Raw genomic sequence first — 234,948 nt, 5'->3', positions numbered from 1 at the left:
TGTAATGTAATGTAATAACAGAGACACAAATCCTCTCAGTGCTTGGTGGGTACAAGACGGCTGGGACATGAAGATATTGCATTTGATCAATTAATTACAGACAAAATAATTGCTCCTGACATCACAGATTCATCAACTATAAAGTTTTCACTGCACCACTTGCAGGTGCACTGCATTATATATTGTGATGTCATGACCAAAACATTCATGATGGAGACCGAATGAGGTTGTGCTGATGCAGCTAAAATTGAAAAAAACCTCTGTAAAGATGCGCCTAGTGTTTTAGCTCATGAGTAAAGATTTGACTTGAATTTGATCATTCTGGTGTCAAACATTAACATATCATGAATCACCATGTGTTAATTATAAAAACTCAAACTTATTAGATTTCTTCTTTATTCGAGTACCACACCTAAAAAAGGGCAACAAACACAAGTTTGGGCTCCACTTGTCGACGCGCTCCGCTTCGTTACACCCAATCAAACGCTTCGTTGTTACAGAGTCACACTGAGATCAAACAGTCTACTGACATGGAACAGTCAGACCTCCAGGGTTCTGCTACTATTGCACGATTTGTAGCACTGGTTCCTGACATTAAGTCACAAACTTTATTATTCGTGGATTGCTACAAAGACTGTTGAAACTAACTCCTGATGAGGAGGAGCAGAGAAGAAGAGGGAACCTCTTCCAACCATATCCTAGAACCACACTCAGACCAATGTACACTGCAATAGTGGGAGGGAAAATGTGGAACTCACGGATGAAGGAAAGGAAAAACAAAAAGTTTTCAAGAAAATGCAGAAGACGCACACACAAGTTTTGTATTTCGATCCTTGATAGGGCTTTTTGGAGGTTTCTCATTGCCATAGTGCTTTCCCCAGCCTCTCACCCTGAACCTAACCATCCGAAACACACGTTATTTTGCAGTTTTACCCCTCCACTTTAGGCTGAATCTTGTTATGACCAGCAAAAAGCTCCTAAGTAACCCAGATGTCCTCATATGGAGGCGTTCCTCCCCCCCACAATTGAATACAGTAGATAAACCAGTCACAAACCACACACACACACACACCAAGGGTGTAATTGATCCAGGAGGGGGAGGGACTGCAGCGAGTAATGGGGAAACTAATGAGTGGGTGTGCACTCTTCCACGGGTCTGAGTGCCTTGCCATTGTTCCGTGTGTTGTGTATCTGGATCAAAGTGGGTCCTGGAGCGTCACTTGAACTTCTGCTGAAGTGTGCACGCAGCTCTTGGATTGGCTGATCCATGAGGTCCTGTAGGTCAGCATTATTGTTGCTAGCTGATAAGAACGGAAAAGTCCTCCCTGCTCGTCCTCTGACGTGCAGGTCAGGAGTGTGGTGAGATTTGTGCCACAATCCTTGCCTCTGATTCAACAGGTTTCCATGTTGCTATTATTTTGACATTTTTGAACAAAGCAAAAATTTAGGATTAAGTAGATGCAGGGCCCCATCTGCCTCATCCTTAATTTTGATAGGAATCATTGTTCTGAAACAGTTATTTGTTTATTCATTTTTGTCACGATATTTCTTTATATATTATGGGTATTTATTTATTTAGTTATCATCTTGAGTTGTGTCTGTAGCGTTGTGGTTTTATGTACTGTTTGCTGATGCTTTGTGAATGTCTGATGGTTGTTGTGCATCTTTAATGTCTTGGGAATCTTTTGTGTCCTTGTTGTCGCTGAGTATTGCGTCTCAGGGACGTTGGGACAAATAATGTAGCATAGATGTAGTGAGTTGATGACTCAGGTGTTTTTCACTCAGGATCGGTCACCAGATTCAGTAACAACTACTGCATGTCCCCCTGGCCATCAGACTGCTAAACACAAAATGGATGTAACTACCTCCTATTTGTGCAATAACCTCCCCAGCTGCTACAATGCTTCTGTTTTGGTTTGTACAGTTTACATACAGGTCATTCAGTTTTCTCTTCCGCACTTTACTTACTTTACCCTTACTTTGCACCCAGTAATATATTAGTTTTTGCACTCATAAATATTTATTGGAACCAGAAGCCAAGCAACAACATTTTGTTGCCGAGGTCTCACTGCTGTGTTTTCTTGTGCAATAACAATAAAGGAAGTCCAAGTCTAAGTCAGTCGTGTCCTACCTTCAGGAAACTGATTTGAGGTGACCAAACCTTGACCTTTGTCAGGGAGATCATGATTTATGTTCAAACACACATTTTAATTGAATTTAAGTGGATTTACCTGCAATGGTGAAATGCAAACAGTTATTTTAGCTGTTGGGTGGAGCAGAAAAGGAGATCCTGTTGTGGAATATAAAACACTTGTTATGAACATCGACTTCAGCGTTGATAAATAAACGTGATAACTCAGGGTTTGTTGGTCAAGTGGTTTGCATGAAGCGACATATAACACATAAAATGTACAGAATGAATGAACTGACCCATGTGATGCGAACAACCCATGTGATGTGAACGATCAGCATGAGCCTCCAATACACGCTCGATATGAAGCCAATATGAGAGTAGAAAATAATGAAACTCAACCCTGAACAGGACTAAGCGGTGGTTATTTGAAGATGTAACTATGTTGACTGATTTTAATAATGTTGCCATAGTTATCTTCCTCACTGCACAGACCATTTTAACACTGCAATTTCAGCAGTCCATGGCAACGAAGGTCACTAAAGGTCAGATGTTTCATTGCCGATATGAAATGCCAGCCATGTCAGGTGTCTGGTATCTTGATTGAGGAGTTACATCATGACCGTTCCGAACTCAGTGAGTCATGAAACAGAGATTTACCGTGGCCTTTGTTGACATGTAAGCTGCGAGAGAACAAACATCCAGGTGCCTTTTGTTCCTCCATGCAGCCTTCGCCGTCCATCACCTGCCACAGATGTGTTTGTGCGCTTGTCCTTGTGTGTTCACTCCTGATCAGCTGTATTATAAAAACATCACTACAGCTGTATTTGATGATGCAAGTTTTTTCTCCATCAGTCTTGGATTGTTATTGATTGCTGCAGCCTTATGTGTGCGCGCGTTTACAAGCGTGTGTGTGTAGTTCCAGCACAGCAATCAATAATATTATTAAACAACGTCCGCCTGCAGGTCAGATGTGTGTGAGTGTGTGTGTGTGAAAACCCATGGTACAGATTCTTGTTACCCTGACAACAGCACAGACCGAAAGCAGCTTTTGAATTTAAAAAAAATCAAACAACAATTTAAAAAAGGTGGATTTGTTACAGTTAATTCACGATTTGATAGTTGCACTTTTTCTTTTCTACCCCAACTGAAACTTCATTGTTCATTGATGACGTAACCCTCTTTGCCTAACCAGCTCTGAGTTAGATAAATTAGGACCCAAGGTTATTAATCTGGAACATAAGTGCGTTTTCAGTCAAAACATTGTTTACCTAGTGATGTTTTCAAAATTTCCAGATTTTGTCATAAATACATTTTATTTCATTTAATAAATGTCCTTTGGATTTAACTTTTAAAATTCTACTTTGCATTGAAGTGAAATCCATTTCTTTTCTGATTTTGTCTTTATAACTATTCTGTCAATTACTCCTGTAATTTCTAATCAATGTATTTAACTGGACTAATGAAGGCCATGTAATCTGATCGAACTCATGCCACAGACGTTCACTAGGGGGCAGTCTTTCCTTTAAGGTTCGGCTCCACAGCGCTGACGTCACTGTGCAGTAGGTCGGAGGGACTGCTGCCTGCGCCTTTGGCTGGTTGTGATGTGGACTTGTTTGAGCTCGAAACAAAATTGGGTTCAACGGTACGTTTAATTGTCTTTTACCGGTGTGATTGAAAGAAGGATCGAACATATGGGTCAAAACGCCCCCAAAATCAGCGGGAGTTTCGCTGAGAGTGCACAGTCTTTGCAGACACGGTCAGTGAAACAGGCCGTACTGAGTCCTACCTAAATCAGTTCACCTCATAAGACCATGACATCAGGGCTCATGCGAATCCCTACAGTGATAAAAAGATAAAAGATAAAAATGTATGGAGAGGAGAATGTAGTACTGCTGGGCACCTAGGTTCACACACTACACATTACTATTCACTGAGTCTCACAGCAGCAAACAGGTCCAATGAACAAAGACACAAGTGAAGCCAAACTCAAGCTACTGTGTATCACCCCAGTGAAGACACAGCTAAAGGGACGGGGGCACCACTCCACCTCTCAGAATTCAACGCCTGAGTGCGGGGCAAGAGAGAGCAATGCCATCTCAATAAACCAAAAAGTTTAAGTCGTGCCACCAGAGAGGCTTGGTGCCGTTCACATCAGTAGGTGACGCTACAGTTGGCCGTGCATCACGTGCAGTTCGTAGACTGGGTCAATGATGAGCTGTTCTGCGTGGTCAGATCCTGTGAATAAATCTATTACATGAGAGATGAGTTGCTTCATCATTTATGCCAGCGGGTCAGGCCTTGTTTGGCACCCAGCGTTGAGGAAATTGTCAGCCAAACAAAGCCGCTATCATGAATTGTCAACCAAACAAAGCCGCTACCATGAGGACTCGCAAGATTTTTTTTTTTGCCTCTCTTCGACGTCCTCTGCAACCATTCCACCGGCCTCCGTGTTTTTGCTGACTTCCATTGAAGAGCAGTGAAACATAGGGAAGTTGAAATCCCTCTCTTCACACACCAGCTTCTCTGCTCCACTCTGGTGAGGTTGGTTCTATGTTAAATTATTGATAAAACATTTTCTCTCCCCTGACACAGAGACACTGCTCTCAGAGGTATTTCCTGTTCCGCATCACAGCAGACACAAACAGTCGGCAACAGAGACAGAATCCTCAAAGCTGGTTCTTCCACACTGGTGCCTGGAGCTCTTCTACCCAACAACTCCAGCGCCGACTGGACACATCGACACATCTCGAGGTGTTCGCCATATTGACTGGGTGACTCATGAGCACCACCGGATCCAAACTGACCGCAAGTTTACAAAAGCATGAGCCCTTTTGCGTGGTTAAGTCAATGACACTGTGTGTCGACAGAGCATGGTGAAATCTGTGTCATCTTGTCTCTGAACTTTCTGGCATCAGAGTTTGCGTGTCGTCAGCAGGACCTGTAAGTCCTCCCTGTCGCGCCCGCGGCACTTTGGGTTCCGGCTCGGCTAATGACTCTTGAGCAGTGGTGTCAGTGCTGATCATTGGAGCAGCAGTAGACGTCCGAGGAGCTGGGACTTCGTAGGGTCAGGTGAGAAAAAGTGGTTTAGCGCTCATCGATCCAGTTTCCCGCTACTGGAGTCACCAGGACCATGAGACGAGAGCAGACGGACCTCCATCAATCTTCAGCTCACCACCACAGACACTTGGTGAACAATCACACTCATCACCATCAGGACCCACTGCAGGCTTCTCTCTGCTGGAAAAGCCAATAGGGTAGATCTGCTCCTCTTTTCTTATTTCAAACGCTGTGAAAATAAAGCGTTGCTGCTTGCCTGCACCTTCATAGACATATACTTATCTGGCTCCTCAGATTCCTGGTGTTCAAAAATGAAATGTCAGTGTGGTGTAATAACTTCAATAATATAAGCTGAGCCACTTGAAGGCAGTGTGTTTTCCACGGGTGTTAGTGAGCACGCCAACGCAGCGGTGCGTGTGTTGCAGATGGTCAACAACTGCCAGACACCCATTCGTCGGTTTCCAAAAAGGAAACGCAGATGTCTGATGACATGCCTGTTTGTAAGAAAAGCAGAGCTAAGCATATCAGCTAAAGATGATTTGGTAGTCACAGTACTACACATTCTATGTGCAGTTGAATATATATATATATATATATATATATATATATATATATATATATGTTTTTTTCTTTTCACAATAGCAACTTAAATATTTTGAGAGCAACTGATCTGTCAAAAGCACAACATTACCCCCCTTTTTGGGGGGGGAATTTCTATGGACGGCACTTAGACTCTAAACTAAAACGGCGCAGATACATTTGCACTTTTGTTTGGTTTGTGGATGTATCTGGCTTTTTTACTCCTGACTCCACTGCCCATGAATGGTCACCATACCTAGTCCTTCACCCACTCCTTCGTCATGCAATGCAGGCTGGTCAGGTGAAAATTCAATAAGTAAAACCACAAAAAAAGCTGAAATGCTTAGGTCATCAAAACGCTGCAAATATTACCAAATGTGATTTTAACACCACAATTAGATGGCATCATCACAGAAGGACAAAATGAATAAAGAAAGAACAGAATGGCAGTGTAGCCTCCCAAACCTGCAATGCATGTTGGGTCTTCTCAGGACAAGAATGTTGACCAATTGTGGGGATGACTTGTTATCATATTAAATAAGGGTATATATGAAATGAGCCCATTCTATTGGTCTTCGTCAGTATTTATTATCTACACCAATGATTATTTAGTAGCACTTTTCAGAACGCTGTTCACAAAGTGCTTCACAGGCAAAACAGCGAAAAATGCTTTCACTCGCTCGACCACATACAGTAGGTGAACTGCAAGGCCTTCAGTGAGCGAAAGCAAAGGAAATCTTTGCTGGATATTATGTGAATGCAAGTCTATAAAAGTGAGGCTTTTAGCACCGATTGAAAGGTGGCAGTGCATTTCGGACCTCCTCTGGAGGTCTCTGTTCTAGACTAGATTGAAGTCTAGACTTAGGGACAACTAGACAGAGATCCACCTGAGGATCCGAGGGTCCTGGCTGGCTTGTAGGGGGTCAACAGTTCCACAATGTAGTCAGGCCAAGACAGGGTTTACAAGTTAACAGTACAATCTTAAAAGTGATTCTAAAGTGGTATGGAGCCAGTGCAGAAGGTGATGTGCTGCCTTGTGTTAGAGCTGCACTGCTGAGTTCTGGTGGAGCTGGAGGAGTCCGGGCGGGAGATTATGAACCCATGAATTCATTTTTTTTCTAAGTCTGCATTTGAGAGCATGGGTTGGATTTTCGTCTGGTGGAAACAAGCCTGTTTTTTTTTAACTTCACTACTTTAAAGCAGAACAAATAAGTTTTCTTTGCAAAGTGGCCACACTCTTATTTTTACATTGGGTGAGGAGCTCAGTTGTCTGGGAGTGGTATGTAGTGATGCCACACGACAAGCTCTATACCTGTGGACGCCATGGATGAGTCCATGTCTACACACTTATCCAACTGCAATTTCAAATTGAGTGGTTCAGCATTTGTGTCTATTTGTGTACACTCGCTGTTGTGAGGGGTGAATTTCATTTAGAGAGGTTCTCTGGGAGAAGAATTGACATCAGGTGTTTCACTTCCACCTGTCAAACTCTCTGAGCTGTCCTGAACACGGTGTAGGTGAGTCAGTCCCTGCAAGGGTCTGGTGGAACCTCAAAGCTCTCAGCTCCCTGTTGAGAAGCACCAGGCTATTGCTGTGATGCACCTGTCAAATGCGTGCTCTGACCTGACCGGCCATGACCAGTCCATCACCGGGATGGGTGAATGCTGACAGCAGTATATTTCCTTTCTGATGAAAACTATTTAAAGCTTTCCTCAATGTGCAGACCAGGGGAACCTGGCAACTGTAACAGAAACCTCAGTGGAATACAACACGCTGGTAGAAATAAACAGAGGATAATGTGGTGGTCACAAGTCTCACACAAAAAACAGACAATGCACATAGTGGAAAACCTCAACACTTTACAGGAATCAGAGAATAAAATGAACAAAAATCACTAGGAGGTTGAAAAATACACTCACAGTACCAAAAGCCCAAGCACTGGAGAAAACACCAGGGAACATGAGGAGAGCAAGAGAAGTCAACTTGACCAGCATAGGAGCATGGACGATCTGCACATACAAAAGCACAAACAAAACAGACCGTGACAATAGGTGAGCATATGGTCGCATCATACCTGCGTGGTGTTTGTGCTCTTCAGTAATCTAGTCTCACATACCCATAGAGTAGCTTTACATCAAAATAAAATGTTTGTCATTTCAAATGAATAACAATTTAAATTTGGCAAAATGACTGCCTCACTCAAACTGCTCTGCTAAACTACAAAAAAATCACTAATGTCAATTATTGCAACTGGAGCCTTTTAAGATGATAAAAGCAGCTAGGGAGAACAACGATCATAATAATTTTATAATAAGTTTTAGTGTAATGGGGAAACCACGTGACGCCACTGGTAGCACAAACCGGCGTTCAATGAGCAGCCGCACTGGTGCGTTGGCGATGATCCAGACTGTTGCAGCCACCATCAGTGAAGTGAGCATTTGTTTGTGTACCATACGCTGGAGGACACACACGTGACGGTGTAGTCAATGAAGGCACACGTATTGAATAATGCATGCACTTCCAGTGTCGTCAGTAGATCGCAATGCAGATGCAGCAGTTTAATATGAGGTCGAACCTGTTTATGAGTGAAGATGCTCTCTTGCTGCATGAGTGGTTTTCAATGACACCTATGAATACAGCTGCACACCGCGGTCAAACTGCCCTCCGTTGAGTATCAATTGGTGTCGCTGACAGACTTCCCCTTTTAATCTAATTCCACAAGTTGATGCAGGTTTGGACCTCACAACCACCATAACATTCACAGGTCCAGATTTTAGTTGCCTTAAAGATAAAAAGAGACAAAATAAGGTTTGGACCTCACAACCACCATAACATTCACAGGTCCAGACTTAAGTTGCCTTAAAGATAAATAGAGACAAAACAGGTTATTGCATGCTTTTTAAGATATTGATATCAGGTGTAGGTGGCTCCAATACAAACCACTGTTCTCTGTTTTTGCCACTACTGTTCTGTCTCAGTGCAAGAAAGAACAGCTGGGACTGTGTACAGTCTGATACAGCGATGCAACTGAGGGTTTGCAAATCCCCCTTCCAACAGCAGCTCAACATCTCAACAGTGAGCTGACAAACAATGATAGTTAAGATACTGAAAACATATACACGTTGTCTAGAGTAAGTTTTAAATCAGCCAGTTTAGATATGGAACATGAGCAGATTTAAATTAGCTTATCTCACATTGCTGACATTTGACTGTTACAAACTGTTCTCATCTGCACTGTTCTACCCTCCAATTTGTCAGTCAACCAATTTGAAATTGTCTTCATTAACTCCAACGTACTCTCCATGAGATAGAGCCATGAGTTAGATAGTTGTTGAATTTGATCATTTCCGAGTGAACAATACATATATAATCTGCACCAGATCAGTGTCATGTCATGTCACAGAGAAGCTGGTCCAATTGATTCATCCTAATAAAAGTAAAGAAAACACATTTATGCAAAGTCTGCCATTATGAAATGCTCTGTATAATTTATATATCAATAGCAATACAATCGATTAATTACCATTTAGAACAATTTTAAATTGATGTATGCCACTCAGAAAGCCAACCTGCCAAGCACAGATCAATCTATTTGAATTGTAGGGATATTTACCGATCCATCCATCTGGTAAATAAATTGTTACGCTCCTCAGTTTGGCCAATTTATTTTGAGGTTTTAACCCTCAACGCCTTATGAAGACTGGTCAAAATATCTTCATAAGAACACTCTCGAAGAACCCTGGATTTCCTCTCTTTTGTGGGACCACTGACCAAACCAGCTGCTAATCGCCAAAGACACACTAACTTCCAGAATAATTTCATCTTTGATCACATGACCCTTGATGAAAATCTAAAAGCTGCCACTCTTTCACCCACCAGATGCAGTTGACCTCACCTTCGACATGAACTCAGTCAACGCATTCAAGTTGTTACGGCTTCGCCTTCTTCAACTGACTTCTTCAGGATTCAGAGAACAATAGATTGTCAGGCTCTGCCTCACTTTAATAACTCTAGAACATCATCAGATGACACAGGACATCCCTATTAAGCATTAATAATGAATTATGTTGAACAAATTCATTATTAATGGCGTAATTATCGCAGCCTGTGAACACCCAAAGTGACACTGAAAACTAGCATGGCAACGTCTCAAACTATCACGCTATCATTATTCATTTCTCACCTTTGTGATGGAAAATGATTTCTTAAGCTAATGAAGGTTAGTGGTCAAGACAAGCTCAGTGTTTTTGGTTACGCTGTTCCTCTCTTGCTTTTAGAACTCTGAGCGCAGACTGAGTTTCTCACAGATCCTCAAGGTTGTGGTTCCATCCTCTTCCCATTGAAACAAAATGAAAACCAACAAAACAAAAACAAAACAAAACAAATCTTGAACAGACCTCCATTCTGTTGGCTCCTGAGGCTGCCTGATTCTCTTAACTGGAAAGATTGGAGTCTGGACAGGTGAGTCAGGACATGGGATAATTATACCGTCCTCCAAAACAGACTCAATCACAGGCACCTGAAGGGCATCAGGTTTTGGTGGTCTTTGGCTGTATTTGCACTGGAGAACAATCATTGATAGGACCCACGTCATGTCGGTGTCCTGCCCACAACTCACTTGGACCAGAGGTGAGATGGGTTCAGGTGTTGTTGGAGTTGCAGGAGAAGAAAACATAGAGAAGGGGTCAGAGTTCGATCCTCACAAAAGTTTGACAGACATGAGACAGTATGACCATGAGGTGAAAGGAAGACAGTAGAAAAAGAGAAGGATTATCATGGGAGGGTTTCCAGTCACTCACCGGAATGTACATCTTCGACAAAGGACCCAAAGCCTTCCAAATTTTCATTTTGAATTGTTGAGCTAAAATCATGCATGCGGGACCAACAATGATCAACCTCTCTCCCATCCCATAATATATTGATGTTCGAAAAGTGCACTTCCGCATCCTATGCTGATACGGCAGTTGTGCTTGCGTCAAAGTGCTTGCGATGAGGCTCATTCTGAAGCTGTCTCCCAGACCTTCCTTAACTTTGGCTGCTTGTTACTCCGATTCATTGTACTCTGTGGCGACGACATGGTTTCTCCAGCGAGCTCTGTCAACCAAACTGCGTCTGATTTCTCACCTTCCAGTCATGAGAAGCTGAGGCAGCAGGACGGATGACACATTTTTGTGACAGTGATCCAGTCCATTGTGGTTTTGATGCTTGGCATCAATGTAAAGCTTGTGCAGAATTAGTCAGAGTTGGCAAAAGAGCTTCTGAATGCAAATGACCATGATGCCCTCGGCTACAGCTTCATGTCCTTGATGAGCAAGGAACCACGGCTAGAACAAACGGCAGTACCTGGGGCCTCAACCATGCATACAAAAGGGGGGTAAATTCAGTTGAACAGATGAAATAAGTACAGAAATATGAATTTATTCAACGTGCACATAACAGCCAGACCAGGAAGTAATCTGTGATCATAAATCCGACCTGTCAGTACACACCACACACATGCATGGATCGGCTCATTTGCATGATGCCATGCCTTCAATTGTCCATATAGAGTAGCAACAACCCCCCGAATGCGTGAATGGACTATTTCCTTCATCAATATCATGGTGAAGAGGGCGGAGGAGAGTCATCCGACACACACAGAGGTGCACTGCACAGTTGGTATGTATTATCATCAACAAAGATCCAGGTCTAGTTCCTATCATTAAGACAGTCACACATACCACTCTATTGGGTATAAGGCTATTAGACTGTCTTCACATCTTCCTTTTTTTGTGAGTCTTCTGTGGAACTGCAGGGCTTTACATCAGTGCTGGTTCACTACATGCAAGCTTGATCGAGCTGTTAACTGCATTATCCAAGTTCAAGTGTCCGGAGAGAGAATCCCATAGTCGGATTGAGCGGTCGCATGCTGAGTATTTTGCCAGACTAAGCCAATAAAAATAAACAAAATAAATAAGCCAATAGACAAATGAAGTCTCATGTGGTGAGAGTAAACACACTGCTAATTTTGGAGTTATGGCATTTAAATTTAGAAGCAATCCAGGTTTGGATTGTGGAGCCATAAAAAGGTTAACTTTGGCCAGTTGAGAGTATGGTTCATTCACCTGGTCCATTTACATCATAAGGCACATTTTTTCAGGGTTTAAAGCAGCGCTCATGCCATTGTCATTGATCTCTCTTCTGTAAATAGGATTGAACATTTAATTCAGTCTAATGCAAATCAATTTTTGTGGAAAATGGATTTCACAGAGCATTGTTCTAACACTCCATCCCTAGAATAAAACCTAAAAAAAAATCAAACGACTGCCTCTTGTAACTACTTGTAACTTCTTCCTTCTTTCCTTCAAACACACGTGCGTTATACAGAGATGTCGCTGGGAGATTAAATATATGTCCACCCCTCTACATTGACTCTCTAAATAACATTTCTAGGTTTCAGTCTTGTAACTGTGATGGAAACACTGCGGTCAAGTGAGCCACCATCCAACCGCACATAAAGTCACTCCAGTCTTTATGGTAGACGCCTGACTTCTAAAGCTATTGATGTAACGTTTGTCAGGATTTGCATGGCTAATTAATTTCCAGAAAAAAAGTCCTTAATGGTTTTTTAGTCCTTAATAGTGCACATTTGTGTTCAGCATGACTTCAACTACAGGTTTTGTTTGGTTTTTTTTACAGAAGAAATATTGTTCCCAGTATCATGGACTATTAACATTACTAACATCACGCGACATATTTTAATTCATTTATATAAAGTAGGAGAAGCTGACAGAAGTCAACTCTGTATTCACATTCAGAAAGTTTTGGACAATAAAGGACCAAGGTTACATACAATTTTTACTGTAGAAATATTGATTTATTGTCATACAAGGACAATGCATCAACAAATATATAAAAAAAAACAACATAACACGTCCAAAGTTTGGAGACATTACAGAATATTCACCTCAAACACTACAGATGCACAAACATACACTTCCAACAACCACATGACGTCCGCCATGCATGAACATTTGCCCACGCTCCTTGGTGAGATAACAAATAGACAATGACCAAATGGGGTCATGGAAACAACCATTCCAACCAAAGTCCATGCGCCAAACTCCGTCGATGTACCTGGCTGCAGGTTTGGGATTTACCGGCGCGTTTTTAAGTTTCAGTGGCTGCTTGAATACGTCACATCTCTCCTCACAGAGAAGTTGGGGAACACAGTCCAAATGTCTAGCAGTTGAACTGTATTCTCAAACTAGAATCAACTTGAATTCAAGTTTATAACATCGATAACATGCAGTGCTGGATCCTTGCAGCTCCAGCTGCTAACTACACAGAGGTGGAGCACTGGAGCTCAGAGGACGAAGACACTGAATTAATATCACTGATGCAGCCCAGGGTTGAGCTACCATCCGCAGTCCGTAGAAGCGCATCCATGCAATGCTCCACGACACACCTCAGCACCTCCGAACCCGCGTCTGGAAGCGTTTTATTTTTTTCTCTCTCCTAGTCTGTGAGTAGACGGCTATCATCATAGCGATTTGTTGCAGCACTACTTCAAAATAATGTTAAATAATGTATATTTACTGCAGAAATGTTCATATGTTGTCATATAAATACAGAGCAATTTATATAATAAGTAAAGTCATCACTGATGTCATGGACATGTTTGAATGTATTAATTTTGTTCATATTTCATAGGTTTCATGTATTTTACTGTATAAATATTGTTATATGTATTGAAGTATGGTGATGTTGATTGATGATGTTATGCCAAAAAATAGTAGTTTATTTTTTAGTATTACTTTTCAAGTTTTATAAATTTTTACCATAGAAATATTGATTAATATCATGTAAGTGTAGTTGATTAGTGTCATTACTAATGTTACATACAATACATTTTTGACATTTTCAATTGTACTTAGACGCCAATCATTAAACATCTCAACAGTAAATATTCACGAAACTTCAAGACATGCTGCGCATGACTGTGTAGTCAGATATTTTGTTTTTTTTTCTTAAAAAATAAAAAATGTATTGCGTAATTCAGATTATGGCTTTCATCAACTGTACATTACAATAAATCTATATTTCTACAGCAAAAATGTCACACGTAACTTTGAGCATTTATAGTTTAAGTCACGCACATGAATAAACATTCTTTAGTGATTTTAAATAACTATATCATCTGCCGTTAAATAAATATTAAAATACTATTAATACGTACAATACTTCATTTTGTAAATAAACAAGAAAAATATGAGGAAAACTGATCAGAGGACAAAATACGTTGTTTTCCCTTATTTAATGTCCTCTCCACACGGTGGAGATTCACTTGGGAATAAATGCAGAAGTTGTTCTTTAGTCTATTGAATAGCAACAACACACATTGTTATGAAAAAAATGTGGACAAGTAATATGATGTGTTTGCAGTGTTGGTGCTTTCTCTCAAGTCTACCATGAGGTGCAGGATGAAGGATGCCAATTCATTGTGTGAGTGACTCTGCACTCTCACACACCTGGATTCCGCTTATCACAGTCATCACAGATTCCTTGGAACCAAACGGGAAAGGTTGCAACAGGTCACCCGGCAGTTTGAGGTGTTGGTGCTTTGTCTCAAGTCATAAAAATTGGCGTATTTGCTCACCAGACTTTAGGTGCAGCAGGGTGATGAAAGATAGCCATTCATTGTGTGTGTCTTTGCACCCTCACACACCTGGATTCAGCTTATCACAGTTATCACAAACGGGAAAGGTTGCGACAGGACACATGGAAGTTGAAGAATATATTTGAAAATTAAAGCGTTCCTCTCCTCATTTGTCCTTTGTGAGAGCTACTGCCAGTGTGTCACATTGAGCTGAAATTGGTCAAGCCAAGAACATGTCGTCAGTTAAGCTGTGTAGGAAATAGTTTGATGTCTTCGCCGTTAACTCTTCCTACCAATTGTGTCCGTTGTTCCAGGTGGTTGTCAATAAAGAAACTTCAACATACCAATAATCAGTCTGGTTTATTCTCAGCGTAGCAAACAATCAGCCAAGGCAAAATACAGATCGATCCGGGCTCTTCTCTGGGTAGAGTCTGCAGCACAACGAGAGTCGTGACTTACAGGTCAGACACCAGTAGAAGCACACATCGAGATGACCACTTCTCCTTCTTATACTATTCAAGGTGTTGTCTTCAGTAACTTTCCACTTGGGTGTTGGCGGTTTCGAGGTGGCGGTTGCTGTTCTCCTTTTTGGTCTGGTCAGCGGGTCATCCTGAGTGCAGACGCCCGTTTTTCCATCGATTGGTCAACTTCTGCAAATCTGTAAATAATTCTGCACATGCTGCAAATGTTTGATTAAGACATATTCACGTTGCAGAGACACATGCACCATGTGTCCCCTGTACTTCATTAGTATCACACAATATAATCAATCTATTCCCTTTAGCTGTTGGATTTTCGTCTGGTGGAAACAAGCCTGGATTGTTTTTTTGAACTTCACTACTTTAAAGCAGAACAAATAAGTTTTCTTTGCAAAGTGGCCACACTCTTATTTTTACATTGGGTGAGGAGCTCAGTTGTCTGGGAGTGGTATGTAGTGATGCCACACGACAAGCTCTATACCTGTGGACGCCATGGATGAGTCCATGTCTACACACTTATCCAACTGCAATTTCAAATTGAGTGGTTCAGCATTTGTGTCTATTTGTGTGCACCCGCTGTTGTGAGGGGTGAATTTCATTTAGAGAGGTTCTCTGGGAGAAGAATTGACATCAGGTCTTTCATTTCCACCTGTCAAACTCTCTGAGCTGTCCTGAACACGGTGTAGGTGAGTCAGTCCCTGCAAGGGTCTGGTGGAACCTCAAAGCTCTCAGCTCCCTGTTGGGAAGCACCAGGCTATTGCTGTGATGCACCTGTCAAATGCGTGCTCTGACCTGACCGGCCATGACCAGTCCATCACCGGGATGGGTGAATGCTGATAGCAGTATATTTCCTTTCTGATGAAAACTATTTAAAGCTTTCCTCAATGTGCAGACCAGGGGAACCTGGCAACTGTAACAGAAACCTCAGCGGAATACAACACGCTGGTAGAAATAAACAGAGGATAATGTGGTGGTCACAAGTCTCACACAAAAAACAGACAATGCACATAGTGGAAAACCTCAACACTTTACAGGAATCAGAGAATAAAATGAACAAAAATCACTAGGAGGTTGAAAAATACACTCACAGTACCAAAAGCCCAAGCTCTGGAGAAAACACCAGGGAACATGAGGAGAGCAAGAGAAGTCAACTTGACCAGCATAGGAGCATGGACGATCTGCACATACAAAAGCACAAACAAAACAGACCGTGACAATAGGTGAGCATATGGTCGCATCATACCTGCGTGGTGTTTGTGCTCTTCAGTAATCTAGTCTCACATACCCATAGAGTAGCTTTACATCAAAATAAAATGTTTGTAATTTCAAATGAATAACAATTTAAATTTGCCAAAATGACTGCCTCAGTCAAACTGCTCTGCTAAACTACAAAAAAATCACTAATGTCAATTATTGCAACTGGAGCCTTTTAAGATGATAAAAGCAGCTAGGGAGAACAACGATCATAATAATTTTATAATAAGTTTTAGTGTAATGGGGAAACCACGTGACGCCACTGGTAGCACAAACCGGCGTTCAATGAGCAGCCGCACTGGTGCGTTGGCGATGATCCAGACTGTTGCAGCCACCATCAGTGAAGTGAGCATTTGTTTGTGTACCGTACGCTGGAGGACACACACGTGACGGTGTAGTCAATGAAGGCACACGTATTGAATAATGCATGCACTTCCAGTGTCGTCAGTAGATCGCAATGCAGATGCAGCAGTTTAATATGAGGTCGAACCTGTTTATGAGTGAAGATGCTCTCTTGCTGCATGAGTGGTTTTCAATGACACCTATGAATACAGCTGCACACCGCGGTCAAACTGCCCTCCGTTGAGTATCAATTGGTGTCGCTGACAGTCTTCCCCTTTTAACCTAATTCCACAAGTTGATGCAGGTTTGGACCTCACAACCACCATAACATTCACAGGTCCAGACTTTAGTTGCCTTAAAGATAAAAAGAGACAAAATAGGTTATCGCATGTGTAGTGAAAGTGACGGATGGTCTAGTCACGGACGCCTGCGTCTGTGACGTGGATATTATGGAAAATAATATCTCCTCGAAAGTTTGGGGCACCACCTGAAATATAGTTTCCAGGAGACTATTAAGCTCTCTTGATTAATACTTAATTAATTAATTAACTGTGGTAACTTAATTAATTATTAGCGTAATCAATCTATTTATCTGAAGTCACTACTCGTGATGTAATGTCCTTTACTGATCAGAGGCTCTTAGATTGATTATAATACACTCCAAAGTCCAAACGTGATCAAGACCAACGTAATTTTATAGATTTATTTAGGAATAAAAGAACAGAAAGAAACAGGAAAGATGCAGAAGTAGAATAATATGATCCCAACAATATCGCGATGGAAACGCAAACCAGTTATGAAGCAATGTCAATACTGCATCAGACGCGTATGTAACTGATGGGAAAGTTGAGACGTTCTAGTCTAACTGTCAACCTCAGGCAAGTAATGATATTACTAAACCCCAACACACCAATCTGTGCAGAGATGACAAGCAGCGGCTTACTTTGGCGATGAATGGAGGGATGAATGGGATGGATGGATGGATGGATGAGAGGGTGATGAGTAGATGCAGAAGGTCGGTCAGGAGGTGAGGGAGGAGGCAGGCGGCTTTGGAGGGAGGCGTCCTGGTTCTCAGCGAGGTGACTTGGAGGTGATGAGGACACGCAGCTTCAGGCGTCGATGGCACTCTCGGATCGTCTTCCGGACCGCGGTGGATCTTTCGTCGCAGACGGGGTGATCGTAGCTGGCAGAGAGCGGCGTAAGACCGAAGGCGTATCTTTCTCTCGTGCCAGGTGATTCACCGGTCTGAACAACCTTCTAGAGTGGTCGCCTTAATGACACACTCCAGGCAGCGGAAGGTTGTTGGAAGTTGGACTCGCGTGCTCGTCACGGCCGCTGGCTGTGATCACGTGGTGTGACTGGGCCGTTCCTGAAGGAGGCTCTGGCTTGGCAGACCGCTGTAGGACGAGGGCGACGTGCAACTTTGGAGAAGTTCTCGATCACTCTCACACTTGGATGGGCAGCGAGTGGAACGCTGGCACAGCTTCAAGGGTGGAGGAGAAGCAAGAGTCTTTGCAGGAAACTTGAGCAGGAACCGTCGAGGAAGTTGGTTGTAGTTGGTTGTAAGAGGTGAAGTATCCAGAGGAAGCGGCAGAAGAAGAGGGGAGAGGAGCACAGAGGGACACAGAGGGCTGAACAGAGGGGTGAACAGAGGGGTGAACAGAGAGGTGAACAGAGCGCACAGAGGGGAGAACCTCTGTAGACTGGGTCTTTTAAACTCTCATGAAGAGTCTCCTTGTCCAGTTTTGATTGGTTGAAGGAGTTCCATCACCTATTGCTGATTGGACGAGGATTTCCAAGCCTGGCCTTCCTCCTCCTCCTCCAACGGGGTCGTAAATTCCAGTCTTGAGATGGGAGATTTTGATCCCCCCAGTACCGGAGTTTTATTTGACAATAAAACATTACCTGAGTTGTAAAATTGCTCACAATCTGTCAAAACTTTCCCATCTCAATTTAAGCATTCAAACGACACCAAACATGACCACTCTAGCACATTGTCTTATTATAATGATCAACATAACAATCAACCATTCATGTCAAGTTTAACATCACATGTTCAGGACATCTGGTTTGCTTGAACATCCTGTGAAACCATGGGTTAAGTGGGAAACGAAGTCCTTTTTAAGAAATACACATTAAGACACATTCACATACAAGTCTGTCTTTGTTCATCTGGAACCTGGAGAAGGAGGAGCTGTGTGTGTCTCCCACCAAACAGGGTTCACAAGTTGGTCAGGGTTTTTTCCTCTTACGGCACAGCATCCTGGACTGTTGCTCTAGTCTCTCCCCCCCTTTGACCATTCCAATGATTTATGGTCCTTATCGGAGGGTTCAGAAACCTCTGAGCTGCAACAGGCATGGTGGGAACTCAAGGAGATGTCTCCGAGTTGAAGTTACACATTCCAGAAACGTTCACCAGGTCCATGCTTGAATCTCTGGAGAAGGAATCACTACATATGCTTTTTAAGATATTGATATCAGGTGTAGGTGGCTCCAATACAAACCACTGTTCTCTGTTTTTGCTACTACTGTTCTGTCTCAGTGCAAGAAAGAACAGCTGGGACTGTGTACAGTCTGATACAGCGATGCAACTGAGGGTTTGCAAATCCCCCTTCCAACAGCAGCTCAACATCTCAACATTGAGCTGACAAACAATGATAGTTAAGATACTGAAAACATATACACGTTGTCTAGAGTAAGTTTTAAATCAGCCAGTTTAGATATGGAACATGAGCAGATTTAAATTAGCTTATCTCACATTGCTGACATTTGACTGTTACAAACTGTTCTCATCTGCACTGTTCTACCCTCCAATTTGTCAGTCAACCAAATTGAAATCGTTTTCATTAACCCCAACGTACTCTACATGAGACAGAGCCATGAGTTAGATAGTTTTTGAATTTGATCATTTCCGAGTGAACAATACATATATAATCTGCACCAGATCAGTGTCATGTCATGTCACGGAGAAGCCGGTCCAATTGAGTGACGATTAACGTCTTCATCCTAATAAAAGTACAGAAAACACATTTATGCAAAGTCTGCCATTATGGAATGCTCCGTATAATTTATATATCAATAGCAATACAATCAATTAATTACCATTTAGAACAATTTTAAATTGATGTATGCCGCTCAGAAAGCCAACCTGCCAAGCACAGATCAATCTATTTGAATTGTAGGGATATTTACCGATCCATCCATCTGGTAAATAAATTGTTACGCTCCTCAGTTTGGCCAATTTATTTTGACGTTTTAACCCTCAACGCCTTATGAAGACTGGCCAAAATATCTTCATAAGAACACTCTCGAATCCAGAAGTTGAAGCCCACCCTGGATTTCCTCTCTTTTGTGGGACCACTGACCAAACCAGCTGCTAATCGCCAAAGACACACTACCTTCCAGAATAATTTCATCTTTGATCACATGACCCTTGATGAAAATCTAAAAGCTGCCACTCTTTCACCCACCAGATGCAGTTGACCTCACCTTCGACATGAACTCAGCCAACACATTCAAGTTGTTACGGCTTCGCCTTCTTCAACTGACTTCTTCAGGATTCTGAGAACAATAGATCAGGGTCAGGGTCTGCCTCACTTTAATAACTGTAGAACATCATCAGATGACACAGGACATCCCTATTAAGCATTAATAATGAATTATGTTGAACAAATTCATTATTACTAATGGCGTAATTATCACAGGCTGTGAACACCCAAAGTGACACTGAAAACTAGCATGGCAACGTCTCAAACTATCACGCTATCATTATTCATTTCTGACCTTTGTGATGGAAAATGATTTCTTAAGCTAATGAAGGTTAGTGGTCAAGACAAGCTCAGTGCTTTTGGTTACGCTGTTCCTCTCTTGCTTTTAGAACTCTGAGCGCAGACTGAGTTTCTCACAGATCCTCAAGGTTGTGGTTCCATCCTCTTCCCATTGAAACAAAATGAAAACCAACAAAACAAAAACAAAACAAAACAAATCTTGAACAGACCTCCATTCTGTTGGCTCCTGAGGCTGCCTGATTCTCTTAACTGGAAAGATTGGAGTCTGGACAGGTGAGTCAGGACATGGGATAATTATACCGTCCTCCAAAACAGACTCAATCACAGGTTGAATGCCCTGAAGGGCATCAGGGTTTGGTGGTCTTTGGCTGTATTTGCACTGGAGAACAATCATTGATAGGACCCACGTCATGTCGGTGTCCTGCCCACAACTCACTTGGACCAGAGGTGAGATGGGTTCAGGTGTTGTTGGAGTTGCAGGAGAAGAAAACATAGAGAAGGGGTCAGAGTTCGATCCTCACAAAAGTTTGACAGACATGAGACAGTATGACCATGAGGTGAAAGGAAGACAGTAGAAAAAGAGAAGGATTATCATGGGAGGGTTTCCAGTCACTCACCGGAATGTACATCTTCGACAAAGGACCCAAAGCCTTCCAAATTTTCATTTTGAATTGTTGAGCTAAAATCATGCATGCGGGACCAACAATGATCAACAAAGATCCAGGTCTAGTTCCTATCATTAAGACACACATACCACTCTATTGGGTATAAGGTTATGAGACTGTCTTCACATCTTCCTTTTTTTATGAGTCTTCTGTGGAACTTCAGAGCTTTACATCAGCGCTGGTTCACTACATGCAAGCTTGATCGAGCTATTAACTGCATTATCCAGGTTCAAGTGTCCGGAGAGAGAATCCCATAGTCGGATTGAGCGGTCGCATGCTGAGTATTTTGCCAGACTAAGCCAATAAAAATAAACAAAATAAATAAGCCAATAGACAAATGAAGTCTCATGTGGTGAGAGTAAACACACTGCTAATTTTGGAGTTATAGCATTTAAATTTAGAAGCAATCCAGGTTTGGATTGTGGAGCCATAAAAAGGTTAACTTTGGCCAGTTGAGAGTATGGTTCATTCACCTGGTCCATTTACATCATAAGGCACATTTTTTCAGGGTTTAAAGCAGCGCTCATGCCATTGTCATTGATCTCTATTCTGTAAATAGGATTGAACATTTAATTCAGTCTAATGCAAATCAATTTTTGTGGAAAATGGATTTCACAGAGCATTGTTCTAACACTCCATCCCTAGAATAAAACCTAAAAAAAAAATCAAACGACTGCCTCTTGTAACTATGCTACTTCCTTCTTTCCTTCAAACACACATGCGTTATGCAGAGATGTCGCTGGGAGATTAAATAAATGAATCAGTTTATCTATATTTTCGAACTAAAATCACTTAAGCCGTATCATAACCATGTACCCATATGTCCACCCCTCTACATTGACTCTCTAAATAACATTTCTAGGTTTCAGTCTTGTAACTGTGATGGAAACACTGCGGTCAAGTGAGCCACCATCCAACCACACATAAAGTCACTCCAGTCTTTATGGTAGACGCCTGACTTCTAAAGTTTAGTGATGTAATGTTTGTCAGGATTTGCATGGCTAATTAATTTCCAGAAAAAAAGTCCTTAATGGTTCTTTAGTCCTTAATAGTGCACATTTGTGTTCAGCATGACTTCAACTACAGGTTTTGTTTGGTTTTTTTACAGAAGAAATATTGTTCCAAGTATCATGGACTATTAACATTACTAACATCACGCGACATATTTTAATTCATTTATATAAAATAGGAGAAGCTGACAGAAGTCAACTCTGTATTCACATTCAGAAAGTTTCGGACAATAAAGGACCAAGGTTACATACAATTTTTACTGTAGAAATATTGATTGATTGTCATACAAGTACAATGCATCAACAAATATATAAAAAAACAACATAACACGTCCAAAGTTTGGAGACATTACAGAATATTCACCTCAAACACTACAGATGCACAAACATACACTTCCAACAACCACATGCATGAACATTTGCCCACGCTCCTTGGTGAGATAACAAATAGACAATGACCAAATGGGGTCATGGAAACAACCATTCCAACCAAAGTCCATGCGCCAAACTCCGTCGATGTACCTGGCTGCAGGTTTGGGATTTACCAGCGCGTTTTTAAGTTTCAGTGGCTGCTTCAATACGTCACATCTCTCCTCACAGAGAAGTTGGGGAACACAGTCCAAATGTCTAGCAGTTGAACTGTATTCTCAAACTATAGACTAATCAAGTCTATAACATCGATAACATGCAGTGCTGGATCCTTGCAGCTCCAGCTGCTAACTACACAGAGGTGGAGCACTGGAGCTCAGAGGACGAAGACACTGAATTAATATCACTGATGCAGCCCAGGGTTGAGCTACCATGCGCAGTCCGTAGAAGCGCACCCATGCAATGCTCCACGACACACCTCAGCACCTCCGAACCCGCGTCTGGAAGCGTTTTATTTTTTTCTCTCTCCTAGTCTGTGACTAGACGGCTATCATCATAGCGATTTGTTGCAGCACTACTTTAAAATAATGTTAAATAATGTATATTTACTGCAGAAATGTTCATATGTTGTCATATAAATACGGAGCAATTTATATAATAAGTAAAGTCATCACTGATGTCATGGACATGTTTGAATGTATTAATTTTGTTCATATTTCATAGGTGTCATGTATTTTACTGTATAAATATTGTTATATGTATTGAAGTATGGTGATGTTGATTGATGATGTTATGCCAAAAAATAGTAGTTTATTTTTTAGTATTACTTTTCAAGTTTTATACATTTTTACCATAGAAATATTGATTAATATCATGTAAGTGTAGTTGATTAGTGTCATTACTAATGTTACATACAATACATTTTTGACATTTTCAATTGTACTTAGACGCCAATCATTAAACATCTCAACAGTAAATATTCACGAAACTTCAAGACATGCTGCGCATGACTGTGTAGTCAGATATTTTGTTTTTTTTTCTTAAAAAATAAAAAATGTATTGCGTAATTCAGATTATGGCTTTCATCAACTGTACATTACAATAAATCTATATTTCTACAGCAAAAATGTCACACGTAACTTTGAGCATTTATAGTTTAAGTCACGCACATGAATAAACATTCTTTAGTGATTTTAAATAACTATATCATCTGCCGTTAAATAAATATTAAAATACTATTAATACGTACAATACTTCATTTTGTAAATAAACAAGAAAAATATGAGGAAAACTGATCAGAGGACAAAATACGTTGTTTTCCCTTATTTAATGTCCTCTCCACACGGTGGAGATTCACTTGGGAATAAATGCAGAAGTTGTTCTTTAGTCTATTGAATAGCAACAACACACATTGTTATGAAAAAAATGTGGACAAGTAATATGATGTGTTTGCAGTGTTGGTGCTTTCTCTCAAGTCTACCATGAGGTGCAGGATGAAGGATGCCAATTCATTGTGTGAGTGACTCTGCACTCTCACACACCTGGATTCCGCTTATCACAGTCATCACAGATTCCTTGGAACCAAACGGGAAAGGTTGCAACAGGTCACCCGGCAGTTTGAGGTGTTGGTGCTTTGTCTCAAGTCATAAAAATTGGCGTATTTGCTCACCAGACTTTAGGTGCAGCAGGGTGATGAAAGATAGCCATTCATTGTGTGTGTCTTTGCACCCTCACACACCTGGATTCAGCTTATCACAGTTATCACAAACGGGAAAGGTTGCGACAGGACACATGGAAGTTGAAGAATATATTTGAAAATTAAAGCGTTCCTCTCCTCATTTGTCCTTTGTGAGAGCTACTGCCAGTGTGTCACATTGAGCTGAAATTGGTCAAGCCAAGAACATGTCGTCAGTTAAGCTGTGTAGGAAATAGTTTGATGTCTTCGCCGTTAACTCTTCCTACCAATTGTGTCCGTTGTTCCAGGTGGTTGTCAATAAAGAAACTTCAACATACCAATAATCAGTCTGGTTTATTCTCAGCGTAGCAAACAATCAGCCAAGGCAAAATACAGATCGATCCGGGCTCTTCTCTGGGTAGAGTCTGCAGCACAACGAGAGTCGTGACTTACAGGTCAGACACCAGTAGAAGCACACATCGAGATGACCACTTCTCCTTCTTATACTATTCAAGGTGTTGTCTTCAGTAACTTTCCACTTGGGTGTTGGCGGTTTCGAGGTGGCGGTTGCTGTTCTCCTTTTTGGTCTGGTCAGCGGGTCATCCTGAGTGCAGACGCCCGTTTTTCCATCGATTGGTCAACTTCTGGAACCAATGAGTTATGACATGACGTGATGATAAAAAATCTTGCAATCTTGTTCCAGTAACTTCATGAGAAATTACGACAGAAAGGTTTTGGATTGGTGAGCACTGTGTGTTGTAAAGATGGGCAGATAACGGTGGGTATAAATGAGCCACTGAAGTCCAACTCAACCACTCACATTGGCAACACATCAATAGGTATGTGTCTCCATGTCTGTACATGTTACCGTTATTCTGAAAGTGTTTGTGTGCAGATATTTGTCCAGCTGTTCATAGCCATCTTGTCTTGCGCTGTATTTGGTAAACTTTATTGTGTATGTACGGCAAGTGTCTGTATTATCTCAGAGATTTTGTGTCTCATGTGCATCTGTTTATGTGTATCTAGCCTGTTTTTTTTTTTTTCCGCGACGCATGATTCTGTTGACAGCACATGTGTTTGTTAGGTCTCTTGTTAGCTCTGTTTCCTGCATGTGAATCCACTACTCTTTGTTTCAGCGCCATGGCTTCTTCAGACGCTGTAATGAAGGTGGCTGCAATGGGACGACCATTTACCTTAGGAATGATGTACGACGCCCGGACTGAACAGCTGGTGCCAGGTGAGCACATGAGTAGTTTTGCAACTATTTCAGCTCTTGAATTGCTGAACAATTATTATGTGAGGAAACTAAGCGATATTACCGGTAGTTCACAAACAGGATAAATAATAGTTTTACGGCTTTAGTTTTCCAAATGAGATTGCAAGCATGAGGTCAAACATACCTGACCGGCAGTCCAAACCAGGCAGGTTTATCCAGACATGGGGATGGTATATCCCTGCTTTCCATCTCTCCTCTTTCACAGTAAATGTTGGAAGTATAATGTGCCAATATTTAAGTTTAAAAAAGGATGAACATGAATAGCTTTCTTTTATCACTCCAACATCACTTTCCCTGCAAACTTCAGCAACTATAATAATAATAATAATAATGTGCATAGCAAAAATAACATATTCCTATAGATATAATGGAACATATAAAATCCTCCGTATTGAAGTTCAAAACATGATTTTCCACCTCCAACACCAGTTCTTTTCTACACCGCCTAAATTCAAATTGGGTCTCATCCTCTCTCCTTGTACCTCATTGCTCTCTGTGAGGCAATTGCGAACCGTATGGTGGAAATTCGACGAAAACACACGCTGTTCTGTCAAAAATCAGTATCCATAATTTTACTGACATTCAAAAGTTGTGTGGTGTACCGACAATGTGGGATGTTCAGAAGGTGGGCGTGGATGAGGAAATAAAACTTTGCAGAGAAGATCGAGGCTCATGGCGGCAGGCGTTGTTGTTGTGATGAATCTGACACGTTTGGACAACTATGAAAACAAGAGTTGTCACATCTGATGCGTCTTCACCCAAAAAAGAATATCAAGCATTAAGAAGAAGAGTCTGGACCTCACAGAACAGTTTCTTAACTTTCAAGTGTGCAGTTGTATTGACTTCAGCAGTGCAGCGACCAGTGCACTTCAGCAGACTGCCATATTGCATCATCATGTTTTCCCTGAAGAGTTTTACTATGGGGGCCGTTCCTGACTGTGGCTGTCAGCAGAGGCAGGCTGAAGGCTCCCTCCTGACCAATCGCAGCAGAGTGGGTGTGGTTAGGAAGAAAGTCATTTCGGCTCTTTTTGGATTACGAGGCATATGTCCACCTTCTGATGTACATAGAGTGTTTTCTCCAACAAGAAAACCTACAGCAGCTTTCCACTAGAGTTTAGTACCATATGGAAATACACTCACATCCCATGGATTGGACTTCTTTAAGATCAGAGAGGCCTTACTTATGAATGTTTCCTACACCCAAGTAATGCATACTCCACTTGTGTACACAATGTTTAGGATTTATTTAAAAAAAAAAACATACTCAACATGAGAAATTGCCACCTCTAGAGCAGCTCTGACCCAGATGTATGTGGAAAATCTTGCCCATAACTACATTACACAACACATGATATAAACAGAAAGAAATGTCTTTTATTTATATTCATGCCCAGAGGGATGCACACAATTGTAAACAGTGATGATGACTGAATGGATGTGCACTCATTTTGGCAACGGATATATTCCCCTCCTGTTCTTTCATTCAATGCCAGTGCATCTATCACATCATATCAATGTCAACTTCAGACCCTTGCTAAGTATTTTCTAAGCTTCTGCGAGAGTGCTTAAAATTAGTAAGAGTTTAGATGCTTGTTAAGTTTCCTTTTTGGACCCGTTTGATTCTTGCATTCCCCACCTCAGTTAGTTTTTTGTGAATAAACCTTTTGCTGAATCAGATCTTTCGCACTGTCTCCTGCTGTTGGGTTCCTGCCTTGAGTGGTTGTAACACTTTCTATGGCCACAATTGCTGCTTGCTTTACTACCTTAGCAAGGAACCACAAATTCTTTCATTACTGCAAAAGAAAGCAAATGACAAACGCAAAGAAACATGTGAGTGAAGTAAGTGCAGCAATCCACCAAACTAATAGTTGAGATGTCCTCACGTCTCTGTTGGAATTCCACAGGTATATCACTGTGGGATCCACAAGTCCTGGCCAAGAACACTGTGGAAGGTGGAAAACCCAGCAGCCAGTTCCAAGTCCTGGCTTCAGACACTCTCGAATCCAAGAGTTCCCTGTTGGACATCGATGCATCTTTGAAGGCCAGTTTCCTTGGAGGGCTGATTGAAGTCAGCGGTTCTGCCAAATACTTGAATGACTACAAGAAGTTTAAGAATCAATGCAGGTGCACCTTCCAGTACCAGGCCTCCACTGTCTTCAGGCAGCTGTCGTTGGGTTCATTGGCACCGCTGGATGACAGGCAGAGGGAAATCATTGACATGAACCTAGCTACTCATGTGGTCACTGGCATTGTTTACGGGGCCAACGCCTTCTTCGTGTTTGACAGTGAGAAGTTGGAGTCCAGCAATGTCCAGAACATCCAGGGTCAGATTAATGCAGTGATGAAAAAAATCCCATCATTTGATATTGAGGGTAAAGTTGACATTAAAATGACAGAAGAAGAAAAAAAGGTGACCAACAAATTTTCTTGTACCTTCTATGGGGATGTCTTTCTGGAAAGCAACCCTGCTACTTTTGTGGATGCGGTGACCACCTACGTGAACCTCCCCAAGCTGCTGAGAGAGAACAAAGACGCCGTTGCTCCACTGGTTGTCTGGATGCTTCCCCTCGTGACCCTCTACCCAAAGGCTCCTGTGGTGCCAAAGGGCATCAGCATTCCGTTAGCAAGGAAAGCAGCAGAGGTTATAGAAGATCTGAAGCTGTTTCAAAGTGCTTGCAATGAGGCTCAGTCTGAGGTCGTCTCCCAGACCTTCCCAGATCTTGGCCGCGTGTTACTCCGATTCAATAACCTCTGTGGCTACTACATCGAGTTCCTCCAGCGAGCTCTGTCAACCAAGCTCCCTAAGATTCGTGACGGTTCCGTAGACGAAAAGGAGTTGATGCAACTTTTCCAGGAGAGAGACACGTCACCTTTCAGTCATGAGAAGCTGAGCCAGTGGATGACCTCCAAACTTCGCGAAGTGACAGTGATGCAGTCCATTGTGGATATGATGGCTGGCACCAACGTCAAGCTTGTACAGAGTCAGTCAGAGCTGGACAAAGAGATCCTGGATGCAAATGTCCATGATGCCCTCTGCTACGTTTTTACGTCCCTGGAGATCACTCACCCACAGCTGGATGACATGGTTAAGTACTTGGATTCCTCTCGTTCTCTTGCTTTAACAAATGTTCCCTGGTACTTCTCTGCCACGGTGCTGTCCAACATGAAAGAGAAAGCCAAGAACTTCTGTGACTTAGCAGCAGCTCTGAAGGAAAGCAAAGGCGTGAAGTTCTTCATGGTTGCTTTGCCAAACGACAAATACAAGGGCGCCAGCATCTACCACTACCAGAGTGGGGCGCTGGTGTCTGACAACTTCTCCAGACCCGTGCTTCCTGATCGCCCAGAGAACATTACGGATAAGCAGGCTCTCATGTGGTGTAAGTAAACACTCATTTGACTAACTTATGTTTTGGGGAAAATGTTGGAACCATCAGGTTTAAATTTAGAAGCAAATTCTTCTCCCAACATTATTCTTCCCAGAATCCATCCTATCTCAGTTTCGGGACAAAGGAGGGATAAAACCTACAATGGTGTAAAATCTTGGACCATTCTCCGACCACGTAACATTCGGTTGTAATGTTCAGATGAGCATCAAGTCATGTGACTTTGTGAAAGAATGGTGGTTAAAGCCCAACACAGTGACTCACTAGATTGCCAGTTTGCATCTGGCATATGAGTGCATTTATTTTTTAAAATTCACGCATTTTACCACAATCCTGTTGAAAATATCAAACTAAATAACAAGGCCACTTGCTGTGTTTCTAACAACCAATCAATGATCGCAAAAGATTCTAATAAAACGATCAATACCAGTTTAGTTAACAGCATGAACAGCTCGAATCCTGGTCCTCATCCCACCACCGCTTGCGCAACATTGGACCCATCACTTGCAGTTTCTGGGATGAAAAATGAATCCAAATCCTACAGATTCAGCTGTTAACTTTTTACTCTCCTTGGTCATCTTTCTTAGAACGTTAGAAGGTTTTGAATTTGATCTTTTGATCACACGAGCACTCATGAAAACAATCTCTTTCTACCCACCAGATGCAGCGGACCTCACCTTCAACGTGAACACAGCCAATAAGTTCATCATTTTGTCCCACAACAACAAGAAAGCCACATGTGGAGAAGGTCAGTCGTACCCAGATCTTCCTGAGCGTTTTGATGGCGTGCGACAGGTGATTTGCAACGAGGGGTTAACTGACCGGGCCTACTGGGAGGTGGAGTGGAGCGACGGCGTCGAGGATGACATCGCTATCGGGGTCACATACAAGAATATTGATCGGAAAGATGACACCACAAGCTGGTTTGGAAACAACCCTGTCTCCTGGTGTTTTGGCAAATTCAACCCCCGCACTGCATCCTTCACTGGCCACAATAATGAATGGGTTGAAACACCACTGCCCTCCACTGGCGTCAACCGAGTGGGGGTGTTTCTGGACTGGCCTGGTGGCACTCTGAGCTTCTACAAGGTCTCCTCGGATAAGCTGACTCTCCTGTCCACTTTCCAAGCCAACTTCACAGCTCCAGTATTCCCCGGTTGCTACCTGAAATATGAACGAAGCTTCATTTACTTCTGCCCGGTTGAGTGAGTCAGCACCATGCGCCAACCACCCTGCTGGCTACAACTGTGCCGATCTTTCACACATCTCATATGATTATCTCTCTGGTGCTACATCGCCTGTTAATGTGGGTTGTGATTTCATGGGCAAATGATTTCTTCAAATAGGTGCAAACATATAATCAGGTCAAATTAATCGTCGCTTTGACTGCTAGCAGTTCTGGAACTCTATTTTCTGGATTGTAATCTTTCGGTAATCCAATAAAAAAAAACCTGGACATTATCATCCTGTTTCATTTATTTCATTTCAAGATATGATACGTTTCATGAATAGAATCAATACAGAGCCGTAAACTAAAGACTCTGTGCCTTCATATCCACCTTCGCTTCTCACCTTTCCTCCTATATCGCCGCGTCCAAATCCTCACTTAAGAGGTCTCCACAGGCGATAGGAGGACTTTACAGGTGTCATTCGGTCGAGTACGGCTGGAAGGATGGACCGCGGGAGGGGGGTCGGAGAGTGAGAGAGCGAGGGTGAGAGACTGGGGGAGAGAAAGACTGAGGGGACGAGAGCGCTGCCTCCTCCGCAGTTCGTATCTTGCGTCTCAGACTCGGAGGTTGCGAGTCAGAACGACCCACACACACGAGCCGGCTCTGGCACGTTCTATTTCCGGCTCTTTTCACCGGTTCCCTCCAGAAGCCGCTCTCCAGTTCGTCCCTTCTTGATGCCGATTGTGGAGTATTGAAGGAAATTCGGACACCCCCAGAAGTCAGCAACCGCCGGCGGGGTGGATCCGTGGACGCGCCCGCGTGGACCGATCTGGACATGGAAGTGCTGATGCTGGTCTTCCTGTGGGTTCTACGATGCAACACGGTGACCGCGGACTCCATCATCCACATTGGTGAGCGAGGGGGGGTCGGCGGGGGGGTGGCTGAGTGAGGGGTGCTGGCTCGTGTGAATTTTGCGGCCAGGTGTGCGTGTTTGACGGCGTTACTCAAAAGAAGAACAGCGGTGGTTCCGGGGGAGAAGAGGTTCGATTATGGCCCCTTTTTTTAACAGACGTGTGCACGCGCGTGCCGGGTCGCAATCTGCCACCTGATTATCATTCTGGTCCTCACCAGAGGGGGAGGAGGGGGGGTGTGTGGACGCAACACCCTCCCTCCCTGCACGCTGAATTACATTGCAGTAGAACCCAACCTGTCGGCAGAACCGTGGGTGTTTGGGTTTGACCGTCCTCTCGGTACCATCCCCTCCCCCATCCATCAGGCTGAACTTTGAGGGGGACGTGAGTGAAATCTGAATCCACAGACGGAGACAAACCAGCTGGTTCCGAGGGTTTTCGTGAACCTGACGTAGTTGCTCGATCAGGAGGCTCCTGTGACACGCAAAGCAACCTCCAAGTGAAAGTTCATTTATGTTCATGTTTTGAACTTGAAAGTAACCCCCCTCTGTCTTTGGGTCCATGGGGGCTGATTTGCAGGTTTTGTTCTTGTGGTTCTGGTGAATTCTGAGCTCCAGCAGCCGCGGCTGCACTCTGGACACCAACATGATCCACCTTCTGCCTGGGTCAAGCTTCACCAGAACCAGATTACTGCATGTTTGTCCAAAAGATTCTGGATGCAAACGGCAGAGCATTTGCTCAGCTGCTGCACTCTTTGGTTTTATGTAAAATATCCAGAACCTGGACCCACTCAACCATTCGTAGAGGGCAAGCCGTTGTTTCCATCTCTTGGAACAGAAGCACTGACATAAATCCAGAACAAACCATGGAATAAATTCAGCAGCTTCAGTGGCACTCTGATATGCTACATAACAGTCAGGGCAGCCTCCTGAGAAAAACAGACTTCCACGTCCCATGAGCCAGGTAGCAGCAGCCGGTGATTTGCGATGCCATTCTCAACACTAAGAGGTGGACAGCTCTGCCAATTGATCACCGAGTCAGAACCACAGGAGCCAATCTGAGAGGGAACCGTGGCATTTTCCTTTTTGCAGGAAATGAACTGGCCAGTTGTGGAGAAAACACACACTGGTGTCCATACTGAGTGGCAGCAAGTTCACATGGTGGAACATTTTGTTACAGAAGATAGGATTTGGTGTCAAGCCACATGAGGGGCATTTGAGATGAAGGCGGTTTTTGATCCGCTGTGGGGAAGCAAAGTTGTGCATTATGTCGAATGCCAAGGAACAACATTTGAAACACAAAGACAAGATGAACATAAGTCACGCTTAGTGGACGGAAGAAAACTGGAAGTGCGTTAAGAAATGTGAAACTGAAGCGCAAACAGCTTCACAGTCTTCTAATTCATCCAGGCTTCATTTATCTTGTCTCGCTGTTTGATGACTGAATACATCAGCCACGTCTTCAGAACCCAGAAAGCATGTTTCTTCCTTGAAGCACCATCACGTCTGTATTCACAGCTTTCATCAAACTATTTTTCTCCATCAATTTTTGTCCCCTTGAACATGTTGGCGCCTATACAGCAGTTGACTTTAAGAACGGGTGCGTTCGACTTGACCAGTGTGAAGCCACAGACAGGATGGCGCTCATTCGCCATTAGTTCTCCGTCAGGGAAAATGACAACCAAATTGCAGTTTGCAACATGTGGAAAATGAGACTCTGTCAAATCACTGCTCCTGATTCGAACGCTACCAAGAGACTAACAGATGAATGCTAACCACAGCTAACCACAGAAACCAATGCTAATGGAGTTTATCGTATTGGTTGTCGAAGAACGGAGCTTTCAGCAGCCAGTAGCGCACCTGGATCCCAGATACATATTCCTTGGTCATGTAGTCAATGAAAAAAAGAGTATTCTGCCAGGTTATAAGGCAAGTGATGAAAGAACATCCTGTTGTGGGTTTGATCTGTTCATTATTAATCGAAAGGGGAATAAATGTTATTTATTTCATATTAAACACATTTGTTAAGTTGCAATGTTTTCTATACAGTGTTGTTCAGTATTATTGTTATTTAATGGGTTCAGGTAATTTATATTATTATTATTGTTATTAATAAGAATAATTATTAACAATGATACAACAGTGACTTTTGTGTTACATTTAGTAGTGGGGGAATAAGAAACAACAATCGCCTAACGGTATTGGTAAAAAAAAAAAGAAAGAGACGATCGGCGCACCCTTAGTGAAGAATAATTATACTGCATGTCTATTGGGCTTGATGTCAGTATTCAACTGTTGAAGGTTTTTTTCCCTCGAGCGAAATTAATAAAATCAGATGCTGAATCGCAATTCAATTTAATTCTCTTCAGACCTCAATTATGTTCAGCCCTAATCTTTATGTGACTCATGTACTGTTATGATGCTGCTGTTTGATGCTTCACTTTCATATGATCAAGGCAGTCTAGTCCTGTGTCCTACAGTGAAAAAATAGAGACCAAGTCGAACCTGTGCACACACAAACCGACTTAGAAAAACATTTTGATGCCTTTGTACTCTCCTGCCTGGACTACTGTAAGTCTCTCCTCACTGGCATCAACAAGAAATCTCTATCGCAGCTCCAACTGGTTCAGAACTCGAGGCAGGGCTTCTGAAACTGACTCCAATAGTTTCATTGCACTGACCTGCTGTCCACCTCAGAAATGACCTGAAGACCTCATAGTAAACTTGTAAAGCCTTGGATCCTGGTCAAGCCCCTGAATAGATTCTGCATCAGGGCACAATGTGGTATAGCATGCCCGAGGAGGTCAGAAATACAACCACCTTTTGAAGCTCTCAACCGTTCATACTGTCCATGCGTTTGAGTAGACACTTTGGGGACAGTGTTCTGGACAATGCAGTATAAATAAATTTATTATTATTGTTGTTGTTTTATTATTATTATTGATTAGCACAAACTGATTTTTTTTTTATAACTTAGAGAATTAACCATTATATAAACAATGTTAGGAAAATCTGTATCTATTGAGTAAGCTGCCAAAATGGGCATTAAATTACTTTCAAATTTTGATGTGGAAAGACTTGATTCTTCTTTGGCTTTGACAGGTGATGTAAACTGATCCTGTGTTTGCTGTTCAAGGAATTTCATTCTGAAGACATGGAGCTAAGTTAGAAGTGGCAGGATGAGGGTACTGGTGTGGAGGTACCAGGTAATAGGAGAAGAGGAGGACAGCCTGTCAGCTTCATGAGTGTAGCAGATGGGGACATCCAGAAAGGTGGAGGAGTATGACTTGCCGGAAAAAAGATTCTGAATGAAACTTGAGTTTGTACCAAATGCACAAATAAATCGGCAGAAATCTCACAGCTCACACAAATGCACAAAAAATAGGTGCTCAACATAAACTAGTGGAATGATAGGCCTGTTCCTGGTCTCTGTATTTAAAGGCCTGAAACAAAACAGACACAGAATCAAGGCGGATCACTATTTCAGATACATCATTGCTATATCCAGCTAAATTGTGATGTTGTTGTTAACCGTATTGTCACTCAGCAGAACTAATATCATGGATAAAGGAACCACATAGACTCAGAAAGCAACATTAACGTGATTCTACATGTGTGCACAACATGCACTGCAATGCTTTAGCAGATTCCACACATTGCACAAGTTATGTATAATTAAATTCCACCCACTACAACGTCAGAATCTATAAGAAAGAGACAAAGAATCTATAAGAAAGAGACAAAGCAACATTTCTATATTGTGATGGTCAGTGAGTTGTTTCTGGGGTTTTGGCTACTCAGATGAGAGCTAGCTGTGAGTGCTTGTTATGTTAAAACAAGATATATGTAAAGGAGATGTAAAGTACAAGTTTGATGCACACGTAATGCTCCTTGTGCTCCTTGGCTCACTAAATGAGGCCACAAGAGTGTGGGTGTAGCTGTTATTCCGATGCCTGTTTCACCAACAGTAAAATCAATGTCGCCCCTATTCATTTCTTTCTAGGTCATTTCCGCTCTTTTTTTATTCAAAAGAAGTTGTATTTTGACCCAATAATGTTTTCCATTCTTCTCAATTTCTTTATCACAAAACATTATTCTGTTTTCTCCTCTGGAGAAGTGGCTTATTGTTTGACCAGATGGTTTGGTGGACAAAATTTCGATTCCCATTCAAACTCTCCGGAGTGATTATGCAACAGCTTGAACATTGAGTTAAAATGTTTCGCTGCATCATGTGGCCTGCAAAAGTCAAACCAGGTTTGATTGCTACTGCTTGTAAAAATAAGGTGTTGAATATTTGATGTTCTAGTTTCGGCTGGTAATCGTCGTGTTTCTGCAACAATAAGATCACAATTCATCTGCATGTTTTATTCACAAGGCTTTTAACCGCAGCTCTCATCTAGTTCTCCCTCTGAGGGCCTGAAATAAAACTAGCAGCAAGCAGAACACCAGGTCCGAACACTAGGTCCGAACACAGATCTGAAACCAGAGCAGCACCAAAACACGTCTCTGACTAGGGTCACAGAGATCATGGGCTGAAGGTTCAGTTGATCAGAAAACAGATTTAAGTGATGATGAAGATGTTACGGGGAAAACAAACCTGACCATCACAGCTTGTGTGGCAGCCCCTCGACTGGAGGAAGCAAACAAACAAGCAAAACATTGCCTCTTTGGCAGATGCTCATAGTTGTTAGGCAGAGCAGATGGGCGGTCTCACCATGGTCAACTTTGTGTTGTGATGTTCACACTAAAGTGGAACAGTGAAGTGGATATGAACAGGCCTGTAGCTCATTCATATCACGTCAGGTGGTGGGAGTAGTAAAAAAAATATATAAATCAGATCAATAACTCTGCTCCAACAATTGCATGGTAACATTGGCAACACAATATCTGATCAACCTCTGTTTTAAAGGTTGGATTTGTGCATTGACAGCCAAAATATTAACCTCAATTCGCCTCAAGTTGCAGAATCGGATCAAGATTTACAGCCCTCTTAAGTTAATGGCCAACAATCTCTGCTCCCCCAAAACACTTAAAGCATTGTCACATTCCTCTGAAGCCTTTTGTATAAATCTCTCAAACAACGTCCTCACTGCTCAGAACCACCAAATCACCACTCATTGTTTTTATTATTGAGTTTTTGGAGATATCTGCTTGTTATTTTTTGACATTTGGCATATGAGTCAGACTCTACCTTTGGAAACTTCATGAGTCTTGGTCATCCTCCCAAATCACGACTATCCTCTGCAGCAGTGATTCTTAACCACAGGGCCAGGGCCCTTGGTTGGGCCGCGAGAGCCTCCTTGGGGGCCGCTAAAAGGGCAACCTTTGGGCCGCTGAGTTTTAATACATTAGTCACATATGGTGGCAGTAGCCTGTCACTGAATTGACTTGAGAGCTGCAAATCTGTCATAGTAAACAACTATGGAGAAGTTCTTGAAAAGAAAAAAATGATAAAGAAAGTGATGTTGTCCCCCCCAACAGCAAAAGCTTTTCATGGAAGCACCCGTGGAAGGAGTTTTGGAAGGTAAATATGGTTGATCACAAATGAAGTCAAGAGTCATGAATCACTTCTATTGAATGGGCCCCGGGACCACTTGTTCAAGGAAAGGGGGCCCCGACATCAAAAAGGTTAAGAACCCCTGCTCTACAGTATATGTCTGTGTTGGCCTGATTTGTTCTCTTTCTCTTCTCCTTTCATCACTATTGTTCTTTGTCCAACATGCTGACTCTTTGTCCTCTTTCTACATCTCCACACTTCCTCATGTCTCCCTCCTTCACACAGTGCCGACCTATTGAATCAATGAGCGCTCACGTGAAATACGCAGGGCTCTCAGGTGTCATGCATTCATGGTGTTACTCACGTTACCCACTGCACACACTGACGTGCAAGACAGAGTATTCATCACGTTTAAGATCAACATCTGTCATTGACACAGCTGCGTTTATAATAGATTTCTTTTCCATTTCTGTCAAAGTCACTCGTGATTGGTCAAAATGTGTTTTTGCAGTAAGACAAATGGGGAAGGAGGGGTGACTGACACATGCAGCGGGGTTGCGCGCGCAGAGGAGGCAGAGAAACGAGAGAGTGACGGAGCGTTGCGGTTCAGGTTTCTGATACTCCAAGAGTGGTCTCAGAATATGGTGGCCTCAACTCTCACTGTAGACGAATTCATGAGCTTCATCATCTGTCATCTGTTTGACATTGATACATGTTTGTAATGACGACATTATCAAGATGGAACAGTGTGAGTTCACTTATTGTATGTGAAGAAGATTCTATACATATATTTTGAATATATTATATTATTATTCAGTTCAACATATCAGTTTAACTGTTTTTAAGTCCACCGACTCCATTCATGCTTGTCCATCACCAAATACCAAACAGCACCATAATTTCATTTTGAGGGATGGCATCATGATTATTGCTAGTTTGCTTGCAAAACGGAAAAAAAAAATGTTTAAAATTATTTTTTTATCTGTTCTTTTTACTATCATTCCTAGTCTTCCATCACTGAGGTCAGGTGTTATCATCCCAACAAAATAATACACTTCTCATCAAAAATGATAGCTAGCGACTGCCATGGTCAATGAACGTTAGCTGTGTTTTACGTGCTTGTTGTCCTGTCAGAGCCACCAGTGTGTGACAGGGCGATAGCTGGGATGACACCAGGCAATAAATAAGATAGAATGTTCTTACCCTTGAAAGTGATAGGATCATGTCAGTTACATAGAAAGACATTTGGCTTCATGTTTTGCGGACGATACTTGGTGTGGACGGGATCTGTGAAATTACCTTTGGTGACATCTGTGAGGAAGCCACCCCCGGGCACACGCGACCCAGGCCACATTTACACATAACCGGGCAATTGGAAAGACAAATATTTCTCCCCTCTGTTTTTATTAACAACGTTGCCCAACATTTCAAAAAAGCGTTTGTTCATGTTCACCCCATTGAGCTGAAGACTGCTGTGGAAAGGCTGACCTCCATTCTCCTCTTTGCTGCTGCACCTCCTATAGAGTCACAGGCCAGACACATTTGTATGTTGTTAAAATGAGTCCCTGTAGTAGCATCTGCTGTCCACAGCACATGAAACTCTTGCCTGAACATGGGGTCCTCCAATGACGATGCATTTTCTAGCACACATTGTGACTTTACGACCCGACTCTAGTGATCTAGCATTAGAATATACAATTTAAATTTAAATCAGATTCTGCACGGGTGCTACAGACGCGCCCAAGTCAATATTTTGGCTGGGTATTAATTGTTAATGATTTAGGTCAAAGAAAAGCCCATTCATCAAACTGACCTTTAACGGCTTCAATCCTCCTTAGTGGTTCTGTGTTTGGGACTTTTAAGTGGAGAGGTAATTGTGAAAGAGACTCACGCAGAAACAAATCAGAGGAAAATGTTAATCGGTTGTGTTTGGAGGACATTTTGTTCTGAGTGCGAGTCAAATTTCCTTTGACTTACTTGAGAAAAATGTAGATAAACTCTCTCTTCAGAGAGATGATGTGAAAAAATGGTACCAAAAGGACCAAAAATGAACACAATGATACATAGTGTTCTTGAAATTATTTTTAATATTACAGTTTAAGTGGTTAGAAATGGCACCACCAATGACATTATTCTACTGATGACTACAGTGAATTATAACATAATGTGATGAGTCATCTGAGAATTTCTACAAACTATCATCAGAGATGTTGAGACTGTGAGACTAAATATGATCAAAGTGGGTCAAAAATGTGCCAGATTTCAGCTTGACTTCAGACTGAAAGTGTTTTTTTGTGTAGAAGTAGGAAGGATGACGCGTCATGCCTGCTAGTCTGAAGACGCAAACAAAAACAGCTCTGTGTTAAGTCATGTCCTCGGAGACGATTCAAATTTAGGCCAAAATCTGATGAAAAATTCAGGAGAACCATCTGTTTTGACTCGTGTCACTCGCTCACGCTCCTGCTTCCGCGCTTAAGATGAGCTCTGGGCTTGTCTTATATTGGCAATGGGATCTTTGTTTGTCGCCACCTACTGTCCTGAGTCAGCCCATTTGCAAAAGGTAAACTGCTTTGCGTCATGAACAACTTAGGGAGATTTAGGAAGTTGGTGATATAATTTGTTGTTATTAAATGCAAATTGAGCGGTGATTTTGGGAAGAGAAGGGATTGATGGCCCACTTTGAAGTAAATCACATTATTGTAAGAGTGACTGGACGAAAAACCTTCCTGGAGCATGTGAGTGAGAAATATCTTCAGTAACAATCACAAAGACATTCTTTTTTACTATGACCAACGTCTAACAGCATCCAGGATGCTACAGACCCACACTGTAGTGTGACTCCCTGTGATGATACTGGTTGTTTCATGACCTTCTCGTACCTCTGCAGGAGCCATATTTGAAGAGAATGCAGCCCGGGACGATGAAGTGTTCCAGCTGGCAGTGTCGGACCTCAGCCTCAGCGACGACGTCCTTCAGAGCGAGAAGATCACGCACTCCATCAAACTCATCGAACCCAACAACCCGTTCCAGGCGGTTCAGGAAGGTACGAAGCTTGCTGGTTCTGGTTTCTGCTGCTTTTGATGGTGAGGATGGTGGGGATGACGACGAAGATGATGATGACTTTGCAGTGTTGAAGGTGGTGATGATTAAGACAGACTTAACTGCTGCGATTGTGAAGACGATAACCACGATAATGAATCATCCTTTGTTTGTGAATCCACAATCAGACTTGTTAGTTGTCGGGCAGCAAACTTCCAAATGCCCTGCACCCTCCTGCTCTAATGGCTCCATAAATCCTCCCCCCGTCAATAACATCGGCAGTAATCTTGTGTTCTGGTCAGCCCGACCTGCTCACATCTGGACCATAAACATTAAGGAGGTGTTGTGAAGCGGTGATGGTCCGTAACTCTTCAGCCCGTCTACGGTGCTGTGACACTGGCGGTACTTTGCTGCTGTAGTTCATCACTGTGCTGGGGGTCACCTTAGTTTGTGCTCAAACATTCACTAGCTTCGTGATCCATTGTTGTCGCTAAAGATGCAGAACCATCCTTTCAATATTCGCCACGTATGGATGGATCCTGTCAGGATGCATCATTTTACACACTCACACAAGAATCAGTTATGTTCTGGTCCAGTTGCACCATGGTGGCCCAGTCCAGAACCACATTGCCTCTTATCTTCCTCCTTGACTTACCGTGAGTTCATAAATCAGGAGGAGGCGAGGGGGGCGCCGCTCGTCTCCTGCCTCCCACCAGGGGTGACACTATCTCACCCATAATTGCACAGTTGAACCATCAGGGCAGGTTCTGGATAATTGAAGCAGCTAAATGGGCCGAGGTGATTTTGCTGATGTTCCGGTTTAATCACTTCAATCTGATGTTCTGACAGCGGCACGGTGCTGAAGCGGCACTGTCTGCTTGCTGCGGCAGATAAGGCTGCAATCTATCTTTCTGTAAACCGAGACCTGCAGGAAGGATCAGATCCACTCGTCACGACCCAGGAACCAGAACCGAGACCCGGTCAGACGACGCTATCTCATGCTGTCATGTGACTCAAGCGGATCAACTGTCTGACTGACGCCCTGATAGTTACGATATTAGCTGAATTTCATACATTTTACAATTGTATTAGTTAGCTTTGTTTAGTAGCAGGTACAAATTCACACACACAACAATTGAACATCTGGTCTTCGAAAAGAAGATTCCGACCGTCCTCCAGAGCATCTTTCATCTTTTCTAGCTGGTTCTGATCCAGATGACTGCAGGAGGGGAAGAGGAAATGATGCTGAAGTCTTAGGTCCTTGGGGTTGAACCAGGACTTCTGGTCTTCAAATTAAGATCCAACAATGGACACAAGCTTCCACTCTTGTTCTGGGACTCATTGTTAGAATGCTTATGTGTGTGTGTCTGTGAGAGCGAGTGAGAGACTGTGTGTGTGAGTGGGTGTGTGTGTGTGTGCGTGGTTAGTGACAGACCGCAGATTTGTCTGGAGGCATCAACGTATTTCAGACGTTGAACATTGAGCAGTCATGCATTTTAGGACCAAAAAAAAGAAAAAATGAGTGTGTGTGTGTATGCATGCATCTGTGTGTGCACATGTGTGGACTGAAAGTGACACAAGTGCAGAGTTGCGATGTCAATGACAGATGTGGAAATGTTAAATCAGTGTGTGCCTGTGTGCAAGCACAGTGACATCGCGACTCAAGAACAGCTTTGTCTTCATTCTGTTAACAAGCACTTCTGATTTTCACAGAGAACTAAACTAAACTAAACTAAAAGTTCTGGATATACTCCCACTACATACAGTCTAGGAAAACAGAGCCTCTCTAAATCTGGGTCATCGTTTTTTTTTGACATTGTAGGGAGGCCTCTGATTGGAACCTGGTTTGTTTGTGAGGCAGGATCCACTGCTTCATTGAGATTCCCGCTGGATGCAGAGCTGAGTTGATGAGGCCAAACACTTTTGAGATCGGAGATTTTAAGTTCTTGGGAGCTGCCAGGGTGACTTTCAGACACTTAATGTTTCATGTAATCTCATACATCATTCATCAGACTGAGGTCAGGACAGTTTTCTAGCCTGTACCGAGCCGTAACCAGAGTCTCATCAATGTTCTGTGGTGAGCAGTTGCACAGCTTTAATATTTGTCCGCTTGTCTACTGTGGTGTAACAAGATTCTTGGTCTGAAATACATTTTCTGTGAGCTGAAGTTCTGTTAATCCAAACTGTCAGACACACCATTTAGTCCTGAAGATCTGAGTTTAAATTAAAAAAAAACATCATGAATGAATTATGGCTCAGAGATTGGTTTTGACTTGATGTTGAGAGATTAAGTTGTGTGACTTTCACTGTGATCGTCGCTATTTGTTTTTTCACTGTTTGTCTCAAATGGGAGAAAGTCTCGGATCAATCTTTCCAGGTTGTTTTTCTGAGTTCTGGAGATGCCTCTCCCTCTAATTGACCCCCGCGTTTCATCGATCACAAATCTCAGCCTCTTTTGAAGAAGAAAGAAATTCTCTTGTTTGTCAGGGTGGGAGGCCTGATCCGGCTGTAGCTTTGACTTTTCTTCTGATGGAACTGGTGTGTGTTCTGGTTGATGGCAGGACCAGGGAGTGGGCTGTCATTGCTGTAGTCCAGACTGTGATAAGACAGATGTGTGGTCAGGTCAGGAAGGGTGGCTTGCTCTTGCTTCATCTGGAGAACAAAATGATTTACGTTTCGTTTGCATAGATATTACCTACAAAAGGTTCTAGCCAGGAGCTGTCGTCAGTAGCGTGACTAGACAACAATGAGTTATAAATAGAGTTTTGGAAACATTTTAATTCAGATTTCAACACAGACATACCAGCAAACACACACACACACCGTTCTACAGACTGATCTATGCGTGGGAACAAAGAATCACCTCAATCTAAAAACACTCTTTCATCCCGCATTACACGCACACAATCACAAGCCCACAGACTTGCACATCAATACACACACCTACAAACACACACGCACACACGTCCACACTGAAACAGTCACCATTCTATGTGGATATTCTGTCTCTGTGTTGCAGTGACCAGAGTCATGGAAACAAAAACCTCTCTTGAACAGATCCAGGTGTCTCGCAGCTTCAGAGCGATCGATCGTGTGGATGAGGAGGAAGGTTCGTGTTGTTCACCTGCCCCGTTTTGGGCTGTAATGTGTTGTCAGACCTCCAGGTCCCAGTTGCTAATCCTCTATCACCAGGTCAGAACGACTAAATGTCATAAATATTCAGCTAATGATGCTGAGCTGCTGCTCGGCCTGTTGCCATGGCGACGTTTCCATCGATGTTGGCTGGAAGAGAGAGTCCGCTGGGAAAAGTCAAGAGGATCGAGTAGGAATCGTCAGAGACTCTTTAACCACCGAGCAGGGGCTGACGACGTCAACTTGTTGTCTGACCATGAATTCATACGTGGAGAATCAAGAAGGCCGTGGTTCTAAAAATAACCAATTAAATAATCTCAAACTTAATTTCATGCTCAAAACACGGCTTTGTTAATTTATTATGCTTCAATTATACTGTCATGCGAATACTGTATACTTCAACACAAATAGATAGCAACTTGATGTAGCTTGTGGTTGTTATGTTGGCCACCAGGAGGCACTGAACCTACAACATGAAGAAATGTCAATAAAAAAATTGGCTAGTTTCCTGCTGCTCAAAGTTGCAAGTTGCAGCTTGTCATTATTTGCTGGAGCTCTTTTAGGGTCGAAAGAAAAATGTAATGGAAACAAAACAAAAAAGTATAAACATGCTTTGATGAAAAAAACTGAGGACTGAACGAACGGATGAACGACTGTTTTGCAAGACTCTGTCTAGAGGCCAGAGTCAGAGGAAGTGGAAGGAACACAGAACATCTTTTAAGCACTGACGCCTTGTCCGAAAACCTGCCTCATCTTGTCCAATGTTATTGCCTTCCCTTTTTTTTTTTTTTTTAAGTCACAGTACTATAGTACTCACAGTCCGTGTATGGTGTTCTAATGCACTTGCAATGAAGGTAAAAAGCATGAGGCTTAGATATAAAGAAGCAAGTGTGAAACAGTTGAAGTCGAAAAAGGGCGGACGGACGTCCATTCGACACTTGTACTGTGTGGATACAACCTGGGTACCACACAATTTACAAGTTAACTCTCACCTTGACATACATCTGTGAAATTTTCTGCACTTGTGATCATTGTTCACACTCTCTCACACACACGCATATACACACATGCACAGCCTTTATCCAATCACACTTAAGTGCGATGAAGTCTTCCATTAGAGATGACCAGCTCTGCTGATGCTAGCGGAAGAAATTGGACACACACGCACACACACACACACACAATCCTTTCTCTATGCCCTTGAGGAAGAATGGATTTTGCAGAGGAGAAACAGTTGTACTCAGTCACCAGGGGGCGACGATCGTGATATATTGCATGTACACATAAGTAAATGTGTTCATGTCAGAGTGATGTATGTTTGCATGTTGCCATGGTGATGTGACTCATGACTGGCCTGATAGAAGTGACACGTGAAAACACTACCATCGACACGTCTTCATCTCACACTGAGCGCGTGCAGTGCAGCCTTCTCATCATCTTTGTGCAGTTTGACTCCAGCAGGATGTTCAGCGACACATCTTTTTATCCTTATTTGCTGGTTGGTTCCCTCTGCTTTTCTGATGGTTTCTTTGATTACATGTGAGGCAGTGTGTCACCAGCAGTGACTAAGTCTGAAGGTTTTGGGTTTAAAATCAAGATTGATGTAACTCAACTTGAGTCTAGTGACGTGTTTGAAATACTTAAAATGTTTTGTTGAGCAAGCAACTGTTGACATGATGGGCTTAGTCATCTGATGAAGAATTCTTGTTCTATAAAAATTCATCTGAAGCACTGCCAGTGCTAATAAGCCAACATTTTCATTACAAACCCACCTCAAACTTAACTTTCTCACCAGTTGGAACTTCTATTGCGGTTGATCCTGCACAGCACTAATCAATATGTATCTCGCCTGGTGAACGGAGGACAGGATGATGGACGCTCAGTATTCATAAGGATCAGTGTGGGTGTCCATGGGGTGTGTTGTCCACCGCCTCAAGTGCCAACACTGTGCAAGTAATGAGAGGAGTACTTCATATTCAGACATGACCGTACCCCCCTCATATTGATTTTTATCTTCTGCATGGAGTCCAATGCACATGACATCACATTCATCTAGCACATGTTCCACATGCTAACTACACACATGTCCCACAATGATAAATAACCAGACATAAAGCTCGCTCTATAACTAGCCAGTGCCAAACGTCCAGATTGAGTTCCAGACAAAATGGAGTTATATATAACCATGGCAGCTCTCCTAAAAGACATGCTAGGTCAGATTACATTAAACCGCCTAAGTGAGCCTCACTGAATAGAGCCGTGCTGTCAGGAGATTTGTCTCAACAATAATTGAAACTGATTCCCCAAAACGATAGGGTCAGGAGCACTCTGGCTCAGCGTATTCCTGCAGGATTGAATATCCTTGACTAAATAGGTCCATATGAATTTAAAAATCAAGTCTCCCCTGCATTGGCACTTAAGTAACTATATTTTTTAACTATAGCTCAGGTGAAAGAGGAGGAGGGAAGACCACCATTGAGGTTCATGGATGCGATGGAGGAGGAGAGGATGTGACATCCCGTCCTTTAGCTCCGCATCACCGTGTTTCACAGCATCACCAGTTAGAATCAAATGCAAGAAAAAATGTATTCTAATAATAGTTATTAATAATTAAAAGTTATTTTGATGTATTTAAAGATAAATGCTTAAAAAGTATTAGTATGAATTTACCTGCTTCATTTGTCTGTTTGATCTATGACCATCCACTGATGATGAGCTATAATAAAAATAAAATGTGTATAAGATGAGAAAAATGACATATTTTAAGCATATGTCATGCTGTAGTTACATTTTTCAACTATTTTCCTCATTGTGTCATGATGTTTTTGATACTTTTTCTTCTGTCTCTCTGTCTTTTGCCATGACGGCCCCTCGCACCAGTCACTGTATGTAATGTGGCCCCTAGAGAAATGTATCGGCCCACCTCACCTCCAAAGGATTACTGATTTTCTTGCAATATCTATCAACATTTTGTACTTGCCTTTCCTGCAATGCCCATGATTCACCCAAAAATGCAACTTTCCAGGCCTGCTGTTAACCACGGCTCAGTCAATTTAAATTGAGAACCTGATTTGATTTTTTAATGGTTTTTCAATTTTTGTTCTGTGCAAAATCTATTACATGAAAAATGACATCATTTATTATTTTATTTTTTTGTTGTTGTTGAAATGAATAATGAAAAAAAACGATTGAAAAGACCAGACCTGGACACACATATTTGAAGACGTGGAATGATGTACAAGTCAGTGAATAAATGATATCTTTGGGATGAAGGAAGGACGATGATTAAATGGAGCTGAGGTTTTGTTAAGGTACAAATGTTGGTGACGTTAACCAAGAAAATCAGTCTCTTATTGACTTATTTTGTTCATCGAGGTTTTTACGGTGTAATAGCCCATCGCCAGACACTGGAGCAAATGTGACTATGGAGAATGTGGTTATTTATAGTTAATTAATTTCTGTCTGTGTGTATTCATGTGTGTGTGTCTATTAACAACTGAAAAAAAAATCACCCCCATCCTTACTCTCTTTCTTCTGCCGCTATTCATCATCCTCTCCTCCGAGTCATCAGGAGTGCTGCTGCTCAAACAGGAAATGACCCTGTAACATGTCACAATAACGCGTCTTTGTCTCCAAGAATAATATCAAGAGACAGATATCAAAGAGACAAAAGCATGAAGAGCATTTATTTATTTTTAGACATTTCTCCACAAATCAAACCGCAGAATCTGCTGTTGTGGGTCTGCAGTGGCCTGGTAACATGGTCCAGCTTCTCTGCGTGAGTCCCTCAAAACAGGAATGGAGAACTTTTAATGAGATTCTTGTTTGTAGAGTTTGTAGATGTTTTTTAGATGTCTAAAAAACATCGACAACATATGAACGTTGCATATGATATGGAACGGGGACTGTCAGTTTTTGGAATCCAGACAGCATCCAGTGCTTGTCCTGATTCAAAATAATCCTGACTTTCTTCTTGTCTGTTTGATCATGAAGACGTTGAACTTCAGATGTCAGTCATGATGGTGCACGGTCCGATCCCTGATCAGCACTTAAACAGAACCGGCAGTAAAGTTCTGGTGGGTTATTCATGAGCACTGCTGCCAAACGAAAAGTCTGCACTCACAATTAAAATTAAAAATTTAAATTTTTTTGAACTGATAAATGATGCACGTTAGCATCAGAGTGGAGTTGTCACTGCACTAAAGTGACATGCTAATGCCGTGACCAGTCTTTCACCAATCCGTCCGTGCACCGCCTCCTGGTGGAAGAAACACGGACCCAGCAACATCCGACATGACATTCATAAAACACATGGCATGGTCAATAGACCTGGCCTACAGAATCAAGTCCAACTCCTCTCAGCCTACATTATTAAACATGACATGGATTCACTTCCTCATCTCTGCCACCTCCTGGTCTATTATTTAACACGCTGAGTAAGTCTGCTTTTGTCTCAGTCTGGTTCTGATTGTCATCCCGGCCTGGATTTGTCCACGTAAACATACAGATCGATAGATAGATAGACAGACAGATTGATAGATATTTTGGGATGAAAATTGCAGAACCAAACAGCAGGAACTGTTCCAGAAAAAAAAATCCAGAAAGTGGTCGGCAAACTTCATGATTTATTTATTTATTTTTATTCACTGTTTCAATTTTATCACAATGTCTTTCCAGACATATCTTTAACATTCTGTGCCTCAGCTTGCTTCATAACTTCTCTTACGCTCTTCACATTTTGGAGCGCATTTATTTGGTTATGCATTTAGTGTTTAGCCAACTTTTAAACCACAAAGCTAATACAAATGTCAATATGGTTTTGGCGAATCAGGTTTAAAAACAACTCGAAGGTGCGCATTGGACCGGCTTCTTCGCTGTGAGCGTGTGGGAAGAGGAGCATTGAGCGCAACACTTGGGTCAAACTGGATCAATTCCCAGATAGGTAGATCTCTTACTGACGACTCCCAAGATTCAAACTTATTTTCCAGAAACTATTTTTATGTATGAAACATGATGAAACATGTATGATGGTAAAAGGATTTCAGAGTCAGAGGCTTAGACTCCCAAATCTGATTAAATCTCTCCATAGAGGTCTCGCTTTATTATCGAATGTCAATAAGTGTAGCATCATGTAGATGGAAAAAAATGGAAGGGCAAGTGATGAGATTAGCTATAAGCATGAAGACAAGTCCACACACGTTGGTATCTCTATCTATATGGGGACCTTTCATTGCCATAATGCTTTCCTCATCCTCTCACCCTTAACTTAACCATCCAAAACAAATGGCTCACCTTAACCAGGACTGTTAGCTAAACTTAAACCCAATTACTTATTGATTTTGAAGTCTTAATCCCCAAATTCTCAGTTCAACATTTTAGAACTGGCAAAATTGTCCTCACAAGGCAGTGTCTTTTCAAATATTGGTCCTGACAAGAATAGATAAACCAATAACACACAGACACTCACACACACACAGAGACTATGTGTGCGTCCAACAGTTCATGGTGATGATCTGCTGTCCACTTCGGTGAAATTTACAAGCAAACGTGACAGAGTGCTGATGATGCTTCTGAAAACCACCGACACAGCAGTGTGTGCCTCTGTGTGTGTGTGTGTGTGTGTGGTTGTGGCACTGTGATGGGGCACGTCACACGGATGTTTATCAGATCATGTTCTGGTCTCTGATCAGACTCTAGGGTGTGCACACAATACGTCTGCTCCATATTCATGAGGTTCACCCTCCAATTAGCTTCAATACACAAGATTGAAGTCTTTCAGCTCCGGAATGGTTCTTCAGATTTCTTTGTGGCAGGTTGTGTCATGGGGAAAAATAATCAGAAGTTAAATATATAAATTGTGTACTATTTATTTCTCTTCATTCAGAGTCTTTTTAGGAGCGAAGCACCAGCCATATTGGGCCTCAAAGTGATTTAGTAGTATAGCTGGTCAAGGTGGTTGTGGCCATGTACACACCTGTCCTTTACCTAGGAATACACTTATGGATTATTGTTGGCCTCTGCCTTCAAGCCTGCTCAATACAAAATCTTTACACCATCTGCATTATGACTTTATAATGTGTCTAGACTTTACTGTGCTTCCTGTCCTCACCTTCCAGCGTCAACTGCAGTCTCTATTTCTGTAGCGCAAGGTTCTTTGTCGTCATCTCTGTCTCTGCTGTTTGCGTGTTTGCAGTGTGTTCCTGTGTTAGCGCTGGGTTGTTGAGGGGCAACAGAAGTGTGCGTGTTTGTTAGCAGTCCAGCCTCTTCTGTTCAGTGTGGATGCTTTTTGACCAATCACATGTGGCTTTAACAGGACAGAAGATAATGGGAACTAGCGCTCTAGAAAAGCTCAGTGGGTCTTATGATCTCACGCACCGTCATTCCCTCACACTTGAACAATACTCTTAGATATTAAAGCTCCAACAAGTGATAAGGAATACAAAAGAATTGGGAGACTAAAACATTCCAACATTAAATTTGAGTGCAAAAGTCAATTTGAGGTAGAAATAGTCCAGTTGCTGCAAGTTTCTGTTTCGGTGACCAGGAGTCACTTGAGCCTGATTCTGGGTCATATATCCCGAGTGATGTCGTGCTGCTGGGTCAGGAGTGGGTACTTGCCAAAATTCTATGAATTGGTGCCCACATTGACCCAGTGGGGTCTGTCTTACTATTGGTTCCTGCTTCCCGTTGTAACCTTAGCATGACACTTCGGGTCAATCAAGGTCGCTGCAGCGATTCATGGCTGACATTGCTGTTGCTGCAGTAGGGAAGGAGGGAGGCGGGGGAGAGTACTACCTGAGTCATCGTGGGACACTGCAGTGACGGATATATGCAGGTCGACTGCCGACTCAGCAGAACCGCAAGAGTTCTGTAAAAAGAGAAAAAAAGAATCAGTCAATCATGTACATGTTTCAACCATGTTGCTGTCTATTTCCCACTGAACTTTCTGTCTCTACACGTTTGGTTCTGGTCACCTGCAGCATGGTCAGCATGGTCAGCCGGGCGAGACGCTGAGCCATATAGCGAGTGATAACCTTAACAAAACCTTTTATGTATATGTCACTTTCTGTTGTTGTTGGTTGTTCGTGTTTAGAGCGGTTGAGCAAATATAAGTATTTCTCTCTCGGCCTGAGCACAAGCGTGTTTTTGGAAACCCCTGCAACTCTCCCTCTGGTGTTGGTTCTGACCCCACGGCCCGGACTCATCACAAAGCATTGTTTTTGATGAGTGGCTACCCACAGGTTGCTGGTTCTGACCCGCTGGTGTTAAGCTCAGCAGCCACAGGGTCCTGGGTTCCCCTTCCCCCTCACAGGGTGAATTGAGGTCAGAAGTGAATAGCAGAGAACAACAAACGGTCTTTATGGAGCGGCTTGCTGCCGATTAGCTGATTCGTTTGTGGTCTCATGTTTGTTTTATTATTAGGAATATGCTCAAGCACCAAGTATGACCTGCTGGTCACTTGAAGGTCTCTCCTGGTCCCAACCGACTACACCTGTGGTATGGACCTGATCCTTGCGACTTTTCTGGTCCTTCTGATCGGCGTGTCCACTGTTATGGAGCAGATGCTCTGACTAGTCTCATGGTTCTGAACTGCTGCCCCCGTTGCTCCTCTTATTTAAATTCATCTCTCAGACGTACATCCTGCACTCTTCTGATCTCCTGTCTCCAGCTCTCTGGCGACAAACTTCATTGCCGACATTTAGTTTTTACATTTCACTTGACGAATGTGAAACTTTGGAGTGTTCCTGCGAGGATTCTTGGAATCTCAAACATTCTCAGGAGACTTGTGGATGAAGACTTTTGTCTTCCGGCACTCACAGAACTTTTTAGCTCAAACTAGGCACACAACATAAAGTTTCTTTCTGCTGGAGGCGGAAATTCATCTCCGCATGACGTTGATTCATCCACCTGTCGGGATCCAGAGCCCACCCACCATGCACACACACGCACACACACACAGACACACACACCCTACCACCCTCTCCCTCCCCAGCTGGAGTGAAGGTCAGTAGATCGTATCGGTGTCCAACACAAACACTAACTGACTGTGACAGAAGCTGTGAAGCCCGAGGACCCCCGGGGGCCGCTGACCTGACGTGTATCACTGATACCCCCAACTACTCCTCCTCTTCTCTCCCCCACAAGCCTCCTTTTACCGAAATGTCAGTTAAGTTCTGAATAGTTAGCGGTGAAACCAACACTTTCACTTCACTTTCCAGTGAGGCAACTTGTGTATGTGCCTGAAGACTGTATTCGTATTTCTTCTGAGCGATACCAGAAGACACTTTGGCTCACTCTCTCACATGCATCCCTCCCACCAGTCAAGTGTCCTCTCATCACTTACTGTGGTTGATTGACAGCTGTGAAGAGCTTCGATTGCCTCTTCTGCTGTGAGCAACTCTGACCGTCAACACTTCATGACCTCTTGTGTTGCAGCAGAAAGCTGTACAACATGTGGTGACCCTGAGGTGACATGTGCAGGAACATTCCTGAGCCAGAGTGGATGGTTATCCGTGATCTCCTTCATTCAATTGACCCTGATACGTCGCTATTCTCTATTGTTAGACTTTGTAATCCAACCTTGACCGACGGGCCTTCATGTCTTCATGAGGTGCCTCTGGTCCCTGTGGGCTGCTCTGATCCACCAGTCGACAAACAGCTACACTTGTCCCTCCAAGGGATTCCTCTCCTTGGACTTCCCTGTGGTGACAGTCTTCCTTCCCCTCGTGCTCCCAGTCTCGGGGGACGGCCGCCAGTGCAGTGAAGCAGCTTCAAAGTTTCTGCCCTGCCTCCTGCTCAAACACAGAACATCCATCTCCGCTGAGCCATCACCCCCCAGTGATCCCCGAGGTTCCAAGCCGTTGACCAGAATTGACTAACTGAGAATGGAATGGGGTCTGACTGTCAGCTCTGCCCTTTTTCATCTAGTCCAGGGAAACAGTGGAATTGTTTCAGGTGGCATGTCATTTTACCGGTCAAATGCTGGATTATCAATGCCGACTTGTGATTTTTGCTGATTGCAGTGTGGTTATCGCTGAGTCATAATGTGTCTGATTCTCTCAGCTGCTCCAAAGTTAACAGCACACACTGTATGTAACTGTTAAAGCTGACTGTACTGATAAAGTCACCGATTCTTGTGGATGACATGTGACTGTTATGACTAATTTAAACTGGTTATTGTTTCGGCTAATGGGGTGACTCTTCCTGACAATGTCACCGTCACCCATGAATACAACATTGTCATTGACTATTTCATTCCTTAAACAGTAACAGAGCGACAGCGAAATTCTTTTAACTAGTTTGTTGCTGGGTACTTTACATCAAAGTGAAAGCAGGTACAGTGTCATGATCACTCTCAAGTTGCTATTGTGAGATTGTTACAAGCAACAGTTACTGTTGCAGTTGACTGTCAGGCTGTTTCTGATGGCAGTGCTATTGTGACTGGTGTTGAAGTGAGAGTTTGTAGTGAGCCCTTGATACTCTCAGGTCGGTGTGGTGACTAAAAATATGCTCATTGTCTTTTCATAGTTTGAATGTTAGCAAAGCTATTCGACTTGAAAGTTTGTGGTACCACGGTGTTTGTGGGTCACTTGGTGTCCTCTAAATGATTGACAGCGGGACGCTTCTTACATCATCAGTGTTGATGTCCTGGAGGACCAGACGTGATGAGACAGAGGGACAAACAAGGTCATTTTCACAGGTTTTCACACTGTTGCTGTCCTCCACTTCCATGCTGCACTGGGTCCAACCAGGGAAATGTTCCGAGTGTGGATTTGCTTCCATCCGGAGAAAGTTCATTTTCACTGTGTTATCGTTAAGGAGATGACACACTTGCACACGCTCACAGATAAGCAGATTTCAGTAGAAGTCATCCTGATGAGAAAAGATAAAAAATTGAATACGACGTTCGGAGGAGGAAAGTTGGTAAAGTTGACAGAAGTTATTTCAGTCACATGATCTGATGACGTCACATGACATTTAAAAATCACTTTGGATTATTTCTGATGCCTGGGCGTCGTCTCTTAATGTCTCCTCACATCCAGATCAGACGGGACGAGTCCATTTCTCTTCGTGCCTCACTGGCTCCATTTTAATTTCACATTGAGTTTTACTTGGTGAGCACTTCGCTAGAATTCAACCTGCAACTCTGTGTTTGCCTTTCCACCTCTGCAGACATGCTTCAACTTGTCTTTTGTTGTTTATTGTCTTTGGGAGTGAGTCGGGGTGGTGCGGCCTGAACACTGGTGTCAAAGGAGGCAAAGTTAAAGACGATCGGCAGACACATGCTTTGTCTTCTCATTAGCAATGGAAGGGTGTGAGTCAGAGGAGGGGGAGCTGCAGTGGGTTATGGGTAATGGGGCTTCAGCTCCACGGAGATAGATAGTTTAATTAAGCATGAGAGGAATTAAGACCTTGTCCACCCGCTGAGAAAAATTGGCTCTTAAGGTTCAGAGTGTGGGCGAGTGCGTGTGTGTGGGGGTGTGCACATGTGTGTTATAGCTAAAGTAGGTTCTTGGTGTAACTGTAGTAAAACTGGTTTTGCAAAGGAAGAGCGACTATTAATGTACTCCTGTAGTCATCTAAAACATATCGATATTGTGTTATGGTTTGCACTAAAACATAAGGACCAGCTATGTTGGAAAACCGTTCAAACCTGGTCAAAGTTGTCTTTCTCTCTGTCTCTGTGTCTTTCAGCATGTGAACTAATGAATCAGGGCATTTTGGCTTTGGTCACCTCAACGGGCTGCGCCTCCGCCAGTGCCCTACAGTCGCTCACAGATGCCATGCACATCCCACACCTGTACATCCAGAGGAACGGCGAGCGATCGCCCCGGACAGCCTGCCAGTTTAACCCGAGCCCCGGTGGACAACGCTACACGCTGGCAGCTCGCCCACCAGTGAGACTCAACGACGTCATGCTCACTCTGGTGGAGGAACTCAGCTGGCAGAAGCTCATTGTTTTCTATGACAGTGAATATGGTGAGTGAGCCAAGTAGCGTTCAAGACTCATTAAACACGTCCTCACATCCACTGTGTTACCACTTTTCATCTGATGGACAGGATTTTGACGTCGTGCTGCAGTTCTTACTCGCAAGTGTCAATTCTTTTTTCGACGTTTCTCTCAGTGTAGCTTTGCTCTTGTGTGCTCACATGTAATCAAGTCCAGTCTCTCTGAGAAGCTTCCTCTGTCAACTGACCTCAAGTGTGGTGGTCAGTGAAGCAGGTCGACCTGCAGACACTATTCCTCCAATAACCTGTCCGTCTGAGCACGCCCCGATTTCCTGCGTGGCTGCATGAGCTGCTCGGCATGTCATATGATTGACAGTTCTAATGAGCTGGTAGGGATGTTCTGGCCAGGTTGGGGGAATATGAAATGGGTCAACCTCATTTGGATTTGAAGAGAAATGTACAGTTGGAGAACGACAGAGCAGAACATATTCCGTGATGAGACAAATGTTCACGCAAGCACGCACAAACAGTAAACAATAATAAACACATGAATACAAAAGTGTTTGGAGCGTTTTAGTTGAATGAACTGAGGAATTCATGACACAAACTGAAAGCATTGGAGGCCACACAAAAAGTTGGGTGCACGACTCAGATGGTAGAGCGGTCGGGCTATGACTGAGAGGTTACTGGTTCAATAGTAGCACCTGACATATTCGTGCGCCCCTGAGCAAGAGCCTGGTTTTTTCCTGCTGGTTCAGATGGTGTACTGCATTGCAGCCTACTGGGTGACTTAGTATAAACCAGTTGGTTGCTGGATGAGCATGGAAAGCACTATATAAATAATAGGTATGAAACCATGAAACAAACACACACCCATGTTTTATTGTTATCAAGAATTGAGACATCCTAATCATTCTTCATGACATCACACATTTGGTATGGAGTGCCATCATCCTGCCTCCTCCTCCTCCAGACATCCGGGGCCTCCAGGGCTTTCTGGACCAGACTTCCCGACTGGGGGTGGACGTGGCCTTGCAGCAGGTGGAGCGCAACATCAGCCAGGTCTTCACCAACCTCTTCACCACCATGAGGACAGAGGAACTGAACCGCTACAGAGACACTCTGCGCCGAGCCATTCTTCTACTGAGTCCACACGCTGCACACTCCTTCGTCCAGCAGGTGATGTTTGTCTGTCACTGTTTCTTGCTCATTTGAGCTGGCGGTTAAACTCTCCCTCAACCACCTTGTTGTCTGCAGGCTGTAGAAACTAACCTGGCCTCCAAGGACAGTCACTGGGTGTTTGTCAATGAGGTACAACCTCATATTCATCAGCAGCGTCTTCATCAGTGTCGTCATTTCCATCATCTTCATCAGGTTCATCATCATAAGCATCTTCATGAAGGTCATTATCTTCATCAGCATGGTGGGCTCAATCAAACTCTTCATCATCTTCATCAGTGTCATGATCTTCATCATCATTTGTGCATCATGATCTTCACTTCACGTCCTTCATCCAAATCAATATTCAATATTCCCGTTCAACATCATCATCTTCCTCATTCACACCATAGTCATCATCAACTCAAGTCCCCTCTTCCTCTCTTCAACAGGAGATTAATGACTCAGAGATTTTGGAACTTACCCACGGTGCACTGGGGCGGATGACTGTGATTCGGCAGATGTTCCCTCTGTGGCGAGATGGCACTGGGCGCTGTGTGAGGCAGAACCACAGGGTCTCCTCTCTGCTGTGTGACCCGCAGGAAGGCTACCTGCAGAACCTGGAGGTGAGTCAGGAACATTCCAAACTTGACTTTCCACCAATTGAGAACTTTTGGTGAAGTTTCAGTTCTAAATCAATGTTTATTTTTGTGAGAAACAAACTCAATTCCGCATCCTTCTCTGTCCTGCTGTCCAGGTGTCCAATCTGTACCTTTATGACAGTGTGCTGATGCTAGCTAATGCCTTCTACCGGAAGCTGGAAGACAGGAAGTGGCATAGCATGGCGAGCCTTAACTGCATCAGGAAGTCCACCAAGCCCTGGAACGGCGGCTGGTCCATGCTGGAGACTATCCAGAAGGTTCCTTTCTCTACTGTGAAAAAGTGTATCACCAGCGTGTGAAGGTCCAAGGTTGCTGGACTGAGATGAGGAGCTTTGTCAGCGCACTAATTTCTCCCTCCATTAGTCCTAAGAGCCATCGAGCAATTTCGTGCTTGTTACTTCTGCCACATTAACGGTCAAGGTTTTGGCCTGTTGGGGTTGTTTAAAGGTTTATCATTTTGACCAAGAAAGTTGTAGTGTAATGGTAATATAAAATAATGATGACGTAACCCGCATTTTGATTCATTTGGACTGAAAGAGGTTTTCCAGAGTGACACAGCCAATAAAGGTTGTTTGCTCCACTGCTTTTGTGTCAGTTGACCCAAGTTCCTTTCTCTCTCTCAGGGGAACATCACTGGACTGACGGGGAACATGGACTTCAAGGACAACGGCTCAAACCCCCATGTCCAGTTTGAGATTCTCGGGTCCAGTTTCAGCGAAACCTTTGGCAAAGATGTCAAGAGGGTGAGACCATGAAGTGTGACTACTCTAGGAATATGAACTAATACTGGACACAGTTCTTCAGATGTGGAGGATGATGACCGTACTATTGGAGGTGATGATGATGATGGTGGTGGTGATGACAACACTGAAGCTAATGTAGTTGATGATAATGATGATGGTGGTGGTGATGATGATGATGCTAAAGCTAATGGTATTGATAATTGTGCTGATGGTAATTTCAGACGGTGATGAAGATGCTAAAGCTGATGATGATGATGATGTCTCTATGGTGATCATGTGACTCCTTCCCATGTCACCTGTAATGAATATGACCAGCTTCACTTGATGTTTCTCTATTTACATTTTGCTTTGTTGATTTTTGTTTGGAGAATTGAGTTAAGTAATTTGTCCAAATACATCACCACACACACACACACACACACATACACACACACACACCCCGCTGCCTCTCACTGTCTCCCTCCCTGGGACACAGGTCTTCCAGCGCCTGTTGCCATGGAAACGGTGAAGCGGAACAATGAATGAACTGACTGTCCTTTTATAGAAAACAGTGAATGAAAAAACCTCAGAAAACATGGACCTGTCACCTGTCTGGTCATAACCTCCTGGAAATCAATCAAGCATGCAGTCATGAAGAGTCTTGGTCACTCATTCGAGATTGTGACATGCTTTTTTCAATCTCTTTTTCACTGTGAGAGAAAAGTAGATACTTCTAGTTGGAGGTCGCTGATGTTGACTAAAGCCTCTCTCTTGCAGTTAGCAACGTGGGACTCTGTCCATGGACTCAATGGCAGCCTGAAGGAAAGTCGTATCGAGAATGGAATGCAGGGGGTGACATTGAAAGTGGTGACACTTTTGGTGAGCTTTGAAATGTGCACTTGTAATCTCTTAACTTGGCTCGTATTCATGTGGTTGGTCATGAAATCATGGAGTCTCATTGAGAATGACAAACACTGCGTCAATACGCATAATAATAATAGCATGCATACTTTCTTCAGTATTTGTTTTAATTCAGCTTAAACTTAAAAAGCCTCAGAATGTAGAATAACCAGCACAGAGTAGAAACTTTCTGACCAAAGTCTTCTCAGACTTCCTCACCTGAGCGAACATCGATCCGCCTCTTGCTGTTATCAGCCGACTCTCAGACACAGATGTAGCCAGGCAAAACTAAACCTGCAGCTGTTCTATGTGTAGTGGCCCCTGAGTCCCGAGTATCTGAAGAGGAGCCAAACCCACTAAAACAGGCTCTCAGGTCGTAAGAAAGGTGGTCAGGTTGTGCTGAAGATGATGACAGCAGATATTCTTTTATTTCAAGTGCTCAAATGTGTGACTTCTGTGTGTGTTTTGGACCTGACGGAGGACAGTCGTGAATACAGACCAGGATTGGTTTTGCCCTTATTGGTTTTGGGGCCGAAAGTCTCCCATTTCAAGGAATATTTACAAGGTAGTTGTGGCTGTTAATGTGTATTTGTGTCATGATGCCTGTGGATCTTGGCAAATGACCACACTGGACAAATGTATCTAAGACATGTTTCAACAACGCAGGTCAACTGTGTTTTGTGGGTTTAGAGTATCGACAAGTCATTTACAAGGTGCTGGGTATCAACTAACAGAGGCGTTGTAGTGACAGCTGGAAGTACAGTGGGATCCAGGATGTGAAAAGTATTTTCTTAGCTGTCTCTGCTTGTGTCTGCAGGAAGATCCATTTGTCATGGTCGCCGAAAATATTCTGGGTCAACCCAAGAGATACAAAGGTTTCTCCATTGACGTACTGGATGCACTGGCCAAAATCCTCGGCTTTAAATACGAAATCTACCAGGTGGGTCCTGATTCAAGTCAGTCGGATTCAGTTTAGGAATCCACATCTGAATTCCTGCCCAGCGTTCCGGATGAATTTTCCTGACATGTCCTGTTGCGAATGAACAGTCTAGATTCTTCTCACAGGTAACAGACAGCAAATATGGATCCCAGCTTCCTAACGGATCGTGGAATGGCATGATTGGTGACCTCATCAACAAGGTCAGTGTGAAAGTGCCCTTTCAAATTTGATAAATCCACAGTATTGCACCCCTTTCTCTGTTACAGTGAGGCAGGAGGCATAAATGGCTGCATAAAAAGCTGCAAATAATGATTGCGGAAAGAATAGTACAGTAGTTATGAGACAAATTCAGTGGTTCATTGTGGTCAATAAACAAATGAGTGCCCTGTCAACAGTACAGTGGGAAGGCTGTTAAAACTAGCTTGGAGCAGCTGAAGGTGCCAAACAAATAGTTTAACATTACCGAGTTGAATTATGGTCTGTGACATTATTGTTATTATTATGCTGTCAAAGTGCTTTGCTTGACTGTTTTTCCATCCTCCTCCGCCAGAGAGCTGACTTAGCAGTTTCTGCCATCACAATTACACCTGAACGTGAGAACGTTGTGGACTTCAGCAAGCGCTACATGGACTACAGTGTGGGAATCCTGCTGCGGAAACCAGAGGAGAAGATCAACATCTTCTCTCTCTTCGTGCCCTTTGACCTCGCCGTCTGGGCGTGCATCGCGGCCGCCATCCCTGTCGTCGCCGTTCTCATCTTTCTGCTCAACAGGCTGCAGGTGCTGCGTAACTCATCCCCGAACACACCGCCAGGTCAGAGCAGCAAAAGTGTGGGCGAGGGGTCGCTCCACAGCGCCATCTGGATTGTTTACGGCGCATTTGTGCAGCAAGGTAGGAGCAGCTAGCTCAGTTCTCAGATTCCTCTGATATACTGAACTGCAGCAGTTACCATGCCAACGACTGAAACTCTCCTCCTCTGTTAAAATAATGTCATGCCACCATACAAAACAAAATTATCATTATGTTTCATGCATATACAGGAGGGGAAGGCGTAGTTGGCTCCGTGGCTCTGAGGATCGTCATGGGAACCTGGTGGCTCTTCACACTCATTGTCTGCTCGTCATACACCGCCAACCTCGCAGCATACCTTACTGTGTCACGCATGGACCACGCCATACGGTAAAACACAGACTCAAGCACAGTCCTGTCTGATGCCTGAATTAATTCGGTTTGGTCTTTACTTTGTGGGGCTGGCCTTCTGTGGGTGGGTGTCCTCTGTCCTCCAGTTTATACCCACTGACAGGCAGGGTTTGGTCAGTGAGTGACCAGAGGAGGGGTCAGCAACCTTTACAATACAAAGTGCCATTTTGTTCCCTTTCCTGCCAAAGAGAAACAGTCAGAAGCGACAAAATAAAACAGAATGTGAACTCCAATAAAAAGATTATTTAAAAAATTTTAACTAAACAGAATAATTTGTGCAGGCCAACTGTAAAGTGAATTACATATTGAAGTATTCACTGAAATGAAAGAGAAGCATGTTGGAGTATTAAATATTTAATACATATTTCCTGTATTAAAATATGTTTGATCATGCGATTATTATCGAAAGTGCCCCCAGACTCCCACTGCTCTGTGTTTGAGCGGGAGACAGGAAAATACAGCTCCGGTTAGCTGCCCGGTTCAACCTTCCCTAAATCGGCACTATGTGTATACGCGTGCACTGTGGCCCATGTGGCAGGCAACAACGCAAATTTTGTCACACTGGAGGAGAGAGACGGAAGCTGGATCTTGTTCATTGTAAAGAGCTAATAAAGTTGTTTCAGTCGCGACTGGGAGGGGGAGAGTCACCTGCAGCTCTGGAGCCGTGGGTTTGCCGACCCCTGGTCCAGAGGAATGACTGTATGAGTGTGTGTGTGGTTTGACAGGCAACCTGCTCAGTGTCCCGTGCATATCTCCCCAAATAGCTAGAAGAGAGTCATCGAATGTCCCCTTTCATGTTCAAACAACAACAATGGTACCGTGCAATGATAAAGTGCATTCACTTTCTTTCAAATGTTTACATATTTATTTCTTTAAATAATGCATTTCTATTCCATTTAAAGTTCATTCATTAAATATTTCCGTTTGGTGTTTTGTATTTTAAATTATTAAGGTCTTCAATTAATAACTTAGTAGTTTGGTGATGTCAGCAGCTTTGTTGATGGGGATGATAAAACTGCAGGTCCATCTCCTCTAATCCGAATTTCCATCCGAGAAAATTAATCTCCTGTGTTGTGGACCGGCCCTTTCAGGTCGTTCCAGGACTTGTCGCGGCAGATGGATGTGGACTACGGCACTGTCCGGGACTCTGCTGTGTTCGACTACTTCCGGAACAAAGGCACTAATCCTCTGGAGCAGGATGGGACCTATGCTGAGCTATGGAGGACCATCAGCCGCAATGATGGCCGAGATTATTGCGTGTCCAGTCCCTCAGAAGGCATTCGCAAGGTCAGTCCACCAGTCAGGTGGAGGTCAACATCAACATGGGCGTCACGAGTGGAGATAATGGGTGGGACCGGATAATGACTCAGGAGGGTGTCGTGTTCTTCCAACAGGCCAAGAAAAGCGCCTACGCCTTCCTGTGGGATGTAGCGGTCCTGGAGTACGCTGCTCTGACAGACGATGACTGCACGATCATGGTGTCGTCCAACGGTATGAGCAGCAAAGGTTATGGTATCGCGCTCCAGCACGGGAGTCCATACCGAGACCTGTTCTCCCAGAAGTAAGTGTCAGGTGTTGTAACCTAAATATACCTTTGTTTCTAGCTTATTGTTTATCATTCAAAATTGTAAGTTAAACTCATCAGTCTGACGGTTGTGTCCATTCTGCCTCTGCAGGATCCTCGAGCTTCAGGAGAAGGGAGACCTGGACGTCATGAAGCAGAAGTGGTGGCCTCGTTCCGGCCGTTGCGACCTCAGCGGTCACCCGGGTGGTCTTCCAGATGGCCGCTCGCTAAAGCTGCAGAGCTTTGCCGGGGTCTTCTGCATCCTAGCTGCTGGGCTACTGCTGGCTTGCATGGTGGCTGGACTGGAGGCCTGGTGGAGCGGACGCCAGTGCGGCCGGGAGCAACCCAAAGAGGTGACCGAGCTTGGGGCCCGGCGGCTGGGCTGGCGGGGGGACGACACTGCCACACTCTACTTTAAGGATCCTGCCCTTGAGGCGAGCCCCGACTTAGTGGAGATCCAGTTCACGCAGCTGTAGCTGGTAGCTAGCCAGTAGCTAGCCTTAGCAGTGGTGAGATAGCATCAAGTCCAAGTTTGTATCTGATGTTTGCGGCCCAGTCCACCTGCAGCTCAGGATTGTCGCACCCCTTTCACATCCTTCATCCAGACAGTTTACTCCACTTGAGTACACCTGGCCTTCTGTATCCAGTGCAGACCAGGACCTTGAGATGTGTTCTGAGACAGAGTCTAGAGACAACTTTGAGGTGTGGGTGGACTGGACCCCTGTCTCCACTAAACCATCAAGACTAACCTGGTCACATTATCAACCACTCGTAGCAGAACTTTTATCCTCCCATGTAGAGGAAGGGACACCAGCTCGGGTCACATGGCCAGAGCCAGCTGACAGTTGAGTGCAGAGAGAAAAGTTGGTCCCGTAAATTAAAGTGTGAGCAGGAGTCCGGTCGGTGACTGTGTCCTCCATCCATGTCACCAACTTCTTCCTTTGCTCCACCTCACTGTCCTTCTCACTCCTCCTTTTCCCACTGGTCCTTTTTATTCCTCCTCCTCCTCCTGTCCCTCCCTCAATCTCCTCCTCTATCTCATTGACGCTTGTATCTCGTGCAGGTCTCTCTGGACCGTCTGGTCAAAGTTTCTGCTCCTTTGACTTTTACTGACTTGACCAGAACCTCGGGCGACATTTGGACAGACCGGGTCTGGGACCCATCTGAAGGTCAGAACATGAGAGAAACCCGACACCTGAAGCCAGGTTCCTGGTTTGTGTCGTGAGCTGGTGACCAGTATATTATGCTCAAAGGTTTGAATATAAACCCACAGTTCCATTGCACCAAGTGCGTAGTGTTTAAGTACAGTACAGGCAGTGTTAGTTTCATCTATTGTTCATAATAAATATGATGACATCACAAAGCCACAAGGATATTTGTCAATGCTTTCCCCAGGCATTCAAATGTATCTCACAGTCTAAAATAGATCTGGGATGTCATACAGAATAATGATGACACAAGCTGCTCCAAGCTGGAGACGTCATGATGAACATTAGATTTGCTTCTCAGAGATGACTGTTTTGATCTTGTTAAACTCAGTCCTCGCAGATGACTACACCGTTTACACTGGTTGTTGGTGACCTGATCAAGTGACTAGAACTCGACTCTCGCATCGGAGACTCACCTCATCATTAACATCTTTCGTCATTAGAAACTCTATTTGTCTTTCATTTATTTCTGTTTGACTTTCTCACATTGACCTCATTATTGCCCTCCACCACGGGGTGCCTTCTCAGAGATGTATTTCTACTGACACAAAAATGACAGAAAACAAAAGGTTGCGAATGTCATCATTCCTCATCGTGTGAGAAACTATCTACTAAGATGTTTGTGTTTCTGTCTTTGATGCTCGGTTGTCTCCAACTAACGTGAATGTGATGTCACACCAGAAGACAAAATGGCTGTTCATGAAAACTCAACAGCAAAAAAAGGAAATCTTTGTCAAACAGGAAGCATGTGACTGGAGCTTTAAACTTTGGTCTTCTCTCTCTGTTCCTGTTTCGGGACAGAATCCAGTAACCATGTCAGTCAATTGTACCTTGTAAACATCACACAGTTTACACAGCCCAGTTTGTCTTCATGTTCCCTCGTTTGAAAAATATTCATTTAAAATTCCAAATTAAACGTGACCTGTCATCAATCTCAGATTCTGTGTCCCCCTCCCCCTCTTCCCACCGCCCCTCACCCCGCTCATGCAGGACAAAGAGGTCAACCTGGAGCATCACCGTATCAACAGTCTTTTGGACGAGGACTTGGCCCACAAACAGATCCCAGGAGCCTCTATCGAGATCTCTTCACTGGACATAGGCAACATGAGAGCCAGTCAGGGGGGGCTGGTCCCGGGACAGGACTTCCCAGCTCCGGGACTCACTGTGACCACCTTCCTACCAGGGGAGGGAGTACAACATCAGCCTCTACCCCATCCTCACCATGGGACGCTCGGGCGGACGCTGCCGCCCCAGCAGGGTCCTGGCGGCGGCACGTTGCCTCCCCACCATCCTCTTCAGTGCAAACACCGAGCACCCAACGGGGGGCTATTCCGGCAGAGCCCTGGCAAGACCCCCATGCCAATGTCCTACCAGGGAGTCTCCACAGGACCCAGACCAGAGGCCATTGACCCCTCGCACAGTACATCCATCTAGTGAGGCCTCTAATGAACACAAACAAATATTTTCTACATCGACGCAGGAAAACGTTGTACATATTGAGTCAGAAATGTATTTTCAATATTGACTTTTTTGACAAAAACAAAATCTGATAAAAAGCCGGGCGAACTCCACTCGGACGTTTCAGTTTGTACATTTTGTTGAAACAATGAGAATCATCGTGATTGTTTCTCTTAAGTGCCCGAATCCACTGAAGTCTCATGTAAACAAGGACCCACGATGCACCGAGCGACCACTCCCACCTGCTATTTGCGCACCTCTTTACCTAAATCTGTATCTTCACTTTTCATGTTTTCATTTGTACTGAATATAAAATATACAAAGTTTTTCAATCACAAGTCTGATTGTGTTTCCTCTCGTACAAGACGCCGCTTGCTAAGTCAGGAACTGTGCGATGACAACACAGTGAGAAGCCCCTGCAGCCGAGTCACCACAGAACCCTTTTCTCTGTTTCGAATGAAAAGTGCAGAGTGGTTTTTGCCAAACACTTTTAAACATTGACTCACTTGGGTGTGAAACTTGGTCAGATGTGAAGTGGACCAACGTCTTTTAGAGCCATTAAACACTTGACTCAGAATCTGCCGGCTTTCAAGTTTGATTCGTTTCCTCCATCTGGGCCATTATCTGCCTCTCACCTGAGACCAGGTCACCTGATGGAACTGTCGTTCACTGCGAGTCTGAAGGAGTTTCTGTCGGTGTGTGGGCTCCTGCCAGGAGGGTGCGTGGATCCTAGTGACAAACCACAGCCAGTGGAGGTCTTACTCGCACTCGGCTTGACTTCAGCCGAGACCTTTTGTGTGTCTCTAAATATTCACTGGATTTCCGACAAGTGATGACACTAAAACACTCGGATCAGGAGGAGATTCGCCCGAGTGAAGTGCCTGAGATGATGTTCCTGCTCCCACTGTGTGTCAGAATGCCTTTGCCTTGGACAATTGTGTAGTCATCATGCTAATAGTTTAAACATCAAGTGAGTGTGTAGCAGCTGCTGGGCACAGGTGTTGATTTGAATTTTGCTTTTTGAAAAGATGCACCTGGACCAGTGCAGAGAACCAAAAACTGCCTGTGGTTCTTTAATGTGGAACAGGTGGCTGTAAAACCCCGAAACATCTGGCTTGCTGTTGAACCAACTTCTAGATGCCCGGAACCGGTGTTAAATATCTTTGGAAAATTTATTCACTTGCAGCATCTGGGCAAGTGGATCAAAGTCTCTAGTGGGAAACGTCACTATGGGAGTAAACACCTGGATAAGCTGCAAGGTACGTAGCATCAAGTCGCCTGCAGGAACTCATTGTGATCGATTTATAGAAAGGATTTTCAAAAAAACATCTGGGTCACTGAAAACATCACAATACTGATCCACCAAAGGAAGGAACTCACTAAACATCTGGAGGATACAAGAGTCTTTAAACCCTTCTCCTCCTTCACATCCTCCAACACCCCAATTATCCGGATTAATGTCAATATATTCCCACTAATTAAATGTTATCCTCGTCCTCCAGATCCCAGGATGAACACACACACACTCTCGCATGCACACACAACACAGAGAGAGAAAAGCAAGGATTTGATGTCCTCAGTGTCAGGTGTCATATTGGATCATGTCCCACTCATACCCGGGCTGAACCCTCCGTTTGTGCACGAGAGGTCGACACAGCAGCAAGGTTCCAGAACTGAAGTGCTCTGCGGAGACACGGGGGACGTCTGAAATGACAAGAACACAAATGTTTCTCAGATTAGAATGAGAATGGGTGTTGAATAACAATCAAACTGACTTTTGTGTTGATGTCCACTGACTGTGGTTCCAGTCACAATGAGGCTCAGCTCTGCTGGCGCCATGTTTCACATTTCATCTGTGAGACTGTGATCCGAGGTCCAAACCATAGCAAAGTAAATGTTATTCTGTGGACGACACCCAAATCTCCCTTCCGTCACTTCCCCTCTGACTTTCACCTGCACTTCATCGACCTTCATTCTCTTCATCACGTTTTACCATTCTTTTTTTTTTATCACATCTTTTTTCTCAGCCCACTTTCACCAACCCCCTACATGTAAACCCTTGCTCTCCAGTCTATTCTCATTACTTTCTCATTTTTACCTCCTCCCTCCTCATCATTGTAGGATTTATCATCGACCTTCAAATGTTACCAGAATAATCTAGTTTAATCCAGACACTCCACAACCTCCTAATGTTCAATCCATTATTATATTATAATCTAGTGTGATTGACTTGGGAATTGCTATCCTTTTTGTGCTTCTGTTATTATCATATTTTGCTGTCATCAAAATTTACCTTTTACTTCTGTTAAGGGAAAACATTTTTTCAAAGGTGCACGTGTGTGTGCGCGGCTGTTTGTGTGGGACTTTGTTCAAGTAATGTTGGGCATCAGCACCACAAACTGGCCCGATGAATTTCATGAATATATCTACATTCATCTGCTGGCTGTGATTCGAAGACACACACACACACACACACACACACACACACACACACACACACAGCTCATTCGCATTCACGGTGCGATGGATGATGATTCCACTGTGCATTTACAGCTGCAGGCAGACAAAAGCTTTCAGGATGATGTGTGATCTGGACACACACACAGAAACATCCAGAGAGTTGCACTGTAATTTCGCTCTAAAATCAGATATGTGAACGTCTTTTAAACATATCTTTCAACGCAGCTGAGAACTGTGTGTGTGTGTGTAGCTGTATATGTGTGTGTGTCTGAGATAAGTGAACATAAGGACCGAGAAAGGGGAAGTTGTATCTGTTGTATAATTAATATGTTGCATATTTTAGCTCACATGCTGGAGGGGCGGCACACACATGCACACACACACGCACACACACACACACACACACTCGCCATATTCATGAGTCATGAGATCGGCTCGTCAGGGATCTAATGATGAAATGGCACCATATGCTTGGACATTACTAAAATGATACAGTCATAATAATTCACTCTGATTTGTTTTCGCGCAGTAGCCCCACCCACTTTTCTTCATCCTGCCAGTGTGAGGCCAGACAAAGGATTCATTTCTACAAAGGCAGAGTTGTGATTCTCTTCCACCTTCATTCTTCTGTTCTTCCGTTTGACATCATCTTCATCACCACCATTGGCTTTTGGTGTGGCCTCCCTGAGCCTCGGTTGAGCTTCATGACTAAAGAGCAGTCGAGGGAGAGCATGGACGACCCCCCTCCACCCCCGCCATCCCACCACCTAACCCTCTTTCCACGCGCCGCTCACTTCCCCTTGGGCCTTCTGTCTCTTATGATAAGACACAAAGCCAAAAAACATCTAGGTGTGTCTGGTCTTCACACGTTGGTTACATAAGTGCTGATATCTGAAAATCTCCACCTGAGACTGAAATAACCTGCTGCCGCTGCAGTCGGACGATCAAGGGAAGTTAAAAACGGAAAAGTAGGTCGCCAAGATTCTTTAGTCACTTCAAGGGAGTAAAGTGCTAATTTAGATGAAGAGGAGGCTTCAGACGTCGCCAAGAAAGATTCACTCAAACGCTCTTATTTGTCGAACACAGACGTCAGGTTGTGGAGCGGACGCCGTTTCAGACTATAATTAGACGATCATCTGAAAAGAAGCAGCTGGAGGTGAGGAGTTGAAGTTCTGCTGAAGATTCACTCGACAGTCTGGTGAGTGAGAAGACAAAAATCCTTCACTTATGTGGAGGCTCACGCACTCAATACAGGCAATTGAACTACTAACACGTCGCTGTAGCCAGAGATGCGAGCATCTGTCGACTTCCTATCATTCTAGACATCATGAGGGACTACTGAATGTGTCAGGCGTCTGTCCCAGGCAGCGTGTCGCTCTAGATCTAGAAGGTTGGTAGGAGCGACATCTCAGCAGCAAAACACATTTGCCCTACACTTCACTCACATTCTCTTCCTCTCCTCTCCTGGTCTTGGTCTAGTTTAGTTCTTCATCTTTTCCATTCGTAATCGTCATCTGAACGTCATCTTCCCTCCGTCTTCAGTTTTGCTTGTGTTCCTCATCTTCCTCACTAATGCAGGTTGCACAGACCAAGCTCCCATCATGAATTATATTTGCTGTGAGCTCCTAATCTGGCTCCGTCATTACATCTTAATCTTGGCACTTAAAACCTCTCTGTGGTGACGGCTGTGGTTCCGTCCGACTCCTGGACCGGCACCCGTGTCTTCTTCAGGACAGCTTTATTTTTAGAACTATGAAGGTTTAATTAGCTCCTGTTGTTCCAGCCACAGACGCGGGATATACATGCGTAATTCAACGAGTTCATCTTCTCTGCGGAAGTGGTCCTGCTCGGGCCGCCCGAGTCCTCCTGGAACCAAACAGTGCAGAGACTCCAGTTCCAGAGGCGTCACAACTAAGTCCTGATATGAGTTCACTTGGGGTCAGACACCAACTCTGTTTGCCCTCCCTGCTTGTTGTTCTGCTCCCTCCCCTCTGCCTTTCTCCCTCTTCTGTTTTCTTCCCCCCACTCCACTTTCTTTTCTACCGCCATTCTTCTTCTGCTCTGCTCTTTGTCTTCACAGTCCTCAAGATTGTCCTCCATTTATCTCCCCTGCCTCTTTTTTCCTCTGGAATCATCATCCATCATCATTTTGCTCCAATCCTTGTCATTTTTTCTCTCCATCATTGTAGAGCGCCTATTTCTCAACCCTTAGTTCCACTTACCTGTCCTTATAACACCTTCCTTCCTCATTGCTTCCTCTCCATTGTCCATGTACTGCCTTCTTTTTCTCAATGTATTTTTATTTTTTCTCATCCCCACATCATGCTCTTTTCTCCTCTCTCTTAGTATTTCTTCTTCTGCCGCTCTCCTCTTGCCTCCTGTGCTCTACCCTGCGAGACATTCATTTATTATGCAGAGACCAAACACACTCATATGTGCGCGCGCACACTCCTCTCTATCACTCTCTCTAACACACATATTGAGCTGTTTGTTGGGGTCAAACTTGTGTCCAATGAATATTTCAGGACCAGAGGTCAAGTGTATTGTGTTAACATGAATCTACACTCCTGCCGGAGCAGGTAAACACTGACCTTTGACCTCAGCTGGGGCCTCAGCGCTGGCAACAGGCTGTAGAAATCTCACATAGATAATGGATGTGAAGACATTTTTGGGTTCAGTCAAGGCTATGCTGCAGGAACAACTGGGTTCAGAACCCTATCCTCTAGTGACACACGACACACCATCACGATGTGGCTGGGATTTGTCAATGGGCCTGGTTTGTGGGAGTCAGCGATGGACAGAGCTGCAACAAAAGCAGAGTCAGCGGTTACACAGGGCTGCATTGACCCAGGACCAATAAAGAGGGAGTACTGTTGCATGAGCGAGCGTCAGAATACGAGTCAAGGACAAAAACGTTAAAGGTCTTTTCCAAATATAATTCTCATACTCTGTTTCTAAGAAGAGATGAGGTCATGACAGTGATGGTGAGTGAGATGCAGCGATAAGGAGGTTAAAGTGAGAACGGGAAAGAAAGGTTTGGGCTTGTGAGGAGAAAGCGTGGCGTGACCCGGAGGAAGTCCAACAAGGAAGAGAGAGAAATTGTTGGAGAGACTAAATCTATAGCTTAAAAAACATGCTGCTCGTATAACTACACAGATCTGGTTGTTACCTTTATTTCGTGTTTCCAAAGGGTCCAACACGTACCATTTTTGGTATCCCTCAATTGGGGTGCTGAAGGGGCCCAAAAAGGGTACCATTGCCAGTGACGGGAGGCGAAATGGGAGTCAAACTGCAGCCATTGTTGTTTGAGTTCATGACTGAAAATGACTGAAATCATTAAAACCAAGACAAAAATAAGTGTATGATGTACACATCGAAGGACAATACTTGAAGAGTTTGTTTCTTGAGCTCCAGAATCTTTCCCGTTCAGCTCCAGCTGAGCTGTGTGTGTGTTTAAGCATCTATACTCTAGTGAGGACAAAGGAAAACACCTCCTTGTGGGGGCTTTATGCCTTCGTGGGGCCGTTTTGTTGGACCCCACAAGGTAAAACCTCAATTTGAGGTTGATGTCTTCAAAACAAAGCCTTGGAAAAGCGATATGGCAATGAGCGGACCCCACTAAGGTGGTGTGACAAACCGGTGTGTGTAGGTGTGTATGTACTTGTATGACTTCAACTTGTGGGGACATATTTGCCGGCACCCACAATTTGAGGATTAGATCTTGAAAATAATTGGGTTTCAGTTTGTTTAATAGAGTTTGTTTAAGGTTAACTATTTGTTTTGGATGGTTCAGTTCAGGGTGAGAATATGGGGAACGCATTATTGCAATGAGAAAGCTCACACCTTACACTTACACTCTTTTTAGCTCAATCACTGAAATTTTTAAACAAACTGAGTCATTTTGGAAAGACTAGCTGGTGTACTGTAACATTGAAACCAGGTGGCATCACATGGGGGTGAAATGCTGTCACTGTTTCTGAGTGGAGATGCTCTCATCCTGCCTCAGTTCATACATCCATATGTGTAAAGTTCACAGTTTACTCATTTAAAAGGAGTTTATTGTTATGTGTGATGTAAAATCATGTCTTGACTTCGTTTCTACTTAGTTTATGTCTCTGTCAAGTCCAACAATATCGACTTGCAGTGTGAATGTGAAGCCAACGTTCAGAGGTTGAAGTCGTAAGTCTGCAGTTTAAGCCATGAGTTTGAAGTTTATCTGCCAGTTGTACTTTTGAGTCTCAGCTCGAGTGCTCAGGCACCCGGGCAGACTTTTAGAACGGGAGCAGGTCCTCTGCTGACCCCTCTGCTGCAGTTTAAGTGTTGACGTACTCGGAACAGTCAGCTCTGTGAACGGCTTCATTGCCGAGTATTCGTCCAGCGGTGCAGAAAACACCCTACGTTCTACCGACCCCCCCCTCAGAGGAATTGAACTCGCTTCATTTAGTTTCTCACTTTAACGCTCCGATGCTTTGATCCAACGCTGAGATTCTTCTCCCACTTGGGCAAAGTTTGCTAAGACAGTGCTGTGGGGAGCAGTGCGGCTGGGACGCAGTGCAAACCCGGGAGTCCGGATTCATCGTGGAGGATCATCTTTATTTAGAGTTTAGAATCTGCGATCCACATGTTGCTGGTTCATGGTGTTTTGTTTTTTTTTGCTCGGCAGCCGGAGAACGTCTAGTCTAGTCATTTGAGTGCAACATTGGTGATTCTTGGGAACTAATATTGCATTATTATTATTATTATTATTGTTGTTGTTGTTGTTGTTGTTGTTATTGTTATTATCATTATTGTTGTTGTTATTATTTTATTATTGTTATTATTATTATTATTATTATTATTGTGCCATCACTCACATAGGTATAAATATGACGTATGAAGTATTTTTGCAGTTTTTACTGTCTCGGAGATATTTGGAGCTGCACATTTGCATTCAGACGCTGGGAAACAAAGAATTCCAAAATGGCCCCAGAAAAAGGAACTGGAAAGAAAAGGATTGTCAGATGAATTCTGTAACCTGATCAGGGGGCAGATTATAGCTTGGGCCAAATCAAAGCAAGTGCTTGGCATTTTGCTTGTAAATGTACAGACAGCAAACCCATCTCGTACATCTCATTTGTCTCCTTTACGAAGAGAATGCAGTGCGACCTTCTGTGTCAGCAGCAAGGGTCGCGCATCTGCCTGACACAAATGAGGAGAAATGACGCTGATCCTGTCACCTGTAATTACACCTGTGTCCAGAGCGCATGATAATAAGTGAAGCAGTTACCTCACAAGGTCACTTCTCACAAACGTGCACAGTTCTGTAAACACAATCGCCAAATCCCAGTTTTCCCAGAAGTATAATGCCTTTCATTTAATCCCATGTATTGGTTACACTTTGTTTGTGTTGCGTTTGTGTAACGTCTCAGCAGCATAACCTTGGTGCTCTATTTGAAATCCTCATCGACAAGTCTTCATCACACAAATGTCTGTTTGTTGAACCCCATCTGTTTCGTCGCCTGTAATGTCATCTCCTTCATGCAATCTCTGTGGTCTAAAACCAAAACATTGAAGGCCGGATGATGGGATTAAGACAGAAAAAGAGAAGGTGAGCGGAAGGGAATAAGGACCCTAAACAAGATGGTTTCCAGAGAGGACAGAGATCAGTGAGCTGCTGGGGTTTGTGGGTAATTGCATCAGTGTTTCCTAACAAGCCATTTATCTACTTAGAATAATACGATCAGGGAAGGATGATGTCATCACCTCTGGACAGGAAGATTAATGAGGAGCTTGTTAACCAGCGCGCCCTGTTAGGTGAAATCTATTCTCTGGTCGCACACAGCTGGCCATAACTGTGGCAACGCCAGATGCAGTTGCAGTGAGAGTAGTAGTACTGGTAGTTGGAAGTTGTGGCACCACAGCATCAGAAATAACTGTAGCAATATTAGCAGTAGAACTGGGATTCAATACAAGCGGCAGTCGTAGTAGGAGGAGGAGGAGGAGTGGTGGTGGTGGCGCTGGGCATGTGGATGTTTGAATCTTTGGTATCTATTCGGGTCCAGAGTAGCATTAGTGCTATGTCAGTCAGAGTCTGGTTTCTTGATCGTTGATAATCTCTGAGATTAGTCTTCTGCTCAGCAAGTCTGCGTGACGGATGAGCAACCACACTGAAGTGCTGAGTCTTGGCACCCCCGTGGAATTTTAGGATAATCCTCCAACAAAGAGACACAGATTAAGAACTTCAGTTGGAGTGGCAGCAGTCGCTCACTTGCACCAGAGGGAGGGGTCCACCTGCTCCTGTGTATGCAGCAGCTGAGGACCACCGAGCCAGACCTCCTTCAGGAGAAATTTCCAGGAGTCAGACTGGACGAGATTCTGAAAGATCCGAGCGTTCAAGGCCAGGAAATAAGTGTGCAGAGATATGACTGAATATGGAGATGAGCAGTGTCTCCACTGGATTGTGGAAGCAGGGTCTCTGCCCCCGCCCTCCTCCCCCTTCTGGAGTTGAAGTGTTATCTGTCCTGGCGGCGCTCCAGTGGAGCAGCATCGATGTGGGCCAGCGTCGCTCGGAGCGACTCGCCGTTTCGGGCGTGTGTTTGACATTGGAAATCAGAGTGAAGTTTCATGGGCTTGGATGGTCGAGACGCAAGTGAGGAAGCACACTTTCACATTCCATAAACATTTCACGTTTCTTTAAATACCACTATAATGAGGAGCAACACAGCTCATTTTTTTTCCACGCACACAACCGACAAAAGATCAAAAGTAAAAGGATTATCGATCCAGATTAGTAAAACCCACCGCATCCCATACGAGACGTGATCTTGGACATGATGCAGCTAGTGTACGAGTGTGAAACTGTGACCGGTCATTGGCCGGGTGAGCCATATTGGCCACTGATTCCTTGTGCTGCAGATGGTGTTGGTGGTCACTGTGGCCAGGGGACTTAACATTCACGCACAGTTGCGTCCGAGGATATCAAAAACGGAACTGAACTAATGACTTCATTTAATCGCTCAGTGGAACACTGGGCCGGACATCTCCAACAGGAGCGTCCCAGTAGATCAACAAGAGAGGGGCAGTTGAACCGAAGCGGCCTTTCTTGTGGTCACTGAACAGCTTCCTTCTGCCAGAGTGGTCTCTCCTGCCTGCTTGGTTGTGAGCCAGTTGCTTTGCAACACACTGAACCAGCACGTCATCATCTGGGTGCCAGCAGTGCTGAAAACGTCCCGTGGTAACTTGAATAGAGGATTTAGAGAGGGATAATTCAGGGTATTTTACGATTTTTACGGCGCCTCAAACTTTCTCCAGCACAATATCAATATGACCCCTCTTACCCAGAATCCAGTGCAAGATCTGATCCAGGCTCTCATCTCACACATGACCTGGACAGTTGGTGCCATCAGACTTGTGGTGCTCATTCAGGAGCTTGTCTGGCATCCAACCAACCAGTTCTCCAACACTCTGCTCCTGCCTGGCTCTCAGGAGCGTCAGCTTCAAACCAGCTGCACTTACGGCACCATACTGTCCTATGTCTTTCTTATTCACTGAGAGGATTGTTCCACTCAACACTCTTCAATACATGAGATGAAGTTTTCATCCAAAGGGACTTTCCTTGGATCTACCTTGACTAAAGACCAAGGCTGGTCTCCTCTCTGGGACCGTGTTCCGTCGTCACTGTTGCAATGCTGTGACTTTGAGGGAATGGCCGGCTTGGATCACTTCGTTCAGCGGATGACAATGGCTGAGGAATTCTGTTGAGTAATTCTTGGCAGCTCAGAAGGCTTAATGATAACCCTGCAGGTGCTTAAAGCTACTGAATATCTATCTGGACAATTATTTGAAGTGCATTAAGAATTTATGAGCGAAGTGAAAAGTGCCCGGAGGGACTGAGCTGCCCATTGTCGACTTTCTCAGAGAGAGCTGTGTGTGTTTAAGCATATCTGTCCTGGTGAGGACCAATTTTGAGGAAAACACCCCCTTGTGGGGCCCTTTGGTGGTCCCCACAAGGTTAAGCCTCAGTTTTTATGATGAAGATTTTTAAGTCGAGTCATTAAAATGAGTCGGGTTCAGAGTCCTGGTGAAGTTTATTCATGTGTTTTGGATGGTTAGATTGAGGATAAGAGGCTGGGGAAAGCATTATCGCAATGAGCGGTTCCCACAAAGATGGTGTGACAAATCTGTGTGTGTTTAAGCATATATATCCCAGTGAGGTTCAATTATGGGGAAAACACCCCCTTGTGGGGCCCTTAGGCGAGCGCGGGGTCGGACTCCTCGCAGATCATTCTTGTACTGTGGGTTAATGTGTCTGTGTGTGTGGGCTTGTTTATACAGCCTCATGGGGACCAATTCTTCTAAGGGGGACCCTAAGTCTTCGTGAGGCCTTTTTCAATTTGAGGATGAAGACTTCAAAATAAGGAGGTGATTATAATTGGGTTTCTGTTTGGTTCAGTGCCCTGGTTAAGGTGAGCCAAGTGTTTTGGAGGGTTAAGTTTAGGGTGAGAGGCTTGGAAAGCATTACAGCAATGAGAAACCTCACAATGTCCCCACAGGTATAGCAATACATTACGTGTGTGTGTATGTGTGTGTGTATATAAGCATATCAATTCAAGTGGGCTTCAATTATGGCGGAAAAACACCCCCTTGTGGGACTCTTAGGCATTTGTGCGGTCCTTTTGCCTGACTCCTCACAGTTAATTCCTGGAAACCCTCCTACTTGTGAGGACAATTTTGCCGGTCCCAACAAATCCAAGCCTCAATTTGAGGATGAAATCGTCACATTAAGTGAGAGTCCTGGTTTAGAATAGTCATTTATTTTGGATGGTTGGGTTCAGGGTGAGAGGCTGGGTAAAGCATTATGGCAGTGAGCGGTCCCCACAAGGACACAAACAGGTGTTTCCAAGAATTGGTCCCCACAAGTACAGTTAAAAGAGGCACACACAGTCAGCCAGGACTTGGATTTTTTGCTCAGTTTTGTGGTATCATGTGTGGGTGTAAAGGTTATGGTGACAGACGTTATATTTCCCAGTTGGACGCGTCAGTTGAAGTGTATGTGAGCGACTGCGCGACCTTTGATGATACACACATGCGCTCACACACACACACACACACACACACACACACACACACACACACACACACACACACAAACTTCTTGTTAATTAGTGGTTGAGTAGGAAGTTGAAAAGATCATGTGACAAAATCTTTGGGAGGAAACTGAGACATAGACATAGTTGTGGCATCGCAGGCAGGAGGCCGGTTCCACGAATCCTTCAATGGTTCAGAAGCAGGTGTTTATCTTGGAGCAGGTTTCCCACTCGATGACGACTAAACAGGTCTGTTTTAATCTCCAACCTGACGCAATCTAGTATCTGAGCCTCCTCCTGGTCTTTCAGGATCAACGGCTTTTCTTATTTTTTGCAACATCTGACTCAACTGTGCTGTAGCGAAGTTTCCAGGATTTAACTGGATTACTTAGATGTAAACTCATGAACTCATTAAAGATCTTCAATTGAGGTGAATTGTAATTCAAGTGGTAATCTTCATGTTTTATCTGAAAAATATTCTCACACGCCTCCCATCGACCAGCAAAACTCTCGCTCTCTCCAAACTTCATCAGTTGCACACTTTTCAGAAGACAAACAAGTTCCTGATGTCTCTCAGTTCAGAGACCAAGACTTAGTTATTCTGCTTGCTCTAATATATGTGGTCACACAGGCAGTCATACCTTCAGAACCCCATCAGGAATTCTTGCGCACGTAGCCACTGGCGCTTCAGTGTCTGTTCTGGACTGCAGCAAGGTGAGCGGTGAAGCAGCAGTCTTTTGACTGCCTGTCCAGGTGAGACGCTGACTCTGCAGCCGAAGACCCCATCTGAGGAGTGAGGGTGAGTTGGGTCAACGAGGAGTCTTGTTTTTGCAACCCGACCTCTGTGATGTCGTCAACATCATCCCACAGAGGTTTCCACGGTGACAGTTGAGCGGTTGTCATCCAGCAGCCTGCAGTCAAACCAGCTCGGGTTCGGATCGTGTCAGTCAGGAGCTTGGGAAGAGGATGATGTCATGTGACCACTTCTGGACAATTTGTTCCAGCTGGTTGAAGATCCGGTCGCAGTTTCCTGCGCCCGATGTTGACAAGAATCAGAGCTGAAGGTTCGAGTCCCTACAGCCTCTCGTGACCCGTGTGTGATCTCTGCTCACATCTGGTGGTGGACTCGCAGACTATCCCTCTCCCCGGAGTTTTTGGAGCAGAATTAGTCCAGAGTTCCAAGCATTTTGAATGTGGATGAGGACCTTTTTGTCAAGTGATGCAGTCGTGCATGCAGAGGGTGGCCATGCCCAGTATCCAAGTAGGCGACCTTTGATCTGATTCCATTTGGCCTACAACCTCACTTACCGCAAATAAATTATTTGTAGCTTGCTGGCAACTGTCAATCAGATGAAGTGAAATACACAACAGCTCTAAGAAGGGGTTTTAAAATGCCACATCAGCTTTTTTTGACAAGAGCACATCAAACTGTTAAGTGGCAACACTCACTGCGACATACTGAAACCTTTCCCACGTCTGTCTAGTTAGAAGCAGAATCTGGAGTTAAACTTGTGAAAGATCAATGTTTTGAGTCTTAACTCACACAGCGCAGTCCTGGACCGCTGGACTTGATACACAAGACATAAGGCAGGGGTCTCTCACTGATACGCTGCTGTAGGCCCACTGTGGGTGCAGGTTTTCTGAGGTCATGAATCATTATTTACAGTTCACAGTTTGTGTGAAGAGACAGACAGAGTTGCAACAGAAGAATCATCTCAAATGGCAGTTTAATGTAGAAGTGCCTCTCGACTGAAATGACAAGCAAGTCAGGAGCGGCTTCTTCCTTGGTCTCCTTTCTTCAATTGAGTTCCCTATTAAAGTTTTTAATTGTAAACACTCTCGAACAAGCCCACACACACACACACACAACCATACACACCTGAGTTATCACCACTGGGGCGACGCACAACGATTTCCTGGCTCTGTTTTATTGCCCATCTGGTGGACAGTGTGTGTGAGAGAGAGAATTACTGACCAGTGCAATCGAGTTAATCACTGTCTTAAACACTAAAGAGATAATCTGCTGCTGCGAATAAGTAGATTAACACGCAGCCGCGACAAAGGTCTTCAGGCTCAGTGTCACCCGTGAGACCCGGAGGGGAGAGTGACGTTTCATATGCCACAACACTACAGGACCTTAGAACACTGTCGCCTCTAGACAAGTGACTGTGTAACCACCATGCAGCGTGTTTGCCATGAACTTTATCTTTTATTTTTAGATAAAAGACCATTCACATGCAAATATACAATTATCACTCTGCTTCCTCTCAGCTGGTCAAAAACCATGATTCATGATTCTCTTATCACCACTGTTTTGACTGTCACTGCAACAGAAATCAATATTTTAGCATCCAGAACATTCTACCAAAAATGGCGCTTGGTATGAGACAGCGCAAGTGAATATATGACTAACCTTGTTGTGTGACTGACACAATTTGATCCATAGCTGCAGCGTCGAAATAAGACTTCATAACCAGGTGTTTCCCGTTGGCCATATGCTTTTATTTAAAAGGTTTAAAGTGCGTCTTACAGTCAACAGTAGTTACAGCAGTGTACGACAGAAAAAAAAAAGACACCGTTATTGCACTCAAAAGTCAGCTGGGAGCTACCAACATTAAGACCTGCGATTCAAGTTTTCAAAATAAGGTCTCTCTGGAAGAGAGAAGTTCAAGTTTGTAAAGAAAAAGAAGATTATTCAATTAGTTGAACGCATCAAGACAATTAATTTAAATATTCATCTTCAACGCAGCAAACAATAAATTACATATGATGACTTGTTTTAGACACTTAAGGAGGCTTAGTCTCTAAAAAACTTCAAATGCACATTTCTGACAATCGTTCTTGATCGCCACAATCCTATTCCAATGTTTTAGTTTTCTTTTGTTTTTGCTTATTGTTTCATTGCATCGTTTTTTTCCTATCACGGAACAATAACAGAAAACGCCTCAGTCTTAATAAGACACTTTTAAAGTACAGACTTCTGATACTTGAATCGTCAGTCATTCAATACGTTTTCAAGAATAAACCAACAAATAAATATATCCTGGAAGCCTCTCACCTTAAATAAATAAATAAGTCAGAAAACTGTTTTTATTAAACCTCAAATGCAAGTCAATATACTTCAATAGCGTGAGTGTTAGCATGTCAGTGGCAGATGAAATGAGTAGCCTAGTGCAGGTCTTTCATCGCTGACTAATCTATTAGGTCACATTCTTGGCATTTCTTTACAGGTCATTTGTGGTTTAAAACCAAAAGATCTTTATTTCAATTTAACAGTGAAGCAATACATGACCTGGACGTGCCTGCTTAACAGTTTCTGTTCCTGCTAAAGCAACAGAAACAACAACAGACTCAGCAACAGGGACACCACGAACAAAACCATGGATGTCGTGAGTATGTCATTTTTCTAAATAAATAACAGTGTATTGGATCCGTGCAGAAAAACAGTTGAACACTTGTAGTTAAAACCTCAAACGTCAGTTACAGACTACATAAACACGTTTACATGAAACAAACCTTGGTTGGTTGTCAGGATGGGGATGTGGGGTGGGCGGTCCATTTACCTACTCGGCCTGAAGAGAGAGCAGTTGCCCAAGCCGGGGGGAGCCGACTTGTGGTGGGTCAGTTTGGCCTTCGAAGGAGAGTCTGAGGAAATGGACCTCTTGGAGAGGAAGAGGTGATTCTTGGAGGGCTGAAGAAGACTCCTCTTCTGGTTAGAATTCTGGCCGGTCGGAGCCTGGACCTTCACTGAGTCCGTGTCTGAGGACTTAAGTACCTGAGACTGAACACATCATGTGGACAAATTTAACCACTTTTAACAGCCCTCGTCTGCACAGATTAAATTAACCCCAACAACAACAATATTTTCACTGATGTAAAATGGTCCTCAGGAGTCTAGGATGTGAGTGGTGCGCATGAGACAACAGAAACAAAGTTCAAAGGTGAACACTGACACCTGGCGGCGACCATCGGTCCTGCTTCTCAGTGCGAGTGACAACCGGTTCTTGAAGCAGCCATTCAACACTCACAGAGTCAATAAGGGCTTGCAAACAAATGGACGACAAAGGAGGAAGATGAAGCTGAGAAAAGAAAAGGTACTGTACCAGACAGTGTCGCTGAAGTAAAGGACCAGCTTCTCCTCTCCTGGAGTAGGAGGGGCAGTAGAAAGGAGACAAACTTCAGTAAAAGGGACAGACAAAGGCAAAGAGGAAAGGAAAGAAGGAATGTAGTGAACAAGGACAGAAGACAAAGAAGGATATCTAAACAAGGAGATAAAGAAAAAGCTAAGAAAGAAGGGATAAGGAAGTGTAGGCAGTCATGTGTAGCAGGCGCAGGGCGGTTAGGAGAAGGACTCACTCTTCCGCGCAAGGTGAGGAGGGATACCGGGCCTGGCCCGAATCCTGTATGGTCTGGACCTCTGATACTGCCAGGGAGGAGATAAGAAGGGGAAGGGAGGAACCTGAGGCAGAAACAGAAAGGAAGAGTGACAGGACCGAATATGGAGCGCAGGAATCATGAGAATCCGTCAGAGGCAGCAAGAGACGGTACAACGATATAGTAGGTGTTAAATAGTGCCACTGTTATGATCCTGGGTGACAAGACTGAAAAGGAAGAACTTCAAAAGGACAAACATCACACAATTAACACTGGCTCTCACTGAAGCAAGGGTCTCACCGTCTGCTCTTTCCAAGATGTCTGCAAGCCAACACTCTCGGTCTTCTCAGTCGTCTGTGTCTGTTGATCTGATCTTGACTCCTGACATCGACATCTTGTGGTCGCAGTGGGAACAGACTGCAGACAGATTATAGAGCCGGTGATGTTCAACTACAAAGCACGGAACAGCTGCTCCTGCAAAAGAGCTATTTACCCACCAGTTTCATCATCAGCTGACTGATGGTTCTGTCACGACTCCGCAACTCTTCTTTGAGCTGCAGCACCTCCTGCTGGAGAGACTCCACCTGCATGCATGGATACAAAGGCAGGTCAATACTGAGAAGTCCTTGGGAAAACAACCAAGACACATACTTGGGCCTGAGTTGTCTCTGTCGGTCCTGGAATCAGGGCGTCAGGTGTCAGGACTTTTTCTTCTGCATTCTTCTCCTAAGCAGCAAGTCACACAGGTCATGAACTGCTGCGACAGCATGGCTCAGGTGTCTGCGACTCACCTGCAGCAATAATTCTTTGAGATACTCCAACTGACAGCAAATTGAGGAACAATCTTCGACCAACTCCTCCACATCCAGACCAAGACCAGAACCAGTGGAGAGATTAGTATATCTGAGAGGAGGGGAAACATGTTCATGTTTAATTTAACATGTGGATGACAATGAAGATGTGCGTTGTCATCACCTCGGAGGCTGCAAGTTCAGGATCAGGTCTTCTTCCAGCACTGGGTCTTTCTTCTCACTGTCAGCACCAGATTCATGTTAGACAACGATCGAAGAATGTACAGCATCGCTGAGTGTGGCCTCTCACCACTGGTTGTCATTGGTAACATCCTGCGTCCAACAGAGTTGTCTCCGCCTCCACTCTGCCATGTGGGTCATTCCATCTCCGTCTGAAGGACCGGACAAAAAACACACACCTGGTTTATACCAACACTACAGGAGAGCAGCCATTGCACTGGTGGACCTGTAGTCAGAGAGTCCTCCTCCAGCAGATCTGTATCCAGCATCAAGTCATCTTCCTCAAGGTCTGCAGAGTCCAGGCCTGTCATCATCTCCTGAGAAACACACAAAACTTGATGTACATTTCTGACACAGTTACGCTTACGTGCTCATCCTTACGATGCTATTAATGTCAGAGTCAAAGCTTCCGATGTGATGACTGGTGGCGTTGGTGGCGCCCCCTAGTGGCTCCAGGCCTTCCTCATCCCACATATAGGTTCCCCCTGATCCACAGCTGTCAGAGGGAGACAGGTCCAGGGACGACCCCGCCTGTAGGAAGGCAGGTGAAGATGAAGACATTCACAAAGAGTTCAGCTGTGATAGGCGTTGCAGAGTATGCAGTGGTAATATTTGTTTCTTCATTCAAACCTAACTGCAAGCCCTGCAAACACATAAGACATGCTTTGTTGGCATTGCGACGACCCATCCTTAGTCAAACATTACCTAATGAGGAGGATAAGCACTTGGGCTCATTTAATAACAGTTAGTTTTGAGGGGTACATTAGATCCAATGTTCTAAAAAGATAAAAGTGTTGATAAAAGATGAAGATAAAAATGTTGTAGCCCGTCTAGTCCTGACACCTGATCACAAGCTGCGTCATTGTGATGTAACAGACTTGACATCATGTTCTGCGTTCTACGGAGCCCTAGAATTGACATGCATGTGTTTATTTTTTTGGATGTGACATGCACAAATGTATTGTTTATTTTTTTTATCCCGAGATAACAGTTGTCTTGAGACAATTTTTATCTATGATAATTCGTATCTTGAGATAACTGTTATCTTGAGATAGGAATAAAAATAAAATCCTCCGCAGAGACACGAGTCACAGCAGCAATCACTTAAGTGCAGCTACTGCTTTGAGGTGGCCAACAAGAGATGTGACACACTGAGACTTAACCATTAAACATTAGCCTTGTAATAAACCGGGGCTGTGTTGCAAAAAAGTAGTAAAATAATAACAATAACAATAATAATGATAATGATGATTGGCCATTTCCGACATCTTTATTTTATAACTGGCAATATATCACTTTGTTTTGTGTTGTCATACACAACCTCACAACCTGACATAGAAATATTGTTTAGGCAAAAAGAGCTATCGTCGACTGCTAAATGTAACTTGACAAGTAACTAGTAAACTGACTTAGTTACTTTGAAATTCAAGTTATCGGCAACACTGAAAACTGGGAAATCCTTTGAAGTTGGCAAGCCATCCAGTTGGATACTTCATAAATCCATTATATTCAAACCAAAACATGCAACACTGGGGCACAAAGTTGTCAAGAGAGATGACAATTTTTGGGGAGTCCATCCCAGACAAGAGACGGAGAAAGCCCACAAAACACAAAACCAGATGGGAAGCAGCAGGTTTGAGGTGTTATCATAGCAGATACCTGGTCTTGCTCATCCTGACTGGACCTTCGTAGGCTGGAGAGTGGGTTCACACCAGTTTCACCTGCAGAAACAAAGAGAAAGTTTCCTGTTTTTTGCTTAAGTTGTAATTATAGTTGTTACAATTGACATGGTAACATAGAGTATTCATCATAATTAAGCTGACTAAGGACCACAACTACAATCTGAATCACACAATGATTCAAAGATCCTGAAACAAACAAAGCATCTTGACTAACAGAAAAAAACCAAAATGAACTGACCGGTGCCAGAAGTGTCAGTCCAGTCCAGTCCATCATCCAGAAAACTGAGTCCAGTAGCCATGGTAACACCATTAACTGAAAGCTTGTCATCGTCGAACCTGGTGCTGGATCGGTCCAGACCCGAGTCCTCCTCTTCATTTTTGGTGGAGAGAAAAAGTGCGACGTCATTGCCTAGATCAGAGGTGAGATCTTAGTCAGTGACCAATCAGAAGACAAATGTAGGCAACAGCGGAAATAGGTTCTTACCCAACTGGTCCAGATCATCCTGCAGATCAGGGCTGGTTTCTGGCTGCTCCAGAGAAGAGGTGGAAGACAGAGACATGTCCCGACAGTCCCCGACCACAGACACATCCAGGTGAGATTCTGGAACTGTTGAGGTACCAGAGGACTCCGTATCATCCAGGGAGACTAAAGGGGATGAAGAAAATACCAGAGACAGAAGTGGTCAAAAGAAGCTCAGGTCTGGAATATAATCACAGCAAGGAAATCAGGTCAAAATGAGGTGTGGGCCAGGTAAGACACGGTCCTGGACAGGTTTGGCCCGTTCTAGTTGACTAATTGTACTCAATATTTCAAGTAGTCCCGACATTGTAGCTGTTGACACCGAGTTCTTGTTCATAGTGGTTGTATTCTTCAAATCAAGTCCGGTCTATCTCACCTGCACCCGTCTCAGTTGATGCCTCCGTCGAGAGTGTCTGGGATTTGTTGACTTCTTGATCTCCATGTGACGTTGCTCTGAGGGGTCGAGGTTTATTGAGAGACGGACGGGACAGTTTGTAGCTAATGCCGTTTGTTTTAGGGGCAGAGACAAGGGTAGGAAGGAGGGCCTTCTTCAGGGTGTTAGGGGGACGCAGCCCAGACTTGGCAGGAACTTTAACTTCTCTTCCTTTCTGAGTCGTGTAATGGTGCTGAGCAGCTGGACCTTGAAAACCTTTTTGCCCAATAGGGACTGTAGAGGAAGGGGGTGATGGCTGGGGCCGGACCTGTGTCAGACTTAGAGAGCGATGTCGATCACTTTCAGTTAGATGGGGGGGCAAAGCATGACGAAGGTTGTCACTGGACTGAGAGCGACTAGCTGGCGTTTTTGTCTGAAGAGGCCTCAGCAAAGACCCACCCTGAGCTTTGATTCCATAGGATCCACTGGAGTTTTGTTTTGATTCGTTTATTTGTGTGGAAGACGATTTCAAACCATTGGATTTATTGGTGAAGCCAGGATGTGTTCTGGTACCAGGCAGTGGTGACCGTGCCGAGGGTCTTCCAGGCTGGGTGGGGGCAACACTCTTTCCTCTGGGTTTCTCAACTCTACGCTGTGGGACCAACAGAGATTTTTGTGGAGGTCTGACTTCCTGTTGAGCATTATTCCGGTTCTGGTTGTGTCTTGCAACTACATGTCCTGTCACTTCATCATTAGGCCGTTCTTTCTTCCATTTCAGAGACAAAGATGTCGGGACCCTGAGGAAGCCATTCTGCTTGATGGATACGGTGTGTGTAGTGTTGTCACCATCACCCTCAGCTGGACCTGGGTGGTGGTAAAATCCGTTCTTTGGTGGGCTGCTGGTAGCAATGGGGCCATTACAGATGGACGATGATGGTTGTTTGGGCCGAAAGCCAAACTTTGGTAACCTGGAGACCATGGTGGGCATCGCAGCAGGGAACACCAGAGTGGACATTAGATACGCATCACCCGGGAGTGAGGCTATGGAAGCAAAACAGCAAGTGAGTAAGGAAGTTGTCATCGTGCAATTTTGCGAGAGGAATTAACTAGTTAGCATTTACATTCAGCCTTAATGAATACATTAGCGGACAATGGTAAAAAATGCGAAAAGAGAAAACAAAACTGCAGGTGTTGATTCAGTATGAGTACAAAGAACACAAGGTACTCTGACGCTACATGATATAAAAACAGATAACAGTGATGTTATGAAACACCACGAGGATAAAGACGCTCCATTTGAAGAAGACTAGACTGGCTGATGCTGATCACGAGAAAAGTTAGCCCTGAAGGAGATCCAGCAGAAAGTGCATGTCATGCACGCAGCTATTTTTACTGCAGCCATGATCGTTCCTGGAAAATGGACAAAGTGATTTTTATTCCAGCAAAACAAAAACAAAGAGTCAGCCTTTCATTGCAAACTCAACGTCACTTTTCTGTTATCGGTGTGAAGTCATTAAAAAAGATAAAAGTCTGACAGCTAACATACTAATTAGCTGTGACCGTTGCTCATGGGCAAAAGGTCTGCTGATAGCTGAGGTGCAAAGGGACAAGCTACAACTCTTACTCCTTCATTAATATAAATTTCCAAGTTAATAAAACCCATCCTGCTTTGATTTTAAGCAACATATTTCTCTGTGCATGTTTAAACCTCATACTACTCATTGATTTCAACTTCACATTTGCACTCTCAGAAAAGTTTTGATGCAGTAGCGTTTTACTTATTGTTGGACATTAGTTTTCCCATTAACTAGTCATCTTGATCGCAGACCTCCAACAGACAAATCTTGAAATAGGTTTTGCAACAAATTCCTTTTTTGCCTTTACTCCTACAATTCTTGGTCTTTGTTTTTTTTTCAGTTCTCGACCCCTGAGGGCTTCAGACAAAAAAACAAATGGCAGCTAGGTTCATGAAGAATTCCTCACCATTGTGCTTTTCCACATGACTGCATTAATCTTTGGCATAAATTACACACGCACGCATATGGACATATGATTCACAAGATTTTCTTTTCAAGGTCCCCACTCCACTGTTACCTAGCAACCTGGTTTAGACAGTTAACCTGTTGTATCAGAGGACCAGACCCCCGATTATGAATGAGGGCTCTGTCTCACTCATGGTCACACTGGCACGTGGCTGTTGGACATGGAACTACTAATAAGTCATGACTGCATTGACTACCACTATTTGTAACACGTGAACAGACTATATGGCAGTGTGACTGACTTTAAATGTGGATTGAGACCAGAAGTAATGACTAGTATCTACCAACTACGACCTTATGTTTTGCAAACAACTGCGGATTGTGTTCAAGATGCAGCTTACTAATGAAAGATTATGATTATTATTGTGAAATACTGGCTAGAGGACTGATGGTGGACTGTGACACGACAGTAAATGGCAAGTCATACACGTGATAACTAAGGGTCTATAAATATAACATTAGGAAACGATAACTACAGGCAGTGAGTTGACTCTGAACACATTCACCAGCAAACAGATTCATACCTCTGCATGGCGTAAACTCACCGTTTACGTCAGTGTTTTGAACAAATATTTAGTTTAAAAAAAAAAGGCATCCATAAACACATGGCATGAACACTGACAATGTGATTAGTAACCTCCTCATAAGAAACCAAACATGACAGTGGACTGTTGGACAGTTGCCATGATCGTTCTGTGTTGCTGGTGCAGCTAATGAATGGATCATGGCGGAAACGGCTGCTGCAGCTCCTCCAAGCCTTCGTTGACTTTTTTTTTCGACTTAGTAGTTCCACCCTCCGGGGGTGAGTGGGACATGTCTGTCCGTATTTTGCAATAAAACGTCCAGTGAAGTTTAATTCGGGCTAACATAGCGAGGAACGCAGGGGCTAGTTTCACCGGTTGAGCAGCCGCCGGGGAGCCGGAGCCAGACCTACCTGCCGGGACATCGAACGGCCAACGCGGAAATGCGGGAGGTTGGGATGACACGGCTGAGCAGGTGATGGTTGAGTCCTTAACTCGCACACGTCTGAGGCCTGGCACATCGAGACAGGCGTGGAACCCTGAATAACGTCCTCTGAGATCCAGCTGAAGACGACAACTGCAGCTCCTCCCGTCGTCGCTCCAGCGGCCTCAACACCGGAAGGTCTACGTCTGTGAGGCCTCGCTAGCAGGGATCCTCTTCCGAGCTCGTGTCTCCTGGGTCGCTGCCCAATACGCTAAACATTCGGTACAAGCGGAATACGGTGTTCTATTCCACGTGACGTCACCTGACAGTGGAGGGCGAAGCAGCGAGCGGCTGCTGAATCATGACACGCCCAGCTGACTGTGACGCCACCAGCAGGTAGTAAATAACATCACCGAGAGGTCCTCCCACAAATAAAATAAGGCGGACCACCTACCGCCATTTAATCTGATATTCTTGATCAACTGCAGTAATAACAACAGTAATGATGAAACGCAATACAAAACATGTGAGGCGCAACACGAAATTACGTTTTTGTTTTTTTTTTACTAAATAGTCATCCACCCATTCATTCATTTCCCATTGCTCTCCATGCTTCTACAAATATATACAAATATATGTATTTCTTCGCTCACCGTCGTCGCATGACGTCGTTAAAAATTGCAAACAAAAACCTAAAGCAGACGTTTTATTTCACAAATATCCGATGGCACATGATCCCACTCTCAGGAAGTCGATGTACAGTATACCTGCTCTCATTGGACGGATGTATGAATATTCATACATGCTCTTCTGAAAATGTTGGGTTTCACGTTTTTCACGTTCTCATTTCCGTTTCATGGACTGTTCCTTCAAAAATTAAAACGTGGCAGAGCTACCGGTCCACTAGAGGGCGGTGTTTTCCAATCCAACAGGATGTACCATTATAGTCGTCATTAAATTTTGCTCTCCTTCGAAATTGGACAATTTTATGAGGCCGTAAAAATGTATCAAAGTTGTGAATGGAATTCATTGAATCCGACAGAACATTATCCATTTCCTCCTGTACGGAAAGTCTCACCTCAAATTAGAATCTCAGAGTGTCATTTTTAAAACTCCCGTTTTCATAAATGCCACAATTTAAATATGCCTTTGACACAATAACATGCCACACCCCAGAACACTTGCATGTTCTGGCTACTACAAAGGCCCTTTCTTTTTGTGACAGCGCAGACAGCAGGTGACTCAGATCTTTACAGGAGCCATAGTTGCTAACATGAAAGCATAAGTGGCTTTGAAATAAAGTTCTACATTATAGCTTAAATTGAGTGGTACGTGTGGTAAAAATTGGTACCATTTGTTTTCCGTTGGTCATATGTGTCTTCCATCATGTGAATGTCCTTATCTTAATGATGGCTTATCCTAATATGCAAAGTGAAACGAAACGTTTTGTTGAACAATCCAGCAATGTTACAATATCTGTGGTGAGGCACTGCAACAGCAATTTTTGTTGTTGTTGTTTTTAGGGGGGTTTGTTTGTTTCAATAAAAATATACAAAAAATATATATATACAAAATATATGTACATAGACAGGAGAGGTGGTGGGCACCTAACACAAAGAAGTGAGAGAATGATGAGGTTCATGGATGTGATGAATGAGGACATGAAGAGGATGTGTGAGACTAGAAATGATAGTCAAGGTAGAGATGGAGGAGGCTGACTTCCTGTTGCAACCCCTGACGGTAAGTACATTAAAACATGGTTAACAAAGCAACGTGGAATTAGGAGTTATGTTGATGTGTAAATATATTAGTTCAAATAACATTTAACAACACATGGAGATAAGAACACAGAAAACCTAGATACATGCATACTCTGAAGTATTCATTTTATTAATATATTTATCAGGATTAATGACCTATAACTACAAAAAAACAGGGTTCATTTATGCAAGTCAATTGGAGTTGTTGCTTGTTATTGTCTTTGCTCAATTTAAGTACTTAGTCATAGGTGGCTTGTTCAAGAACCGGACATGTTGAAAGAGGGGCAGTTTTGGTGTAGTGTAATGAGTGGACCAGTGGCTGCACTTGCAACTCTTGTTGTGTGGATGGAGCAGTCAGCAGCTGGAGTGGAAGTGTTTTCTAGTAGCTATCGACGGTGCTTCTGTTCATAATGTGAAGTAAAGAAGCCAAATTAGTTTATTTTATTGTGATATGTCGGGTACAGAGCATGTTATGTAAATAATTTCCCTTGGGATTAATAAAGTGTTTCTGATTCTCATTAATGGCAAGTGGATTTGTTTATTTTTCAAAGGTTTTCATTATTGCTTTAATTCATTATTTGTCCTCCTCCATTGGTCTTAAAGCATGTCAGGGTCAGCTTTGTCCTCCGTAACTGGAGGACTTGAGCTCCAGCTGGCTGGTGCACTGAGATGATTCAGAGGTCTCTTCTGGACCACAACGCAGCACCGCAGGCAGTGACCTGCAGACCACCCTCCTGAACATGGAGCTGGAGAAGACATAGACCAGAGGGTCCAGAGCGGAGTTCAGAAAGTTGAGTCCCAGGGACACAATGTTTAGCTGGGTGAAGGTGTAGAAGGCCCCACAGTCCCAGGGCCGATATGAACGGACCGCCCAGATCCCTATGGTGGTGATGGTGGTGGGCATGAAGCAGACTATGAACACGATAACAATGACCACGCACACTCGCATGGCTTTTCGCACCTTGCGAGGGTCCCCCATCTGTCGGCCCTTTAGGAAGTGAGAGATCCGGACAGAGCAGAACGTTAGCATTCCCATGGGGATGATGAATTCCAGAACTGTCAGGACACGGTGCATGCCGACCAGGAGGATAATGGCTCGTGAAGCCTCCTTGTAGGAGGTGAAGAAGAAACACTGGGTGGTGTTTCCTGATCCCTTAATGTGGTTGTAGCCTAACATGGGGACCCGAGGACTGATGACCAGCAGCCAGACCAGCGCCGCCAACAAAATTGCTTGTCTCCTTGTCATCCTGTTGAAGCGATGGTGAGGATGGACCACCTGAGAAGGCAACGTGTCATGTAGTCACTTCTGGGGGACTCAACTCGCAGCCGATGCAGCATTTCTCAACTGTACAATCACTGAATTCAACATTTTTATGAATTGAAATTTTCACACAGCCAACTTATACAAACTTGTTTGACCTTTAACAATATTTGGAATAGGCAACAACAGGAAGTGAACGCTCACCTTGAAGTAGCGGTAAATGGCAACCACGGTCATAAGTGCAATGCTGGCTGAGCGGTTGGAAAACATCAAGAACAGGTTGACGCGACACAAGCCATCGCCAAACACCCAGTAGCCTCTGAGCAAGGCATCAATTCTCAGTGGCAGACTGACCAACGCCAGGAAGTCAGCAATGACAAGGTTGAACAGGAAAATGGTGTTCAGGTTCCAGGACCTCAGCTTGAAGCAGAAGATCCAAAAAGCCACAGCATTCCCCAGCAGGCCCAGAACTACATCCACGGTTAGAACCGGGGGCAGAACCAGGCCCTCCAGCTGAATCCCTACAGGGGGGCAACCACCACTGGGTGCTGGGGGAGTGGCATTTCCTGTCATCTGTGATGTCATTGACACTGGAAAAACACAGATTGAGAAAACATTGCATTGCATTTTTTTACTGGATGTCTAGACAGAAAAATATGACAAAAATAAATTCAAAATTCAAATTTAAATATCATAATTTTATTAATCTGTTGATTTCATCTATTGTTTATTTTCTTTCGTAAGTTGGTCGTAGCAATGTTAGTACAATCAAATTTTAGCATGAATTGCTCCATTGGTGGCTGTATCAGTGGTAATTCAGGTTTACAGTAACTATTTCCAATAAAAGAAACAACAGCAACGGTATTTTTAACCTGTTGTTATGGTAATTATAGTGACAGTTATGGTCACTATGGAGACAAAAGTTGTAATATTATTGTAACCTCTAGAACAGTGGTAATGAAGGCTATTAGTCGTAGTAAAAGTGGCTATACTAGAAGAAGCAGTAGTAGTTTCCGTGAGACACAGAAAAAAGAGGACTCACCGTATTGACCCTGTCACAGCGACGTCTAAAATGTTCTGTTTTTTGTCACTTCTTGTTCTTAGATATTGCCAGTACTGTGTCGTAAACCCAGTTCAAATACGAAGCAAAAGCTCAGGAACAAATTGCTTCCTGTTTCATAAAGAGGAAGGTCAGAAGACACAAATTGTGCATTGTTGTGTGTGTAGGAGCAGGTCCTCGTTTGGAGGAGACGGTGGATGAGTAGAGATGGGGCACGAGTTGGTGGAAAATAAATGGAAATAGTTGTGCAGATCAAACTTAAGAATGAAATTGAATACACAGTGTATACATATTTGTGTACATCTGTCAAGAATTCCTGTGTCTATATATTGCGTAGTGTGTGTTTTGCAGCCACACATGTTCTGTTTGTTGTTTGTTTGTGAGCGTGTCTGTGATTCTGTCTCATGCAAAGCAGAGGGAGACAGGCGGATGTCAGCATGGATTAGGATACAAAGGTGTGTGTGTTTGTGTGCTGTGTGTGTATGAGTATGTGTGTGTCTGTCACAGTGGATTTCGTTTCTGCTGCTCTTGTCGACCCAGTTTGAACCTTGTGCTGTGTCTTGTCTCATTTCGTCCTCGTTCTCATGCCAGTGGGACTCGGTTGCCTGTGTGTGTATGTGTGTTAGTGTGTGTGAAACTATGATTGGTCAGCTGTGGTGGGTTTTTTTATGTGCCGGACTGCTGTGCGATGCCACTTCTCACTCGGGACATAGAACGCTTCAATGGACTGTCTCTCCTTTACTGGTGAGCATGCTTCATTACCTCCCACTCTTTGACTACTTGCTTACCTCATACATCCTCACATCGTGCATTATGACACATTCACCTTTGGTTAATGCATCTTTTCTTCACCTTGCTCGCCATCATTGTCTCCTGCATGTTACCTCCTATTACTCAAGTGATTCTCAGGCAACACAGTGGCAACAGGTCTGTGAGGGAAGGATGAGTTTGGTGGCGTGGCTGTCGTGGTGCAATCAATATCAGAAAGTGGAAGACAAATGCAGTGGAAAGGACACAGCATGAATGATGTTAATTCCTGTTGAAACCATAAGAAGCTTATCAGGAATCAGGTGCTCACTTTAACTCATGTTGACGTGGCTGTATCTCAGAGTTGTGTGTTTGTTGTCAGTTTGTCTGGTGCAGTGAATTAAGCACGACGTCGATGGTTTACTCGGCACTTTTTTGAACCCCTCACCAGGATCATAATGGGACCGCACGGCATCAATCGAGCCATTCAGAGACTTGACTTCTGCGACTGCAGACGAGGACTCGGTGAGTGCCCATCCCTCTGACTTTCTCCCTCCATCCTCCACCTCACCTGATGTTATCTGCAGGTGTGAAAATCATTGGAGGTCACCGCCAGCTGACCGGCGAGGACTTTGGCATTTATATTAAGAGAGTGATCGGTGGCAGCTTGGCAGAGCTAGACGGTTGGTGATTGTGTGTAACAGAGAGAGTGTTTATTCTCCTGTTTTACCTCCGACCTCTTCCCCAGGTCGACTTAGGGCAGGTGACCTGATCCTGGAGGTCAATGACACCAGTCTGGTTGGCGTGACAAATGAAAGGTCAGAGAAAACATGACTTGCGTATTAATACAGTGAAACACTTCTTTTGTACACGTAAGATGTAATAAATATCTTTAGGAATAGTATTTCGTTTATTGGAGAATTTCAATGTAGCTCTGTTGTCATCATGTGAACACCTTTTTCACACACACATCTCTTGTGGTTCCAGAGCTGTAGAGATTCTTAGATCGGCATCACTGTCCAATCACATGTCCCTGCTGGTTGCCAGGGACGATGACTCCAGGTAAGACAACGGACAACGTCTCCCTCAGGCCAGATTCCGCTGTCAAGATATTGCTGTTAGCCCTACCGTTCTCACTCATCGTTACAAATTCGACCTGACACTGCGTCGCCTCCTGCAGGCTGGGAGCTACAGCTTTTTTCTCTGAGTCAGCTGACTGTTGGTCACAACTTATGCAAGCGCATGACTCATGACATCGCCACACTGTCAGCAACATCCTCGCTGTCTCTTATTATTGGCGCCATGTTGCTTTATACATTGTCGTAAAATACATCTATATATACTACATCAACTAATGATTGACACTTTGTCACTTTGTCTCCAGGAGAGAATTTTATGAACTGATGGACAAGTACGGCGGAAACTACAGTTCCCTGGGTTTACAAATGTCTCCGGCACAGCAGTGTGCAGGTGAAGCTGCCTACATCACAACCACCATCTTTATCGTCATAGTCTTCATCGCCATCACCATTATCTTCATGATCATCAGTATCTGCACACCGTTCTCTCATCTCCCCTTAGGCAAGCAGGCTGGCATCTTGTCTTCTGACAGTCCTCAGCTCCTTACTCCTGAAAACGGAGTCACTCCCACTAGCTCCTCCTACATCTCGCACTCATCCTCTCTGGCCCCCAGGTGACTTCACCTGCCAATGTTTGTGTTCTTTTTGCTGAAAACTCAACTTCTCACGTTTCTTCTTCTGCAGCGACGGCATTATTCAGTTGATCTGTGTAGCTAAAGCTGCAGGGTTGGGACTCGTCATTGGAGGTGGAGCTAATCGACCCAATGGACCAATGGTGTTTGTCCAGGAGATCATGGTTGGCGGCGACTGTCAGAAGGTCAGAGGTCAAAGCCAAATGACAGTTTACCCTGTAATATAATTTCAGTAAACGATAAATACTTTAATTTCAATGGCATTTGTCCCATAAAGAATCTGGTGACATTCAAGTAGGGAGAAATGACAAGTGTTGACAAGCCACCATTCTTGTGAGGACATTTTGCTCCTCACAAGGTTAAGAGGAAATACAAAAACATAAGGACCCACAAGGAGGTGTTGGAGGTGAGATTGGACCTGGGATAGATATGCTTTAACGTGTGTGTGTGTGTTTAGGATGGTCGTCTACAGGTCGGAGATCAGATCATCTCTATCAACAAAGAATCGCTAATTGGAGTCACATATGAGGAGGCGCGAGGTATCTTGACTCGGACTAGACTCAGGTCAGACCTGTGGTGGACAGAGAAAACTAACACAGATAAACACTGAAACAAACACATTGTATGGCAATATTATATCACATCCTCTCCTTCTTGTCCCCATCCACCAGCAGGCCTGATCCCACAGTGGAAGTGGCCTTTGTCCGTCGACGGTCTTCCTCCAGCTCTAGTGGACCTCACAGTCCATCTGGAGGAGTTAGACTTCAGGGAAAGTTGATGGGTCCAGGCTCATTATGTGCACAGCCAGGTCTCATTCCAAGAATCACGTCCAGCCTGAACCCAACAAGCGAGACCCTTCCAGCAGTGGACGTAAGTCTTCTGGCTCAGGTAATCGTTTTGTCTTTCATGTTAAGATGACCTGTCAGACAAACCTTGTAGGTGCAAGTGTCTCCAGTCATGATCAGAGACTCACACATGAGCTCGAACCCAGTCAAAGAGCCTGAGGGAGGCACAGAACCAAACCCCGGTACAGTGACAGACTCACCTGCGTTCATCATGCCCCACAATGTTCATTCTTTTGGTGTATGTGCACAGACGGTCCAGAACCTCAGGTTCGGAAATGTCCCTCCAGCAACAGTGGCCATCTAACACTGGACCAAGTGGACCAGGTCAGGGCTGATGAGTGAAAAGAACAACTGGGTGGTTGTGTTTCTCCATTTAACAGTTAACTTACTCGATTTCAAATCCTAGTATTTTCATCAAAACAAGCCCTGCATGTTGTTTCTGGGTCGTGCTGCCGAGTGTGTGCGTGCCAATATCTGTCTGTGTATAAAGACCAGTTCTGATTGATTTTGCATCTGTCGATGACTGTGTGTGTGTGTGTGTTAGTGGATGTCGAGGTTTTTACTGTCTAATGACCACAGTGTCTATTGATCTGCTGGGTGTGTGGCTCAGGCTGTGGATCTGCCCGGACTGGACCTCAGAGAGTCTCAGCTGCCATTGGAGCGGGTCGGCAATGTCTCCACAGCAGGTAGGGACTGGACTTTTGTGGATATGTTGTGTGTAGTGGTGTGAGCAGTGACTGCTTGGTAACAGCAATGGAGACATTAATACTTTAGAAAAAGAAAATACATTACTTTTCTTTTTGGCATACTCATTTCATATTTATGCTCATGTCCCACGTTTCCCACGTTTTCAATATACTTTCGCAATAGAAGTAGTTTGATATTAGCGTTGCTCTTGATTTAAAGATTTTAAAAATAACACTGTGTTATCTATAATGCCAACGATTTATTTTGTATTTTTGTATTGTATGTATTTTGGACACTCCATGTCTGGCTTACACACAGTATCGACAACTTCAACTGCCTGACATACTATACTGACGGTAACAGCTAGCAGGAAGTCAGTATTGATGTGGTACAGCTGTACTGCAAAGTGTCTTTGTAGACCTAGAGACCATCGAGACGATTTGTGGTACAGTATGAGGAAGTCAGGAGACACACAGAAGTATGCGTGGGTTGTGCAGGACGGCAAGACTGTTGTAAGGTGTGTTGTAAGAGCGAAGGAGGCCTTCATCATGAGAGTGGGATCACATTAGGGATCAGCTTTCAGCCCATTCATGTTTGGTATTGTTATGAACAGGATGACAGATGAGATTGCGGACATGATGTTTGCAGATGAAATAATGATCTGAAGTCAGACAAGAGATGAGTTTGGGGAGAGGCCAGACAGGTGGCGGTCTGGAGATAACAGGAATGATGCACTGTAAACCCAAGACAGAATCCTTCATCGTGTATCATCATGGTGACCAATTTTTAGAACATTAGTGTGATGACGGGTTTGTTTGTGAAAGATTGCAGTCGTCATGGTGATAACTTTTGTTGTTGTCAAGGTGATTAGTTGTTGAATGACACATCAACAAGTTATTGAGTGAAATAAAAGAGTTGCTAGTGAATACTCGCTGTTCTCACTGTGACAAGTCTGTTGTGGAAACAACCTTTTGCGTTCTCCTCGATATTTCTGAGTTGTTTGGGATCGGAACTATAAGTAGTCCAAACTGATGTGTTTATGTTCTTGTAACTTGCATTCTCAATGATCTCTGTCTCTGAATTTGAAGTCACAAATAAATGTGTAAGTGAGGCGAAAGTGAAGTTACGAGATATATTTTTGACCGGAAAGCGGCTGCTGTGTGGGGCACTAAGACTGTGGTGGTGTGGACACACTGTTTCCAACTCATTGTCAGGGATGAGTTGTCAAAATGTGTCTGACCTTTTCATTTTTAGTTTTGACAGTACTACCTAAAGAATGTTTTGATTGCTGATTTTAGTGCAGTGTGATAGTGGATACTATTTCTTCAGCTGTGTCATAAATGATGGTATGGTGAGAGGCATTTTTTGAAGTGGGACTAGCTGGGACATCACTGACAGCCTACTGTGTGAAATTCACTGCCCGGCTAAAATGATATTTCCAGGTTTATCGTGTAATTTTGCTCATAGATTTTGAGCGTTTCACCCGAGGATTGGTCATTTCGCAACTGAAGGAAGGGCCTGAGTTCACACCCAACGACCCAACTTGTCTGCTGCAGGACACACAGGTCAGAGGAACCAAAACTGAGGTGAGTGACAAGTCACAGGATTTTATTGCCATGTAATTCTCCCTCCGGATCAGATGGAGAAGTTAAGAAAAGAACACTGTGAAGCTCTCCAGGAGGTCAAGCGGCTGCAGGTGCATACATGAGATGATGATGGTTGCAAGAGCAAGGATTATGACTTCAGTTATAATAATATTTATCTTCAGGAACAGCTGAAAGAGTCTCAGAGAGTTTTTCTTCAGATGGAGGAGGAAGTGACCAAGGCCAAACAGGTCTGGAACGCATACAGACTCACACACAGTCGTATTGTGTTGTCATATATAATTCCACACACACAGACACGCACCAAAGAGTGAAGTGATCTGTTTCCGAGCAGAAGGCAGAACTGGCTGAGGAGGAGACACAAACTCTCCGATCAGAACTTCAGCAAGTCCATGAGGTGCAGAAGGAGGCACGGGGGATGGAGATGGATTATGAAGAGGTGGTCCGCCTTCTTGAGGCTGAGATAGCTGAGCTCAAGGCCCAGAAGGCAGAGTCCACCACAAACCAGGTGACAGATCCCTTGATCTCAAGTGAGATGACACAGCGAATCCCTTGTGATGTGATATAATCCCACAGCATGGCTGGGAAGAGCTGAAGAAGAAGATTGCTGTGCTCGAGTGTCAGCTGAGGAAGAGTGAGGAGCGACAGAAGAACTTGCAGAGTTCCACAGCCAAATTGCTGGCCTTCACAGAGGTAGGGTTGGTTCATAATCATTTGGCTCATCACAACCTCACACTGCAATATTTATTTCGAACAGAATGTTCAGAACTTCCTGCAGGAAGCAGGACAATCTGGACGAAACTTCAGGTGAGCGATCATCTGCGAAGGTTCATGACATGACAAAAAGGCCGTCCTTCTTCATATCCAAATGTAAATCTGTTGTATAAGACCAGGACTCTCATGATCTATTTTCATGAACCTTCTTCATATTATGTTGATGATCATTGTGCTTGGTTTGTTGTAGCCCTGGAGAGACTAAAGCTGCGGCATCTGCATGCTACAAAAAGCCCTGGGCATCAGCTTCATTGCTTCAGGAGGCCAAGGAACTGAACAAGGCTGTTCGAGCAGTGTTGGACATGGACTGTAAGTAACAAAGTTAAATCCGAAGACCTGCACCTTTGTTATGATTCTTGCCCTTCCAGCTAAATCCTGCCTAACCAACCAAACCTGTGCACTCATGCATGCCATTCACTCCTCTTCTGCTCCTTGATGTTTCAGCCTCAACCTGCTAGAAGACCCGATGATCCGGACTCACCATGGCTCCATCTCTCAACTGAATGCATGACTCTTCCATTCAATCAACCTAATGTCAGTCAGGAGAAAATGAGCTTGCCTGATCAACCATGACAACGATGACATGATTCTGCTCTGTAGACCAAGTGTGTGTGAAAATAAAGGAGTGGAAATGCCCCAGTCCTTCTCAAGTTTCTCATTGTTTTACCAAATAGGTTAATTGAAAAGTTAGAAAAGTTAAAAACAGTGCTAGAGCAAGGTGAGCTAGGTGATCGTGATGATTTCATGAAGATAGTAGTATTGATAAGTCACAGTACGATGACAGAAAAATGACACTTACATAAAATGAAAAATCAATAATTCAGACTGCATTTTCATTTCCTAACAGAATTAAAATTCAAATGAAAAAGTAGTTTGCTGCCACTCTAAATGGTTACCAAAATTCATTCTGAAATGTCAAATTTGAAAATTCCCAGATATACCCAGATTTGGATCAACTGTGGTAGCTTTTGAAAATTACATTTTAGTCATTGTTTTCTTTATAATTTGAATAATGTTACAGTATGAGCCATCATGATGAAGAAAATGAAAATGCAATTTGGATTATTGATAACTTATTTTATTTATGAGTTAAAATATGCAGCTTTGGTCTGAAAATGAAAAAAGGATTTCTGGCAATGCTTTTTCATTCAAATTTGACAACTCAGGGTGAATTTTAGTAACTATTTACTGTGGAAGCATTTGAAAATGAAATGTGTTTTTCTTTCTAATTTTAATTCTGTCACAGAATAACCAGTCATGAAGCACAAATGAAAATGCAGCTTCTGTTATGGATTTTTCATTTTATATATGAGTGAAAATATGCAGCATAGGCTGAAAATGAAAAAGCATTTCTGTTAATGCATTTTAATTTGGATAATGGGACACAATTGCTGAATCCACTGTGGCACTGAAGAATTCATACGGGTCAATCTGAAACTGAGCAGAGTTTGAGATTTTATCTTCATCGTCAACTATATGTTTCACTGATGGTTTTAGCTGGTCATGTGTTTTGAGGACTAAAACCTGCTGCCAGGACTCAGTGAGGCATTGACAAGAAAACGGGGAAGTAGAAGTAGAGGGGCCTGGAGTTGCAATGGTGTCATGACGTGTTTACTGTCTCGCCTGCAGGCCTGCCCTACGGCTGGGAGGAAGCATACACTGACCAGGGGATCAAGTATTACATCAAGTACGGCTGTCTTTATCATGGTCATCATCAATGCGAGCATCATTTTTGTTCTTCTCTTTTTGTAGTCACCTGACCCAGACAACATCATGGACTTTAAATGAGACCACAGGCGTCACCCCCTCCATTGCATCAGATTTGGGTTCGGAGCAAGAAGGAGCTGAGAGGGTCAGACTTCCAGGCTCCGCAATAGAAACTGAGATGTAGAAGTGACATGAACTTTTCATCGATCATGTGACAAACAATTGTCAACCGGTGATTGAAGAAGCTAACGTGTTTTTTCGCAGGACAAGCCTCACTCTCTGCCTGTTGCTTGAGTCAAACATCAGAGTGACACCTCAGAATGGGTCACAAAGACTTGCTCCTTCCACTGACCTATCAATTTCTGATGCAATTAAAGCTATTAAAGTCCTGAAGCATCAAAAAGGACCAGAGTCCGCTGTTTACAGTGGAATAAAGGGAGATGTTTAGATAGTCTCCTTCACTCAGCTCCCTCAAGATCCTTCATGATGTTGAATCCACAGCAGGTGATAAAAAATGTTTCCAGACCTTCCACCCGACACCAGAGCTCAAAACCAGGGAAGAATGAGAAACAATTGCAGCCTGTCACTCGAAGGTCTCGTGATCACGAGGATCAGAAAAGAGAATCTCTGGAGGACCAGATGCTGACTCTTCTTCAGGAGCTTCAGGGGGTCAATGTGTCGAAGGAGGACTTGCAGGTGCGGTTGAAGAAGCTGGCGAACTTGTTCCAGGATATCTCCAAAGACCACAAAATCCTTCAGCAGAAACTGAATCAAGAGATCCAATGTCGAGGGGAAGACCTGGACCTGATGAAGGCCATCGTGTCCGAGCAGACAGCAACTCGCCACAGAGTCAAGAAGGAGATAAAGCTCTGGAACAGGAACGCCAGCATGAAGAATGACATCCTGCAAAATGAGCTGAAGGAGTTGGGGCAGGAATATTCCTGCCAACAGAAAAAGTTTACTCTTGAAATCCAGGAGGAGAAGGAGAAGACATCAATGCTCCTTCGGGATATGCAGGAAGCCACTGCCTCCCAGCAGGAGTTAAATGAACGCTGCTTGCTGATCCAGGAGCGACTGGAAACCATGACCCAGATGATTCAGACTCTCATGCAAGAGAGAGTCATTGTGCGAGAGAAGATGAATGGCGAACTGGCAACACTTAGGTCTGATGCCTCCTTTAAGGAGGAGATGTTCCTCAGGCGTGTGGAGGAGCTAAAGCGAGAACTGCAGGAACTGAAGTTGCTCAACCATCAGCTCACACAGAAGGTCTCCTGTTCAAGTTGGAGCCGGGTCAAGCGTTTTCTGATTTCTGGAAAGAAGACGCTGAAAAGACAGGATGACTCAAACGTGAAACCCCTCACTCCGACTGCACCACCTCTCCCAAGTACTGCAGCTGAGGACGTCGGTACGATGTCTTGGCCTTCCACACGGTTCTTCAACATCTGCAGCTGAAAGTCCCAGCGTTCTCAGGTGAACCTCAGCTACCTAAAGAAAAATGAGTAACTCAGAGCTCCTCTGCTGTTTGACAAAATATTCACTGTTTTTTTGTTTACAAAAGAGAGACGAAATAAAACAACAGTCACAACTATTGTATGAATTTATTCATCTGGAGTATTGCAGAGAGATGACAGAGAAAACAAACAATTTTCCTGACGTTGTTGTGCAACAAAAGAAGCCAAACTTTCCTGAGGACACTGGAGATATTTCTCAATTGAAGCTAAACAGTAGCTACACCACATGTTCTATTAGCGCTAAACTGAAGGGGGCAGCAGAAGGGTGCAGAGTAAGGGAGTCAGGGACCCAGATGGGCTGTTGTAGACGGGATTCAGCATCCTGGGAGGTTCGGGATTGGAGTGAAGGGAACAATAGGTATAAGAGCGAGTAGGGCAGCACCAGCGGTGGCAGGGTTGACGGAGCAGTGCAGGACACATTAGCAAGGGGCGTTAACTGTAGGACCTCAATGAGGATGTAAAGGGAGAGGGAGTGCAGGGGATGACTGAAAGAGGTAGGAGTGATGTAATCTCACGTACAAATCTACATCAATAATCTTTAATCCTTCGGACGAAGCTTCAATCCCGAATATGGATGTTATTTTTTTTATATAAGAGGATTTTCCTGCTCCAGTTCCTAAACATGGTGTCCAGACGCTGCTGCAGCCAATCAGCAGCCAGATACAGTTGACCCAGGAGAGGGTCAGGCTTTTTTGGTGCTGAGGGATTAAGAGACTTCAGGGGATTAAAATCGTTTGTCTTTTTATTTTCTGTCACGTCAGATCTGACAAACATCAACGTTCAGAACTCAACGACAACCAGATGTGATATCATCCATGTTCTGGCCAGTGAGAAAGCTAAACGTTCTTGGTTTCCATGGGAAATTGTGAAATATATATGAAATATTTGCACAGTGTCCTCCTTATGACTCAAGTGTATTTACAGTCAAAATGTGAGGCTTGTTTGCTGACAGTCTGATTGTATTTTCCTTTTCACCGGGCACATCCCTCAGCAGGACAGATGCAGTCTGGACAGTGAAAGCTCATCTGACGACAGAACAAAGCTTGCAATCCTTTCATCTTCAGAAGCTTTAACCTGCAAAACAAACACTTGTGTTTACAGTGCTGCTGCTGCTGCTGGTGATGATGATGAGAAGGAGGAGGGCGAGGATGGGGATGAGAATAGTGGTGATGGAAGTTGTGAGGATAAAAATGATCATCTTGGTGATGATGAAAAATGACTTTCACCTGCCTCACACTCCATACTGATGTGGAACTAATTAATCATATTTCTCAATCAGATTAAAGAATTAGCTCCTCGGATTATGTCACATCATATTAATACGCTGATGACTGGATTACTGCCGTAACACGCATGCACATATAATACATGTCATTACGCACGTTCAAATTTTTGCATTTCCCTTTTGAAATGGTGTATTAATTCACAGAACATGTGAATTAATAAATAAATATGTTATACAAAGATTTCTCTTCAACATCTTGGGGTGACTAATGCATCCTCAATGCTCTGAATAAAACAAGTGTGTTTACACTTTTCTGGACGTTTTCTTTGTCATTTAGGGGTTTTTTGTGTTTACTGAAAATTAAACCACATGTACTTTTCTGCAATGGTCTTACCCGGTTCATATCGTGATTCTGACTTCTGCCTCAACGCTACACACAGCAGAGTCCACCAAAAACCGGGGCTCTCCAAGGTCCATCCTAATCCACATTGTCATTAGACATGGATTCTTCAAAATAAAACTCATAAAAGAAGACCCCTTGTCTTCTGAGCACCAGGTTCTTCAGACACCGCATGCTCTCTCCTCCTCACACTCCATAAACCAGGGTCTTTTTCTGAAATTCGGATTCTTCTTTCCCTCATGAAGGGCTTTCCTTTGACAAATTCCTTTCTCAAAACAAGGCACCAAAAACTAGGGCTTCTTCCATCTTGATCTAAGGTCCTGCTCAGACCAAGCATGTTCTTCTCATCTCACCAGGCCCCATAGTTCCAGCGTCCAGCTCCATACAGGGTAGCTCAAAACCAAGAGTGTACCACACTTTCAAATGCACACTCCACCGAGGGCCTTTCTCAATTCAACGTCTTACAATAGGGGTCCTCCATGGTCCTCCAATGCCTCCCCTCACAAGGGTCTTCCTCAGACCAGCGTGCTCCTCTTCTCACCACGGTCTCCTCCCCTTAGCTCTGGAGTCTCACCCACAGCATCTGCCTGGTCGTAGCGGGGTGAGGCAGGTGAGTTTTGCATGACCAGGAGGCGGATAGGCGACTGTCCAGACGGTGGTGGCGGAGGTGCAGGGGAGGAGGCGGTATCCGGCGCGTACTCCTTAGTGGGGTCCTTGCCCCGGCAGTCATAAAGGATGCAAGAGATGAGAAAGACCAGCAGAAGAATCACGTAACTGGCCACCAGGATGATCAGATTCAGGGTCACCGGGTCGATCTCGAGATAAAATTCCATCAACCCCATGTTGGCGAGTCTGGGCCCGGGATTCCAGCCGGGAACATCAGCAGCCGGGACGGAGAGACGGTGGAGAGAGCAACATCTGATGATAATAATGATGATGATGATGATGAAGGTTAATCCGCTGCTGCTCAGACTAAAGCCGCTCATTTTTATAATCCAGTGCCTCAGGCACATAAACAATCCCGTTAATGTCCCAACAGTAACGTCACTGTGACATCACCGTGGTGGGTGAGAAGTTTCAGCGGGCACGTGTCGGACCACGGCCTCTACCCATTAACAGCCATGTTCCTCCACTCCCCTGGTGGCTGTCGTGTGAGTTGATATGAGTTGAACTGTTCAGAATGTAACGTCATTCAAATGTACTTTCGCGGGTACGTGAAACGCAGTATTACCTCCTGTTGAATTAAGCAATACTGACACTCAGTGGCGAACACGGGCGCTTGCACCCTGTGTTCACATATTTTCATGTACGTTAATTTGTGCATACACGCACGCAAGATTTGTGTTTATATTATGTCGTTTTCAAAGACATCAAATAATGGGTTTGTGGTTGTTGTTTTTTTCAGCGTCTCCTCTTGTGTCGTTCCAATTGTTTAGTCGCTCCATTCTTCATCTCCTCGCGGGATTTCTTTACCCCGGTTTCCCTCGATACCTCTCTCTCTTTTCAGACAAGTTTTCACATACGCTTTTCTCTTTCTTCTGCCACACACCACTCTGTGGTCTGGGCCTCGGGAGCCTCGCCACTCCTCCGCGAATACTCTCCACAGCAGTATTGGGACGCAGCCGCTCCAGCTGCGTCCCGGGAGCCGTTTTTTTAAGTGACCGCAGTGTAACCTGACTCTTCTCGGGCTGATGTTCCGATATAAGTCTGTGTTCTGGAGGACAAAGCGACGCTGCTGACTGGACGAACTTTAATAAGTCAGAAGAAGTATACGGCGAACTTTTCACTCCAGACAGTTTGACTATCGCCAAAGAACCGAAGTGCCGGGACGTGAACCGGCTGACTCAACGGAACCGAGGTTCACTTCAAAATCCCAGAAGGTTCGTCGTATTAATGTTTGGAGACACGAATGTAATGAACCGATGGTACGCTGAGAACCACGCGTGCGGTTGTTTGATGCCGTCAGCGTGTGTAAAAGTGTGTGCATGTTGAGATAGGTGATTTCTTTCGTCATCTAACCATGAAAGTGGTTCAGGACAACGCGTGGCTCACTCTACTGGACATGACTTGTATTGTTCATCAAATCCTTTAGGAGTTGCATCGTTGACGGGAATTGTTTTTGCGCCACAGATGCGTGACTATGTCACTGGATTCCAAAACCTCCGGTCTTCTTCTGTCAGACCCCAGAACTTCTTGTCTGTTCCAGACGGCAGACGAGAAGGATGACACGACTGGAGATGAGAGGTGAGTAACGTCGCATCCTTCCGTGCTGACGGACGAGGCACTTATCTAGCAGTGACGGCCCATCACTTAGGTAAACTGAGCAGCCAAAGCCTTCGCAACTGTCGTAAAAATCTTCAGAAGAACTAACAGACGTTTACTATAGCAATTCTAATTCTTTATTCTATGAAGTTGCGTGAAGCTATTCCGAGCTGTTTCTCCTCTTATGTAAACATTGGCTGCTCGATTTCTTGTGCTGCATTTTGTGTGTATTTTTTCTTTTTTCTTAAACACACAAATTTAGCATCTAGGATTCGCTGTGTCTACGTATTCCGCCAGGGCCTTCACTGTCCCAACTGCTGACTGAAACTATCATAACCACCAATATTAATGAGACTGAGTCATGCTAGTATCACACCATTATTTTTCTGTCTTCCAAATGGTTGATCAGCGTTAACATTTAGGTTTCTTGCTAGAAACGCATCCATCAGAAGGTGAAGAGAGAACTTTAGATTTAATTTATTTTAGACCAGCTTAATGATCCATTTTCAAGAAGGACCATGGCAAGATAAGATAAGATAGACTTTATTGATTTCACCAAGGAGAAATTCACAGTTACAGGAGCTCTTAGGTTGTTAGTGCAAAAAGAATTGTTAGAGTCAAAACAAATTAACCGCTGCCAAATGGAGCTCGTATTCTCCGCCATGTTGACCAACGTTCATTGACACTGGACATAAAGTTCTTAAGTTGATTTCCAGCACCTCTAAATCTCCATAGTGTGAGTACAGCAGCACCCCTGGTCTTAAAAGTGGTTTGATCCACTTACCTCTTGACTGTGAAACAACACATATGAGAAAAATGTGAGGTATTTGATCTTTGCATAAACTCCTTAGCACACGCTATTCACCGTTATGAGTAGATCACCACAGCATGGACGTTGCTTGATGCTTGTTGGCCAGGAACATGTGGGCACCCTCGAACTCGACGTTGTTAGAAGATGCTAGTTACCCTCAAAGCTTGCATGGGTTCAGTGCAGTACCTCCCACACTAATCACAACTCATGTTTACTTTTTCCAAATAACCCTGAGCCACAATTACTATTAACACTGTGTTGGTACCCTGCAGTGTTCTGGAAATGCTTAGCAGCTCCAAGTTCACGGACCTGGAGTCATGGCTCTGTATGCCATCATTGCTACTGCTCCCCTCAGTCCTAGACTCCAGCCACTCGTCCTCCTGCTCCTCCCTCAGCTCCACCCCCTCCCCGGCATCCCGACACTCCATCTGTAGTGAGACAGTTGATGGCGCCAGGTGAGTTGGAATGTATTCAGTCTGGGCTTTAATTTGATATGAAAGTAACTGTTGACGCGGCAGGTTTCCTGACCTGTCCACTCTGACCAATACACCCAGACCTCTCCTCTCCTCCACTCCATTTCTCTCTTCATATCCCCCCTCACATGGAGGATCCAGCATCAGGAAGCGGCGGCGCCTAGCTGCAAGTCGAGGTGGACTCCATTTGAGTGCCTCAGGTATTTCAAACTTCTTTGTTGACTGCACAACAAAAAAGGGTACGTCTGTAAGCATCATTAACACAGTGGAATAAAATAGTTTGAACATCTCTGACCCTGCTGATCCTCAGACATTTATTTACACGCAGACTTTCTTCACGCGATAAGATAATAAGAGCTTCCTGTCTTTGACCACGCCCCCTGGTGATAAGGAAACTGAGCTTCCTGTGTTTGAACCCTCCTTTCTTAGGAATGATAATATGTTTCCCCTCATTATTCCTTCCTTTGATACAGTGAAAGAAAAACAGCCTTCATCATCTGCATCGGCAGTAAACAGTCTCACTGACCACTGCAGACAAGGAGCGCCCCTTTGTGGTGACAGAAGAAGACTGCGTTGGCAGCCAAGTCAATTCTGAATGAACAAAAACTGTCATTGTCAAATCAAATCAATACTGATATTTGAGGATGTAGAATCAAATTTAGTGATGAATCAGGAGGAGACAGTGGTGAGGTGTGCTGCAGGTGTAACAGAGGAGTTCAAAGTGGAGGTGGGACTGCACCAAGGCTCAGCTCTGAGCCCCTTCTTGTTTGCCATGGTGATGGACAGGTTGACAGATGAGGTTAGACAAGAAGCCCCTTGGACAATGATGTTTGCAGATGACATTGTGATCTGTCGTGAGAGCAGGGAGCAAGTGGAAGATCAGCTAGAGAGGTGGGGGTTTGCCTTAGAAAGGAGAGGAATGAAGGTTAGCCACAGTAAGACAGAATACATGTGTGTGAATGAGAGGGACCCAAGTGGACAGGTGAAGTTACAGGATGTAGAGATAAAAAAGGTGGTGGACTTTAAGTACTTCGGCTCAACTGTCCAGGGCGATGGAAGGTGTGAGAAAGAGGTGAAGAAGCGGGTTCAGGCAGGGTGGAATAATTGGAGAAAAGTGTCAGGTGTGTTGTGTGACAAAAGGGTGTCGGCAAGGATGAAAGGGAAAGTGTCCAAAACGGTGGTCAGGCCAGCAATGTTGTATAGTTTGGTAACAGTAGCACTGAGGACAAGACAGGAGGCAGAGCTGGAGGTAGCAGAGATGAAGATGCTGAGCTTCTCTCTGGGAGTGAGCAGGATGGATAGGATCAGGTTTAGGAGACAAATTCAGAGAGGCTAGATTGAGATGGTTTGGACATGTACAGAGGAGAGACAGCCAGTACATTGGTAGGAAAATGTTGAGGTTGGAACTGCCAGGCAGAAGGTCGGGATGAAGGCCTGTCACTGCCTGATGTGGTCCGCCTGCCTGATGTGGTCCGCCGGAAATTCCGGGACTGGAACCGGAAATTGCGTGTGTTTTACCAACTGACGTTTACTGGTAAACGCATGTGTCCATGGATATATCGCGTACAGGCGATGAAGTTTTTTTTTAACTTTTTAAAACACAGTAAACACAATTGGTAGACCTTGCGCATGCGTGTTTCTAACATCCGGTTCCAGTCCTGGAACTTCCGGCGGACCGCATCAGGCAGGCGGACCACATCAGGCAGTAACAAGGCCAAAGAGGAGATTTATGGATGTGGTGAAGGAGGACACGAAGTTTGTAAGTTTGAGAGAAGAGGAAGTAGAGGACAGGATGAGATGGAAGAAGGTGATCCGCTGTGGCGCCCCCTGAGGGGAGATGCGGAAAGGAGAGGAAGAAAGAAGAATCAGGAGGATGACAGTTAAAAGTTTGACAGATACAGCCATCTGTTGATGCACAGGAAAGAAATAGCTGATGCTACAGTAAGGTAGATCAGCTTGACTTTCAGAATGAGCCTCATCATTTTATCTTGTTTCTTTGTGTATCTATTTAGGTCATTGTGAAATGAACGAACTTTGACCTCTCTGATGTAGCACTTCTCTGGTGTCCTCCAGATTCTCTCCATAGAGATTCCTCTCTGTGGGAAGTGAAAGGTGAAGATGAGGTGGGCAGCGCCTCCAGTAATTGGGCATGTCAGCGACCCGTCCTCAGGAAGACGGTGTCGGTGGATGAGCGAGTTCTGCGGCCAAAGAGAGACAGACAACTACTGAGTCGACTGCGAAGCCGCCAGCCGAAGGCAAGTGGCGTCAACGTGAGTTGTGCCTGAGAGGACTGTGGTGGTCTACCAAGGGCTCAGCAGAGCACTGTCACCATGTTCTCCTGGTCTCCTTTGTTTTTGTGAGTAGCCAGTTCCTGTATATGCTGAACTGATCCACTTCCTGTCTCTACTTCACAGAGTCTACAAAGCTGCTGCAGGTTCGAGGCCAGGAACACGTGAGTGAGTCTTGTTCAGCAGTGGTTATTGACTCACTTCATCTGAGGTGAAGTCACATGTCTCCGAGGCTTATTTGTGCCATGACATCAGGCATCATTTTTTTCTAGTACATATCCTCCATTCGTCCTCCTGACTTTCCGTGTTGATCCTGACTTTCTCCCCATCGTCTCCCACTGTCTTCCTATGCTTCTTCCTCATCCGCTCCCTCTCCCAATTTAACTTAATCCTTCATCTGCACCTCCACACTTTCTGTCTGCTCACGCTCATTTTCTTCTCCTGACCAACATCCCCCCACTTTACCGATGTCCTCTCCCATTATGCTCCTCACTTTCTTGCCTCATCTCCTCCTCTGTTCCTGCTGTCACGTTAAATTGCAGTCTCCCATGACAACTCAGACAACCTCCTCTCTTCACCTTCCAAACCGCCCCCTTCACCCACCTCCCCTTTTGTTCTCTTCCTTTTGAAAGGCTGTGCTGCTGCCCCTCCTCCATGCAGGTTTCTGCGCATGCATGCATCCGCGCTAGTGAGAGCGCGTGCCTGTGCGTGTGCAAGTTGAATCAACAGGTAGTGTAGTCAGGCAGCTCCGGATACGGAGGTGTTGGGTCAGAACCAGGAGTAGCTGCAGAGTTTCCATTAATCCTCCAAAAGCCATCTCCTGAAGGAGTTACTGCTCCTCCTCTGATGCTCTGATGAAGACAGCAGCACTTGAGCAGTACCGCAGCCTCATGCCATGACAAGCCCTCGTGAGTACCACTGCAGAGAGGGGGGGTGGCATTCTAGAGTGAAGTTCCACACTGGTTCTGAGTGACAGTCATGAGTGACTGAAATTCTGTTTCGCTTTTTTGTCATGATGCAACTGCAGCCTTAATAGCTGGGTTCTGTTCCGTTCAGTCATTCCGGTCAATTCAGTGGCTCGAGTTGGTCGAGAGGTTCTCTTGAGTTCTGATGTTCTGTTTGACTCAAGTTGCGTTCAAGTTTTCAACAGCCTGTTGAAACCATCTCCGTCCACTGAATTATTAATTTGTCACCCTACCTCTCTGTGGGTGTGTGTGTCCGTGTGCAACAGTAAGAGACGGCAGCGCTCGACAGGCGATGATTTCATCACAGAGCTGAAACACCTGTTGCACTCTGGAGTCTCCAGATCATCGCTGTGCCTGGACAGGTAACAGAACTCTCTCTAACATACTCTTCATCTCTCCATGACACCCAGTCTGACACCTGGACGCAGACAATCCAGCAGTCTACTGACACGATCTAGAACTCTCTCGCCAGTAGCACTTGACTCTTTCATCTCCACGGCAACAAGTTTAGACACATTAGTTCTCTTCCAGCTGCATTTCTATAGCAACAGTAGCTGAGCATTTTGGGCAATGCAGTTTCTTCCCTCCTCGCTTTCGAACACTGAAACACTTTTAATGCACACACTGGATTCATACGGAGCTTGAGATGGCAGGGGGCTCTGTTCTTTCAAGATTCTTGGAATTTCTAGACGCTGTTGTTGTCATGGTTACTGGCCAGTGAGTGTTTGTGTGGTAAACATAACTATGTTTTTATAGTCATTTGGGGAAGAATAAGAATTTTCCACTGAATCTCTGAGGACGAGAGAGAAGATTAGCTAATCTCACATTCGTTTTTTTTTCTCACGTCTGCTTTTCCCAGACTGGTTCCAGGAGCCTGGAGCCCCCCAATGCTGAACCTGCAGTTGTCCCAGACAAGGAAGTGTCCCCCTGCGCCCCCCTCCCCCAGTGCTGCCAAGCGGCTCTATAGAAACCTGTCAGAGAAGCTACGAGGGAGCTCTACGTCGTTTGAAGAGGCGAACACGCGAGCCACGGTCGGTTTCATTTTCTAACTTCTCTTTTTATTTATTAACCTTTTATTTTTTAACCTTATAACCTTTCACTTTTGTATGTCTGCTTATCTTTTGTATCTCAATTCTTCATCATTGAGATACAAATTCTAGAAAACCTTGAATTGGGCAACAAGGTATCCAAAGTGAAAGCGTGTTTTGACGTTTAGTGTTGTCATGGTAACTGCTGCTGTCATCTACCTTTTGTTAGGATCAATGCTCAAGATTTTTACACTGTCAGAAATTTTTATTCATACTACAGATTTCACCATTTTGTCACCTCTTCCCTACACACTCCAATCCATTAAGTTTTACCTTGCAGCTTACTGTATGTTGTTAGCATGGTGACTCTTCAGAGCTACAGACTGATGCTCTGCATCTCTCTCTCTCTCTGTCTGCATCTGTCTGGGTGTAGACCATGGTGGCTTCTGAGTGTCTCCTGGAGGCCGTAGAGCAGCAAGATCTGGATTTGGTTCAGGTTCTGTTACTGTCCATCGATGATTTGGACCTGAACTCCCCGGACAGTCGTGGTCTGACTCCACTGGACATCGCAGTGATGACCAACAACACGCCTATTGCCAAACTGCTGCTGAGGGCTGGAGCCAAGGAGAGCCCACACTGTGAGTGTGTGCTTCTGCCTGTGTGTGTGTGTTACTAAGTTCTAATACTGACACTTCAATTGTTTCGCAGTTACCACCATAGAGAGTCGGGAGGCGCACCTGAGCTCACTGATGCTGGAAGCAGAGCAGCGTGTGTCAGCTCTGACTGCTCAGGCACAGAAGGACGGACTCTCTCTGGATGCATGCCAGAAGGACAAGACACTGCGGTCCTGGGAGTGGAGGAGTAAACTTTACAAGCGCATGAGAGCGGCTCTTCGGCTCATCCGTGAGTCTACTGTCTGTTGATGATCTTGATCTGGCCGATAGTCCAGTGAGACACGGATCTGGGTCTCATATGAAGCACATCAAGCTACGTGTCCTCTGCAGCTGGACCGCCGGACCCACCCACCATGGTCCGACTGAGTGTGAGTAGCAGCACGTCGCTGACCATCTCCTTCCATGAGCCACAAGGTCTCAACTCAGGGGTGATAACCAAGTTCAGAGGTAATAAGTTGCCGTCAGGGACAAAATCATTTAACATTCATTTTCTCTAGTTCTATTCAGTTCCAGATTTGGGTCATTGCTTGTCATTTTGATGTTGGGTCCCAAATCTAGACCAGTTGGGCACCGTTGTCTTAGCATATGTATTAATGAAGAGAAATGTATTTATGTCTATGTATATTCAGTGGAATGGAGTTGCTTGAAGGACTTCTCATTGGTCGCTGGACAAGAAGTCCTGGATGACCTGCAGACGCCAAAGCTGACCATCAGAGGTCTTGCCACGGTAACAGCTCTTGCAGGTCACCAGGTGAAGATGACAATCACATGGTGTATGTTTGTTTGTGTTACAGGGACGTGTGTACTTTGTCAGGGTCTCAGCATACAACCTAAAGGGTTGGGGTCCTCCTGCACCTTCACTACCCCCATCCGCTGCACCATCCAGTTAGTTAGCACGCAGTGCAGTGTTACTGGTATTTTAGCATTAAAATGATTTCCACTCTGTGCATGTCTTTCGGTGTAGACTGGAGGGAGTGTGTTGTCCGAGAGCCCCGACAGCGAGTGAACATTGAGGCAATGGAGCGACTGTTGCAGCAAGTCAGAGTCACGCACACACACTACTGTGGCGGAGGTGCAGGCACTGTTCATAATAATCACTCATCAGGCAAGGAGGTGTTCAGTTTGACCTGGATTTGTTGACATGCAGATGCAGCAAAGCTTCACAACTCAAGCAGGAAACAGTCGGTGTCCAGGAGCCTGAAACATCTCTTCAACTCCAGCAGCAAGTTCATCAAGACCCTCAAGAGGTCAATGACGCCCACCTGCTGTGGTCATGTGACCCTGGGATGGGCAACGGCAGCACACATATGCGGTGTTTTAAAATATGGTCCTCTTGCAGGGGTACATACCTGGCAGCTATATTTTATCACAAAGACAAAGTCCTGGTCACAGCAGAGGACCAGATACCCATTGTAGAGGTAGATGACACCTCAGGCAGCTCGCTCATGCAGGACTTCCTGTGGTTCACGAAGGTAAAGATTCTTATCATGGAGGAACATGGGAGCCGAAATGACCTGACACACTAGAGAGTCAATCTGTGTTCGTGTCTGAAGTTGTCCTGCATGTGGGAAGATGTGCGTTGGTTGAGACAGACCACTTCAGTCTCCATGTCATCATCGTCAACTCTGCAGTCGCGACACAAGATGCTGACAGCCGCTGCTCAGCTGCAGGTAAGCACATGGAACTGTAGAACAGGACCTCGGAGAGATGTTAAGCTTCATCGGTGCTGAAGAGGCTTAAGAGGGAAACACTTACTGTGATGTGTGTCTTCAGAATCTCCTGGGTACTCATGATCTGGGGAGAGTCCACTACGAGCCCATCAAGGATCGTCATGGTAACGTGCTGATGGTCACTGTACGCGACCTGGAGACTCCACCGAGTGGGAAGATGATGTCGGTCAGTAAACTGCAGAGTCAGCGCAAGTCAATGTCCACGCCAGAGGAACCGTACGCCTTGGATGTGCTGGTCATCACCCTGCAGGTAGGGTTAAACAAACACAAACTGCTCCTCACATTGTTGTACACACACTGACCTCTGACCTGCAGGACATCCTAACGTATCAACGGCGCAGTAGCTACAGGTTAGCTCCAGGTCTTTATCTGGGCTTTCTGAAGTTGAGTAGCTCAGTTGACCAAATCAGAGTTCTGGTGTCCCAGCGAACCCCTAACATGCTCTGTCACACGCGAATACGAGAGAATGCCAACGTGTCAAGGTAAGAGTACATCCGAGAGTCACTGCAGTAGAGGGGATTTGATGAAGTGAGTGGATGTTCTGCAGGGAGGAATGGGCCTGGCTCCAGTCCCTGACGGCCCAATGTGACCAGGATCTTGGACCTGATAGTCACGCCCCGTTATTGTTCTATGAGCTACAGACGGCTATAAAGAGTCTCCTGAAGCTGGTTAATGCTCCGTCGGACCAGGTGACCAAACACATTCCAGTGTCTTGGCAATGGAGTGGCAAACAATCTAAATCTGTAACGGTCTGCAGGTACATCAGTTCCGTCTCTATACCAATGAGGTCGTGGAACTGGGGCATGGTGTGGCCTTCTTGCTGTTGCTGCCTCCTGCTGACCATGTCTGTGCTGCACCGGGTCAGTCACAGCACTACACACTGATGTCAGGATTCATACAGCTGCCGCTGCAGATGTTCGAGCTGGGTAATGCACACATGTGTGCCTCTGTGTGTACATACGAGCAAAGTAAAACCTTCCCGCTCTTCCTCAGTCCACTTCAGCTGCTACCAAAAGAGTTTCATCAGTCTTTACTGTCGCCTGTCATCGGTTCTGGACCTGGGCTCTCTGGTGACCCAGCAGGCTCAGCGGGAAGCTTTGACGGACGAAGAGGTCACAACAAGCCGTCAGAGACACCAGATGATCCTGGACTACATCCAGGTAGACCTTCCTGTCCGTCATCGTCACTCTGAGTTTTATGACCTGCACAGAGTCGGCATACTGCGTCCGGTGAAAGGCTTGTTTTCTGTCTCCTTAATGATCTGGTCTGCATCTTGCAGCAGCTGGACGAGATGCGTCGCAGCATTCGTTGGATAAATGATGCCCTCCAGTTCGCTCGCGACCGTCAGACCAGCGCTGGTGTCCCCATCACCTTCCTTGTTGATCTGGCCAATTCGCAACACAAGAATGAATCCACCTCGTCTGCTGTGGACTATTTGGCCACACCCTCACCGTCCCCGGACCGCTACCGAAGGGAAACCATCAGTGGTGAGTCAGCATGAACACCAACCCTGTGGGAGCTCTGAGTTTGACTTGTGGTTTTGGGTATTTTTTCAGACTCTCTGCTCTGCTCGGATGATGACGGGTCCTCTGAGGTTTTCCTGCCCACAGACAGTGACTATGACTCCTGCGAGGCCTTGAGCCCCCGAGATTTAGACCATCTCAGATCCCCGACCCAGGATATCTCCCAAAAGTCCTTGCACTCGCTGGGCGGCAGCGTGCCCAACATGATGCAGGTGCACGAGCTCAGGTAATGTCTGGCCATTGGATGTAGAATTACAGTTAAATCGATATGGAGCATAATATTTGGTACATATTTTTATATTCTTCGTCCTCCCATAGGACCACCTCTCCTGCCCCCCCTGCATCTGCCATGAGTGTGCCTCAATGGCCCTCGGTCTCAGGGACTCTGCCCCGCTCACCCAGTGGCCCCCTGTCACCGCGATTTTTCAAGGACCTGCCTGCTCTCTCTGACACCGTACAGAGCCTGGAGGGTCTTTCTATTTCAAGTGGCGCCAACCACAAGGCACCTGCAAACCCGCCAGCTAAAAGAAAGCTGCTCTCCCGAAGCCACCGCGGGCGATACTTCAGTGGGCCTCAGCGATGGCTGCGTGGCCACAGCGGGGAAAACAGCAGTTCACTGTCCGAGGGTGTGTACACCCGTCAGCAGGACTTGGACCCACCCACGCCACGTGTGAACACCTACGTAAGCCAGACCACCTGTATCCTTGCTAGTGGGAGGCACAAACACGAGCAGCGTCCACACGTCCGCAGAATCTTTGTTGATACAGAGCCAAAGGGCTGGAGCTGGGGGTCGGAGTCAGAGAGGGCAGGGGGCCTGCCAGGTACTGTGGAGGTGGCTGCTCAGGATGTGGACTCAGATGACCAAACCAACGCCCAAATCTCTGAGATCCTCAGCAGCACTCTGTAGCAGCAGTCTTCACCAATTCTGACCCATTGTGATGATGTGCATCGACTCTGTGCTGCCACCCGGGAATGGAATCCTGACTCCAATCCACAATTGTTGAATGCAAAGTTCACTCTCAACTGTTCTGGTCCCAGAGCTGTTGGATGCTATTGCTCGACCTCCGGCTGCGTTTGCATGCTGACTGGAGCAACATTTGGATGCTAGTTTAACTCCGCTGAGCCTCAGAGTCATGGCCTTGACTGTTACTATTAAAAAGGATGCAAACAGGAAATTACAATTTCCTTACAGCAACCAAAGGTTCGTAAGCCCTGAATGTGGCCACCGAAAAATGTGTCTGAGACATCTTTGTTTCTGGTTCTGTGAGAACCACTGCACTTTGCCGTTTTCCAATGTGTTACCTTGTTCAATCAAGTGTTCTGTTCTTACGCGTTTCTGTATTATTTGTTGCAAAGTTCGGAAACATGTTTGACATGTTTGATGGTCCTTCTGACCACTCCCGTCCTCCTCAGCATGTCTGGTCACTGCAACAGCGATGGATCCTGACTTCGCTTTTTATTGAACATTTATTAAAAACACCTGGAGTTAAAAGCTCAGTGTGAACATGGGGACAGTATGAAGCTGCTGTTGTGTGCTCAAGTCAACATTTACCTCCAGAGAGATGTTTGTCATCAATTGTGTAAGTGAAACTGTCAACGTTTTTGGTGCAAATGTATCAAGTTTTTGCTTGTACTCCTGGCTGAACAAAGAAAACTCCAGATCAACAGCGGGTTCTGGTTCAATGCTCTCACTAAAGACCACTTGATTTGATGTTTAAGTGTCTTGCATGTTTGTAAAACAGGATCTGTATTCAAGGTTACGTCTATAACTTGTGTGATCGCATCATTGTTGGATTTTATTTAATAAGCTTGTATTGATTTATTTAAGTAAAACAATCTTTCCTGTGAACAAGAATGGTGATTTGTTTTTGAAGATTCGCACACATGAGCGCTCGATGACAACGTCTGGTTAAATTCAAGGTTTTTATTGAACTGTGGATGGAGTCAAGCACCAGGTCACATGGCAAATATTTACAAATGATAAATAATCACTTCACTGTGTTTATAAAACAAACGTAAATATTTTGATGTTTGTTAGGAATTAATATTATACAAAACTTTATTTACACTTTGGTCCAAACAAAAATGTGTTTTTTGTTTTTTTATTTTTTTTTTAATGAAGTGGCAGGGTCACTTTTGTTTTAGGTCCTACTAGCACCAGAGACTCAAAAGAACAGAAACCACGAAAGGAACTGCGTCGTATCAGGTCCAGATGTGATCGAAGAAAAGGTAAAACCCAGTTTTATAGCATTTCAGCACGTCTGAAATCTTGAGGCAACTACTGGACTCAGTGGTTCCGTGAGTGAAAGAATCCAACACTGGTGGGCGACTCTTTGACTGTTACAGTCACAAAGTTAGCAGTAACATCAGTGACAAACACTTGTTCCAAGAGGCTATGAGCTGGCCGCCAATCTGTCTCTGTATCTGACTCGGTAGCGTTGTCCCCAAGACTTGGTCGACTGTTGATAAATGAAGGTTCCTGTTCCGAGTCGCTGCTGCTGGTGTCATCAGAGCCTCCGGTGCTAAACTCGTTCAGGCTGCGGTTCTGTTTGCTGTCCTCAGACCTTCCCCGACAGGTTCCATCACCTGCCACCAAATCCTTCCGGCGAAGCTCTGTACTTCCCCCTGCTGGAAACCCTGTCCGCTGCCCAACTGATAGAATTCTTGTAGCAACGCTGTTTCCACTGCGTAACATGGACCTGGACATGGAGCTGGTGCTTGTGGCATTCTGCAGGTTCAGAGCTCGTAGACTGAGCACCTGGCTACTGCGATCCCTCTGAGCGGTCTGAGACACCTGCATTCGAGGAAAGTGTTTTTGTGAAACCACATGACCACCGGCACCATCTGATCGTCGGTGGATCTGCGGGGAGTGTTGAGTGGAGCCGAACACACCAGTTGTCCCAGAGCTCAGTTTCAGAGATGTTTTGAAGCCGACACTCGCGTCCGAGACCGAGCGCTTAGTCTCAGTCTGTTTTGCAGGTGACGAAGCAGTAGGCAGTGAACGGGTAGTCCAAATACCACTCAGAGGACCAGCTTTGGAGGTGGACGTCTGGGTGAAAGAGCTACTAGAGGCGTGGGCAGAAGGGCTTTCATCTCTGGTTCGGGTCAGTCCAGTGTAAGTAAAGCTTGCAGGCTGCAATGGCTTCTTCACCCCAGGTCGGACATCATCACGAGCGAGTCTGAGTGAAGAGGGGAGGCGCTGTGGGGGAAGAGGTGGGGGCCTGGTTTTGGCCTGCCTTAGAGACCTGATGTCTGGAGACAGGGGTTTTCGTCCCCTTTTCTTCTTGCGAGGTGGTTCAGGTTTAGCCAGGAGAATCTGAGGTCGCTTTTGAGGGACGCGTCCTGCCGGCTTAGACTTCCTGTCATGGTCCTCGTCCTCTGAGGAAGACTCGGATGAGGTGAGACCAGATGAGGAGGAAGAGCTGTGGTCCTTGGTGATGACAGGTGGGGCCTGACAGAAAAGGATCAGACAGACAAACAGCTTCATTAATTCATCTGATCCGGAGAGTAATGAGTTGATGGTCGGCTTCCCTGATGACACTCAAGTCATGGTGCATGCAGATGACTGGCTCAGAGGGACAAGAACAAAACAATATGGGTTCAGACTCACCGGGTTTTTCCGTGGTCGTCCTCTTGGCCGCTTCCCTTTTTTGAGAAACAAAAGTTCTCGCTCTTGTTCTCTGTAAGTTCGAACACAAGTTAGCATTTTTAACACTTGGCCTTCAGTTACTTAAAATTGTGGTTCAATCCTGAACACTTACGAGATAAGACAAACACAATACAAAATGAAGACTATTTTTATGTAACCAATGGGTTATAACAAATAAATTCATTCATGCTATACACATTTTACTAGAGTTGTAAAAAAAAATCAATAAATCAATATACAGGTGCTAATATAAATGTACACAAATAGTTGACTTTAATATTTGACGTTTTCAATGAGCAGGTTTGCCTTTCAGATGATGCGAAAGTTGACTGACCTCTTGTGGAAGGCAGCCAATAACCTTGGGTCCAGAATGTTTTCCTCTGGCTCCCAACTGTTGTGTCTGTAAACAAACATCAGTCACATGATTCTGCTCAGGAAGAATAATAACTGGGGAAAAAATAAAATGCTATGCGCTTCAAGTATAACGTCCAAATAACACATCTAAAGGGGGCAAACACATGTATAATTGTAGAAAATAAACAGAAAAACAAACAATGTAGCAATTTCATCCAACATCAGCTCACGGTGAAGCCCAGCGGCGACCGCTAACCACCGTAGCCGTCCACCAAGCGCTGTCAGAGGCCAGAGCAGCCACGGCTCCGTGACAGAGAGCGACTGTTGTCGGTACTGGAGCCCAGGAAAGCGGGGCCGTGCAGCTGGCAGCAGCCGCCTTTTGTTCCCCACTCATACATACTAGCGTATGTTAGCCGCAGCGGCTAGCTACTTACTTGGACGACCACCCCCTCCATTTGACCAGATACTCGAACTTTCCCTGAAGAAAACACACGCGGACACATCAGGACCTGGCACAAGGTACCGTCGCCTTCCGTCTGGGTCGCACTCACCTTCCTTGGTCGTTTGCTGAGGATACACTCGGCATCGAATACCTGGCCGACGGTGACCCCCTCCATGATACACCACAGCTCGGAGACACTTGTGGGCTGCACCGGCCACCGTAGACGCTCCACAGACTCAATTGACAGCAGTAGAAATCAAAAAATAAACGCGTTTGTTGCTTCATAAGTTGAACACAAAACATACATTTGTTAAAAATAAAAAAAGATGAAAAAGAACAATTGAGTGTAAACACTGGTTTAATGAATATTTGCAATTACAAGAGTCCGCCAAGAAAAAAAAAACGGCCGCCCCAAACGAACTACATGACAGTACAGTATCTCAAGCAAATTACTAAGGCCAGACTTTAGATACACAACAAAATACAGATAATATAGAGTGCTTGACATTTGACTCCTACTGGTCCATACAAGGACAGCAAAAATCCAGTGGTGCGGTAAGTACTGAAATGAATAGGTGAACTCACGGTAACACCATCTTAATCAGACTGTTGCATTTGCATGTGTCTTTTCTGTCTTTGCTTTTGGCAGAATTTGACATTCAGATATGTGGAAACATTGACATATGTTGAAACTACTATCTTTGTGTGCAGCAGTTTCAATAAATGAATGACTCAAAGGCCATATCGCAAGTCCAACTCGTCCTTTATCTTATTTACTGGTCAACTGCTCTCCCCAGTTTCCTGCCAGCCCAATTGAAACTGATGCACACCAATGCATTTCTTTTGCAGGCCTAAAAGCTGTTGGATGGTCCTTTCTTTTACTCTTCTTTCCTTCTCCTCGAGTCTGCATGTGCAACTTTATTGTCATCTCCCATCCTTTACTAGAATGGAGCTCTAAGCTCAAAGAGATGGCAGATATCCTATTCACCTACAACATCATCTACAGTGGGTGTGAGGTCTTGTTGTTGGGGTACCAGAGCAGAAACGTCACCATCGTGGAGGAGGGATTTATCAATCGTGTTAAACACACTTACTCAGAGGCAAAATCTTACTGAGAGGCGTCAACATTGTTGCCGCCAAAGCCAAATCTATGTCAACTGATCCAGAACCAGAAGGAAACCAACAAAGCATGAAGGAAAATGCCTTCACTCTGGAGCAGCATTAACACAGAAAGAGTCCACCACTGCTTCAGTCATACTGAACATTCCAGCAGGTGACGTACCTGTGAAGGAGTGACTGTGAATCCCATCGCGTCTATGATCAAGAAAGAGAAGGATCCAGGTCACAGAGGGTTACCTTCTCTGTGAAAGGACCACCTGCTGAAACGTCTGAAACTTATTATTTTATCAATAAACTACAATAAATTGTTCATTTTTTACAAAGTTGTGCTATGTCTGAGATCTTTACATTCACATTTACCAGTACGGCGGCCATGACAACCTGGAGCTGAACGCCCAGAAACAGTGGAGATGATCATGGACCTAGGAACCACCATCACTGAGGACCTCAAATGGGAGCTGACCATCAGGTCCCTCACCAGGAAGGCCCAGCAGAGAATGTTCTTCTTGCGGCAGCTAAGGAAACTATGTCTGCAGACGATGTTGCTGGTGGAGTTCTACACAGTCATCATCGAGTCCATCCTCACCTCCTCTATCACCGTCTGGTACAGCGCCACCGCCAGGGACAAGAGCAGACTGCAGCGCATCGTGCGTTCTGCTGAGAAGGTGATCGGTTGCAGCCTCTTAATGACCTGTATGTCTCCAGTGCCGACCCTTCTCATCCTGGTCACGGTCTATTTGTTTCTAGTCCCTCTGGCAGGAGGCTAGGGTTGATCCAGACCACAACCTCCCGTCACAGGAACATCTTTTCCCCTCTGCCACCGGATTGATGAACATGTGATCCTTGTTGTTTGTGGGTTATTTGTTTACTGTTTCTGTTTATTTTATTATTATGATTATAGCTATTATTATGTTTGCACGTTTTCCAAAGCACTTTCCTAGTTGGTGGGATCCCCACTGACCATGGCAATAAATCTGATTCTGATTCCGATATTAGAAAATGGTCTGATACTGGTTTTGTCATTCGTTTGACCAAAGTAACTACTAAAATCCAGGCAGACAGCCTCGTAAATGAGCATCAGTCAATATATTAAATGTAATCATATACCTTTACACTCTCGGTCCATGTCTGACGTTGAACTGCAATCCACGTACAAACATCCATATGATATAAACCGACAAAAGAGCAACTTTCATCAACAATCTGACATACAACATCCACCAGACCAAATGATAAGTGGCAAGTGAAGACAAAGTTATAACTTATGGGTACGGTCAGTGCACTTGTGGGAAAAAATGTAGATTTCACACACACTCTTACAGAGTTGAATACTCTTCTGAAACAGCGTACGAGTCTGATCTGACAGGTAAAATAATCCTGTGCTTAACCTAAACTCCAGGCACAGCAAAGACAAACCGGTAGCCACACAACTTGAAGGTGCTGTTTTGTAAACGCTTTCATTGTGAATCTTCCTCATGGTTGAAAAGAGGGAGGGACAGAAAAGAGGATATACCAGTGGGAGAACTTCCTGGTCTCCTCAGTGTTTCCATGTCTGATGATTATCTGTTTGGCATCGACGTACTGTCTACCGTACTTGATCGCCTTACATAGGGAGCTACACATTCCCCCCTTTGGGCAGAAAGAATATACAAGAGCATTCAGGGAAAAGGCAATGGCTTATAAGGGATAAACCAACAGCGAAGACCTACTCATAGAACTGAAGTTACTTCCTGGTAGCATAACAATACCAACAAAGCCTTTACTTGAACTTTAATCTTGTATAGTTCCTGTATCTGATGTGACCAAGAGGGAGCAGTTGTAGATGTGCCTTTGGTCCTGTGATGAGTTTGATTTCAACCTCTATATAAGGAAGAGTCCGAATGGGAAAAGGTACTTGTATGGAGCACTGAAGGCCTTGTTAGAGTTACCAGTGAAGACTTTTGATCATCGATAAATTGAAGTAGCGAACACTGAGTAGAGCTTGAACAAGCAGCCCAAGCCACTGAAGATGTCGGAGGGAGGTTCATACAAGGCAGCAGTGGACAGACCAACATGGCAACCGCATGGCGATCCAGGGAGCAAGATTGGGGACTTCTACAGACTGGTGGTGTCCTTCTTCTCCAGGATGACCTCTGAGCAGTGGAGGTTGTTGAAGTCGGGCACTCCAGATGTGGAGACGAAAGTCATGATGACCGACATCCTGCTTAACTTCAGCCACAGTGTTTCAGAAGTTCTTTTAATGGCATACCAGAACAACCACACAAGTATCACAGAGGAGTGTGCTTTGGCCAGCATAGGAAACGTACTGAGTCAAAGGTCTAGGCTCCAGGAGGATGCTGCCGGACCAAGCGCAAATGCCATGACAACTCTGGTAGTTAAAGAGGGAACTGGCAGCGCCCCTGGCAAATTCCACTGACTCTCAAATGCCTGTTGAGTGAAAGGCTCAGAGCCGGAGCAGATTTGAGTCTATGTTTTTCACCCAACAATTCTTTCTTCACAGCACCATCATTCAATAAAACAACAGAAACACTCGGACTAATCCAGGCCCAAGATGTCAGCAGTTGCTGCAGTCGACGTCTGCTAGATATGATTTACGCAAAACATGACAAGAGTCAGATTAAGACTTAAGGGTTAAGACTTTTTAACATTAGCTGTACTGACTCCACCTGCTACTGACTGAAAGAATTCATAACATTTACATGGGGACATCCTGGCCGAGAATGGACGCACTGGAAAAGTCTTTCATTGTCTGAAACAGAATAAAAAGATTCTTTATGAGGAGAAAACTTTTCCTCAGGTGCTCTAGCTATTCCCAATAATGTTATTTACAACCACACTTGTGCTATATGCACATGTGAAATACATTGGGCCTGAAAAAGGTGGGGTAATGTCAGGTCCCATTTCATATTGATATGAACGTCAGTACGAGAAAAGCAAGTCCCTCATGTACACCCATACTGTCCTACATTTATTCTGATTCCGATTAGGATAGTATTTCTGTAAAGATCAATTTTGCATCAGAGTACATGATAGGTTGATTGAAAACCACTTGCATTCCTTGATTCAATGTTTATTTTTATAAGAGAAATTACACTACATTGCGCAAAGAAAATTCAACTAACCCAAAAGAAAACAAGAGCAAGTTTAAGCCAAATCTGTGTTCATCTGAAAACACAAAGTAATGTTCTGACTTCCACTGAGCAGTCACACTTTCTGTAAGAGAGAAATTAGGAAGCCGAGTGAAAAGAAGGATCTTCTTATGTCCTTAACAGGGCAACGCATTAAGTCAGTGGAGCTTCTTAGCAGATAGTTTAGCCAGTGGCTACGCTACTCCCGGCTGACTCGATGGCGCATCCCTCAGATCAGCCAACAGTCCTCCACCAAGATCCAGCAACCAATCCATTGATTAGCATTTAGCCCGCTTGGCTGCCGGTGCATCTCCTGTGCAGGCAACAATGATGACACTGGGTGGAGTCAAAGTCATAAATGACAATGTCTTCAACTTTCCATACCATCTTCTGAGGTGGGGAGTGGCTCCTGCTGAGTCTTGATGGTGTAAATGACACCGCTTGCTGTCTTTCTAGTTTCTGTTGATGTAGAATTGACAGATATATGAGGTCAATGTGGATCTGCGAGAGTTCAAAAGCTGTCAGTTACCTGCATGAAGCACTGCTAACCTACAGCAGGAGGAAACTGATGCTCTGGAATCCGAATCTGACAGTCCGAACAATAAACTACTAAAGGGGCACAATAGGAAGATAGCAGGCCGATACTGATACACGACTCAGATGTGCGAGCACACAAATCAAAGGATACAGGTTGGCAATGTCGTAAGGACCACGGAGCTCCAGAGGCTGAAGGCACAAACATTCTGTCCGTTATCTTTATAACGTCTCTTGACACTCACACTTACCCGTTCTGCTGCACTTGACACAATCACATTCTGGAACATAATGACATGACACTTCAGTCCCAACCCCATGCGCACACACAACGAAAAGAGACGATAACACAAACCTTTCCTTTACAACATTCCACCAGACTGACAGCGTTGGCGATTGTGTAGCGTCGCATAGTGGCATCTCTGATCGCAGCAGAGTACGACACCTCAAAGAAAACGCCTCTTTCTATGGCCTGGCCACACACATACACACTCGCATGTAAACAAACGAAAATAAAGCCACAGAGAAACCAATGTAATGCCGAGAGGGGTCCTGGCTATGAAGTCACTCACCCCAAAAACAGGCGACCGCTTGAATAAAAACGGACGTTTCTCAGTGACACAAATGCAGATGATGTCAATATCGAAGGTCATACAGGCAGCCTACACACAAACACAAATTAGTAGTCTGGCACCACAAAACCACTATAACATCTTCTAAGTGTATATAACTTACATGGAAAAGTTTCTCTGTACTGGGCTGGACAGCCAGAAGGTCAAACTGTTTGTACTCAGTAGCATTAGGCCTCTGAATACACACGCACACCATTAATCAGTACTGGCTTACTGATATCAGCAATTCAGGTTTTTATTGCATTATGATGATTTAAATCTCTTACTTACATAGTGACTGTGGTCTGTCATCACTATGGTTAGTCTGTTCAGCACTCGGATCGGTCGAGAGCGCCCCTGTGTCGTTTTATTACATTTTGGTGAGTCAAAAATATGCAATTTCATATTGGGATATTGATGATAACACACCTGGACAATGGGCAACTCATCGAATAACTCACTGATCAACTTTGGAGATGGAATCTCCTGCAGAGAGAAAAAGAGATCAGGAAGTTTGTGTGTCTGATCGTATGTGAAGCAGTGCTAGTGGTTGTGCCAGTGACTGACCGGCTTCTTCTTGCCAGCAGGTTCAAACACATAGTTGATGGCAACTGTCGAAAAACCAACTGCAGGAAGACACGGGAGAAGGTTGATCATTGATGCCATCTGACTAAAAATAAGGGAACAGATTGCCCTTGGATTTTTGCGTTTGTTGTGAGTTTGCTAATAGTTTATTTTCTTTATTCCTTAGTCATATTTTGATCGATAATCACTTTTTAATCGAGTCATAATGTGCCTCTTGTTATTTTCGAGATTATTCCTTCATTAATGTTTACTCCATTGTTGAGTGCCTGTTGTCTCTCTCAAATGTATTACCTGACTCTGATTGTGTTTTAAACGAATATTATTACAGAAGTTACTCATGCACCAAAACAGCAATGAGACAGTTCAGGAATTATTTTATGGTTGCAGAGCTTTGGCCCATTACCATTACCAAGCAGACAGAAAATAAAATGTCGGAAAAAATGTGTTGTTGCTGCTTGATTACTAGCACTCGGGAGTTGGGCATATAAAACCTACTTTCACAGTCCACCAAAGTGTCCATTTCTTGGGTTTATAAAGACACACCGCACAATGGAATCAATAAAAAAAAAACTTCCATGATTCAAGAATTGCTGGCTCAGAGCAATCATGATGGGTTTTAAAAAATCTTACGATTGTGCCTAGATAAAACATTAACAAAACACAAAATCACACCAGTCACATAAAAGTTGATTTATTTTAGTGATTCGATTGCAAACTGTGTTTTATAATGCCGGGGTTTAAAGGTAGCTCTAAACAGAGAAGGGCAAGTTGGAAGACCCACAAGTTCCATTCACCTGTTGCAACCAGTGAAAACTCTCCACAAAACATTGTTTTCAACAGTGCCATACCAGGATGGAACATTCTTTGAAAAGATGGCAATATTACAACAGTTAAACAAGTGAGGACTAACAAAACACATTTGAGCACATTCATATTGCAATCCTATTCTGGAGCTGCTGAAATGAACACAATACTATATGCTTCTTCGTACTAGTAGTCATATTAATTGCTGCTAAATCATTTAGCATGTTTCAAGTGATAGTGTCTCCGAGTTTCTATGAAATGATGAAAAATCTGATTGTATGGTGAAGACTGCAGGCTATATGACAAATGAAAAAAAAACAACAGCAACTATAATGTACCTTATTAAGAGTTTTTTTAAGTGGAAGCAATACTTCTACTAGAAAGTGCTACTGAATACTAGTCTCGTCAGAATCATGTTGTCTGTTGGGTTTCATGTCCGTTTCTTAGTAGATTATTGAACTGAAATTTAAACTCAGTTGCCGGTAATAATTGTACGGCGGCCAGAGTGAAATTTTTATTTATTTATTTTTTTCTCCACTTAAGTTGGAGGTGTGAATGTTTCCGACTCATGTACTAGGGTAGGTAGACCGCGTCCTTTGCGCCGGGAAGGGAGGACAATATGCTACAGTTGTGATCTAGTACCCAAATATACAGTTGGTTCCACACTCACGGTGAGCAGCTTTCTCCACCAGAGCCCGCAGCGTTTGTTTATCTTCACAAAAAATCACGTTCAGATCCATGAAGGCGGCCATGACGGCGGAGTAGCCCAGGAACCACTTCCGCAGGTCCGCTGAGGCTCATGGGAAGTGTAGTCATATGCCGACTGCTAGCGGGCTCCATCAGAGCTCCCCATTGTGTGACAAAGTGAATTGCGCAGTGAAAGGCTCCCACAAGAATAGCAAGATGACAATGACAGCAACTGTTTAACACTATAATTTGTTTTTAACTAAAGACTTTATTTAGTTATTCGGTGTTTGACAAATTATATGTTTCCTATTAATCTGGTATTTCCCATTTTTAATGCAAAATATATCCTCTGTACAATGATAAAGTGTGTTCAGCTGCGGTAGTAACTAGCCACAACAGTGAAATCATCGGACGCGCCAGTGTACGGTGTAATCACTGGCCGTAAGCCTTTCATTTGTTTGTAGTGTCCAAAATGTCGGATTCTATAGCGGCCAGTACGGGTCATCTGTGAGGTGTGCCACTCCACTGTGGTGTTGCTTTGGCGACCAGATCCTTTCAGCCAGTGGAACCTGCAGACAGAACAAAGATCAGTAACACCACACAACATACAGTACTTCACTCACTTCTTACACTCACCTGGTCTCCCATGAGGCATCATTGTGGATCACCTCCCAGGTGTTGGTTCTGTTGTCATGAATCTCCACAGTCACAAAGGATTTGTCTCTCTGCGGAATAAAACAGAGAAGACTGGGTCAGTTCATGAGGACTCACACACCTTTATGAAGATGAATGCTCATACTATGTCTCCAGAGTGTCGTGGGTTTCCCGCCACGAAAGTTACCGAGACCACGTCACCCTGAAACACCAGAAAAGTCAGCTAGAGACCAAAGCACTGCCTGCATAGTATTCCTGCTCCTGGACCTCTTACCTGTCTATAGACGGGGTACACCTGCTCCAGCACATCACCAAAGGTCATATTAGTCGGGGCTTTGTCAGTCTGCGGCGCTGGTACCAGATTGATCAGATTTTTTTCAAAGAAAGGAGGTGCAGGGCCACTGGGAAGATCTGATACTCTGTTCTGAAAAAGAGAAACATTCATAAATACATATAAGAAATGAATGTATTCTTGTGTTCTGAAGGAGAACTAACTTGGGCAATGGCGCGGGCCAAGGTCCGGTATTGGAGAATGTAAGCACTGAGTGTGTGTGGACCGTAGATGGTGGAAGCTCCCTCATACCGCTGGATCTAAAAGACAAGATTACATGAATGCAGACAAGGGCAACACCATGTGCGTGTTTTGGGTGTGTATACCTGGTACTCCTCATAGGTCGTGATGTAATGTGTGTAAACATTACTCAGGCCTGCAATCACCACCTCCAAGTTTTGGAATGAACCTTCAGACTGAAGCTCCTAAACCACAAACACAAGTGCACGCACACAGCCATAAACATACAAAATCAATGCCTATTCTTTTTCCTTTTCCTTTACAAGGATGTGGCAATGCGTGGTGTCTCACCTGTTTAACTGCCTCTCTCAGCCGCCGGCCGGACATGGTGCTGACACACACACAAACACACAGTTAACTGATAATGTCTTAGAGCACAACTTGGGGGTCAATATTCATTACGTCATCTCTCCTGGAATGGCTACAACAGCGACTGATCCAATGGTAATCATTTGAACGTCAACAATCTTTGGGTGCCATGGCAAAGGCTTGTTCATCTGCACACAGACATACACACCAACATGTTGGAATGAAATCCTCACTGACTGTGTGTCATCATCACCTCTCCTGTGCTGAGCAGGATGGGTTTTGGACTATGACATTCTGTGGTCTCGTTGGAAGGCTTTCCCAGGAGAGCATCTCTGATCCCGTCCCAGAATGGGTCACCCTCCGTTGCCCCTGCACAGACCCAAAAATGGACATGGATTAGGTTTAGACCAGCTTTGCTAGTGTTTCCCTGCAGCTCGATACAGCATCCCCATAAAAATGTGTGTAAGCCAATGGTGTTCAGGGAAGCTTGTTTACCCTGAGTAAAGTTGAGGTCTCCTCCTCCATCTGTTGTCCCAGCGGCAAAACTGTGACCCAGAGCAGGTTTGCATGTCCTTCCCTGAAACACAGACACATGTTATCACCAAGTATAGGAGACGAAGCATTAATGATTTTATGACTTTGTGACTGACTGAGTGTGTGTTGTTGATCTTGACAGTCACGTTTGTCATGTCCACCCATTGATGCGCTGCATGGAGGGGGCCCGTGACTTCCTCTACTGCGCTTCTGTAAAGGTCCTGCAGGGGGCGTCACTTTTCAAACATATACGCACAAAACATGCGCACACTTGCTGACACACCTACCTTCCCCTTCATGTATATATTGTGTCCAATTATTCTAGTGCTGTCAAACATGTCCTCACCAGGTCCAAACGCCAAACACATTCTGCTCTGGAATGACATTCATGATGGTTACTGCGTGTGCATTTGCTCTTGGGTGCATTTGTCGGTCTGTTACCCCTCCAACTGGACAGGAGCTGTTCAGATAGTCACATTTCAGTCCAGTGTTGATGCATCGTGGTCCTTTAGTGTTTGGGCTAACATCTCCAAGGTTACTTGACGAGAACCCAGCCACAAAGTTTCCCTATGACCAACACACTCACAGATATGAGCACAGAAACTAAACTCATAAACGGTCATCATGAGAAGACTGCTGTCACCTGTCCTGGTAGAGCTCCGTGGTTCTTGTCCTGCTCCATCAGGTAGGAGGCGTACCCCATGTTGTCGCTACTCACCATGCGGTTGGTGAAGTTCATGCTGACGGCATGGACTGCAAACCAGCTGATGGAACCGCAACACATACTCTATGTGTAAGTACCTTCAAAACCTGGGACAAAACTAGTGTCATCACCTGAGCATCCCAATTCCATCTCCATCCAAGTCAGTGAACTTCAGCACCAGCACCTGCTTGTCAGTATTGCTATTGTACCTGTAAGAAAGTGTGACAGAAATCAGTGGCATTTGACGGCCTGGGTTGTACTGACAGCTCGTGGCTACCTGTCTCTTTCCTCTTGCGGGTTATTCATGTACGAGTGAGGACTTCGGTTTAGGCTGCTTTCATCCAGAACTCCTCGGTTCCTGAAGATTCGTCCAGGTCGCATGTTCTGGTGGGCGATGTCTATACTCTAGCACCACATTCACAAACAGCATGAGCTTTGTGCACAGCTCTTACACGTCTACACACGTACCTTCACGATGCCATCGACTAGAGGCTGGATGGAAGCTGGGATGTATCCACTGCTGGTGATAATGAAAAGTGTGTACTGGAAATATCCGGCTGGACCTGCGTGTGTATGCGTGCCACTCATCACCACATTGTCCTGACGATACTGATCGCCATATTTCACCTGCAGAGCCTTCAGAACCTGCACACACATCATTTCAGCTTTTTTCCGTGGTGGAGCTTGTTTGTACGTGTAAATGTGAGTGTTCACCTCCAGTCGGAGTCTCTGTGATATCATGCCCACATCTGCTGTCACAAACACGACTCTCTTATTCCCGTCATCAATGATGAAAGCGCGACTAAACAGGCGGGTATGTATTCCGGCAGCCTTCTGATTTGGATTAGCGTATCCCATCTGAACGTTGACACACACGTAGAGCTCACGTAAGTCATGTTTCGCTTGTATATAAACACAGACATTTCAAAACCCACCAGCGGAATGTCAGCTGCGGGTCCGGTGCAGTCGGCCCGGCCAATTCCAATTAGGTATGGATTCTTTGGAGTCGGAGGTGTAGTTGGTTCGTGTGTAGTAATAATCGGGGGTCTTGTTGTTCTCAGGTCTGAAGAAAAAGTAAAGTAAACATGCATCAATGTTGTGGACATCAATAGTTGTACAAATTTCAACCTCAGATGTTTCGAGCTTAAGACAAAAACTCTATTTTTTCAGTATTGACACCTCAATGCAGCTTCTCAGGATGCTTCAAACACCCAAGCGTTGGGCTTGGGGGAAAAAAATCAAATATATTGCAATTTATTTTCATGACAATATAAACTATCGATAATTCTGCCCAGCTTAAGCGCATCTCCTGCTCAAGTAGAGCTGCAAACTTTTATTTTCAACACCAACTATTGTCAAATGTATACCAAGGACTCTTTGCTGGATTCACATCGCTGATGTTTGCCAGCTTGAATGCAGCCAACTGTCACTCATCAATGCCATTGCACAAGTGACCCACAGACTGCACTCATAATATAGTTATATTCACAATATTTTTAAATGAATAATTCAGAATAATAAAAAAAGCAATGTAAACCAGAATCGTGATATAAATGAAATAGGCACAAGCATCAGGAAACTGTTGAATCGGGACAAATGCATATCGTCCCAGCCCCACCCAAATGTCATTTGACACCAGATATAAATGGCAGAGAAGGACAAGAACTATCTGCAAGCGGTCCTCTTAGACCTGGCCAGTGCTTATGGGTCAGTTACTCATGAGGTATAACTTTGTCAGAGGCTCATCAAAGCAAATTTCCAGGAGCTTGAGTTCTGTTTACAACTGAGATAATGCCTGGCAACCCTTAACATAAAGGCAGACTGTGCCTGGCCTGTATTATTTGTGCCTTCGGCGAGTGGATGGAGGGAAACTTGACAAGGATATTTCATCACACATGCACCAGACACAAGTTGGACAACCTCGGAAGCAACATCACAGTGCCGATTAAACCCAGCAAATACTGAAGCATCTCTTTGTCAGGGGCCAGTTCACAAACTGGAGGTTCATATCGATGCTTCTATAGACGCCTATTAAAGTTGTTGGTACTCCTAAGGAAGCTGAAAAAAACCTCAAAGACACCTCATTGAGCTGCGTTTGCCTGATTGGCTGGAGCAAAAACTTGCACAACCCGGGCCATTGGAAGACTGGTTCGAGGACCCCTGCTGTATAGAATTTTATTTTTCCTTTTCTTTTTAATGTTAACCAGGATACAATGTTACGCAGAGGGAACAAATGATAGTATTTACAGATGCGGTGGAGAGTTGGGGGCGCGAAACGTTTACTTCTCCCTGGAGGGGCGCAAAAGGAAATAGCTAGAATCACTGCTGTACAGCAGCAAAGGCCTCTCTTTCTCAATCCCAAACATAGTGGAGGAGCACAAATGTGTGTGTGGACATGAACAGCTGATTGAATTTCCCATTTCATTAATGCAAATTCCACGTTCCTCAATTGAAAAACGTGACTGATTTAAGCGATTGAAGTCGCAGCAAAAACACATGCCGCAGTCAATCATCAGCCATTGGCCTCCTCTTAACACACCCATAGTCAATGTAAAATGATAAAAGAGATGACTCACCCTCATCTGATGTATCTGTAGTTAGCAGGACAATGAGAGTGACGCTGACTGCTGTCATGCCGATGAAGAGAACTATGAGAGTCACCTCCAGAGCAGACAGGCCGCAACACACAGACTTCTTCTTCATGGTGGCTGTCTTCACATGAACATGTATATTAATTCACACAAAAACAGAAGTGCTCTCACGCCTACACAAATATACAGGTTAACAACAGCACTTGCTTGAACGCACATCTTCACAAAGGTCAGCTTGGTCTTATATAATGCAGTGACGCATGTGCATTTGCTACACATTGTTAGATTGGTTTTGTTTTGTCCTAATAAAACACAACAAAAGATATAAAACAGCAAGGCCTAACTCCAGTTCTGTGGTGGTCCATCAACAACTGATAACATTTCTGGGAACAATTATTTGATGTAAGTCAATGACACATGATGCAAACTTTTTTATGAGCTGCTGTTTTGCTATTTAATTATTGATTTTTAATCCCAATTTTTTTCTTGATTTAACAAAATAATTTTCACATGATCAGTGCATGAATCAATCATTGAGGGTGATTGACAGTTAATATCATCTCCCTGGCACAACACATGCTGGACAAACAATCCTACCTTAATATTACCTAATGGAAATACTACAACAACAGTTCTGATAAGTGGAAGACCAAAAAGATAGCTCTGCATAGATTAATAAACTTTTGCTTTCGTTTTCACGTGTCTTGTATACATGTACATGCATACGCTTATGGACACACACACCATTACACCCAGTTATCTATACATGACAGGAGGCACCAATGCAACCAAACATGGTATTTTTAAGTTGAGCGCTGTTTTGTTCGTGACTCACCTGTTGCAGGTCGAGAGAATGAGATGTGATGGCTTGTTATCTCTCTGATACATGTGAGAGGTGGGTGGAGCCAGCTGCTGAGCAAAGGTTACATCCAAACTCGCCTGCACGCTAGTGATTATCACACCTGATCGCTGATTGTTTATACAAAGATCTGATTACAAATCTGTGGATGGACAATAAGTTTTATGACGAGCTGTCAGGTGTCCTCAGGTCTCACATGTATTCATGCAAAGGCACACACACACACCTATACGCACACACACAAAGAGCAATGGTGGAGAAACGGGTCTTTGTTTGGCTGGTGGGAAAACAAATAAACCAAATGACTTCCTTGTCTTCTTGCAGAACTCTGTCCACCGTTTGTCCACTGTGCCATGTGTTTCTGATGCTCTGAGTCTTATTTTTAGCCACCATACAGTGTTGCAGTCGAGACCACCCAACCTCAGCCTGAGTATAGACGGAGAGGGGCGTCATCAAGCTTGAGCACAAACCGAAAACAGCGACAGCATTTCAGTTCTCTTTTGAAAAAAAATGAGTAGTCTCTTTTGCAGTAGTAATAAACATGTGTGTCAGCATGACGTCTGTGTGTCTGCATGACGTCTTCAGCTTGTTTGTGGGTCTCGACTGTCTGGAGTTAGTTGGTCTGGATAACACAACACTACCATCTTGTGAAAACAGCATCATGGATACATTGTACATGGACATTTTGTGAAGTGATTCCAAAACCTTTCTCTCACATTGGGTGAAAGAAAGCCATTGCACTTGGAATACGTTCATTAAAACGAAAAATAGAGGATGCACTGCAACGCTTGAAATGTGTGTCAATGACAGGCAGGCAAGATTCCTATTTAAGATAAAATGGCATGAGTCAAAGTCGAGAGAAAAAGAGGTCGACCAAAAAAGTTAAGAGACGTTCCTTGAGATACGTGATCCTGCTGACTATTTTATTTATCATTAGATCACATTACATCACTTATTTGGTATTGGATATGGAAACATCAGTCATGAATGTGATGGTAAACAATAGCACCCGGGGTGAAAATCCTGACATTCATTTTCGTAAAAAACATAACTGACTTCCCTTCAGGAGTCCTCGTCTTTGTGAAAGGTAACATACGTAGCTAAGACTGCGTTGAGATACGGTTGCATTCTACAAATCCAAGTGTCCACAACGTTTCTGTTTAGGAGTGGCCATAAGTTCCTAGTCAACAGACTATCACATTCCCTATATTCACAATAGTGTTATTTACAATTAGATTGGACTCCTCCCTCTTCTTGTCTAGCCTTTGATGAAACTTGCTTGTTTCCTGTTTGCTGGTTCAATTACAACTTGAACTGGATAAGAGAACTCGGGTGTGAAAGCAATGATGAGGTTCGTGCCAGTTCATGTGCGACGCGTCATGGTACAAGAAACAAACAAGACACTTTTTTGAGTGAGAACAAGTATCAGCCATCGATTACTGTGGGATCTGGCATCACTGCGATGGGAACCTCAGGTCTACGCCGGAAAGGTTTGGAAATTAATCGGAAGAAGTTGGAAAACGGTCCCTCTTTAGGTCGCAGCAGATGATCCCTGATGGAGCAGGCTATGTACTGTTCGATCTCTGGCGTTTGCGTGTCCAACGACGCCAACACGTTAAGAGCCGGTCCCCATTTATTGCAAAGTTCTTTGAAGATGGTCTTTGGAAGTTTCTCCAGCATGGCTGGATTGATGTTCACCGAAACATCTGAGACCACACTCCATGTTGCGTCCAGGATCCTTTCAATGGAGGCGGATGGGTTGGTCATGGGCCAGGTGATCTGGGCTTTTTTGTAGATCAGAGTGACCAGTTTTTCAATGAGAATCCTTAGGAATATTTTCTGCTTCAGCCCTTGGGCTTTACATGATTGTTCTGGATCCTTCTCTTTCTTGATCACAGACTCGATGAGATTCAGGGTCACCCTCTCACTGTGGCTCTTGGACTGTGTGGTGCTCCACCAGTCCACAAGTTCGTTACTCTGCCGCACGCTGTTTCTGATCTTGTTGTACACAGGGACGTCACCCTCTGGAACGTTCAGCATGCCTGAGGGAGACTGAGCAGGGCCGGACTCTGGGTCATCTTCTTGTGTTAAAGCCACCCCAGAGTTCATGTAGATCACAGTAGAGAGCTCGTCGACGCTCAGACCAACAGGATTAGAAGCAATATTCTGAATGATGTCACTCTCATTACTCAGGAGCTGAGGATCCTCCCCCTGTAAGATCAACTCCACCCTATCGGACAAAGCCGATGAGCAAATTTTGTCCCCCTGTTCATCCTGGACCTCAGACTGGATCTTTTTCAGAGTCTTACAAAATATGGCTTTGGCGAAGAGAGTATCAAACAAACCCTTTATCCTGCCGATGAAAGAATTGAAGGTATTTTCTTTCATGTTTTGCTGGTTTTCATCTGGCTCTGGATCAGCTGACATGGACTGGCCTATGGCGTCAACCATTTCAACTGCAATGCATTCGATTTCCTGGGAGTGTGACATAACAATCTGCATCTGGGATTGATCATCCAGGTGTTCGAGAAGACTGCTGTTGATCTTCAGGATCTCCTCTTCAATGATGCTCTGAAACTCAATTGCCATTGAGCTTGAAAGACTTTCATCTTGCGCATTAGGAAAAGCTTCCTCCTCTTCTTCCACTCTGACATAAGTGGAGTCAGTCTTTTTGGTACAAGGTTTGCAGAACACCTTTGCACAAAATTCCTTAATCATCTTGAGGGCTTGGCTGACCATTTCGTTGAGCCTATAGGAGCCTTTGGCCAAAGTTGTCCCCAAGTCCCCTGACTCAGGAGCAATATCAAGGTTGACTCTCTCAGTCACCTCTTTGGCCATCAGGGTTTGCAGGTTGCTCGCACTGATGTTGTCCACCTCCTCTTGGATGTTCAAAGCCTGAGCAAAACTCTGCGTAAGTGTGTTTCCCACGCTTGCCATAACGCTCTCCTCTGTGATAGCGATGTTTGAGTTCTGGTACGCCGCCACCAGGAATTCACAGACGCTGTAGATGAAGGTGAGTAGGATGTCAGCCATTTTGATTTTGGTCTCTGCGTCGGGAGTCCCAGACTTGAGCATCACCCACTGATCAGACGACATTGTGGAGAAGAAGTTGACCACCACGTTATAAAAGGCGTCCATCCTTTCCCCCCGGACATCCTGTTGTTGCCATGGCATCACGGTGACGCCATCATCCAGTGTTTCTTCGTCATCCATTCTTTGTGCTTCTGTTAGCGACTCTCTGGTTTAATGTACTTGTCCTCACATTCATCAATCACCTACCTCAAAAGAATACTGACACACATATATCATGTCTTCTGTGATTGCATGGACCATCGGTCCTGGGCTCTCCCTCATATAATGTTCACCGCAGACTTCAGGATGATACATTAAAGACATTAAAGTACATGAGGAGATAAAAAGGATGATACCTGAACTTTCCTACGAATCACTCGGCTGTGTTGGTAGCGCGGACCCAGAGCTGTATCAATGGTAACAGCATTTGATCGGTGATTTTCACGTCTTTTATCACTGGACTCTCGCGAGGATCATCGAAGCCATTCCTATCAGGGCAATGAGAAGACTTTCTAGCCACTCTTATCCACTATTTAAACGATTCCTGCTTCTTAAATGCCTTTGGTGCCTTTCGTGTCATCGGATCCCTCAACAGCGGGACGTTATATGAAGGGGAGTTGAGATAAAGACGAAGTGTCTGGTGGACCAGAACTTGGAAGAATTCGACAGCTACACAAAAATGCCAGAGATGTCACAGGACAGAACATTCCAAACTGCCGTGGACAGTTCGCTGTGTCAGCAGGGTGTAACTGTGGGCAAGACGGAAGAGTTCTACAAGCTGGTCGTCACCTTCTTCTCCAGGATGTCCTCCGAACAATGGACATTGCTGAGGTCTGGAACCCCGGACACAGAGACCAGAATCATGATGGCAGACATTCTTCTCAGCTTCATTTATAGTGTTTCTGACGTCTTATTAATGACTTATCAGAGCACGCATACCTCCATCACTGAGGAGTGTGTTTGTGCCAGCGTTGGAAACAAGATCACGGAGAGTTTTGCTCGCGCTATTGATTTACAGGTGGAAGTGGGCACCACCAGTGCAGAGAACCTAAAAAACCTGGTGGTCAAGGAGGTGACAGAAAGGGTAAACGCAGACCTCTACCCTCAAGCAGCGGACTTCGACACGGCCGCCCGAGGCCCCGGCAGGCTCAACGAAATGGTCCACCAAGCCTTAAAGTTGATCAAAGAATTCTGTGCAAAAGCATTCTGCAATTCTTGGTCTCGAAAAGGTGAACAGATGGAGTTACCAAACAGGGATCCAATGGAGGAACCAGGGTCTTACGAGGAGAAAATCACTGATACGCCTGGGGGGTCCAGTCTGTCCAGCTGTATGGCTGTAGAATTTCACAACATCATTGAGGAGGAGATTCTCAAAATCAACAACACTCAGTTAGAATTTCTGGACGATCAGTCCCAGAAACTGATCCTTCAGTCACATTCCCAAGAAATCAAATCCATTGCAAATGATATGGCGGATGCCGTCGCCAAGACCCTCACTGCTGGCCTGGAGCCAGTCGGTGAGGATTTAGAAATACCAGCAAACAATGTGAAGGACAATACTTGCAGCACCTTCATCGGTAGGATGAAGGGACTGTTTGACAAGCTCTTTGCTAAAGCAACGCTACATCGAACTCTGGAGAAGCTGCAGTCGGAAATGCAGGACGAGGCAAACAGAGTCACTCAGTCGTCCCTGTCTAATGAAGTGGAGGTGCACCACCTCATTGTTGGTGCAACCAGCCAAATGCAGGACATGCGCTCTGATCCCAGCGGCAGAAGTGTGAGTGAGCTTTCCAACATTATCTATTTGAACACTGGAGCAGCTGCAAAGGGAGAAGACGGTGGCTGGGCTCCCTCGGGGTCAGTGAACGTGCCGGAAAGTGATGTCAGTGTGTACAACAAAATCAAAAACCGTGTGCGACATTTCAACGATCTGGTGGACTGGTGGAGCACAACGCAATCGGAGAACCACAGCCAGAAGGTAACGCTGAACCTCATCGAGTCAGTGATAAAGAAAGAGAAGGATCCAGAACAATCGTGTAAAGCTCAAGCTCTCAAGCAGAAAATGTTCCTGAGACTTCTGATTGAAAAATTGGTGACGCTGACTTACAAAAAAGCCCAGATAAACTGGCCAATGACAAATCCAGCTGCCTCCATTGAACGAATCCTGAAGGTGACATGGTCTGCAGTTGTGGACATACCTGCCAGTATCAACCCCGCCATGCTGGAGAAGCTTCCCAAGATCATCTTTAAAGAACTGTGCAATAAATGGGGGCCCGCACTAGATGTGTTGGCATCAATGAATGCAGAATGTCCTGAAATTGAGGACTACATTGCTAGCTCCATCAGAGATCACCTACTTAGACCAAAAGGGGGCACGTTGAGCTATTTTTTAAAATTCTTTTCTAAGCCGTTCAAACAAAAATTAGAAGCACCTTCTTAGAAAAACCTATTCACTGAATAACTTCAAAGATTATCAATTCTAAGTAATCATTTGGATAGATGCCAGGTAGTTCCCACAGTGGAGAGACTGAGGACTGCACTTGGGCTCTTCCAGATGTGGACAGTGTGGCCCCGGCACACCCCCAACCCTGAGTACCTCCAAAGCATACATACATAAGACGTATTGTACATGCTGCCTAGGACTTTCTCTGACCCAGTCTGGGTCCCACCAACCTGCTTAATGAGCATCAGTTGTAGTTGTTTGCTTTATGTGACTCCCCAAGGGTTTTCACTGAGTTAAGGAAATTAATAGTGAAACCAGAGTTGCATGAAAACCTGGATAACAAGGTGGTTTTGGCGATTTGTTTTCAGTGTTAGTATTAAGTCTACTGAACGGCTCTGACATTAAAACAGTCCCGAAACCACCGTCATCCAGAGCACACACTTATTTACTGTTCTCGTGAGAGGTAAAATGCCAGTGATTCATGAATAAATATCATTATACCTGAAGTTATTTTTTGTCTTCTTTTTGGGGTTGGTGTTTGCTAGTCCCTCACTCACTTGATACTTAACACCAAAACCAGTCATTACAAATGAAACATTCAAAACTAACAAAAACAAAGATGAGTAATGGGAACAGACGTGTTGTTTGAAAAGAAGCAAATGCCCAACAGGTGTTGATAAAGCAATTTATTTAAATAAAAATTGTGAACAGGCTACAAAAAAAATATTTTGCTGGTGACAAAGAGGTTACAATACAATACAGAAGAACGTTCAGGTGAAACCACGCCAATGAAAAAGGCCCAACAAACTTGCTGAAAATATGCTAAAATATATTTAAACTTTTATTTAAATCAAACAATAAAACATATAAACAAAAAGCAAATGTTCATTTTTTGCCGAGTTGAAATGCCACTGTGCATTGACGACCTGTAAAAAACAAAAAAAAAAAAACAAAAAAAAGGAAAAACTATAAAATGAGTCAAAGCCTGAACTCAAGTCAGAGAGGGTTGAGCAGGCGATCCATGCACTCTGAAGCGGTACATGCAGGTGTAATCCTGGTGGCCCCAGTTAGACAAAACATGCACCTTAATGATCTGGAAAGCTCCAGCACTCGCCTGAAGGTCAGAGAATGAAGATGTTAGAAACCAGTGACTGTCTGAAACCAAAGGGAGACCAGAAGCTTACAGCCACAGAAAAGGACTGAAGGGATTCTCCGTCTTGATCATAGGTGAACGTCCCAAGCAGCACTCCGGGTTCCTCATCAGCTTCATCCAGACCCTGGAAGAAACAAGTCGACTCTAGACACGAGAGCTGCCACATTACTATGAAGTATTGATTGTGGCTTGCATACGTAAACGTTGAAGTCTCTGGGAGCACTGCTTAGTGTTCCACCAGGTGCCAGAGACTTGGGAATATGCTCCAGGGAGACCATTGTGGGAAAGATCTTCATGGAGAGACGGATTGTCAGGTATCCTGTGGAACCTCGGAATGCCCAACAGTTTCCTGGTTGAACTTCTGGCTGTGGACCACAGATATGAGAGTAACACTGTCTGGCAGACTTGAGAACATTCAAGTGGCTGACCTGAATGACAACTCTGGGACTCTGGGAAAAGTACCAGAGGGGAACTCCGAATAGACTCAGAAGAGCAGCTTTGGTTTCGTACGTTTCGGAGCAAAGAGAATTCAGGATGCTGCCTCCTGAGAGACAACATTTTTACAGTACAGCAGGTGATGGCGACAACAACCAGGGAGGCAGATCAAAGGGCCAGACCTCCAGATTCCAGAGCGTAGTCCGCCAGGCCAATTTTGTCCTGCGAGAAGGTCCTTAGAGCGTCAGTCAAAATTGTGTTGACCTCCTGAAACAGAACCAGAATTTATCTGTCTTTAAGTGGATAACAAGGGTACTTGCCCCTTACCTCTCGGGTCACACCAGAGGTCTGCAGAAAAGAATATTGGGCAGACTCTTTGTGATGTACTTGTAGCTGTTGATCAACGTCCTGCAGGAGTCTGTGCTCCAGAGATTCTACTGCTTGCTCTACATCCTCCTTGCTGACAAACCGCTGAGACAGGAACTGCAGAAGTGACTCGTCGGCTGCTGGTCCGTTGACCTCGTGTAATGTCTCTTGCTGGTTCCCAAAAACAAGCACCTGGAGATCCTTCCTTACCTGCAACCAAGTACATTTTGATAGTTGTTTGTTGGCAGTTACAATTACTGGAATATTGTACCATCATTTCAAGGTCCAGGTTCTTGCGACCATCCTGTGAACTTGATAGACCGTCCACAGCTTCCCGCACCTCCCTGAGCTCCTCTTTCAGGCCTGCAAACTCTGACTGAACTGCTTGATGGAACTGTTGGTCGACAGCATCACTGCATAGACACACAACCGCTTACAGATCTTTAGCCTGGACAAGTACAGATACTCAGTGGAGGAGGTGACTGTGGCCACAGCTTTACCTGGATACTACAAATGAAGTTTCATTTTTCATCAAGTCCTACATAAATAAGAAGTAAAAAATGATGCAGGGAGACATGTAAAGACACATCACAGAATCATCTGAGTCCTACCTGCAGAGACTCTGCGAACATCTGCACTTGGTGGTCTAGATGATCCAGCCGAGATAAACAACTCTTCTCCGGATGGACCTTCAGACACGGAAGCGTAGAGTCAGTGGCAAACTCACGGAGGGGGATGTATCTTGCTTGGGTCACGGACCTGCTCCTTCAATCGGATCTCATCCCATCCTCTTTTAAGACGAGTGTCCACCAAGTTCTTTAACCAGAACTCTGCCCCTCTTCTTCCCCCGTGGTTGCACTGGCCTGTAAGCTGCTGTATGTTGGCCTGCAGCCTCTGTATCTCATCATGTCTCTGCTCTGCCTGCCGGTCCACCTCCTCCAATCGCTTCCACAGAGACCTCAGACTCTGCTCCAGACCATGAACATATGTAGGATCAACCGCTGATTCTCCAGGAGAGGTCATTTGATCCTGAACAAGCAGTGTTAATGTAGTCATTCAAGTCTGGTAGAACCAAAGAGAGAGGTAATGAGACCCCACCATAACATTGACACCGACTGGCAGAGCCTGTTCATCAGACACTGCAGACCTCCAGCTGAATACTACACAAAAGAAAACATGATGGGGCTTAAGACGACACTGCTCACTGGAAGCCTCTCTCGTGATTTACCAAAACCTACCAGCAAGGAAGAGCAGAGGGAGGAAAACTAGGACGAGGTTCAGGGGGACACTATGTGTGAGGGAGAGAATGAAAGACAAAATGTCAAGGCCAGAAATTTCAAAGAAGAGACTTTCACATAGAAAATAAAATCTAAATGAGTCCAACTCATTTAGGAGGGGGACTGGATCAGGCTACTTACCGCACTAAAATACTGGCATTGATGTTAAACCATCGTCCACTGATCCACCTGAACATGTTCCCAGCTGCAGTACCTTAACACACATAAGTCACATCACTGAGGTCACTGAAAAACTAAGTATCCAGGTATGATCAAGTCAGAGGTTAACCTGCAATCTCCATGGTGGTCCAAAGTGAGGGTCGGACACCCTGTTTCTTTTTACAGTCTGCACCTGATGAGCCACAGAAATGGAGCGGGATTAGAAAAGAGGATAACAAGACAGAAATGGCCTTTTTTGTTAATCCTCCCCCCATGAAATCCACAGCGTCAGCCAGAGGAATAACAACTTGTGGAAGTGCAACTCACACAAATGCTGGTCCTCCTGCCTGAGGTTAGAACCAGAGTCCTTCTGGTTCATGACACAACCACGCCTGCACCGGCCTGGAACACAACCACTGTAAGAGTCACACCAGAACCCTGACAGTCCAAAGAGATGCACCCCAGTGAAGAACACACACACACACACACACAAAGATGTGGCACATTTGTTTGTGAGGGAAATGCAGCAGGCCGGTGTCACCACTCAAATGACAGACAGTTCCAACTTGTGGCTCATTGGAACACACACGTGCGCACGCTCTCTCTCAGACCTTCCTGTCCTAAACGTCCGCATCTGCTCCCAGAACACATTTTATTGTCTGTGGCTTTTGAATCCCAAACTCTCTGCCAGGTGTGTGTTAGTGCAGAGTGGCAGAAATGAAGAGATGCCAGAGACCAGTCACGGCACCACTTGGTCCAGTCCTGGCACCGCCGCAGTAAGTCTAGGAGGAGACGAGGGAGCCAAACAACAACCTTGAAATGAAGCTTTATCTAGCGACAAATTGATGAAAAACCAATTAATTCCAGAACCTGTTGAGCATAAAAGTACCAGATAATCAATTCTAGACTTAATCATTCTGATTTTTTCCCCCTCTTCCGCCCTGCATCTTCCCACATCCCATTGCACATCAAAACTCCTCACCAGAACATTTGGTGCGATTTCGCTCTCTGCTGTAGATGATGGGTGTGTGTGAGGACAAGTCCTGCTCTCCAGATACACTCGGAGGTCTTGCTGGCATCCAAGAATACCGATCTTGACACTGTTCTCTGTTCTGACTTTCAACAGGGCGTTCTAGATGAAAGGCCTCAGAGCCTTTAGGAATGCTGCTGCTCTGAGTGGAGCTGGAAGGATCTGCAACCACTGTGCTCTCTGCAACACAAAAAGCGCTTCACAGTCGGTCCTTTGCAACAGCTTGTGTTGAAAGTCAGTACCCCAGATGTTCTCCAACACGGTGGATTCATGAACAGATGATTCCTCCAAGAGAGAAGACATCAAAGAGGCGTCAGTTACATCAGAATGGAGTGACTGATTGAACGCTCCTGTGTGAGGAGAATGGAGGAGTGACTCGGAGCAAGAGACCGAGAGTTGCTGAGAGCGGCGGGACTTTGAAGACCTAACGGAGAGAGGGTGGACAAGTTGGTGCCACACATGGTCTGACGGACACATCAAGCTTACATGTGCATCGGTATATGATCACGAAACGGTTATCTTTATCCAAATACCAGAGACAGCAGCCAAAAATTAAGACCAAGAGGAGGCCATTATTTCAGATGGTCAGTTTAACTTAAACTGACTGACCAGCTGAACATTAAATAATACATATACAGAATCTCTATTAAACATTAAAATGTATTATAGAGCACTGGCACAATTGATATGTAATGCTTGCTTTTGAGTTCTGGAAACTAATGCTCAAATTCAGGGTCATTTTGGAGCTGAGGTGAGGAGCAGGAGACAAACTGAGAACGACGGAGGAGGCTACCTGGAGTTCCTCCAATTTGCCCCTCCCACACTAAAAGAGGCGCTGCTGAGTGGAAGGCTTTGGTCCAGCAGATGACCGTCCAAACGAAGACTGCGTCTCGACATGATGACGTCCAGTAGACCTGACAAACCAGCGGAAATAAACTTGGGGTGAGAAAAAAAACCAAACAAAACTATTCCCTTAGGCCACACACATTGTTAACTTACACCTTCACTGTATTTCAAAAAGTCTTCATCATGTTCAGCCCCTTTAAGCATTATAAGCCCCAGGTACCAAGATGGGGCCCCTGAAGGTTTGTCAACCTCCCTCACTGATATTGTAGATGAAGATCAATTTTCATCTATCATTTTTTATGGTTACTGATGTTCTGGGTATGCTTTTTTTGTTGTTTTGTTTATCAGTGAGACGTGATGGTACTTTTCCTATTTCCTTATTTCTTTTGACTGTGAATATATAATTGTTCAGTAAGAATGAAAGTGAAAAAAATGGGCCGAGGCCATCATCTGTAAAGCTGAAAAATCAAGGATCATCATACAAACAGGTTTTCCTGTGGAACCGTTCTATGGGCAATTTCAGTATATTCACTTGCAGAAGAATTGTGAGTTAATGTGCTTGAGTCCTGAAGTACTTGAATACTCAAGACAAACTTCAATTAAATTGTGCAGTTAATAGTTTAGCATCAGGAAAGAAAGAACTAAATATTATCGTCGTAATGGGTAAATATTAGAATATATTGCTGATAGTGAATTTAAAGCATTTTCCTGTTGGAAATAGCGTGAGCGTCCTCAAAACATACTTTCCCATTTTCAGACATGACAGACGTCGAGGATGTATGCAGACATGTGGGTTCTGACATTTAAATGCTCGCCCAATCAAAGAACAGAATTTGAGAAATGACGTCTGAGCTGACCAATCAGCGCGCTTGCAGGTACCGCGAAAGACAAACTACGGACGTTAGCGGCTAACTTTCAAACACGAAAACGTTCACAGTAAACACTTGACTCACCGACTGGGAGGTGAACAGTCGAATTGTCCTTCAGATGAGTGTCAGGCGTACAATGTCCAATAAGATTCCGTTTTCAAACCAAACCAGAGGGGTGCTAAAATGTTAAGGAAACCAGTGGCATACGACTACAGGAACTTCATTTCCTTCGTTGTTTTGGTCAACATGTTGGCGGTTTTATAGCAGTCGTTTGTTGCCATCGTGTGGCCGGAGTGAGCATTGACCTTTTTTTGTCACGTCCTTGTAACTGGCTGCAGCCTACCGACAGGAGACGCTAGTGCTAAAATAGAGCCTCGGCAGCCGGGGAACCCGGAAGTACTTCCCCATGCATGACAACAACGTGTTCTGCCACCGCGTGAGTCGTGAATAACTGGTAAGTGGTTTCTTGTTTATCGACTTTTTTCGTGAAAATTTCTTACCGTTTTGTCGCGTTCAGCATTATTGTCCACAATACGAGTAAAAGCAATTCCGTCAGTAAAGAGAGGTTTTGATAAAGGATGGGCTTTTGAAACTTGAAGAAAAAGTCTCCCTCACAGAATACGATTGTTGCTTTGGGTTCATGATTGGATTCATCGATTCCCCCCCCCCCCCCAGTGGTCTCAGGTTTTCATTCAGACAGAGACGTCCAATAGCCTTCGTAGCAACTCATTTAAAAACTCACATTGTCAACAACGTTTGCAATCTCTTACTGTCAATGTTGCACCAAAACATTTTCGATGCGACTGCTGATGTCATCCACATTCAGGTTCCATCATGACGTCGTTGGCCCAGCAGCTGAAACGACTCGCTCTTCCCCAAAGTGACCCACACCTACTGACCAAAAGACAGGTTGCCTCTCTGCTCTTTGACCTCAAAGATGCTGCAGAAATTGACCTGGAGACCTTCCATGCCCTTGGTCAGTGTTTGTATTTGTCTCTGTCTGTGTCTCTCCCTGTCTGATGCCGTTCTGTCACTTACATTAGGATGCAGCGGACTTGAGCAGTTGCTTGGAATCGAACCTTTGTTTTTGGAATTTACGAACACACTCTTCAGCTCAGCCTCGATGACCCTTGAACGCAGTGTCCAGTCGAAAGAGGTCAACAAGAAACTAGACAGTGACATCTCACTTTTCCTCACCCGTCTTTCGCCTTACTTTCTCCTGAAACCAGCACATAAGTGCATTGAGTGGCTGGTGCAACGGTATGTTGTTTGTTTCTTCTTTACTGCTTCTGTTAACTGAACAACCATGTGACGTATGATTTCTGTGTATGTGTCCCCAGCTTTCATGTGCAGCTGTACAACGTGGATAGTCTCCTGGCATGTGCTTTTCCATATCATCACACAAACACATTTGTGCGACTGCTCCAGATGATAAAGATCAAGGAGTCAAACCACCAATGGAGCTGGCTACTCCCCATTAAGGTGATTTAGCTTTCTGGCAGCCTTACAGTTGATCAGTCTGTCTGTGCTCCTGATGATCGATCCTTCTGTTTTCTCTGTCTGCTTCTATCTGTGAGTCACTGAAATTTTTGGTCTCACTAAAATGTAAGAAATGTTGCTGAGCTATATGCAATGTATCAATGTAATGTAACACAAAGAAAAGTAAGTGAGGTAAATGTTAAATGTAATGAGGTTGATGGAATAATTGTTTGAACAAACCTGCAATGAGCACAAAGGAGAGTTTTGTTTTTTTTTGTTTTGGTTTGGTATCAGTCTGTCTTGTATGTCATGCTAAGAAAGGAGTGCGAGTGCTTCTCATCGGGTTAGGACAGTCGGCATTTTTCGTCAGAAAAATATTTTGTCCCATGAGGCTGTATTCAATGCTGACTTGGTCATGTGTGTGTTACAGAAAGCAGGTGTGCCCCTGTCCAGAGGAGCGCTGATCACTCACTGTCACTCAGACCTGAGCTTCCTGGACTTTGTGTGTCAGATGGTGTCCAATGCTGTCCAGGTATGTCACTACTTCACCAGCTCCTTCATTAATCAGTCAGTATGTCATTTGTTTGTATCTCCTCCATTTCAAGGCATTTCCTGAGTGCACAGGCAGTGCCCCACAGCTGAGGATTGTTTTCTCCTTCTACTCTTCCACCATAGTCCCAGCGGTGCACGCCATCCCGCAGATCACAGACAGCTTTATCGCCAAGCTGCTGCCTTATCTGCAGCAGGTGAGTACCTTAGTCTCAGATCTGTTGGCTGGGGTGCCACGTTCACTCACGTGGCCTGGTATTGTTGCCAGGGACTGCGTTCTCCTCTGGACGACTACAGAGCAGCATCCTACATGCTGGTGAGTCAGTTAGCGGTGAGGACGACACTGAAGGATGAGCTTGTAGGTACGCTGGCAGTGCAAGTCACCAAACCCCTGCTGAAGCTGCCGACGCTGCTTCATGAGGCACTCTGCTGTCTGGTGGTGCTACTGCAGAGCCAGCGGGATGGTGCTGCTGGGACCAGGTACTGAAACTCTGTTTATGTTTGTGCTCACTTCTTTATGTTAATGTTGCTGTGTGTCCTTCAGGTTCTGCACATCTCTTGTCCTAGTCCCGTCTTTGGTTCCAACACTGCAGTTAATGTCATCATCTTATGACGTCACTCCTCTTGTGAGTCAGCTCATTCCTTACCTGGTCAGTGTTGTGGTCAGCTGCTCAGGTGAGTCCCTGATGACAATGTACTAGATCAGTGACGTTTTGAAGTGACAAATGATTGAGAGCCTTTTTAACATATGCAGATGATGCCCCAGAGATTGGTGTTCTGGAGTCCATTTTGAATGATGTTCCTCTGACTAGGGACCTGAATCAGACCCTGGCCAGGTAACCTCGCTTCCTGTTGACTTATTCTTCATTGGTTGTGTCTGTCTGATTATCTTGTATGTCTCTGAAGGTGTTTGCTGGATCAGTTCATGACTCGCTGTGAGCTGACACCTGAAAACGCAGATGTCCTAAAGCGCCGGCTACAACCACTTGTGCGGGTCCTGGAGAACAAGTAAGGACAAATACACCATCCTGCTCCAAGGCAGCGAACATGACTGAGAATTCTTGGTGTGTCATTCAGGTACTGTGGGATTCTGGACGATGTGCTGGCAGGTCATGCCACGGACATTAGTCCACAACAGAGGCACATCTTCCATGACTTTCTGTCATTGTCAGTCACCAGCGGAAAGTTCCAGGTGAGTCACTGTCACTAGGCGGATAATGTCAGGGTCCAATCTATAGTGTGGCGTACAAGCCTTTCTCAGGATGACCAAATGGCAATGTCATTCTGTTTGCATCTGGTCAGGTGGTGGATGACTCGGACACAACGCTGCTTCTGAGCCTGCAGCACCCTCAGTGGCCTGTTAGAGTGTCGGCCTTGGAGCACCTGGTTGGTGCCACCAAGCAGGTAAACCAACCCCCTGTTTATCAGCTGTTCTCTTCCAGTGCGTTTGCATTTTGACCTTGTTTTTTTTTCCTTGATGCAGCAGAGTTTTGACCAAAGCTTTCTGAGGAGTGCTGTTTTGGAGCGACTGAAGGATGATGTTCCCAATGTGGTCGCTGCTGCCCTCAAGGTCATGGAGGTTAGTGATGCCTCAGACTTGATTGGCAGGTGGTTGATTTGACTTGTTGATTGACAATCGTGTTGTTTCAGAAATTATTTACCCAGTTTGATCCGAATGAAGTCGTCTCAACTCTTGTTGACTTAACTTTGCAAATTTACCTTCGAGAAGACTCTGAAGCCTGGTGAGATAACGACACAAGTTCACACTCATCATGAACGCCATCTTCAGACTCTGGTAACCATGGTTACCTCATATAGGCTGCCAGTCATTATGCAAAGCATGCGTTTGCTGTCGGACCCCCAGCTTGGCGAGGGAAGGGAGGAAGCCCTCGAGAAAGCCGGCTGGCAGCTGCTGCCCCTTTTAGTCGTCAACACCAGCCAGATGGACTCACCACAGTTCCAAATGACATGCTGCATTGCACGTTCTGTGGTAGTGGCTCGGCATCCCCTCACTTGTGACTGGGCAGAAGGTAACAATGGAGACATGGTTGCATACAGCATGGGTCACTCCGTGTCCTAGCCATGTCTTTTTTTCCATCCAGAGCTGGACACCTTGCTGAAGCAGAAGGCCAAGCAGGACATCATCCCTCTGATCAATAAACAGTTGACTGTAACTGTGACCAGAAAACTTGGCAACATGGAACGTCTCACCAAACGGCGTGCAGTGAGTCTCCTACATGCAGTTTGTCTCAATAGTCTATGATAATGGAATATAACCGGAGTGTCTCTTTCAGTTGGAGCAGCTGGTTCAGGCAATGGAGCAGCAGCGGGAAAGAAGTGCTCGGGCAAAGCCGTCCTTCCTGGTCCTTACACACATGCTGTTGTTGAGCCTTGCAGAGCTAAGGGATACTGAACACCTGCTGATGGCCCAGAGAATTTACATGGTTCTAGAGCCCCTGCTGATGGAGGCAGCGCAGAAACAGAACATTCCGGTGAATCATTGGACTCCAGCAGGTTCTTTCTTTCAAACAAGCATCTGGCTGAGCTCCGTTATTTTACAGGAAGTGGCACATTGTGGCGCCGGGGACTTCTGTGATGCTCTCAGCACTTACCTGAGAAGGTGTCAGTCAGGTCATGGGTCAGAACCTGAGTTCACATTTGTCCTCATTTCGCTGCTGAGGAGCTTCGTTTCCACCCTGCGCTGTTCTAACCCAGCCTTCAAAGGTATACACTCATTCACCAACACACACATCCACACACACTCACACATCTGTGTCTCCAGGGGAGCAATGGTGGAATCCAGAAAAGTTGGACACAAACACCTGTTGTTATCTGGGCCTCATCTGTCAACTGTTCACCCTGCTCATCGGTGGTGCTGGAGTAGGCCCACACTCGGGCAGCTTCAGACAGCTGCTGAAGCTCCTCGTCCAGGTTCCGATCTCTGCTACAAATCTAAATGATCAAAGACACATACTCTAACTCGTATTTGTCCAATAGGACCACTTCGAGCAGCCCTCCACTCTCTTCCGCTTCCTGTGTTTGTTGTGGGGATATGGAAGTAACCGTGGCGACCAACTTGATCTGAAGATGACTGCTGTCACTCAAATTCAAGCTTTGTACATGGGCGGAGCTCTGCTCAAGGTCCAGCCAGCCGCATCACTGAAGGATTTGATGGCTGACGACTCACCAGGTTTGGAGGATCTAGTGAGGCAGGCTATTGTTTTGGTCGTACGACTCATAATTCAATTGTTTCTCAGTGATCCCCTCGCTGCTCTGCTGCCTAAACTCTCCGTTGTGCGAGGTCCGGCGAGCAGCACTGAGTGTTCTTCAAAGCCATTCCAACTTTGGTAATTTCCAGAAAATCATAGTGAAGGTTCTCGGAACAAGTGAGGAGATCATTGCTGACCCCTCATACTTGAATACGGTAAGGTTTTACATCTGGACTGTTAGTGGCATGCAACATGCCACTTGCCACATGCTCATTTGTTTTCCTGGTTCCCAGGTTCTTGGTTCACTCCACGAGCAGCAGGTAAGCCTGAAGCCACTTCTGCAAAGCGTCCTGGCACCATGTTGCCCATCCTACACTGGCGCTGCAATACTGCGATCGCTGAGTTTGGTAAATGGACAGGTGAGCATCAAAACCTAGCCTATGCTGAAGCAATGGTACCAGAACAATCTCACCTTTACTGCCCTCTTTAGGCCGTGCTGGCAGAGCTGCTGCCACTACTAGAGCGTCTCCTGGACCAGTGTGTGGTCACTCCTGATTTGCTGCAATCAGACGCCCAGCTGCTTCAGCTAATTTTGGGGAAGTACAACGAAGCGTCTGCTGCCCTGCTGGCCCAGAATCAGCGGTGTCTGGACCTGTTTGTTCGAGCCCTCAGAACTTCTACAACCCCTCACCCAGAACAGTTGAGCTGCCAGACCATGGCACTTGAGCTGGTAACGTAACCTAATCCAGAAATAAGTTCATTTTAGAATTCCACAAAGGCCATGACATACAACCTCTTCCAGATATCACGTTCCTTCTTTGATGCCCTGGGAGATGAAAATGTCCAAAAGAGGCTACTGTCCATCATGTTTGACTTGCTGGACTCTTCTGTGACCCACTCCATTGTTGGCAGCGTCTTTAAAGCGGTCAGTTTGATGTTCCCCTCACTCGCCTTTGTCCCTAAAATTTGCCCTAAATCACCTGTCTATGTGCAGCTGTCTGTAGATGCAGCGTTGCTCGTGGGTCTGCTCTGCCCGCCTGAGAGGTCAGAGGTGGCTGCAACAGTGCAACAGAGCAGACGCAGCAGATTGAGGTAACTCAGGTCATTCTGTCTTCCTCCTGATCGGCTCCATCCGCTGACCTGTGTGTTTTACAGAAAAGACAAGGTGGAGAAGGAGAGCTCTGGAGGACCAGCAGGAGACACCTTGTCTTGGCGGAGGGTGACTCTGATCCTGGAGCTGCTGCTGCACAAGAAGAAACTGAAGAGAGTAGAGATGTTGGTGCCCGTTCTGTTTTCACTGCTGGCCAGGTAACAATTTTGATTGATATGGTTACGGGACGAGGTGTGATGTAATAATCATGTCATCAGGAGTCTGGAGGTGGAGTCCAATGACCTCACGAATATTGAGTACACCAAGCAACTGCTGCTCAGCTGTTTGCTAAACATTTGCAACAAGCTATCTGCAAGAGGCGCCACTGAGGCAGCAGGTAAGCGCACCAGCACAGCGTGATTCTGTCAATCCGGTATATTGGACACTCTAAACTTCCACTCGGCAGGTCTACTGGATGAGGACAAGTTCAGTGTTGAGCTAGTGGTCCAGTGTGTCCGAGGATCTGATGTCCCTCAGACTCACCATCATGCTCTTCTGCTGTTGGGAGCAGCAGCCGCCATCTTCCCTGTATGTATGCACACTGAAGCGCCTGGTGTGGATTGACGTACATGTGTTATGTTAAGCTAAAACAAGTGATCTCAATCTGTGCTGAGAGCAAACCTAACATGGAGTTAATGAGCATTCTCAGCTTTCAGCTGTGGCCTGGGCGCAGCGGCTGTCTCACATCTTAGACTCAGGCAAGCGTCAAATGACATCTCAAAAACAAAATCCATTTGGTCTTCAAACTGACTTGTTCTCGATAAATTCGTAAAGTAAACCTAAGTGACCTGCTGCACTTTTTGGGGCCCTAGTATTTTACTCACAAAACGGTGAATAATGCAGACACTGCATTCGAAAAAAAAATAAAGAGCAAATAAAGAAACTTTAGTTGACTTGTCATAAAATAACAATCGATGAGATTGTCAGGTTGGCAGAGCCAACCCACATCTGGTTTTAAGGCCTTTCTGATCATTGGGCTTGGAGCAGGATCCGGTGCAGATTGCTAAACACTGCACTTGTGGCATAGTGGTATTGCTAGGCTCTGTATAGAGGGACCCTTTACACTGACACAAGCACAGACAAGACACAGATTGGCTTCCCTTTGTGCAGTTAACATATTCACAAGAACACAATTTCAGGAAAATGATGTCAGTGTCCGCGTTAAGAAATGGATTCCTTTGATTGAGACAGAGTGACCAGTCTGCTGACAATTACGTAATCGCTGAAATCATACTGTTGTCATGTTTCATGAGCTTGATGCATACAACTCAATCTTCGATGTGACTGCAGTGACCTTTGTCACAGACTTTTTCTATGACATTTGGTGTAGCGCTGGGAACAGCATTCAATCAAACAGTCATTTTGCGCAAGTGCACCAGCTACTGTATCTCACCTACGCATTCATTCTCACACTTGTGTATAAGTGTCTCTGCCTTTTTAATGGTGCATATGTGTTGATGCCACTGCTCATGTGTGCAGGACAAAGTCCTCCACAACATCATGTCCATCTTCACCTTCATGGGTGCAAGCGTCCTGCGACTGGACGACGCCTACAGCTTCAGGGTCATCGACAAGACGGTCCAGATGGTGATTCCGGCCCTGATCAAGGTGAACGCTCGACCCCATCTGATAACTCGCTCATTTGAGGATCTTTTTCTAAAACTGTTGTCCTGTCTCAGGCCCGTGGTCAATCTGGTGATGAGTCCTCAGCACACTTGGATGCAATGGTCACCAGGATCTTACATGTATTTGTTGATGCACGGCCTCATGTGCCGGAGCACCGCCAACATGCTGTCCTCACACAGCTACTCAGCACACTGGGCCCTGCTCAGTACCTCTGGGTTCTGATGCTGCTCCTCTTCAAGATGCACGCCACACAGGCGCCTGACTTGTCCACGGAGAAGGTGAGAGTCAAAGTACCAGGACGATCTGTGGTGATCTGCTTTTTCTTTGACCTCTTGGTCTTGGTGCAGGATGCAGCACTGGAGCGGGACATGGACTTCTGGATCTCCTTGTGCAGTCACTTCCATGTCCAAGATCAGTTCACAACCCTGATCCGCATCTTGAAGCACCTGCAGGAACTCCCCAAGGATAAAGACAAAGGTAATGGTGGTAGGTGCTGGAGATCACCAGAATTTCTCACCGTGTTCTGGCATTTAATATAAATGTCTGTGCCTGCTCAGCCACGGTGAAGCGGCCACCTGTCCGAAGGCGAGCTCAGACGAAGCCACAGGATGATGAGAAAAACATGGAGGAGCTGATATTTAGTCTGGAGACTCACAGCAGCAAAGAGCTAAGACACTTTAAGTTCCTGTCTGTCTCATTCATGGCTCAGCTGCTCGGCTCGACCGCTTTTATTGGCCAGGTGAGCCACAGTGAATGGGCTGACTGATGAATGTCACGCCTGCATGTCACCTCACAAGCAGCAGTAATATCCTGAAAAGAAAATGAAAATAATAAAATTGCAAATGTGTCTCTCTCAGGTGTCCAACTGTGGAGAAAACCAGTGTCTTCAGGAGCAACAGCAGATGTGAGTACAAATTTCCTCAGTTCCAGCTTGTCTTCAACAGCAGCCAAATGATGATGTGTGTGTCACCAGACTGCTGGAGGAGATCCTTCGTTACATCCACCAGGTGGCACTCTGTGTGGAGGAGAACGCTGACCAACCAACCGCAAAGTTTTGGAGAGCACTTCTCAACAAAGTTTATGATGTCCTGGATAAGGTGAGTGTTGAAACCAGACTGGGCTCATTGGGCTGCAATAGTCCCGTGGTTCTTATCACGTGTTGTCCAGTGGGTCGGAGTTATAGAAGACTGTAACTCTTCACCTTCAGGTAAACGCCTTGTTGCCTGCTGGCACCTTCATCACCGTGATGAGGGGGTTGATGGGAAACCAGCTGTCTTTGGTCAGGAGAAAGTCAATGGAGCTGCTGAACAACCGGCTGCAGCACAAGACGGCCTGGCACCCGCAGCAGGTAACGCTTCCCACCCCTGGCACGCAGCCTCTGCCACCTGCCAAGTCGCTCGCACATTACCGATTCTCTTGTCCGTCTCAGGTGGAGGAACTCATGCAGCTAACAGGCGACCTGCTGGCTATCGTTGGCAAATACCCTGGCAAAGACCCAGAGGGGGCTGCGGAACACGCCATCAATCGCCAGACTGCCCTCTACAGTCTCAAGCTGCTGTGTCGCAACTTTGGCTCCAAACACCAGCAGGCGTTTGTCCCAGTCCTGCCATGTTTGGTGGACATTGTGACATCAATGGATGAGGAGAAGAATGTGACCGGCAGCGCCCTGCTCTGCATTGCTGAGGTTGTGAGCACACTAGGAGCACTGGCCATCTCACACCTGCCCAGGTATGTGATCGCAAGCTGTTCAAGATGAACCTCCCCTCCTCACATTTGAGCCCTCACATCCTGCTCTCCTCCCCCCAGGTTGATGCCAACAGTGTTGAAGACCCTCACTGAGAGGAATGACCTGGTGACGAATCACATTTACCTGTTGAGTGCAGTCACCGCTCTGCAGCGCACGACCGAGACGCTACCTCACTTCATCAGCCCATACCTGCAGGACTCCACCCTGCAGGTGATTAAGCTCCTCCCCCTAGTCCACCTGTGCCACGGTCTCTGTTGTGACTCTTAAAATGTCGTCCCTGTAGGTCTGTCGTCTGACCTGGATGCTGGAACAATCCCCATCTACCACGGCATCTCCTGCCAGCATGCAACTGTCCACGCGACTACTGTCGCTTCGCTCCTCTCTGGCCTCCCGCCTGCCCCCCAGAGTCCTCCTGCCTGTCCTCAGCCGCTGCTACGATGTTTTGGTGGAGGACAATAAGGTGAGCAAACGTTTCAGAAATGACAGTAGGGAGACCAGCGCAGGAAGTGATGTTGTTCCTCTACAGGGACACCTGGGGGCACTGATGAGCATCCTAAAGGAACACCTGAGTCACATGGAGCGTGAGACACTCAACCATCACCAAACCGAGCTCAGCACCCTCCTTCTGTCGGCGCTGGACTTCAGAGCTCAGCACTGTCAGGTCTGTCTCTTCAGCTGTCCTTCCGTCTGTCCACCTGTCTGGATCTGCGTCCAACTAGCTCTCGTTTCCAGGGTGATTTGACGACGACCTCGTTGGTTGAAGGTTCAGTCATCGATTGTCTTCTCGTCATGGTGCTGAAGCTGTCTGAAGTCTCCTTCAGACCCTTTTTCTTCAAGGTAGTGTCACCTGATCTGTTCGCTCAGTAATGACTGTGACGCAGCCTAATGGATCTCAGTGTTGAAGCACTGACCTGACGACGCCACCTTCTGTGTCTGCAGCTGTTGGAGTGGAGCAAATCGGGCAGTAACGAGCGTCTGCTGACCTTCTTCCGCTTGTGCGATCGCATCGCAGATCGGCTGAAAGGGTTGTTCGTGCTGTTTGCAGGAAACCTGGTGAAGCCACTATCGGACGCGCTGAGACGGACAAACGCAGCCAAGACCGGTGAGTGTCCCTGTTCTGATGACACTCCCTGTTTCAGTCTAGTTACCAGGTGTTTATGTGCAGATGAGATGGCCTTTGAATCCAAGGAGAAAACCACCTTGCTGCTGCACTTCGTCCTCGACTGCCTGCACAAGATCCTCCTTTACGACACACATCACTTCCTGAGTAAAGAGCGGGCTGAGGCGCTGCTGCTCCCCCTGGTGGACCAGGTCTCCCTCGCTCATCCACGCACTTGAAGGTTGAGACTTCACAGGTCTGACTGTGCTGCTGTCTTTGTCCAGTTGGAGAACTCGGTGGACGAGGTCGAGGTTCACCAACAGATGGTGAACTCTCACCTGGTTCCCTGCATCGGACAGTTTGCTGTTTCGCTCACCGACGATTCCCACTGGAAAACGCTCAACTACCAGATTCTGCTGAAGACTCGCCACTCGCACTCACAGGTAGACAAACCTGGAGGAACACACACACATATTGGTTTGCCTCATCCAGCGTTCCGGTTTCGTCTAACTTGTGTGCTCGTGTTGCAGGTGCGTCTCTCTGCTCTGGCCAGCCTCATGGAGGTTGCCGGCCAACTGAAGGAGAACTACATGGTTCTGCTGCCAGAGACCATCCCCTTCCTGGCCGAACTTATGGAGGGTGAGCACACACAAAGACACACACTTGTTTGTCTCGCTGTTTTTGTGAGGACCTCTCATTGACATCATGCTTTCACAATCCTCTGGCCTTTAATTTAACCATCCATAACACATGGCTAACCTTAACCAGGACTCTGAACCAAACTTTACACCCAATTATAATAAAATACTTTTCCTGACATGTTAACCCTCTAAACCTTGTGAGGACAGGCCCAGATGTCATATACACACGTTTGTATTTCTATCCTTGTGGGGACATTGTGAGGTTTCTCATTGCCATAATGCTTTCCCTTTCCCTGAACTTAAACATCCTAAACACATGGCTCACCTTAACCACAACTGTGAACCAAACTGAAACCCAATTATGATCACCTTGATATTTTGAAGTCTTCATCCTCAAATTGAGGTTTAGACCTGTGGGGACTGGCCAAAGGTCCCCACTAAGACATAAGGTCCCCATGAGGATAGTGTTTTATCAAGTATTGGTCCCCACGAGGCAGCATAAACAAGCCCACATGGATAGTTACTCATCATCGACGTGTGTGTTTCAGATGAGTCTGAGGACGTGGAGAAGCTGGTTCAGAAGGTGATCCAGGAGATGGAGAACATCCTCGGAGAGCCACTGCAGAGCTACTTCTAGCACGCTGAATAACAATTAACAAAATGGTGCCACTTCAATTCTATCCTTTTCTACAAATTAAAGACTTCATTAAGACTCCAGTTACTTTGTGTGTGTGGATGCGAGACAGTGAGAGTGTGCTTTTAAATGTGAGGGATGGTGGGGGCTGGCAATGTATGTTAATGATTACTGTGACACAGTGGCTGTGTCAAGGTGCTGCGCTCAGTCACTAAGAACGAAAATGATGATTAGGAACCGGCCTCTGTTGTCCACCGTCCGACGGCTTCATCACAGTCATCATCATTCGGTGGGAATCGTCGGGGCACCATTCTACCAGGGACAGGTGATGCCATCAACTATCTGGTTCTTACAACTCAGGTCCACTTATGGAGTCTGTATGTGAATGACAGCCAAGGCAGGGCGTGGAGCTGGGTCCTGATCTGATCCGGGATGCAGGATTGTTAGAGGGTCTGTGGAATCTTGGTAAGTGGTTCTGAAGATTTTGGCTTTCATTCCTGGCCAGCGGTTACAAGAAGCCCATCTGCAGGATGCACTGTGAAGGATTATGGGAACCTGAAGTTTGAGGATCTGGAGTCAGAGCCCGTGGGCACCTTGAAGCGGGTGCATGCTGTGGGAGCAGCTAATCGGACACTAGCTGCTGCTGTGCAGGCAGTGAAAAATGAGGGACACACATCTTTGATGATTGGCGGAGACCACAGGTGAGTGGGAAAAAAATATATATATGTATATACATATATATTTATATATATATATATTTATATATATATATGTGTGTTCCTAGTGGTTAGATACAATACATACATACGATACTATTTCCTTTAAATATTTTTTCAACATTCACTGTTTGTCCTTTGAGACTTATCTTTAAAAATGGTTTAAGTCTAGTCTATATTGTGACTGTAATAGAAGTGATTGCTGCAGGTAAAATATCATTTTTGTGTGTGTAAATATTTAAACATGGTGCTTGTCAATCATCCATGGTACGACAAACAACCCAATGTCAATGAACTCCAGGGCCTCCCAGAATATTTACCTTTTTACATCCAAGACAAATCCGGCTCAGGATTTTATTATTCCAAGTAATAAAATGAACCCATTCATGGCGGTCGAGGCCCTGGAACATCTGAGACAGGGGTCTTCATTCATGGTCTGTCTTTACTCGTGACATCCAGCCTGGCGATTGGGTCGATCCAGGGTCATGCCACAGCGGTCGGGGATCTGAGTGTGGTTTGGGTCGACGCTCACGCTGACATCAACACTCCTCTGACGACTCCAACGGGCAACTTCCACGGGCAGCCCATGTCCTTCCTGCTGCGCGAGCTGAGGTCAAAGGTCCGAGTCGGGCTACAGTGGGATGCAATGAATGGAATGTGTGATGATCAATGTTTGTTGTTGGCAGATACCGGCCCTGCCAAATTTCTCATGGGTGCAACCATGTGTGTCCGCTCAAGATCTGATCTACATCGGCTTGAGGGACGTTGACCCAGAAGAACAGTTAAGTACTGAGGCAGCATTTTCTGCTAGAGAATAACTGTGAAGTGGCTACATTATTCCATTATTATTTTTGAGGTACCCGATTTAGCTACTGTCTTCACTGTGAAGTACATTCTTGCAGGACAAGGAGAATCTGAGGAACTTCAGTATCCACCCCGTGTGACATTAGAGTAGAGCATCCATGAAACACTGCTCCACAGCTGTCAGCAACTCCTTTTCACTAACCACCCTTTTCAGCAGTTTCTGTACCTGAGTCTATTTTATTTTTACTGGTTGTAGACTTGATTGCATTGAACTTCAAATATGGCAAATACAAAGAATAATCTAAACGTTTGAGGTTAAGATTACAGCTGATGCATAACAGTCTTTACACCACTTCATCTTTACAGCTTCATCCTCAAGTATTTAGGGGTGAAGATATTTTCGATGTCCGACGTCGACCGACTCGGTATTTCGCGAGTGATGGAAGAGACCTGCGATCACGCGTCCGTCAGGTGAGCGAATTTCTCAACACCAGCAAAGCTTCGGTTAAACCTATGACGCGTTGTTGAAAATAATAATAAAGGAAATACAATCATCACAGTGTAGTAGAAGGAGATCACTATTTTTTTTAGGGTGAAGAAGCCGATCCACCTGAGCTACGACATTGATGCCATCGACCCGTCCGTCACCCCGGCGACGGGCACACCTGTGGTCGGGGGTCTCAGCTACAGAGAGGGGGTGTATATCAGCGAGCAGCTCTGTCAGACCGGTAAAGGTGACTCGAATATTTAACGCCAAAGCTCGGACACTCATTTAGCCTTCCCAGGTCTGCTGTCTGGGGTCGACATGGTGGAGGTCAATCCTCGGAGGGGTCGCAGCGACCAAGAGATCCAGTCCACGGTGACCACGGCAAAGCACCTGCTCTTGGCGTGTTTTGGACGACGACGTGAAGGAAGCCACTCACCGGACTACGTCCTCCCTCTTCCGAGTCCAGGAGACAAATGACTCTTGGACATGTACTGAGTCACATAACCTCTTCACATAACATGATTCCTGATGGGTCACAAACAGTTTGGGTTTGACATTCACATGCGCTTTCCTTGTCCAATGGAGACGTCTTACTGCCATCTACTGGCGGGCTATAGAATCAAAGTCTGCTCAATTTTCCATTCTTCTCATTTCCCTTTTTAATTGTTAAATAGCTAAGGAGCTAACATTTTAATCCTTTGATTCATTTAAATCCATGTGCCTAATTTACCCAAGTGTCCGCTACAGTGAGTAAACAAATCCGGAGGAAAAATTATATTGGTGATATGAGAAAACAGAAATCACAGCTGGTTAATAAATGAGAATTAATTTATTTTCGATACATCAATGGTGTTATTTACAAACATTTGTACAGTTATAAATCACACATGATGAGCAGCAAGTGTTGACATCAGCTGTACCCGGGAAGGGGCAACTTTTGTCCCTCTTTGGACTCAAAGAAAGTGTAAGACAGAACGATGGTGTCTACACGGGCCATACGGGGGTCTGAGTCAAAGTCCGGGTCAATGTAGAAGAAGACGGGCATGTCGACTTCCTCGTGAGGGTTCAGACGCTGCTCCTCAAAGCAGAAGCACTTTAGGAAGAGATGAGGTTTTAACAACATAGATGAACCAGCTCAAGCATTCTAAAACTTCTTTTCACCTGGATCTTGTTGAAGTACTGGCCCGCTTCAAACGGAACCACGTTGTAGGTGGAGATACCCACGATGGCTCGGTCAGTTGGATTCTTGGCTCGATAGAACGCCAGAGCTGTTTCACCAGGGACCACCTGAAAACAGTGGGTGTGAATCAAGTGCTGCTCGTCCTACTGGAGAGGGCACAGAGAGTTCTTACGTAGATCTCACTCTGCTGTGGTCTGAAGTTCCACTGCATACTTGCATGTGTGTCTGCATTAAACGCCACTTTGATGACGCGTTCCTTCACCGGCTCCATCGTTGCCACCAGTTCAGAGTCATGTCCGGCCACTGCCGTGCCACCAAGGCCTGATGCCTGGAGACATAAATGCCAGAGATGAAGCAGATGCTTCTGGACTGAGCCGCGTCCCACTTACCTGGCAGTAGAGTCGGTACAGTGGCACAGCTGCGTACGACAATCCAACCATACCAACGCCGGCGGCAGCAATGTATGTGAGCACCGTTTTATTGCGCTGCTTCCAAGCCTCCTCTTGGCTTCTGCGTCTGTGACTCTTGATGCCCCGGCGTAGAGCAAGGGAGCTAATAGGAAACCTGCGGCACAGCAAGCACTCTGGGGCCAGCAGCACTGATGATGCTGGAGTGCGGCAAAGCCTTCGCAGAAGCAGCATGATGGAAAGCAAAGCCACTCACCTGTGTGAAGAACATTGAAAATATCATCACCAGGTACCACCGGCAACAACAGTGATGTCCTTCTCTACCACTTAAGAAGAACTAAACTTGTATTTTCTATTTGTGTATTGACAGAGACGACATCGCAACTCACTTATGTCTGCGGACACAAAAAGGTGAGTCTAAAAATTGGCTCACAGTTACCTCACAAGTACACAATGACGTCTACATAAATATTATCTGTTTCTTGGTTCTGGATCCAGGACAGATAACTCGAATTATTCACGTGAAGAAGTCAAGTCTTCTGATCAATGAACTCTTCAATATCACAAACCAAGCGGGTGTGTTTGTCATTGACAGGGACAGTCACTGCGATACATAAAGCTAAACAAAAAATAAGACGCGCCAAGAAAATAAAATTGCGTACTGGCAATGGTGTTATAACGTATTGAAAAATCAAGCGAGTATATTGTGTTTTTATTACCTGCTGCTCCACTCTGACATAACCGGGCCAATGTGCGTCAACAATTCAATTCCGACCATGTGGAAGGTTCCGCTGTGGCCACGGAAGTGACGTCAGACAATAGTATCGCTACGAAACAGAGCAACTTTGTTGCTAAATGAAAATTCTTTCAATACAAACCCACATTTATATATTTTTATCAATCAAAATATCATTTAAACTGGTTCCGGGACACATGGTATTTCGCAACAAAAGTGTTCAGTAATGTGTTAAAAAAAAAAAAAAAATATATATATATATATATATATATATATATATATATATATATATATATATATATATATATATATATATATATATATATATATATATATATATATATATATACCTTCACCTTCTTCTGCCTCTTATCCGGGGTCGGGTCGCGGAGGCAGCATTCGGAGCAGGGAAGCCGAAACTTCCCGGTCCGCACAAACCTCCTCCAGCTCCTCCCGGGGGATCCCGAGGCGTTCCCAGGCCAGACCGGAGACATAATCTCTCCAGCGAGTCCTGGGTCTTCCCCGGGGTCTCCTCCTGGTAGGACATGCCCAAAACACCTCCCCAGGGAGGCGTCCAGGGGGCATCCGAATCAGATGCCCGAGCCACCTCAGCTGGTTCCTCTGGATGTGGAGGAGCAGCGGCTCCACCCCGAGCTCCTCCCGGATGACCGATGACCGCTTGTATCCGCGATCTCATCCTTTCGGTCACTACCCAAAGCTAGTGACCATTGGTGAGGGTGGGAACGTAGATCGATCGGTAAATCGAGAGCTTCGTCTTGTGACTCAGCTCCCTCTTCACCATGACGGTCCGATACAGCGACTGCATCACTGCTGCCGCTGCACCAACCCGTCTATCAATCTCAGGCTCCCTTTTTCCCTCACTCGAGAACAAGACCCCGAGATACTTAAACTCCGCCACTTGAGGCAAGAACTCTCCACCAACCTGGAGAGAGCAAACCACCGTGTTCTGGTCGAGAACCATGGCCTCAGACTTGGAAGTGCTGATCCTCATCCCGGCCGCTTCACACTCGGCTGCAAACCGAGCCAGCGCATGCTGAAGGTCCCGGTCCGATGAGGCCAGCAGAACAACATCGTCTGCAAATAGCAGAGATGAAATTCTGTGGTTCCTGAATCAGATCCCCTCCGACCCCTGGCTACGCCTAGAAATTCTGTCCATAAAAGTGATGAACAGAACCGGTGACAAAGGGCAGCCCTGGCGGAGACCAACATGCACCGGGAACAGGTCTGATTTACTGCCGGCAATGCGAACCATGCCCCTGCTCCGGTCATACAAGGAGCGAACAGCCCCTTATATATATATATATATATATTTTTTTTTTTTTTTTTTTTTTTAATTAAATTACTGGAGTCAAATAAAAACCTGTCCTTCAATTGCTATTCAAGTTGGACACAATGTTATTGATCAATTTGAAATCAAAATATTCAGCTGTTTAGTATGATGTAAAATGGTTATATACTTAAATTCTCACCAATGTGTTGTTGGGAATTTCAATATGATATATATATTAATGGATATATATTAATGTGTAGTTTGATTAATTAATAATAAAATAATAATAATGATTTTGAAAAAACTTCTTTGGAGTTTTATTTGGCGATGTTCATAAACAGGATGGGATGGATCATCTACAGACATCGCAGAACTCTGTGCTGTTCCGTAAAACAGAGATGATAACAAGAAAAAATGGACCCCATGCTTACATGGCACATTTTGAATTTATGTCACATTTTGATTATTTCAAGAATATAAATATAGGCTACAACTTGAGACATGTAAGTACTTGTTAGTAAACACAATGTATGTAAAAGCAAAAAACATTTGAATGTTTATTCATTTACATGAAATGAAACTGGAGGGGACGGGGCTTAGATCCAGGAGGTGGGATGGTTCCCCACTCTTCGACTCTTTTTGATCTTTGCTTCAAACGTTTGCTGTCTCAGTGGATTAGAAGACACCATATCCGTCAGCATGGCGAGTCGTCACAGCGAAGGCGGGATAACCGTCGTAGGTAGTGAAAGCAGCCAGGTCCTGCCCCAGAGACACCGTCGGCTTCAGGGTCGCCACTGCTGCGTTGCTTGCCAGGGCGTAGCCTGCAGAGACCACCTCCGAGTCAGTGTGTGTAAACTAACGTTTGGCTAAACAAGAGCAGACTCTCGACCATGACAAGATCCTGGAATGACCCAGACCCTATTCCTAATGGGGCAATAGGGATCTGAATCAAATTCTCAAACTGCCAAGTGTGTCATAAAGGTGAAGGTTCTGTTTCTGGTACGGACCTTCACATACCTGGGAAGGCCACTGAGGCCACCGCGGCTCCTGGAGCACACGCGGCTTCTGCAGTGGCGCCCTCTGTCTGTAGGCCGAGGGTCTGCAGTGCGTGCTCAGCAGCGTGTACCTTAGCCTCTTCTACGGCTGTACAGAGTTTAGCTGGGGTGAAGGGATGTCTGAAGAGAGAGAGGTTGTCATTGCTGCCCATCGCATCACTCCGAGCGACGGGATTGGAATTGCTTGCGCTACTCACACATTTGGATTCTGGGATGTCAAGGCAGGGATTGTGATCTTGTATAGGAACAATTGTCTCTGGTCTGGCCCGATGGCAGAGTGTAGCTGATAGACTGGCTGTCCCCAGCTGTTCTTTTGACAGACCTCCTCCAGAACCTGAAGCCACCACAGCAACATGGTGAGATCTGGATTTGCCCAACATTACTGCTGCAATGCTGTTACCTGGGTTGCTGGTTTCCCTCCAGTGGTCTTCAGGCTCATGGGCGTCAGCTCCATGCCAGGGAGGAGGTCGTACAGCTTCTCATCCAGCTGCTTGTCTCCCTTGGTACCGTAGGACACTGCACCTCCAACACCGCCTATGGCTCGGTTCATAGCTCCACCTCCAGCAGCATATGCCAGGTAACCCCGTCCCCCCAGACCCCGCACCCCCGCTGCCCCTACAGGTACAGTCATGTAAATGTCTACAGGAGAAGTGGAACCAATCAAATCATTGGAAATCACCGACCAATCATAGCAAGCAGAGAGATGCGCGGGCAGGGCTGGCAGGCTCCAGCTGTCATTGTGGCAACACCAGAACCGGTGCTACTTCAGTTTGATCAGATAAACATCAGATTTTTTTGTGAATTGACTGTTTTGTTCAGACTTCCTTGTTGAGCTGATTCAGCATTAAATGCAGTCATTTCACTGTCAATCAGTCTATGGTTCAAACTGTCAATCCCCAACTGTCACGGTCATCCCAACCATTATACAGATATTGATTGACAGATTGAAACATCTTGGGTTTGGCTGATACCGCGAAGTTGGGAGTCCGGTACTCACCTCTAACTGATGGTGTTCTGATCAGACCCCGCCCCCCCATATGACCTTTTGCCGTGGGGAAGCGGAATTGACTAGGAACAGTTGCATATGCCTGTGGGGCATAAAATACCGGTGCACCAAGGTATGCTGTTGCAGGATCATACACCTGTGAAAAGAACAAGAATGTGGCTTTGCACTTTTGGACTTTTCCTCCTAGAGTGCAGCTATACAGGCTCCACTTGACACATTGCTTTTCTTGTGAGATCCTGTGACTGAACTGGTCTTGGCTGGTTTAAGGTACTACCTGGCTCAGGGTGTAGGCTGTGTAGTCGGCCTGCATCAGTGAGCTTCCCCGTCCACCTGTGCCGCGTGTGTAACGGACATAACTGTCCTTGTCCACAGGTTTGGCGAGTGTGACCTCAATGGGTGATCCGTCAATTATCTGCGGAGGTTTTTCACGGTTAATCCACCAAGCATTTATAAAGATGCTTTTGCTTGCACACCCGCTTCTGGTACCTTCCCGTTTAGAGCCTTCATCGCATTTAAGGCATCCTCTCTCTGACTGAAGTGGACGAAAGCGTAGTCCCGAATCTTCTTCACCCTCTCTACGGACCCTGGCACACAACAGAGAGTCAGTCACTCTGACACTGTGTGTGTGTGTGTGTGTGCGTGTGTGCGTGTGTGTGTGTGTGTGTGTGTGTGTGTGTGTGTGTAAGATCCTCTCTCTCAGGGCTGCTACCTGGTCTGATGCTGAATTCTTTCTCAATTGTTTCTTCGGTTGTCTGGAGCATCAGGTTTCTGACATAAAGAATCTTGACTGTCGCCATTGTGTCCTCGTCCACTTCAACCTCAGGCTCTGCCCAGTCCACAGCGATGGTATGACCCCAGAGCTGAATACGACCTGCAACAAGTACCAACCTGAATGACAATAATTCCATGGCACATGGCAGATCATATGGCTTTTTCTCACTTGAACTGCATCATCATTTAGCGACTGACCTGGCAGCAGCTTCCTTCGGGCCATGGCAGCCGTACGATGGCTCTCATACTCGACAAAGGCAAAGCCACGATTCTTTGACTTGTCCGCGGCACTGGGGTACACAATGACGTCTACAACACCTTCTGTCACCTTTGTCATCTCGCTACGGATTTCTTCCCGAGTCTTGGACTTTGGAATTCCACCGACAAACAGACGGCAGTTGTCCACACTCGCACACACACCCAGAAGACGTCCAGTCCTGTGGCAATGACAACAGGATGGCGTAGAAGTAATGTCACTGCCTGTGCTACCATCAGTGACAGGGTTACCTGATCTCGTGGTTGTTGAGTTGCCTCACTGCAGCTCGAGCTTCCTGTTTGTTGCTGAATGTGACGAAGGCGAATCCTCGGTTGTTTCCATTAAAGTCCATCATCATTCTCACCTCATAGATGGTCCCAAACTGTACATACGGGACTGTGTTACCAAAGCAGCACTACAGACTCAGGCAGTACCTTCAACATAAACCATCCTGGTACTGGTGCAGTTCCCTGCGTCTGGGCTCTCTCACCTTCTCACACAGTGGCACAAGCTCATCCTCGAAAAGGTCCCTGGGAAGTTTTCCCACAAAGATCTCGCTGCCTCTCTCCGGAGGGGGCCCATCCCAGCCGGGCGGTGGGCCACCGTAGCGCCGCTGCCCATTCTCCTGTTGGACCCCCAATCCCCAACATGAATGATGAGGTTTCTGATGTGTCACGTGAAGGTTTCTAAGATTGATCACGTCTGAACAAACAGAGCGTGGCGTCTTGCACAAAATTATTAAACACACCTGCTGCAGCTGATAGCCAGTGCGCTCTGTCAGCGCCCGAAGTCCCGCCTCCCTCTGCGCCTGCACATCCCCTCCTGCTTTTTGATTGGGTTCCATTAGGTGTGATTGACAGCGGTGCGTGAATCAGGGAAATTAACGTCGCTCACTGCAAACCACGCAGATGAAAAACAAGTTTTGTGAACAACAACAAGTAGACACTGTTAGCAAGAAAAAAAGCATGATCTAACACAAATCTGTTTACATTTCCACAAACACGCACTTCTTGTATTGAGTATGAGCCATATACAATTAAAAAAGTGTCAATTAAAAAAATCTATATTAAATGTGAAAGGACCCAGAGTCGGTCAGTCCTACAAATACACAGAAGAGATGGAATTGGACCTTGAACACTGAATTCTTATTTTGCTCTGCCTATCAACAACCACAGATATTGAACACAGAAAAAGAATAAAGAAAAAAAGTTTCAATTCAAGCAATGCTATTTTATATTCTTAGTGGTTCGTAAAACAAAAGTATTATTGTGTGTGATTCTTCACAAATAATCTTTCTAGATGCATTTGAAAAGATTGTTGTCAATTAATTGGAAACACACAGAAAGACTCAGTCAGTACACATTTATTTCCAGTAGCAGTAGCACAGTGGGGGTAGATCAAGAGACGCCGGATGGAAATGAACTCAAATGAACAAAAACTGAACTCCTGACTCGACAACAAAAAATAAACAGCTTACCTGAGCAATTCCAGGGAGATCACCTCCTCCACCGATCAGAGCCACCTCATTCTGAGGGCCGTGTGTGTGTGTGATCTCATCATATCAAACTCCAAAGGTTCACTGTCCTGCTGTGTTAGCTTTACCAGCCACCGGTGTTAACCATTAACCTGCTATCTGTGACACACACACACACACACACAGACACACACAGGCATCATGAGCTCCCACAAACACACTTTCCTATCTCTAGTTTAGCAACACACAAAAGAAGAAAACGTATTTTGTACAGAGAATTATATATTTCACATTCATTATATGTATTTGTGTGTTTGTATCCATGTGTATGTGTTTGTGTAAATGTGTTTGTGGAGACTTTGACCAACAGTATCTGGATAGCAACCATCCACTATCTGGGTCCTGCTCCGGGGTCAAAGGTCAGTGTTAAATCTATTTATCATCCGAACGACCTGGTGTCTTATTCCTTAGATGAAGAATCTTTTATTTTGTTGTCTTCGTTGTCATGTCTGTTTGTTTTGGTTCACATGCCGTTATTTACTTATTTTACAAATAAATAAATAAAATGTTGTAATGACAGCAGATGGCCAGCAGGGATCGACATGGTGCGAGGTCAACTCTGCTTTCACTAATGAACTTGAGTTCACACCAGAGCATTAGGTATGAAAAACAAAACTGGCAATTCCTGCTTTTATACATTTTTTTCAGCACTGGAGACAATTGCGTCAAATTCCCAACGAAATGTTGATGCAGCATAATGCATGGAAGGACATGAAAAGCACGGAGGACAATTCACAATCAATAAAAAGCTTTCTCAGACCAGTCGTACAGCAAAGACATTAAACTCTGCCTTGTCATTGCTGTCATCCATGATGCTAACATTTGGCCTGAGCTTTTAGCAGCCCCTCCACAGCGACACACTCTGAATCTAACTTTGCTAACATCATGCAGGTATATACCAGTCATATATCAGTTGTTTGCTTCTCAGGTTTTGCATTATCCACTGACACATGATCAACCTTTACATGGTGAGGAGATGTTCTTGGTTTAGGGAGTGTAGAGGATTGTGCTGTGATGCCACTGTGGCGGAAGAGGCTTGTTTGTCACAGTACCTTGGGAATACAAGACCATGGAGATGGTGGAAGAGATTGTCTGCTCAGCTCTGGCCCTTAACATGACATTATATGACAATTGTTAAGCGGCAAACATGGTGCACCTCGTAGCGATCAATAGCATATAGACAGTCCAACTGAATCAGAGATTTAACAGACTGATTCTGATCACATGCATCTATGGCAAGATGGTGATTCTGGACTCCACCTCCACTTCCACACTGATCAGGAACAAGGCCTTTCATGACTGTGGGGGGGCATCAGCTTCTTCTCACGTTAGGTCTGTTGCACAACGAAACAAGAAGAACATGTAAACAAAGGTGTTCACCTTCTGTTCAAGGACCTCATTGTGCTCGGAAAGTTCTCATCCCCTTTGACAAACCTGCTCCTTCATGGGAATCGACTGATGCTGGTGGATTATTGCATTCTGGAAGTAACTTTGGTACAAACACATGCACACACTCACACACATCAACTTGCCCTTGTCCTTTGCAGAAGGTTGCGCAGCTCAGATGTCAAACTATCTTTAGACCATTTTGAAGAATGTTCCAGGAAGTGGACACCTCCTCACCAGGACTCTCCTGCAGTCAGTCAACAAATGAGTTTGTTAACAGATGAAAACAAAATCCCTGACTCACAGTGTATCAGTATTGTAACAATTTCACTTGAATTCTGAAACTGGAAAACCAAATTCTGAATTTGCCAACTTTATCCATAAAAACTGAGGGACCTAGGGCCTTGCAAACTCAACTCAAACTCATGACTACTTCCTTAAATGTTTTGTAATGGTTTCTTGATAATGTGCACTTGTGCAGGGTCTGTTTTTATTGCTAGTGCCATGCATTTAGCATTCTAAAGTGTGTCCTAACACATATCTAAAATAAGTCCACTCTTGGTGGAAATGGAGGTTTGGACCTTTTACATTTTTTATATTGTAGATTACAAGACAGACATATATCATTTGCATTTTAGCAGATACATTAAGTTCCCCTCAGATCCACCTCACACCTGACGAGGTATAAACACAGTTAAAAATAAAGATCACTCACACGCAGACACACCCTCACACACACACACTGAGCTGAAAATAAGCATCCAACATATACAAGCATGGTGACCCGAACACACGCGGCAACACATGAACGATAAAAACACACACATACACACACACACACGTGTCTATAAATACTCCGTAGTCCTGGTCGTCCTCTCTAATGACATCACCATCTCAGTGAGACTCCACCGATGGGACACGGTACTTACTGCTGTTCTTGGAGCTTTGTTTGGACCTTCCAACAAACCACAAAAAATTGATTTTATTCGACTGATTTTGGACCTTGTTTATCCCACTGCTTGGTGGACACAATCTGGACCATAAAGACCCACTGTCATGATTTAGGTCCCTGACAGTTGGACTCCTGAGTGTGAAGATCCCACAGCACACACAGATGAGGGACTCCAGCAAACAGAGGGAATGTGGACCCTCCATACAGCCCAGGAAGTGGTTCCACGTGCCCAACTTGGTCCAGTTCTGCAGGTAGAACTTACTGTCTCACTTTAACCATGCTTTCGTGTGCTGGTGAACCTGAACCAGAATCTCACCATGTGCGTCGCAGGGTCCGAATTCAGCAGTTCTTCTCCAGGTTGAAGATCACAGATTTTATCATCGTTGACACTTTGGGAGTTGGAGGCTTTGGTCGTGTCGAGCTGGTACCTACATAGATTGTCACATGCCGAAAGGGAATCTATGACCTCTGACAGTGGGCTTTTAGGTGCAGCTCAAAAGTGACCAAACCAAGACCTTTGCCCTCAAGATCGTCAGAAAATGTCACATAGTTGACCCTCTCCACCAGCAACACCTCCAGTCTGAGAGAACCGTGCTGACTCAAGCCCACTGTCCCTTTATTGTCAGGTCGGTGACCATGTGTTTCTGATCATTAGGGGTTGGTCACGTGACTCGTCCTTTGATGTCTTTAGGATGTATCAGACATTTCAGGACCGGGAAAATGTTTACATGTTGATGGAGGCGTGTCGGGGTGGAGAACTGTGGAGCATCCTCCGAGACTGGTAACATGTATACACATGTCTGTATTTCTATCTACAGTATATAACTAGACAAAACAAAAGGCTAACCTGCACCAGGACTTTGACATTTTGACCCTGAAATTGGGCCTTTAAAACATGGGACTGAAAAAGGTCCCCACACTTTTAGCTATAGAAGTTCATACACACTCACACACACTCATTACTAAGAAATGTGTGTCTGTGTGTGTGCCCAGCGGTGCCTTCGATGAATCTACTTCTAGATTCTATTCTTCATGTGTTCTGGAGGCGTTCTCCTACCTTCACTCCAGAGGTGTACTGTACCGAGATCTTAAGCCAGAGAACCTGATCCTGGACCATCGAGGATATGCTAAACTGGTACACTCCCATAGACATACACACATGCACACAGTGGAGTGTACTTTGCTGTCTCCTTCACCAGGTGGACTTTGGATTCTGTAAGAAGGTAGGCTTGAGGAAGAAGACGTGGACCTTCTGTGGAACACCAGAGTATCTACCTCCTGAGTTAATCCTGAACAAGGGTCATGATCTTTCGCTGGACTTCTGGTCTCTGGGGGTTCTGGTGTTTGAGATGCTGACAGGGAGGTGAGCCAACAGTCACAAACATTGTTCATGAATATGCTGTGGTTCTGACCGTAAGTCTGCATATCTAGGCCGCCCTTCTCAGGACCAGATCCAGTGAAAACCTATGACTTGGTGCTGGATGGAATCGACATGGTGGAGTTCCCAGAGAAGATCAGCAGGAATGCTGAGCTGCTCATCAAACAGCTGTGCAGGTACATGAGGTTTGACAGTCTGTATTCATTCAAAGCAGACAATTAGAAGTTACTATTATCAGCATCGTAGCTCATCACATCCTTTTTTTTTATCCATACTTATTGTCTTTCAGTCACTCCTTTGTGTCCCTTATCACTGGCTTCATGTTACAGAGAGAATCCATCAGAGCGACTGGGTAACCTGAAAAATGGAATCAAAGATATCCAGGACCACAAGTCAGTCTTCAATGCCAACTTTTTCATCATCACAAAAGCACATATAGTCATATGTTTGTTATCATCAATTCACTATCTATCATTATTACCTCATGGTCATCATCATCTTCACGAGAATTACGTTTGTCTCATCAGGTGGTTCGAGGGCTTTGATTGGCAGGGGCTTAGAGAGGGGACTTTGGCTCCGCCCCTCAAACCTCTGGTGAGTCATCTGTTTCTTCCCACCTCATTGAAGTGTTCTTACGTTCTTCTTTTGTTTTCAGGACTGGTCTGCAAACAAAACCCAAAAGTCTGAACATTTTTTTGGAGAACCCGCCGAGCCGTTTCAGGAGACAAACTCATTGCACTTTGAATACTAGAGCCGATCTTGAACAGGACCAGATTATAAAATGGGCCTTGGCCGTGTAAAAAGACAAAAGAATCCAGTTAGCCTGTTTTGTTGTTGTTGTTTTTTTTAATTGTTTATTAAACATTCTGAAATTTTCTTTTAATTTCTACAAAGCAAGATTTAATTGTACGTTCACATGTGTGATTTATGTTTGAGTCTGAAAATAATAAAAAAGTTTTTGACTGCAGAATGCTTAACTGGAGCATGAATGAGAGGATTACCTTAGTTTTGGTGTCAGCATGGACATCACACAGCCATACGATGTGACCTGCCAAAAATGCAATAATAACAACTCAAGGTTTGTACGACGGACCGATAAATGACCAGGTCCAGTCACCATTTTTTTAAGAACCAGAGCGATCTATGCATAAACCCAAATATACATGTCAGTATGTGTGATACTTCGTATATATCCTTTTGATTTTATGTCCGATTTATAATTTTTTTTTTTTTTTTGGTTAAATAAATACAACATGTTTGCCACGCTGCATGTTTATTTACGCAGATAATAAGGCAAAAGCCATTAGAGTGGTGAGGTGTTTTTGGGTGTCAGTATTGAGCAACACAATATTGGATCGGTATCACTATCAGATGGGAAATATTTGGCATTACAAGCGGTCAGTCGAAAAACTATTACCAGCCGCATGCATCAGTCAGTGGCTCCGCTGGGTGGCAGGAGCGAGGAGTTGAGGCTCAGAAAGTCCATAGAAGAAAAAGGCAGTGGCGAAAAAGGTAAATATAAGGATACATGTATTTTATTTAAACTACGTGTTCGTTCGGATATCTGTTTCAACACTTAATCTTTCGCGGTGGGTGCCACACTTTGTTGGTGTTTTTCAGTTCAAATTCGATAGTTTCAGTCGAGGTCAAAATTCGAACTTTAACTGCAGTTCTGACAAGAAGTCGCGACTCCTACATTCGAATAATGCTGCTCCGTAAGACCACGTTTTGCAAAAAAAAATACCACTAACGTTTGTTGTTGCAGGCTGCAGTTCATGTCCAGAGTGTCAGGTCCAACTCGAGCCTCAAATCCAAGTTTGGGTCAGGGTAACAATTGTTCGTCATGCTGAACTCTCTGAGGGGTCTGCTGTCCTTCAGGACTGGGCACATGACCCGGTCCTTCTCTGACTATGTGGCCAAGATGAGGTTTGTGATGAACCACTGATTGGTTTGCGCTTTGATCGATTGAAAGAGTTGATCAACGTCTTTTTCAGGCATGTGAACAGGTTGAAGGGGAATGATGACGCATGCACATCAGCCCTGAAAACCGGCCGAATCTTCTTATTCCACAAACTTGACCCGCTGGTAAACCGGACAAAAGAAGGATCTCTCCGAACTGTCGGGCACACATTCTCCGGTACGGCACCTGAGACCCTAAAAAAAACGCTGGGAGTCGAATTCAGAACTGTATGTGTTTGTGTTGTAGAGCTTGAGTTGATTTTAGCGTCACTTGGAGCAGAAAGGGACTTGATAATGGACTCTATTCTAATTGGCTGTTCTGACCAGACGCAGGCTCAGTTCTGTCTGGACGTTGGTATGTAAGCTCTCAGACTGATGGGAGTTATCAAGCCTAGGCTGACAGATTGGCATGTCTTTAGGTCAGGTTGACCGGACTCAACTTCAGGAAGTGTGCCCTGGGAAGTGCCTGGATTTCAGGAAGGCTCTTTTCCTCCTGGCAGAAGCAGAAGCACCTCTTGTGGCCAAAGTAAGTCATTCACCTGATTCTCTCTAACCCATCCTGATGTCACCTTTTGTTGTTCTGCAGGCCCAGGCGTTGCTCCGCTGGCATCAGAACAACAAGTTCTGCAGCGCCACAGGTCAGCGGACGCAACGTAATCAGTCAGGAAGTCAGCGTGTTGGTGGTGGAGGCAGAGTCTACTATCCCACGGTCAGAGTAAAAGTATAGGTTCTAAAATTGTAAAGGTTCTGACACACCCTTGTTCCTCAGATGTCACCGGTCGCTATATTTCTCCCGTCGGACGGGAAACGGTGTCTTCTGGCACGGCAGTCGACCTTTCCTCCTGGCATGTACAGTGCTCTTGCAGGCTTTTGCGATATTGGTCAGTAGCAGCACGTATTTAATGAAGTAACCATGATGAGCACACTCGTGAAAAAGATTAAACTGCCTGTCATTTAAGGAGAGACCCTGGAGGACGCGCTGCGGAGAGAGGCAGCGGAAGAGGTGGGTCTTGAAGTGGAGGCCGTGACCTACAGCGCCTCCCAACATTGGCCTCTTCCACACAGCTCCTTCATGCTGGCCTGTCACGCCTCTGTGAGCCCTGCTCACGCTGAGATAAGCATGGACCAATCAGAACTGGAGGATGCTCGCTGGTTCACTCTGGAGGAAGTGAGCGCCGCTCTGCAGGTGAAGACCCCCCCCAGCAGGGGAGAGCCCACTGCAATGTGGCTGCCTCCCAGACATGCCATTGCCCACCGCCTCATCTCAGAGTGGGTCGAGCTGCAGCGAATCGGTCAGGCACGTCAGGGACCTGTGACAGTCCAACACGAGCCGTGAGCATCATTTTCGATGACTGTGAATCACATGTGACCTGAAGGACAAATATTTCATGTGTAGCTTGGATTTGTATGCGTGTCATAAATTGCCTTTTTATTTGGATTTCCTAAGACATCTTTGTCAAGGTTACTTGATAACTTAGCATGGGATGATAGATCAATGCTTAGATGTGCAGACAGAAACTAGTGAAGCGAGAATGAAAAGATCCATTAATGAAGTAAATAACACTTTTAACTCAATCATGGAAACAAAAAAAGGGAATCTGAATGCAATAGGATCTTCTTTCCTGTATATTATGGTGATTTGGACGTCCCATGGTTCCTTGATGACTGAGAAAAGCATCTCATCATAGAACATATCTTCCCCCTATCACTCAGTTTGCTAGTTATATAGCTAACTTTTATCGATCTTTTGTCCACAATGTTCATAATGTACAACACTTGCTTTTCCTTCTCATTGTATTATTGAGTGATATCCAAGTTACTACCTCACTGATTAAACTGGTCCTGTGCCAAAAAATGTGTATTTATATTGACCTCATACAATATCAGCAATACTGAAATTATGATGAATTAATGTATGGTATTTTCGGAATTGACTACAATGGCATGGATGTTTGTTTGTATGCGTCGTCTTGTTTTGAATATGCTTTTTAAAAGCAGTTTGCAGTGTCAACCTCCGGACACTAGAGGACAGTAAGGCTTGCGTCCTACACGTCACTTGAAGGAAGTGAGTTAAGAAGGTTTATCACGTCATTGCTGTTTTTGTATGTCTTCCAAAATTAAAGACAAGTTGAAAACATCTGATGTGAATCTCAATTTGCTGGTCACAAACCGGAGTGATGAGTTACCCAGCGGAGATTTACACTCAACTCGCCGATGTCATGGAGAGGATGGTTCGCGCTGCCGTGTCTGAGCTGACGAAGCTTGTGGAGCAGGACACGGACTTCAGCGCTACTTTGGGGGAGCAGAGCGTGGAAAACCATGGAAAGAACCGTCCACTGCCCAGAGAGAAAGCAGAGACCCGAGAGAAGATGGTAAAGATACGTTTGTTTACTGGGTTGCTTTTGTCGTTGTTTCGAAACGGAATGTATTCAGAACTGGGAGGATAAGCAGATAGTGGTTGCAGATCTCAGGAACCATAGTGTTCTGTTGTACATTGTTCATTAAAATTATATTTCTTCCTAGTATGTACAGGTTCCTTGTTATCGGTGGTGATGACCCTTGCACTATGTTTTAGTTCTCGACGACCTGACCTTCGAAATCTGTTGATTCCCCCCCAACTTCAATACCATGCTGACTGACACTAGAAAAGTTGATTCACATGACTCATGGCCCACGAACAGCACTGAGATCGGACACAATCTGATTGTATCCTACGAAGCATCCATTTGTGGTTACTCATTGTTCAGGTCCGCTTCGCCTTCATCATGGAGACACTGGGAAATGAAGCCCTAGGGAAAGTCATAAACATTGTGGATGACGCCATGACACGTCAGTGGGCCGAGAGCAGTGCTTTCACTGAGTTGCAAACACCCAGAATCCTCAGCGTCCTCAGCATCGGGCGCATAGGTAAATGTATATCTACCACTCATACACATCCATCACTGATAAACCAGCTGGTGATTTTGCGTCAATTTGTCATGCTTCTTCTTTGTAGAGTCAGAACACTCGTACGGAACACCAACGCAGCATCACCATGCTCAGTCACCTGCTCCGGCAAGTCACTTGAACCTCAACCTGTATATTTAAGATGATCATGAGCATCGGTGCCTGTGGAGTTTGTGTGATGGATGTTGTTCCTGCAGAGTGATGTGGACTTGCCTGTCATTCCTGCCATCACCATTGGAGGTCTTCCTGGAAACATGGATCTGGGCACCATAGCTGAACGTGTGTATGGAAGTCTGTACAGATTGCCAAAGTCCTGCATTTCATGTTCTTCTGTTTGCCATTCAGGTGCAGGAGTGGTTGCTGCACAGCCTGTGACCTCTGACCTTGAGTCTGGAATTGAGCAACAGCAGCGAGACAAAACAAGCCAAGGTTTCCAGTGTTCTGTCTGCCACCAGTCATTCAAATCTCAGAGTGACTTGCAAGCACATTCAGACTTACACACTGGTGAGAAGCTGTTCACCTGCAAACAGTGTCGGCAAAGTTTTTCCAGTCACCAGAGTTTGCAGACTCATCTACACACGCACAGTGGTGAGCGGCCGTACCACTGTCTGCAATGTGGAAAGAGCTTCTCCAAAAAGTCTCAGCTGAGGACTCACGCAGCTGTCCACTCGGACCAGAAGCCATTTAGCTGTGATGTCTGTGACCGCCGCTTCAACCTGGTCCACAACCTGCAGCGCCATAAGCAAACGCACAACAATGGCCAAGCTTTTACCTGTGGTGAATGTGGAAAGAGTTTCACCCGGGCGGTCACGCTGCGCGCACACCGCCTGATCCACAGTGGCGAGAAGCCATTTCAGTGCGAACAGTGTCCGAAAGCATTCCGACATGCCGTCAACCTGAACAACCACAGGAGGATCCACAGCGGTGAAATGCCGTATGACTGTGACATTTGTGGAAAAAGCTTTCGTCACTCGGTCAACCTGAAGATCCACCGCCGTGTGCACACTGGCGAGCGACCTTTCACCTGCCAACAGTGTGGGAAGGCATTCAGTCAGCAGAGCAGTTTGATGACACATCAGCGCACGCATTCGCTCGAGCGTCCATTTGCCTGTCCCACTTGTGACAAACGCTTCAACAATAACAACAGCCTGAAGCTTCATTTGCGCGTGCACACCGGCGAGAAGCCGTATGCTTGCCTGAACTGCGGACGCACCTTTAGTCAAGGCAGCCACCTACGCACACATCAGCGGCACGTGCATGCCGGAGGGAAGCAATTCATCTGTGATAAGTGTGGGAAGAGATACTCTGACCAGCGCAACCTTAAGCTTCACAAGTGCAACTATGCATGAAATATGAACGCTCACTGTGTTTCCGACATTATGTTGGTGATTGTGCTTGACAAAAAAAGTGCCCACATTTCTCATCTGTTGTCCATTAGCTGTCTGCGACTGCCTTACTTCAGACAATGTTTCAACAATATTATATTTAAAGGTTGACAAACTTAATGATGTGTGTCCAGTTTGTTAATTGCCAGTGAGACAGGTACTGCAAACAAGTGCTTTATATACTTTTTAATCTCCTTTATTACTGTTTTATTTTAAGATAAATACAATTTACAAGAGTTGCATCAACCCGGGGAAGAGTCTGTGTGCAGTTCCTCCTCCCACCGTCAGTGGCGTTGTTGGCTCAGTAGTCGTCGGTTACGTATTTCCGGCTGGATAGTCGTCAACACACGTGTTTGGTAAAGACGTTCGAGTAAAAGTGTCCGGGGTCTGTGAACAGGACCTTGCAGATCCCGCTAAACCCGAACGATCTTTGGCAGTTGTTTGGAGCGGAACCGCCGCAATGGGCCCGGTGAGGTTCTGACACTCGTGATCGGGCATGTTCTGTAGTGGATCGCATCTTTAGAATTGCATTTATCTCGTAGTTGTAGTCGTGGTCCCAGATTTAGGATTCATCATGTCACTACCCATCTCATTTTTCTCAAGACACCCGGAATTGTCAGATGTTAACTCGTTTTCCGTCAACACCCTTGTATTGAACACCCAATCACATAAATCCTCAGTTGGCACAGACCTTTCTCCTGTTAATATGCGGCATCTTAGGTCCTGAAAGTCCCGGTAAAATATGATCCAGTGGAGCCTGACTGCATGGAGGTCTCCAACAACAACATAATTCCATGTCTAATATTATTTAGAAGAGTCAGTAGGTTAAAAGGTTAAACTCTGCTGCCCGGTCATGCAATAATCATGTTGTTACAGTCATCTCCAGATTGTTAAAGAGTCAAGATCATTTTTTTGGCCTGGTATTTTGCCTGTATCCCAGTGTTCAACACAGACTGCTTCATTGCAATCTGCCTTGTTCTGACTGTTAACATTCCTTCGTCAGCCACGTTCAAAGAAGCGCCGTCCGACTTTCCGGCGGCTGCTGAAGACAAGTGGCGTGAAACTGGAGAACAAGCTGAAGAACCGACAGCAGAAGCAGCAGAACGTTGCCAAGAAACAGCGCAAACAACAACGTAAACTACGAGCGGCTGTGAATGATACAGTCATGAAGACACCGCGTCCTCTGGAGACCTACAAGAAGAGACCCGGTATCCAAAACAGGCCCACTATTTGTTAACTAGAACTGCTGCTGTGCAGTCACTACTATGGTATAATAATGATAATAGTTAGATAAAATACAGTGTAATTACTCCAGTATTACTTTTTGATTTTGATTAATTGCGAGTGGGTAATGTGAAAGTTCAGGCATTAGACCAGCAGTTGTTCTTTAAGAGTTTTGATCAGAGAGCTGAAAACATCTTTTTCTGTCATGTGACAGAGGAAGAGGAGGAGGAAGAAGAGTTCCTGGAGAGTCTCCCAACAGACATGCTGGATGATGAGGAGCTGCAGGAGATGTTGGCTCTGAGTCAGCGCCCCTCCTTCCTGACCAGAGACCTGTCGTCATGGTAACATGCACCTCACTTTAGTGTGTGAACATGTGCAGTTTTCCACAAAACTGTCCATATACCTATTTCGAACGTGTGTATTGTTTACCCTTTTGTTCTTCAGTCTTGTCAAATCTGTACTGAATTATCAATCACATTAAGTGACCAAGAGCGCCTCCAACTGAGCCCTGAAAATCAGGACACTGCTCTGTTAAAGTTCATCGTCCTCCTTATTACATGGTCCCCATTAATAATTCAATGGATACATCCTGGGACTTCCACAAAATATTGTCATATCATTGACTCTCACACACTCATTGGTGTTTGCAAATACATCAACACAGAGATGTGTAATATGTGTTTTGTGTATTAGTGATCCGATTCGTGGAAAGAAGAGACATATGCAGCCGGAAAGCTACGAGAAAATTCCTCGGAAGATGATGAAGGAGGAACAAGAAGTGATTCACCTTCTGCCAATCAAAGACAAGTCCCGCCTCATCCCCCAGTCCATCAAAGGTGGTTTGTTGATACCGTAACATTTATGATTTCACTATTGTGTCTGAGATGACCAAAGTTTGCGTGCAGTGGTCAAAGATCAAGCACAGGATGAAGAGGAGCTGGAAGTGGAAGAGAAAGTGGAGGTCACTGATGCCGGTGAGAAATGATCACGTGCCAATACTCAGACAAACATGCTGAATTCTATGTCATACCTCGACCTGTGCAGAGGAAGCGCCAGAGAGCACAGAGCATTTGACAGAGGAGCAGCGAGAGCATCAGCGAGTCTTGAAGATTGAGGATAGGAAGTTGAAGATCGCATCTCTGGGTTCAGCTGTGATGTCAGACCCTCACAATCAGGTAAGACCTGCTCGCTGGTGCGTCCCACCAAACAAAGAAGCGTCGCCGATTCTCACGTGTGTGTATCTGAACACCAGATGAAGTGTGTGAAGCAGCTGAGGGGGATGCTGATGGAGACTGACCCATCTGTCGCGGTGACCACGAGGAAGCTAGTGATGGTCTCTCTGATGGAAATTTTCAAAGACATTTCGCCCTCGTACAGGATTCGACCACTGACCGCTGCAGAGAAGGCCACAAAGGTAGGTGTGTGTGTGTGTGTGTGTGTGTGTGTGTGTTTGTGGGTGTGTGTGTGTGTGTGTGTGTGTGTGTGTGTGTGTGTGTGTGTGTGTGTGTGTGTGTGTGTGGATGGATGACTTGGAGATGATGGGCAGTGACACTATGTGTTGATGTTTATGACGTGTAGGTGAAGAAGGAGACTCAGCTGATGAGAGAGTTTGAAGAGACCCTGGTGAGCCAATACAAGTTCTTTCTGGAGGAACTGGAGCAGACAGTCAAAGGTGAGGGCACATCGACCGTGACGTCACTCCTGAGCGGAACTTTAATTTGCGTCGGGGCATTTGAGTCCAGACTGGAAGCAGAAAAAGTCCAAACGCAGCCAGGCGGTGTCATTCAGCTCGTACCAGAGTCTGGCTGAGGTCGCTGTGCGCTGTCTTTGTGAGCTGCTGGTTGCCATGACAACGTTCAACTTCCACAACAACATCATCATTGCCCTTGTCCCCTTGATGAATGACCCTTCCAAGAAGGTTTGTTGAACATGTGATGTTGATGTCCTGACTGACAGATAAATGTTGGGTAGTAAATATTCTCTCTCATGTGGCAGGTATCAGTGATGTGTTGCGATGCCTTCAGGAAACTCTTCCGCCAAGACAAAGTGGGCGCAGTGTCACTTGCTTCTGTTCGCGTCATCTCTGGTCTTGTCAAGAGTTTGAACTACAACGTCAGACCTGAGGTGGGCGCAAGATATGTACTTTTTATTGTTGGCTTGGCAAAGAAGGAGCCAGCAGTGAATGCTCTTTAGCACCGCCGCTGTTTCTCAATATCCAAAATGTTTTCCTTAAGTCGTGACTGACACAGCAATAATAAAACATTATTGCTGTGGGAAAGTAATCAATTCACTTATACAGTCACAATTCTATTCAATATTTCTTTAGTATTTGTTTGAAACCTATGTTTCACATTTTGATGGGCAGCAATGATGTGACGTTCATAGATCTAAGGTGTTGTTGCACCTTGCTATTGCTCATGAACTGCATCTTGTATATGCAGTGTAAAGAGCAAATAGTACTCTTTGTAAATACACAAATACATCCGACCCCTCAGTCACCTCATTGACCAACCAGTTTTCTGTAGGAAAACCTTCGTTTTTTTCCCCCAGATGTGTATAATTCAACTTTTTGCAGATTAAGAAATTAAAATAACTATCAAACCGCCATATAAAGCGAATCTGTGCTGACTTATCACAGTCGGGACAGAAGAATATCATCCCAGACCTAAAAATTGAACGTTATCCTCTAATCCAATCCAATTTGCTGCTGCATAACAGGCGTAGTGGAGCTGACGTAGAAGGGCGCCCTCTGCAGGGGAAGTCAATATCACAATAGAATTTGCTTTTTTTTTTTCAAAAGCAATTTTTTGAGAGTGACTGATCTGCTCAAATCTGCTCAGACATTTTGTGTAAAACGTACATATTTAATGTAGCGACGCTGACTGGGACATTTTGGTGTTATAGATGCTGAGGACTCTCCTCTGTCTGAGGATCAAAGAAGTGGACATGAAGAAGGACATGCAAGACACAGCTCCCAAGAAGAAGTTCATGACCAACAAAGACAGGAAGAAAAATTTGTCTAGGATGCAGAGGAAGGTAATCCAGACTGTTGGTGTTTACCTGCTGCTTTAATTTGCTCTGCATATTAATTTATTAAACAGAACATGACCTTTGTTGCGAGGGAATGCTTTAACATCACGTGTGTGTGTGTGTCTCTTAGTGGAAGAAGGCCGAGCAGGCTTTACAGAATGAGCTGTTAGAAGCTGAGGCTTCCGAAAGCAAAGAGAAGAAACTGAAATTGGTGAGACATGAATACATGTTGATGTCGTGGGTTTTGGTGAACTGCATTATAACTATTGTCCTCTCCTGCATCAGCACACAGAGACTCTGAACATAGTCTTCCTCATCTACTTCAGGATTCTGAAGAAATCCCAGAAATCTGTTCTTCTTCCTGCAGTGCTGGAGGGGCTGGCCAAGTACGACACACACACACACACACTCACACATGCACACCCGCGCACACTCGGATTGATATAAACCTTCTCTGTCTCATGCCAGTTTTGCGCACCTGATCAACTTGGAATTTTTTGATGACCTCATCAATGTTCTACAGAACCTCTTACAATCAGAGGTGAGTTTGGGTCCGGCAGGTCAAGTCACACATCAGTTCCATTCTTAACGTTGTTGGCTGAACCGTTTAGAACCTGAACACTCGCGAGAGCCTTCACTGCATCCAGACCGTCTTCACCATCCTGTCCGGTCAAGGTCGGTCTGACTCTTCATCTAAAGTCCTTATGAGGGCCGTTTGGATTGAGATCTTCTTCTTTTCGTCTGCTCAGGTGATGTCCTGAACGTAGATCCCCTGAACTTCTACACTCATCTGTATAAGATGCTGCCTTGGCTGAATGCAGGTGAGCAATCGCATGACCACTTTCTTGCTTACATGAGAGGTTTTAACCTCACATGTTGTGACTCAGGTGCCTCCAATGATGACATCATCATTGTGCTGCACTGCCTGGATGCCATGGTAATTCGTCGCAAGAAGCAGGTGACCTTGCAGAGAGTGATGTCATTCATCAAACGACTGAGCGCCCTCAGTCTGCACGTGCTCCCCAACGCAAGTGTTGGACTCCTCGCTGCCAGCAGAGCTGCCCTGCAGGTAGGTCAGGGACCACACCTGAGCTGCCAGTGTATGTGTGGAGGGTTCGGTCTCCTGATGGTGTGTGTACATTTATCAGTCTTTTCCAAGATGCGACGTCCTGTTGGATAATGAGGTTCAGGGCAGTGGCTTCTACCTTCCAGAGCTAGACCAACCAGAACACTGCAACACTCAGAACACAGCTCTCTGGGAGCTGCACCCACTGCTGGTATACACACATGCACACGTTTGTATCTCTATCCTTGTGAGGACCTCTCATTGCCATAATGCTTTCCCCAGCCTCTCACCCTAAACCTAACCATTCAAAACAAAAGGCTAACCTTAACCAGGACTCTGAACCAAACTGAAACCTAATTATAATGACCCAGTTATTTTGAAGTCTTCATCCTCAAATTTAGCCTTAACCTCGCGGGGTCCAGCCAAATGTCCCCACAAAGTCATATAGTCCTCACAAAGATAGTGTTTTGTCAAGAATTGGTCCAGCCAAAGTAGGATAAACAAAGCGCACACACAAAGCTGCTCAGTAACAACATGCGTTTTCAGAAACACTTCCACCCAGTTGTCCGGAAAATGGCGGCCCATCTAAGTCGTGGCGCCCCGAGTGAAGGATCCTCATCGCTCAGTGTGGACCTGAGCCGCAGGTGACTGTCATTGCTGTGCTGACATTCTAATCTGATTTCCTTCATTCCTTTTGAGCCCTGGTGTGATGTCACACCTCTCTGTCTGTGTTTTTCTGTGTTGGTGTCTGAAAGAGAGTACTTTTGCTCGGTTGTTCCTGCACTGCAGTACTCCTCAGTCAGACACTTTTGTGTGACATCAAGGCAAGGGTGATTGAACATGTGCCATTGCATACTCTGTGCTGTCATGGTTACCGTTCTCCTCTTCCTCTCAGGTCGCCCGCTGAGTTGTTTGAAGATTTCAGTGTGAGAGACATGACGTTTAACCCCCCCGTAGCTCCGCCCTCCACAAAGAAGAAGGTTGTCAATCACAGTATTAACTGAAATACTGAGTCATTTGTGTATTTCTGTCGATAAATTTTAACACATCTGCTTCATTAGGTTGTGTTTGTTTCAGTCACCCATTTTTATTCTGATTTTATTCCAAAACTAGCATTGACCGTTTATTGATTTTTTTTTTATCATCCTAAGTCGTATCAAACAAAAAATGTTTTTTGTCTCTTAGGATCGCTTTACAATCGGACCAACGCTTCTGGATGCTGAGCTGCAGAGACAAGTTGAAGCTGCCATGACCATCAACGAGGACACAGAGCTGGACTTCACCACTCACATAGATACAAAGACTAAATGTTTAAAAATAAAATGACCCTTTCATATTACCAAAGGCGAAGTGTCAGTTTAGTAGTTTTATATTTAATGTGGGTTTTTTATTTTTATCTTTGATATGAATAAAAAAGACGACATGTGTGCTGCCTTCACTGTCCCCAGTTGAATATCCCTCAGACACACACGCACACACATTCCTCGGATGCTGGTTGTGTGTTGATGTTACTGGACCAATCACAGACAGTTTTCGACGTCCAGCTGTTTTCCCATTTTCGGTCAAAGTCCAAAGTGTGTATGTGTGTGTGTGTGTGTTCAGGAATGTGTTTCCTTTTAAGGAGAGCAGGAATTGAATTCATCAGATTGATTTCTTTAGAGTCAAAACTACCGCTCCCATGATCCTCTGCTGTTCTCACAGTGACATCTAATGACATCACTGGCTTCTCCCCTTAAGCGGACATAGTTCTCTCTTATTCGGATGCTAAACTGTGTCTGTCTGAGACACACTCAGATGGAGGGCGTCTGCATGCATGCCTGTGCACGTGTGTGAACAAACTTCCTTATGAGGACTTGATCAGAATCTTGTCTCTGGTTCACAGTCTGAACGCCTCACGGCGCTGTCACACGATGGACCGATGCAAAACACTCACACGAATGTGACGTGATTAGTTGTCGATTCACCAAACTCACTGTCTTCGTGGTAATCCACTTCTTAACAATAGTAATGGCAGGAAAAGCACTCGGGATGCGCCAACCTCCACCAAGCAGCTTCAGTCCACCACAACACAATCATCCACTGACAAAGCATCCTTTATAAAATGCCACTCGGGCACAAATGCTCAAAATGCAAAAGAATCCTTTTTTTTTATTTCTGGATCCAGACGGTGATGCGGATCACTACCAAAATTTAATCTTTTGCTCTTTGTCCAATTTCACATAGTCACTGAAAATGTAATCCAAGTCCATCCATAACTTTTCATGTTATTTTGACACAGACAAACCAATGCTGTAGAAAACATAATTTCATTGGCGGAGGTAACAATAATAATAATAATTTTTTTTAAGCGCCTTTCAATGAACACAAGGGCCCCTAGTAGTATAGAAACTCTGGGTAAATGCAACTCACAAACACAACATCTACAGTGAATATAACAAGAGCTAAAATAAACACAGAGTAAAATAAAATTTGAATAAGCTTCAAAGGGAGTCGGCCAGTTGGAAGAGCAGGGTTTTGAGTTTTGATTTGAAAATATGGAGGGAGATGGAATTGTAATTGAAACAAGTCTAGAAATGGGATTAAACTCACACTCAGATCTGCTGTTACACACACCTGCAGAAATGGGTGTGACCACCACACACACTCACCGATGTGATGGAAGAGACCGTGCACACACACACACACACACACACACACACACACACACACACACCTCTAGCCAGTAGCAGAGGTGAGTGCACACATCTGCAGTGATGGACCCGAACACACATCTGCAACGATGGGCGTGACAACAGCCCCACACACACGTTGATTACATTGAGTGTCTTCGCTATTATTTGGACCAGTGGGTTTTTGTCTTCTGTGGGTGAGGAATGTGGTGAAGCTGCAGATCTACGACTCCTCATCTCTGACCGCCCTATAAGGAGAGGAGCTAAGAGAGGAGGAGGAGGGGGAGGAGGTAAGACTCGGACCAAGTTTGGAGAAGAAGAGGGGGAGAGGGAGGAGGGGGGCAACCCAAGGGAGGAGGTGATAAAGTCACTAGCAGAAGTTCAATCTCTTACTTTTGTCCACCTCCGAGAGTGAAGGTAAGACTTGTCTCTGTTGTACCTAGTGTCTTATCATTTCATCTTCCCAGACACTGACTTCTCCCAACTCCTGCTTAAACCTGCTTATTTTCTGCGCTTATAGTCACATGCTTCACCTACTCCTTTTCTCTAAATCTCCTGCACCTCTCATCTCCTTCACTATCTACTCTTTTATCTAATTTCCCGGTCATCTCCATCACATCCTACTCTTCCTCATCTGCTCCTTATCATGTCATCACCTCTTCATCTTGACTCCACATCTCCTTCAGCTTGACCGCTCCTTACAGTGCTCATCTTCCACATAAACTTCCTCTTATAATCTTTTGTTACTCCTTCCCTAATACTTCACCGTCATCTTCCACTCTCCCTTCCTTGTAAGTACAGGAGTGAATTGTAGACACCATCGTACTGTAGTGAAGAAGAGGTGCACATGCTGAATGGTCCTGGCGTTCTAATGACTAACAAGTTAGCTTGTCATGGCTGTGCTGTGGTTGGTACGATCCGTATGATTAGAGAGGAGGGATCCTGGAGTTTGGAGAGAATGCAGAGGAATTCTGGGAAAATGTCCAAATAAGGAAAAGACTCTCCTCTTTGAGAGTGTGTGCTTGGCGAGAGCGTAAGAGAGGGAAAGACTATCTGTGCATGTTTCACTGACTATCGGTTGTTCTTCAAGCAGTGTCCCAGCATCTCCACAGCGCCCCCTGCAGTCATGTGTGATGATGAGGAAAGTACCGCTCTGGTCTGTGATAATGGGTCTGGACTGTGCAAGGCGGGTTTTGCTGGGGATGATGCCCCGCGAGCTGTGTTCCCCTCCATCGTGGGGCGGCCGAGACACCAGGTGAGACTCCTCAGGGTCCACACGCCGCTTATGTTGTTGTGTGGCATCATCTATAACCAACCTCTTGCTCCAGGGCGTGATGGTGGGGATGGGACAGAAGGACAGTTACGTGGGAGACGAGGCACAGAGCAAGAGAGGAATCCTGACCCTGAAGTACCCGATTGAGCATGGCATCATCACCAACTGGGACGACATGGAGAAGGTAACCACCGTCAGGTCTACTTCAGCAGATTTCAGCCTCACAAGACGTTGCCTCATAACAATTTATCATTAACCCCCGTGTGACCAATTCTTGTTTGGTCAGATTTGGCATCACTCCTTCTACAATGAGCTGAGAGTTGCTCCGGAGGAACATCCCACTCTTCTGACCGAGGCTCCACTCAACCCCAAAGCCAACCGAGAAAAGATGACTCAGGTATGCACATGCATAAGCACAAACACAATCCAGTCGACAGAAAGTTTCTTTTTCTTCAGATTATGTTCGAGACATTCAATGTTCCCGCCATGTACGTGGCGATCCAAGCCGTGCTGTCCTTGTACGCCTCTGGACGCACCACAGGTGAGGTCAGGTGACGCAGACGCCGCCCTGCACAGTTCCAGATGCTGTAAAGCACTTACTGCGGCAGGGTAGGTTTGAATGCCTATTCCCATATGGTCAGGTATCGTCCTGGACTCTGGAGATGGTGTCACCCACAATGTCCCAATCTATGAGGGCTATGCGCTTCCTCATGCCATCATGAGACTGGACCTGGCAGGTCGTGACCTTACTGACTACCTGATGAAGATCCTGACTGAACGCGGATACAGCTTTGTCACAACAGGTGAGCTATCTAACCCCACTTTGGTCAGTGTTTAGGAAGCAACATCCTTCTCATGTTCCCCGACAGCTGAGCGTGAGATTGTGCGTGACATCAAGGAGAAACTCTGCTACGTGGCTCTGGATTTTGAAAATGAGATGGGGACAGCAGCCACCTCTTCGTCTCTAGAGAAGAGCTACGAGCTTCCTGATGGGCAGGTCATCACCATCGGTAACGAAAGATTCCGCTGCCCTGAGACGCTGTTCCAGCCGTCCTTTATCGGTCAGTAGCTACTTGTGGTCTCCCTGCCCACTTGTTTAAATAACCTGCCTTGTGGTCTCTATGGTAACCCTGTCCACTGGTCTCCTTTGTAAAGCATCCTTTCATCACCATGGTAACCTCAGGTCTCCCGGTCTCTTAGCCTTCATTGTTGTGTGTGCGCAGGCATGGAGTCTGCTGGCATTCATGAAACAACCTACAACAGCATCATGAAGTGCGACATTGACATCCGGAAAGATCTCTATGCTAACAACGTTCTGTCCGGAGGAACCACGATGTACCCTGGCATCGCAGACCGAATGCAGAAGGAGATCACTGCTCTGGCGCCCAGCACTATGAAGATCAAGGTGTCCCTGAACAACTTTCACACTGTCTCTAAAAGCATCTCCCTCTGCCCCTGAATGCACCGTGCACAGCTTCTAACATGCAGCGCTTCAGCCCTCCACCCACAATCCCTCTCCCTTCACTTGCTCTCTGCCTGTATGCACCCCACCACCCCGGAGTGCACCATCTATGATCCACCACACATCCTGCCCCAGTGTGCGTCAAAAAGTTCTCTTAGTAAATATGATTTCTAAACATCACTGGCTCATAATATTCATTCAATCGTTCATTTCATTCTATAGATTATCGCACCACCTGAGAGGAAGTACTCTGTTTGGATCGGTGGCTCCATCCTGGCATCTCTGTCCACCTTCCAGCAAATGTGGATCAGCAAGCCCGAATACGACGAGGCCGGACCTTCCATCGTCCACAGGAAGTGTTTCTAAAGCTGTCGTCGACCACCAGCGTCCTCAGTTGGAAGTGGCTGCATTACTGATGATTGTTATCTTCAGGAAATTGCGTGTTAAATCTTCATTCAGGTTCTGTTGGACTGAAGCTTCATCACTTTAACGGCCTGTGACCCACGTGCTAATGCCAGCAGACTTGAGAAGGAGGAAAATAAAAGATCTCACTGAAAGACTTCAATTGTGGTTTATACCCAAACACTCGCTGAGGCATCATCAATTTATTATCATTTGAGCAAAAATCATAAACAAGTAAAAATCCCAAATGTGAAAAATATAAAAGTCAGTAAACAAATGAGATATAAAGGTTGTTGCTCCGGGCTCATCCTGAGGTGTCCTCGCAGGTCTGGATGTTGGGCCCTCTTACCCGTCATCGCAAGTCGAGGACCATGAGCTTTGACTCTCTCACCTCCACATGCTTACAAACCTGAGTGAAGTAAGAGGCTGTCAATCAAAGAGTTCCACAGTCACACTGCACCAGCAAGGTGTGTTCAAAACTCACCATAAAAGGGGCAGGGTCTTTACTGTGTGGGTGGAAACCTTTGAGTCGGCAGCCTGACACTTCAGACATTCCTGATGCGGAGAGCCTGAATGCTGTCGAGCTGCAGCAGAGAAGTCAGAGTCAGGTGTATGCGTTTGTGGGCGTGTCTGTTTGTTGACGTTACATACTCATTGTGTTTGGGAGCACATACGATGGCGACCGCCTCGGGCAGCATCAGCTGGTAGGAACAGTGCGTGTGAAGGTCCACACTGGACAGGAACGCCGTCTGAGTGGGATGAGTCTGCACAGACATACGCAGCACCAAGTTGCATTTTCTTTTTCGTGAAAGTATAATTTGAGCTTGTATCATCACCCGCGGGTGTGTTCTAAAGTTAAATACAAGCAAGAGAAGCAAATCAACCACTGATAACCTAGTTATATCCACTACTGCAGGGGATCCAAGCACCTAAATAACCTGTTTTTCAGCAGAGATGCAATGTGTGCTCAGGAGTGTAGGCCTCACATGGATCCAGCCCACTGTCAGCAGGCTATGCTGGTCCTGGAAATTGAAAAGCTCTTCCACGTTCTCCATGTCGCAGAAATCCGGGCCTGATGTTTGTTTCGGTACAACCAAATGGGTCAGAACCAACTCATCGTGTTGCTAAGAAAGACCAGGACACAGGTGGTTATGCTAGCATCTGATGTCACGGCGATGATGTCCTCGCTCTTACCAGTCGTCCACAGAGGACACCACAGGTCTCCAGTCCTCGGGCAGTGTTGACCTCTGCCAGCCGGAGAAAGCGCTGGATCAAGTCTCTGGGAACCACAACCCGCCGTAAATCCTCTGCACCGCTGACAACTGGGGCTGGTGTATGGATGACACGCTTAGTACGGTGCTAGCTGACATTTACGCCGCAGATTCTCACCATGGATTTGCGTAAGTGAAGCAGCTGCCTGACTGACAGTGGGGGGTGCTCTCTTTATGTTGGAATCTGCCTTCGTGTGTGAAGGGGCAGGTTTGATTGGCTGCAAACAAAAAGAGATCCGTTGTGGTTTGAACTTTCATCTTTAGAAACGCTAGCCGTGCACTCACCTGCGGCTCCGCCTCCTCTGCTTTTCGGTTGGCTAGTTCCTGACGCCGCAGTTGATCTTCAAAATAACGAAACTGTTCCGATTCGATCTGCATCTGTCGCAGCACTGCAACCCTCTGACGCTCTTCTGCCAATAGCCGACCTTTGACCTCCTGCAGGTGGTTTTGCTCATTCGCGGCCAATACACCGTTCTGCAAATGACACTGCTCACCTGGTCACAGACTCCCACCATAGAGCACCCACACACTCAGAGAAAGACACACTCACCTGACCTCTCAGGAACGCCTTGTGCTCTTTATCGTATTTTTCCTCCAGACGTTTTTTTAGTTCACCTTTACGAGGAAATGCAACCTCCTGAAGTTTCTACAAAGACAATGAGGCCAGCAGCAGTTAGCCATGTCGGTACGTTTAGCGTTGCTTTTACCAGCAGGGCTGCTCACCTTCATGATGATATGTTTCTCTGGAACCGAACACTGGCGGTAATGTTTGTGAGCTGGAAGTTTTTCCACAAACAGACTGGACACACACAAACACAAGTAGAAAAAGCAAGAAAGTAAATTAAGGTAAAGAAGAGCACGGTGATGGTCATACTGAGTGGGTCGTGTTTGAACGTTCCATGCAGCTCATCAGTCATAGTTCAAGTTCAGATGATGCCACTTACGTGATGAACTTGTTGTAGAGCACATAGGCGTTCTCCAGACTCCCCTCATCCATGTACACTGCGGCCATGCGCTCCATCTCCACGCCAGATCGGAAATAACAACGCGGTGTGACTTCATCACACACGTCCACCCTGCAGCTGAGTTTAGTTAAGGCACGAACTCGTTCCACTGCTGGCAGAGACACGTCAGTGTAGTCTGGCTCGGCTGCCATCTTTTTCTGGAGGAACGTCAGGGTTTGACATCATCATCATACTTATGAGCACACAAACATCCACATAATACACACTCACCAAGGTGTTCAAGCTGAAAGAGGTGTCCATTGTGTGTGTGTGTGTCTGTGTGTCAGCAGGTCATTGGGTCACTTTCACTGTTGAAGGCAAAAATAAATGTTAACATAGTCGCCAGCACAGACAGTGCAGCTGTTGCACTGAAATTTCCCTTAGGGACTTTTGAATTCCAGCACAAGAGGAGAGCTCCAGTGGCCTCGAGTGGACACTCCAGCCTTCTGGTCAGTGAAACCTACAGTTGCTACAGTTCATCAGGTGATGCCAACCACCCCTTACTCAAATATCATGACGGATTGGGCCTGTGACATCCTCATGAATTGTGACCTACAACCGTCTGCCATGCTGGCAATCACAAGGATGTTTTTGAGTGGTTGTCATGAGAACAAATATGAACTTAGTCATCAGCTTCATCATCACAAGCCCCACCTCCACCCTCATCAGTAAAATGTTGAACTTCGTCATCCTTCACAATTCCTATGTGAGGTGAGGTAACCATGGAAACCAAAAAAAAAACCCTAGAGTGAGTGATAATAAGCAGAATCAGGAATCTCGACAAGAACTTTGACCTGAAACAAACGGAGGAGCGCATTTGTCTCAGCCGACACTCAAACATCCTGCTGAACCTGCTCTCCACTTTCACCTGCTCATGCGCTTCTTGTTTCCGTTTGGAAACTCTGTTGAAGTCACGGCGACAGACTGTTTGAAAGCACCAGACACTTGAATCTCGGGGATGTTTATAAACTGCTCGGACAAAACGACCGGTCCATAAGCATCTGTTACCATGACAACATTCGGTGGATGAAGATGAACTACGGACACCGGCAGCACGCCGCTCTTTTCTCACCTGCCTGGAGTCGTGAACGCGCGCGGCGCGCATCCTCGCATCACATGAACAGTCAGACCTGCATCGCGATCCTGATGCGGAGGACCCGGTCCGGATTAATCTGATAAAATGGCTGAAGCTGTCAGCGGATCAGCGAAAGCGCGGGTGTACGACCGGTGCGCATGCGCGATGCCGTTGCATAACCCAGTTTCATACTGGAGGCACGTGACCAGTGCACCTGCAGATGTGGCGACCCTGTTAAATACTATCACCTGCACACGCTATTAGTACCCGCGGTGACGTCATCGGGAGCTGCAACAAAGACTCGAAACCCTTTTGCGTGGAAAAAAAGATGAAGGAAGCGAGAACTCTTATGTTGGAGGGCAAACTCTGACAGCCTCACGTGTATCCGGTGTGGCTCCTGACGTGTTCACTGCTCAGGTGAGTTCTCGGCGTGAGGATGGGTGTCGTCTACTCCGAGGTATAGACACTATACACACTCAACTCTTTGTTTCTCTGTTCGACACACACACACACCCAGGCTGCCACTCGAACACACACACACACACACACACTTGCTGTTGGCAGTGATAGTACTGTGTGGGGTGAGGCTCTCCGGGGAGCTTGTTCCTGTATAACCTGCGTCTCTGATCCTAGTCCTTTACAATAAAACCTGTTTCCGACTCCATTCCTTGATTTTTATCTCTAGCCAGTTTGTCAACTGGCTTCACGTGGTGATATCCGTCAGCTGTTCCAAGTTCTGAAGAAAGACCCAGACAGCATTAACCGTCAGGACCCACCCACTGGGGACACGCCACTTATTGCCGCGTGCCGCCGTGGGAACTTGAAGGTGGTCCAGTACCTATTGGACAACGGTGCTGATGCAACACTGGCCAACAAGGTTAGTGTCAGAGAGGAGTCCTTTTCCTGTCGCAATAAAACTCTACAATTCATCCCTGTAAAAATTTACTGTGAAAGAGTTTTTGGCACGTTTTTTTCATCTCAATCTGTTTTTATTTTTTGCACATTATACATAGCCCGCTTACAGGTCCGTCTTTATGTGCATAGCCTTCTTTTTCTCTTTCCAACACTGTCTATTAAAAAGGAGTATTTTTCATTTTATATTTACTTTGTATTGTTTACAGAGCAAACTGTTGTTTACAATTATTTACAGAGCAGTTACAGAGTACTAACAAAATTTCCCTCGGGATTAATAAAGCTTTTTTGATTCTGAGACTGTCAGCACGTGCACTGCTGATGACAAGTCCCTGTTTCTGTAGAAACAACGCACATGCCTCCACTACGTGTCTAGGAGGACGTTCTCTCTGCTGGACCACCTGATGATCATCATCCTCATGCCCATCCTGTTGCTCGGTTACTTCATCATGGTAAGATGCTGTAAATGCCCTTAAAAAGGGAGAAAAAAGTGACATTTTGTGCGCTCAGTTGCAGACACAAAAGAAAAACATCTCCCTGATGGAAGAAGTGCTGAAAACTGACGTGGACATCAATGCAGTTGACTACGTGAGTCACTGACATGTATCTGCAGATGTCTTGTTTGAGTGTGCTCCTAATTATAATAACGGAGAGAGAATCAGGATCAGTCACTGCCGCACTGCTTCACACCTTGTGTTTGCAGAAGGGAAACACTGCGCTACACTACGTCTGCGCGAGAAAGAATCAGCGCCTGGTTCCTTTGCTGCTGCAGCTTGAGCCGGATGACAGCATTGTCAACCACGTGAGGACCTCACAGTTCCTCAGCTGCCCACACAAGTCACATGATTTTTCTCTCTCAGGAAGGGGAGACCCCTCTGGACATTGCCACCAGACTCCGGTTCCACAAAATCGTCCGGCTGCTGAGGGAGGGGGCGTGACCACACAACGACATCATCATCGTCATCGTTGTCGTCGTCTTGACTCTGAGAAGCACTTCTTCTTGTTCACTTCAGTCTTAATCTGCTCCACCTGAAAGCTCTGTCCTGGCATCTCATTTACATCACACAGCTGTTTGTTTCCTCCAGGTACTCTTGTGTTATGCTAGGTGAAAAGATGGTATGAGAATCTGAAATGTGAATAATTCAAATTTATTTTGTAAACAAGACATTTTCTTAAAAAAAAAGATTACAGTATCATGGTTGGTCTCTTCCTTGATTGATGTTTCTCAAGCCATCACGTACCCACAGCAATTCCACAATGCACATTAGAGGCAGGTTAAAAGCATTTCTGACCGAAATGGTTTTTAAATGATATAAAAAAAATCAAAACATTATTAAAATGGCTGACGAATACTCGGCCATAAATGATTAAAACCGTTTCACATTCTCACATAGCCACACAAGCATACACGCAGTTCACAGCATCAGACTTTGCAATTTGAAGCTCTTCCCATCAGAGGTCTCTAGTTTTCCTTCAGCAGTTTGAGAATCGAGGGAAACATCACTTTTGGTGCATCGAGACCCCAAATAAAGTCCAGGTGTTCCCAGTGATCCAGGTGCTGATGGAAGACCAGCTGAGAGATCTAAGAGACACACATCAAGTCAGGATTGCACACAAACGGTGAGAAAAACAAAACAAATATCTTCACATCAATGAATTTGGGAGCACACATGCCAACCTGGGTCAGAAGGACAGCTACATCTTTGGGGTCGGCCAGGGTGTCTTGTCCTCCAGAGAAAACTGCAGTTGGAACCTTCATGTCATGTACTTGATATTCAGGAGGGGTGGTCTGAAAAGATCCAACCAGTCTGAGGTCAGAGAGGGCAAACATGTTCAGCCCTACTCTCACAGAATAGAGCAACAGCGCCCTCTAATGATACTTGCTGTCCAGCACACCAACAGCAGCTCCGCACTCAACGAGATCAGTATTGAAAACCGATTGAACGCAGCTTCTCTAAATGGGTCAATAGAATCTTCTTCCTTCTGGTGTGTAGTCAGACCTCCCTCTGCCTCAACAGGGCAGGAAAACAGGCAGTGTTACCAAATTTGTAAAGCTTTGTGTCCTCGAAAACTTCGACCCCTTCTCCGCATGTAGGTCTTTTTGTCCTGATTCAACTGATTCATGCAAACTCTTTTCTGCTTATGTCGGCAGAAAGTCCCAACTCAAATACGGCTCTGCTTAGGGCTTTGCTCGATCATGACCTCTTTTTGGTTTTGTTGATTACCAGTTAACCCTAGTTGAACACATATGTCCTGGCTCTCCCACCTCACCTGGTTGTAATGCTCCATGTTCCCTTTTGTTCCAAAGTCATAAGCCATCAGTTTTCCTTGACGGACGGCCTGAAATAAGAGTCACATGATGAGCAGCGGTTTCAGTGGTTCGGCTCAGTGAGAGTGCATGCGTTCACCTGGGCCCAGTGTAGCATGTTCTGGACAGAGGTTCCAGCTGGACAGTGAGTTGTATACACCGGAGTACGAGTCTGAAAGATCCAAGAGTGAGGGGGTTCAATTTCTACTTGATTGATTGGGTTGCTAGTCTGTTTGGTAATTGATCTCAATGTGTGATCAGTGTGAGTGTGTTTAAGGGTTGTTTCAGTGTGTGCTGTTTGATTAATAGCTGCATGTCTATATATCGATCAGGATGTGTTTACGATTATCGCCTTATTTTTGTCTAAGTCTTGAGTAGCGTGCGTGCTGGTGCTGTACCATGTTGAGGTTCTCCTCGTCGAAGCCACACAGCAGGAAAAAAATGTTTCCGCACAGTTCGCCAAGATGCTCGTGTGTGCACACGTGCTCCGCTAGCCACTGGATCAGACGATTCTGCGGTAGGAAGTCCTGCCTTCCGAACACGTCCTGTTGACATAGGTCATGTGACACATCCTTCAGGTCACTTCCGGTCAACATGATGACGTCTTCATGTCCTGCATCACTCATAAACTTGTCTGATCTAAAATGGCTCAGTGACTAGGCATACAATCAGAATCAGAAGCCCATAGTAAAAACATTAAATGATGAAGTTCTTTGTTCCAGCCCTGGAATTTGTCTTGATAAATAAGTCTTTAAATCATGACATACATTGCCACCAACTACAAAAGCCATGATGCAATTAAAAAGAAGTTGAATTGCACTTTGTAACCTTGAGGTGCAAGTGAATAACATCGTAATGCGAGTGTCATCTCACCCAGGCCAGGAAGTCAGGCAGGACAGCTAGTTTGGTCATTGGGCTTCTGGTGAAAGACACCGTAGCCACTGGAGCCAAACCCACAAACATGCGGACCTTGCTGGCCAGTTCGGGAAGTGCAGAGAAGGCCATGAATGCTGGGAAACAGAGAAATGTCAACATTATCACCATGTCTGAGTGCAAGGGCGTGTGTGCACGCGCGCGTCACCTATCGTCGTCCCCTGTGAGTGTCCGATGTAATTAATCTGTTCTCTTCCTGTCTCCTTCAAAATGAAGTTGATGACAGCTGGAAGATCCTTCAAAGCCATTTCATCATAGCTGCACACAGACAGATGAGAGAGTTAGAGAGATGAGAGCAAGACAGGTAAGGCAGGTAGCACGAGATAGGAACCTAAATGCCCAGAAGGCGTCTTCATCTGGACTGAGCCACTTGTGTTTTCTGGACCAGGTGTTTCCGCGACTGTTTCCGAGCCACACATCATAACCTGCATCCGCCAGCACGAAGCCCAGACTAGAGGCGGGCGGATTGGTGACCCAGTTGCTGCCAGCAGCAAGAAGTCCATGCTGGAGGAAAACAACTGGCCTTGGACCTGCCGGAACACCAAAACCTTTTGGACTACTGATATAGTGGTACAATTCAGTCTGTCAATCATTACTGGAGCCCCTTAGTAGTGCCGACCACACCCCTTCCACCTCACCGTCCTTTTGCTTGAGTCCACGAGGGATTCTGTTCACGGTTAGGATGTAACCGTCTTCCGTGATGACCTCGTACTCTTCGGCTGGGTAGCCCCACCTTCTGATGATCTCGGACTGTACACACACTTGCGTTCATTCATCTCATGGACGAGCCTGCGAGTGCGAATAAAATGAGATACTCACGATGTTCATGTGAACTTCAGGGTCCAAAGGTTGTGGGCATCGACGAACACTTGGGTTGCAGTCGTGATCCGTGACCAAGACCCTGCCGTGGACCACAAGGAGAGCCTCCACAAGCAGAACCCAGACCAGAGTCCACGGCATCGTACCTATCCACCTATCCATATGTCACAAAACACGTCACAGAGACACACAAGTCAAGGGTTTCATTACAGTGTTACCTGTTGCCGTAACCAAAAATCATGTGACTGGGTTCGCCGGAAGTCGTCTGAAGTCGCTTTGTTAGACCGAATGGAGTTTCATCAATAAAAGTTCGACCGAAATGTTTCCTTCAGAAGACTGTGGCCACGGAGACTCGGGTTCTGACCCGGTAACAACCGACTAATAACACAGTACCACTTCAATACTGAGCGCCGCTCCTCTGGTCAGCTGACCGATGACGAGCCGTGATGTCATCGCAGTACCCTGGTCAAAGTTTATCTGAGATTTTTGTTATCAAACCTTGATAATCGGTCCAATTTCCTGATCTCACACAAGGAAAGAAACAAATTAACACAAAAATCGAAGCACTAACGAGTCTTGTTAACGTAGTTTGATTTCAATGACCATATCTTAAATCAATTCATTTGTTATATTATTTTCAGATATTTATATTTTACTCATACTCATGCACAATAAAACAAGGTGTGAGCATCCATTCAGTTCTACCAGTTAAGGCAAGGATTATTTTGAAAATCCAGGCGGATGTGGAATATTAATGGCCGGTTGAGTTGTGTAACTGATTGACTGTTGCTTGCCGGACCTGAAACCTGAAATTGAAATGTCTCGTGTGTTAATAGTCGGGGCGGGTATAACAGGCAGTTTATGCGCATGTTTACTAAGGAGAGAACTGCAAAACCGGGTCCAGATCGTGGTTTGGGACAAAGCTCGCGGTACTGGTGAGTCCGAAGCTCATTTAAACATGTACGACCTCACGCTCGATACCGAGCTGACCGTTATGTTCATGTTTAACTTCAGTCAGATTCTATGCAACATATCTGAAACGTTTGCAGCTGACCTCTACTGCAGACATGCTAACCGGATATGATGTATGATTGAAACCAGACCGTGTGCATGTGCACGTTTACCTAACACACTGGGTCACATGACAAAGAGTCGTGTTACTTAATAAAAATATTTAAACGCTATACAAAGCTACATAATGTGTCAAGTGTGTGTGTGGATCAAGGGAAAGTGTGTTCACCTTGTCTGTGTGTGAGGCAGGTGGAAGGATGTCGACATCTCGGCCCCCAGACTCTTCCTGTCAGTCAGCTGATCTCGGGGCTCAGTACATCACAGCAACACCTGCATATGCAAAGAAGCACCACAGGTAGACGTCAGCACGCTGTTATAGTGAAGCCGGACAGTTAATTAATCGTGTGTGTGTGTTCATCAGTATGTACTCTGAGCTGCAGACTTCGGGTCTTCTGACACCCCTTCGGGCTCCGATTGAGGGACTTCAGCAAAAGGACGACAGCCAGAACTTTGTTACGCCTCTGGGCATGAGCAGTTTAGTGAAATACTTCCTATCCAACTCAGGTACTGTCTCTGCTAACTGGATGAACCCCAGAGCAGAGTGGTTGCATTGAATTGTTTCGTGTTAGGAGCAGAACTGTTCCTAGAGCATCATGTGACTGGCTTGTTCCGCCGTGGAGCGTCATGGGAGGTTCATAAGAAAACTGGAGGATGTGACACGTTTGATGCTGTCGTCCTGACAATGCCGGTGCCACAGGTCCTGCAGCTGGAGGGGGACGTGCCAAGCTGTAAGGCCCCAAATGTCCACGCACATCTAAATGCGTGGTTATAACCAGTGTGTTTGTGTGTCAGTGCTTTCTGTCCACCAGAGAGAGCAGTTAGACACGGTGGTGTATTCCTCTCGATTTGCCGTTGCTCTTTTCTTCTCCCCTGATGTTGACCTGAAAGTCCCATGGTCAGCTCGCTACGTGACTGACAACCCAGTGATCAGATACATTGCAGTGGACGACCACAAACGCAATGCTGGTAATTTGTTTTGCTTTCTTTTTATTCACTAGTCATTTCTCACATGACTTTTGAATAATTATAGTGGTGAAAGGCCGCGGCCCTTCGCTCGTGGTCCACACCAGTGTCCCATTTGGTCTGGAACACCTGGAGCAGGACAAGGAGGAGGTACAGCCAATAATCTTGCAGGAGCTTCAGAAGCTGCTTCCAGGTCTGCCTCCAGCCGCCAGCGTCAAATGTCAGAAATGGAGGTACTCTCAGGTGAGGCCTAACTTTAACCTTAGCTGGAACACGAAGTGTCTCACTGTCTGCTCTCTCAGGTGCTGACGGCAGTTCCTGACTCTCCAGGTCACATGACCGTCCTGGATCAGCCCCTGCTCATCTGTGCCGGTGATGCCTTTAGCCACTCCAACTTTGACGGTTGTGTCGAGTCTGCGTTGAGTGTGCTGCAAGTGTTCAAGACCAAGCTGGGACTGTCCCCTCCCTGACTGGATGTGACTGAATGAAAATGAATGAAGAATGAAGATGCTTTGTGCTCTTAAAACTCAAAAGTTCAAACTTTTATTTTGGTTATAATATGTGAACAGTCGTTCCAGCTGCTGAGAGCACTGCTCAATCTTGCCATGAAGCTATTTAATGCAGTCTGGAAACACTACACTGAAGAACAACCTCGAACCATGGGATCAGCTGAATAAAATCTACTTCATCTACGAGTGTTAAGGCTTCTCTTGTGTTCCTTTTATACAGGATTCCGTGGAGGGACCAACATGAAAACCCGTTTATCTGCAATGCAGAATTAAACAATGCTAGCAGTGTGCTATTTGAAGCTCGAACGCTTGGGTGCAGTATTGTCACACGAGGGTCTTCACTGCCCGACAATTACCGGAGACGGAGAAGAAGAAGCCGCGTGTGGAATACAAAGTCGTCGGAGACGTCTCAGGTGTTTATTTTCGCCTTCAATGAAACTTTTACATTCGCGCCTCATTTGGAATTCATTGCAAAGTATCGAGAAACGTCCGAGTGTATTTTCCAGCCTGAAAGGCAGGGGAGCTGGAAGGTCATGCTAATGCTAACAAATGCTAATTTAGGACGTGTTATCAGTTCCAGTTTGCTCGGCGAGTGCGAATTTGTGTGAAACCTACGTCTGACGGACACGTGGATTAACCTAAACTAACTTTAGTGACATGCTCTGTGACAGTAAAATTTAGTCTTTAGTGTTGTCCACGGTTACAACCTCAAGTCTGTTTACATCTTCACAGTGACAATTGACTTGAACTGTTTTGTTGATTTTGATCCATATGAACATAATTACAGATCAATATCAATTGTACTCCCAGAGTCTTCTGTATGTTTGATGTACTTGGTGCCCATACCAAGAAAGTTTATCTCATAATTTGGATCATAAAGGTATATTTTGCACTCATTCCACCTCTGCTCTGTGACGGTCACAGGATCACCATGGTCCTCAGAGAGGTTCCTGTGGAAAGCGTGGCTCGCCCTTTGGGGCGCAACGAAGTCATTGGCCTCCTTTTCCGTCTAACGGTTTTTGGGGCTGTCACCTACTTCACCATCAAGTGGATGATTGATGCCATTGACCCAACCAGGAAGCAGAAAGTGGAGGCTCAAAGACAGGTGAATGAGAGATAAATGTTCTCTCAAAATCTGGGGTGTCAGACTGAATGTTTGAAATTTTCAGGCTGAGAAGTTGATGCGTCAAATCGGAGTGAAGAACGTCAAGTTGTCAGAGTATGAAATGAGCATTGCCGCCCACCTGGTCGATCCACTCTCTATGCAGGTAACAACAGCGCACATGTCTGTGTTACTTGCTGCAAGGGCAATGATGAATAGATTAGGTGGCCTTTATTTTTTCTCATCGTGGGGAAATTCAATGTGTCACAGCATCCAAAGACACTGGCACATACCAAAGATACTAAAGATACACAACAAACACTTACACTAAGCATCAGCATCCATAAAAAAGATTTTTAAAATGATGCAGTGGTACTTGTAGGTTGCCTGGACAGATATTGCGGGGCTGGATGATGTTATCACAGAGTTAAAAGAGACCGTCGTCCTGCCAGTCCAGAAGAGGCATCTTTTCCGAGGGTCCCGTCTCCTACAGCCCCCAAGAGGTCAGCAGAACATCCCAGAGGTGAGATAGAACACTGCGCAGGTTACTCAACATGTTGATATCATTACAGGTGTGCTGCTGTATGGTCCTCCGGGCTGTGGCAAGACTCTGATTGCCAAGGCAACAGCAAAAGAGGCAGGGTTTCGCTTCATCAACCTTCAACCCAGCACTTTGACGGATAAGTGGTACGGCGAATCACAGAAGCTCACAAATGCTGTCTTCTCATTGGCTGTCAAGCTGCAGCCATCGATCATCTTCATCGATGAAATAGGTGCAGTGAAATTGTACAGGTTACACAAATTGTGGCCTGTAATTCATTTAATTCAATTCATTTTCATTTGTATTTAGACTCATTCCTCAGGAGCCGCTCCAGTACTGACCATGAAGCAACCGCAATGATGAAAGCTCAGTTTATGAGTCTGTGGGATGGATTGGATACCGACCACTACTGTCAGGTACAAACATATCATTGTCAGGTACAAACGTATCATTGTCAGGTACAAACATATCGCCGTGATCTTGATGATGATGATGATGGTGATGATGATGGTGATGATGATGACTCATTATCAGGTGATCGTCATGGGAGCGACAAACCGGCCACAAGATCTGGATTCTGCTATTCTACGGAGGATGCCAACCAGGTTCCACATCAATCAACCAGTTAGTGGCACACACGTAGACAGACACCCAGGTTCGACCTCTGTTTAAAACTGCTCGCTTTTCCAGGGTCTTCGTCAGAGGGAGGAAATCCTTAAACTGATACTGGAGGACGAGAACGTGAGCTGATTTGCTGACTCACTGCTGAGTGACGTGACCCATTTCTTCAATACCAACTGTGTTCTTCCTGCAGGTTGACTCGTCAGTTGACCTCAGCTACGTTGCCAAGGAGACGGAGGGATTTTCGGGAAGTGACCTCAGAGAAATGTGCCGGGACGCAGCCCTGTTGTGTGTCCGTGATTTCGTCCACATGCAGGAGGACAGGTGAGGAGGCATAGCACTTAGACCAAAGTTTCGTCTAAAAATGCCTGACTCACATTTTCCCCTTTATTCCATCTGATCAATGGTTGCCAGTCCGTTGGAGGAGTCTGTGCGGCCGCTCTGTCAGTCCGATCTCCAGAAGTCCATCGACAAGATGAGGAAGTCTAAGCAGGCTGGTGGCCATGTTTCCCTGCTGCATGCTGCCCTGGACTGATCATGGGATGTTCCCTTTAAGTGCCACTGTGTGTATGCATGTGTGCCTGTTTGTGTCTGTCTCTCTGTCCAATGTAATGAGAAGAGATGCTGCTAAATCATCTTGTTCATGATGCAAATCAATGTTATTGTAAATAAGGTTTTTATCAATAAAGGGGAGATTGTGGATTACTTGGAACACAGTCCTTGTATTATGGTTTCCAGTCAAGTCTTTTAATCTTGTTAAAAAATAATGAACCCTCAAGTTCATAGATGATGCCTTTATTTGATTCATGATATCTTTATTTGATTTCTGCGCATTGGTTTCAGTACATTCACTGTAGCATCAATTGTTGAAAACAAAGGAACAGTTGGTCTCATTTAAGTAGTTCACCCACAATGAGGAAGGTGCCAAAATAACTCATAACAAAGAAGGAGCTCTCACCACTGCAAGTCAGAATTACGAGACAGGATTTAAGAAGATGCAATGAAGTTCCTGAATGACATAAACTGGACATCAATCGTCGTAATCAGCAGGCAACTCCCAAGAAACATGATTTATTATTATTATTATAATTTAATTGGCAATGCAGAAATTAGTTCATGGAATTAAACCGTTCTATTAGTAGAAGTAGTTGTAATATAACTATGGTTATTATTTCTGCTGGGTGCTTTTGGTTGCTAGAATACTTTTTTATTTAGATTCCACTGTTCGATGAATCAAGTTCAACTGCTTCGATCAAAAGTGGGGTGTTGGGTCACTCGTGTCACACATTTGGACATGGACATGAGAGGTTATCCCAGGATATGTAGACTGCATTGGTAGCATGGTTCCGATTCGCTCTCCCTTTCTCACGGTTCCAGAATCCCGGTCAGGTCTCACGTAGAAAAATTTGAAGCAGAGACCTGCCGGATTACAACGTTAGAAACCCAACAGAGGCACGGATGGGGTACAGAGGTGCAGATCGAGGCACTGACCTTGTCCTCTCAGATTGATGCCCATGTTGATACGGGTCTGCTCCTGAGACGGATTACTGTAGACTGTAAGCCTGCCTGCCAGAGTCACATCAAAGGGTGCTATCACTTCAGAACCGTCGGCACACTCAATATCCAGACCCTTATGGACTCTGGTCCCCCTACAGAAAAAAAATCAAGACTTAGCTTGTCCGCTGGACTAACTTAGACTTGTAGGACTCACCGTTTGGCTCCATAGTTGCCTGCACCCCAACTGTCATATCCTCTTCTTGTGTTGGATGGGTTTCCTCTGCAGATGGGGCCAAACGTCACACCCTCGCAGACAGAGAGCACCACTGTGCACACAAATACACACAGATTTTTAATTTTCCCACTGATAAAGGACATCTTTTTAATATATGCCTGCATTCAGCGAATAATGCCCGAAATTACTGTTGTCGTAACGCTTGAGGGTCTTATTGTAACTGTCTCTCTCTCTCGCTAGAGGCCGAGCATGTCTTTGGGCCGTGGGAGGAAACTGGAGAACTTAGAGAAAACCCATGCGCACACGGGACGAACATGCAAACTCCATATAGAAAGGCCACCGGTCCGACCCGGGAATCGAACACAACTATCATGCTGCAAGGCGAGATTAGACCACCTGGCCTGCTAGAGAACTTTGTGTCTTCTAATGGTGAGAGAGACGGCAGGCACAAAACTGGTGCCACTGTCATAATAGCCGCCTGTTTTCAGAGTAGCCCTTTCATTTCGATGTTAATTTTAATTTAGACTAATCCACCGTCTGAGCTCATGCCAACGATTGAGGTATGTGTGTTGTCAATCGACCTTTATCGTCAGCAGTATATCAGTTCTGGTGACCTCTACCAGTAAGTCAGGTCGTAAATGAATTCTGTGTACTTTGTTCCATGCTGTTGATTGTTTAAATGAGATAGAAGTGTGTCCATCTAGCGTAGCAGCACAATTCCACCACATGATTAAATGTTCACTAGTAGCTGTTTTAGTTGGATCCAGTGGGTTTCAGTTGCAATCGGTGCAATGTGATTCACTGTTGTCGTTCTTTGATTTTCTCCATGTGTTAAAGCTGGCTCATGTTTGTTTTGTAATGATGGTGGACTGATATGAGTCCTGTTTTGTGTGTTGAAAATAAGCAAAAGTCAATGCACAATAATCGAACCCTCCCCTATCTCTGTCCACACTACACACCCCATTCAGTTGAACACAACCTTGAGTTCTGTGGGGTGTGAGTCCCGGCGTCGGCAGACTGGAGCCACAGTTCCAGCTTATATTTACACAACTTTTGATCTCTTCATAGATTAGTTTATCTTGAATAATTTCACTGGCTTTTTAGAAAGAAGCAAGTCGTATCAAGCTAAAGCTGAAGAACATATGTTTGCAGCTGGTTATTTCACCAATGATAATTTTTGCCATATTGTTGGTGAGTGAACATCTTGACAATTCTGTTGACCAATATGTCAGTTGAACTTATCTGAAGATTGAATCCTATTCTATTTAAATGTGAGTATTGGTGAAGAAGGAAAAATAAAGATGATTGCCGCAAGACTGTCCGACTGCTGCGAAACATCAACGGCCGCTACACAACCTGAACCTTTTTTAAAGTAAGGCAACAGACCACCACTTTTTTGACTTACCTAACAGAAAGAAGACGACGGTTCGGTGTCGCAGCAACATCTTCTCAGTAGGATTGTCTCAATCGCAACTGTTCGACCAAAGGCCTGTACTGATTTTTATACTGCGGTGAAAAGGTGTGTCGACATCCTGAAAAGTTTCAGATTGTGTACAGGAATCTGTCACAACCTCAGGAAGTTTCACATTTGTAATCTTGTCAAAGTTCAATGAACTCTGTCGACTTAATTCTGTGAGCACTATTTTTTATTTATAATGCGTTGGTTTGTTTGTGTTTCATCTTTGACATGTAAACAGTCCCAAACAAACTACAAGTCTTTCACCCCGCTCCACAGGACACAGACGCAAACAGCATAGCGCAACACGGCAATGGCGACTGCACTGCTCCATAACTCGACTTAACCACCCGAACCATAGTTGAGGTGAACATCGGCAGTGTCACACACATCACCACACACGCAGCAACAATGAAAGTTTGGATTACATCTGACGACTCCAGTTCTCTGTCCGGAACTCTGCAGCGGTCAATATCCTATCCACCAGCAGTCACAGGGTTAAAACCCAACAGCCTATGTCCACTGTTACTTATTGCAAGGGCTGTACAAGTGATCAATAGATTAGGTGGCCGTTATTTGTCCCGCATTGGGGAAATTCAATGTGTCACAGCAGCCAATGACAACAAAGACAGTGGCAAATACCAAAGATAAAGATACATGCGGGGCTGAATGATGTTATCACGGAGTTAAAAGAGACAGTCGCCCCGCCAGTCCACAAAAGGCATCTTTTCTGAGGGTCCCGTCTCCTACAGCCCCCAAGAGGTCAGCAGAACATCACAGAGATGAGCTAGAACACTGCGCAGGTTACTCAACATGTTGATATCATTACAGGTGTGCTGCTCTATGGTCCTCCGGGCTGTGGCAAGACAAGAGGCAGGGTTTCGCTTCATCAACCTTTAGCCCAGCACGTTGACGGATAAGTGGTACGGTGAATCACAGAAGCTCAGAGAAATGTGCTAGGACGCAGCCCTGTTGTGTGTCCGTGATTTCGTCCACACGCAGGAGGACAGGTGAGCAGGCATAGCACTTAGACCAAAGTTTCACCTTAAAATACCAGACTCACATTTTCCCCTTCATTCCATCTGATCAATGGTTGCCAGTCCGTTGGAGGAGTCTGTGCGGCCGCTCTGTCAGTCTGATCTCCAGAAGTCCATCGACAAGATGAGGAAGTCTAAGCAGGCTGGTGGTCATGTTTCCCTGCTGCATGCTGCCCTGTAAATAAGGTTTTTATCAATAAAGGGGAGATTGTGGATTACTTGGAACACTGTCCTTGGATTATGGTTTCCAGTCAAGTCTCTTCATCTTGTTCAAAAATAATGAACCCTCGAGTTCATAGATGATACCTTTATTTGATTCATGATATCTTTATTTGATTTCTGCACATTGGTTTCAGTACATTCACTGTAGCATCAATTGTTGAAAACAAAGGAACAGTTGGTCTCATCTAAGTAGTTCACCCACAATGAGGAAGGTGACAAAATAACTCATAACAAAGAAGGAACTTTTGCCACTGCAAGTCAGAATTACGAGACAGGATTTAAGAAGATGCAATGAAGTTCCTGAATGACATAAACTGGACATCAATTACCGTAATCGGCAGGCAACTCCCAAGAGACATTTGTTTGATTTGAAGCCGTTGCAACAGCAAAATTATAATATTGGCCTCTTTGTCCAGTTTTTAATTGACAACGCAGAAATTAGTTCCTGGAATTAAGCTGTTCTATTAGTAATAGTAGTTGTAATATAATTATGGTTATAATTTCTGCTGGGTGCTTTTGTTTGCTGGAATACTTTTTTATTTGGATTCCACTGTTTGATGAATTAAGTCTAACTGCTTCGATCAGAAGTGGGGTGTTGGGTCACTCTTGTCACACATTTGGACATGGACATGGGAGGTTATTCCAGATTGATAGCTGCACCGGCAGACCTGCAAACCTTCTGAATGTGGCCGATCATTCCACATTCATGACAATTCTCTTTTTTGAAACGACAATCCCCAGCCATGTGTCGCTCACTACCACACCTGCAGCAACTCTTCTGCTGGTGCTGTGGCTGACTGGTGTCTTTGTTGACATCTTGTTCACTGTCACACCCTGTTTGATGGCGTGGAATCTTGCAAGTCCTTGCAAGTCCTTGCAAGTCCACATCACTAAATGTTGGCTACATGTGTCCAGGAGCTGCAGATGCGCTGAGCCCAACCACGTGACCCAGCGTCCTGCTGGTCTGCAGCGTCAAGTGCAAGCTCACATGACTTGTAGGAACAAGACATAGCTACGTGATAGCTACATGATCACAAGTCAAAGGCTGCGTGGAAAAAGAGGAAGACAAGGGGGTTATAGGTAGTGGGCGGGGCCTACCTGGGCGATGTGCCAATCAAAGTCTCAGGATTAACCAATAGCGAAGGCCGTTAGAAATCAGCACATTTGACATCGAGAGTTAGGGCCATGGAAAAAAGATGGGCAAAGCTGCACAGGAGTAGCAGCCATGATGGAAGACCTGATCAAAGGCTGCTTTTCAGTTGGCTTGATCAACAGTGAAATACTTGCTTCTTTAGCCACATTATTGAGGCTTATAGAATCTAACAAAATAGTCTTGGAACATATTTTGTTGAGGCGGTGTATGCATTTCTAATATGCGCATGACAAACTTTCAGGACACATGAATTAATGAATTAATGGGAATATTGAATGTCATGCTCGTAGGTTTATACCCTCATCCCATCAAACTAGTCTAATGGGCGGTAAGATACCGGGTATTCGATGAGTTTCATTTAATTTCATTGTGCATTTTTAATCGTCAATTGAATATAAGTTGCCATATGTCTTTTCATCACTTGGGAAGGCTGTTTAACTGCACTGTGGGGCACTACGTCATGATATGAAGAACACCGTAACTTCTGAGTTTTAAACGCAAGATTTCCGAGTTTGAAACTCAGAAGTTTGTCATCATGGCTCCCATCAGCATTTTTTTCTCCATTGTCCAAACACGCCGTCGTAAAACGGAAATTATGGCTATAGTCGTGTAATTGTTACGCTTCGTTTCACTCAAGACATATCTAACGTTTAAATCAATTTACATATCTAGTTTGGTTTGTATCATGAATAAAATGTTTTCCTAATCGCATTTGTTCACACTTTTAAATAAAGTTTTATTGAAAAAAAAAAAAGCCGTTGTCATGACGTCATCATTGCATGACCGAGCCGAGCCTGAAGGAGGATTGAAGCGGATTATTGGTAGATTACAGGTACTCGGCTGCTCCGTCTTCATCCTTTCTTCCACCCCTTCATAAGCCTTGGCTTTCTGCAAGAGAAAACTTGCTTTGTCTGGTGATAGGCGGAAGTGAGCAACAGCGGTTTCCTTGGAAACGGTGAGTCCGCGTCGCTTTTGAAGCACGACGACCTGGTCGGTGCTGCTCAAACCCACCGCCACTCATTTTTGTTTTGCGTCGATTAATTTCCGTGCACTGCGCTGGATCGCCAATGAAACCGTACTAGCAGGGACATTACGTTGATACTGAAGCTAACTCGTTTACTGGTTGTGTTTACCGGTGTTTGTGCGCAGGTGTGTGCAGAACCAGGTCCTCACCATGATGTCAGATGGGTGCAGCGATGGAGGCAAATGGCTGGACGCTCATTATGATCCTGTTGCTGGTCTCCACACTTTCTCGTCCTGTATGGACCTGGCAGACCTCAGTGGTGATGGAGAGACCCGGCTGGTGGTTGGGGACCTGGGCTCAGGTTCCACTGGCATGAAACTGAAGGTGTTCAGGGGCACTGCACTTTTGAGTGAGAGCGTCCTGTTGGACCTGCCTGCTGGTCTGGTGGCATTCTTTATGGACTTGCACGAGCCACGAATCCCGGCTGTTGCTGTAGCCTCTGGACCATGTGTTTACGTCTACAAGAATCTACGACCTTATTTTAAATTCACTCTGCCAGGCCTGGAGGTCAATCAACTGGAACAGGTAGGGTCATTCTGGTTCCATGGATTACGGTACATTATTTTTTATTTGTAAATGATCGATTAATGGTCTGAGCTGCTGGTGTGTGATCTGACAGGATGTGTGGCAGCAGGCGAGGGAGGGGCAGGTTGACCTACAGACACTTAAAGAGACGTTGGAGGTTTTAAGGACAAGCGAAGGTGTACCATTGACTCTCCGCTCACTTCAAGCCCTTAGCCTGGACCCTCAAGATCTTAAGGAGTTTGTTGACCTGCATAAGCAGCAGCCTCTCAGGCGACAGGTGACACAATGGCACATACACCTTGCTCATATACCTGCCCACACAGAAATGTTCAATGTGGTCGTGTCCCTTAGACGGTCATCACATGCATCAGCACAGTGAAGAAGAGCACAGCGGATGAAGATGGTGTCAGCTGCCTCCTGATTGGTACAGAGAGCTGCCATGTGTTTATCCTGGACCCCGAAGCCTTCATCATACTTGCCAAGGTGACAAATTGTGCTGCTAGTGAGTGTGTGAGTATGGTGATGATGGCAACTTTGTGTTGTAGATGTCACTTCCTGCCCCACCTACTATGATGGATGTGACAGGACAGTATGACGTTGAGTTTCGCATCACTGTTGCGTGTCGAAACGGAAACATCTACATTCTTCGCAGGTCAGATTCAGACTACATTTCCTAGAAAGAAAGACTTGCAAGATGACTGTCGTGAGATGAAAAGATGAAGTACAATTTTTCCTATCTCTGAACCCATAGCTATATTGTTGTACTGCCACTATACAGAATCAATAGTAGTATTTTATTTTCCAGTTTTCAAAAATGCAAGACACAAAAAATTAAATAAAACATGATCCTCTCAAGTATTCGTAAATTATCTTAAAGAAAGAACATTATAGTCCGGCGGTGTCTGGATATCGTCGTTGCGATATAACATACATTAATAATGGCTGCCAAATGAGATTAAACTTTTCAGTTCTACCTGTTAAGGCGTAGCGAATATTCTCCATGTAAAGGGTGTTTGAAAAGTCCATTAACCATGTATCAGAGTGAGGTGGAACTTCTTTATTCCAGTACTGCAGAATAGTTTTTTTTGCAAGAACAATGCCAGATGAAATTGCCATTCTTTCATAATTATTTAAATCTTCCATTTGTTGTGAGCTGCCTAAAATGGCTGTTCCAGGATTAGGAGAAGAATCTCTACACAAAACCTCTGAGTAAATCTGGAATATTTCTTCCCAGTACTACATCTGATACATTGGAGATGTGGATGGGTAAAATGAGTGAAGCTTCACTTTAGCGTAATGAAGCCTGTGTACTACCTTATATTGGATCAACTGGTGCCTTGAGTTTACTGAACAAGAGTGGATGTTACTTAGGCATTTAGACCAAGATTCTGTTCCTATTTCACCTTCCCATAAGGCCCTGTGGTGTTCAGTACTCAGTGTCATAGAAGAGTCACATAAGTTTACAAACAAAGATTCCAGGTGCTTTGTTGTAGGTTTGGTTATTATAAGCGATTCAAGTTCTTCAAGGGGGGAGTAAACCTCAAAATGTGAAACCTAATTTTTAACGGAATTCTTGATTTGTAAGTAACGAAAAACAAAAAATCAAGCTGCTGAGATTTTAACAAAAAGCATCTCACCCCTTCATCTTGTGTCTTAGGGAGTCTGACAAACCCAAGTATTGTGTTGAACTGTCGAGTCATCCGGTGGGTCTGGTACGAGTAGGCAAAAATGTTGTGGTTGGCTGCAGTGACGAGACCCTGCAAGGCTTCACTCAGAAGGTGAGACCTTTTAAGGCTCAGTTCCAAAGTCTTGTTTTGCTTCTGGCCTGCACTGCTCTTGAATGTCTTTGTGTCTTTTGTATTTTCAGGGAAAGAAACTCTGGCGCACGGTCCTCCCTGCCCCTATCAACACAATGGCTGCTATGGACCTGCCTACTAGGGGTTTCCAAGCTGTCCTCGTAGCGCTGGCCAACTGTGAGGTCCATTTGTATCGTGACAAGAACCTGCTGAGCACCCTCAAGACTCCTGACATTGTCACCAGCATCTGCTTTGGTCGCTATGGCCGTGAAGATGGGACCCTCATCATGACCACCAAGGGTGGAGGTCTGATAGTAAAGATCTTAAAAAGGACAGCGGTGTTTGAAGAAAGAGATTCAGCTCCTGGTCCTCCCCTGGCCCAGAGTGTTCGGCTCAGTGTGCCCAAGAAGACCAAGCTGTACGTGGACCAAACCCTCCGGGAGCGTGAGAATGCTGTGGTCATGCACCGAGCCTTCCAGATGGACCTGACACGCCTTCGACTTGCTGTTGCCAAGGCCTACGTGACAGCACTGGAGTCAAGCCTTACTCCAGTGTCGTCGAGCCTCACTGAACCACTCAAAATGAACGCTGTCGTCCAGGGCGTTGGTCCGTCCTTCAAACTCACTCTCAATGTGCAGAACACAGCAGCATGTCGGCCTATCATGAACCTCGCCATAAGTTTCTTATATGACCAGAACCTGTACCGCGTCCGTACTCCTTACCTGAGGATCCCTCTGCTGGTACCTGGATTGGTGTACCCAGTGCAGACGCTGGTGGAGTGCACTAGTGACCGTGGAATTTCCGACATTATTAAAGTGTTTGTGCTGCATGAGGACAACAGCTCACCGCTGCTCACAGCACACATCAACATGCCAGTTAGTGAAGGACTAGTCATTGCATGACCCATGAACCAAAGACACACATATATATATATATATATATATATATATATATATATATATATATATATATATATATATATATATATATATATATACACACACACACACACACATGTTTGTGATGTATTTGAATAGAATATGTCTACTAATAATCCTGGCCATGTTACATAGTGACCATCGTGTTATAATGTATGAATTTGTACAAAAAATAGTTTCGTTTTTTTTATTTCAGCTTTACACTAAAACGTGAAATAGATACAAATAAAAATCTTGGTTTAAAAACAAGCGGATTCGTATGCATGTTTTCGTTAAGTTTCGCTATCGCGAGATTTCTCGGGTCCATCTCATTCACTCCCCAGTTATGTTATTATTTAAGCCGCTCTTATTTTGACGGACATCTCACATATTGATTATACATACATGCATACATCTTCAATTAACCACCGCTTACTCGTGTGTAGGGTTGCGGGCAGTGCTGGAGTCTATCCCAGCGTTGGGCGAGAGGAAGGAATACTGTACATCCTGGACAGGTCGCCGGTCCATCGCGTGTGGATTCAAATTCCGTAACTAATCTCGTCACTCTCGCGAGATTTTAAATTCACAACAGTTCCGCTCTACTCATGACGTCAGCATAGCCCCGCAGTTGAAACAAGCCCGCGAATATTCGTATTCGCAAATGTATGAAGTATAGTGGATTACACAGCAACACACAAAATCAAGCAACCTCGGTGAGTTTCATGTGCACACTTGCGTGATGTCACCCTGGCCTTCGATCATGCTAATTTCAAACAACAGCAGAGCCTATGGCTAGTGCTAGAAATACGATGATGCTAATGCTAACAACAATGCTCAGACGTGTCGTCGAGCCCATTTTCCCATTTAAAGTCAGAAGCTACAGTTCTTTCTTGGATGCCGGCGGTTTTGTTTATTAACATTAAACTGTAGACACCCTCTAAGCGAGATCGTATATGTTTGTGAAATTTCTTCCAACAGTACTAGGTGATTACGTCTCATAGTTTATTGGTTATGTTGCTTTAACGGAACTGTATTGTATCAAACATATTAAGCAGGAGGCGCCGGTGCAAACATGATGCAATCATGTTTGTCGTGGAAACCGGAGAGAGTGGGACCTGTGGATGTTGACGACATTAAAAGGAACCTGCTGGAAGACTTCTCTGCGCAGGTCTCTTCAACAGTCTAACCAACGCGCCGTCCGCCTGCCAATCTACTATGCTAACATATATAAATGTTATGACAGACGGAGAACCTGCAGGTTTACCTGAGAGTGCGACCCTTGACCTCAGCTGAGAGAGAGAGTGGAGAAACTGAGGTACAAATGTATTGTTCAAAATCTCATGCTCGTATATTAACAGGTAATTATACATATATACTTATGCTATACCATATGTTTGATTTACATAGCGCTTAAGATGAAAACATGATGGTCACAAAGTGCTGTACACATAGGTGAAAATCTTTTAGTTTTTGGTACATTCAGGACAAGGCGATCAGCTGATGTGACGGCTCACCGCGATAGAAAGGGGTGAAATCACAAAGAGAAGAATTTAACAATCATTCTTTAAATCAAAGGCGGCCAGTGTTGAGAAGCTGAAATGGGAGTGATATACTCTTTCTTGTCTGATCCGTTCAAAAATCTGGCTGCAGTGTTCTGAACAACCTTGTGATTTATTTGTTGTTTTTTTTTTACTATGTGCTTAAAGGATTGTGTTACAATAGAAAGCCCTGAGACTGTTGTACTGAAACCGCCACGGTCTTCTCTACACAACCGGCAACGTGAGAAACCCCTCCTACAGACAGCGCAAAGGTTTACTTTCACTCAGGTGTGTTGGACATCAATCCTCGATTGCATTTGGTTGACTATGATTTAGAAACAAGCATGTATTCACCAGGTGTTTGGTCCAGATTCCACTCAGAGGAAAGTTTTTGACGGTTCAGTTCGAGGTTTAGTCCGACAAGTTCTGGATGGAAGCAACTCTCTGGTTTTCACCTATGGAGTCACTAATGCTGGCAAGACCTTCACCTTCCTAGGTCAGTCAACCACTTCTCACTGTTTATGTCCGCATGTCTAAAGGCCAATGTCCATTTGTGCACTTGAGTGCTTCGCTAATAACCTGAATGTCCATGCATTTGTTAATCATGCTATCATCTTTCTCTGTATGTGCATGGCTGGGTGCTGCTCAGGTCCAGACCATGATGGTGGTCTCCTGCCCCGGTCTTTATCAGTCATCTTTAACAGTCTGGCTGGCCGCCTCTACCCTCGATTTGACTTGAAGCCTCAGCGCTGCAGGGACTTCAGTAGACTGACCCCTGAACAGCAAACGTTCGAGGCAACCCAAAAGAAGAACTTACTCAGACTCTGCAAGGAGGTTTGGCACTCTAAACACATTATGGAAAAAAAAACTGTTGATAAACTCATTGTAAGTGTATTTGTCTGCAGGCTGACAAGAGTGTGTCAGGGAGCAAATCAACATTTCTGGACGGTTGGTTACTGGACTTCAGCTTTTAAATCACATGTTGCATTCTCATGTCTTACTTCTTTTGTGCATTCTTGTGCGCAGGCTCCTCCGTCTGCTCGGACAGCATTAACAGCGTCCCTGACGACAGTTTCACCGTAGACTACGGCTCAAACATACAGTTTTCAATTTGGATTTCTTTTTGTGAGATTTACAATGACAATGTCCACGACCTTTTGGACCAGGTAACCCACATCTACAACCCCACACGCACTCTTCTCTAATGTTCCCTCTAAACTGCACACATGCACAATTGTACACTGCTCGTACGGTCTCTGTGCACAAAATAATCTGCACTGCACACCAAAAATCCTTCCTGGTTTCACTATGAAATACCATCATTCCAAGACATTAAGCCTCCTCGCATCAGACCAATAAAATTAAGCGCTCCCTGCGCTGTTCAACCGTGTGTATTCCCAGCCGGCCTTTCCCACCTCTCAAGTGAGTTTACTTATTGTAATCGAAGACTCTAGATATATATTTTGAATATGTTATATATTATTTATTCAGTTTAGCAAATAATTATTTAATTCAAAGACAATTGAAAAGCTTTAATTTTTACCTTTTTTTATTTCTAAGTTTCACACATTTTCCATTCCTCAATGTGAATTATGCAAATTCCCATCACTGCAATTCTGGAATATTACAGCGGTCACTACAGCCGACGAACGAACGATCGCTCACAGTGGTCCAAGGGATTGCTCAGGGACACGTGAAAAGTTGGAGGGAACATTGCTCTTCACACTAATCTTCTTGTGTACCGTGACAGCAAACGCAATGGTCTATTGTCAGATTGAAGTTATTAGCATGTTTTATGTTTCCATGGTTACAATTGTCATTGCAGTTGCTTAATGACTTCATGTGTTGTTTTGCGTTGAAGTTATGATTGACTTGGGTCAATGATTCTTGGGGGTGATAATTTGCCCAGGTCCCCGTTGGACAAAAGAGACAGTTCCTGCGTCTGTCCCAGGACGTCAAAGGAAACTCCTACATCAAAGGTATAGTGAGGTGTGTCGCTCAAGTAAGTGTGTGTGACTTATGAATGTGTCTTTGTTTCAGACCTGAGGTGGGTCCAGGTCAACAATTCCGAAGAGGCCTACAGACTCATGAAGGTTGGCAAGAAAAACCAGAGTATCTCAGCCACTAGACTGAACCAGGAGTCCAGCAGAAGGTATGCACACAAGCGTACACAATCCACACAATATTGCTTTAATACATAGACACACCTTTTTGACACATCTTCACATTGGTGGGAAATAGTATTGCTGTAGCTGCGTGAATGTGATATTAATATAAAGTAAGCTTTGATCTAATTAAAAATATTCTTTTATTCTGAACAATATTAATATCTTCCAGTCGATGCTGGACCCTGTTCTCAAAACTACCTGTAATTTTGCAAAGCGTTTTTAAGCTGGTGCACCACTGACTTGTCCGTAGCGCAGACGGCACCACTGAACCTGCAGCTTATAGACCGGTGCGGTTTATGTATGAACAAGATCTATTTTCCCTCTTTTAATAAAGCCTATGGTGATATTGGCTCCACTTCATCTGCGTATCAGTTAAAAAATGTTATTACACATTTGTGTCCTTAATATCTGACTTTGTGTGTGTTGTTCTTCTGTGCATGTGTCCCCTAGCCATAGCATCTTTTCCATCAGGATCATGAGAGTGGACCATGTTGGAGTTCCCAGAGTTGTCGGCATCAGCGAGTAAGAGATCTCCAGGTAGCCCTGCTGTTATTGCTGTGACTTCCTATTTATCCTCTCGGGTGGTGTGTGTCAGGTTGGTCCTGTGTGACCTCGCTGGATCTGAACGATGCTCTCGGACCAACAATACTGGGAAACGACTGAAAGAAGCAGGAAATATTAACACGTCTTTGCTGACACTGGGAAAGTGTCTCCAGTCCCTGAGACTGAACTCTCAAAACAAGTGCGTTTGCTGGACCTGCTCTGATTCTAAATTAATTCCTAGATTGAAGTGGTCATCTTCATTAATCCTGCTGTTCTCTGTGAAGGTTTCAGCACCACGTCCCCTTTCGAGAGTCTAAGCTGACCCACTTTCTCCAGTTCTTCTTCAGTGGTGCTAGCCGGGTCACCATGGTGGTCAACATCAACCAAAACTTTTCCAACGTGGATGAGACTCTCAATGTGCTCAAGTTCTCTGCCTTAGCTCAGAAGGTACAGGAACTGCTCTGTTAACTCACCATGGAGAAACATCTCAACAACTACGTGCCTGGTCTATTTTATGCTTTCCATGTTTTCAATAAATAGCCTAAAATATTTACCATGTTTGTTTGTTTGTTGTATATGACTATTTTTGCCTTCCAGGTCGTAATGGTAAACAGTCAACCCATGGTGGTGGATCCAGTCATTTCAGGACCAGAACGTTCTCTGAACATGATCGAAGCCCAGAAGAATGTGATGAGACACGGGCGCAAGAGCTCACTGATTGCATGGGAGACCAGTTTGGAGGATGTACTTGAAGATGTGGACGAGGATGGTGAGGAAGAGGAGGAAGAATTTGAGGAGAGTGAGGTCGAAGGAACCGTGTTGGAGGCTGAGGAAGAGGAGGAGGAAGGAGAAGAAGACAGGACCATGGAGGTGGACAAGGAGGTGACAGCATTGGCTTCTCCTCAAACGTGCTGTTGAAACCACCCATATTAAGTGTGCTTATATTTTGTTTCTCAGGTTGAAAAACAAGGAGCACTCCGTCTGCTTTTGGAGGCTCAGATAAGAGAAGAAGTATGTGCCGAGTTCAGGGATATTTTCACTAAGATGGAGAAAGACTTCAGGTGAGTGAGGCTGCATGCACAGTGTTGAGTGTGTGTTGATAGAGAGGGTGTAGGTGCCTAATAAAATCTTCTTTTTTTCACTAATCCTGTTTTTTGCTTCTTCTATTTGTGGGAATCCTGTTTTTATTACTTTTGATATTTTTTGTCAGTGTCATTATAAAACTATACTTGAGCACTCTGTCTGCAGTCTGTCCACAGTTTTGTTCATGGCTGGAGGACTTTGGTGCATTATCGTAGTTTTAAATATAGTTTTAACACAAGACACTCTCAATAATCAGTCTTGGGATCAGTGTGGATTTTGGGCAGTGCAAAACATCCTTGTGAAAATAGTTGGATATTCGATGGACATCCTCCCCGTGCTTGGCGGTGTCGTCCCCTTTGTATGTGAATGGAAAACTACCCTTTCAGGAGAGAGAATTGCGAGCAGGAAATACATCCAGATGGGTGCAAAGTAGTTACAGACGGACTGTACAATTTAACCCCATAATTAAACTGAGATGAGCAGTTTGCAGTTTGTGAAGTTACGAACACAACAGGGTGAAACATTAAATGGCCCATCTCTACACTTAGTTTACTATTTAAACTTAAACAAATTATGATGTCAAACTCCAGTAATGCCGAGAACACAGCTCAACAGTTGGGAATAATAGAAAGAAAGTTAACTTATTGTGAGTTTTATCGTTATCGCCAGAATGACTACATTTATCTTATTGTCCATCCCTAATTTGGATGTTTATCTGTGGTCAGTGATCGTCTGGAGAAGGAGCGTGAGATCCTTGAGCAGCGGGCAGAGAAAAGAGTGGAGATCCTGAAGAATCTGGTCACCAAGATGGGCATGGACACCGTTAAAACCGACCAGCTACAGGTGAGTCGTTGTCCTTTGGGTGTGAATCAGCACTAATGCTGGCTCATCAGGGTGAACAGGCGGAGCTGTGGGAGGGATTCATCCACTCAATGAGCCGAGATCTTGAGAAGATCAGAGAAGATGCAGAAAGTGTTCACCTGTGTCTCACTCAACAAACACAAGCAGCAGGTACACAAACATCACAGGGGAAGATGCTGCAGCTACACACTTTTCCACCCATGTACTAACAGAACTTTGTGTCGACAGAGTTAGAGGCGTTACGATTGGAGAATAAGCAGTCACATGACCAATTGCTGGAAGCCAATGAGGTAGCTGTGCCTGCCTGTCTCACATTTTCACTTGTCAAGGCGAACGTTTCATGTCACATAAATGTGTTGCAGAGTCTTGAGCTGCAGCGCAATAAGCTGTCTGGTCTTGAAGTCGTCTGTGAGCAGAAAAATGAACTGATCAAAAAACTGGAGGATGAGATGAAGACGACCCTTGAGAGAGCGGAACGAGATGTACACACACTCACACATGAACTGCAGTTTGTGTGTCGCTCTTTCTGAGTTAATGTGTGTGCTGCTTTTGACAGAAGGGGCAGGTGGAGATGTTGAAGGCAAAGCTACTGGAACTGGAGAAGTCCTGTAGCTGTGCCAAGTTGGGGGCGGAAGATCAGAGGGACTGTGATTTGGGGACTAAGAACTTGACGGATGAGGACTTAACTGACCGAAACCAGCAGGACAGGAAACGTCAGAAGCTCACAGAGACTGACGATGGACAACGTCCTGCCAAAAAGCCAGGTGAGTTTGTGGGTGTACCTCACAGTTGTTGTTTCATCTGTTTCTGTCAGTCAAAGAGATGGTTCATCATTCATTTCAAATGTGTAGCCATCAAATCAGGGCAGTCGTGAGAACTTCACCCTTTGCTGTTGTTTTTATCGCATTGATCCAGACACAGACTGTGGGAAGTGCGCCTACTCATGGTCGTCACTGGAGCGGGAGCGGAGAGAAACTGCCCGGTTGATGAGGGAGAATAAAGCTGTTATCAACGGAATGTTCCAGCTGCAGACAAGGGTACCTTCCATCCTGTCCTTCTCATCCTGCTTTGGTTCTCAGTGTGACTTCCTCCTTCAGGTAAAGAGTCTGGAAGAGGAAGTACAGAACCTGACTGAACAATGCACCCGGCAATCTCAAGAGCAACAGGAGTTGCTGGCGCAGAACCAGGAGCTGCAGACGCAATTAGAGGTAAAAAAAATATATATATATATATATAAAGAACGGATTATCTCGGAGCCTCACAGTCGTGATGCAATGTTTCATGTCGGTCAGTGTGAAATAATATTCAAGAATGTATTTTAATATGTATAATTTGCACCTGACTGTTAGTTGCCGGTTCAGTGAAACTTTGAAAAAAAACTACTGCTCATTATCTAGAAAATACTGTATGTGTAAGCTGCTCATCTAATCCATTATTTTTCTTAACACTTTTCAGAAAGGGGAGGAGCCAAGTGTCTTTCACGCCACCATCAAGCAGCTCAAGCTGGAGAGTGAGGCAGCACTGGAGAGCTCAATCCAGAAGTCACAACACATCCAGCAGCTGCAGCAAGACAAGGATCAGCTGGAGGCCCGACTAAGTCTCAGGTCTCAACATGTGGTGGCTGATCATTTAGTGACAACCTCTGACCATACCGTATTTCACCGTTACAGTGAGACCCGCTGCAGTCAGCTGTCAGAGGACATGAGGGGTTTGAAGGAGGAGCTGGAAAGGAGGCACAACGAACTACAGAAAAGAGAGGAGCAGAGACAGATGAGAGAAGATGAGCTACGAAGGCAGGAAGAACAGAGGCAGATGACAGAGGAAGAGCTTGTGCGGGTGAAAGAGCAAAGGCGGGTGATAGAGGAGAGGCTCATAAAGATGGAGGAGAAGCTGGAGGGGCTGGAGGTACAGAGGCAGGTGAGACAGAGCGAGCTGCAGATGTTGGAGAAACAACTGCAGAGTCGGGAGGAGGAGATTAAGAGGAGAGGGGAACAGCAAAAGATGGTGGAAAAAGAGCAAAAGAGTGAGGAGAATCTGCAAAGTATAACTGAGGAGCAGCTGGAGATGGATAAAGAGAAAGCACCACAGACTAGAGATGAGCTGCTTCCAAAGCAGGAGAAGTCCGAGGTTGGAGAGGAGCAGATTGGTGAGCTGGAGTCTCAGAAGATAGAGGAGCAGCTGGGGGAAGAGCAAACCAGCCCTCTCAAGATGCAGAGTAAATTCTCAGTGGTGGAGGAGCTGAAGGAGGAGCTGCTAAAGTTCAAAGAGAAGAAAGAACAGCGCCAACGTGAGAAGCTTTGGACTCAGGTATGTCTCTTTGAGGCCTGTCCACTGATCAGCCCATGTTCACCTCTTTGACTTGTGTGTAGGCTGTTCTCAGACCAGTCAGACATGACCAGAATATTCCACCTGTTACCATGTCTGCGTGTGATGGAAAGAAAAATCTGAGAACCACTGCACGGAAGAGGAAGAGTTATGAAGTGGAGGTGAGCATGTTGCAAGTTATCAAATTATGCTGTGGTTGATGTCACACCTCAGTGTGGAGGTTGAGGTGTGAGCTGGACATGTGTGGACGTTGAGGTGGGCAGCAAGGGGTGTCAGTAAAACACATGGTTGGTTGTGCAGGACCTGGAGTCCAGTGAGAACAAGCGAAATCGTGCGAGGGGAATAGATGCCACCACCAGCTCAGGTGAGATTGACTGCAACTCACGGACTGAAGGTGCAGGTCAGTTAATGTCCTACATCTTTCCGCAGGTAAATCTATCCTGGGGCGATTAGCCAATACGGCGCCCAAACAACGACGAGGACGGAGGAAGTTGTTTAAGGCTGATATTTCAACACCACTGAGCATTTCTCCAGTGATTGTAGGTCAAGTTCTATTTCCTCTTTTATGTGTCTGAGGGAGCGACTCACATGTTTGTGTTTGTGATCAGGTCACAGCAGAAGAGGAGAAAGAAAGTGCTCATGCAATCGTCAAGCGTCAGCTCCGTTCCAAGTGTCCAAGGAAGTGACACGATGTTTGTGTACACATTTTCATTGGTTTTACTGAACCTTTTTTTTCTCCTATTAAAACATTATAAATGATGGCTTGCTGGATAGATATTTGATCGGCCAGCAAGTAGATACATTCCTCATTGTTCTCTTGTTAGAGAATAACACAGTCAACATGGTTTCTAAAGGCCCATGGCTGGGCCAAAAATCAACTATTTCCCGCCTCCCGTCGTCTTGTGGCAGAGGCAATACAGAGAATGGTTGCGCTGGCCAGCAGACTGCAGCCCCCGAGCAGGAAGGCAGGCGTGTAGCTCCCTGTGATGTCTATCAGTCGACCTGGCAGATGTGGTCATCAGAAAACTGAAGCAATTCAAACTGATTCTTAAGATGGTGAGCTCACCTGCAGCAGGGGGGCTGAGCAAGTAGGGGAAGGAGTGCAGGAAGTAGACCAGGCTAAGTGCTGGAGAGAGTTGGGAACGTTCCACCACTTCTGATGTCACAGCAGGGATCAGGGCCACATAGGCACCGTCAAAATATCCGTAGACTGTCGCAAAAATGACGAGGAGCCAGTAGGATTGGAGGAGCGGAGTCAACAGACAGGCGAGACCTTCCATTACCACCGAGAAGGTGTAACAGGCCAGCAGGTGATCCTGAAGACATCTGCCCATCACAACCACTTTAGTTATCCTGAGCCATGTGGGAGGAGCTTGGCTTAGAAATTGGGTGGCTTACTTCCTGTCCGTCAGCCAGCTGAAGCTGATGTTTCCTGCGATGCCAATGACCCCGAGCAGAGAGAGGAGAAGGGCAGAGTCTCGAGAGGACACACCAACACTGTCTGCAAGTGGCACCAGGTAGATGAACGGAAGACTGCAGCCGCTTGCCAACAGCAGGAAGGAGGCGCATAGAAGCAGGAAGCTGAATCTTCGCCCCCTCATCCAATGCCAGGGAGCGCCTGTTGGTGCAGCAGCATCACGTAACAGCTCAGACGTCAGATGGACCTGCTCTCACCTGGTGGCTCATCCTTTACTGGCGACCCCCTTTCCTCCATCTCCTGTGCTGTGATTGGCCACATCAGTGACCCACATACACACAGGTGAGCGACAATGGCACTTAGAAGCAAGAGAGCACCCCTCCAGGAGAACCACTGGATCAAAACCTGGACCAGTGGAGCCAGAACCAAGGTGCCAATCCCACTCCCAGACATGGCCACGCCCCACGCTAAAGACCTCCTGTTGGGGAAGTAAACGCCAACCAGAGAGATCGAGGGAGAGTAGCAGAGAGAAAAACCTACGCCTGCGCACACACACACACAGAAAAAAATATATATATTACTGTAATCTGCATGTTTACACGTGCACGTGTGCCACCTGTCATCACACCCAGACTCAAGTACAAATGTTCTATCTTGGTGGTACATGAACCCAGCAGAAATCCGCAAGAGGAAAGAACTCCGCCGAGCATCACAGAGGTGCGACAAGACCAGCGCCTCTCCACGAAGCTGCCAAGTGGGGCTGCACACACATACACACAGCAGAGGGCTTCAAGTGCTGATCTGCCGTCCAGTCAACACACAATTTGGACAATAACAAAGCGCTGACCAAACATCATTGTGCTGCAGTCCATTAAACTGTGGAGCCACGACGTTGCTGATGAGTCCCGGCCGAAATGAGTCTGAAACTCCACAAAGAATATGGACACACACCTAGACACAGAGACAATAATTAACAAGCTACACAACTTACACAAGAAAGTGAAGTTGTCTGTGTATGTGTGTGTGCGTGTGTTTACCTGGTCACTGCCCGCGTACACACCATCACCATGAAGCAGCAGCTGACAATGGTCCAACTCCGCCCTGGAAAAGCCATCAGTGCCACACCAGGCTGAAGAACAGCAGCAGTACAGAACCTTGTTCCCACAACTTAAATGAGTTCAGAACCTTCTTCACGGTGCGATCCGCAGTTCACCCACTGCCTCCTCGCAAGTGTAGCCAGGCTCCGGGTGTGGACTGTCGGAAAGTTTCTGAGAAATATGTTCGAGGGTTAATTTCAGCCACAGAACTACATGTGATCAATAATTCATGTGATAGGCTGCGGAAGATTCAACAGCTGATCAATAATTTATCACTTCTTATAGATTCTTATGTTCACTTCCTGCTTCATTCTCATCTTGTCACAATTCTCATAGTGTGTGCAAATAAGCGTACTCACTATCAACCACAGGAGACATTGTTCATGAATGCAAATTTATTATTTGTTACAAAAAAATCGTCATGGAGCGATGTCATCTGGTCCACATCACTTTCAGTCTATAAAAATATTAATCTGATCTATAAACAACACCGGTCATGTTGATTAGCAGCACGTGGGCAGTCTTGATGTCAAATATAAAACTTCCCTTTTTGATCAATAGTCACAGGCAGCAGAGGACAAGACTGATATGTGTTGATGATTCATCTGCATAGCTGCCTGATTCTTCATCTGATTCCATGACCAGCCCGATCAATAATCATCCACGATGGACCTCCCTGCATGTGGGGGGCAGGCATTTTCATGAGCACCAGTCTGAGGTTCGCTCGGTTTTCAGGAGTGGACTCGGAGTTGAGGCTTCGTTCAGAAGCGTCTGTGGTCACAGTCCCAGTATGTGATTGATGTGACCCTGAAACACAAATAAACAAGGCGTGATGATCAATCATCCTATAAATAAGTGATAATGGACATAAGCGGTAACGTTATGAGGTCATAAAGCGTGACTGGTTCCGTGACCAACATATACAGCCTGGACTTTACAGCAGGGAGCCTCTCCCAAGTACATAGGGCAAGAGGCGGGGTGGATACAGTATCTGGACCATCTGGGCACATAAAGTTAGTATGACCCACTTTGATCAAAGGAACTCACCGGTTCGCCACTTAAGCATCTTGGACAGTGAAGCTGGGGTCTCAGTCGAGCTTGAACCTTCTATATGAGCAAAACACAAACGGTCATCAATCTTGCGAGAGTCACTGCATAGTCATGGAAACGAACCTGCTCGTTCTGCGGGCAAGTCCAGTTCAAACTTGGCGACGTTTCCATTGGACAGTCGGATTCAAGACCCGCCTCCAGACACGCCCTTTTCTACGAACACAGCGGTCTTCATCAGCACAGCGCCATCATCGTCAGCGTGAACAAATTCAGCAAACACATTTTCGATCGCTCTTATGACCACGCAAACGCTCACACACTGACCGGTGTCCAGGGCTCCACTTCCGGCTCCAAACCCCTTTTCCTCAGTCCCACACACTGCATGCTAACAGCTAACTTGCCAAACTGTAAACGTGATTAGCAAAACTACTCGTCGAAAAGTGCAGCTCAGTCTGTCGAAAGTATATTACGATAAACACTCTGAGAAGCTGAAGTCTTCACTTCTGCGACACGCCGATGTACACACGTCCCTAATAGTTGCTCACGGCACGCAGACAATGAGACTTCCGGTAATGAACGACCTCCATTTCAATTTAAAATTTCAGAAGTATACATATTGATCCACGCAACTAATAAACACAACAGAAACGCCATAGAACAAAACTGATTACTCCGCGCAATTTCTGTCGCGAACCAATTGCTGCTATAGTTCCCCAGCAAAAATAATGGATGCGCCAGGATTTTACTTCGAAAGGTAGATATTTAACCGGAAGTTTATGTCCGTGAAACTTTACAACTTTCACCTTCGATAAAACCAGCGCTTTCAATTCAAACGACTCCTTTCGTCAGTCGCGCGATAACAATGTATGTCGCGAGGTTTGTCGAGAAATTGTTAGTAACCAATATTTGCCAACAGGGGACAGCAGAGAACCAAGTTTAGAATACATCGTGAAACTGCGCTTGAGAATTGAACTAAGGTCAATAGGGACGTTTTAGACAACAAAAAGTAAGCTTTTATAGCTTACTAGGGTTTTATAGCAATCTTTACACTAAAACAAGGAAGGTTATGAGTAAATGCATTTTTAAAAACATGACGACTTTAAAACGACAATCGTACAGCAGCCGAATGAAAAGCCCACTTATCTATGCTAGTACTACTACAACAACAACAACATCTACTACTACTACGACTACTACTACTACTACTACTACTACTACTACTACTAATAATAATAATAATAATAATGATAATAATTCTAAGGCATGCGGAGTAATCTGATGCAAGATGGAAACAAAGCACAGAAAGAATAAACATTATAGGCAATTGCAATATCGGTAGGTGCCTAGAAAACCAGATAAGTAAAAATAAAAATGATGACTGCATGAAACTATTACAACACCAACAAAGGAGTCATTGCCTTTACGCGCTCTTTCTTACACGGTGGAAAATATTTGTAAGGGACGAGGAAGTTAAGGTTCCTGATTCTTCGTGTTGGACTGATGGCGGCGCTGCTGCATTAGTACATAGAGTATAATATTCAAAGAAAATTGTATTTTTTTTCCCCGCTGACCTGAGATTTTTTTGGCCCCAGAAAAATAGCGTTGACACGCACGCACGCGCACGCGCACAAGCCCAGGAGAATAAAATCAATTAAGAGGAACAAGTTCATCTGAAAGTCAAACAGAACAACAGCAAAATGACAGACAAACGTGCACGCGCGTGCGTGCGCGCGGTCTCTGAAGACGTTAAAACTGGAATGCACATCAGAGGTTGTGGAATAATCCTCAACCTGGACCACCAGAACAAAGAGGACTGGCGCTCAGCTGCCAGGACCCACGAGGAGCTGGTTTATCAGGAAGAACCAAGACGAGCTGAGGGACCTGACACAGAAACACACTCCAGCATGCACACACACACACAGCCCGATTCTCGGCCTGTTCCACTCACACACTCACACACACACACACACACAGCAGTATATATCAGGTGCGGGCCATGCCGCCCTCCTGCCAGGTCCAGCGGTGCTGTGTCCGTTCTATTCCCCCAAGCCGCTACAAAGTTGGGTGAAGTGTGGAGTCACTTGACAAACCCAATGAACACAACACTAAATACAATGAACACATCTAAAACATGGCTTTTTCTCAAGTGTTTTGTTAAATAGCAAATATGGCTCATTTCTTCATCAAATCTCACATAACCAGAATAAAAATCCATTTCAATCAGTATTTATTCTTTATATAGGAAAGACAATGGCATGTCCCTCTACCTCACAGAACCCACTTCCATCAGTCACTACAGCAGTTGTCACATGAACATACCCAGTGCCGTTGACATGACGAAAATCTATGTGCAAACCAAACATATCAAATGGGATGTAAACTGGAGACATGGCGTGTAGCTGAGCTTCACGACCCACGACAGGCAAGAAGACATGAGTCGTGCTATTTTGTCTCCGCTTCAGTCCAGTGATCAGAGTGCAGGATTCCAAAATGGCAGCTCTGCATGAAAACAACCAACAGCGCTTCCTGCTGACTCTGCAGAGTAAGTTGGAGGGACAACTGCCTTCTGAGAGGGTCCCATGTGATGTCGGCCTGGTCGTGTCCCCTCTCCTCAGCGGTTATGGCTGATGAAGTCATTAGGAGTAATAACTGGAGGAGTCTGTCTGGGCTGTAATTATCCACTCGTTCAAGAGGGAGGGGTCATTAACGGGGCGCACCGGTGGCTGGACGCTCGCCGTGGTCCTCACCATACATTAAAATTAAATAATTTCTTCTTTATGAGCCTTGATAATGTCCTTAGAAACACACACACACACACCTACACACTCTCATTAACTCTTGACCTTTAAAAAGTATCTGTTTGATGGAGTTCATAAAAGTGTGTTTTAAATTTCAAAATGATTTGGCTCAGATTGGGCCCCACCCCTGGTTGATGTTTGGCCAGAGACAAGGACCTCAGTGGAGCTGTGACGTTTGTCCACATCCTGATCGTACCCGTACATCTACCATACTCCTGAACAACGTGGTGCACTAATAAACCAACCAGTAAAGTCACAGCTTCTTGCTTTTATGATCAAAATAATTCTTGGATTAGATCAAACTAACTATCTATGTTCGATGACTTTGAACAGGCCCATAACTATGGGGTGAAAATATGGTTTTGAAAAGGACTACTCAGGACGGCCTTTCTACTTTGCTAATCCAGATCCGATACTTTCTTGTTGAATTTCACATATATTTGTTCAATACAGTGGTAAAAGTGAGAGCAAAAAAAAAATACTTGAGTGTTTTGACCAACAGTTTTTTGTTTAATGACTTGGCAATGCAGCCACAGAACACTCGATGTTGGGGTGTAGAGGCGAGAAATGACGGCTCAGAGTTGTGGATTGAACACAGAACATGTGAAGTCAGAGTGATTTTACTGACACCATGTCTTTATGCTTTGTGGGGACATTTCATTGACTTCCATGTCCTCACCCTAAGCCATCCAAAACAAATGGTTAACCTTAACTGGGACTAAAATTCAATTATAATGACCTGGTTATTTTAAAGTTGGAATCCTTAAATATGACACTTAACATTGTGGGGTCCCTCGCAATAGGCCCCCACAAGGAGGTGTGTTTCCAAGAATTGGTCCCCACAGGTGCAGGTACACATGTTTCTGCCACACACCCGGTCACTCTCACACTGACAGCACAGGGGTGATGGGTCGGACACAATTCTGCCTGCAGCGAAACAGAGATGAGAGGTTTCCTGTTTCAAACCACTCAAAGTTACATAAATAAATGAGACACACACACACGCACACACACATGCATTTAAAAAACACTATGATTAAATATTAAAAGACAATTCATGTCTGATTTTCATCAAAGTTTCACTTGCTGAAGGAACACAGGAATCACTGGTCCCTGTACTGGGGTCTGGTGTCACTCTAGACCCCGTCCTGGGTCTCCCAGGATGGAATGAAAGAGTGGGAGAACTGACCTACAGCAGAATGATGTTTGAAGAACATGTGTCTTGGTGTGATCTTCTGCAGTGAACTAGGACAAGAGTTAGTCGAACATCCATCTGATACATGTTCAAACTGAAGAGATCAGGCTCATCCAGCTGGTCCACTACTCATGCTGGTATCCACCTGGTGCGCCATCCAGAACTTCAAAGTGCTCCAATAACTGTAACCTAACACACCATCAACTTCCATGACTGAAAAATCTTCCACGTGACATCATCAAAAATCGCCCTGCTCCTGAGTGTGGTGGGTCTTCCCAATGCTTCTGGTCTTGAAAGGGACACTAGACCAGTTCCTGGTTCTGACTCTGCACTCACATTTTCTATTAATCATCCAACATGTCAGCTGATAATTCGACTCAGACAGTTTTCAAATGAACAGAAGCCCAATGGACCAGAACCACCCAACCTCCTGCCACCACTACACACAGGAGCACACACACCAGGGCAGTGACCTGCTATTACTGAGCTTTTCTGCTTCACTGCTGCACTGGTCAGCACCCTCTGTGTGTGTGTGTGTGTGTGTGTGTGCGTGTGTGTGTTCCGCCCGTCTGCTGTCTATTAGTGTGATGACAAAACTTCCACTTCGTGTTTGGGTTAAGCGTGTGTGTGTCTGGATACTAGCAATGTGCCGGTTGAGTAACTCAGTGAGTGACGGCTGGAGTGTGTGGCCGCTGTGATGGACACGAGACAAAATGAGCGCCTGGTACTGAACTTAAGGGGACCGTTCGCCGCCAGAGCCAGATATTTGACTCCAGCTTCACTTCCTGTCTCACTCTCTGCTCCGTCTTCACTTCCTGTCTCTCTCTTCTGGAGAACTTTCCGTCTCGTCTCATCTGTCTTCATCTCTCTCTCGTCCATCCGTCCACATTAGCGCATCTATTAGCTCGGCGCCGTCCATTAGTAACACCTGAATCCTTCTATTAGCTTCCGGAAGCGGGCCCCATAAATCGGGCGGCACCGGCGTGTTGATAATAAAGTGAGTCGCAGTTTCACCTTCATGCTTCATCTTTTCTTTATTTTATGAATCTCTTTTTCTCTCCGTCTGTCCTGAATTTCTACGAGCTCTCTAACCTTAAAGCTCTGCTCAAGGTCACCGCCGCTGAGCAGAGCAAGATGGGGGGAACGGACCATAGTGGATTTCCCAGTCTTCCCAAAACTGGCCGTCAGATTAGGCCCAAACCATCCAACGGATCTCACCGTCAGAGTAGATGCCTCTTATCTTTTGTTCGGAGGCCTGTCATCTTCAGAGCTTAAGTTTTCAAAATGAATACAATCCATGGCAATCCAGTGTTGTAAGGACCAAGACATTATCGAGACTGGGGAGTATCAAGACCAAGATGAGACCAGGACCAAGACAGCATATCTAGGCTGTCTTAAAGTGATCCACAAATGAGCTCAGATTAAGAAATGAGAATCAGATTAAGATTAAGAGAGGCTTTATTGTCAAGTGTACAATTCATGCTCAACATACAGCACAGATGGAATTCCTATTCCCTCCAACCCATGGCGTAAAACAGACATGAAATAATAAACAAAAATAATAAACAAAGGCAGTGCAACATACAATGTAAACAGAACTAATAAACCAAATAACAGTACAACCTATATGGAAAACATAACCTACGTTCCAAAATAACCTGTATAAACAACACAGACATGTATGTAACTGAGTAGACGGAAAGTTGTAAATTAACAAAAAACGGCACCCACTGTGGCCACTTGTGGACCAGTGTGAGGTCTCTGATAAATATCGATGAAAAAAACACAACAAAACTGAACAAAAAGCCAAAATCCTTCTTTTACCATTTAGGATAGTTTTCTTCTCAACCCGTCTTGAATAGAAATGCCGAGTCGGCCCACTCTGAAACTGAGACAAGAGGGAGTGAAAATGCAATCGAGACCGAGACTCTAAAACAGTGGTCTTGAAAACAAACTCGAGACCAATACCAACCTCGAGGACTACAACACTACGCCAGTCTTTGTCATACTTCTATATTGTGGTTATTTAAAGCCCGTTTTGCTTCATTTCAAATTTTTTCAGCCATGGTCCATTAGAACCTGGATCTTCAAGTCTTCATAGGTTTTCTCCCTTTTCATCATTCTTCTTCTCAGCCACTCATCTTTGGATTTTTCATCAATTTTTTTTAACCCCTTGTAGTTCCAAGATCCTCTGTCACAGTTATGGTTTTCATTCCTGGTCTCCTCTGTTGGAGACCATTTAGACCATCCAGGACTAATCCTCTTCTTCAGTACCATACTCACTAGGACTTCACCAGAGCTACTCACTTCTCCCCCAAAGTTCTTAAGAACTCTTCTACACCTCCAGCCGTTCTTCATAAGTCTTCACACTTCATGATGACTTTCATGATTCTCAACTCTTCTGAGTTGTCTGCCACAATCTGGAATATTCTGGGGGATTATCTGATCTCCGGCGCCCCCTCCTCCGGCTCTGTCATATTAACTTTATGGAGCCGCTGAGATGAAAATTGATTATTGGACGAGAAAAAGAAGGTTAATGGATCTTAACTCCGACTTCTTCACCTGCAGCAGGAACCATTCGCCCGCTGCTGCTTTATGATCCCGCCGCCATTAACCATTAACCAGCCAACCAATCAGACGCTGCGGACACGCGCACACACGCAGACACACTCTCTCTCTCACTGACTTCAGAGAGATAAAAGACAGAGAGGAGGAGAAAGATTAAATCAGCAGATGTAATTTTTTTGAGACATCAAGTCTGTGACTGTGTGTGTGTGTCACACTGGAGCACACTCACACCTACTCATGGCTGTTTGCTGGAGAGCTTCAGTGCAACTTGGGAAGTGACTGTGTGTGTGTGTGAGAGAGAGCGAGCTTGTTTATTGATCATGGTTTGGAAATGTCTACATTTTTTCCAAGAGAAATAAATCAATCAAGAATTCCCTCGTCGCCACAGCAACAGCAAAGCCAATCAAGAGTAAACATGTTTTGAAGAAAAGTGTGTGTGTGTGTGTGTGTGTGCATGAGTCTGCACGCATCTTATTGTGGCTTTTAGAAACACTGTCGTAATTTATCCTGAATTAATAATTGATCTGTTTTCAATATTTATCTTGGCTTTTAGCTGCATCTCTGTCTGGTGAGCTGAAACACAGACGCTCACACATACACACACTGATGCACGCGTTTTCTTAACATACTAAGTGAATGACAAAATGAAAATGTCCCGAGGGTCTTTAACTTTTCAACAACAGTTAAGTAATGTTGCTAAAAGCTACAACGGCGTCTTCATAATTAAAACGTTAAAACTTGATGAGGGGGGTTTTAAATAAAATAGAAACACTGTCCACTTTGACACTCACATTTGCAGGAGCTGAAAAGTTGATGGTGAAGTTCTGCTGTATTTTCTTCCCTGCATTACTGACAAACAAAAGTTGGAGCAGTTATTTGAAAGGTTCTGGTCGAGGTGGGAAAAAATGTTAAATATGAGGACAGCCTTTAATATATATATATATATATATATATATATATATATATATATATATATATATATATATATAGAGAGAGAGAGAGAGAGAGAGAGATATTAAAAAGGCACAAATTTCATGGCAGGGTGATGGAGTTATCATTCTCTGAAAAAGACTTAATTCATCATCATATTTTTTTTTTACCCGCAGTTTATTTTGGGCCAAAAGTGCTTGCTTTAATTGAACATTCAACACCTTCACAGCTGTTGAGCACTGCAAACACACAGAGGTTGTGAGCCAAAACGTAATGAATAATAACTAAGAAACAAATGTTCATGATCATTTTCATAGTTTTCACTTGAAGGCAAATAGGGGAATGTGGCTGCACTTCATGTCATGTCATGGTTCATGTCATTGGTAACCTCTCAATACTATTTAACTACTGGCAGAAACCCAAGTGGAAAGGAAGAATGAGGAAAGCACATGAGCACAGAAAGAACAAACAAGAGCTGCCTTGAGCTGGAATCAAACCAGCAACTTGGATGCTGTGAAACAGGCCAGATACAATGTGGCAGACAAAAAAAAAAATTGAGACAAATATGTAATAAAAGTACAAATTTTTTTTACTGATAGTAACAAGATATAAGAACAACAAGCATCAAATAACAAACCAAAGATTATATTCATGATGATTGAACAACTGGTCACTGTTTTAAGCTCTTGATGAAAAACAAATCCCACGGGAAGTCATCCCTTATGAATCACTGTACTCAATATTATAACAATAATAATAGTAATAATAATAATAATAATAATAATAATAATAATAATAATAATAATAATAATAATAATAATAATAATAATAATAATAATAATGCAGGCCAAATCCAGTCCACTGTCATTTTTTGAGGCCCAATTTTGATAGCTTGTGACTTTTCCCCAGGTTTCTGCCAGATGTGTCTGAGTTGTGTCTATGTTGCGTTACAGCACCAGATGTGACATGCAACACTGATTAGAATGATCCACCGTCTGGGTCATCGATAGATAGATTAACGTTATTAATGTTGGGAACAGTAGCACATAATAAAATCAAAGTTAAGTAAAAGTGGAACATCACAATGAATAGTAATAATGAGACGCAGCACACGTCATATGAATTCAGTCAAACTAACAAACAGGTGGAGTTTAAACAGCACAGTGCATTGTTGTAGCAATGATGGCATGAGGAATAAAAGATTTCATTTCTTCATCATAGTTGGAACATTCTGAACTGCATGTCTCGGCTTGGAATCGGAGAGCCAGTGGCATCTACATTGGACTCGCAAGGCTTCTATTTCTCTGACGCCAAACACATAATCTGCTAAAATGACACCTCTAGGTGATGCCAAAACAAGAAATAATAAAAATATAGAATCAAAAGAGGTACTGTGGCATTTAAATTTCATTTCCTGATCAAACAATTTTGACTGCAAACTGTAAATAAGCATCAAGTCTGTTGATCCTCTTGCTGAATTTGACCCTCATGCTTTTGCTGTTTGATGGTCCCACTTGTCCTTGGATCACTGGTTCTGGAGTGATATCTGCGTCGGACCCACAACTCTCCGCAGGAAAGTCAGTTCTCCAGAACAATGACGTCCCTAATGAAGTTTGGCTGGCGGGTGCAGCTGGAGTGTGTGTCGAACATCTGCCGTGTGATATTCTAATCTGGTGATAATTGCTGTCAGATTGTGTTTGAAAAGTGAGAGGAAATGGAGCTGTTTGATTCTGTGTCACAATGAGGCGAGTCGTCTCCTCATTAGCTTCCAGCCTCGCGCAGACAACTGGTTAAATGAATGAAAATGAAAAGTGTGAGCGCATTGAGGGTGCGTTACTGGTCGGATTTTGGGGTAATGTTTGTTTACGCTCACACACTTTGTCAAACATCTGATTCTTCACATTAATGTCTGGCTTCAAGCGTCAGCTGCTGGTCCTTCCACTCCAGCCCTGCTCCTCTCATCATTCCTCCTCAGTTCCCCTCCCTCCCCTCTTCTCCTCCCCTCTTCTCCGGGTCATTTGTCATGGCCTAATCTCCTCCTGGATCTCCTCTTCAGTAATATCTCTGTCAGTCAGCTCTCATGACGAGTGTGGACGAGCTGTCGGAGAGTCAGCGCACCTCCTCTTTGCTAACTGATAACACGGCGGCTCATAATGTTAAGAGCATGATAAGAAATAATGGCGTGGTTCCGTTCAGCCTGCCGACCCAGACGACATCCATCACTGCTATTTATCAGCTTCAAAGTTTTACAGCAGAGAGAGAAAAATAATAACGGAAGCAGAAACAATTTACACTCATCAGATAGAAGTTTTATCTGAGAAACATAAGTCATGTGATTCGCCGTTCCAACTCTGATTGGGCCCAGATGTTTGTGAAGGATTTTGATGAGAAAGTTTCCTAGTAATGATGAAAGCGACAAAAATTCACTTTTTCATGTTTTTCTATGAATAATGATTTTCTACTGGGATGGTGACACCAGAACAAAGATGATGAAGATACTTATGAGAATGATGGCGATGATGATGAAAGTGAAATGGTTGCAATGATGATAATGTAAGGTAATGGGGTCATGTTGTTAATGATGGCGATGATAAAAAAAAAATTAACAAAATCAACAATGGTGAAAGGAAATAATGCTGATGCTTTGTGGTGATTTACATGATGATGGTGGTGACCAGGGGCTCACGCGACTTCGTGGTAGCGTCGTGGTGAGCGTGATTCGCAATTCACATTTTGTATTCAATATTTTACCCCGAACCAGTTCGAAATATCAAACTAAATTAAAAAGGCCACTGACTGTCTTTTAAACAACCAATCAAAAATCTAACAAACACCTTTAATACGAAGTTCTCCTCCACATTTCAAGGTATACATGTATTTGGAAAGTTACGTTTTTTAAAGATAATTATATGTATTAAAATTAGTGCTGTCAGTCGATTAAAAAAAAAAATCAAATTAATTACAGCATTTTTATGTCATATCTGCTAAAGGTCTCCTGATAACGAATTTGAGTTCTAGGATATTAAAAAAGTGTAGTGCATGACTAATCGATTGAATACAGTAAGAAGAGAAGATTTGAAATTCAATTTTTTACTGGTGAACTGTGCTTCATAAATGAAATCCAAAAGTAAAGGTCAAGCACATCCGCAAACCAGTGAGGCCAGGTGCATTATTCAAAAATGTAAAACAAATACAGCAATACAGTGAAATAAATGAAAATAAAGTTGTCTTCAAAAATGTAAAACAAACAGCAATACAGTTAAATAGATAAGATAAGGCTGCTTTCAAAAATGTAATACAAATACAGTGATTCTGTGAAATAAATAAAATTCTGAAATAAAACAAGGCTGTCTCAGATAGGCACTTAAGCTCAATTACAGGCCTCTAAATGAGGCAAAATGAAGAACCGTTGATACTCATAATTAATTGCGTAAAAATGTTTTAATGCGTTAAATTGCGGCGTAATTGATTCATCGAATTAACGCGTTAAAATGACAGCACAAATTCAAATATAATCAATACATATTGACAGACAGTAATTCCATGAATTCAGTTCTAAAAAATGAACATGTGTAGGGGAAAAATCAGCAGCCATACCTCACCGTGCACGACTGACACCCCTGGGGGTGATCATGCTAATAGTGATGTTAGCAAGCTAATTTCGCAGGTGATGACAGGTAGATGATGAGGATGAAGAACCAGGTTCTATTGAGAGCATCAGGAAGGATCTTGTTGTTGGTGGTGATGAAGATGATGATGATGGCAGTCATGATGTGTTGATGATATAGAACCGGGGCATATTGTGATGATAAATAGGATGTTGATCTCATAGCGTGATGCTAACAGCCGTAAACAGATCATGTTGACTTTGACAATGGTGAGGATGATGATGATGGCGCTGAGATTGAGAGGATGAAGATGGTAAACAGGGATGCTGGCTCCGTGAGTCTCCTCGCGGGTTCTGGAACTTTCAGCTGTCACCTGATTGGCCGACAGCCTCCACCAACATGCAAAATGTGTTATTAAGCCTCATAATGACTTTGGCGTTGCTCTTGCCATCTCTGCGCCGATGGTGCTGCAGGCTGTCGCTCCACAGTGGCGCATCATGGGACCAAAATTAAGTCTTATTTGGACGCTGGCAGCCGCACCGGCGCTGGGTAAAATGAATAGATGCAGCCGGTTCTGCAAAAGTGTTCATTTGTTAGCGGACGGCGCCGATTCGATTCCCCCAGAGGGTGAGAACCGCAGCCGAGAAAGCTTCCGCCTCGTAGCGTCGTCGCGGCAACGCAATCAAATATGGAGGAGATGAAGTTCCCAGAGGAAACACCCGAATAAAGTGATGGAAATATGTGACGCTAACGTTGTTTAGTCACCATCAATTTCCTATTACTGTTGCCACGGCAACCGAAAACCACACGCGAACACACACTAAAGAGTTGGAGATGGAAAGTGACAAATACTGAACTTCCTCGGACAATCCTGCAGAGGGACCAGAGAAGTGGACTCGAATTCAGATGGTCATTGTGTTGGAGACCCGGAGTGGACCACCAGAATGGAACATTTTTGTTTTGTTCAACAGAAGCACACAAACAGAGCAACAACACTAAACTCTAGCATGTTCAGCTGCACACACAGCAGAGCATCATGGCATCTCCTGGTCCATCAGAGGCTACTGGTCAGAAGGGTTGTGAGAGTGCTCAGTTATCCGGGTCATCACGCAGCAAAGGTTTGAATTTCTTTGACTATTACTAGTCCGGTTGACCCGATTCAAACCTTTGCTACTGGTCAGAAGTTGTGGTTATCAGGGGATTTTCAAAGCTCAAGACTAAAAATGGAGATACCGTTTTTATGTCTCAAACTCATATTAGGTTTGTGGCCGGTGAAATCTGGAGGGAAAGCTACAATCTGCTGAACACAACAAAGTGTGTGTGTGTGTGTGTGTGTGTATGAGTGAGACTCACTTGGGAATTGAAAGGTTTGATGTTCAGATTCTGCTGAGGCGGCAGCCGGCCGTTCACAGAGGCCTTTGTGTTATTTTCCTTCGACCAACTGGCCGTATGCACCTATGAATGTGTGTCGAAAACAGTCAACTTTTAAATAAGAGCGACACATCTGAAGGAATTCTAACCAAAAACCAACCTTTCTTGTCAGCGTTTCTTCGTCAGCGTGTGAATTTGAAAGAGATTTGTGGATTGGAATGAACCTCTTGAAAAGGTGAATGTGGTGGGGTGTTCATCACCGTGTTAATCTGATAATTATGACTTTAATGTTCACCAGTGAAACTTGTCCACCAGCCACGTCTCAGCCTGAAGGAAGGGGAGGTGAGTCAGGCGCTAACAGTTGCAGCTGCTGACTCGTTAATGAATCACAACTTGCTCCAACTGGATGTTAATTGTTCCTCCAGTTTTCTCACCTGACGATGGCTTGAACCGCGTGTGTGCGTGTGTCCTGATTAGCACCTGTTAGCTTCGGCGATCACTCAGCCGAGCCGAGAAAACACCCGACTGTCACACGTTTTTGTTTCACTGCTCATTTTGTGCTTCATCTGGAATTTCCGCTGACACACGCGGTGCCCGCGTTTTGTTATCCAGAAGCGGATCACGGCAGGTCCAGGCCGACTACGGCAAACACACCGACTCTGAATGGTACAAGTCCGAGGTCTTGCTCAAGGGCTGCGTCCGGGCGGTCAATCTAACCAGCAACCGTCACCTTCCCTGAAGGTCCCGCACTTCCAAGCGACACACTGACGAGTCCCAGGAGAGCAGCAAACACTGCCTCCTGCTGGTTATATAAAGAAAGAAGACTCCGATTGAGATGGCAATAGAAATCTATGTGTATTTAAGAAACTTGGGTTTTTAAGATGTTAAATGTTTCACCGAACATGTGTTACTGCATCGCCTCCCTAGGTGTGTGTGTGTGTGTATGTGCACGGACATGTGTAGGAGACATCGTGGGTGAGTGCACAAGAGATTGATGGACGTGCATGTGTTGTTTTATAATTCATTTGTCGACATGACAACAGATATTTTATTCAATGCAAGTTTTAGTGTAAAAACACCAAAGCATCAATAATTGACTCGGTGTGAAGAGTGATGGGTGGCAGGGCGTTCATGGACAGAGGAGGCTGAGTTTGCTTGGAAAACAGGAGAATCACAGCGTTTAGTGACATCCAGATAATTCCCTTACATCAGTTCCACTCCCCCCAACACACACGCTCAGAGCAGTTTGACCTCATGCACATATCGATCAGGTTTGTTTGCAGATAATTAGTTTGTTTAACTTTATTCAACAAACATCGCACCCCTCCAGGGAGCTCTGCAGTCATTAACCCCGCCGTCCCCATGGCAACAACATGACACCGAAGCACAAATGTCACATTAATGGGAGTGACATAAG

General features: G+C 44.9%; 29 protein-coding genes and 1 long non-coding RNA gene across 61 annotated transcripts; 16 read left to right on the top strand and 14 right to left on the bottom strand.

The window, feature by feature from the left end:
* Positions 1 to 14,717: 14,717 nt before the first annotated feature.
* Positions 14,718 to 18,154, bottom strand: LOC128769385 (uncharacterized). Of its 2 annotated transcripts, none has more exons than XR_008416390.1 (3): positions 17,427 to 18,154; positions 16,418 to 16,837; positions 14,718 to 16,065 (listed from the first exon to the last, which is right to left on the bottom strand). It is a non-coding gene; the product is annotated as an uncharacterized LOC128769385 (long non-coding RNA). The 2 variants fall into 2 exon arrangements; XR_008416389.1 differs by having other exon boundaries at positions 14,718 to 16,512; positions 16,632 to 16,837.
* A 6,542-nt stretch (positions 18,155 to 24,696) lies between these two features.
* On the top strand, positions 24,697 to 30,100 carry LOC128764534 (neoverrucotoxin subunit alpha-like). Its single transcript, XM_053874328.1, has 4 exons — positions 24,697 to 24,829; positions 25,127 to 25,227; positions 27,171 to 28,643; positions 29,311 to 30,100. The coding sequence occupies exons 2-4, from the start codon at positions 25,131 to 25,133 to the stop codon at positions 29,856 to 29,858; spliced, it is 2,118 nt and encodes a 705-aa protein (XP_053730303.1). The 5' UTR covers positions 24,697 to 24,829; positions 25,127 to 25,130; the 3' UTR covers positions 29,859 to 30,100.
* Positions 30,101 to 30,370: 270 nt separating this feature from the next.
* Positions 30,371 to 63,599, top strand: LOC128750588 (glutamate receptor ionotropic, delta-1-like). Of its 6 annotated transcripts, none has more exons than XM_053850862.1 (18): positions 30,371 to 30,729; positions 39,113 to 39,268; positions 53,092 to 53,376; positions 54,320 to 54,525; positions 54,604 to 54,657; positions 54,957 to 55,130; positions 55,262 to 55,423; positions 55,790 to 55,909; positions 56,666 to 56,767; positions 57,606 to 57,728; positions 57,836 to 57,928; positions 58,279 to 58,618; positions 58,768 to 58,906; positions 60,019 to 60,214; positions 60,322 to 60,488; positions 60,604 to 60,844; positions 61,555 to 61,660; positions 62,690 to 63,594. In XM_053850862.1, exons 1-18 carry the CDS (start codon positions 30,654 to 30,656, stop codon positions 63,106 to 63,108), a joined length of 3,159 nt encoding a protein of 1,052 aa, XP_053706837.1. In that variant the 5' UTR covers positions 30,371 to 30,653; the 3' UTR covers positions 63,109 to 63,594. The 6 variants fall into 6 exon arrangements, with proteins under 6 accessions (XP_053706837.1, XP_053706846.1, XP_053706856.1 ...); XM_053850871.1 differs by having other exon boundaries at positions 57,854 to 57,928; positions 62,690 to 63,592; XM_053850881.1 differs by lacking the exon at positions 61,555 to 61,660 and having other exon boundaries at positions 62,690 to 63,592.
* A 13,563-nt stretch (positions 63,600 to 77,162) lies between these two features.
* LOC128752587 (serine-rich coiled-coil domain-containing protein 2-like) lies at positions 77,163 to 86,028 on the bottom strand. 4 transcript variants are annotated; one of them, XM_053853956.1, is made up of 16 exons: positions 85,639 to 86,027; positions 82,666 to 83,703; positions 82,254 to 82,415; positions 82,008 to 82,178; positions 81,747 to 81,808; positions 80,469 to 80,618; positions 80,314 to 80,404; positions 80,158 to 80,239; positions 80,032 to 80,088; positions 79,848 to 79,959; positions 79,708 to 79,782; positions 79,554 to 79,640; positions 79,357 to 79,473; positions 79,039 to 79,141; positions 78,786 to 78,825; positions 78,269 to 78,463 (listed from the first exon to the last, which is right to left on the bottom strand). In XM_053853956.1, the coding sequence occupies exons 2-16, from the start codon at positions 83,675 to 83,677 to the stop codon at positions 78,427 to 78,429; spliced, it is 2,358 nt and encodes a 785-aa protein (XP_053709931.1). In that variant the 5' UTR covers positions 83,678 to 83,703; positions 85,639 to 86,027; the 3' UTR covers positions 78,269 to 78,426. The 4 variants fall into 4 exon arrangements, with proteins under 4 accessions (XP_053709930.1, XP_053709931.1, XP_053709932.1 ...); XM_053853957.1 differs by lacking the exon at positions 78,786 to 78,825 and having other exon boundaries at positions 78,307 to 78,463; XM_053853953.1 differs by lacking the exon at positions 78,269 to 78,463 and having other exon boundaries at positions 78,482 to 78,825; positions 85,639 to 86,028.
* Positions 86,029 to 87,820: 1,792 nt separating this feature from the next.
* hcar1-3 (hydroxycarboxylic acid receptor 1-3) lies at positions 87,821 to 89,734 on the bottom strand. Its single transcript, XM_053851477.1, has 3 exons — positions 89,713 to 89,734; positions 88,875 to 89,260; positions 87,821 to 88,685 (listed from the first exon to the last, which is right to left on the bottom strand). Exons 2-3 carry the CDS (start codon positions 89,253 to 89,255, stop codon positions 88,023 to 88,025), a joined length of 1,044 nt encoding a protein of 347 aa, XP_053707452.1. The 5' UTR covers positions 89,256 to 89,260; positions 89,713 to 89,734; the 3' UTR covers positions 87,821 to 88,022.
* Positions 89,735 to 90,232: 498 nt separating this feature from the next.
* On the top strand, positions 90,233 to 97,998 carry stxbp4 (syntaxin binding protein 4). Of its 4 annotated transcripts, XR_008413678.1 has the most exons (23): positions 90,233 to 90,474; positions 90,929 to 91,002; positions 91,065 to 91,160; positions 91,226 to 91,295; positions 91,465 to 91,539; positions 91,862 to 91,947; positions 92,059 to 92,170; positions 92,241 to 92,373; positions 92,646 to 92,752; positions 92,860 to 93,058; positions 93,128 to 93,215; positions 93,284 to 93,357; positions 93,644 to 93,719; positions 95,188 to 95,306; positions 95,360 to 95,416; positions 95,489 to 95,554; positions 95,659 to 95,832; positions 95,901 to 96,017; positions 96,082 to 96,131; positions 96,289 to 96,407; positions 96,543 to 96,632; positions 97,728 to 97,785; positions 97,851 to 97,998. XR_008413678.1 is itself a non-coding variant. In XM_053853867.1 (21 exons), exons 1-21 carry the CDS (start codon positions 90,419 to 90,421, stop codon positions 96,554 to 96,556), a joined length of 1,962 nt encoding a protein of 653 aa, XP_053709842.1. In that variant the 5' UTR covers positions 90,233 to 90,418; the 3' UTR covers positions 96,557 to 96,755. The 4 variants fall into 4 exon arrangements, 3 of the variants coding, with proteins under 3 accessions (XP_053709842.1, XP_053709845.1, XP_053709846.1); XM_053853867.1 differs by lacking the exons at positions 97,728 to 97,785; positions 97,851 to 97,998 and having other exon boundaries at positions 96,543 to 96,755; XM_053853870.1 differs by lacking the exons at positions 97,728 to 97,785; positions 97,851 to 97,998 and having other exon boundaries at positions 92,863 to 93,058; positions 96,543 to 96,754.
* A 1,390-nt stretch (positions 97,999 to 99,388) lies between these two features.
* si:ch73-256g18.2 (small integral membrane protein 36) lies at positions 99,389 to 101,859 on the bottom strand. The gene is made up of 2 exons (XM_053853872.1): positions 100,936 to 101,859; positions 99,389 to 100,390 (listed from the first exon to the last, which is right to left on the bottom strand). Exon 1 carries the CDS (start codon positions 101,781 to 101,783, stop codon positions 101,457 to 101,459), a length of 327 nt encoding a protein of 108 aa, XP_053709847.1. The 5' UTR covers positions 101,784 to 101,859; the 3' UTR covers positions 99,389 to 100,390; positions 100,936 to 101,456.
* A 649-nt stretch (positions 101,860 to 102,508) lies between these two features.
* Positions 102,509 to 114,534, top strand: ankfn1 (ankyrin repeat and fibronectin type III domain containing 1). Of its 4 annotated transcripts, none has more exons than XM_053853198.1 (25): positions 102,509 to 102,821; positions 103,072 to 103,185; positions 104,287 to 104,469; positions 104,629 to 104,687; positions 106,561 to 106,757; positions 106,902 to 106,939; positions 108,007 to 108,102; positions 108,600 to 108,771; positions 109,202 to 109,406; positions 109,477 to 109,671; positions 109,773 to 109,889; positions 110,072 to 110,169; positions 110,237 to 110,327; positions 110,407 to 110,514; positions 110,590 to 110,689; positions 110,782 to 110,914; positions 110,996 to 111,112; positions 111,216 to 111,422; positions 111,488 to 111,654; positions 111,720 to 111,861; positions 111,930 to 112,098; positions 112,166 to 112,332; positions 112,452 to 112,659; positions 112,729 to 112,921; positions 113,014 to 114,534. In XM_053853198.1, the coding sequence occupies exons 2-25, from the start codon at positions 103,082 to 103,084 to the stop codon at positions 113,600 to 113,602; spliced, it is 3,855 nt and encodes a 1,284-aa protein (XP_053709173.1). In that variant the 5' UTR covers positions 102,509 to 102,821; positions 103,072 to 103,081; the 3' UTR covers positions 113,603 to 114,534. The 4 variants fall into 4 exon arrangements, with proteins under 4 accessions (XP_053709173.1, XP_053709171.1, XP_053709170.1 ...); XM_053853196.1 differs by having other exon boundaries at positions 104,569 to 104,687; XM_053853195.1 differs by having other exon boundaries at positions 104,533 to 104,687; positions 106,561 to 106,742.
* A 70-nt stretch (positions 114,535 to 114,604) lies between these two features.
* On the bottom strand, positions 114,605 to 117,498 carry LOC128752219 (chromobox protein homolog 2-like). Its single transcript, XM_053853199.1, has 5 exons — positions 117,250 to 117,498; positions 117,133 to 117,176; positions 116,679 to 116,744; positions 116,306 to 116,375; positions 114,605 to 116,146 (listed from the first exon to the last, which is right to left on the bottom strand). The coding sequence occupies exons 1-5, from the start codon at positions 117,313 to 117,315 to the stop codon at positions 114,983 to 114,985; spliced, it is 1,410 nt and encodes a 469-aa protein (XP_053709174.1). The 5' UTR covers positions 117,316 to 117,498; the 3' UTR covers positions 114,605 to 114,982.
* A 3,815-nt stretch (positions 117,499 to 121,313) lies between these two features.
* rpp30 (ribonuclease P/MRP 30 subunit) lies at positions 121,314 to 124,819 on the bottom strand. Its single transcript, XM_053854577.1, has 12 exons — positions 124,592 to 124,819; positions 123,100 to 123,158; positions 122,962 to 123,018; positions 122,824 to 122,889; positions 122,657 to 122,728; positions 122,494 to 122,583; positions 122,277 to 122,393; positions 122,173 to 122,202; positions 122,076 to 122,113; positions 121,917 to 121,996; positions 121,772 to 121,846; positions 121,314 to 121,700 (listed from the first exon to the last, which is right to left on the bottom strand). Exons 1-12 carry the CDS (start codon positions 124,671 to 124,673, stop codon positions 121,666 to 121,668), a joined length of 801 nt encoding a protein of 266 aa, XP_053710552.1. The 5' UTR covers positions 124,674 to 124,819; the 3' UTR covers positions 121,314 to 121,665.
* Positions 124,820 to 124,978: 159 nt separating this feature from the next.
* asah2 (N-acylsphingosine amidohydrolase 2) lies at positions 124,979 to 130,084 on the bottom strand. Its single transcript, XM_053862993.1, has 20 exons — positions 129,956 to 130,084; positions 128,315 to 128,442; positions 128,094 to 128,237; positions 127,848 to 128,024; positions 127,657 to 127,784; positions 127,511 to 127,588; positions 127,320 to 127,440; positions 127,118 to 127,243; positions 126,964 to 127,050; positions 126,793 to 126,897; positions 126,638 to 126,719; positions 126,396 to 126,511; positions 126,236 to 126,330; positions 126,125 to 126,164; positions 125,920 to 126,018; positions 125,758 to 125,853; positions 125,537 to 125,686; positions 125,408 to 125,464; positions 125,245 to 125,333; positions 124,979 to 125,177 (listed from the first exon to the last, which is right to left on the bottom strand). The coding sequence occupies exons 1-20, from the start codon at positions 130,080 to 130,082 to the stop codon at positions 124,979 to 124,981; spliced, it is 2,244 nt and encodes a 747-aa protein (XP_053718968.1). The 5' UTR covers positions 130,083 to 130,084.
* Positions 130,085 to 137,058: 6,974 nt separating this feature from the next.
* LOC128752213 (SUN domain-containing protein 1-like) lies at positions 137,059 to 142,581 on the bottom strand. The gene is made up of 18 exons (XM_053853180.1): positions 142,564 to 142,581; positions 141,558 to 141,678; positions 140,717 to 140,944; positions 140,062 to 140,136; positions 139,865 to 139,927; positions 139,717 to 139,789; positions 139,537 to 139,586; positions 139,397 to 139,458; positions 139,058 to 139,327; positions 138,910 to 138,987; positions 138,799 to 138,836; positions 138,570 to 138,711; positions 138,260 to 138,508; positions 138,115 to 138,199; positions 137,926 to 138,041; positions 137,695 to 137,862; positions 137,529 to 137,621; positions 137,059 to 137,458 (listed from the first exon to the last, which is right to left on the bottom strand). Exons 3-18 carry the CDS (start codon positions 140,811 to 140,813, stop codon positions 137,336 to 137,338), a joined length of 1,782 nt encoding a protein of 593 aa, XP_053709155.1. The 5' UTR covers positions 140,814 to 140,944; positions 141,558 to 141,678; positions 142,564 to 142,581; the 3' UTR covers positions 137,059 to 137,335.
* Positions 142,582 to 142,784: 203 nt separating this feature from the next.
* heatr1 (HEAT repeat containing 1) lies at positions 142,785 to 154,684 on the top strand. 6 transcript variants are annotated; one of them, XM_053853178.1, is made up of 45 exons: positions 142,785 to 142,933; positions 143,306 to 143,455; positions 143,523 to 143,739; positions 143,820 to 143,961; positions 144,389 to 144,490; positions 144,564 to 144,704; positions 144,776 to 144,987; positions 145,052 to 145,182; positions 145,262 to 145,343; positions 145,414 to 145,515; positions 145,585 to 145,699; positions 145,810 to 145,911; positions 145,994 to 146,086; positions 146,158 to 146,249; positions 146,326 to 146,537; positions 146,610 to 146,731; positions 146,802 to 146,999; positions 147,069 to 147,231; positions 147,290 to 147,438; positions 147,505 to 147,697; positions 147,765 to 147,931; positions 148,010 to 148,135; positions 148,207 to 148,446; positions 148,519 to 148,641; positions 148,711 to 148,808; positions 148,872 to 149,024; positions 149,085 to 149,203; positions 149,273 to 149,394; positions 150,346 to 150,474; positions 150,546 to 150,770; positions 150,840 to 150,969; positions 151,050 to 151,231; positions 151,350 to 151,396; positions 151,466 to 151,589; positions 151,700 to 151,840; positions 151,922 to 152,220; positions 152,299 to 152,449; positions 152,523 to 152,699; positions 152,766 to 152,900; positions 152,972 to 153,076; positions 153,179 to 153,341; positions 153,405 to 153,550; positions 153,623 to 153,781; positions 153,869 to 153,977; positions 154,528 to 154,684. In XM_053853178.1, the coding sequence occupies exons 2-45, from the start codon at positions 143,314 to 143,316 to the stop codon at positions 154,614 to 154,616; spliced, it is 6,369 nt and encodes a 2,122-aa protein (XP_053709153.1). In that variant the 5' UTR covers positions 142,785 to 142,933; positions 143,306 to 143,313; the 3' UTR covers positions 154,617 to 154,684. The 6 variants fall into 6 exon arrangements, with proteins under 6 accessions (XP_053709153.1, XP_053709152.1, XP_053709151.1 ...); XM_053853177.1 differs by having other exon boundaries at positions 145,991 to 146,086; XM_053853176.1 differs by having other exon boundaries at positions 145,991 to 146,086; positions 150,840 to 150,978.
* Positions 154,685 to 154,838: 154 nt separating this feature from the next.
* Positions 154,839 to 157,434, top strand: arg1 (arginase 1). The gene is made up of 8 exons (XM_053875972.1): positions 154,839 to 154,938; positions 155,006 to 155,078; positions 155,143 to 155,314; positions 155,789 to 155,948; positions 156,016 to 156,110; positions 156,500 to 156,604; positions 156,725 to 156,861; positions 156,919 to 157,434. Exons 1-8 carry the CDS (start codon positions 154,840 to 154,842, stop codon positions 157,095 to 157,097), a joined length of 1,020 nt encoding a protein of 339 aa, XP_053731947.1. The 5' UTR covers position 154,839; the 3' UTR covers positions 157,098 to 157,434.
* A 22-nt stretch (positions 157,435 to 157,456) lies between these two features.
* Positions 157,457 to 159,000, bottom strand: LOC128765320 (cytochrome c oxidase assembly protein COX11, mitochondrial). Its single transcript, XM_053875985.1, has 5 exons — positions 158,927 to 159,000; positions 158,190 to 158,463; positions 157,973 to 158,128; positions 157,782 to 157,907; positions 157,457 to 157,713 (listed from the first exon to the last, which is right to left on the bottom strand). The coding sequence occupies exons 2-5, from the start codon at positions 158,439 to 158,441 to the stop codon at positions 157,531 to 157,533; spliced, it is 717 nt and encodes a 238-aa protein (XP_053731960.1). The 5' UTR covers positions 158,442 to 158,463; positions 158,927 to 159,000; the 3' UTR covers positions 157,457 to 157,530.
* Positions 159,001 to 160,767: 1,767 nt separating this feature from the next.
* Positions 160,768 to 164,920, bottom strand: a1cf (apobec1 complementation factor). Of its 6 annotated transcripts, none has more exons than XM_053875922.1 (13): positions 164,800 to 164,920; positions 164,071 to 164,215; positions 163,813 to 163,947; positions 163,574 to 163,704; positions 163,265 to 163,503; positions 163,005 to 163,166; positions 162,782 to 162,879; positions 162,570 to 162,707; positions 162,287 to 162,431; positions 161,690 to 161,928; positions 161,487 to 161,623; positions 161,252 to 161,409; positions 160,768 to 161,055 (listed from the first exon to the last, which is right to left on the bottom strand). In XM_053875922.1, exons 2-13 carry the CDS (start codon positions 164,164 to 164,166, stop codon positions 160,910 to 160,912), a joined length of 1,824 nt encoding a protein of 607 aa, XP_053731897.1. In that variant the 5' UTR covers positions 164,167 to 164,215; positions 164,800 to 164,920; the 3' UTR covers positions 160,768 to 160,909. The 6 variants fall into 6 exon arrangements, with proteins under 6 accessions (XP_053731897.1, XP_053731934.1, XP_053731916.1 ...); XM_053875959.1 differs by having other exon boundaries at positions 161,361 to 161,409; XM_053875941.1 differs by having other exon boundaries at positions 161,690 to 161,904.
* Positions 164,921 to 167,146: 2,226 nt separating this feature from the next.
* Positions 167,147 to 169,390, top strand: LOC128750723 (cGMP-dependent protein kinase 1-like). 2 transcript variants are annotated; one of them, XR_008413194.1, is made up of 10 exons: positions 167,147 to 167,445; positions 167,525 to 167,618; positions 167,681 to 167,820; positions 167,886 to 167,975; positions 168,188 to 168,329; positions 168,394 to 168,557; positions 168,626 to 168,748; positions 168,862 to 168,964; positions 169,100 to 169,166; positions 169,228 to 169,301. XR_008413194.1 is itself a non-coding variant. In XM_053851176.1 (10 exons), the coding sequence occupies exons 1-10, from the start codon at positions 167,357 to 167,359 to the stop codon at positions 169,321 to 169,323; spliced, it is 1,068 nt and encodes a 355-aa protein (XP_053707151.1). In that variant the 5' UTR covers positions 167,147 to 167,356; the 3' UTR covers positions 169,324 to 169,390. The 2 variants fall into 2 exon arrangements, 1 of the variants encoding a protein (XP_053707151.1); XM_053851176.1 differs by having other exon boundaries at positions 168,902 to 168,964; positions 169,228 to 169,390.
* A 647-nt stretch (positions 169,391 to 170,037) lies between these two features.
* nudt13 (nudix (nucleoside diphosphate linked moiety X)-type motif 13) lies at positions 170,038 to 171,874 on the top strand. Its single transcript, XM_053853804.1, has 8 exons — positions 170,038 to 170,084; positions 170,338 to 170,498; positions 170,567 to 170,709; positions 170,779 to 170,886; positions 170,951 to 171,057; positions 171,118 to 171,240; positions 171,301 to 171,412; positions 171,491 to 171,874. Exons 2-8 carry the CDS (start codon positions 170,416 to 170,418, stop codon positions 171,865 to 171,867), a joined length of 1,053 nt encoding a protein of 350 aa, XP_053709779.1. The 5' UTR covers positions 170,038 to 170,084; positions 170,338 to 170,415; the 3' UTR covers positions 171,868 to 171,874.
* Positions 171,875 to 172,708: 834 nt separating this feature from the next.
* si:ch211-207i20.2 (uncharacterized protein LOC568537 homolog) lies at positions 172,709 to 175,124 on the top strand. Its single transcript, XM_053853803.1, has 5 exons — positions 172,709 to 172,903; positions 173,279 to 173,438; positions 173,527 to 173,585; positions 173,675 to 173,756; positions 173,823 to 175,124. The coding sequence occupies exons 1-5, from the start codon at positions 172,709 to 172,711 to the stop codon at positions 174,824 to 174,826; spliced, it is 1,500 nt and encodes a 499-aa protein (XP_053709778.1). The 3' UTR covers positions 174,827 to 175,124.
* A 43-nt stretch (positions 175,125 to 175,167) lies between these two features.
* noc3l (NOC3-like DNA replication regulator) lies at positions 175,168 to 181,621 on the top strand. Its single transcript, XM_053853802.1, has 21 exons — positions 175,168 to 175,331; positions 175,866 to 176,070; positions 176,301 to 176,427; positions 176,780 to 176,922; positions 176,992 to 177,060; positions 177,131 to 177,261; positions 177,339 to 177,500; positions 177,665 to 177,758; positions 177,829 to 178,004; positions 178,082 to 178,210; positions 178,991 to 179,122; positions 179,247 to 179,327; positions 179,402 to 179,502; positions 179,585 to 179,657; positions 179,728 to 179,791; positions 179,866 to 179,937; positions 180,004 to 180,185; positions 180,265 to 180,393; positions 180,729 to 180,826; positions 181,078 to 181,162; positions 181,368 to 181,621. The coding sequence occupies exons 1-21, from the start codon at positions 175,323 to 175,325 to the stop codon at positions 181,506 to 181,508; spliced, it is 2,403 nt and encodes an 800-aa protein (XP_053709777.1). The 5' UTR covers positions 175,168 to 175,322; the 3' UTR covers positions 181,509 to 181,621.
* Positions 181,622 to 183,184: 1,563 nt separating this feature from the next.
* Positions 183,185 to 186,133, top strand: acta2 (actin alpha 2, smooth muscle). Of its 2 annotated transcripts, none has more exons than XM_053854774.1 (9): positions 183,185 to 183,268; positions 183,942 to 184,106; positions 184,180 to 184,308; positions 184,411 to 184,521; positions 184,581 to 184,665; positions 184,766 to 184,927; positions 184,994 to 185,185; positions 185,348 to 185,529; positions 185,809 to 186,133. In XM_053854774.1, the coding sequence occupies exons 2-9, from the start codon at positions 183,978 to 183,980 to the stop codon at positions 185,950 to 185,952; spliced, it is 1,134 nt and encodes a 377-aa protein (XP_053710749.1). In that variant the 5' UTR covers positions 183,185 to 183,268; positions 183,942 to 183,977; the 3' UTR covers positions 185,953 to 186,133. The 2 variants fall into 2 exon arrangements, with proteins under 2 accessions (XP_053710749.1, XP_053710750.1); XM_053854775.1 differs by having other exon boundaries at positions 183,205 to 183,268; positions 183,945 to 184,106.
* A 43-nt stretch (positions 186,134 to 186,176) lies between these two features.
* stambpl1 (STAM binding protein-like 1) lies at positions 186,177 to 189,559 on the bottom strand. 2 transcript variants are annotated; one of them, XM_053853469.1, is made up of 12 exons: positions 189,336 to 189,559; positions 188,495 to 188,571; positions 188,204 to 188,421; positions 187,983 to 188,058; positions 187,810 to 187,905; positions 187,545 to 187,745; positions 187,378 to 187,477; positions 187,183 to 187,316; positions 186,975 to 187,112; positions 186,640 to 186,752; positions 186,473 to 186,572; positions 186,177 to 186,397 (listed from the first exon to the last, which is right to left on the bottom strand). In XM_053853469.1, exons 2-12 carry the CDS (start codon positions 188,522 to 188,524, stop codon positions 186,341 to 186,343), a joined length of 1,263 nt encoding a protein of 420 aa, XP_053709444.1. In that variant the 5' UTR covers positions 188,525 to 188,571; positions 189,336 to 189,559; the 3' UTR covers positions 186,177 to 186,340. The 2 variants fall into 2 exon arrangements, with proteins under 2 accessions (XP_053709444.1, XP_053709445.1); XM_053853470.1 differs by having other exon boundaries at positions 187,545 to 187,733.
* A 173-nt stretch (positions 189,560 to 189,732) lies between these two features.
* Positions 189,733 to 191,471, top strand: ankrd22 (ankyrin repeat domain 22). The gene is made up of 6 exons (XM_053853472.1): positions 189,733 to 189,795; positions 190,024 to 190,215; positions 190,595 to 190,702; positions 190,761 to 190,838; positions 190,954 to 191,052; positions 191,111 to 191,471. Exons 1-6 carry the CDS (start codon positions 189,775 to 189,777, stop codon positions 191,186 to 191,188), a joined length of 576 nt encoding a protein of 191 aa, XP_053709447.1. The 5' UTR covers positions 189,733 to 189,774; the 3' UTR covers positions 191,189 to 191,471.
* On the bottom strand, positions 191,400 to 194,717 carry lipf (lipase, gastric). Its single transcript, XM_053853471.1, has 11 exons — positions 194,529 to 194,717; positions 194,311 to 194,464; positions 194,130 to 194,241; positions 193,823 to 194,021; positions 193,640 to 193,749; positions 193,432 to 193,568; positions 192,957 to 193,103; positions 192,659 to 192,730; positions 192,522 to 192,590; positions 191,929 to 192,039; positions 191,400 to 191,832 (listed from the first exon to the last, which is right to left on the bottom strand). The coding sequence occupies exons 1-11, from the start codon at positions 194,549 to 194,551 to the stop codon at positions 191,713 to 191,715; spliced, it is 1,254 nt and encodes a 417-aa protein (XP_053709446.1). The 5' UTR covers positions 194,552 to 194,717; the 3' UTR covers positions 191,400 to 191,712.
* Positions 194,718 to 195,061: 344 nt separating this feature from the next.
* rnls (renalase, FAD-dependent amine oxidase) lies at positions 195,062 to 196,978 on the top strand. Of its 2 annotated transcripts, none has more exons than XM_053853546.1 (7): positions 195,062 to 195,245; positions 195,571 to 195,676; positions 195,743 to 195,885; positions 195,951 to 196,109; positions 196,174 to 196,347; positions 196,412 to 196,587; positions 196,647 to 196,978. In XM_053853546.1, the coding sequence occupies exons 1-7, from the start codon at positions 195,128 to 195,130 to the stop codon at positions 196,812 to 196,814; spliced, it is 1,044 nt and encodes a 347-aa protein (XP_053709521.1). In that variant the 5' UTR covers positions 195,062 to 195,127; the 3' UTR covers positions 196,815 to 196,978. The 2 variants fall into 2 exon arrangements, with proteins under 2 accessions (XP_053709521.1, XP_053709522.1); XM_053853547.1 differs by having other exon boundaries at positions 196,675 to 196,825.
* A 127-nt stretch (positions 196,979 to 197,105) lies between these two features.
* atad1b (ATPase family AAA domain containing 1b) lies at positions 197,106 to 199,859 on the top strand. The gene is made up of 10 exons (XM_053853545.1): positions 197,106 to 197,266; positions 197,778 to 197,958; positions 198,023 to 198,121; positions 198,338 to 198,458; positions 198,528 to 198,728; positions 198,806 to 198,912; positions 199,031 to 199,120; positions 199,187 to 199,237; positions 199,311 to 199,441; positions 199,532 to 199,859. Exons 1-10 carry the CDS (start codon positions 197,130 to 197,132, stop codon positions 199,650 to 199,652), a joined length of 1,239 nt encoding a protein of 412 aa, XP_053709520.1. The 5' UTR covers positions 197,106 to 197,129; the 3' UTR covers positions 199,653 to 199,859.
* A 52-nt stretch (positions 199,860 to 199,911) lies between these two features.
* Positions 199,912 to 202,419, bottom strand: LOC128752387 (leukocyte cell-derived chemotaxin-2-like). Its single transcript, XM_053853548.1, has 4 exons — positions 202,255 to 202,419; positions 200,829 to 200,940; positions 200,609 to 200,766; positions 199,912 to 200,536 (listed from the first exon to the last, which is right to left on the bottom strand). The coding sequence occupies exons 1-4, from the start codon at positions 202,292 to 202,294 to the stop codon at positions 200,370 to 200,372; spliced, it is 477 nt and encodes a 158-aa protein (XP_053709523.1). The 5' UTR covers positions 202,295 to 202,419; the 3' UTR covers positions 199,912 to 200,369.
* A 3,093-nt stretch (positions 202,420 to 205,512) lies between these two features.
* bbs1 (Bardet-Biedl syndrome 1) lies at positions 205,513 to 209,102 on the top strand. Its single transcript, XM_053844838.1, has 7 exons — positions 205,513 to 205,672; positions 205,867 to 206,266; positions 206,361 to 206,543; positions 206,618 to 206,749; positions 206,812 to 206,918; positions 207,924 to 208,044; positions 208,134 to 209,102. Exons 2-7 carry the CDS (start codon positions 205,892 to 205,894, stop codon positions 208,962 to 208,964), a joined length of 1,749 nt encoding a protein of 582 aa, XP_053700813.1. The 5' UTR covers positions 205,513 to 205,672; positions 205,867 to 205,891; the 3' UTR covers positions 208,965 to 209,102.
* Positions 209,103 to 209,571: 469 nt separating this feature from the next.
* LOC128748796 (kinesin-like protein KIF20A) lies at positions 209,572 to 218,334 on the top strand. 2 transcript variants are annotated; one of them, XM_053847792.1, is made up of 28 exons: positions 209,572 to 209,692; positions 210,032 to 210,147; positions 210,223 to 210,294; positions 210,686 to 210,805; positions 210,875 to 211,013; positions 211,167 to 211,351; positions 211,423 to 211,465; positions 211,544 to 211,683; positions 212,427 to 212,496; positions 212,558 to 212,669; positions 213,136 to 213,207; positions 213,281 to 213,427; positions 213,513 to 213,675; positions 213,826 to 214,110; positions 214,186 to 214,289; positions 215,037 to 215,154; positions 215,205 to 215,322; positions 215,401 to 215,462; positions 215,535 to 215,654; positions 215,729 to 215,936; positions 216,088 to 216,209; positions 216,270 to 216,380; positions 216,628 to 216,776; positions 216,843 to 217,479; positions 217,542 to 217,658; positions 217,798 to 217,861; positions 217,927 to 218,036; positions 218,106 to 218,334. In XM_053847792.1, exons 2-28 carry the CDS (start codon positions 210,052 to 210,054, stop codon positions 218,181 to 218,183), a joined length of 3,762 nt encoding a protein of 1,253 aa, XP_053703767.1. In that variant the 5' UTR covers positions 209,572 to 209,692; positions 210,032 to 210,051; the 3' UTR covers positions 218,184 to 218,334. The 2 variants fall into 2 exon arrangements, with proteins under 2 accessions (XP_053703767.1, XP_053703772.1); XM_053847797.1 differs by having other exon boundaries at positions 209,577 to 209,692; positions 210,035 to 210,147.
* Positions 214,896 to 221,603, bottom strand: LOC128748811 (monocarboxylate transporter 12-B-like). 2 transcript variants are annotated; one of them, XM_053847810.1, is made up of 12 exons: positions 221,386 to 221,603; positions 221,185 to 221,274; positions 221,059 to 221,118; positions 220,577 to 220,818; positions 220,100 to 220,182; positions 219,952 to 220,015; positions 219,762 to 219,865; positions 219,531 to 219,674; positions 219,172 to 219,456; positions 218,896 to 219,115; positions 218,564 to 218,823; positions 214,896 to 218,499 (listed from the first exon to the last, which is right to left on the bottom strand). In XM_053847810.1, the coding sequence occupies exons 4-12, from the start codon at positions 220,648 to 220,650 to the stop codon at positions 218,372 to 218,374; spliced, it is 1,362 nt and encodes a 453-aa protein (XP_053703785.1). In that variant the 5' UTR covers positions 220,651 to 220,818; positions 221,059 to 221,118; positions 221,185 to 221,274; positions 221,386 to 221,603; the 3' UTR covers positions 214,896 to 218,371. The 2 variants fall into 2 exon arrangements, with proteins under 2 accessions (XP_053703785.1, XP_053703793.1); XM_053847818.1 differs by lacking the exon at positions 219,531 to 219,674.
* Positions 221,604 to 234,948: the final 13,345 nt, after the last annotated feature.

This window comes from Synchiropus splendidus, chromosome 1, assembly GCF_027744825.2.
Source record: "Synchiropus splendidus isolate RoL2022-P1 chromosome 1, RoL_Sspl_1.0, whole genome shotgun sequence".
In the NCBI taxonomy this organism is placed as follows: domain Eukaryota; kingdom Metazoa; phylum Chordata; class Actinopteri; order Syngnathiformes; family Callionymidae; genus Synchiropus; species Synchiropus splendidus.
This window is presented reverse-complemented; position numbering and strand designations above follow the sequence as displayed.

What these genes read in the sequence shown, in the direction of transcription:
- LOC128752387 (XM_053853548.1), bottom strand. Translation starts at nt 202,294, where the DNA reads ATGTTGCTGCGACACCGAACCGTCGTCTTCTTTCTGTTAG. An exon ending in CGTCGTCTTCTTTCTGTTAG is followed by an intron (nt 200,941 to 202,254) that starts GTAAGTCAAAAA and finishes TTGTGTGCACAG; the next exon opens with TGGTGCTCTCTGTCTGCGAG. An exon ending in GGCAACTATGGAGCCAAACG is followed by an intron (nt 200,767 to 200,828) that starts GTGAGTCCTACA and finishes TTTTTTCTGTAG; the next exon opens with GGGGACCAGAGTCCATAAGG.
- hcar1-3 (XM_053851477.1), bottom strand. Translation starts at nt 89,255, where the DNA reads ATGACATCACAGATGACAGGAAATGCCACTCCCCCAGCACCCAGTGGT. An exon ending in CCATTTACCGCTACTTCAAG is followed by an intron (nt 88,686 to 88,874) that starts GTGAGCGTTCAC and finishes TTGCCTTCTCAG; the next exon opens with GTGGTCCATCCTCACCATCG.
- LOC128750588 (XM_053850862.1), top strand. Translation starts at nt 30,654, where the DNA reads ATGGAAGTGCTGATGCTGGTCTTCCTGTGGGTTCTACGATGCAACACG. An exon ending in GCTACCTGCAGAACCTGGAG is followed by an intron (nt 55,131 to 55,261) that starts GTGAGTCAGGAA and finishes CCTGCTGTCCAG; the next exon opens with GTGTCCAATCTGTACCTTTA. An exon ending in CGGCGCATTTGTGCAGCAAG is followed by an intron (nt 58,619 to 58,767) that starts GTAGGAGCAGCT and finishes ATGCATATACAG; the next exon opens with GAGGGGAAGGCGTAGTTGGC.
- asah2 (XM_053862993.1), bottom strand. Translation starts at nt 130,082, where the DNA reads ATGAAGAAGAAGTCTGTGTGTTGCGGCCTGTCTGCTCTGGAGGTGACT. An exon ending in CCGCAAGAGGAAAGAGACAG is followed by an intron (nt 127,589 to 127,656) that starts GTAGCCACGAGC and finishes ACTTTCTTACAG; the next exon opens with GTACAATAGCAATACTGACA. An exon ending in GCCATTCCAGGAGAGATGAC is followed by an intron (nt 126,165 to 126,235) that starts GTAATGAATATT and finishes TGTGTGTGTCAG; the next exon opens with CACCATGTCCGGCCGGCGGC.
- LOC128750723 (XM_053851176.1), top strand. Translation starts at nt 167,357, where the DNA reads ATGAGGGACTCCAGCAAACAGAGGGAATGTGGACCCTCCATACAGCCC. An exon ending in AAAGATATCCAGGACCACAA is followed by an intron (nt 168,965 to 169,099) that starts GTCAGTCTTCAA and finishes TTGTCTCATCAG; the next exon opens with GTGGTTCGAGGGCTTTGATT. An exon ending in CTCCGCCCCTCAAACCTCTG is followed by an intron (nt 169,167 to 169,227) that starts GTGAGTCATCTG and finishes TTTTGTTTTCAG; the next exon opens with GACTGGTCTGCAAACAAAAC.
- acta2 (XM_053854774.1), top strand. Translation starts at nt 183,978, where the DNA reads ATGTGTGATGATGAGGAAAGTACCGCTCTGGTCTGTGATAATGGGTCT. An exon ending in ACTGGGACGACATGGAGAAG is followed by an intron (nt 184,309 to 184,410) that starts GTAACCACCGTC and finishes TTGTTTGGTCAG; the next exon opens with ATTTGGCATCACTCCTTCTA. An exon ending in GTTCCAGCCGTCCTTTATCG is followed by an intron (nt 185,186 to 185,347) that starts GTCAGTAGCTAC and finishes GTGTGTGCGCAG; the next exon opens with GCATGGAGTCTGCTGGCATT.
- noc3l (XM_053853802.1), top strand. An exon ending in GACCTACAAGAAGAGACCCG is followed by an intron (nt 176,071 to 176,300) that starts GTATCCAAAACA and finishes GTCATGTGACAG; the next exon opens with AGGAAGAGGAGGAGGAAGAA. An exon ending in CATCCCCCAGTCCATCAAAG is followed by an intron (nt 176,923 to 176,991) that starts GTGGTTTGTTGA and finishes GTTTGCGTGCAG; the next exon opens with TGGTCAAAGATCAAGCACAG.
- ankfn1 (XM_053853194.1), top strand. Translation starts at nt 103,082, where the DNA reads ATGTCACTGGATTCCAAAACCTCCGGTCTTCTTCTGTCAGACCCCAGA. An exon ending in AGGTTCGAGGCCAGGAACAC is followed by an intron (nt 106,940 to 108,006) that starts GTGAGTGAGTCT and finishes CGTGTGCAACAG; the next exon opens with TAAGAGACGGCAGCGCTCGA. An exon ending in AGGCGAACACGCGAGCCACG is followed by an intron (nt 108,772 to 109,201) that starts GTCGGTTTCATT and finishes GTCTGGGTGTAG; the next exon opens with ACCATGGTGGCTTCTGAGTG.
- LOC128765320 (XM_053875985.1), bottom strand. Translation starts at nt 158,441, where the DNA reads ATGCTGCTTCTGCGAAGGCTTTGCCGCACTCCAGCATCATCAGTGCTG. An exon ending in TGTACCGACTCTACTGCCAG is followed by an intron (nt 158,129 to 158,189) that starts GTAAGTGGGACG and finishes TTATGTCTCCAG; the next exon opens with GCATCAGGCCTTGGTGGCAC. An exon ending in CACAGCAGAGTGAGATCTAC is followed by an intron (nt 157,908 to 157,972) that starts GTAAGAACTCTC and finishes CACTGTTTTCAG; the next exon opens with GTGGTCCCTGGTGAAACAGC.
- si:ch211-207i20.2 (XM_053853803.1), top strand. Translation starts at nt 172,709, where the DNA reads ATGAGTTACCCAGCGGAGATTTACACTCAACTCGCCGATGTCATGGAG. An exon ending in CAGAGACCCGAGAGAAGATG is followed by an intron (nt 172,904 to 173,278) that starts GTAAAGATACGT and finishes CTCATTGTTCAG; the next exon opens with GTCCGCTTCGCCTTCATCAT. An exon ending in CCTCAGCATCGGGCGCATAG is followed by an intron (nt 173,439 to 173,526) that starts GTAAATGTATAT and finishes TCTTCTTTGTAG; the next exon opens with AGTCAGAACACTCGTACGGA.
- LOC128748811 (XM_053847810.1), bottom strand. Translation starts at nt 220,650, where the DNA reads ATGGAATCAGATGAAGAATCAGGCAGCTATGCAGATGAATCATCAACA. An exon ending in CTGCAGCACAATGATGTTTG is followed by an intron (nt 219,675 to 219,761) that starts GTCAGCGCTTTG and finishes ATGTGTGTGCAG; the next exon opens with CCCCACTTGGCAGCTTCGTG. An exon ending in GAGTCTGGGTGTGATGACAG is followed by an intron (nt 219,457 to 219,530) that starts GTGGCACACGTG and finishes GTGTGTGCGCAG; the next exon opens with GCGTAGGTTTTTCTCTCTGC.
- lipf (XM_053853471.1), bottom strand. Translation starts at nt 194,551, where the DNA reads ATGATTTTTGGTTACGGCAACAG. An exon ending in ACGAGGAGAACCTCAACATG is followed by an intron (nt 192,731 to 192,956) that starts GTACAGCACCAG and finishes TGGATCTTTCAG; the next exon opens with ACTCGTACTCCGGTGTATAC. An exon ending in ACATGGAGCATTACAACCAG is followed by an intron (nt 192,040 to 192,521) that starts GTGAGGTGGGAG and finishes GGATCTTTTCAG; the next exon opens with ACCACCCCTCCTGAATATCA.
- nudt13 (XM_053853804.1), top strand. Translation starts at nt 170,416, where the DNA reads ATGCTGAACTCTCTGAGGGGTCTGCTGTCCTTCAGGACTGGGCACATG. An exon ending in TGTCGGGCACACATTCTCCG is followed by an intron (nt 170,710 to 170,778) that starts GTACGGCACCTG and finishes TTTGTGTTGTAG; the next exon opens with AGCTTGAGTTGATTTTAGCG. An exon ending in TGCAGGCTTTTGCGATATTG is followed by an intron (nt 171,413 to 171,490) that starts GTCAGTAGCAGC and finishes CTGTCATTTAAG; the next exon opens with GAGAGACCCTGGAGGACGCG.
- stambpl1 (XM_053853469.1), bottom strand. Translation starts at nt 188,524, where the DNA reads ATGGACACCTCTTTCAGCTTGAACACCTTG. An exon ending in CTCTACAACAAGTTCATCAC is followed by an intron (nt 188,059 to 188,203) that starts GTAAGTGGCATC and finishes GTGTGTGTCCAG; the next exon opens with TCTGTTTGTGGAAAAACTTC. An exon ending in AAGACCCTGCCCCTTTTATG is followed by an intron (nt 186,398 to 186,472) that starts GTGAGTTTTGAA and finishes TACTTCACTCAG; the next exon opens with GTTTGTAAGCATGTGGAGGT.
- LOC128752213 (XM_053853180.1), bottom strand. Translation starts at nt 140,813, where the DNA reads ATGCCAGCAAGACCTCCGAGTGTATCTGGAGAGCAGGACTTGTCCTCA. An exon ending in ACCTGGACCTTGAAATGATG is followed by an intron (nt 138,509 to 138,569) that starts GTACAATATTCC and finishes ACTTGGTTGCAG; the next exon opens with GTAAGGAAGGATCTCCAGGT. An exon ending in CTACGCTCTGGAATCTGGAG is followed by an intron (nt 138,042 to 138,114) that starts GTCTGGCCCTTT and finishes GTTGTCTCTCAG; the next exon opens with GAGGCAGCATCCTGAATTCT.
- rpp30 (XM_053854577.1), bottom strand. Translation starts at nt 124,673, where the DNA reads ATGGCCGCCTTCATGGATCTGAACGTGATTTTTTGTGAAGATAAACAA. An exon ending in AGCGGTCGCCTGTTTTTGGG is followed by an intron (nt 122,394 to 122,493) that starts GTGAGTGACTTC and finishes GTGTGTGGCCAG; the next exon opens with GCCATAGAAAGAGGCGTTTT. An exon ending in GTTAGCAGTGCTTCATGCAG is followed by an intron (nt 121,847 to 121,916) that starts GTAACTGACAGC and finishes CTACATCAACAG; the next exon opens with AAACTAGAAAGACAGCAAGC.
- LOC128748796 (XM_053847792.1), top strand. Translation starts at nt 210,052, where the DNA reads ATGATGCAATCATGTTTGTCGTGGAAACCGGAGAGAGTGGGACCTGTG. An exon ending in AGAGTTGTCGGCATCAGCGA is followed by an intron (nt 213,208 to 213,280) that starts GTAAGAGATCTC and finishes GGTGTGTGTCAG; the next exon opens with GTTGGTCCTGTGTGACCTCG. An exon ending in TTAAAACCGACCAGCTACAG is followed by an intron (nt 215,155 to 215,204) that starts GTGAGTCGTTGT and finishes CTGGCTCATCAG; the next exon opens with GGTGAACAGGCGGAGCTGTG.
- LOC128752587 (XM_053853953.1), bottom strand. Translation starts at nt 83,677, where the DNA reads ATGTCCACTCTGGTGTTCCCTGCTGCGATGCCCACCATGGTCTCCAGG. An exon ending in GGAGGACTCTCTGACTACAG is followed by an intron (nt 80,240 to 80,313) that starts GTCCACCAGTGC and finishes CCGGTCCTTCAG; the next exon opens with ACGGAGATGGAATGACCCAC. An exon ending in CTGAACTTGCAGCCTCCGAG is followed by an intron (nt 79,960 to 80,031) that starts GTGATGACAACG and finishes CCCTCCTCTCAG; the next exon opens with ATATACTAATCTCTCCACTG.
- ankrd22 (XM_053853472.1), top strand. Translation starts at nt 189,775, where the DNA reads ATGGGTGTCGTCTACTCCGAG. An exon ending in ATGCAACACTGGCCAACAAG is followed by an intron (nt 190,216 to 190,594) that starts GTTAGTGTCAGA and finishes CTGTTTCTGTAG; the next exon opens with AAACAACGCACATGCCTCCA. An exon ending in ATGACAGCATTGTCAACCAC is followed by an intron (nt 191,053 to 191,110) that starts GTGAGGACCTCA and finishes TTTCTCTCTCAG; the next exon opens with GAAGGGGAGACCCCTCTGGA.
- bbs1 (XM_053844838.1), top strand. Translation starts at nt 205,892, where the DNA reads ATGATGTCAGATGGGTGCAGCGATGGAGGCAAATGGCTGGACGCTCAT. An exon ending in CCTTCATCATACTTGCCAAG is followed by an intron (nt 206,750 to 206,811) that starts GTGACAAATTGT and finishes TTTGTGTTGTAG; the next exon opens with ATGTCACTTCCTGCCCCACC. An exon ending in AACATCTACATTCTTCGCAG is followed by an intron (nt 206,919 to 207,923) that starts GTCAGATTCAGA and finishes CTTGTGTCTTAG; the next exon opens with GGAGTCTGACAAACCCAAGT.
- a1cf (XM_053875913.1), bottom strand. Translation starts at nt 164,166, where the DNA reads ATGGAACCCAATCAAAAAGCAGGAGGGGATGTGCAGGCGCAGAGGGAG. An exon ending in AGAATTCAGCATCAGACCAG is followed by an intron (nt 162,880 to 163,004) that starts GTAGCAGCCCTG and finishes GTTGTGTGCCAG; the next exon opens with GGTCCGTAGAGAGGGTGAAG. An exon ending in CAGCCTACACCCTGAGCCAG is followed by an intron (nt 162,432 to 162,569) that starts GTAGTACCTTAA and finishes TTCTTTTCACAG; the next exon opens with GTGTATGATCCTGCAACAGC.
- si:ch73-256g18.2 (XM_053853872.1), bottom strand. Translation starts at nt 101,783, where the DNA reads ATGGGGTTGATGGAATTTTATCTCGAGATCGACCCGGTGACCCTGAAT.
- LOC128752219 (XM_053853199.1), bottom strand. Translation starts at nt 117,315, where the DNA reads ATGGAGGGGGTCACCGTCGGCCAGGTATTCGATGCCGAGTGTATCCTC. An exon ending in TGGAGGGGGTGGTCGTCCAA is followed by an intron (nt 116,745 to 117,132) that starts GTAAGTAGCTAG and finishes GTTTGTTTACAG; the next exon opens with ACACAACAGTTGGGAGCCAG. An exon ending in GACGACCACGGAAAAACCCG is followed by an intron (nt 116,147 to 116,305) that starts GTGAGTCTGAAC and finishes CTTTTCTGTCAG; the next exon opens with GCCCCACCTGTCATCACCAA.
- atad1b (XM_053853545.1), top strand. Translation starts at nt 197,130, where the DNA reads ATGCTAGCAGTGTGCTATTTGAAGCTCGAACGCTTGGGTGCAGTATTG. An exon ending in TCTCCTACAGCCCCCAAGAG is followed by an intron (nt 198,459 to 198,527) that starts GTCAGCAGAACA and finishes ATATCATTACAG; the next exon opens with GTGTGCTGCTGTATGGTCCT. An exon ending in TGATACTGGAGGACGAGAAC is followed by an intron (nt 199,238 to 199,310) that starts GTGAGCTGATTT and finishes TTCTTCCTGCAG; the next exon opens with GTTGACTCGTCAGTTGACCT.
- stxbp4 (XM_053853867.1), top strand. Translation starts at nt 90,419, where the DNA reads ATGCCACTTCTCACTCGGGACATAGAACGCTTCAATGGACTGTCTCTC. An exon ending in TTGACTCGGACTAGACTCAG is followed by an intron (nt 92,753 to 92,859) that starts GTCAGACCTGTG and finishes CCCATCCACCAG; the next exon opens with CAGGCCTGATCCCACAGTGG. An exon ending in AGGCACAGAACCAAACCCCG is followed by an intron (nt 93,216 to 93,283) that starts GTACAGTGACAG and finishes GTATGTGCACAG; the next exon opens with ACGGTCCAGAACCTCAGGTT.
- arg1 (XM_053875972.1), top strand. Translation starts at nt 154,840, where the DNA reads ATGATTAGGAACCGGCCTCTGTTGTCCACCGTCCGACGGCTTCATCAC. An exon ending in CACCATTCTACCAGGGACAG is followed by an intron (nt 154,939 to 155,005) that starts GTGATGCCATCA and finishes TGTGAATGACAG; the next exon opens with CCAAGGCAGGGCGTGGAGCT. An exon ending in TGCGATCACGCGTCCGTCAG is followed by an intron (nt 156,605 to 156,724) that starts GTGAGCGAATTT and finishes TATTTTTTTTAG; the next exon opens with GGTGAAGAAGCCGATCCACC.
- heatr1 (XM_053853173.1), top strand. Translation starts at nt 143,314, where the DNA reads ATGACGTCGTTGGCCCAGCAGCTGAAACGACTCGCTCTTCCCCAAAGT. An exon ending in GATGGTGCTGCTGGGACCAG is followed by an intron (nt 144,988 to 145,051) that starts GTACTGAAACTC and finishes TGTGTCCTTCAG; the next exon opens with GTTCTGCACATCTCTTGTCC. An exon ending in TGCAGGACTCCACCCTGCAG is followed by an intron (nt 152,450 to 152,522) that starts GTGATTAAGCTC and finishes TCGTCCCTGTAG; the next exon opens with GTCTGTCGTCTGACCTGGAT.
- LOC128764534 (XM_053874328.1), top strand. Translation starts at nt 25,131, where the DNA reads ATGGCTTCTTCAGACGCTGTAATGAAGGTGGCTGCAATGGGACGACCA. An exon ending in GACTGAACAGCTGGTGCCAG is followed by an intron (nt 25,228 to 27,170) that starts GTGAGCACATGA and finishes GGAATTCCACAG; the next exon opens with GTATATCACTGTGGGATCCA. An exon ending in TAAGCAGGCTCTCATGTGGT is followed by an intron (nt 28,644 to 29,310) that starts GTAAGTAAACAC and finishes TCTACCCACCAG; the next exon opens with ATGCAGCGGACCTCACCTTC.
- rnls (XM_053853546.1), top strand. Translation starts at nt 195,128, where the DNA reads ATGTCTCGTGTGTTAATAGTCGGGGCGGGTATAACAGGCAGTTTATGC. An exon ending in GGACAAAGCTCGCGGTACTG is followed by an intron (nt 195,246 to 195,570) that starts GTGAGTCCGAAG and finishes TGTGTGAGGCAG; the next exon opens with GTGGAAGGATGTCGACATCT. An exon ending in AGAAATGGAGGTACTCTCAG is followed by an intron (nt 196,588 to 196,646) that starts GTGAGGCCTAAC and finishes CTGCTCTCTCAG; the next exon opens with GTGCTGACGGCAGTTCCTGA.